This window comes from Cetorhinus maximus, chromosome 36, assembly GCF_964194155.1.
Source record: "Cetorhinus maximus chromosome 36, sCetMax3.hap1.1, whole genome shotgun sequence".
Lineage (NCBI taxonomy): Eukaryota > Metazoa > Chordata > Chondrichthyes > Lamniformes > Cetorhinidae > Cetorhinus > Cetorhinus maximus.
In genome coordinates, this window is record NC_135914.1 from 202956 (window position 1) to 491313 (window position 288358).

At 42.0% G+C, this 288358-nt stretch overlaps 1 protein-coding gene across 1 annotated transcript; it reads right to left on the minus strand.

Annotated features, from left to right (window-relative positions):
• Window positions 1–6359: 6359 nt before the first annotated feature.
• LOC144672192 (CD5 antigen-like) lies at window positions 6360–171841 on the minus strand. The gene is made up of 7 exons (XM_078534010.1): window positions 171775–171841; window positions 170105–170212; window positions 166349–166474; window positions 20073–20387; window positions 7877–8191; window positions 6569–6886; window positions 6360–6484 (listed from the first exon to the last, which is right to left on the minus strand). Exons 1-7 carry the CDS (start codon window positions 171839–171841, stop codon window positions 6360–6362), a joined length of 1374 nt encoding a protein of 457 aa, XP_078390136.1.
• Window positions 171842–288358: the final 116517 nt, after the last annotated feature.

Here is a 288358-nt window from a genome sequence, read left to right on the forward strand (position 1 = left end):
AACCAGTTGATATTGTTTGAGCCTGCAAGTATTTTAGACGCGTTTTATCTAAAGTAACTCTGTAATACCTGATATCATTTGTCGTGCAACTTAATGGTGTTTTCGTTTTTTTTTTCATACTTCTTATTCGATTATAGATATTACTGAGCCTGAAGGACGTAAACCAGATGGTTTGAATTAAAAGTTTACCCACCCAGGCTACTGGAGGAGCTCTCGTCAGGATTTTCCAATTCAGGGCCTTTCTCATCCAAAATGTGGCTGGTGTAATATTCGATATCATTGAACAAGTCAATGGAAGCAGACACTGTTAAAGAGAGGGGAAAATACTCAGATTTTTGGAGCAATAATTTATGTCATTAGAGTGTAATCACGGTATAGAAGTATTCAGCCCATTGGAGTAGAGATCAGAATAATTAATTGTCGAAGTAGCAATGACCAGGCGTTTGTTACCTTACGCCATTTTTCCAGAACATTCGCAAAATGCATTGGAGTGTTTGAAGTGGAAGGGCCATTATCTGCTTATCAAGGCATCCAGGGATGTAAAATGAATGTTCCGGAAGACCTCCAGAAGGCAATGTAACCCTCAGCGGGTCAGTGGGCGTAGTTTCCTTATCCACACACCCTTCCACTCCAAAAAATCTCCCCTTCTCTTTCATTTTCCCAGACGTTAAATATGTCCCATTTGAGGGAGGAGAAAGGAACTCATGGACAATGGAACAAACAGGAGAGCAACATATATTTTATGATCCTTCATTTCAGCATTTTTGGATTCGTTTTGCTCCTAACACAGGTTCCGCCCTTGTAAAGTGCTTTGAGCCTCATCAAATAGTCCGATATATCTTTTAAATATATGCTGACCAGGACCCTAAATTATACTGCCAAATCGCTCCAACTAATGTTCGATTGAGGTCCACCAGACTAATCTTGTTATTTAAGTCCACCTATCCAGTACTAAAATACAGTATTTGGTTTGGCTTTTTACAGCCTGATCTTTCTGCATCGATTTTCCATTTTTATTTGTTTCCCTGAACTCCTGAATCCCACGACTTTAATATTTAATTCCGATTCATTGTTACACATCGAAAATTAATTCTTAGTTTATGTACCAGGTTGTAATTCCCCATAATTACTTACATGGAGATTCATTTGCCAATCGTATGGTCCACTGACGCCAACATATTAATGGCTCTTTCTAAAATGCTTTCACCCAGCCCACCACAATTTGGTCAAAAGTTACATTTAGAAAAAAAATATAGTTTTTATCCAAAGTCTAAAACGTATAGCTAAATTTTGAACAAAGGTGATCCCAGCAGTGACGCGTGTTGAAAACCCATTTCCACTTTCTTCCTTTTCCATAACTACCCAGTATCCCACACTCTGTTTTATGACTTGTAGGCAGCAGTCGACCCATCCTCATAGGTGACACTTGCCTCTATGTAAATGCAATGAATAAGAGAAAACAATTCCTTTCATGATCACCAGATGTCCTAAGATATTTGCAGCTAATGGATACTTGTGATGTATCTTCACTAATGAAATATGGGAAACACGGCAGACAATTTGTAACTAATAATTTTCCATGGGCAATCAGAGCGATATGCTAATTAGCAGATAACCTGACTATGTGAATTGGCACAAGTGATAAATATTTGTCACTATACCAAGGGGAACACACAAGTCACCAGGAGAAGACATTTTGGTACCACTTATACAACGACTCTGAAGGAGATCACTGACTAGAGGGCAACAGCCGTTCAATTCTGCACCAGAGTGTCAGCCATGATATTTCTGTACAAGTACTGGAGTGCAAATGGATGCCGGAAAATATTGACTCAGAAGCCAGATTGACACCCACTGGGCAATAGCTGAGACGTATGCACTTGTCTTATCCATTAGTATATAAAGTGGACATGTTCCAAAAAATAATATTTATCATAACCACAGAATGTATGTCCTCACTGCTAACCTTATCTATGCTGTTACATTTTTTGAACATTTTCCTGAGATTCCTAATGTGAGAGTTCCCATTATGGAGTAGTTTCTGTCTGCGCTTTACGTTGTTTCATTAGAATTGGTACCCTTTTCCTCCTTAGTATCAATTTAATTAGTTTTTCTCACACCAACGTTCAGACAACGGATCTTTTGAACCTGAACATTTTCCTTCGCCATATTTAACTATACATTTAATGTTAGTTATCTGCCAGGATCGTGGAACTACAAGATCGTGGAACTTGAAATGATCTAGTTATCAGTGAAATTGTGCCTCTACTTTCTTGTACTATTTTTCTTTAATGAATGAATGCAAACTGAACTGAGCAGTGCTTTTATGGTAAGTTTTTTTTTAAACTTTCTCTTTAAATTAATTTTAAATGTAATTTTTCAGTGCTTACCTAATTTTCCAACTTCATGTCCTCTTACCCCTGGCAAATTGTAGAAGAATGTTTTTGATTAATATTTCAAATACTGCATGAATGCTGCTCTTATTCCTTCAGTTCCTTTTTGGAATGCGGTCATGCTATTCTGACCTACCCTTCTATTATGCCGTTAAATATTGTACTAACTTGCTAGACAATCCACGATCATTTCATTGATTAGTCGTTATTTTCACCGGAATTACTTCTGTCTTCTTTCTTCGTTTTCTCCCTTATCCAGCTTTGCCACCCCACTGCTTCACACCATTGCTATTCTTCGATATGTTATCGTTATTTATTTTTTTCTGTGTGCTGTTGTTCCCAATGGTTTGCCCCAGTGTTTAACATATTCTTGTTCGTTATTGAAATATATTACCTTGGATTCCTTTGAACATAGTTTGAATGTGTTTTTTTTTCAATTATAGGTATACATAATTTTGAATAAAGTATTCCAAAATGTCATTCTCTTCCCCTGAGATCAGAGGACCTGTAGACTATAATAGTTGGTATGAGCATTTTCTATTCAATAATCCTCTCTTTGTATAATTTAGTCACTCAGATATCCAAAGGAGGCAGTGAGCAGTAGCTTAGGAAGTGGCAAACACCGATGTGCTCACTATTTTCAACTAAATGGCAAAACACCCTTTGAGCAATATTGAATTATGGGAATTTTGAGAAGCTCATTACTCTTCTCACATAACAGATGCAAACGGAAATAGGACACTTTCACATGAGGAAAGTAAGCGGAATGCCAGTTGCTCCCATTCATTGCACTGACTTATAAAGGGGGTAAACGGATTTGAAATTTCCCAGTGCGGATTGGTAGTGCAGTGGAAGTTACAAACCTGAGCCACGGGTCGGAGCGGGATTCTTGACGGGCGGAATATCTTCAATTTCTTCATAAATTGCTTGGTTCAAATCAATTTGTGAACGCCAACCGCCAGTGACATAACCTGATGGAGACAAAGAGGATGGATTAATACTTTGTTGCGTTTTACCTTTGTTTAATAATAAAATGTTTGCAAATAATAAAACAAAGCAGAGGTGAAAGTGAATGCAGAAAGTCAGTGACCTGGCTATGAAGGAATTCTTGTTAAGTAGGTATTTTTATGAGAGACCGCGTATCCTTATGTGTGTGTGTTTGCGAGAGAGAGAGTCAGAGGCATAGAGAGATAGATGGTATGTGCGTTTGACCGTGTATATGTGTGTGTGTGCGTGTGTGTGTAACCGCATGGACATGTGTACAACTCCACCAGACTAGGGCCCAATTTAATTAAAATTGGAAAAGACGTAACGAGGCATTTTCAGGAGAAACCAATTCCAGCTAAGCACTCGGTCGTGAGGCCTACGGGGATTACAGTTGAAGACAAGTTGGGAAAAAATGACTTAAGTCTGCTGACACATCAGTTTGGAAAGACGAGTAAGGAGCTCACGTTTCCTTTATGTATCACATCAGCAATAAATTAATTTGCCATGTGCAGCGAAAAGGAGTGTGATGGTTGTTCAGATATTAGTAGCATGTTTTGTTAGGGTACACAATATTCATAAAGTGGTGCCAAAAAACCCATCAAATGTTCACGTCTCAAAATTGTGGATCGATTCTGGCCAGGGAGCTCGAGATTGGGCATCCGGGCATGGAAATGGAAGGCGTGGACCCACAATTGTTGGATGGAGGTCGATTGACGGATACATAATGACTGGGCACTAAGTCTGAAATGCTTCTAATAACCTTCTGATCTATTGCCACTGCAATTAGATTCACCTTGAGCCGCAGTAGCGGTGCATCAATTGGGACGGTCAATGTGGACTGTCAAGTGACACTTCTATTTAAATGTCACATTTCACGGTTTTGCCAAGTTATTTGAACGACAATAGTGGCTAAAGTAGGTTAAAATTAGTTTCCAACATGACTAGTGACATTCTTTGAAAAAGGGCAGTAAAGTGAGTCCTCTCCAGGGTGTGTGGAATTAAAAAACCTGGGAAAAAACTGGAGCAAGATTCAGTTGTTTGGAGTGAGAATGAACACAAAAGAAGTGAGTTGTTGTTGTTGGTGGTCAATCATCTTTCTGTCCTGGTACATTAATAAAGGAGCTCCACAGCACATTGTGCTAGGGCCAACCATCTACATCTTCTTCATCAATACCAGCTCTTCATCAGAATGTCAGGAGGGCGGATGGTCGCTGATGATGATTCAATGTTCATCAACAAATCCAAATCCTCGGCTACTGCAGCAGGCCATGTCTACATGCAGCCACGTATTGATAATATCCAGGCCTGATGTTCAAAGTGGCGAGTAAAATTAGCGCCACTCAGGTGCCAGGGAATAGCCACCTCAAAAAGGTATAATCTAACTGTCAGCCTTTAACATTCAGTGGCATCGTCATTACTGAATCCCCCGCTAACAACATCCTGGAAGTTTCCATTGAGCAGAAACTGAACTTGATTCCATTTAAATGATGTGACGACAAAATGTGGTTAATGGCAAGGAGCCCTACTGAGGTAACTCAACTCCTGATGTAGCAAATCCTTCCCACCATCTACAAGGGGCAATCATGAGTGTTAATGAGTACTCTCCATTTGCCTGCTTGAGTGCAGCTACAATAAAACTTAAGAAGTTTTTCAACATCCAGAATTCAGCCTTCCACTTTATTTCCTCCATATGCACACACAATAACTCCCCCAACTACCTACGTACAGTGGCAGAAGTGTGTACATTTTAGATGTTGCAAATGAAGAAGTCAGCAAGGCTACTTAGACAGGGCCTTCTAAAACCACTTAAACAACCATCGAGAAGCACAAGGGAAGCAGACACATGGGAAAACCACGTCCTAGAACTTACCCTCTCACCATCCTGATTTGGATATATGCCAGCGTTCCTGCACGGTCGCTGGGTAAAATGCTTGAACTGCCTCCCTAAAGACACTGTGGGTGTAGCTGCGCAACATGGACTGCAATTGTTCAAGAACGCAACTCATTACCAATTTCTCAAGTGCAACTATGGATGGGCAATGAATGCAGGGCGGCCAGCGAGGCTCAAGTCTCATTCATGTATTTAAATTAAAAATAAAAATATCCGAGATTTAATATGAAGTCAGTGGTAAGATTTCAGTCTTACCTTTCCTTGATGATTGTCTCCGCATTAGCACAATTAGTCCGATGAACTCAAAGATCAACAGGGTCCCGAGTGTTATACCGATCGCAAAAGGGATAGAAATAATCTCATCTTCATTTCCTTAATGAAATGTTAAAGAAAAATTAAACTGGGACACAGAATGTTAGGTTTTTGTAAATGGTCCATCATTCTGAAACACTAAGATTAACTTCAGAATTATTTTAAACAACAAGATAATGTCAATAATATCAGACCATTCGGGACATTAACCTTGACAGGAATATGACTTATTAATAATCCCAACCTGTGGCTGTGGACGGAGAAGCAGTCAACGAAAATTCGGGACCTATGGGATATTATGCAAAAAAAAAGGATAGAACTTCAATTTAGAAAGCCATCTATTTTTCATAATTTACAAATTCATGAGTCATATTCAGCCAACAATGACCAACCGCCACTATCCCGAACACAATCCCCACCGTTCTGCACTACCCTTACCGGAACAAATCACACTGGCGTCCTCCTTGTGATCACAGTCAGGGTGAAGAGACGCTGAGGAAGGACAATCGGATAGAAAGGATTCGCTTCCGGTACATCTCAGCTCATCAAACCAGATATCACCTTCACCCTGGCCAAAAGCGGCCCCTCCTATGGCCAAAAGAGCAGAGCCACAATCCTTCTGTCTGCAGACAACATTAGCATCGGCCATATCCCAGGAGTCATCACAGACCGTGCTCGAGGTATTTTTGCTAAATATCTCCACTCTCCCAGAGCAGCTGGTGTTACCTCCAACCAGGAGCCAAATTACACCAGAATCTGTCAAAGAGAATCAATCACTAATATTGCTGCAGACGAATGCAGGTATACAACTCAGATAATTGATATAATAAAGTGGAGCAATCACCTGATTCTCCAACGCAATCCTTTTCACTGTCGGGCTGGCCCTTCGTTATATTTCCCCCTGTTGAGAATGGAAACGTGCTGACTCATTTGGACATCAATGATTGAAATAACACACGAACATTTGAGGGATTTCTTGTGATACCTGAACAGACAACTCCTGCATCTTCTCTGTGATAACAGTTGTGTTGTCTCCACGGGCCTGTCCAACACTGCCAAATTGACGACTCATGTGAATTACATTCCATCTCACCGAGCCAAATATGTCCGGATCCCACTCCGAATGACTGAGCGTTGTAGTCAATATATTCCAGGGGGCCGCACTGTAACTGTTTGCAGATCACCTCAGCATTACGGCGATTCATTGCATCCGAGCACACTGTTCCCCATGTCCCATTGTAGAACACTTCAATTCTCCCCTCACAGCGATGCTTTCCATTCACCAGCCGGAGCTCTTTGTGTTCTATCAAGGAAATAAGAAATATCCAGATGGTTTCTGTGATAAATGGAATCGTGACAACAGTGCCCCCTCAACCAAAGTTGTGCCAGATGTGTTCACTGAATAGGGATAATTATTTCAGAAATGTAACGGAGATACATTTACAATTCAATTACACAATCAAGAATAATCAACACAGATTCCAAAAGAGCAATGTATAAAACTTCCAATTCATTGCACGACTTAAAGAAGTTTCAGAAAGTTTATGCAGAGATAATAATGTTTATATAATCCACAGGGGTTTTGAAAAAAATAACTTTCGACATGTTATTAAAGAGCAGAATTAAGGCTGAGATCAGGGAATATGAAATTAACGGCACGGTAGATAAAGAAGAGTCAACAAGCAACAAAAAAGGATGTACATTGAATAGCAGAAGTTGGGTGCGTGGTGTGCACATGGATTGATGCTGGGAGTCACGTCTGCTCAAGATTAGCATATACTATTTGGTATTTGTAATTGAAGTAAATGTTCAAAAAGCACAAGGGCGTGCAGGTCATACCAGAACATAATCCATTAACTGCAAGAAGACGTTCAGAGACGGCAGGATATGCGTGTCAATGACGGAATAATTTCAGTACTGGTTAGACTAACGTCTTGTTTTTTTGGCACAAAGAAACACAAGAGCCAAACACTTGGGGATTTCAGGAGTATTTTTGCACTCTCTATTACCTCGATGTAAGATGAATGTGGAACTTGGAACATGTACGTTTGTTGGGGCGAATTCTAGTGACGCCTTGAATGTGACGTTTGATAAACACACGAGGGAAAAATAACAAATTGGAACACAGCTCGGGCCAGATGAATTTATAAAATACTTATGAACAGAATAAGCAGCCGTCAGACGCGGTGAGTGGAATGGACAGTGCAGGTGCAGTTTCTGCGCCATTCATTAAAATAACATCTGTATGAAGCTTCTGTAATAAAGGAAATGAGTTCATTTATGTCACCCTTACCTGAGCACATGATCGTCACATCTTCTTTATGAGAACAGTCGTGGAAACCCCAATATGCAGAGGGACATTGCCAGAGATACGATTCCTCACCTGAACAGTTCAAGCCTTCCAGCCAAACTGGACCTGAGCCTGATCCACAAGAAGAAGGAAGTGTCACGTCCAATGCCTTTCCGCAATGCAGCTGTTTGCAAACTACGTCAGCGTCTGTCAGATCCCAGGAATCATCACAAACTGAGCCCCAGTTCCCGTTGTAATAAATCTCCACTCGTCCTGCACATGGGCTTCCGCCGTCTGACAGCCTTAACTGCATGTGCTCTGATCCAAAAAATACAATATATATCATAATTCTTCGATTACGCATTTATCTTATAACTCAATTGAAACTATTGGATGTTATCCAGCAAAAGTAATAAAAACACAATTAACTTGACTGTGAGATGTAACTGATTACATGGTTCAAAAAAGTATTTCGAATAACTTGAACTAAATAATATGTAGTGCAAAGGCCTTTCAGGTGTTCCTACATGTGAGTCTTACCACATTTTGGCTTGCAGTTCACATATTGTGTGCTGAATACAATCTGCGCTGTTTCAAGAATTTAATTTTTCCATATTCATCGTTCTACCCAAACAATTTATGAACATCAATTGTATAAAGCGTTATTTTTCCCCTGCATGCACCTCGAACTCTTATTTCACTTTATTTCAGAAAATCTCGCTATTTTGCTTTGATAATATGGAAAAAAAAAGATGATTCCTCAGGTGGCAGGCAGCATCAGTGGAAAAATAAACCAAGTTGACGTTCCAGACAGACATTTCGTAGAAGCTTAGCCTTCTGCTGCTCACAGGCCTGTATTTGCCTTGGTTTTTCATGGATGGAATAATCCAGAAATCCCAGGAGCGGCCTGTTGCCCTGAGGAGATCATGAACTGCAATTCTATGAAAACATTGTTAAATTAACACACACATTCGCACCAAGCTGTATCGCCGCTCCCGACACCCACGCGCCTCCCCCTCACAACTCCATCCGCCCCCATGCGAACAACTGCAAAAGACACCCTCAACTGCGCAGTCAGAATTTCGTGTCCTGCAGAAAATTGAGAATTCCGTCGTTAATAAATGCACAGCAAAAATACATGTCCTGCTTGTTGATCAGTTCTGTCCGTGCCCACTCTCTCCACGTTAACCCTCCAGTGATAAGCAGTAAGCTTAAAGGAGCTCGACGATCAAGTGACGTGTAATAACAATTTCCCCCTTATCAGATATTTATATTTATGTTCCTATAAAAGTGAACTATTTATTCACCTGAACACAGAACCCCAACGCTGTTACTTTCATTGAGAGACAAATTCATTGCAAATGAGCTGCAGTTGCGGAGATGCAATTCGTTTCCGCCACACTGAATATCATTCACCCACACAGACCCTTCACTATCTCCATACTTTGAAAAGTTATAAGCGGAAATTGCGACACCACATCCTAGTTGCCTGCGGACCACGGTAGCATCATTGATGTCCCAGAGGCTGTCCTGTACTCTGCCCCAGCGACCGTTGTGGTAAATTTCCACCCGACCATCACAGCGGCTTCCGCCATTCGTCAATCGTAGTGACCAACTTTCATGTAGAAGAAAAAGGCCACTGAGAGCAACGGTTAATGTTCAACACCATAATGCACATTTTATTCAGCAGAAACGGGACAATAATTGTTGACTTAAATATTGTGACCCTGGAGCCGCTGCGAAGCATATCACTGGGAGCCTGCTGAGCACTCTGAGGCAGGAGGGTGAGAAGCCAGCATTCGTGCTTCGTCACTAGAGCAATGACAGAGGTAGAATGAGGGATTAAGCCCTGCAGATGAAGTTTAAGGATGTTGCGAACAATCTAGCAAAGACCAATGGATGTTTCCATGTGTTTCACATGAAAAGGTCCTGGGGCGATGCCCGTCTGGTTTATTTGTTAGGCAGTTATGAACGAATTTGGCAGGGATTTGTAAAGGGGCAGATAATGTTAAAGAGAAAAAACAATCTGCTCAGAAAACTAGAATAGAAATATGACACTAACGTAGGAAATAAAGTGGTGTTATTCATCATAAGAGCAACAGGGAATGTAATAGGGCCTCAATTAGATTTACCGTTCAGGTGTGTGAACATACATTGTGTAAAAGACTTTCATGACGTGCAGGCGCAGGTAGCCACCTCCAAAATTGATTCAGGAGCGATAATGGACAATTGGCTTAGACAAGTCCAGGACTATGCAAAAACTCCAAGGCTCCCTGGGCGATTAAAGAGATGGGGAGTAAGGTGAAGCAGAAACAAAACATGCATAGAATATTGAATTTGGATAATTCAAGTGAGATCCACAATTAATGTAGAATATCCAGAGCGTATAAGAGACTCCCACTGACATGAAAGGGGATCTTGCAGTCTAATATAGGCACAAAGCCGACATCAGTAAGGAAATCGGCACATGAAGGCTGATGTTATGGCTCAGGTGCTGAGTGAGCATTTGGAGTATGTTTTTGCCAAGGAAGAAAATGCTACTCAATGATGGTCAAATATTAAGCAGAGGAAACAAGTTAATGGCTAGATATTTATAAAGGGGACGAATTACCTTGGTTAACTGATGTTGAATTTGACAGGACATATGGGACGGAAGAGATGTTCTAGAGGAGGATGTCCAATGTCAGAGCTTAAATCGCCAGATAATGGCCATAATGTCCCAATCATTCTTCAGTGTTGACAACTGAAGTGTCCAAATATTACACCCTTGGTCAAGAAAGGGTGTAAGAATAAACGCAGTAACTACAGACCAGTAAGTTTAATATTGTCTTTGGGAAAGCTTTTATTTTTCTAGGAAAATATACCTTGGGGAAGAAGTAACAACCATTTGAAAAAATGTGGGTTAATTAACAAAATAGGGAGGAAATATTTAAGGGACAACCTCATTCGTAGGACTGCCTGGAGTAATTTGATGAGGTTATTGAGAATGTTAATGGGGTAATGCGGTGGGTGTGGTTTGGGGGACTTTCAAATGACCTTTGCCAATTGGCCAAGAAAGTTGCTTGTCAGAAATGTTAGCGCCTGTGGAGTAAAATTAAAAATGGCTGCTTGGAGATGGAATTGCTGTTTGAAAGGGAACAGGATGCCGCGTTCAGCGTTTCTTTTTTCCAGGCCAGAGGAACGGAACATTCCACCTTTCTAGAAACCCTGAATTTCTGTTTGTATATATTAGCCACAGAGATTTGATTGTAAGAGGAACACTTGACTTTTTTAATTCAAATTAGACGGAATTTGTAAGTGTTGTATACTGTGAACAGGATAAAATTCAATCGAACACAGACAAGCTGTTATAATGGAGGGGGATGTGTCACATGAAATTCAGCTCACGGAAGTATGGGTTGGCTCACTTTTGTCGGTAGTAAAACAATGCATATTTAAAGTAGATAACTTTTTTCCCTCAAAACTAACGGATGTCTCAAGTTACAATCATTTACTTGCATTGTGAGTGTCGTCACTGCTGCAATGTTAGGAACGCAGCAGCCATTATGGGCGCAGTAAAATCGCACGAACAGTCATGTGATAATGACCAGATGAGCTGCATTGTTTGATATTGATCAGGGATAATATTGGATAGGACACCGGGAAAGACTCCGTGGTTTCCCTCAAAGTAGAGTCATGGTTAATATTTGTATTAACCACCACTGAAGAAAGCAGTTATGGCATCGATTTTACCTCTCACCTTCAACACGACAATTAATAGAGGCCAGCATTCCCTCATCACTGCACTTCATTCTCAGACTTGACTGCTCTGCTAAATAACTTGAGTCGTGTTTGTACCAGGCCTTGTGCTTTAGAACTGAGAGTGTCATCAAGTGGAGCAAGATTGGCACACAATGGACACGTAGGTGGAACAATGAAGGACGGGATCATTTCTAAAGGAGTTTCAGCAGCTGTGGAACCTTGGGTGAATGTGTACAAATCATTGCAGATAACAGCACAGGTTCCAAAATGGATATTATAGTTGCGAGATTTTTGGTTTATAACTAAGGCACGGAGTTCACGGCAGGGAAGTTGTCATGGTTCACTTCGGGCTAAACTGGATTAATCTGTCTATTTATCAGCTATATACATTAGGGAGGGTTTGATGATATTATAAAAATGCAGAAATGCTTCATAATATGGTTCTGGAGATTATAAACTTACTTTTTCTCCATAGTTTGGAGAAGCCACAAATATTTTACTTGGAGAAGGAATGCTGAAATCCTCAGGGATCTGGACAAAATGATACAGAAAAATTGTTCCCATTGGTGGAAGGATCAAGAACGACTAGTACCGAGTTATGGCGATAGGCAAAGTGGAAATGGTGACGTAACAATGCTTATTTAGCATGGTGCGTGTAATTAGTTTCTGCAATGCATTGCCTGAGAATGTGGTGGATGAGGATCTGCAAAACACTGTCTGAAATTGTAATGAATGAGGATGTGCAATGCACTGCATGAGAATCTGTTGGATTAAGGTGTGCAATGCTCTGCCTGGGATTGTGATGAATGAGGATCTGTAATGAATTGACTGAGAATGTGGGAAATGAGGATTTGGGATGCAATGTATTAGAATGTGCTGTATGACGATCTGCAATACACTACTTAAGATTGTGCAGGATGTGGATCTGCAATGCAAAGCCTGAGAATGTGGGTATGGAGGATCTGGAATGCACATGTATGAGAATGTGCTGGATGTAGATGTGCAATGCACTTTCGGGGAATGTGGTGTATGAAGTTACGGAAGGCACCTTCTGAGAATGTGGTGGATTACAATTTGAAATACACTGCCTGAGATTGTGGTGGATGTGGACCTGCAATGCACTGTCTGAAAATGTGGCGTATGTGGATCTGTATTGCATTGTCTGAGAATATGTGCGGTGGGAATCAGGGATGCACTGTGTGAGAATGTGCTGGATCACGATCTGCAATGCACTGTCTAAGGTTGTGGTGGTTGAGGATCTGCAATGTACTGTTGGGGAATGTGGAGGATGAGGGTATGTAATAAACTGCCTGAGAAAGTGAAGGATGAGGACATGAAATGCACTCTCTGAAAATGAAGGTGATGAGGATCTACAATTCATTGTCGAGAATATGGTGGATGAAATATCAAAAGCACCGTATATAAATGTGCGGTGAGGATCTGAAATGCACTGCCTCATGATGTGGTGGATGAGCATGAATCGTAGAATTAAAAATTTAAATTGTCAGATATTTGAATGGAAAATAATACAGGATTGTTGTAAATTTCCAGGTGTGTGACTAGGTGAGATAATTTTGCAGAGATCCTGCACGGACATGACATGCTGAAATGTTGTTTTCTGTGCTGTAGCAAAATTATCTTGCTCGATTATTAGATAGACTGAGAGGACTCACCCGAACACATGATGCTCGCGTCATTTCCATGTGAGCAGTCAAATTTTTCCCCGGATGTAACCGGACACTCCATCAATCGGGATTCGTTCCAGCGGCACCTGTAATTTTCCTTCCACAACGGGCCGGTTCCCAGCCCAAAGGGAGAAACTCTCGGGATTTCCTTTACAGCCCCGCACTGAAGGTTCTCACACACCACACTGCCGTCTTGTAAACCAAAGTGAATATCACACAGCGTCCCCCACTGCTCTCCGTGCAGCACTTCCACCCGGCCGGAGCACCTGTCCTCACCACCAACCAATCGGGGTCCATGCTTCCCTATTTTTAATAAAAATAAGGGCGAAAACAATTTGTACGTCAGCAGTTGAATATAAACATGGCAAAACAAAAAATGAAGAAGTGATGAAAATTGATAAGATCGTGTTGCACTGCACTGTTTACACATCTTGCCATTTGAAACCAACCAAAATGCAGTAGGCCCTTAACAGAAAGTATCTAGTTGCTCAACGTAGAGAGATCATCCAGAAAGAGCTAATCGAATTTTGGACTTTGTCTCAACAGCTTTGAAATACCAAAGAGAGGACGTGACGTTTCAGTCATACTGACTATTGACCAGACCCAACCTCTATAACAGCTGTCAGATTTGGACAGGGCCCTCAGAAAGTATATATTAATCTTGGAGGGGATGCAACGTTGAGACGAAAGGTTTATAATGCGATTAAGTATTGTATTATGTTTCCAATTTGAACAAAGAAGATTTGAAGCTATTTAACCTGATAGGATTAGGGATGATTAAACTTTGTTTATAATTTTAAAAGGATTTCAAACACACGAGAAAGAACCACCAGTCCATCAATCCAGAACAAGAACGCTCAAGGAATGAATTTGCTTTTGACGGGGACAGGAACATATTTGGCAAGGCCTGCATCCATTGCTAGTTCCTAAATCCCCCTGAGAAAGCGGTTGAAATCCTTTCACTTGAACTGCTGACGTAGGCATGTAGAACGTTCAATTGCAATACTGCTACGGATATGATCCCAAAATGTTGAACGCGAAACCAGAAAGGAAATTTTCTTCTAAACATTTATCTAATTTGGGTCAATTCATTGAAACCCCTTTCTAAAATAATGCGACCACCGTTAATTATTAATTCACCAACTTTTATAATTAATGAATTCTGCCTCAGGTTTGGCGGACCGACCACGACTTGAGAGTTTTTTTTTCGATAATAGATGTTTTTTTTTTCAAATGTGAATGATAAATCTATGTACGGTGCATGCATCAAAATAGCAATAATAATGTGCTAATTTCAGATAATGTAGAAGTTACTGACTGACAAATAATTTCGTTATTCCTGAGTCATAAAATGCGACAGTGAAATATAAAGACGTGCTTAGAAATGAAAATATTAGAAGTAGACAGCATCGGCAGTTTCTCAGTTTCTGAAACGTTTAGCAGAAAGATTTTTCGTCTTTCGGAATTGTTCTACTCACCGGAACAGCTCAGGCTGACAACGTTCATGTGGGTGCAATCGTTTTGATTTACAGGAGAGCTGGGACAGTCCATCAGTCTTGTCTCATTGCCTTTACATTCAAATTTAGCGCTCCCTAAAAGTCCAGTGCCCTCTCCAAAATAAGCGACTTTTCTCACGGACACTGCGACTCCACACTGAAGCTGATGGCAGATCACACTGGCGTCATTCCAATCCCAGTGAAGATCGCACACTGTTCTCCAGGTTATACCGAACTGTATCTCCAGTCTGCCCGAGCATTGGGAATCCCCGGATACTAGTCTGGTAAATATGTGATCTGAGTAAAAACAATTCATGATAGCACCAATCATTATCAATTTTCTGGATATCCGTTTAAGCAAAACACTCATGACGCCTTCCGTTAATGGTTTCATTCCGGCACAATACCGATTACGCTAAACCCCACCTTCCTCCAGAAGTTATTGCTTGAAAAGTGGCCATATGCATTTTTAACACACTTAGATTTATTGCGACCTCAGTTTCGTGTTCCTAACACGCATTCTATATGCAGAGAACTTGTCTAAGCATCTATTGAGAGAGATGTGCATTTTGACGTCAAACAATTTCTGCTCGTCCAGCAGCCATCTTCCTTCATTCCCATATCATTCTTACCCCGATTCCCTTCCAGAAACCAGAGACCGAGGCGCGGCCTATGAAGTCCACTAACATTCTGCCTACACTGAATGAAGCAAAGATAATGTGACCCTCTCCCTCCAACCATAACATCGTTCAACCCAACACACCTGCACACCTTCGATGAGCAGGCGATAGATCTCATTAATGAAGATCAACCGGAGAACGATTTTTCACAGATGGTACTAATTGGCACTAATTTCCGAATATAAACTAGATCAGGTGGCATCCAACACCCCCACCCCCTCCTCCCCGACCCCCAACAATCCCTGGGAGAAAACATCCGATCACCTGAGAAAAACTCTTCATTTTCCATTCCGTATTTTCTATCGAGTTGTATTTAATAGGTTTAAATAGATATATCTTCTCAACGTCCCAATTTAGCTACTTTTACTACCTCTGGCCGCTCACTTTGCAATCCCCTCTCTTGAATTTATGCGACCCACTCTTCAGAACATCTACAAATATAGAAGCGACTGCAGCTTTCTCTTCATAACAATTCCAGCGCGTAACTCTTCCCTGTCACGTGGCGACTGGAACTAAACATATTGGAGACACGTTGGCGGGCCAGAACATCGATTGGATTAATCCAGGAACCCTAAATTTCCTCGAAACCTTAGAGTTTACAATTTGTTCGGCTGGCGTTTATTATTTCGTCGATGGATCACATTGACGAACAAAGACATGAAACAACCTATGGCATGAAATGATCGTTCCGAGAATATCTTCCTCGTGAAAAGTTACGAACACTGGAAGCGCAAAGAAATGTTAGGAGTCCTTTTGAATAGGTCAGTAAAATGTAACGGTCACATACATGGGAAAACAAATAGCTCGCGCTATTTTAGCATTATAAAGGTATTGACAGCTAGAATTTAAAGAAACAGATCACTGGATAACGATGTACAGTTCTGGTAACCAAGCCTTAGATTGAATACGCTGATCATGTAAGGACTCCAGTTCTGGATCCCCAGAATTTTCCCAGTCTTCCAAGTGTAAAATTGATAATCAATGTGCAAATTAATGGCAAGATATCGATACTCCATCTACATTCACTCTCATCCTCATTCGGGCCCCACATCTAGTTTAATCAGTACAGTGAAAGGCGATGATAAAGCAACCTCATTGAACGAGACCAGTCTTCGCTGGCCTCGGCAATTAATCGCCAGTAACCTTCCACCATGTAGCCTGAATTACGTCGTATAACGTAGGGAGAAGAGATAAAAACAAAAATGAACCTCAATAATTATGTTTCATTTGATCCAGAACAGCAATTGCACTGACGGATCCATAAACATGTTTGGATTACAGAGTATCAGATCACTGCCTTCCATCAAGGTTATCATCGTTGTTCATGGACCGTTTATCCATTAACGAATGTTGCCTGCCTATCCCTTTCACAGTGTTAGTGCTAAAATCTTACTGGTGTGAAACTTGAATATTGTCTGTACACAGGTAACCCTTACAGAAACGAAGTGTTTTAGCATCTTCTGTTTTTTTTTTGGTTTCCACAAACCATAGTTACATCGTTTCCTTTTCATTTAACAGTAGGTTGTCCGTACTATCGTGCAAAATAAAAGTTAAAAAAAAAACTAATTCCGCGAGAGTCCATGTGGAGTTAGCGGACAGCTAGTAGAATTAATTCCAATCTGCACAGCAAACACACACCAGTGATTGGGGATTGAGGTTAGATATTCAGACGATCACAAAGGTGGAAAGTTGTGTTCCAGCAGGACTGATGCCAGGAACAATATTGTTTACGGTTTATAGAAACAGATTATCCACAGCAAACAGTTCAAAATTAGTGTTTCAAATCAAATTGGAAGCGCAGTTGAAACTCAGGAAAATTGTGAGGAGGTAGTGAAGAACAGTAATTACAGAGAGAGATTAAACAGTAAATGCAAACAAAAACATCGCAAAATTTGTACTTAAATAGAAAATGAATGCTATGATAGATAATGGTAATGCATTATTTTTGCTACAATTAATTCAGAGGTCATGTACTCATTGGAAAATCAAAGTACAAATTAGGTAGATGCGCCATCGATCTCCGTGACTTGGCCTTCATTTCTGGAGGGAAAGAATTGAAAAGCTTGATAGTTTCCTTATATTTCGGTCAGCCCACTCTTGCGCTGCCGGAATTTTACTGTCCTACCGAAGTCAATGGTCACTTGAATAGCTCGCTGCCATTTACACCCAAGCCACTGCCCCAAAGGAGCCGTCAAATTCAAAGAGACGCCAGAGAATTTGAAAATTATTTATGTGGATTTTGACAGTTCTATGAGGAAGGTTTGCGGAAGGGAAAATAAATTGCCTGGGTACATTTGTTTTCACGACAGATGGTAACCGGATCACCGACATGATAAATAACTTTATGAGGATTGAACAAGTTGACAGGATAGACGATCACTAACTGTGGGCTAATGCCATACTTGCAACCTTAAAAAAAAATTACTAAAATTCCCAAATGGAATCCGGCGAAATGTTTTTACTCGATAGTTGTTAGAATATGGAACTCGTGGCCACAGGAAATGACGTGATTGACATGGATGTATTTAAGATATACGAACAGATGAGGGAGAATGGAGCCTCAGGTTATATTGATGGAGATAGATGAGGAGGTGTTGTTTTAGGGGGAGGGTGAAGCGGTTGGTAAGCGGAGGAGGCTCGATTAGATCATTAACCCCGAGATTGACAAGTTGGCCTACGGAGTCAGTCGCTTTATTGTCGAGAGTGTTTAATTCTGCTTAATTTTTGCAAAATATCTACAGATGTGAAGTTCGCCAACACGACCTGTATTTACTGTCAATCCTTTGTTGCTTGAGAAGATTATTTTGCGTTTCATAAAAGCAGCTGGTTTTTGTGCAGTAAACGGGCTACCACGTTGCTGTTAGATTGGGAGTTCATGGAATTTGATACAGCGAGAAGTCGTCCGTGGCTTTGATATATGGAGAAGAGAATGTTTGTCGAGGTGCTGCCGTTCCCCCTGCACAAAATACAGAATTCAGTCTTTTCAACCCACTGAGGGTGAGAATGGGGATTGATTGTCAAAGACAAAACTTCGCCTGGGGATGGCAAGGCTCCTCATCAGTTCCTCCGCAGCGCCTATACAGTTCAAGTGGAGTTTCCAGGATTAGCGATAAACCTGGACATGAGAAACTGTGTTGCAACAGGTGAAGGCCGAGGCTCACAGATTTTTCAACCTCTGGCATGTTCAATTAGACACGGCATTTGCATGGTTATTGCAGATGAGTGTTCAATCAAATATGTGCCCCAAGTTTAAGATGGTGAGAGACTGTTAGATTGGAAAGCAACTGAACGTCAAGCGGAACCTGTCATTATTTTGAGGCATGAATGATTTCCAGGATTTGCTCTGTGTGTTCCTGGGCTGCTTCCTAATTTGATGAATTGTGAATGGAGCTGAGCACTGAGCGATCATGATCAAACAACTCCTCTTCTGAACATATAACGTGAAGAGGGACATGAATGATGCAGTTGAAGATAGTTCGACATTGATCAGTAATTAAAAAGTGCAGTTTCCCATTAATCTCCATTGATTTTAGTTTAAAAATACTTATTCAGTGTTACAATTGCTGCCCTGTGCAGCAAAATCCAACAAAGTGTTAAATTGCTAATCAAACTGTTCTGATGATGACCAGGTGAAGTCCGTGGGCCAGGATTTCTTGGGGGCGGGGATGGGGAGCTCTCCGCTTTTCATCCAGTAATATAACGCTGTTATGATTAATCACCACAATTGTGCCGTGCACTGCACTTAACATGTTTGTTTGACATGTTGCACTTCTTTCAATCTCATTATAGATTAAAGTTTGAAACTAATGGTCTGTGCAATTACCATCGGGATTCTGTTTGGAGCTAATCCCTGTGCTGCCAAATGACGTGGACACTCCCTATGCTCAGAAACCTTCCACCCCAATTCTCGCTTCACAATCTATAAAATATTCCGTAGTCCGCACTCTTGGAAACCTGAGTCACGGCAGAGATGAGCAGGCGCGCACTGCGGAAGTAGTGGCGCCTTCAACTAAGTGGGATCGGTCTGGGAATTTTCAACTTCATCTAGGGAATTCCCCTGCTTCCTGGGAGACTCCGCAAATGAGTTTGAATCAAAGACTCTGGAGTGTTCTGATGTGCTCCCCGGGGTCGTTAGCCAGGGAATATCTACTGGGAGGGAGAAAAAAATAATAATTTAAGAGCTGGGTAACTGAACAACCAGACTTCGCGTTCGCTCTCAGTGAATCCCGCAACAGCATCCGCAACCATTCAGAGCGAGTGGCGAGGGAGACGGTATTTTTCGAGCGGGATTTTCCGAACATTATTCCCTCTCCTCAGAAGGTCCGGGTCACCTCACAACAAGCAGCCAGCAGCGGTGCAAAGCCGGGCACAATGTGGCAGTCCGGTGTGAGCTTATTTGTTTTTTTTAAAAACAATTATTTGCATGAATTTATTGCACAAATTGATTCTAATTGAAAATAACATTAACTCCAATTTGAGTATTCTGCCCGAACTCTCATTTTGCAGCAATGGACAGTCCCAAAATCGCTTCTCCGCCTTTACTCCAGGGGAAAAAATCTGACCCGACGGGCGATGAGAGCAGGAAATATATTTGTACCTGAGCAGATCACGCTGGCATCGTTGCTGTGTGTAAAGGCATCCATATCCTGGGGTCCTGCTCGACACTCTAGCAGGGTGGCCTCGTTCCCGCTGCACTGAAATTTAGTTGGTATCAAGGTTCCAGAGCCTTTTCCAAAATGAGCCCCGCCCGGTGCAGAAAGCGCGTTCCCGCAGCCCAGCTCCCGACACACAACAGCGGCATTCTGCAGGTCCCAGCCGGAATCAGCCACAGTCAACGTCTGCCCCATGTAGTGAATCTCCACTCTTCCTGCGCACCGTCTGCCCCCATTCGCCAGTATCAGTTCCACCGTCTCTGTAAAATACAATAATTATGGCAGAAATACAATCTAATAAACCTGCGTGCCCCAGCTAACCGGTCTCCACTTTCTGCAGGACAGACCAGAAGAATTTGGAATATTGGCCTGTGACAAATCTCCCATTGAATCCCGGAGTAAATATCGAACATGTCAAACACAAGTTTATAATAGTTTTAAACCCTTTAACGAGCCGATTATACGTGGGCGAGATGCCCCTTCTGGGACAGCTGGTCGATACTTTCAGAATATTATCCAGCCCCCAGAGATCAGGAGATGGATGTGACTGTAGTAGCTCTGAGTGATTGGCGGAAATTGAGATCGAGCCAGAGTACAAATGGGAAGCTCCTTCTTCCACCCACCCTTCCGCCAACCACCGGAACTGGAACGTCACGTAACCTCTATCTTTGGCTGGATGCAATTTGCGAATTGGCAGCCCACTTGGGATCGTAAGCGGTATCAGTTGTAATTAAAATTCTCCTCCACGGGACCCCAGCCGTGGTCGTTCTGCATTAGGCAGTAATTGTCCCTAAACAGGGTTTAAGTATGTTCATTATCAGAGTGCAGGAAACATTCCATTCCTCCATGACAGGCATATGGAGAGCGAATTAATCATTGATCAAATTGGTACCGCAAATGTCTCCGACAGTTAGTTTTAATTGACGTAGAGTGGAAAGGAAGATATCAGATAATATAAAAATTGAGAGCAATTACCTGATGGATCACCCTGACTGCTGCCAGTTCTGCCTGAAATGAAATGTTGAGAATTAAATTTTCATGGGTAAGAGAACAATGAAACGGCCAGAAATGTGGTTTCTCAAAAGCAACAGCGAGAATATTTTGTACTTTTTTGAGCATAAGGTTTGCAGGAACTTGATGTTAAAATGTTTAACAATCACTCAAGTTTCCATCATTATCTGAAGGTAGATATCCCGAAGCTTTTCGGTAAAATTATCACGCGTTTTCTGATTTCATCTGTTCTGCATTCCGAATAAAGCATCCAGTACAGCCTCAGCACCAAGTTCATGTTTTTAACTGGTCAACGTTTTTCCAGGAGATCCCGAGAATGCCCCATTAAAGAGATCAACTTCTCCCCATTTGAAATCTCTCTAAGATACTATCAATGGTATATTGACCTCACCCACCCTCGACGCTCGATGACATGGTAGCCGGTCTGTTTCTTGGTCACTTTCTATTTGTTGGTCTCACACCATTGACTGTGCGTTAACATTTTCCAAAATGGGTTTGTTTTTTTTATTTTAAACAAAAGGATCTTCTGGTCTCTCTATATTCCCTTTTGACGTGTTATAGAACATCTCACTTTGATTCTCGGCATCATTTGGATTTCTGCAACTCCTGGCATGATTTCTGAATTCCCTGCACAAAGGCTGGGTCTTTCTAGAATATGTAATTCAGGAGTTTGTTGGAATATCCCGTGATTGCCTGGGTAATGGAAGCCGCAACAATACTCAAGAAACTGCACACAACCTGGGTCATAGCAAACCCCCTGGATGGGCAGTCCACACATCTCCTCATTAAGTACCTCATGTATAAGATGCACAAGACAGAAATGCTTGCTAAAGCCTGAGACAAAGTGACATAAAGGGAAACGAGATTGGGAGTTCAGATCTGATATCTCATTAACTACAATATGATCCTATGTAAAATAAAAATATGAAGCATGTGTGAAAGGCTGACAAACATTCATGTTCACATAAATAATATACATGTAAATGTCTTCCTTAGGATACTTCATTTTAATTAAAACAGATTTCACCCCCACCCCCCCGCTCCCCCCCGAAAAAGAAATAAATAATCAAGCAGGTTCACAGGTTAATTCCCAGGAAGACATGAGATCTTATGCTCCCTTCACCTTTCAGCGTGCAATCATGACCATAATTATCCTATAACAACCAACATAGATCAATCTCAATTTTCAATTTAACTTTGCAAAATTAACTGTCATTGTCCATAATTCCAAAGTTCAAAACATTATTTAAATTCTTTCAGCTCATTATAGCACACGGCAGTGACAAATCTCTACCATTTATAAACCATTTGTTTGAAAAATATGTGCGCGGATTCAGTTGGCAGTAACTGCAACTTTAACAGGGTTTGTGCAGTCAGCGATGACCCTACAACCCAGCATGTGATCCATGCATCTCTAAGAGTAAAGGCGCTATGTTTCTAGCGCGCTGGGATTAAAATCACTTGCAATCCACTCTGCTTTGCCTGTGCAAGAGCCGCAGGGGTGAAATTAAAACTAACTGTCTCGTTATTTGAGATCTATTCTGGATTAAATCGAAATTAGATGTGTAATTGATCGTGTATTCAAATATTTTGTTAAGCAGATGCAAGTTACTAATTAGGTATCACAGTTATTACTATAATAGGAAAAATTAATTTCCCCGTTTGATGTCGAATGAACGGAATTTAGAGCAGTCCGTAATATGCATTCAGTGAACTTTCAACAACTTAATTAAACCCATTCATCTAATCCCACGTATTCCAATTTTGAACAAAATAGGCCTGCTCTTGGGGAATTGAACTTGTTCTGCTCTTGATTTGTGAAAATGGATCTGTATAATATAAATTTCATCTTCTGTCTCTTTTCTGCGCTGTGCATGAAATGTTCGTTAAATTAGCAACACAATTAGGATTTTAGAATTTAAAATGTTTTACTCTTTCTTTTTTATCATAAAAGTAAATCGTCAGTGTAAATTTATTGCGGTAAATCAAAAATGTGTCTCGAATTTATTTCCTGTCAGTAAACCAGATTTTATTTCTGTGCCTTCGAACGACAAAGCAGCAAAAAAAAAATCCTGGCCCCGATGCAAAGTAATTGAAAAAAAAAAATCCTCCAGATCCCCTTAACTCGAAATACAAGTTATCGGGGATGTGGAAGGAGGAGGAGAAAAGTTGATAATTTCCTGATTCTGCACATCTAAGAAGTATGAAATAGCAACACCAACCTCAGGTCAAATCGTCATAGTTTGGAAGAAAATAAAAGCTAAACAAAACTCATAGCAAATACGTAACTATAAACACATTTTTAGCTACGTAACTGATTGGAAGTTGCAGTTAACAATTATACTTATGGTAAAAGCTATTTCAAGCAATGTTGATGCTGACAATGATTAATATTTTATTATAAACTATTCAAAAATCGTGTCCAACCCTCTAATGCTGAATGGAGCACTTACATGCTTCTTATTTCACTGCATCACAAGTAGGTTTGTCCGCATTTCTATTGAGGAAATTCACATAATGTAAGTTCTGCATTGCTTCATTCACCGGTGAGCACAGCCCTGGCGAGGATTCTGCACTCATTGAGTTAATTTACATTCCAGACTCTGATACATTCCATTCTAACAGCGGCGTTCTCCGCTCCTTATCCGCTGAATTTTAACTACCAGGTTAGAATTGCATGTCCAGTCCGCTGTTTCTGTACAAGAGGCGCAGAGTTCAAAATAAAGCGAACTGCTGGGAGTGTGATCTCTTTCGACCTTTTCACACCCAAGTCTCAGTTTCAATTGGAAATAAGTTAATCAGCTGTAAAACATGTTTGCCCAGTTTACGGTCTCCAAATGCAACTGACAAAATTTGGCCATTTGAACTGGATGAATTTGAAAGTAAACACATGTGCAAAGTTTCTACTAGCTCAAAATTCAACACAATTAAATTAACTATTTCAGGATTCACTTAAACAGCACTAATTAATCAGGAATTTAAGGGAAAATATTCCAGTTTTCAACAAAGCATTTTGTTCTGTCCTGGATATGTGAAAATAATTTCTGGAGCAATATATAATATGTGCCTCCAGCACCTTGATGCTTTAGGAGACATGTTCCTCAAAGCATTGACAATATCTGGCGTTTAGTGTCAATCATTTTTTTTTTAAATGATGGAAACTGACTGAGTGAACCACCTGCCTTTTACCGTGTAACTGACAAGAGAGCAGCGAGATTTCCATGTCAGTAAACCAGCATTTGCTATTGCTAATTAGAGATTTTTAAATGTAACCGAAGACGAACTTTGAAACCAGCAAAAGTGCTGAAGCAAGGCATCGACATAAAAGTGAACAAAGTTATCAGGCAGGTGGAAGGAAATAATGGCACAAGACTCTATACCTCATTAAACACCACATGGGACACGGAAAAAAAAAAAGAGAATATGTGGAATAAATTTGAGCCAACGTACTTATGACGTAATCCTTCAAAATAAACAATTAAATGGGAATTTTAACCGTTAAACAATGTGGTCATATTTTGGCAGGATGTCTTAAGAAATTAAGCAAGAACATTGATCAATGATATTTCCCATGAGTTAAAGAAGTTGCAGTCACAGTATATTTGGAGAATGCACTTAATCACCAAAAGAAAACATTATAATATTAATTGTGCTCTTTAATCTTAGATCAAAATTCACTATTTATCAAAATTGAATACACTCTCAGGCTGAACCAACTGTTATAGATCCTTTAGTGCTTGCCACTATATCACACACAATATAGACGGAACTTCGACTGAGAAATACCCCTGATAGTAATATTTGTGGAGGCTCAAATGTTAGGAGGAGCAGTTACATATTCAGTAAATTGATGTAAACCAAGACTCCGCTCCATGATATTCTAACAGTGACGGCTCTCGACGTCGTACCAGCTCAGATGAAATTGTTTGATCAGAGTGTAAATCGTAATGAGCTGTGCGTGCTGAAGAGAAGAAGGGGACTCTATAAATTAATCTGCTGTGTTATTTACGTTCTATTTCGGCATTAAATCGACCTGTGGTAAATATCAAGTGGACACTTAAAACAACCGCCAATCAGGTGTAATACCTTTCAAATATGATTCAAAGTTGTCGATTTTCAAATCAATTGAAATGCCTAAAATTTTAATTGGAAGAAATTTCGGCAAATAAACTCGACACTTCAATCCTCATTTCACACGATATTAATGAAGGGCAGAAATAAAAGCATATCGTCCTTTTTCAATAAATAATGCCCATACTGGAATACTATTTCTCGGGAAAGCCATGTGTTTTACAATTGTACATCTTCATTAGTTGGGAATGTTTTCTACTCCGAACTAGCCAACCGGTTAAGGAACCTCAGGTGAATGCCAATAGAAAGAAAGGAACTATACACACGGGCAAACCATAGCAACTTATGGCACAGAATTAGTGCCTTCGGCTATATTGGGCCTTTGCAGGTCGAACAATACGATACCGCCTCATCCCCCGTTCCAGTTTTGCCACTTGGTTTGTGCTCTATCGTAATTTAAATGCGCAACCGAACATGTTTTAAATGTGATGAGGGTTTTTGCATTCACTGGCATTTCAGGCAGCGAGCTTCCTTGGATCTGCGTATTATTATGTATCAGTATCCCATTAAACAATAGGCATAAGTGTTAGTATTGAAATAAAAAACAACATTTGCCTTCCAAAGCATCTCAATATTTTCAGAATAAATATCAATATGTATATTGATAATATTCATTGTTTAATAATAGTGGCAACCTCAATGTACAACAGGATACTATCAAATTGTAATCACACAGTTCAGAAGCTGCAGTGCAGTTAGAGTCAGAAATGACCGCAGCATCGTCCCGGCACAGGTTTCCTGCGATGGGAATTGAGCATTAGCCGAATGTTGTGCACACCTTCCGGGCTCTCCTTCGAACACCTTCCGAAAACACGGCTGAGGCGTCAACTAAATCTTTGAAAACGTTTGTACAGGGGTCTCTTCCTTCCAAATAACCGATTGATGTTATCATGTGAGAGCTCTAACCTGCCTCCTGGTAACACACCAATGAGAATGAACGTGCCCATTAATGGAGAAAATGATCCGAGGACCCATCCACCACCTTTTGCTGTGAGGAAGGAAAGGAAATGAGTAATTAACACTGTATCAGATCATTGAGTCATTGAAAAGTACAGCAGGAACCTACAAAGCTGTGGGCTCATACACCGGATGTGTCACAAATGCTGTTTTTCCTACATACATTTGCAAATGAGACCACTTAAAGCACATGTCCAAATGCCTTCTCAACAATCCTGTGGAATCTGATTACACCATCATGTCTAATGGTGCATTCCAGATCTTAGCAATCTGCTGTGTGAATTAATTTCTGTTCAGCAACAATGTTGCCACTTTATTTAAGCCCGTAACATCTAGTTAATGACACACAAGCCAGTTGGAATACTTTATCCTACTCGCCATGAGATATATCTCTTTATATGTGTGTGTGCGTGTGTGTGTATGTGTGTGTTTGTGTGTGCCTGTGTCTGTGTGTCTGTGTGTTGGTTTTTGTTTCTCTCGATCTGCCTTGTTCCTGGCTTACTGTCTCTAACTCAGTCTCTGTCTGTCTAACCGTCTGACTCTCTAACTGTCTCTCCATATCTTTGCTCCGATTACAGGACTTTCCCGTCCATTGCAAAAAAACAAACAAAAAAAGTGAGGTTGTTGATGTGAAATGCAAACAAAACAAAATGCTAGAATGTACAGCGGGTGGCACATCTCCTCTGAGAAGGCGTGGTTAACGTTTCATGTCGAGATGACCTGTCATTTAAACTATTTCTGAACTATATGGAAGGTCATTTCAACAAGCATCGTTAACTCTGTTCGTTACTGATGGCTTAGGGATGAGAAGGAACATTCACTTGAAACTCAACAGGCATTGTGGGAAAAAAAGGTGATTTTTTTTTTCCATTTAGAAGTCGGGTATAAAAATGAGAAGAACACGCCTTGAGGCTAGAACACTGCATTTAAGGAACCACAACATTTTAATGGACTCATTTATCATTATCGTTCTGAACATCATAATCAACGTGGGCAACTCAGCAGCCTAATGAGAGCTATTCGGTTATGTTTGAAAGCTGTAAAGTTTTATTTTTTAAAATTACTGTGATGAATTTTCTGCATCCGGATTATAATCTGGGTTTGAGCTGGGGAGTGTGTGATTTACAGCTGTCAAAATCAGACAAACCTTGAACGGTAACTTCATAAATTTATTAAACGTGTTAATCATTTTTTTAAAAATGCTTGACACACAGGTAAATTTTCTCGAGAGGCCTTTTCACCATAGGGAAGCGATAGACACAATCAACACAAATATTAATTTACAAACTCTCTTTCTGAGGACCAAGGCCGAAGAGCCCATTTTAACAGCTTCGCAGATAAATAACTCTGCGCCCATTGATGATGCTGTCTGTCTGCACTGGATTTTTTGGTGGCTACATCTTATAAATTTCAGTGGATTTTCTGCAGTCCCGTAACGAGTTTAATTTGTCAAAGTTGTGGAGAAGAATTTGACGGACATTCCATACCAGATGATAGTCAAAACAATTGAAATTGAAGCAGCTAAATTTAGCGATTTAGATAACTATTGAGATCGAAATAAACTGAAATCTAAATACCGGCTGCATCTCCATTGACTTCAAATTTCTTGTCACACTTTGTCAAACGCTTCATTTAAAGGGCAGTTGTCTGATTGCCATTTTCATCAGTAAGAGATGTGTGGAGAGCACCATTATTACTTGGGCGGTTTTCCCAATTTACCCTGTCGGAACTATGCCGCTCCTAAATCATTGGCTATTTGCTGCCGAAATGTACTATCACCTTCTTCGGGAAATATTGCCAATCATTTGAATAAATGTGTTTCCATCGTTCAGCGCTAGTCTGGGGGAGAAGTAGAGTCCACAGGGATATTTGGTGCAACATGAAATGTGTTTTTTTTTAAATGAGTAGTTAGCATTGAAGATGTTTGTGTTTAATCCCAAAGCAGCTGGTAGTGCGCAGATTCACAGAGCACTCGCTGTATGTTTTGCTGTTGTGCAGAACTGACAGGAAGCACCTGGCTTTGTGGTGATGTCTGCACCAGCAACTTCTTCGCTACTCCCTTATAATATTGAAATAATGTTTTTGGGCATTGAACATGTCCAGGCCAATGAAACGAGGGTGTATATCTGGATAACAGCACCGATTCCCGGGAAAACCATGACAGAATTTCGCCAGCAAATAATCCTAACCAGTGTCATTAACAGTTGTTCAGGGAATAAGATGTCAGTAAACTGCCGAGACCGTCTGACGTGTGCCACAAACACAAGGACTACCTTGGAGGGTTTATCCAACTATAGCCATTGCTCAGTCTGTGTTAACCTACAGCCAGCATGACGGCATTTACTACCGCTCCCACCCCGCCCCCAAAACCCATACTAACGTCACCCTCCTCACCAACACCGCCTTCAAGCTTCTAGCGGCATGAGATTCTTTTGAAAAAGTGACATGCTTTGGTGTAGCCAAACTCCCCAGAGCAGACCAGGGGTATCACTTTAGTGATATGTCTTCGCTCAGGGCCAAAAATTACCACAGATAGCTTTTATGCCTGCTGTGTTTTGGTACTGAATGTTCTTAATGGTTCTGGGCTAGTGTGCAGTGTGTCACTTTAAATTCTAAAGGATGGCTAGATAATATCGAAATTGATAAACATTGGAGGATTTCTGAGATGCTGGTTTAATTTCAGAGCACTAGGTTCGCTTTTTTACAGTGTATTAATTTATTAGCGAGGGGTGAGTTGGTGGGTCGTGGTAATTTGTCAAGTGTTGAATTCAGAATCAGTTGCTTGGTGCTCAGAAAATGGCAGCTGTTTGTTGTGGCGGTTGGGGTATAATTATTGCATCAGATGCTTCAAATCATTTATGGATCTTGAATCAGCAAGGAATCCTTTTTTATTTGCATTTCTTGGTTTAAATAAATTACATTTTGCCACCTGTTAATTTACCATCAAAATGTATCACTTAGCAAACCCCAAATGCAAGATTTAATTTGTTTTTTTGGTGGCTTGCTTGATCACTGCTTATATACAATGCTGAAGGATTTAATGTTTCACTTCTGATGATGACGGTAATGCCTAAATATGAGAAAATGCCCCTAACACATATACCTTCGGAGCAGTACTGGATTGCTGCTTCATGTAAAATCAAGAACAATTCAGTATCACTCCCTGATTTCAGTCCACCTGGCGGATTTTCGGACATTTGATTTTGCTGCTTTGATTAATGCCTCTGGTTTACCTATATCCAATATGTCAACGTCTTTCAAATTCAAGGTCGCCAATTTCTTCTCTCTTAAACACACATTAGGAAAAATGGATTCTCCAGCACTTTCAGATTCAAAGTAGGTATTCAGTACAAAAATCATACCCTCTGCCCACAATGGAAATTGTATTTGTTTGTCCCTGATCAACGCGAGCCATCAAATAAAGCCAATAAATGAATGTACCTAATGATCAAACTATTTCGTCATTATTCCCAAATAATCCCAGGCCTTCATTCAAAGGCCCCGCAATGTTTATGGCTAATGTTCAAAACTTTTTTGCCAGTTGACCCTCCCTTGTCCGCGGCCTTCTGGCGAAGGCCTTGCAACGGCCTGACCTGTGTCCACACCGTTATCGCCTGATTGTTGAACTGGAAGTTGATGATTAAAATTGCTGATGCAGGACTTTCATATGCCTAGCTGATTGTTGTGTGTTAGCCAGCAGAAGATGAGTAAGGTTTAATCAGGAAGCTGATACATTTAATGGGTTCAAATTAATCTAATGGTTGAGCAACATCACTATTGGTAGTTCATTATGAGCGCTAGTTGAATACTCAATGTTACTTTTTCATATTAGTTTGTCTGCATATTTAATTGCCTCAATGAGTCGTTCAATGCTACATATGTTGTAATTAGTGATTTTTCGCGTTATTGGAATAGTTAAGTTAATTGATAGTGCATTGTTTTACAGATATTTTTTTAAAAAAATATTAAACGAGTACACGATTTACTATATCGACAGCGGTGCGGGTAGGTATTTTTGAGCCATTTTGTTGCTGTTTTGTCAGTCTGCAATTGCCCATAGGTTCATGGTGCTCAGTAAGTTAACTGGCACACTATCAGTTTACGGATGTTCCGTCAGATTATTGGTACATGTTGCAGGTTCCCAACATGGGAGTTGTGTTAGTACAGCTTGATCTTATCAGCGGTGCTCCATCTTCTATTTCAACAGAGCAGAATGAGCCTTTATGGACATTTTAGCGTTGCTGGGACGAATGTGGCAGTTTTGGAATTCTTGAAGTTAACGTTATTTTATTGGTTCGACGAGGGTTAGTTTGTGGGGAGCGTGTCCTTTTGGAGGAGTGAAAAAGTTTATGTGTAGTGAGTTAGTTTAATGACAGTTGGGTAAATAATGTCAGGTGCTAGTTTGGAGATGATCGAACAGTTTAAATTCAATAGATTGCGCGCTAAACATTGTCACAGTGTATTGGCAGGGCGAAAATTTCTGGCTCTTCAATTAATTTGGGACACGGGTAATATCTTGTTTTTTGTTTGTTTTCAAATAATGAGTAAAGGCTCTTGGTCACTTTGGGGGTTATTAATTAGTTTCCATCATTCTGATTACTTTATCATCACAATGTAAGTTTATAAGTCATTATGCCAGTTTATGGCCCAGTGTCAATTTAGAGTCACACCGGCAGTCAAATTTGTTTTGGCTTTGCTATGAGCTTGGCTCAGAATCACAGGGTTCATGCACATGTACTTTTGTGTGACTGTGTGTTCAGTCATTGACATTAATTCAACGTACAAAAAAGCAAAGATGACACATTCAGTTTGATGCCCATGTTGCCTGGCATACCGTCCTCTACCTTGCAGATTCTGTGCACCAAATCTCAGACACTTCTTCTTCACTCCATCTGACCAAAACCCCACCAACTATCATCAGGCAATAATTGTGAAGCCTGCCACTGACCTCAAATTCAATGGAGACCTGCCCATTAAACCCTCCAGCCCCATGGTGCTCCAAATCTACTGCCTACTTTTACCTACTTCATATATACTCTCAAAATGGACTTTCCTTTAAAACTATTGGCTCCACCAGTGCCCACCCCGATGAAATGATTTCTTCATATTTGGCTCAATTTTTCTCCCCCCTGTGCATAAACCTCCTACCTAACTTTGTCATTATTCAGAAGCGCTTCATCACCTAAACATTTTCCAGTTATCTGGCCCTAATCGCCCCTCTTCACTATGTACATCCAATCCCTCTAAACCTCCCTCCTCAACATGGGCGTGTTGAGGTCTCTGAGTTTCCTCAATGAACAGAGGCCCGAACAGTATATATCCGCCACCGCCTACCTCAGCCTGGCTGAACTTGTTCTGTCATTGAGGAAACAAACATTGACCTGTTTTTGTTTTCCTTCCGCAAACTAAGAATCACAAAATCAGCGAACTGTAAAGGTGTAGAAGGTCGCCATTAGGACCTTCGTGTCTACACCGGCTCTCTGGACATTTTAACTTAGTGTCAATCTCCTGCCCTTACCTTGTAAGACTGCACATTGTTTTCATTTTAATAATCATCCAGTGACTTTTTGAATGTCTCTATAGAAACTGCCTCAACCACAATACCAGTCATAGCATTCCAAAACCTAGCTACTCACTGTTTGAAAACGATTTTTTTCTCTCGTCACATTTGCACTCAAATCGGCGTCGGCATGGCAGTCAGTATGGACCCCAGTTACATTTGCCTTTATTGGGTGTGGTCATGTTCGACGTTTCTGAATGAAGCCCGACTGAGGTCCAATCACGTGGTTGTTCCTTTTTTTTTCCAATAACAGCCAGGGCTGTTTTCGTGCCAATTCATGCTTTCGCCTGAATGTCTGGAAAAAAAATAATTAATCTATTTTGCTTCCAATTATATCCCTTTTTCAACTTCGCTTTATATATTTCCGATAACTCCATTCTGTGATTTCACTGTCTCAATTGCTGTCGATAGGTTTTCCATGAACATTCTTTACAATTCCTCTGATTTCCACCGTTGTCTCGGTTATAAATCTTCACACACTTCTTTCGGTAGGTACAATCTTCTATCCCCAAATTTCCTGCCTCCCACATTTCCGATGAAGTTGCCTTTCACAATTAACATCATGAAAAGCCTCCCTTCTTCCCCAGCCCAGCAAACCCCACTCTTTGGCCCCTGAGCAGTATCCGACGCATATTCAGCACTTCTGCAGTCATCCTTCCTGAAATTTGGAAATGTTTCCCCTCGAACTTATTGGTCAACCCAGCAGCTCACGCCAATTTCACGATTTGTAGCATGATGCCAGCAACAAACACATAGTCCCTCCCTAGCCTGTCAACATTCCAAAGTAACAACACTCTCTGTGACACTTTGGTGTAATCCGAAAACACAACGAGCACCTTATTGCGTTTCCAGGGCACTGTCACTTTCAATCGGAGGAGCTGTAATTTCTACACCTTTATCTCTTCCCGATTTACCTTTGAAGACTCAAAAAATCCCTCCAGTTCATGCTGCGATTTACATGTACTTTGTGCAATGTTTTCTAGTCTATTCGCTGCTCACAATGCAGTCTATTCTACATTGGAGATACCGAAAGCAGACTTGGTGTTCTTTCGATAAATTAAATGATCTGTGTAAGGAATGATCCCGATCTTCCTATCACTTGTTATTTCAATTCACCAGATTGCTCTCGTGCTCAAATATCTTCCTTCAACCTGTTGTAATGTTCTAATGAAGGCCAATGCAGGCTGGAAGAACAATTACTTATCTTCCTATTAGTCATTTTAATGCCTCTTGGATTCACAATTTAATTTAACAACTTCAGGCAATGAATTATGTTCAAGGTTTTGATTTTTTTCTTCGCCCGTGCCAGTCTGTAGCGTTTTTTTTTTGTTGCCCTTAGGCAGAACGGGCGCGATATTTCTGCCATTTTCTGTCATCCTTTAATTTTGGCTCAGACATTGCTGACATTTATTGTGCTATCGACACCTGGTCTATACAAAACTATCAAACTTTAGAAATTTGATTGTTATTCACTTTGTCTTGTGTCCCAATGCGTCTTTCTAATGTAACCTCGCCTACCCTCTAGCATATCCCTCACATCTTAATTTGTCCCACTGCCCATTTTTTTTGCAACAGCATTAAGCTCATCGGAATTCCACTTCTCTCCAATTCCTAAGAAATGAGTGACATCGGACTACCTAATTTTCCCTGTTTCCCTCTCCACAGATGCTGCCAAACGAGCAGAGTTGTTTTCAGGCATTTTCAGTTTTTTTTTTAAATTACAACTTTGTATTTTCTTCGTTATTTTCCGAGAAGACAGGTTATAGCTTGATCTTAAAATAACTACCTTAACCAGTTTCATCTGGGATAACCGTGGCTGAGGCATATTTTGAAAAATACTCTGTGAAGTTGTATTGTTTGCATGACAGGAGGACGAGATATGATTGTGTTTCATTTGTAACCCTCGCTCCACAAAAGTGAAGTGATGAAAATCTGAGATGGACAGGGCAGCAGAATTTGAGCAGTTGAGAGATCTCGGGCGGTGCTTTTTGATTGAAATCGAAGCCGATATGAAACAAGGCCAGATGAAGAGAAAGGATAAAGACGTGCACATGCCAGTGAGAGACAGAAGGAGGAGGATACAGTGGTGTTCATCGCTACTTTTCAGTCTTGCTGATGCAGCCTTGCTCCACAGAGAGAACTTCTCCCAATTCAAACACACGAGCGCCCTCTTCAGACCCCATCCATTCATAGAAACATCATAAACACATAGATCTCTCTACACACAGAAATACCCCCTCTCGCTTTCTCACACGGAAACAGCAGCATGCAGGCGTTGTTCAGCAGTTACGTATTCCCCACACATACTGACTAGGAAAAACAGTAGGCTATTCTACCACGAGAGCCTACTCCACCATTCATTAAGGTCATGACTTATATTATTGTGTCTAAACCTCACATTTACCCTACCCCCGATCAACCATGACTCCCTTGTTAATCAAGTGTGCTTCTACATCCACATTAAAAATGTGCACTGGCCCTGCTGCCACTGATTTCGAACAGGAGACGCTCAAAGTTTCACGGCCATCTGAGAGAAAAAAATCTCCTCGCCTCCATCTGAAATGGTAGCAGCCTTAGGTTTTAAACCCTACAATCCACTTCTAGACTCTCCCACGAGGCGAAACATACATTCAGACGTCACCATGTCAATCTCCATCAGGATCTTACAAGTGTAAATAAAATCATCTCTCATTATTCTAAATGGGATCCTCCACAAGTCTGACCAAGAATTCCACGTCCGAGATCTCCCAAACCCCCATCACCTCAAAAACCAATTAACATAACAACGTTATCCGCCTGCTTTTCCAAATGTGTAGTGACGGCAGATAAATGGGTGTAAAAACACAATTTCAAAATTTGCCAATGACAGGACGGTATGAAGTGATTAACTTGGAAAGGACATGGAGGAGAAAATATAGAAAATAATGGGTACAATACATAAGTGGATTCGAGGCGGTGAGGGCTGCTATGATTACATAAATTACTGAATCTGAAAGATTATGATGATAAAGCAGCAAGGTTTTGTGCTTTATTAACAGGGATATGGATTTCAAGAGAAAATCAGTCATGATAAACATGTAAACAACATTTCAGTTCAGACTCAACTGTCGTGTTGTGTGCAGTGTTGAACAGCACACAAAATGAATGTCATAGAAGAATTACAGAGGAAGCAGAAACGATGGTTCAAAGTGGAGGATTTCAATTATCTCATTAGGTAAGTCAAATTTGATCTGTTCTCGGATGATGGGAGGCGACACAGTGGAGATATCACCTTGATGTACAAAACAATGTGGATAGTGTGCAGACTAGACAGAGGAAAGGTTTTCCCCATGGTGACGTGATTGTAAATTACAGTGCTCCCATTTATGGACACTGAGAATGAATCAAGGGCGAGAACATCTGATCTGCAAACCAATCACTGATGTTGTGCTGGGGGAAGATTCAATAGTGGCCTTTAAAAGAGGAGAGTAATACACAATGCAAAAATCAAAGTTCAGACACAAGGGAACTATGACTTTTTGGTAATACAGACATCTAATCCACATCAAGAGATCTGCAAAATAGTTCACGAATAGCGAGAAACCCACCGCACACACGGGGTCCCACATTCTGCAAACAAACCCCGCACAGGAACAGTCTCAAACACAGAAAATACTTCATGCAAACTCCCCTGCTCACACGGGAACTTCAACACAAAATCACAATGCTCCCCACACTGATATGGAAGTGCGCCCGTTCAAACCCAGCGATACCTCCACAAACACAATTACTATTCTCAATGAGGTGGCACCTCACAAGACAGTTTCAACCTTTCTGAGGAGCATCCTTAAACAAAAACGCCGTTGCATAATGATGCCCCAAAAACCGTTGCCCTCTCAAAGCGAACCCCCACATTGGAACCATCACATGGCGACCCAGAACAATTTTCCCGGCCAAACATTTATCTACTTGGCTAAAAGAGAGCAACACACGAAGACAGCAAGCACACACTGATAACTCTACAACTTGACTAGCCATATAATTATTGTGTCTACAAATGCAGGTACGAGACTTGGAGCACTGCAATGAATAACTCACCTCCTGACTCCTCGAAGCTTGCCCATCATCTACAAGGTACAATCAGGAGTGTGATGGTATACTCTACATTTGCCTGAATGACTGTACGTCAAGCAAACAACAAGAAACTTGATAACACACAGACCAAGCAGCGCGCTCATTGTCTCCCTTTTCCACAAACATACTTTCCATCCACTGATGACACACATTGGCAAGAGTGTGTACCATTAACAGTACACAGAGGAGGTCCCCGATACCTCCTTAAACAGTACCATGGAATATCAGGCTCATTACCACTTCGACGTACAAAGATAAAGATAGATGGGAATACCACCACCTGCAAGTTCCCCTGCATGCCACTTACCATGATGACATGGAAAGAAACCACCACTTCCTCAGTGTCGATGGGTCAAATTTCTGAAACTATTGTGCATAGCACTGTAGGTGTTACTACAATTCATGCACTGCAGTGGTTCACGAAGGCAACTAAGCACGACCTTATCAAGGGCTATTAAGAATGCACCATAATGTCGGCCCATCAAGCAACCCCCACAGACTATGGGCGAATAAATGGTAAACAGAGACAACTACGGACACACAGACTCCGACTTCACACCGTGACCTTTCACCAGAAAGGGAAATGTCCCCTCACAGAACCACCCCACCCCTGCCGGTCCCGCACCACACAGACTGAGATTTTAGATGATCTAATACCAGCGCATGCTTTACCCTCCACACCCCCCACAAACACTCTGCCTCCACTCGCCGCTCCATTTTGCTTATTTTGCACTTCATTGGTGATGATTCAGTCAGGCACCACCATTACTAACTTACTGTAAGGAACTCTAACTGCTGGAGGGACATCAGTAGGATCGACCTTTCGTCATTTCGGAATTAAGTTGTTTGGGCATTTGACACCGTTCACCGTCTCTTTGACTTTAATCCGGGTAAGAATGTAAATGCACATGTTCATGAGTGTATTGTAAAGCGTCAGCATTGCTGCTCTGAGATCTTTTATATTAACTGGTTGCACAATAAACCAGTTAAATATTATAAACAAGATCGTTAAACAATAGCATAATTCATCTGCCACATTGACTGAAAAGTTTAATGCTGGACGTCATTCTGCTCTCTAGCTCTGGGTAATTGAAATTCTCCTTTTCTTTCAGCTCTGGAGTCATCGTCTGATTCTACTTGAAAACACAATATGTCTGATCATTGGGACATTGAGATGTAAAATAAGATGAAACAATAAATAAGCGGATGATGTAGGTGAAGTAGTAAAATACAATTTAAACATGACAAGCCAGGGAACACTATCACGTTTATATATATATTTTTTTCCAGATGTAATATACCTTGGGGCAGTTTAGAACAGCGCACCACACTCACTGTTCCAATAGCACAGCCGCTGTATTCACGGTACGATGTTTTGTTTTCAGTTTCTCGCAACAAATAGTCAGAATCAGTCCAAGTTGAAAGTGACTATGAACCATATACAAAGTACTGTGGCTGAAATATCCAGGAGATAATGAGGCAGCTCACAGCAGTAATCTACAGGAACTAATCTCGCAAATAAAGCAGCACATACCATCGCAATATCATTTCAGTGAGAACGACAGGTAGATCGGTCAGAGCCATGCGCAGCAGGTGCCCAGTGATACATTTGGACTGACCGCACTTTCCTCAGGAATGGATCACAATCGCCACCAATTTAACTGTGAGAGGGGAAACATAAAGCATCATACGATTCACGCTGTTTTTTATGAACTTTTGAATGGAGTTTATTTAAAAACCTGTCAGCAACAAGTAATAAACTCCTTTAATAAATATATCAAATATTACGGATGACACAGAAAGGATTGAGTGACTCTGCAGTGCCAGCCGAGAGCCAGAAGGCTTTTTACACAGGCGCAATCTAAATGGTAAAATTGTCATATGGGCTGGAGTCAAAGGGCAGGGAAGTCTTAGCGAAAACGATTATTACAGCTGGTTCCTTCTACTATTTTAAGGCAATCGAACAGTGCTTTGATAACGCAACCTTTAAATAAAAAGACGTACAAGGTAGTTGGTTGGCGCTTTTGGCCCCCATTGGAAGAGGAAATTGGAGAAGGGGACATTGAGTTACATTTTAAGGAGAAGGGAAATGGCATGTACAAGCTGGAAGGAAGGATGGAGGAGAGGGTTTTGGAATGTAGACAAATTGAACAAATAAGAGGAGGCTGAGTTAACAGGGAAACATTTCAGCAGAATAATTGTCTAAAAATGTCAACAACAGATGTCAGATAGGGAAATAAAACATCATTAACTGTTCCCATTTTTGTTACAGAACCAGTTACTTGGGATCATAACAAGTATGATAATTCCCTTAGAACATTTTCATGAGCACTAAATTAAATAATATTCTAGAAATCATTTTGCCATTTTTTCAAAACAGTTGTCAGATGGAATTTAATGAGCGATATTCAAACAGTGAATTTCCATCATTGAAATAAAAAGACACCGATAATATACCTGGTTATTCAGTAAGGAAGGAAAATGAAGCTTCAAGGAAAACAAAAAAAACTGAGGACTTGATAACCTGAATTCACAGGGAGCAGGTCCACCGTGGATGCTCACTATACTTGGCAGCATCATATGAAGAGCTTCAAATCAGCTTGTCTCAGTAATTGCTGCGAACATATCAGCCGTCCAATCTTGTGCATTATTTAGACTGCTGATTCTTTTACGACATTTGGTTCTCTCTCTGCAACCTTATCTTCTTTCGATGACGTTAATCGCCAGTAAACCCTATTTGCCCATGGTTTTCGCGCGCCAGATTTTCAACGGTAAAATTCACAGTTTGTACAGTTGTCAAGCCACTGTGAGCAGCTGTAAATGTTGATAAATGATGCATTTCTCCACCTTTTTATGTCATATATAATGCACAGAGATGGAAAACATATTATCTGTCTCTTCCAGACAGAGCTCACAAAAGAAATCTAATCTATGCAATCTAATCTACGCTTCCTCTAACTTTATACTTAACTGGAGGGAACCGTGCTCCCTAAAGAAAGAAGGAACATCCCTAAAGAAAACGTGAACATTATAGAACGTCCAATTGAAGTGTTATTTTCTCAGTGTAGCCAGTTACAGTGAATTCTTCCAAAATGAAGTTGCGAGAAGATATGAATGATTTAGAAGGGAATTGAGTCGTAAATCTGAGGCAGTGCCAGAAAGGAACAACACTCAACAGTGAGAAAACAAATTTAAAAATTAAATCAGAGTTGAAAAAGGTGGCATGCTATTGGAGAGAGCGGATATTCCGCTGCCGCTTTTTTAATATGCAAACTGTCAACTGCCTCATTATGAAACACTGGGAACAATTTTATCAAAATAATTCAGTACATGTAGCTCCAGATAAACAATGTTCACAGCTCATGATGGTCTGACTGATGTTGTTAGCCCAAAAATACGTGTTCAATGCACCGCATACGATAATTAAGCAATTTAAAATTCGTTTCATTTCACAGCATTTTAAAAGACAGAGAAACGGCAACTGCTACAAGACTGGAATAGTAGAGACAGAGGCATCGATTTATCAGCTTTTGAAAGTGAAAAAAAACGGTTGTGTACTGCACACAGTGAGAAAAAAAACTAATGTCAGCAGTATATTTCATAGCCATTAACAATATTAAGAACTGAAATGTAAGTTCATTAGGAACTTCAGCAGTTGCAAGCATTTGAATGTAAATAAACCCATCTGTTCGATTACTGTGTAACCCATTTCGCTGTGAAAAAGCGACTTCTGCAGGTCAGGAAACGGCATTTCATGAAGGAACTCTGAACAGACCCATTCAACTGGATCCCGACGAATACACGCGGTGAGGCTCAACCGATGGTTTTTGTTTCGATAATTGCTCGAAACCAACACTCACTTAGAGAAAGACATTCCGTCAGCAGCTTTGAATTACTTGACTCAAGACAGACATTTCGAAATGCAGGACATCACTTAATTCAGAACTATCCTGACAAAAAAAAAACATAACTATGCACATTAAGGGCTGATCCCACAAAAATGAACTATCGCGTCACAATTTTCGCCTGAATTTTGGATCCTGTTCGCTCCTTCAGTTCCAATTATAACGGTTACTGACAAATTTTTATTACTCTTATTTTCTGATGGAACATATTCAGACGTTTTAATTCCTCCCCTGCATTTTTTCAATCAAAACATTAACTGAGTTTCTGTGCGAGGGAAATTTTACATTCAGGATTGCAACCGATGGTGTGCTGCGATGATATTATGCGCAGGCACTGATTTTGTCCAACTGACACTCCCAAATCCGCTGTTTAGCTGCCGATATTTTTCTTCTTCTCCTGATTAGAAAATTATCCAAGTTTAATTAGAAGTGTCGATTTCAACAATGGTCAGCCAAGTATTCTGTATCTTATATCAATATGCCCCGCAATAACCAGGTTGCGTTTACCCGCCACATTTCATCTACTGAACAATATCCTTGTAATTCCAACCGCCGCATTGTCCTTGGGGTACAGTCCCTAAAGAGTCTCAGATTTTCCCATCGTGACACTCTGTCCCAATCCTGCGGCAATCCACCTTCTATGTGTTCAGAAACCTGAAAGGGCCTAATTTTGGTGAGATTTAATGATTATTTTGGACTGTGGCATTTGCGTCTCTGGCACTCTGAACCCGGATGTTCACAGAGGGTCAACATGACCCGATTCTCTCCTTACTCTGCTGACAGCACAAACCTTACACCGCCAACCCGTCGAAAAAAACACAAAAACACACAAGCCCACCCACCACCCCCAATCACTCTGCATTCATGGTCTTGGTGTTTTACAGGGGACGCCCCTAATCCCTACCGCTCCCAACTCCCACCCTCCGAACCGAGTCGTGTAGTTTCACATCTTGCTCTCAATTTCTGACCCTGTCTTTGACTTCCTGTAAACTGCCTCTGGCATGCAGTCCTGCTTCCAGCTCGCGATTCCCCATAATTTGGTGCTGGAGAAAGTACACGAAAAGTATTACATGCATGAAAACATAGGTGAGTGGTGTAACTGTCATAAATGCTTTAGGAGCCTTTGTATCTTTTCCTGGAATATAAAACTTTGTGCGGTGATTTGCTGGACTTTTTTGCGTTATGAGATAATAACGTTCATATTGCTCAATGTTGAGACTCCTGGTTAGGGCATCATAACGAGCTCATAGTTGGCCGGGTGCAACCAATATTCTGAGTAGAAAATTAACCTGCATTTTCCGTTAATAGGGAATGTTGCAAACTTAAGCAAAAACAGAAAATGAGCAGGTCCAGCAGCATCTTTGAAGAAAGAAACCGAGCCATTGTTTCGAGTCCATATGACCCTTCTAGAGCGATGAAGATAAGAGGAATTTAGAGGAGGATTATACTATTTATATGCAGTGGAGCAGGTGAAGATTGAGAGACGGCCAGCGATAGCTGAAGTCAAAGGTGAGATTGACAATGATGTAAAAAATTACAATGACACAGGGAGTGTTAATCGTAGCGTTACGGGCCAAAGATGCCGTGGATTGTTGCGTAAATGTAAGAAAGCAGACTGAGATAATCACAGAACAAGTGTAGCACTGTGTGATAGGTCAAATTGGAAGAAGGAAAAGGTAGCAATTTTGGAGGAGGTGGGCTTGGTAGGCCGGCAGTGGTTGGGAAAATAATAGAAAATGGTTTAGAAGAGCCGATAAATAAACTTTAAAACGATGGGTAAATGGCTACAGTATATGTTGATGAAATAACAGTAAATGAAGAAAAAGGAGTTTAAAAAGGGGGTTTGGATGGGAAGAGAGTTAAGAAACTGAAGTTCTTGAACGGAATGTTAAGAGTTAAAGGCGCTAAGGTGCCGAAAGAGAAGTTGAGAACTGTTCCTCCAGTTTTGGTTGGGTATCACGGACACATTTCAGCTGCCAAAGAATGGACATCTGGGCATAAGAGCAGGATGTTGTGCTGAAATGAAAAGCGGCAGGGAGGCCTGGGTCATGCCTGTGGACAAACTCATGGTGTCCTGCAAAGCCTTCATCTGGTTTGGCTTTGGTCTGTCCAGTATCACTGGGACAACATTTGGCGCAGTGAATTTAGTAAAGCGGATTTAAGGTTTTGCCAGTGAAGCGCTGCTTCACCTGAGAGGAATGTTTGAACCGTTGGCCGGTGAGGATGGATGGGGTAAATGATAACGTGTTGCACCTTCTGCAATTGCATAGGATGGTGCCGTGGGAAGTGAGTGAAATTTTGGGTGTGATAGTGGAGTTGTCGAGGGAGCTTGGAGGGAAGGTTTTCCGAGGGAATGCTGACAGAGGGGGTGATTGCAAGTTGTGTTTCTGGTGGCATCATGGTGTATTTGGCAAACATGGCGCAGGCATATGCTTCTAATGTGGTGTCGTCTGTGGTGAAAATTGAGGGCAAAGTGGGCCCTATGATGGCTCTAACAGGGAGATGGCATGTGAGGTCAGAGGCGCGGAAGGTGGGTATGACACGCTTGATAGCCCTGTCAGCCACAGTGGGCGAGGAATCTCGGTTATGGAAGAAGGGACACATGTCTGATGTGCCCTTCTAGAAAGTACCAACATCGTGACAGATGCCAAGTCGCTGAGGGAACTTGGACAATTGGCTGCAGTCGTCACAGTAAGCATGTTGCGGAGGAACATGTTTCGAGGTGTGTGTGCGAGTTGATGGGCTTATCATGAAAATTGATGGGGACGCTATCACCATAAATGAACACAGAGAGATTAAGGAAGGGAGGGGAAGTGCCGGAGATGGAGCATGTGAAGGCGATAGAGGGGCGCAAGTTGGAAGCAACAATGGTTTGTTTTTCTCTAAAATACAGGTGATAGCATGAATCTGCACGGGTGCAGTCATTAATGTATTGCAAAAAAATAGTTCTGTGAGGATGTCTGATTAGGACTGGAACAAGGAATACTCCACTATACACTTGAAGAGGCAGGAATAACTCGGTACATGATGAAACAACATAGCCTCACATTTTAAATACATGAAGTGAGACATGTTAAAGGAGAAATTGTTCACTGAGAGAACAATTTCAGAAAGACGGGGGTTGGTGATGGATGTCTGATTACCCGTGCCCTTGTTCAAGGAAGAAACTGAGAGCCCTCAAGCCATACTTTTTGGGATGGAGGTGTAGAGTCAGTGGACATCGATGGTGAAGAAGATAACGTTAGGGTCAGGGAAGTGGAAATTGTTGATTTGACCTTGGGCATCAGAGGAATCGCGCATGTTGGAGGGGAAATACTGCAAGGGCAAGGGGAGAGAGGGCGGAGTCAAGAAAAAGGTGCTGAATTCAGTGAGGCAGGGAAAGTCAGGTTCAATCGCTCTGCTGGGCAGTCTTGTTTGTAAATTTTGGGAAGCAGGCAGAAGCTGCTGTTCTCTGCTTGTGAGACTGTGAGTGGAAGCTCTGCACAGAACATCTTCGTAGGAGGCGAGGACAGTGACACGCCTGCAATCAATGGCCACAATTTCGGTGGTGGGGCCATTGTACAATGACGCATTGTCAGAGATTTAGCGCTAAGGCTCTCTGAGGTAGAGGGAAGTAGGCCAGACAACAAAATAACACTTTTGTTGGCAGTTTTCTTAACAAAGTCAGCGTTGGACCTAAGAGAACTCAGTGCAGCATGTTCAGAAGGAGAAAATATTAGAGTGTGTAATAGGCCCATAGAAATTAAGTTGGCCGATGTCCCACTGACAGCTCTCAAAAAAGATCAAGAGCAGGTAACATGCCAGAGGCAGGTATACATGTTGAGGGAGAATGCTGGAGGTGATTGAAAGTAGACGTGGACCGGGATGGCGTTGGGGGGTGGGGCATACTCCTTCACAAACAAGTGAGCACGGAGTCGAATGAAGCAGAAGGAGAGTTCACCATTGTGCAGAGCACAACATTAAATGTGGTAAGGGCATAAAGGCATGCAACTTAGTCATTTGCTGAATACCGAACGTTCAGCATCAGAGAGGGTAAGGCCAGAGAATATGGTGAATAAATGGTAAGGGCTGGGATTATGGGACAGGAATGATTTCAAAGTGACGGGAAGGGGTTTGGGTTGTGGATGGGCATTATTATCCATACGTTGTTGGAGCTTGTGTTCCTTAGCAAATGGAAGGAAGAGAAAAGTTAACTCCGAAAGTATTGGAGGAGATGAAAACTAAAATGAATCTTGGGACAGCTTTGAGATAGAATGAGTCGATGCTGAGTCGAGGGATTTTGCTTGTGTACACGTGCCAGCGCAGTGCCCATAATGTGGACAGCAGGATGCGGGAGAACAGAAATCTGAGGAACGTCGTGTATCCTGGAGATACCTGGAACTATAAATGGAGAAATGGATTCGAAACATGATGAACTGAACCTGGGCAGGACTCCAAATGGAGTCGGAGATGGAGATAGTCGATGAGGAAGGAAATATAGCTGTGAAAGAGAGTTTTGGCAAACACTTTATAAAACAAAATAGGGGAAATGGAAAACAAAGGAGGTCAACAGGACAAAATAGAGGAACAGAAATTTTGCCGGAGGGGAGATAAGTATTTGTTCAAGTTAGGCCTTCCAGGAAGAGGAGTGACAGTGAATTAAACACGAAGATAAACGCGAAAAGCTGTGAATGCTTGAAATCTGAAACAAAAACAGAAGATTTTGGAAAAACGCAGTAAGTCCAATAGCAACTCTGGAGGGAGAAACAGTGCCGACGTTTCGAATTTGATTCACTCTTTTTCAGAGCTAAAGCTAAATTAGAAATGTGTTGAAATGTCTACTGTTCAATGAGTGTGGAACAGATAAAGCTGGACAGAAGGCCAGCGATATGTGTGTGCAAAGGAGAGAGAAATATTTACGTCATGAACGAAAGAACAAATGGAATGTTAATGCTAGTGCTAAGGTCTACATAATGTGTTGATAGTTGCAAAGGTGAGAAGGCACTTTGAATTGTTCGTCCTCTTCGCAGCAAACCGATTTAACTACAGCAGGTAAACACTGTGGTAGAATCAACGGAGGTCATTTATTATTTCTCCAGGGAATTTGTGATCCAGTGAAGCAGAAAATTGTTAGACCTCCTTTAAATGAGTGCAAACGCACTTATTTTAACTCAGGGAGTCAACGTTTCTTGAGCATTCTAATAGCTTTTTGATTTTTCCGCAACATCAACATATGTCATTACCAACTGTGTAATGGACAGGAGTTTCATTCGAAGCCAAATTATTCTCACTATCTCTTCCCGTTAAAATTAACCTCCCCTAGCACACTTCACACTGTTATTTTTTATACCGGCAAGCTTCGGTATAATTGAATTTTCTTGTTAGATTTCTTTGTACATGTATTTGAACGGGGATTGAAATGGAATTCATAACGGCGCCAGGGAACAGAATTGGGGTGACTGCGCGGGTGTCAGCATATCAACTCACCGAGATTAGGGAGATCATCGCCGCTACCTGGCACTGCGAAGATATCACAAAGGCCAGTTTCCAGCAGCAACTAAACGACCTGACATTCTATAGTCTCATCCTCAAATCATCAAAATATCCCGGAAGCAGACCTGCGATCAAACAGAGACTTTGACTGAAACCAAGTGATAACACTGAGTCATCAGGTTTTATGTGTCATCCTACCATGGTTCCTGAGGTCACAAAGCAATGGCTCACTTATGTTCTTTATGTGTGGTGAGCGCAGAAGGCTGGGAAATATTGGACTGTGCCTTCACTTGATGGGGGTGTTTCAGTTTCCCAGTCACAAGGAACTTATTGAACCATTCACCTAAACTGCACATGCACTGCGTAGTTTTCCACAAGTTTGGTCTAAAAAACAACGAGGAAATTCTGGAAAAACTCAACAGGTCTGGCAGCATCTGTGGAAAGAGACAAATCAAGTTAACGTTTCGAACCCGTATGACCCTTCGTCAGATATATCATCTGTTCATCTCAGTTGAATTGGTTTCTTTACATTTTGAAACTCTTCATTCTTATGTGATTATAGGTTGTTTCGAATCCAGTCTTGCAGTAGCACGTTCACCTGATTCCTCTTCAAGGCAATGCTTAAGCAAAGTAATTCGCAACATTTCTGCCATTTCGTACCTATTAATGTTTATTTATTTTACACCCTCTTCATTGGTTGGTGCCCCCATTCTCCTGCTGTTTTTATTTTATTGTATATGTTTTTTGTTTTAATGCGCTTTTAAATATTTAGCTATTTTATATTATGTTACTTGATAACAATTTCATGGATTTCCGAATTGCTTTCCAACGCTTCTTGCAGTGCCCATATTCATCTTGGTCGTTCTCCGCTACCTTCCTTACATTAGCTTTCCATGTGCTTAGTGTGTACTAAACATTTCCATTTTGACATTATGCCGTTATCCAGCTGTGATGTCTCATTTGTGTTTGCATCTTTCATATATTTTGCCTGACAATATATTTTCTGAACTCTTTTTAAAAACCATGTAAACGTTTCTCATTGATGACAAGCATAAGTATTTACCAAGACATCCATTTACTGTTTCGATTTTTATCCCATTCTTTCAAATTATCTTGTGCTGTCCAATCAATTACAATGATCTTTGCATTTCCTTGTTATGAATTAAAATCTACTCTACTAAGCTCACTATATTCCAGTTATATCCCACCTTTACTCTCTAATTGCACCTGATACAATTGGGATTCTTGCAAAATAGGTTAAACGGAGACCTGTGCACGTTGTCGGTAGCCCTCCTGTTTCCCTCGTTGCCTATCTCAAGAGACTATTAATCATGTGTTAGTTGACATTTCCCCAGCATTATACGTCTATGGTTTACTTCAGTAATTAATCGGTTTGGTTTGCATATTTATCAATCAGTCTCGCTCCCATTATTACATTAGCTGTAGCTTGCCACAGATAGTATGATTGCATTCTTTTCTAATGAGTCAGCCGATGTGTTTAATATACGTCTGGATATCTGAGGTTGTCGGTCTGCAGCCGGTTGGGAAACAGGAGCTGCGGTATCTGCTCGCACTTTACACTCAAGAAGGGTAAAAAGAAATATCATTTGAGTAATAAGTAGCACTGAAAATCTTCCCAAAATGTTGTCTCCTTCACTGTACATACGGACTGGGATACAGGCATTGGGATATGATTCCCTTAAATGAGTACAGAGAGGGGAAGGCTGGTCGATGTCATCCAATAAAAAAGACAATGTAGAGGGAAGCGACAGTGAAGATTCGGTGCAAATCGAATATCTGAGCTATGTGCCTGAGTGGCCGCCTCGCCAGGTGGAATGTTCTCAATATCTTTATAAATAAATGAGACAGAGCAACAAATGAATCGCTGCTGCAAGTGACAGCATCTTTTAGATGGAAGACGGAGATTAGAACTTGTTTCTGCAGCTTGAAAATATAGTGCTTTATTTACCTGTATCGCAACATCCGTGAAGAACAGTTCCTGTACATGAGCAGATGCGTTGCCACTGTCAGCCTATGCCTCTATAAAGTGAGCGATGATTTTACGGAATGCTCTGTTTCCGGTTTCCGAATTATGCACCTTATCCTAGGCAGGGTCATACCATTTTCTCAATTACAATTAACGCGGTCCTCGTTTTAGAGCTGTATGTAAAGTGGGCAGTTTTGCTCCAGGAAAGGCCTGAGAATCATTCAGATAAGCAATATTGATTTTCAGTTAGTTTAAGCCACATACTGAATTAAAGTGGCCTGGAAGTTACAAGAGAACATTTGCTCCCTGCAACCTATTAAATATTAATAGTAACAAAACATTTACGAACAAAAAAAACGGCTAAAACTGATCCCGGATTGCCCAACTATCTTACGACTGAACCAATAGGCCCTTGCAGTTACTCCCTTCACCAAGCATTCCCGACTTGTATAACTCCACAAGTCTACCCTGACAAGTGGAATGAATAACTTATAAGGCCTTAGCTTCTTACGCTCTGTATTAGCGCCTTGTATCAAGCAACAGGCTGCATTGTAACCCAGTTTGTGAACAACAATAAGGTGGGGAGGGAAGCAAGTACTTTGGAGAATGCAAAACTTATGAAAATTGATATAGATAGTTTTGTGGGTGTCCAAAATTTGAAACAAGGAACATCACGTGGGAAAACTTGGGTTTCTCCACTGGAAGGAAGAATATAAAATCAGAATGTGTATTTTGAATGGAGAGAGACTGTAGGATACAACGATAAAGAGGGACCTCGCTATCCAAGAGCACGTATGAACAAAATAAACTGTGCGTGTACAGCAAGCTCAGAAGGTAAAGGGAATGATGCTCTTGATTGCATGGATGACGAAGTATAAAACAAAACTCTTGCTGCAACAGTGCAAAATATCGCTGAGACCACACCTAGCGTACAGTGTGCCGTTTTGGTCATCTGATTTAAAGAGCAAATTAATTGCATTGTAGGTAGTTCAGAGAGGAATCTGGACGCTAATTAATGGGATGAATTGGGTGTTTTTTGCGTAATATTTGAGCATGCGCTGTGGAAACTATTGAAGTTTGGAAGACTGAGAGGTAGTGTTGTTGTTCAGATATAAGTTCCTGAATGGAATTGTCATGGCCGATGCCCAGCTGATATATTGGACGAGGGGCGCTGTTAATAATAACGCCAAGGACTTTTTTCCATTTAATTCGGAGTGGATGAGCAATGTTTCCCTTCAATCAGAGGATCGTTAGTGTTTGAAATTCTCTTCCGGAGCGGGCAGTGGAGCTGCATTAATAAATATATTCAAAGTTGGGGAAGACAGATGTGGATTTCAGGCCGCCTCATATCAGCCATGGTCTTATTGCATGGTGGGGAAGTCAGATGTGGATTTCAGGCCGCCTCATATCAGCCATGGTCTTATTGCATGGTGGGGAAGTCTCAAGAGACCGTTCGACCTACTCCTGCAAATGATTCTTACGTTCTTATCTACAATTTAATATTTGGAACGTCCCATCCATTCTTATTCTAAAACCTACTACTTTTTCAAATGCTATGTGGGCTTGATTAGACATATCATCACGGCCTTGAGTTTGGATGATGTGGGACTTGCAGCTTATGGTCGAATAAGCCTTGGGACATCTGAAAATCTTTCACGTTGTAACGTGAGTCTGGGTCTTTGTCAACCTGGCGTCGTAATCCCCAGTTTAAGGCCACACGATTCATTGATAGTCCTTATCATTTTGCAGGAGTGTTTTAATTTCTAAGCGATTAAACTGTAACAACATACAAATAAAGCAATAAATGGTCATTTGTGCTAAAATGATTCTATAGCGCTCCCTTGGCCTGTACCAATCGATAATAATCGTTGTGCTATTTTTATCCCTCGAAACGATTTTGGGTTTCTGATCTTTCCCATTCAAACTCACTTGGAATAAATCTCTGTCTGTAAATCCAGGGATAATTAATTTGAATATTATGCAGCATCTTCTCTTCACCTAGAGCAAAGATTTATTTTCGAAAATCCTATTAGGGATTACTGGCAGGCATTTCAAAGCCTCCAATGCCGATGCTCCTCCTATGGAACATAACTTTTCTGGCAACTTTCAGAATTATCATTGCCGTTGAAGTCACGTTTTCTCATGGGAACTATTTTTCACACATTCAATTGTGAACTATTTCTCCTAATTATTTAGTCCATAACCTGTGATGTCTCCACATCTGTGCTCATAATCCTGACTGCAAATTGCAAGTTTTACTGTACAGAGTTCACAGCGTTCCTCCAATGGCGTTTGAAAAATCATGATTGGATTTAAGGTAGTGCATTAAGTGTGTTAAGAAAAGGCAGTCTGGGGTAAACAGACCCAAAGGCAAACTACGCCTGTTATGTGATAGGAGTCCATTCAACGATCCATTGAACAAAAGGAAAGTCGCACGGAGAGTGCCGATACCTGCCCCTTGTGAGGAAGTCAATTTCGAAAGATATCCATGTGTTTGGAAACTTTTCCAATGCTCTTCTTCAAATTTCCCTGGATTTTCTCGATATGAATATCAGGAAGTGGCCTGAGAAGAACAGTCACCTGCCTCCGTGCAGTTAATATACATCAATTCTCAGAGTAGGTTGTTTATCCTATGTAAAATTAAGAAAGGGGAGGATACCAATGTTTGCAACACCCACCGACCCCGTCACTTCAGGCAGCTCTCATTTTGCGTTTTACTCTTGTACAGATACATTTCGATAATATTTACTCGTCAGAAACTGACTCTGAGTGATATCTCATCAACTTATAGATGGGCAATGGTAACAAGCAGTCCATGCATTAGTGTGTCATCATATGGCTCAAATACTCTGACTGCTCAGAAAACCCCGAGGTTCAATTCTAACTCCAGACTGTATTGAATATGTATAAGTTGTTAAGTGATATGTCTCACCAGGTTGTTACTCAACATGAAACTTATTCAATCACTCTATAGTTTCCTCCACTGTGGAAAGGAAAGTGATAATTTCCCCAAAAGGTCATCTCATAGTATATTTCTGCACGGTGACAGGATTGGACAGCTGATTTGAGGTATAAAAACAATATGTTCAGGTAAATTAAGAATTGGGAGGTGACATAATTTGAAAAGGCTTTAGTGGTGAAGAGAAAATAAGGTTGGATATGTGGTAGCTTGCAACAATGGTGGGTTCAACATTCCTTGTTTAAGAGGATCGTGGGCGTATGACAGATTAAACTGAGTGGTGGGCAGAAACTGGTAGAGAGAAAATTCACTCATACCAGTCGTCATGTAAAGAAGAAGGGACCTGGTCCCACCAACCAGTCGACGCCTCCAAGGCCTGACTAGGAGTGTGACGGAGAGGAAAAGAAAGACGCAACTTTACGATGGGAATGTAAAGGAAACATATTTAAATTGCCTTCAAAAGAATAAAAGTGTTAAAACATTAATCAGTTCACACAAAATAATATCCATACCCTGCATTATTTTACCTTTAGAATTGGATTTTTATGATAAGCCGAACTGAGAAGATTATTTCTTTTCTACTGGAGAAGAGATTCTGACTGCTTTACCTCTCCAGTCGCGTATATTGCACTCTGTCATCCCGCATGCCCATTTATTCCGATATTTGAAACAATACCTCCTATCCTTTGTTCAAACTGCTGCCTGCCACGTCCCAACTGCCAACTGCAACTATACATTTAATTATCCGGCTTCTATCATTCCAGTACTCTGGTGGTCACTTATTTACCCTCATCTGCAGTATATTTGGCCACATGTGGACTCATCTCTCCATCACAACTATTGCTATGTCAATCAGGTGGTTGCCTTGCCTTCCCAACCCCAATATCTCCGCCGACGGGAGATATTTCCAGATACTGAGAGATTCAGTTGTTGGGATTCGCGCGATAAACATTCAAGCCAAGGGACTGAAACATGGGGATAATCCTGAAGTCTGTTCTTAATGCTTTTGTGCATTAATGCATTGCAAAATAGCTGGAAGAGGATATTTAATCGCTTTATTAAGTTGCTCTCTCAACTGCCTGAAATTCACCTGTTTGTGCAGCAACTTCAATTCCGCAGCATAATTCCGATAATTATAAAAGTATAGAAATCCCTGGTAGGCATTGTACATGATATCTTAATGTTATAAGATAAAAATAAAAATACAACTTGCACAAATCAAAGAGGTATGAAGCTACGAGATATGGTGAAGAGTAAAAACATAGGCTTCCTTTCATAGTGTTTCAAATTTCAATGGTATTGCGGATCTATTGCCTGAAAAATGGTGATCAATGGATGTCCCTGTGACATTTTCAATCGCTGAGAAGAAAGGAGATTCCAGTTCGCACAAAGGCTTCATATTCAATGGCTATTATCTCTTCCCTGGGACATCAATAATTGCATGTATTATGCAACATATATTCTGCACATGTTCAATTGCAAGATGCATTTTTGACCTTGAAGCTTCCTTCCACTTTCTGCTGGAGACAATCCCTCTGCTTTAAACTCTGAGGTTAGTCATGCCCAGAGCCATTAACATGTATCATGTGGGACCTCCATAGGATATTGAGTTTGCAACATTGTTCCACGTTTTATTAAAATGCACAAATACATTAAAACAACTACCTAAATCCCTTTACTTAAATATTCTTTGCGCTGAAAGCAAATTGTCCATTTCAAAGCGCATTATTTTAATGACATAAGAAAAGAAGCTGAATTGTGATGGGAAAGGGAGTAAATAAATCATTACTCCATTCGCTGGATATCATATTCTTTCATTAATGCCTCTAGCTCGACATTGGACATTCAGTAATCAAATTCAAAATAGCACAGTCTCACTTTCGTGTGTCTTCTCCTCCACATTGGTGTGTGACTGACCTCTTTATCTCTGGACATTGAGTGAAATGGCAGGAACTAACTAACGCAAGTTGCTTTTGAATATGTACATAAAACTTAAACTAATACAGAATCTGAAATGCATTCTAGGCAGAAAGCTGATACAAAATTTCAAAGCAACCTAAGAAGATAAAATTAAAAGAAGGCTGTGGCCGAGGGAAAATGTCACTGGATGAGTAATCTGGAATCACTATGTTGATGTTCTCGGGATACAAGTTCGAAATGAAACTGGTGGGATTTAAAATTCAATTCATAAAATGTGGAATTCAAAACTAGTCTCAGAAAGGATGCTGATGACAATTTAAACGATTGATGTAAAATCACATTTGGTTCACGAATCTGGTAAAAATTCTGTCATACGTACCTGTTCTGGCTGACATATGATGGAGGAGTGTCCCTGCTGATTACGAATGATGATACAAAAATAGAGAGGCACGAACTAAGTTCAGGAAGCCAGGAAGTCGAATGCGTTTGGATGGAGATGAGGAATGTGAAAGGCAAGAATTCAATTTTGTGTTCGGTGTACAGACCTCTTAACAGTAAACACATTGGAGGGCAAAATACAAAATAATAAACTGTGAGAGGTTATCAGAAAATTCCAGCGAAATTCATGGACGATTTTAATCTAAATAAGCGGAAGCCCTCTGATAGGGAATTGGAGACTAGGTCCTGAAGTCATATAATGCTGTCGGGATAGTTAATTAGAAGAGCACGTTCTGGCGTCTACCATACTGCAGCCTGTGCTCGACCTCGACCTGTGAAATCAGAGAGGATTAATTAAATATATCGTAGTGAAGGCGCACTAGGCAGCTACGATTATTATTTGTTTGAATTATACACTCAGATGGGGGAAAGAAGGGCTGCCTAGGACTAGCATTTTAAACATAAATAACGGCAAGTATGAGTGCCTGTGGAAGAATAAAATACATCTACAGGTCAACTAAGGGATAAACAGTTAGCAACATGGTGGAATACTAGTTCCCTCTCTCGTTAGCAAAATGGTGGAATACTACAGCACAGTTCCCTCTTTTGTTCTAGCAGGCACACCTGCAGCTGCCAGCTAATTGAGCAGGAGGGGAGAAAGGGGAGTGTCATGGGCAGGCTTCCTGGAGTCCTTGAGACGGGATGTCTGCCCCCAGGATCAAGCAATGGTCATCTATTCTCTGTCTCACTTTTATTACTACGTGAGCTTCCCCCAATATCCTGTATAGTCATAAACTTAGAATAGACTAATTGTATGACAATGATTCTCAATGAAATTGATCATTGAAAGTTAGACAGCCTTATCACCTTCAAGCTCTTTGATATGTACAACTTCTACTATAAATACGTGTGTGCTCTGATGCTTCCTTAGAGTGTCAGCTAGCTACCTTGTATGCTACTGGGCTCTCCGTGATATCACGATTAATAAAGGCTTCCGAGACAAACCTCCTGGGTCTGAGTGTTCACTCCGATTTCCGCGACAAATTGGCGACGAAGGTGGGATCCGACTGAAGTCCAGTAACCTCTTAAGTTAGAGAGGTGATTGAAATCCTGGGCCGTCGGATCTCTAAAAAAGAACCCTCGCGGATAAAGGGAGGAATACCTCTCCCAAGTTAGGGAGAGTGCGAACTGCATCCTAGCTGAAAAGGGGATTGTAGTTAAATAGCGTCCCAGCTACCTCTTAAGTTGGAGAGGTGAAAGGGGGACGAACAAGCATCCTAGCTGAAAGGGGGACTGCTTGCAAAAAGGGTACCTACCGACCGAAAAGATTTGAAAGACCCAAGGATTTGGAGGAATTCTTAAACACCGGTGAGCGCATAGGGTAGGAAATGCGCCGCGCTTTTAATTGTGTTTTCCTTTCAGAAAAATGGGAGATAGCAACAGCAGAGCGGGCTCTGCCACTCCCCCCGCTTCGCAAAGTACTAAGAACAAACCGAAACCGGCGAAACCGGAGCTTAAATCAGGTACTTTGAAGATGGGTAAGAAAACAAAAAAAAAAGTAGTAGTATACCCAAGGGTTCGAGTCCCCTGGAGGTGAAAAGTAAGTAATTTCTGTGTTTTTCTTTTGTGTCCATTACGGTCCTGAAAATGTCCAATGTGTTTCTGATTGGGTTAAATGGACTCAAAGTAAAGGAGAGAGCTTCCCACCAGCTGGAACTTTTAATCGGGACAGATTTGAGCGCTTATAATATCTTTTAAGGGAGGTAGATAGTCCGCTACTGAATTTTCTGTAACTTAAAAAAAAAAGAATGAATTGACCTAAGTTACAAGGGCTGTTTGTGCTGAAGGGAGAGAGAGAGAGAGAGAGAGAGGGTACCCCTAGGGGGTGAATGAGCAATTTGCAAGCAGCAGCAGAGAAAATGTGAGCTTTTGTCAGTTTGAAGGTCCCTATAGGTGGAGCCTTCAAGATCCCTTTATTCCCCCCACTGCTACTCGAAGCTTCGTTTAGAGTCAAGTTCAATATTATAGGAGTATCGATACATACCTTTATCTATGTGTTTGTTTGTGTGCAATTAAGCATTTGTATGTGAGCTTTAATGTGTTTTCTTCCCTGCATTGTCTTGTGTGTTTGTAGTTGTTCTTCCCTGAATTGTCTTTTGTGTGTGTAGTTGAGCACTTGAGTAAAAAGCCCCATATTAGATTAAAGGAAAAGTTTATTCAAATACTCCAAAGTTTTGAGTATATGGTTTGAGTTGAGATTTCTGGCAAAAATCGTAATTTGAAGGTAGTGTAAAGATAAAACAGGTCTTGCCTTTGTTTGAAATGAACCAACCATTGTACCACCTCCCTTGCAGACTAGTAGGGAATAACCCTTATCATCAGCTTCCAAGCTGATTGGAATTAATACATACGAGTTAGTATTCTAAAATTCTGAGAAAAAGAAATTACTTGAAATTCAGAAAGATTCTAGGAAAACGAAAAGACATAAACACAAGGTCTAGGTGGTTCCAATGGATAAAAAGTGGTTTCTTATGAAGAGATGAATTAAATATTAAAGGAAATCTGCTTTCCAAAAGCACTGGAATTTGAATTGGGGACAATCTTGTGGTGTAAAGTGCAATGCAATTTAACAGGTTACTTTTGAATCACTAGGATGCTATCTAAGATAAAAAAAATGTGTCAATAAACATACGGAAATTATGACTTGGATACAAATCATTACACATGAAAAAGAGGTTGTTTTAATTTTGATAGTGTATATTACAGTTCTTACAAAGTTTAAAAATTTGAGGTTTGGTTCTTGATAAAGTTCTCAAAAGGGAATTTTAATTTTAAAAGGGTTGACAACAATTGGCACTAATTCAAATGCTGCAAGCTTTTGTGTTTATAAGTCTGTTCCCAAAATATGAAGCTAAGCTCAAGACCTTGGCAAAATTTGGCAGAAATCCAATTTTTGGCCGAGTTAATGAATCTGGGATAATTCTAAAAGAAAAGGGTCAGACACAATTTATTGTTACGTTTAAGACAATAAAATCTTTGAGAAGAAGAAAAAGAAGCAAAACATTTCAATATCTGATTTCTGTTTTAAAACTGTTATGAAAATACTTGATTGGATTGTAAAGTCTCCAGACAACCTGAACAAGATAAAATGGTAGCTGTTGCAAGTGTAAACTGGTATGAGGAAAGTGGAAGAATGAGTCAGGGAAAGAGGACATAATGTACATACTGTTTTAAGGGAAATGAACTTGATAATCTGGCCATCAACTGAGACATTGGAACTGCACAGGGGGAGATAAGCAAAGATCTAGAGGCAGAGATCCCCATTGAAATGGAATAGTTAATATGGCCTAAAGAGTAAGCAAACATTTTAAACAATCCAAGACAATAGAGAAACTGAACTCAAGAGAACCTTAGGATGATCATGGTCAGGAAAGAAAACTTAGAGATAAAACTATGAGGAATCTGTAGTTCAGGAATTGAAATGTAAGGAGAAATAATACTTAACAACAATTTACCACAAGATGGATACATGTAAAGGGAAAGCTGGAAAAAGGCTAAATAGATGTATTACTGATTATATTAATGTGCCTGTGAGCTACAAAAAGTAAAACCATAAGATTAACAACTTGATGACAGGCAGAGTTAAGCGGTTCCCAGAGAGAACCATCACTGGAAGGGAAGATACCGAGTCATTGAAAGATAGGATAAGAAGGTGCACTGTAGAGTTGTTTAAGGAATTGACGACGGACATGAGACAGCAGCAGGAGAGAGTAAACTGGAAGGAGTGGGGGTGCCTAACCAGATGGATTCAGATCAGGGAACTAATTTCACAGGAAAAGTCATTAAAGAAGTGTGAAATCTTATGGAGATTAAACAGAACTTCCATATTCCTTACCACCCCCAGGAGTCCAGGGAGGGTGGAAAGGATGAACTTTAAAAAAAAATCAATCAAGAGACAGGGAACAGCCCAGTATTCTAATGCGCCGTTGGCTACCCCAAGCAGGACCGACAGGTTCACCCCATTTGAAATGATAACAGGTAAGGGCCATGCAATTACCTGAAGGTATTATAGTAGGAGGTGTAGGGCCACAGAAAGGAAAAATACAGGACAATGAAAGGGAATTAGGTAGGCAATTACATAAATTGAGAGAGGAAGTTAGAGACTGACAGATGATTAAGGATATGGAAACAGGCAAATCAAAAGAGCAACAATGGACCATACGAGGTAATTATGACAGGTGAAACATATAGATATGAGAACGGCAAGTAAATGGAGGCATTACACACAGTTAAAGATACATGACAATTGACCAAGCGGTAATCCAGAGAACGGGAGCCGATGTTAATTTCTCCACAGATCTACGATCCTGGTCGTGGGCGTATCAGTACAGGCAATAAGGTCGGGGATCATCACTGCTCATCCCGCACCGCAGGAGGAACTTTGGTACAGCATGGAAAGTGCCGAATGACTCGCAACGGGGAATGATAAATGTAACAGTAGGAGAACAAGTGCTTTCAAATTGTAGTAAAGGTTTGCTTCAGATCGAGCATGGGAGGTCCGCCAATACCCAGCCACCTCCCACCTCTACTTTCGCAGTCTGTGTAGAGATAATTGAAGTCCCTCAAACCACACTGACTGATCCATCTTGTCCAACTATGCATCCAGGACCGACGAATGGTTTGGTACTGGTTAATCAGAAGTTTTGTATAATAATGTACACCATGAGCTGGTACCCGTAGTCTTGAATGTATCAGGTGTCGTCCTGCCCAAATGGTACTAAACCCATCCCCAAGCAATCTATACGGCTCTGACGCGCCAGTCGATGACTGAAGCAGTTCAGTTCAATGGTGAGATGCGATTAAGCTTGGGAGGGAACCGCGTTAAGCGCAGCCTGATAAATGATGCCGCTACAATATTCAATATAGGGACATCATTGGTTAATCCAAAGTCTGGCTACCGTGCTCGAAAGTCATGCAGGGACTATCAATAAATTAATTGAAATCGGAAAAAATATTTCAGACAAAGCGAGCAGAAATGATGTTTGCAACCCCTATGCATCTTGGGCACTGGAACAAGCAGGAGAAAATTTAAGACAGACTAAAGAAGGGGTAGTTCCTTCATGGGTAACTAATGAGCATCTATTAAATCTCTCACGACGCGAGAATCATGACCTGACCGGTTGCCAGCTCAGGGGTTTAACACCTGTATGTAGAATGAATGTTGAATGTATAGTGAATAGTAATATGCTAATAGGCATTGTATTAGTAATACCTGTCATACCTATGTCAATGACATAACCCAGGCAAGACGCCCACAGTCACTGCTGGTACGGGACCCCAGCCATGGGGCCCATTTGTACACCTACAAATGGACTTTATACAAATGCCTAAATGTATGGAATATAATTATGTTTTAGTTCTAGTATGTTTGTTCTCGCGATGGGTGGAGGCGTATCCCTCCCGAAGAAATGATGCTGTTGTTGTTGTAAAATTGTTGTTCATTTTACTGCTAAAGTGATAAAGGAACTGTCAAAGGCCTTACAATGCAACGACCACATTTCCTGCCCATACCACTCCCAGTCTACTGGGGCGATGGTAAGACAAAATGGTATTCTGAAGGAAAAACTAAATTACGTGAAGAAACTGGTTTGAAATGTCCTGAAGCTCTACCCTTGGCGCTCATGGCAATGCACTCGCACCCTAACCGTACCACCTCCCTCTCTCCTTATGAAGTTGTAATGGGATATCCTCTGCGCCTCCCAGTGACCCCACCCTTGTCTGCTAGGGAAATGGACATCCACGCTATGGATGAGGGAATGATTACATACTGTATAGCGCTCACTAATTCTCTCAAGAGCTTGCATATACAGGTAGTAGAAGCTCAGAAAAAGCCCAACATTGAAGACTGCCATCAATACCAGCCCGGGGACCTAGTAAAGACCTTCAGGAGAAAGAACTGTTTGGAACCTCGATGGGAGGGGCCTTTCCAAGTCCTGCTCACCACCCATATGGCCATAAGGTTGAAGGACGCCCTTGTGGATCCACGCATCGTACGTCAAGCGGACGCTGACTTCGGACGGAAGTGTTTGTGCACGAAATTTAACTGAGCCGTCGGAATGCTGACTCCGATTTGGATCCTGTCCTGCGTGGTCCTTGCGGGGGCATGGAATACCAATTCTGCGGTTCAGCGAATGCAGGCCGTAGCCTCGCATGTTAATCAGACTAAATGTTGGATTTGTACTCAGTTTCCTCTATGCAAAACAGCAGCTGAATTACATGAGAGGGTGGAAAGGACCCTACCTTTTGCTGCTAACAACTCGAACGGCCCTGAAGATTAAAGGGAAGGAAGACTGGGTCCACACCACTCACTGTAAAAGACATTGTCCGGCAACAGTATAACAGCTGTTACCAAGTGATCTAACTTGTATTATGTATTGAAACTGAAGTTTTGAGTAATTTTTATAAAAAAGATTCTTGGTGGTCTGTAATACTAGGTTGGTTCTCCGGTTGGGGAAGTTGGTTGCTATACGTTTTAATTGGGTTGGTCGTAGCATGTGTTATAGGGTGTTGTGCATGTATTGTTTTGCGGATTTGCTGTTCCCAGGTTATTAACAGTGTCTCTACTGGATTAGGAGGAGCTCCAGTTGTCCCTCAATTGATGCGCACTGGCTCCAGTGAAACCCACTGGTGGAGAGAAAAGGTTTACCCTGCCAGGGATCGGCCTTTCCCTTATGGTTATGAGCCCCCTTATGATGATGAAGATACTATTCCTCATTTGTATTAATCTGAAAGATTAATAAGGAGGGATTGTGGAAGAATAAAATACATCTACAGGTCAACTAAGGGCTAAACAGTTAGCACCATGGTGGAATACTAGTTCCCTCTCTCGTTAGCACACTGGTGGAATACTACAGCGCAGTTCCCTCTTTTGTTCTAGCAGGCACACCTGCAGCTGCAGGAGGGGAGAAAGGGGAGTGTCATGGGCAGGCTTCCTGGAGTCCTTGAGACGGGATGTCTGCCCCCAGGATCAAGCAATGGTCATCTATTCTCTGTCTCACTTTTATTACTACGTGAGCTTCCCCCAATATCCTGTATAGTCATAAACTTAGAATAGACTAATTGTGTGACAATGATTCTCAATGAAATTGATCATTGAAAGTTAGACAGCCTTATCACCTTCAAGCTCTTTGATATGTACAACTTCTACTATAAATATGTGTGTGCTCTGATGCTTCCTTAGAGTGTCAGCTGGCTACCTTGTATGCTACTGGGCTCTCCGTGATATCACGATTAATAAAGGCTTCCGAGACAAACCTCCTGGGTCTGAGTGTTCACTCCGATTTCCGCGACAGTGCCTGAACGTAGAGTTACCTAAAGAGAACTGGCAAAGGAGGTTCATGAAGAGGCAATAGAAATGCAGCAGCAGATATTTAAAGGGGCATATCACAATGCACAAAATCCAAGAAAAAAAAAGAAAAACAAATCAATCCGTGGGACAGCTATAAATAAACAAAAACATTTAAAATCAATATCAAACTTAAGGAAAATAAAAATATAATTGTGCAAAAGCAGCTGGCATGTCAGAAGGTTAGAAAGAATTTAATGAATATGAATAAGTGACAAAATAAATGAACAAGGAGAAAAACGATAATGTGTGAGAGAAACCAAGATCGAAATATAAAGTGAGTAGTAGGAATTTCTACAGATACTCAAATAAGATGACAGTTAACTAAGTTAGCGTTCGTCCTATAGAAGGTGCGTCTTGGAAACTAATAATCGAAACCAAGGAGACCGAAAATAAACTGAACAGGCATTTGGGATCGTCCTTCATTATGGAGGTTGCCAATAACATCCCAGTAGCTGCTTTAAATCAGTGAATAGGAGGGATGGAGCAACTCATGATAATTACAATCAGCAGGTTTGTCGGTCTGAATAAATCATTGGAGCTGCGGACTACACAAGTGCCCGTGTCTTGATGTAATTCTCATTAGTGCAGTTAAATAAGTGGCTAGTGAGATAACAGATGCGTTGATTTTATTTTGTTCAAGATGCCTTTTAAACGGGATGGTTCCATTAGAGTTTAAAACAGCGAATTTAAGTTGTTTATTCCAATGGGAGTGTTGTCGCAGAAGGTACAAGAAGCAGGGTATTATTGGCCATTTAAGTTAACATAGGGAAATGTTAGAAACTATTATTGAAGATGTTATGGCAAAGCAGATGTTGTTTAAAACCAACAAGCATCAAAGCCTATATATCCTGGCGCATATCGCTCCCCCTGATATAAGAAGAACGGTAACCAGCAGGAAAGAGCGACTCAGTCAAACATCAGATGTGGCACATCATCTGCACGGTCATACACCTACACCCAGCCGCTGAAAGACAAGGAAGAGCTGCATAAACCGTACAATCAACCACATCTGAAGCCCCCATTGCCTTGTGGAAAGACCTGCTCGCAAGTATTTCAGTATGGTCTTTTACAATTTCCCTCATGGCGGACTGTTACATAAGGTAAAGTCGCACGGGATCGGTGGTGAGCTGAAAGGATGGTTACAGAATTGGCTTGGTCATACAAGACAGAGGGTAGCAGTGGAAGGGTGCTTTTCTGAATGGAGAGCTGTGACTATTGAAGTTCCACAGGGAGCAGTGCTGGGACCTTTGCTGTTTGTGGTATACATTAATGATTTGTAGGAATATGTAACAGGGCTAATTAGGAACTTTGGAGACGACACTAAGGTTGGAGGAGTTGCAGATAGTGAAGAGGATTGTCAAAGGATACAACGGGATAAAGATCGGTTGGAGACTTGGGCGGAGAAATGACAGATGAAGCTTATTCTGGATAGATGCGAGGTAATGCATTTTGGAAGGTCTAACAGAGGCATAAAGTATTCAGTAAATGGCAGAATCATTAAGTTCATCGACGGGCAGAGGGATCTGGGAGTACAGGTCCACAGGTCACTGAAAATGGCAACGCAGGTGGATAAGCTAGTCAGGAAGGCATATGGCATGCTTGCCTTCATTGGCAGGGGTATTGAGTATAAAAGCTGGGAATTGCAACTGGAGAGATCCTTGGTTAGGCCACAATTGGAATAGTGTGTGCAATTCTGGTCACCAAATTACCAGAAGGATATGGAGGCATTGGAATGGGTGCAGAGGAGGTTTACCGGGATGCTGATTGGTCTGGAGGTTATTAGCTATGAGGAGACGTTGCAGAAACTCGGATTGTTCTCACTAGAGCGACGGAGATTGAGGGGCGACTTTATAGAAGTTTACAAAATTATGAGTGGCATGGACAGGGTAGATAGTCAGAAGCTTTTTCCCAGGGTGGAAGAGTCAATGACTAGGGGACATATATTTTAGGTGAGAGGAGAAAACTATAAAGGAGATGTGTGGGGCAAGTTTTTTACTCAGAGGGTAGTGAGTGTTTGGAATTCCCTGCCAGAGGAGGTGGTGGAATCATGTGCGATAGTGCTGTTTAAGATGCTGCTTGACAAATACATGAATAGGATGGGGATAGAGAAATACGTACCCCGGAAGTGCAAAATGTTTTAGTTGACGGGCAATATGATCGGCACAGGCTTGGATGAACGAAGGGCCTGTTCCTGTGCTGTGCTTTTCTTTTTTCTTTGTTTTTTCTTCAGTCTCGAACAGCCCCCAGTGATGGAAATTCTACCGGATGAAAACATTCCCCCAGGAGATAATTGCAACCTGGAAGTGCCTTAACAGATTTAGGACTGGCGTAGGTCGTTCAAAGGTGTCGCTGAGCAAATAGGGATATACAAACAGTCCAACAACTTGTGAATGTGGAACTGAACCACAGACTATGCAACATCATCTGCAATGCCTATCGCTTAAGGAATCCTGCAAAGTTGCGGATCATGCAAAATTCAACAAAAAGGCGCAAAAATGTGTTAAGTTCTGGCTGGGCCATGTACAGACTGTCCGTGGACACCATAAGAAGAAGGCAGGGCACATGGGAAACATCAAGGCTATCAAGCGGAGACAGCATGGTTTTGTCCATGGGGAACGTTTTATGAACAAATTATTGGACTATTTTGAAGAAGTAACATGTGCTGTCTGGAAAAGTGAAATGGGCCAATGTACCACATTGTGGTAGAGCAAAGAATTATAAAAGCAAACCGAAGAACTGGATACTAATGAAGGGAGGTTATGCTTCAGCTCCACAGCACACTGGTGAGACCACAACTGGGGTGCAGTATACAATATTTGCCTCATTATATAAATAAATATGTATATGCCCTAGAAACATTTAAAAGTAGGTTAAACAGACTAATGCCAGGAATGAGCAGGCTGCCTTCTGAGGATCTATTCGACTGTATTGGTTTGGATCCACTGAAATTTACAAGAGTAAGATGCGACTTGATTGTGACCCAAAGATCCTGAGCAGGCTTGACAGGGTGGATGTGCAGAGGAAATTTCTTCTTGTGAGAGCATCTGGAACTAGGTTTCACTGATTACAAATAAGGGATCCACCTCTTTTAGATCTAGATGAGGAAACATGTATTTCTTTTTTTCACAGAGGGTAGTGAGACTTTGGCTCTCATTCCTCAAAAGGCATTGCAAGCAGCGCCTTTTGAATATTCATTTAAGGCAAATGTTGATAAATAGGTTTAGTACAACTGGATGAAAGGTGCGATAGAAAGCCGGAGGTTAATTCAGATCTGCCATGGACTTAGAGAATGATGGAGAAAGAATAAGCGGCAGCGTGCCCTACTCCTGCTCAATTTCGCATGTTTTTGTTATTGTCCGTACGTAGGTTTGCATGTTAATTACTAGGAAAAGAGGAAAGTGAGATAGTTTCAGAAACTGTAATTAAATAATCAGCATCATCCTCTGCTGGAGGAGTTCCATAAGGGACGATGTCAACCGATGCATTTACCTTGATGCAATTATCACTAAACATTTATAAAAAAACATGAAACATCCTCCAATTCACACCTATTAAAATGATTTAAAAAGAGAACATTTCCATGGAGTGGAGAGAATAGTAAGCTAAAGTAATGATTTCATAATAAAGCCTGCTGTATTCTATCAGTTGGCACAAGTCTACACAAACAGAACGTCTCAAAGACCATTGTTCCCTGGTGTCACGTATTCAACTCGTTTTACTGCCAACACTCATTTCAACTCTGCACTAATATATGCTCTCAGTAAGGCATGTTCACTGGGGTCATGCGCGCAACTTGGTTTCACGACAAACACACTGTAAAATTGACACTGATAAATCAATTCTGCATATATATCCAGGAGGGATTCCATCACAGTTTGCAAGATTCCACGCCATTGCACAACATTTTATCAAGTTAGATTATACTCTCGCTTTATCGTATAAAGCATTAAATGTTGTTCAATCAAGGGCCGGCCCAACATTTTATTGATGGTGCCGATTTAGGTCTGGACTCAGCCTGTTTGCAAAAGGACAATTATTGAAAGTCTTTCACTTTCTGTTTTTCCACCATTTGGTCGTTTATGAGTCACAGTGTGAGCGTTGCCAACATTTCTTTCTTGAACTTGAAACAGAAAAAAATAGTGCATTTGGCAGCAAACTTTGTAGAGAAACGCTCATATTGCACCAGTTGGAGCCGCTGGCTTAGTTTATTAAGGCATCCTACAGGTGGATTTAGGCATCATGGTATAAGTTTGACCAATATACATTCTAGTGATCGGATGAGAAGGAGGAAATTGTTCTATAAAAGTAGGTAGCGCATCCGGCATTGTTCTACAATAGGGAACCATTACTGTATCCATTAGGACTCGAATTATTCAATGTTCATCAATGCTGTATAAAGGTGGACATTGCAGTACTGTTTTCACAATAGCATACCCATCAACAGGTCACCTTTCAAACGCACAACATCCATCGCCAATGATGCACATCATTTCTATAATTGTATCATTCATTTGTGCAGTTTTCAACAGTGGAATAGTTAGCGATTAGTTAATGCGGGCCTAGATATTTTACAAATACCATTCACAATGCATCTGGTTAATAATATTAGAATTTCAGGGTTACAAATTGTACAGAAAATCATGAATCACTGAACTTGTTTGATAAATGAAGTAACTACTGTAGTTCCCCGTGAATCGTGATTACGTATCTAGATGGTTTATCACTGTTACTATTGAGAACGTCATGAAATTTAACACTCCCAAACTGGCCGTGAGAACATTAGCACTATATCTGTTAGGTGACAGGGTCGCTGCAGAGTAGGGGAGATTTGAGCAGCATTTCAAAACAACATTATGGAAGAATATGAAATAAGATATTCAATTTACAAGCACCGATTTTAGGAATTGAGGTATCTGGCTGTCTGGAAATTGACTTCTCCCTTATTCCTTGGTGTTTCTGTTCTTGGTAAGGCTTGATATCCAATTTTGTGCACTAAGTCCAAATTTATAATGAAATATCGCCGCCCTACTGCTATTATCTGTGATGAGACAATCGGCTACACTGTGGAGCGTCCCCTTCCTTTTACATGAGATCAGGACACCCTGGTTTTTAAAACAAAAACAGAAATACCTGGAAAAACTCAGCTGGTCCGGCAGAATCGGCAGAGAAGTGCAAAGTTGACGTTTCGACTCCTCATGACCCTTCAACAGAACTAAGTAGAAATAAGAAAGAGGTGAAATGCTGGTTTGGGATGGGGGGTGGGGAGGGGGGGAGCGGGGGGTGAGAGAGAGAAGTGGGGGTTGTTGGGACAAGCAAGCAAGGATAAGAGCAGATAACCAAAAGATGTCAAAGACAAAAGAATAAAGAGGTGTTGAATGTGGTGATATTATCTAAAAGAATGTGCAAATTAAAAATGGACAGCAGGACAAGCAAGGTAGCGCTGGTGGGGTTGGAGTGAAATAAACCATGGTTAGAATACATTTAAAAATAATGGAAATAGGTGGGAAAAGACAAATCTATATAAATTATTAGAAAAAATATAAAAGGGAGGGGGAAGAAACGGACAGGGGGTGGGGATGGAGGAGGGAGTTCAAGATCAGAAGTTGTTGAACTCAATATTCAGTCTGGAAGGCTGTAAAGTGCCTAGTCGGAAGATGAGGTGCTGTTCCCCCAGTTTGTGTTGAACTTTAATGGAACAATGCAGCAAGCCAATGACAGACATGTGGCCAAGAGGGCAGGGTGAAGTATTAAAATGGCAAGCAACATGGAGGACTGGGTCATGCTTGCGGACACACCGAAGTTCTTCTGCAAAACAGTCACCCAGTCCACGTTTGGTCTCTCCAATTTAGAGGAAACCGCATTGGGAGGAACGAATGCAGTAAAAAAAGTGAGGGGAAATGCAAGTGAAAAGCTCCTTCAATGAAAGGATCGATTGGACCCTTGGATTGTAAGCAGAGAGGAAGTGAAGAGGCAGGTGTTGCATATTTGCGTTTGCATAGGGATCTGCCGTAGGTGGGGGTGGAGGAGTATGTGGTGATGGAGGAGTGGAGCAGGGTGTCAGGGAGGGACCGTTCCCTGCGGAATGCCAGCGCGGGGGTGGAGGTGGGGTGTGGTGAGGGCGTCGGTGAAGGGAAGGTGTGCTTGGTGTTGGAATCATGCTGGATTTGGCGGAAATGGCTGAGGATGATCATTTGAATGCGGAGGCTGGTGAGGTGATAAGAGAGGACAAGGGGGACCCTGTCAAGTTTCTGGGAGGGAGGAAAAGGCGTGAGGGCAGATGCACGGGAGATGGGGCGGACACGGTTGAGGGTCCTGTCATCTACCGTGGGTGGAAAACCTCGGTTAAGGAAGAAGCAGGACATGACAGAGGAACTGTTTTTGAAGGTAGCATCATTAGAACAGATGGAAGGGATGCGAAGGAACTGAGAGAATGGGATGGAGTCCTTACAGGAAGCCGGGTGTGAGGAGCTGTAGTCGAGGTAGCTGTGGGAGTTGGTAGGCTTGTAATGGATATTGGTGGACAGTTTATCACGAGCATTTGAGACAGAGAGTTCAAGGAAGGGAAGGGAAGTTTCAGAGATGGAACATGTGAAAATCATGGAGGGGTGGAGAATGGCAGGAAAATTAATATTTTTTTCCTGGTCCTGGTGCTTCCAGGTGATGAAGCAGCACCGATGTCATCATTGATGTACCGGAGAAAGAGTTGTGGGAGGGGGCAGGAGAAGCACTGGAACAAGGAATGTTCTGCATACCCCATAAAGAGACAGGCATAGCTGGGGCCCATGCGGGTACCCATAGCCACACCCTTTTATTTGGAGGAAGTGAGAGGAGTTAAAGGAGAAATTGTTCAGTGTGAGAACAAGTTCCAACAGACGGAGGAGAGTGGTGGTGGATGGGGATTGTTCGGGCCTCTGTTCGAGGAAGAAGCTGAGAGCTCTCAAACCATCCCAGTGGGGGATAGAGGTGTAGAGGGATTGGACGTCATTGGCGAAGAGGAGGCGGTTAGGTCCAGGGAACTGGAAATTGTTGATGTGACGTAAGGAGTCAGAGGAATCACGGATGTTGGTGGGAAGGGACTGGACAAGGGCAGAGAGAAGGGAGTCAAGATAGCGAGAAATGAGATCCGTGGGGCAGGAACAGGCTGACATGATCGTTCTGCCAGGACAGTCCTGTTTGTGGATTTTGGGTAGGAGGTAGAAGCAGGCCGTTTGTGGTTGGGCGACTATCAGGTTGGAAGCAGTGTAAGGAAGATCTCCAGAAGAGATGAGTTCAGTGACAGTCCTAGAAACAATGGCTTGATGTTCAGTGGTGGGGTCATGGTCCAGGGGTAGGTAGGAGGAAGTGTCTGCGACTTGACGATCAGCCTCTGCGAGGTAGAGGTCCATGCGCCAGACAACAACAGCACCTTCCTTGACAGCGGGTTTGATGACAATGTCCGGCCCATCTTCTGCGCATCTGCCCTCACGCCTTCCCCTCCCTCCCAAAACCATGATAGGGTCTCCTTTGTCCTCACTTTTCACCCCACCAGCCTCCGAATTCAAAGTTTCGTCCTCCGCCATTTCCGTCAACTCCAGCATGATGCCACCACTGAACACATGTTCCCTTCACCCCCCCTGGTGGCATTCCATAGGAATTGTTCCCTCCGTGACACCCTGGTCCACTCCTCCATCAACCCGTACTCCTCAACCCCCACCTATGGCATCTCCACATGCAAACGCAAAATATGCAGCACCTGCCCCTTCACTACCTCTCTCCTCACCGTCCAAGGGTCCAAACACTCCTTTTAAGTGAAGCAGCATTTCCCTTGCATTTCTTCCAACTTTTTCTATTGCATTCGTGGCTCGCAATGTGGTTTCCTCTACATTGGAGGGACTAAACTCAGATTGGTTGACTGCTTTGCCAAACACCTTCGGTCTGCCTGAAAGCATGACCCAGACCTCCTTGTTGCTTGGCATTTTAACACTCCACCTTGCTCTCTTGCCCACATGTCTGTCCTTGGCTTGCTGCATTGTTCCACTGAAGCTCAACGCAAACTGAAGGAACAGCACCTCATCTCCCGACTAGGCACTTTACAGCCTTCCGAACTGAATATTGAGTTCATCAACTTAAGACCTTGAACCCCTTCCTCCATCCCCAACCCCTCTCCGTAACTTCCCCCTCCCTTTTGTTTTTTCCAATAACCTATATAGATTTTTCTTTTCCCACCTATTTCCATTATTTTTAAATGTATTCCACCCATGGTTTATTTCCAACCCCCACTAGAGCTACCTTGCTTGTCCTGCTCTCCCTTCTTCATTAGCACATTCTTTTAGAAAATATCACCCCTTCAATATCTCTTTGTTCTTTTGTCTGTGACATCTTTTGGTTATCTGCTCCTATCATTGCTTCCTTGTCACAACAACACCTCCACCCTCCATTACCCCCCCACCAAATCCCCCCCCCCCCCCCACACACCTCCTTAAAGCAGTTTATATTTCACCCCTTTCATTTTTCTACTTAGTTCTGTTGAAGTGCCATGAGGACACGAAACGTCAACTTTGCTCTTCTCCGCCGATGCTGCCGGACCAGCTGAGTCTTTCCTGGTATTTCTGTTTTTGTTTTGGACTACCAGCATCCGCAGTTTTTTTGTTTTTATCTCTGGTTTTCATGTCTTGTGTACATGTGTTTCCTCGGGAGCGGTGGTCCAATTGCAAGAAATGAGAATGTGCACCAGTTGTTCTACAAGATTCTGGGCACCGTCCAGTAATTACATGTTGACATCTCTATTCTTGATTAGTAGACGGGTCTTTGCTTGTTTGACGATATTTACAATTAGTTCACGTATTTGGCAGATTTTGAAGCCGGCTCTGAAGTGAAATTAGAAGCCCCTATGAATTCCAAAGGGTTTTCAGGAGATCTGGATTCAGTCAGTATTTAATTTGTTTCTTAAATGTAGCATGAGTTATGCAATGCACTCGAGGCAGATTTAGCGGATTTATTTTTAGAGGCAGGGGGTCATGATGTGCAGACAGCGCAGTGGAGTTGAGTCCACAGCCAGATTATCCAAGAACATGTTGAATGGTGGAAGGAAAGAAATGGGCCGAATGGGCTTTATTTTGTTCCAGCCTTATGATTCTATCATCCTAATTAATTAATAATAAAAAAAGAGGGTTCCGAGTAAGTTAGAGTACTTACAGAGGAATCCTCAGAATTCACGTTCATGTCGGATTATGAGATGATTTAGCATGTGTAACATAACAAGCACGGGTTCCTTGATTCTTCAATGCCAAATATACATTGTTACAATTTCCAGAGTGTCCGTTTAAAAGTGCAAATATTGATAAAAATCACTGAGCCCAATGAGATACACGGTAGCAAACCTCAATTCTTGCAATCTCCCTCATTCGTTGCGAGTGTTCAAAGCTGCTCACGAACCGTCTTTCTATCAATATCCATGTTCCAAGCTCACTGAATTCGGTTTGTTGCTTGGAAAGGTGTCAGAGTGCTTCAGTTTGGGTTGAACCAGATACATCAGTGTGAACAGATGACTGCGTGGCAAAGTTTTGAAGCGAATAATTCTGTTTCAATACATTTTTGTCATCGTTGGCAATGGATTTTAATAAACTATGTAGTAAATGCCAATGCCTGCTGAAATTGTTTTCATTCGAAGTAGCGTCCGGTATATGTGGTGTCCGATTAATGGCTCTTGATATAAAAGGTAATTTTATACCTGCATCTCTGCTGTGTCCGTACATTAATCTGCATTAAATCCTCAGGCGCCTATAATTCTCCAGATGCAACTTTACTCCTGGAGATTTCCGTGTGACGTTAAAATATGACTACTCATGTTGATTCGAAGCAAGTAAGCAACTGACTTATTTTCAGGGTGCATTCCCATAACTGGATAACAGCGAGTCAATGCTTTGTATTTACACATATTCACTCCTCCTGTTTGCTTTTGATGAGCAACAATATTAATGCTACATTCGCCTCGAAATTATGGCAGAGAAATGGTGTTATTTTCCATGGCTTCTTCTAATTCACTTCAGAAGCACAGGGAGGATATTGGTTCCCGCTGTACATTAATTTACTGATTGATTTGGAATCGAAGACCTTCATCATAAAATGTAGATTTGTTGTGTTATACATTTGTGAAAGTGTGCACAAATTACAGTAACTTTGTAATGTGATTCTCTTTTGTGATCAGGGAAAAACTTATTTGCACTAAGTAAACTGTCCTGTAGTTTCAGTGATTACATGAAATTGCTCAAAAGAAAAAATCCCTGATATATTTTTAGAGGCTTTATTTTATAAAGTTCAAATTCAAGTCCCGAAGTGAAAATTCCAGACACATTATGTCAACATTGGAAGCGAACTGCCAACATAACACGTGCAGAGAAGCCGCCACAGCGCCAGGTGCTTCTTGTTAGTCCACAGGACATCAAACCACGCAGTGCCTGTTGTGAGGCTCTGCAGGCTGCGAGCTGTGTTTTATACAATGGCGGATATGAATGCCCACATTGTTTCTAAGAGCTCGCCTTCTATAAAACAAAACCCTTCCTCTTTACAGGGAACTCATTTCGCCTCCTCTGATACATATCGTTGAATGTGAAATTCAATTTTGTTCCCAGTTTCCAGTAAATGTATCATTTGCTTTCTTTCCCTCTGTAGCCTCTTAGATTGATCATGTTTCCTCAACTATTTGGCATCTTTTTCTATGCAGCTAGGCAACCCATATATGGTGATCAATGCTTCACCAATTCTGAGTGCTACAGCTCAGCAGGTCTGCCGCTGTACAATGGGCAAGTGCAGCAAATTTATGATTTTAAGATGTGTTCTCTTCTTTGTTGCCTGCATTGATAATGGTAATCGACGTGACCTGCCTTGGTTTCATTGACGACTTTGACCGATACTTGAACCAATAAGGCCACTTTCATAATCACATTATGATATAACTTGCGAGTGTTTCCACAGTTGTTAAAGACTTTTTCTGCATCACGTTATTAAACTTACATTGCATTCCCAACTGTTTATGTGTCCTTGGTATCTCATTTTTAATGGCAAAATACTATAGAGTGTTCTTTATTAATGGTAATATACTATAGATGCTGCAAAACTGAAATATGAGCGCAAAACCTTGAACTATTTGGAAGACCAAGCAACAGTTATAAAGAGGCAAACAATCTTCATCATTCAGCCAAGTGTCCTTCTCTTAGCTATGTTAAACGTTGTGCCGTGATAGTTCCAGTAAAAACAGTGACCTTGAAAGTGGGAAGGGAGAAAGGTGTTGAAAAAACTCAAGTAAAGGTGTGTGATACTGTTATCGACACAGGTGGCTAAACAAAGGGCAGAATCTTTACCAGCTCCCTCTGTAAACGATAATATAGGAAAACAATATTTGACATGATTTCTTTTTATCTCAGGTCTGAGCTTGGAAAGATGCACTCTGTCAAAGAGGGAGATAAGGTTCATTATTATAAAATTCAGGTGAAATTCACTGAAATCGCGCACGGGACTGAGGACAGAATGGCCTGGCTGATGTGGGAGATAGAAACTACATTTGAAACTTACTTGAAGGTCAATTTCACCCTTGTGGATGTCACAGCGATTTTCAGCAAAACAACAAAATTATGTCTGCTTGGTTCCCTGAATGTAAACAGATACATTTTGCGGGTAATGAATAATCAACCATTTCACTTTGGAAGGAGTGAATATGGCTCTTAAAGTTGCAGGACAGGATATGAATGGACAGGTCTGCACTTCCCCACTTTTATGCGAAGGTGTCATTAAAGCGAGAGTGGGTATCCTTGGTGAAGCATTAATGCACCAGGGACTGTTTAGGGAATGTAAATCGAGAGGTAGAGTGGATAGGTTTTGTGGTAGCGTTGAAAAGAATGTGGCTGAAATGGCAAAGCTTTACGCTTGAATTAGTAGGTTTGTGGAGTGAATGTCGATGAGTAGTTTTCACCATGGTGTAAACAGTAATGGAGACGAGCATCACCTGAAATCTCTGCAATGGAATACGCATGTTCGACGGACGGCAACCATAGAGGAAGTGAGCCCACAATTGAGGAAAAGAGAAATCATATCCGAAGTACCGTTTGGAAGCTTCTCTTGCCTGAATGGAAGTGGGGGAAACTGAGAAGTTGGGAGTTGGTCATAACATCCTCAAGAGGACAGGATTGGATAACTTTTAATCAAGGTAACTGTGTGGATCAGTTTCTTAGGGCACATTATTATTGACAGAAATGGAGACGCTCCACTCCTCCTTCAACGTCTTTATGACCCCAAGTTTCTAAGTTCTCTGAACCTGTTGTTCGTGTTCTAGTGATCTACACTAGATAAATCGTTCCCGCCCCTTCCCTTTCATTACTTCAAATTGACAGTTCCACCCAGTCCTTCATCAATCTAAATTTCCGCTCTCCTCTCTATGGGAAAATCCCATGCAATCAAAGGTGAGAAAAACAAATGTTCAATTGGGGCGGGGCTGTACTGCTGACCTGTCCCTCACAATCTAACAGCTATAACCAAATAGATCAAATATAAGGAAACACATTATTTTCCCCAAATCTCCCATATGTTTTATTGCAAAAGCCTAGTATTAGTGGACAAAAAAAAATGGCTGATCAGAGCAGCAAAGTCATACAGTTTGAGATTCAGCATGCATTCCGACTCTTAACTAAAGTTCCCCATCCATTTTTTTCTCGCAGAAATGTTAAAACAATCTTTTGATTAACCCTCCAGAAATTCACCATGATATTCACCATATTCCCGTTTGCTTTACTGATGGAATGTGTTTGGGATTGTAGTGGGTGCAGCGAATTATATAATAATTATACACATGAAATCTAGATCAAATGCATGCCAATAATACTTCCTCAAAGGTTTAAATGAACTCCTTTTAAATTGGTCGTTTTAAGACAGAGGGTGCAATTTTCAAGTTAGAATTGTTCAGCTAAGTTCTGTCGGTGAATTCATGAGTCTGTGTAATGTTCTGTTAAATAGCTTGCGGTTTGTGAGTGACAGCAAAACGTGTAATTCGCATGTCAACTCACTTAACAGAAACACGTGTTGCCAGAGATTTTAAAGGCAGCCGTGCTTTAAGCTATGGGATATTACTCTATTCGGACATAAGCAAAAAACAGTAACTGAACTTGCCAACATGTCTGTGCTTCAAATTATTATTTCCACGGGAAATTTGATAGCGTTTATATAATGCATGGTTCATTTCCCTTGATGTGGTTCATGTCTTTGTTTGGAGTTGAACGGAGTGTGGAAGATATCCAATATTCATTGGGAATTGATTATGGATTTGAAGGCTGTTTTTTTTTTTAGTAATCGTTAGGGTGAGGGCTGAAGATGTGTCAAAGTTTTTTTTTTCCCCCCTCCGTGCTGGTAAAAGCTGCTGTTCCATTTGCAGATAATTTACAGCCCAGAAAACAAATATCAGATGTAACGAAGGGAAGCATAATGGAACTTACGTGAATATTACTTGCTTCCTCTTTTCACCATTCCAAATGAAATAGATCAAAAAGTAAAGGAGGATTATCGTTCGTTCTGCTCTCGGCTCCTCTGCAGTCCATTGCATGAAGGAGCCGTGGACACTTTTAATTTTAATAGGCCAAATGTTAAAGTTGTGCTCAGTGAGGACAGAATCGTGGCAGTTACTATCGTAACCATCGTGGAAGCAGCCTTCATGGTGTTGACATGATGTCCAACCACAATTTTCGTATGTGCCCGAAACGATAGAATTCTGTTTTGCGAATAGCAATCCAGGTAATTGGCCATAATGGAGAATGTTTTAAGATGTAAACACTGCTCCTCTCTGCACCGACCCTGGGACAGGAATAAAGTAGATTTGAATGTATTTGACAGCCTTTGTTTCATCACTCTAACCCTGTTCATTTCATCTCCTTTCATCACTAAATTACTACAGTATACCGAACAAGTGATAAGACTCAATCCCTTCACCTCCAACTAAGACAAGAGAATCAGTAATATTGATCAATAGAGTTGTTCAAAATCCAAAATTATATCTCATGCGGTATTAAATCACAGCTTCCGCCATTGTCTCCAATTTGACATTTTTAAATTGATAGTCAGCGTTGACTATCACTCAGTGCGATGCGACTTCCTTGAATTGCCGACAGAAACCATTCCTAGACCCTGTGCGGGAGTGGTCTGTACAGCGTGGGTCGACAACTTGCATCAATCTAGAAGTTATCGGGCATTTGATATTAAGCGGAATATAATGTCGTTCCTCCTGCCAGAGTCGCAGTTCCCACAATTTGCATTGCTTCCCTCGGTAACAGAGAAAATAATGTCGCTGAATGGGTGCAGGAAATTCTGCAAAAGAGTGACGAGTAGAAGGTAAGTTCCAATTTGTGACAGATGACATAGCTAGAGAAACGACACAGGTCATTATTAAAAAAATCATCAACGAGAAACTGTGAGAACGCGGCTTCTAAGTTCATTATCTGAAAATTAACCCCAGAACTACGTGCAGGGAAATAAGGAACCATGAAGATAGTGCAGATGAATGCGTGGATCGGCACGTGCTGGAGGAGAAATTGCTTCAGATGCCAAGGATAATCCCGACAAGAGAGAAGGGACAAGATTAATTTTGATGTTCCGTAGATCTTGCCCCGGATCAGAGCGACGAAAATGCATTTAAATATTGTTGTGGGCTACAGTCTGAAATGTATGAGTGTGAGTGGACAGCAGGACCCAACAACTGCGAGAAGGAGCAGCAACACGACAAAGAATTGAGACGGAAGAGCAGCAATAAAATAAAATTTAAAAATAGCTGCGTCAGCAGTGTGATGGAATAGCTAACTATCAATTTAAGGAATTTTACAGAAACAATTGACAAGTTTTCTGCAGAAGGCTCCACATGAGTTGATGGTAGTGTGAATATTATGGAATACGTCGGCCCCGATGGGAACTCGACGCCTTTGTCTGCAGTAAACACTTGGCGGATACAATTGAGATAAAGGAATTTGGAGGCAATATTGATCAGGAATAAAACGAGAATTCTACAGGAGAACAGAATAGCAGATCATTGATAGGCTAAATCATTTGGACCGATAAGCAGAAACAGCAATGTAAAGTAGTTCGATGTGTTTTATAGATTCCCAAATAACACACAACAGATTCGAGATTGAATTTATCGGCAAACTTTATTGGCATGTGAAATTAAAGGGAAACAATATCGGGCGTTTTCAATGGCCAAGTGCAGGCTGCGGAACATGATAAGAAAAACCAATGTGGGTGAAAGGTCCCTAAATTGTGTAGAATAGAATCTGCTTATTCAATTATATATATATATATATATATATATATATATATACGTTTGTGTGTGTGTGTGTGTGTGTGTGTGTGTATACACACATAATATTATAATTAGTTTGAAGGAACCTGGGCATGATACAAAAAGTTAACGCGCCAAAATATTCAATAAGTGTTTTTCAGCAAATGATGAAGGGAAGATGAGGAATTGTCTACATTCGAAGCAGAAGTAGTTCTGTTACCAGTCAAAAAATATTTCCATGACGAGGGAGCAATAATAAAGTTAAGAAGCTTTGAGGACAATGTTTCAATCCTCTTTGGGTTTGCACTGCTGGCCGAGAACTTAATTAGTGCAAATGTTACGGTGTTGTCCATGAAGGTGGAGATGGCAACCCTTGGAATACCGGACTCTTCTTCATAACATCACTGACATTGGAGAAACCTCATCAAGGAGTAAATAATCCTCAAGAGGAGCATGGATTAACAAGGTCAACCAGACCATTTGTTAAAGATCAATCATTTCTGAACAATATGTGAGTAATTTCATGAATTAGCAGACATTGCCGAGGAAGGGCATGCTGCCGTTATATAAGCCATGGGCTTTCAATTTTGTCAAGCAAACTCTTCGCAGATTTTCTCTGTCAGTCGAAGTGCATTGCATGAAACGACGTTGTTTACTTGCCAAGTAGATTGACAAAGAGGGAGGCGGCTGAAATTAGTCGAAAATGTACGTTCTTCCGAGAAGGGAGAGTGTGTTCCACTGAGGGGTCGATTATGAGACAATTGATCTTTTTTTCACACATTTGATTAAAAACGAATATAGGTTTGGGTACAGAAAGAAACTGCTAACAAAACTTCATAGTGTTGCAAATCGTGAACACATTAGCAAAAGAAACAAGACTGACACAGGAAAAGTGGTAAAGTGGCCAGACGCGAGGCTGCTTGAATTTATTGTGCTTTTGTGAGAAGCAACGCACCTTGGAAAACATTCCGTCTCGTGGCATCAAAGTATAACTTTAACTAGATTGAAGGGATAAAGTACACAATTACTGTGAGGTGCATGTCCATGATTCCTTGAAAGTAGCATGGAGTTTGGTACAAATGAAACATTATTTGTACTTGTTAGGTAATCATGGGTATTAAATTGAAATCTAATTAATCATTTTACACATTGGTAAATTAATTGCTATTATTCAGCTGACATATTGTGCACAATTCTGGTCACTGAATTGTCTGAAAAATGTCGAGGTCCTACAGAAATTACAGATAAAGTTCTAAGGAAGACACCATGTCAACTAAATAACATCATGATTATAAACCGACAACATTCTGGGGTTGGCCTCACAATGGAAATAATGGGATGGCGTCCCTCTCGTGGGAAGTCCTAGAATTAGGCAGCGATATTCAAAAATATGGGAACTCTCACACAAGTTGCAGATGAGCAGGAATATCTGATCTCAGAAGGTTGTTCATCTTTCAATGTTTCGTGTACGGAGAACCGTGCATGATAGGCGTTGAACATATGTTAGGCTGAGAAAGGCAATCTATATTATCGCCAACGAAGCTGTGTTATTTTGGAGAGTTATGGCAGAGACATGGGTTTCTGGCTCATATCAGATCAACCATGATCATATTCAGTAGCAGAGAAGGCTTGCTGCACCTTATGGCCTCTTCCTTTCCGAGAGGAGCTTATGGGCGGGAGAATATTGTTAAGTGGAGAGATTGGTGGAATTGATGCTTTTCCTGTTGAAACTGAGTAGATTATGAAATAATCCAACAGAGTTAGAAACATGGCACCATAGAAAAGTTACAGAACATAAGGAGGCAATTCGGCCCATCTTTTCCATGCCTGCCCGAGGACACACAGGTGCTCTTTCTATTCCCACCTTGCTCATTCGGCCCCAAGCCGTGCAGCTGACAGCACTTTAGGTGCAGATGCAGGTGCATTTAAAAATAATTTAAAGTTTCTGACTCTACAACCCAGTTGGGTTGAGTATTCCAAACACCAACTACGCTCTGCGGAAAAAAAAAATCTTCCCATTTCCCCCGTGCATCTTCTGCCAATTATCTTGAATCTATATCCCCTTGTTCCAGAATTCTCATCGGGGGAAACAATCTTGCCCCGTCCACTTTATTTATTCCCGTCATAATTTTGTACACATCAATCAAGTTACCTCTCAGCCTTCTTTGTTCTAAGCAAAATAGCCCCAATGAATCCAATCTCTCCTCGTTGCTATACGTTTCTAACTCTAGCAACAAACTTGTAAACCTCCTCTGCACTCTCCCCAGCGCTATTGCGTGCTTCCTGTAATGTGGTAACCAGAATTGCACACAATACTCTAGTTTTGGCCGCACCAATGTTTCATACAATTTCAACATATCATCCATACTTTTATATTCTATAAATCTGCCAATGAAGGGGAGCTATCCATATACATTCTTTCCAATGTTGTCTACATGAACTGCTGCCTTCAGGGACTGGTGTAATTGTACGCCAGGAACTCTTACTTCATCTACTACTATTAGTATATTCCCATTTATTTTGCAACCCCTGTAACTGTTTAACCTCCCTACATCTAAGACCTCACACTTCTCTATATTAAAATACATCTGCTATTTTACCGCCCACTCCACAATATGTATATCGTTTTGGAGATTATTGGTACCTTCTACACTATTCACTACTCGGCCAATATTTGTGACATCTGCAAATTTCCCAATCGTGCCCCCCACTTTCTCGTCCAAATCGTTCATAATTAACACAAACTGCCATGGTCCCAACACCAAGCCCTGTGGAACACCACTTGAGGCAACATTCAATTCGCAGGGGGATCCATCGACCATTAGACTTTTATTGATGTTTCAAAGTCAACCTTTTTATCCAGTTGGCCACGTTACGCTGAACCCCATGGGCTTTTGCTTTCCTGAAAAATCTGCCATGCGGGATCACGGTATTAAAAACAAAGAGTGGCTCTGAGAGAAGAAGACAAGTAAAAATATTGCCTTGGATTACCACAGTTGAAAGATTTTAACATAATTGCTAAAATCAGAAAAGGTATAAGGAAGATAAATTAATTCAAACAGAATGTGGTTAAGGCACTGAAAGCATGAACTGGAAGGAGAATCCAGTCAGGTTCCACAGCAACTATATCAGACAATTGTATATTTAGTTCAATAGTTCGAATTTGCAGCGTTATTGGCTAAAGTAATGTATATGGGTCAGAGTTAGGGCACTTTAGAAGAAAACATTTACACAAATGTTGTTCAATAGCCTCATCCCGTTCGTGTTTCATTCTATCATTTGGATGCGAGTTCGATGACAGATTTCCATTCCAGAATGATTGGCCTGTCTGATAGGCTGGTGTTTGAGACGGAGTTTCCGTGTATATCGTGTGGCCTCATGACTTGTCATTGGTGCATGTTACCAGGCAGCAATTCACTGTTCGCACATGTAAAAAATCTTTTGGTTGTTTTGAAGGAACATGTGATTTCAGCTAAAACTGTTGTAATTGAATTCATTCCGAGGTCAGCCGTGGGTTTACACGATGCGGGAAGGGGTGCTCAGTATTTCCTAAAGGAAGATATTTAAATTTCATGTGCTATTGCTGCTGCCAGCGCACGGAATGAGGTTGCAATCCTTCCTGACTCTTTTTTCTCCTTTAGCGACTGAACTGTGAGTGATATCATTAAACTGTTTTGGCCTTCTGCTGAAAAGTTGATTACTATTACAATAGGTTTATAGCTTTTATAATTATTGCTCTTTGCTATTGAAAATTTTGTAGTTCTAATAGGATTATTTAGATTGTGCCTGCTGGAAGCAGAAAGAGCACATAGGAAGGATAGTATATACCAGAGATTGTCTGATTGCGTATTACTGAGGGTAGAATATCATTCAAGAATGAATCTGCTGCCAACAGAAGCAAACACAAAACAGTGAAAGACACACTTCCCAGTTGCCTTCTCCAGTGACCAAACGAAAATTGAAATAAAGATTTTTAAGTAGTTTTGACAATATTCCAGCGTGGGTTTTAAACACATGTTATAATAAAACTAGCAAATAAAAATGAGAACATATTACCTACATAGCATTAGTTATGTGAATAATAATTGATATGTGATGCAATATTTTATCAAGTTCCTGAATCAACATAGACTGGCTCTATCAGCATTTTATTGAATCAGTTGTGATATTTTGAACGTCGACTTTGTTTATATTAAATCGATTCTAGATTCTACCCATTTTAATGTGTAGTTTCGTGCACTTATCCACGTCACTCAATCTCCTTCCACATGCTCCATACGTTGTGTATATCTATACTGGCATGCACAGTTCCTCAGCATTACCGGCATTTCCAAAATCATCTTTCCCGTTCGATGCTTTTGTTGAGCTCATCATTCAATTACTCTGTTTAGCTTCCTAATGAATGATTTCAACAAATTACAAATCCTGGTCCAGGGTCATGGAAAATTTATCCCACACATCACAGGTCTCTTTCACGAGGTGCATTTCGTTCAATCCGTTCAGTTCATTAAATGTAAATCGAATGAATCTTCTGATTTGCTGGAATAATTATAAAACAGCCTATGCAAGTGTATATTTATCCCTCATGTCATTTGTACAATGACATTCCTTAACCCTTTCCCCACACAATGAAACTCCTACACTTTCTCTCATCCCCACTTCCTTTTCAATGAAAGCCTAATCCCACACGCATTGAAAATCCTCTGCTCCCCTGATCCCTTCCCAACCCACCGAAACTCTATACATCCTGCAGGTCCCCTTTGCTATCCAGGGATGCCCTTCTTACCTCCCATGGGCACTTTGCAAACCATTGAAAACGTTCTCGTCCCCATGACTGAGTTACTAACCCACTGAGAGTCTTTCGGTCCCGCTAATACTGTTTTCCACCCTGCAAAAATCTCCCTCAGTCCCGAAACATTTCGCCAGTAATTGAAATTTTACCCTGGACCGACCACCCTTCCGACCCTCTGAAACATTTCTTCCACTGATGCCTGTCCCCAGCCTGTGAAAATTTTACCCTCGGGCCTATAAACTTCCACACACAATGAAACTACCTCCAACCATATGATTCCTCCATTAAATGAAACATGTCCCCTTCCCTATATCGAACCTAAAGCCACTGATTCTCCCTTGCACGCCCTGATGCCTCCACCGTCAAATAACACTCTGCCTCGTCTTAATCAACTTCCCCACAGATGAAGTTAGTCCTGTCGCAGTGATTCCATTCCCCACAAACTGAAGCCCTTCTCCCATCCCTCGGCTCACCTCCTTGAACAATGAAAATCTTCCCCTCATCATGACACACCTCCTCACACACTGAATGAGTTGCCCCCGCCCTGATCTGCTCAAACACCAACTGTTAATTTGCAGTTTCCCTGATCCCCTTTCACAACCTCCGAGTCTCTTACCCCATCTGATGCCCCTCCCCAAGGACCAAAACTATTCCCCATCCCTTGAATCCCAACAATAACCCCTGAACATATGCTCTCGCCCTGAAACCTTCCAAGCTCTTCCACACCTCGATACCCTTTCCCACCCACTGAAACTCTCCCATCCTTCGGTTCTCTTCCCCAGGCAGTCACAATCCTCCAGATTCCCTTCCCCACGTTCTGACTTACATGACCTCTTCCTGATGGCTGTTCTTCATGCACTGCAATTCACCGCTCACCCTGATCTACTTCCCCACACATTGAAACCCTCCGCAAAATTGCTTATCCACCTTCCCACGCACTGAAGCCCTTTCCCTCCCGTACATTCCCATGTACTTCAAACAATGTTGATATCGCTTATCACTTGATGTACCCATTGAAAAGACCTGCGTCTTTCTGTTCCCCATCTTCAAAGTGAAATATTTAGCCCACACTGGTCTCCTTCCCCACCCATTGAAACACTGCCTCCTTATCATACAGCCTTAACAGTAAGGTTTATCGCATCAACCTGATCCAATTTCTCAAATATTGACAGACTTCCCATCTCAAGGATTCACCACCCACAGAAATTGTTCCACTCCCCATGATGTCCGTCCCTGCCCATTGAAACTCTTGCACTCCACCTGTACCCCATGTCCAGCCACAGATAATCTTCCCCTCCCATTATTGCTTTCCCCAATCATGTAAACTTTTCTCCTCAACATTAAACCCCGTAACGTTTACACATCATTAACATTTAACCCCTATACGCCTTCCAGACCAATTGAAAACCTCCCTCTATTACAGATACTCTAGTTACACTGACACCATCCCGTTCACCAAGATGTCTTTCGCCAATCATTGAAACGCTTGCATCCCCCTGATCATTCCCACCACCCACTGACAATATCCCATCGCTCTGGTGTTCTCCCCCAGAAACTGGAAATTCTTGTCTCCCCCAATAACGTTTTCAGGCGCACTATAAGTCTGCACACACCGCAACCCACTTCACCACCCATTGAAACCCCACCCCCACCACCTTGCTTATACACACACTTAAAGCCTTTCACTCCCACTGATGGCCCAGTGCATTCACGATTTCCCCTCGCACTTCACTTTCTCTGCAGGCCCTAACATTCTACGTCTCATCTGGATAAACCTCCAATCTCAATGAAATATGACCATCGCCCTCATGCCATTCAGCCCCCACTGCCATGGTACACCCTGATCCCAAAAGCATAAAAATACTAATCATCTCCTCAAAGTATTCACATCCTCAGGCAGTGGAAACTTACCCTCTGAAGGACCACGCATCCACTGAAACATTTCCCCTTCACTGAACAGCTTTCCCACTCTCTGAAAAACTTCGTCCCCTCATTAACCCCTTCTCCAATCAGCATGCTCCCCTTCTCATTCACTGACACTCCTCCCCGCCGGAGATGACCTATTCCACCCCATGAAACGGCTCTCCTTTCCTTGAGTACAATTACGCATCTAAAAACATGCCTGGTCTTCCTCCCTGAACCTGGAAATTACCCCCTCTTCCTCTTCCCCTTCCGTACCCACTGCTCTGATCCTCATCAACTCTCATTTGAACACTTGCTATCTCTTTGAAACCCAGCCCCGCCGATTTAAATATTTCCTCTCTCCTGGTACCCCTCTCACCAATTGGAAAACTACACCCATTCGCATCCACATCCCCTGAAACACCTACCCTAGATACCCATCCCTACTCAATGGAACACCCCCCCAACGCAATCCCTACTCACAGGATCTCCCCCACGATATACATCCCCAACCAGTGGATCTCCCACTCGGTCCCCAAGGCCACTCATTCAAACACTCCCAAACATCTCAACCCGCACCACTGAAACATCCCCCACCACCCCTGATAAGCATTCACCCACACTGAATCTCCCCCCCCCCCACCCCCCACGCGTCCATGCCCAACCACTTACACTCCACAAGATCCGCATTCCCAAACCCGGGAAATCTCAGCCCATAACTACCCCACCCACTGAAACTCCCCCAAACCGATAACAATCACTACCTAAAACGCTCCTCCCACATCCCCTACCCCACCCACTGAAACTTCCCCCCACCTAACTGAAACGTTCCGCCTCGATGCCCATCTGCACTCACTGAAATTCTGTCCCCCAAGCACATAGCCACCCATGGAAACAATTGCTGCATGCTGGATTCCTAGTTTTGCCCATTGGAAATCTCCCTCTCTATCTCCTGATTCGTCTATGCACCCATTGGAACTGGCGCCCTGCCCCTTTCCCCCATCTCCATGTAATGAATCTCCACATCCCCGATCTCCATTCCCACCCACTGAAGCTCTCCAAACCGATCCTTACCCGCACACACTGATAACCGCCACGCATCCACACTCAACTGAAAATGCCCCATCAGCACGTACTGAGAGCCCTCCCCACGATCCCCATACCCTGAACCTCTCTGACATCCCCAACCACACCCAGCGATACGGTGCCCCCATTCCCACCTACTGAAGCTGCTCCCCCATTCCAATACCCACTAATAAATCTACACACCCAGGCCCCATCCCCAGCCACTGAGACTCTTCCCATTCCCATCCCACGTCACAGACACTCTTCCCCCGATTCTCATCTCCACCCACTGAGGTTCTTCTGCACCTGCTTACCTCTTTCCCCAATCATCGAAACGCTTCCACTCATTGACATTTCCCTTTCATCCAGATAGCCTTCCCCACTCACAGTAAATCATCGATTGACGATGATCCCTTTCCCCATGTATTGACGTTTTCCCCCCACCCTGATCAACTTCAGCACCCACTGAAACTCACTCCTCCGCTTAGCCACTTTCCAAAATTCTGAAACCCTTTCAATCGCAGTGATTCACCAGCGACTGAAATATTAAACGACGGATCCCTTTCTACAACTGCAGAAATTTTCCGGTTTGAACACATCCCTTCCACATCCCTGGTTATATTTCCCTTTGCCCTTATCGTTTCATCCCCCCAAGAACTTCTCCAGCTCACCCTTAACCCCTTCTGCATAGAATGCAGCACTGCCCCCGGAACTGTCTTCCCCACCTGTCAGAATCTTCCCCTCAATTTGATACATACCCACACCCACTGAAATACTCTAAAGCCCGCGAATGTGCTTCGCCACCAATCCACAACCTCTGCTCTCCATGATACCATTCCCCACCACTGAAAGCATTCTCCTCACATGATTCACCACAATCATCCATTGAATCTAATTCCCCCCTCATGATCCACTTATACTCAATTGAAATTAAACTCTCCTCCTGATCCTCATTCGTCGAAACCCTTCAACTGCCCTGATCTCCGGCAAAGCCAGTGTAACCCTTCCCCTCCGCCTCACACACATCCCCGCTCACAGAAATAAATCTGAGCAATTGACTCCTAGTTCCCACCTACCGAACCTCCAACCTTCACCTTTACCGCTATCCCCACATAACGAGAGCCTCCCGGAAACCAGAAACGTAGCCCCAACAGCTAAGACCCTTCCTTCTGCCTGATCCCCATCACCATCCAGTGAAAGCTTTCCACTCCACTTGATACCGAACAACACTCACTGAGATTCTTACCTTCTCGCTTTTCACAGTTCCCCAAATTATATAAAACTTAGCACTCCTCCTCATCGCCCACAGATTTAAATTATTCCCCTTACCGTTAACCGCCCAGTGAAACCTGTTCACTCCAAATGAACCATTACAGACAGAAGGGAGCACTTCTCATCTCATGATTCACGCAACTACTTAGACTACTTCTTTCCCCCTGACACCCTTACACAACCACAGATACTCGTCCACATGTCGAAAACGCTTCCAAACACAGTGAAATTATTCACATGACCCTGAGCACCATCCTAACCTACTTAAACTCTTCCGTCAACTGGAAAAGTCCCCCACGTACTTAAAATCTTCCCCTTGATATGTAACACTTCTCATCAACAGAAACACTGCCCACCGCCATTATCCACATCCAACAGAAAATCGTCACGTCTCTATTATGCCCTTTCAAACCCGATTAAAACTCTTTCTCAACCCCGCTGATCCCGCACACAATGAAAACTCTCCTTGACCCTTTGTTCCCAATCAGTGAAACGTTCCCGCTCACTCTCTCAAAATTCTGGGAAGTGGTGTTGCAGTGGGATTCTCACAGGACTGGTGCCAGAGGGCAAAATCTGGTGGCCAGGGTTAATAACCCACCAAGGAAGCTGGTGGAATTTGAATTTGTAATCAATGAAAATTTGAATCAACAAAGAACATCATTGCCGATTTTCTGGGAAAACCCACCTGGCTCATTATAATAAAGTCCATCTGCCGTCCTTGTCTCACCTACATGCGAACCCAGCCCCTCAACAAAGTCGTTGACCATGAAATTTCCTATGAAATCCCAGCAAGCTAATCAGGTAAAGGTGGTTTATGCATGGGCATCAAATGCCGGCCGAGTCAGCGGTGAATGGGAAACAATAAGCAAAACTACCCACACCTTGATTCTCTCGCACTTGCCCTGATTCGATTGACCACCAGTGAAGCTCATCCACTACCATGGCTCTTTCCCATATCTGCAAATGCCCTTCGAATCCAACTGAAAATTCAACTCCAGATCATGCTATCCATAAGACACTGGAACTCTCCCCTGGGCCCAGTTGTTCTTCCACAACCAGTGATAATATTCCCCGTCCCCTACCACACACAACAAATCTCTTTCCATTCCCTTGAACCGCCTCCTCAACCACTATGTACCCCCAGCCCTCGAAAGACCCCTCCACTACTCAAATTATTCCCTCGTGCTGATCCCATTCCAATCCGAGTGAAAGGCTTTCCCGTTGCAATATCCAAATAATGCACGAGCAGACAACTGCCGCCTCAACTTGATCCCCTTTCCCACTCACTGAAACTCGTCCACAACGCCCCTAAGCACGAAAACGCTCCCGCTCTGCTAGATCCGTTCCTTAATACACTAGATAACCGCTACACCCTATCGGCGCCTACACCCATTGACTCCTAACACCTCAGGATGAACCCATTGTCGACGAGTGAATCACTTCCATCTCCGTGGTCCACTTGCCAATCTAGGGAAAAAAATTCCGATGCCCACATAAAATTCGCCTGACACTATGTGGATCAGAGTGAGGAGAGTCATTCAGTTGGTAGAAAAAGAGACCAGGTGAAACCTAAATGTTTCAGTGATTGTAATCATAGCTAGGCGATGGCCTTTAGTCGGCTTGGAAGCTGAGTCATGGAGTGGAAGAGTATATGTGTGCGTTCAATGTGTTCCGGAGAAGGATACGGCTTATTCCTCCTTCTGCACTGGGTCTCTATCAACCACAATTCACCGCCCCCTCTTACCCACCCCCCCCCCCCACCCCACCCCACCCCCACCCACCCCACACGCCCCCCAACCGCTTAGCCCATTCTCCATACAATGAAAGAGTTTCCCTTCCCGATCCCCCACACACTAAAAATCTTACCCTCACCATGCTCTCCTTTCCCTAACAGATTAACCGCTTTGGCTCCCCCTGCTCCCTCACCCACTGAACCAATGCGAGTCACCAGCGTCTGAAGCTCCCTTGTCATCCCAATCCCCTTTCTGATCAACTGAAATTGTTCCCGTCGTCCTTATAGACTTTTCGTTATAATGAAACACTGCTGCTCGTCTTTATCCCATTCCCGATCCACAGTGATTATCCTCCACGTCCTGTTGCCCTTCCTAGCCCAGTGAACTCTTCTACTCTCACTGATCCTGTTCAATTTGCCCTGCAAAACCCGGCCTCTCAGTTATCCCCTTTCCCACTGCCTGAAACGCTTCCAATCTCCCTTTTGTCATTTCCCACCGACTGCAACTCTTCCACTCTCATGTACTGACTCGCCATCCACTGATCGACTCTCGATGGACGCAATCCGCTTCATTACCTAGTGAAATTCCTCCCTTCCCTTACCCCTTTTCCCCGGATGTGGGAAAACGTGTGATGGTACACTTTACCAGGATGTTTAGAAATGCAGGGCGTTCTTTCGAATGATAGAGGCCGCAGAATGCTACAGTATGTGGAATTATGTGTATACTGGGTGAATCAGAAACAATCAGTCTGTCAATACAGCAAGGAACAAGGAAATAACATGGAATATTGGCCTTTATTTCAAGAAGATCGTACAATAAATGTAAACAAGCCTAGTTTCTAATGGCTAGGCAAATCCTGTTTTCAGTATTGACCAACTTTCTTGAGGATAGAAATGATTGCATTGAGGCAGTAGAAAGAAGGTTCAGTTTGTTAGCTCTTGGAAAGAAAGGTGTGTTTCATCAGGAAATGTTGAGCAGTTTGGTCCAAAGCTCGTTGGTATTTGGAAAAACAGTAGAGTTGACCAATTTGACATTATTATTATTCTAAGAGAAAATACAGCATAGAATAGGAGAGGCTGCTTTCCCTCACTGGCGAATATAGTACTACGGTGTAGTTTCACGATAATAGTCTCTCATTTAAGAAAGAGATTTCGTGGATTTTTAGTCTTCCTGCAAAATTGAATTTCACATTTCAGCACATAAAACGGCATCTGCCATTTTTTCTCAAATTTAGACATAATATGTCACATTATCACAGTATGTTAACAGTTCAAAAGGGGTTCATTATTCCCATCGAGACTGCGCTGTCTATCTGAAAGAGAATTCCAACTAATCTATTCCCTTACCTTATCCTCGTAACCTTGGACATTCTCAATTTTAAGGCAGCAATCCAATTCCATTTTGAATACCTCGATCGAACCTGCCTCCACGAATTTCTCAGGCAATTTGTTCCAGACTTCCATCAATCTCTCGGTAGAAATGTTTGTTCATCATTCAACATTTAGTCCTTTGGCCAATTGTATTGAATTTGTGCCCTCCGAACGTTCTAATGACAATGTTACCACTGGCACATCGATTAAAGATGACTGACAGATTCAACATGCCTCTCTTACTCTCACAAAGTAGCAGAGAGTAATACATACGTCGTGAATCCCTCATTGATAAACTTAACCAGCGGAAGAGTGGGTTTAATGTACCTCCTCTCACGTATGATACAATATGTTACTGTGCAACTTTCTAACCCTTGTTTGGTGTAACAACATTTGATAAATGGGGCTATCAGCCCTCAGAACTTTTATCCATCCATGCTCAAAAGAAAGTGAACAACTCTTACCCGCTGTATCCTCCCTGTCCCAAAGCTGTCCTCTGCCAGAGCCTGCAGGTATCCATTGGCCTGATCCGAGAAAGGTAACCAAGCGAATGAAATGCATATCAACAATCATTGTCACAGAAACATATCAATATGAGGATGAAGCGATGTAGTGTGACAGGAAAGAAACAAAATATATTCAATATATTCATGAGTTCAATATTTACCCACTTATCCCATGGAGTGTGACGAATTTGGAATTTTGAAATTCTGAAAAAATGGAGAAGATTAGCAATCTCGTATTTAAGAACTATTGCTGTATAAAAGTAGGAGGGGAAAGTGATATCATAGATAAACAGGTGAAGTAAGAAGAAGATGTCTGCTTGAAGGCAAATTTAGAGCAATGTGTGGATGATACGAATTAGGCCGGTTTCAATGTGCAGCTAGAAAGGATCCTGATTTAAAAAGACTTTGAGAGAATAATATATTCACAATTGTTTCCACATTCAGATAGTGCACCTGAGATGAAGCAGTGCTAAGTGAATCAGAAAAGTATATACATGCCCATAGAACGGCTCATAAACAATTAATGCCATGTTCATATGATCGAGCAGACACGGAGCAATGTATAATTAAATGGACACTGTCGCACAGCGAGAGAATAATGAAGGCCAAACTCTCATTGTTTAGACGACCTGGATAATAATATATTAAAGAAACACTCATTAACCCATTGATTGGCGGGCACAGGGTGAATCCCACACCCACGCCGTGCAAAAGAGAAAGGAAATAGAAAGGTAATCATAAACGTATTTGCATGCCAGGAGATGGACAGATATTCAATGCACCGCACATTGTGTGCCGGATACAAGCTGACACAGAGAGAATGACAGTCTCTGTTTTTGTGTGCGAGTGTTAGACAGATTTTTTTTCTTGCCCTTACAAAATTTAACAGAGAAAGTGCAATAATAGATTGGATCAAGCTCTCACACATTGGTACATGCTGACAGATGAAGAACTAAGCCAGAATGACATGGCGAACTGGGCTCAAGGCAATACAGATTGCAACATACGCTCATATGCAGCCAAAGGCTGACAGTTACATAAGTAAATCCACATTCATGTACATGATATAGAACAAGACAGAGTGATTCATACGCACTCAAATTCCCAGAGATGTACAAATACAAATATAATCCCACAGCCAAATAATATGTGGAGACAGAACAATACAGAGAGAATCACACACCCAAACGCACCATCACAAACTTACAGATACCGAATGAATCCTACACGCTCAGTTACAAAGGCTGTTTCTTCACAATCTGATCATCTACACAATCGTACACGCTCTGAAACAGGCGCTGATAGAGTGGCCCAAAAGGTCCGAACAGCGTCAGAACCATTGAGACCAAGGGGAATTGAATAAACATTTGCCTACTTACCCGGGAGCCTACGTTAACCGCAGCCCTCCGAATGTGTCCTTTCTATGGTGCCTCAATCAGAGCAGACTGGAGAATCGATGCCTCGCCCCGATTACGTAGGCGGACCTGCGAACGCCGGTTTCGGGCAGCTGCAGCCAACATTGGGATTTAAACCGGAAGGGTAAAATATAGAATGACCGGATTGTTTCTCGGGCATTTCACAGTTTCGAAGTTTATTTCGAAATGTATTTTAATAATTTACCACTATTGTTATTCTCTAATTGTAAGAATATTTTCCATTTGTTTCAAGCACCTGATATAATTCGAATTAATTCCAATTGTGTATGTATTTCTTCTTACATAATTTAAATCTGACGTGCTGTTAACTGACTCACAGCATAGCTCGTTGAAAAGCACTCACAATTTCCTATGCATAAGCTGGCTGCGCTACAGAATGCGCGGAAGAAAATTCTGAACTTCTCCCAAGAAGAATAAAACGTCCTCGTGGTCGAGGAGGGCACAATTTAAAATGCATCGTGGGTTTGAAAATACAGAATGTGACTGTGTGGGGTTGTTGGGGATGGAAACAAATGAGGGCAAAAGTGAAACTCCAAGTTCCGATCACTAAGTACCCAACCTGCTGAATGTTCCTTCACAGGGTAAGCCTCAGGAACGAGTCAGGCTGGCCTTCCCTGAACAGATTGCAAAACATTTACTTTGTCTTTTTTCAGATAAGTAGAATAAAGCGGCAAAGAACACTTAAGACATGTACTCATCATTGCGCGGTACAACTGCAGTAAAACCTCGCTACTATGGTTTCCCATTCCCCTTGAAATAAATGCAAAACTTGCATTTGACTTCATGTTCTATTGCTGTACCTGCACACTAATTTGATGTTATTCATATATGGTGATACCCAGTATCATCTATAGCACCGACGTTTGCTCAACTTCACTATGTAAATATCACATTGCTTTCGTTCCTCCCGGAAAAAAAGGTGAAGAGGTTCATATTTACCTTTGCTAAGCCACATCGGTTTTTTTTTGCAATTTTTTTATAGAATAACTACGACACTTACAGACAACATCACGACACTCATGTACACGAAGCACGACTGAGAGGTTCAAAATGTCTCTCACACTCTCAGAAAGGTGCAGCGGGTAACGAATAAAGGATAAATCAAGCATTCCTTGTCGTAGTGGTTTTGTCACTGGACGAGTATTCCAGAGACCCAGAACAATGTTCTGGAGACATGGTTTGGAATCCCCTTTGGCAGATGGTTAAATTTGAATCTATAAATATCCTAAATTAAAAGCCTGATGACCACCATGAAACCATTGCCAATTGCCATTAAAATCCCATCTGTTTCACTGATGTATTTTAGGGAATTAAATCTGCTGCCCTCACCTGGCCTGGGCCTACATGTGACTCCAGAACCACAGCCATGTAGTTGACTTTTAAAAGGCCTCTGAACAAGGAGCATTATTAACCGGGAAGAAATTCTAGCCGAGCCAGCGATACCCCCATCCCATGAAAAAAAAAGAGGAAACATCAGTAATTGGGCCAGAGTTGGCCAGGTTGGGCGGTATAAGAGATTAAGTCACCATAACCAATGCAAGATGTACGACTACAAACTGAAAATCACTGAATGCTGTAAGAGAATTTAATTTTAAAAAACAATCTCTACCCTCAGGTTTTATTAAAATCCATCTGCCCCTGTCCAATATAATGTGAACAATTATTGAGAGGTTTACGTAAGGAACCTATATATTATATCTTGGACTGTGTATTTACGATTGGACTGTGGCTTTAAAACGCAACAGTGGGTGAAATTTAACAACAAAAAAATGTTCCCTGAGGCAAAGTGAGATCTATAATGTTCCCACTTCTTGGAACAAGTTGTGCCAGGTTGGACCAGAAAGGAAATGCCTAAGAGCGAGCTGCCTAGCGACGGCATCTCATTGGCTGCTGACCATGTGAGCAGTGTTTTTTGATAGCAGTAGCCAGTAGAAGGATCTCAAACTGCAAAGAGGAGTGACCTATAAACCTCTCTCGTTCTCCTGTCTTTTTGGAAAAACTCCCATAATTCTGTCTTGGTAATTAGATAGCAGTTCCTCACATCTCCGTATATTGTGTGTTGAGGAAACACGAGTAGAAGTTAAGACTGCGAGTGCTGGAACACCACCTCCTGTCAGCAGCGCAGGCCTGCGGAGAAGTTACGAGACTTCAATCAAAATCAAATCATCTAACCCTGAACTCAGGATTGTTGATTTGTAACTGTTTATATTCCTCAACCTTGATTTCATTTGTTATGTGTGGTGTGTGTGTGCTTGTGGATGGGGTGTAAAAATGTGTGGAATAAGTTATAGAGGTAAGAGCAAGCAGTTCTTATTTCTTTATTTTGTGACCGGGGGAAAACAATTTGTTTAATCAACAGTTATCTAGTTATTAAATTTGCAAACCTGGTGCTCGTATTCTGTTCATCTAAATTAAACTAAAGTACACCGTTAGATATATTGTGGCAATATGGTGCCCTGATTAAAATTTTAACATTTGCCATGGCTTGGCGAGCAGTAGAGCTTGATATGACACCGCATTACCCCCAGTAATTCGTGACAATAAGCAGTACAGTATTATTGAAAAAAGTTTGATAAATAAAGTGCAAAGAATTGATGTCAGATATAAGAAGATGATGTTACCTGAAATCTTTGCCGAGGCTATTTAGTTTGATAAGATCGTGGAGAGCGGCGGGGACTTCAGTGCGGAATGGGCGCGGAAAGCGGCAGGGAAATAAGGTTGAAAAGGGCGCGGAGGCCGTCGGGGACTAGAGTTTGAAAACGGCGCAGAGAGAGGCCGGGGCTTCAGTTTGAAAAGGGCGCGGAGGGGGGCGGCGGCTTCGGTTTGAACAGGTCGTGGAGATCGCCGTATTTCTCATCATATGAGCAGTAGGTGTGTTGGAGAGTTTGCATACTGTCATTATTGCATTCCAATCGCTGCATTGTACTGACGCGTGCGTGAGAAAAGCTCTCCCCCGCCCCGTGTTTTTCAGTAAATGTGTGTGGTCACGGAGCGTTGAAAGGGCGTGTAAGTGTAAGTTGTCGTAAATTGCTACGGTATTGGCTTCTACGTCAATAGTTCCTGAAGTCCAGACCAAGCCCAGGCGCTGACACTCAAGTGTCATTTTTGAGAGCACGGCATGATGCGAGATGCTGATTTTCAGATGCTAATTAAACCGGGGGTCACCAGACTATTAATGTGGATGTAAATGATCCCATTATACTCCTAGAAAGAAGAGCAGTGGTATTAACCTTTTGCTTATTCTCACTTCTTACATTTAGAATGGCCTGGTGTTCAGATGCATGAAAATCTTCGGCCAATATGTTTTCCAGGGCCCACATATCCTGGTGATATTTGGGAAAACTGCCAGGTTCACAGTCTGTACAGCACGACATCTTATAATAGCTTTTACCGTATGGATATGTGAGAAACATGCCAAAGCCTAGAAACTCACTGGGTGTCATTAATTCTACGTTTCTCCAGAAGGGGCACGACAGAGCACATCCACACCTTCGCCGGTATACTGTGAAAAATGCAACGTCGAATAAATTATGAGGATATCTAGTAACGTCCTATTGATCTTGCTCTATATAAGGAAAAAACACACACACAATTGGAAAAATTACACCTTTTCGATTCAGTTTGAAAATGGTTTTAATCATGTGATCTGTTGAACTTATTGGCATGTGCCCTCATTGGCTCTAACCAAACTATAAGAACAATGCGTATTTTTTTGATATTTTTTGGGATTTAAAATTTCCCCATTGTGCTGTAAAATTTCATGTGATTTCAAATTATATTTTATAAAGTTTCTTTCTTTTTTTTTACTTGATATCCTACTTTTAATGCAACCATAACTCTTAAGTAATCGGTCCTAATGTTTAAATTCGATGATAATCTGGAAATGCTGACAGACTCCCTGGTGTTAATCTGTGTCGTTCTCTGTTCTTATATGACATCCTAATTTTAATGCAACCATAACCCTTAAGTAATCTGTCGTAATGTTTACGTTAGTAGTTTAAAACCTCGCTGAGTTGAATTTCCCAGATAGCTGTCTGGTTGAAATATCCTAAGTCCTTCGTTTGCTTACCCTGCTTGCAGACACCACTGATGTTGCAGACCTGGGCAGCCCTTAAAATTGGCCCCAGAATTGAACTGCTATGGGTGAAGAGGATTTTTCTGCAACAGATCACGTTCAATCCTTGTTGGCAACTTAGTTCGAGAACTTGCTTCACCACCGCAAAATGGGTCTTTGAAGTCCATGTTTTGCTCCATTGCACAATAAACGTAAAGTTAACGAGACGAGCGTTCACTTGATACGATGGCTGTTCTGCTAAGACAGTTCATGCTAAAGGTCATCGTGATTAATACACATAGTGGTTCAGTTCGTGACTCTTGATTCGGTGCAGTGTTTAAAACAAATCAAATGTTGTAATTGGTTTGCTCAGCTTAGTGACCAGTCTACTGCATAGGAGTATTAGCAATATAAATAACGGCGCAGTGTTGTGATTTGGACTGGTTTATTCATAGCAAAGGATGTTGGCGGTAAATCTATCGCAAAGTGAGTGTTCATGAAACCAAACAGTACACCATGGCATGGCACGGTGTGATCGTCCCAGACCAGATCCTTAAAGTAACGTTGAAAATCCGTTTGCTACAAGCAACTTTCTATTCAAAATAGATGTAAGTGTTGAACAAGCGGGAGAGCAATACAATTTTATAGTGTCTACATTATACACTAAAATCCAGGATTAACATGATGTAAATATGAATTAGCAGACAAACTCTGATTCAAAACCCACAACTAAATGATAAAAAGAAATGCGACTGAGGGAGATCTCACGGATCTTCTCAGCAACCCAGGAAGATGTACGGTAGCATTGTAATTTAATAAATTTTCTTAAAAACCTGTCCTCCCCAAGAGCGATTATAATGGTTAAACTTACAAATATTATGTTTCTGAATACACTCAAAGCTGTTGGAATAATTTGTCACCTCCTAGCGTCTCGATATCGTTTCCTAGGCTCCCCTGTATTCCGAGGCAGCACTTCAGCTCTAGCTCATGGACACGTGTCCAGCTCGCCAACCACGCCTAGCTGCAGTCAATGTTCCAAAGCGTTATACTTAGCGGCAGAACGCAATCACAGAGGGCACGTAGATTTTTCGGTTCTCCAGGGCTTCTCCCGATCCCTCACCACTTGCAGACGGCGAAGCTGAACGCTTTTGTTGTGTTGCACAGGCTTTTAATACAACTCTTCTCAGTGGCTTAACTCCACCATGAATCCTGATGCTGGCTCCGTCTCCACTTGCCGCCCTCACTGGTCTCCCTAACTCAGCGGAGAAAAACAGTCAGAGAGTTTTATAGCTTGATCACTAGCCCACCATGTCCGTGCAGGCCATTATCTATTCTAATTATATTTTCCAGCACTTGGTCCATAGCCCTGTTCGCTATGGCGTTTCAAGTGCTAATCTAATTCCTTTTTAAATGCTGTTAGAGTTCCAGCCTCTAACATCGCTTCAGGCAATGTTTCCCTATTCTAAACACAATCTGGCTGAAAAATGAACTCAAATCCGGGCACAACCTGCTGCCCCTTATCTTTAATAAATGACGCGTGATTATTCAATCGTCCAATAATAGGTAATGTGCCTTCCTGTCAACCCTCTCTATGCCCCTCATAATTTTGTTCGCCCATATCAGGTAAACGCCCCCGCCCCGCCCCCCCAGCTTTCTCTGCACTAAGAAAAACAGACCTAGCCTATCCAGTCTCTCTTCATAGCTCATATGCACCATGAGTTCACACATTGGGTTTCCCCGCATTATCCGAGGTGTCCCCTAAACATGACGTCCAGTGATTCTTGCTCTCACAATCAGCAGCCTAACATCCGATGTTCCTGCTGTCCAGGAATAGTTTTGAGCTAGCGCAGCCAGACAACTGGCCGCGCTTCCTGCATGCCAGGAACTCCTGGGCATGCCGGGAATTTGTGTTCACGGCTTCCGGCTAATGTAAGTTGCCATTTCTTAACAACGATGCATGATCTCAATGGAAGGTTAACACAAAATGAATCAAATTAATGAAGTCAATACAAGTGTCAGAAAGTAAGCATGCAATTCACATAAGTTAATACCTATTTAGTCAACCGGTAGTGAATGAAATCGACATATGGTTAATTACCTGAATGTATTAATGAGTCATGGAATAGTGAATGAGTTGCGCAATTGCTAATGGCAAGGTGTGGTCAATGGAGTTAACCAACAACTAATCGTATTTTCGAATTAATGAAATTACTTTTATTGTACACGAAGTGCGGGTAGTTGGTAAATACAGGAAATTCAAATATTAGTTAACAAATTAATTATTTTTGTTCTTTGATTCCAAAAATGCTAGAAAAATGCACGTTGGTTATACTCGTTTTTTTTTTAAATGAACACAGGGTCAAAGTGGTAAAGTTGCCAAGGCATTGTTGCATGTGGGCAGAGATAGCTTCGGTATCTGAGGAGATGTGAATCGTACTGAATATTGTGTGGTCATTGGCGACCACCTCCACTTATGACTTTATGTTGGAGTGAATTCATTGACAATAAATAGTTGTGCCAAGTAGACAAAGGTGATTACTTACTCAATCGCTTCCCCGGGGTTGAGAAGTTGGCCACTTGCAAAAAGGAATAGTATCTGTTTTGTGCTAGGTGCGACTGCATCCTGTAAATTATCCCCACAACCATCCCCAACCACCACTCCTCCACCCCCCACCTCGACTGCATCTTTGGACATAGGTTGTAATCCCCAATATCAACATCCTGGAGGTGACCATCGAGTAAAGCTGAAATTGACTCACCAAAAAAAATCTGTGGCTACCATTACATATAAAAGTCGAGCAAAACTGCAGGGAATAACAGGACTCCTAACTACTCAATGCCAGCCCACCATCTACTTTTCAAAAGTCAGGAATCTGATGGAATAATCTCCACTTGCCTTGAAGGCTAGGTGTCCAACAATATTCACGAAGCTCGGCTCCATCGACTGAAGGGCAGCCCGATTGATTTGCAGCACATTCATCATCCACTCACTACACCACCAATAAACAATGGCAGCAGTGTGCACCATCCCTAATATGCACTTGGGAAATTCATCATGTCTCCTTTGAAAACATCTTCCAATCACGCGACCTCTACCGTCAAAAAGTGCAAAAGCAGCGCTGATCCGTGCGAACGACACCAACTGTAAGTGCCCGTCCAAACGACTCAACATCCGGACTTCCAACTGCATCACCGTTCCTTCACTGTCCCTGAGACATATTACAGTAACTCTCAATTTACAGCACTGTAGATGCATGCACCTATGCCTCATGGATTACTGAATTTAAAATAGCCAGCTCACCGCCACCACCTCCTGGGAAACAAAGTCATGCAACATAAAATGCTGGCTGAGCCATTGATGGCAATGTCTCGTGAAACAATTAAAAATGTATCATATCATGCATATGGTTCCAGGGATAAGGATGCTGAGTTATGTGCATAGACTGAAAGTTTCAGCTTGTTTTCCTTGCAGAAGCGACGTTTGAATGGAGGTTTTGTAAAGCCGAACAGATTCGCGAGCGGTCTGGGGAGAGCACATAGTGAAAACTCTTCCCATTTGTTCAAGGAGCTAAAATAAGATGGCACAAATTTAAGGTCATTTAAAGTCAAAAGAAGCAATGTCGTCATGAGGAAAGTTGTTCACTCAGCAAAAATATTCGGATTTCGAATGCAGAAACTTTGAATTTTCTGGAGCCATATTGATCCAACACCATCGAGAGGGAACTGGACTATTATCTGGAAGAAAAAAGAATGCACAGGACAATGCGAATATTTCTGGGAAGCACACTCGGGAAACTGCGACTATGGAGTTCTGGGCTGAATGCCTTCCGTCTGCATTTTGATCACTTTAGGATTGCTAGCCTCCAGGGCGAATGAACATCGCTGAGTGCTTCTCTGTTTTAGCATCAATGTGCCCGAACGTCACATAATGCTCGCAGATGTCCTTATGGGGCATGGATTGAAGACAATCATGTTGCTTCCGAGCGGAAAGGCCACCGTGGGAAATTTATTTGCCTGTCTGATTCGTTATCCTTGTGATGAACGTGCCTCAACAAGTGCCGATGTCATTGACTTAGCAATGAGTACATTCTGATGGAAATTGCAAGCTCCAGGGCCTCTGTGTTAGAAAAAGTTCCCATTCGCAGAGATTCGAAGCATACATCTTGGCAGCGAACTTGGTAACTGTTCAAATTTGTATTTTGCCGATAATGCCTTGCCCAAATATAACCACAACAGAAGAGTGGGTTGAGGAAGAGGATTGCAGACTCACATTTTCCTGTACACAGGCAAGTTGTTGCTGTTCTACACTCTCCTGCTCAGCTTGCTTGTGACATCTTCAGATTTTGCGCTGCCTGAATTGATTTCACAAGGCTCAACCCCAGCAACTCCGACAAAATCTAGCACTTCTCAGCCTAACAGCCACATTGGCGTCGCTGCACCTCTCTGCACAGAGATGCTACGGCAACCTGCACGCCGGACAGTTTTCATATTTTCATTTACCATGCGAATCACGCTTATCTCGCATGCCATGGACAATGCTCATGCTCTCTCAGCACCGCGGTTAACTATTAATGGCCAGCAGCGTTCAGGTGGTTTCAACACAGGCAACCCCTGCCCGACCAAGCTCTCGTTCTGCACCCTTTTGACTGCTAACCTCCGCAGCTCCTCTGTACAATTATCAAAACGCACCCCAGTTTATTGCATTAACTTCATCAACCCTCCCGACATTGCACATCAAATCAAACCCTCTGCCACCATTGTTCAAACTAATGCACGCACGACAAGGCTGAACCTGATGCAGCCTCGACATGGTACAACTCTTTACCCTCTCATGAAAATGTTCTAACACCACCTACCTTCAATCTTCCTGCCTCATTCATCCCCTTCCAAGAACGATCACCACCACCTCTCAGACAGATCATTCTCCACACGCCTGACAATGTTCATCCGACCCCACCTCCAATGGAAAATGTAACATAGCCAACCACACCTGAAAAAGACAAGCGCCCAAAATGTGGTCTCAAAATCTACACCAAACCAAACTCATAGCAGAAATTTATATTTTTACCCGTTAAGTAAAGTTAACAAAAACAATCCTTCAGGTGTTTAAGGCAGATAGAAAACACAGAAAGCATGTCGACTTTAAAAATATGTAATTCAGCTGGTGTAATCAAGAGAGGAAATGGCCTCAGTGGCCAATTGCCTATGTGAATCCCTGGCACGATGCATCTCTCTGTGGCAGGAATTTTCATCTGGTAGAGCGAAAAAAGGTAAGGCTTGTTTTAGTCATGTTCTGCAGTGTGAAATTACCATTAATCGGAAGATCGAAGCCAATTAATTGTTCTGGCAACAGTGACAGTTTTTAATTTGGGGGTTGCAGTGGGGGCGGAGGAGTGCATTTGGGGAGCGCAGGTAACGGTGTGGAGATCTTAACCATTCAGAAGAGGCTGCCGTGAAGACTACCATATAACAAATGTTTACAGGTCAAGTAAAGAAAATCATTGTCACTGAAAAGTTTTGGGATGAGCTGAAGTCGTAAAAGTCTCTGTATAAAGGAAAGTTCATTCAATTTTCTCACACTCACTTTCTACTTATGTCGCAGCTTCCGCATCACTTTTGTTTCCTTCACTGTATCTTATAGCCATTGGAGGAATCCTTCTCTTCGTTTCAAACATCCAGGTAATGTGACATGGTACGGGTAGAAAAATATAAACAAAAAATGTACTGAGGCCACAATGCACTTTCGGACGCATGGCACATTGTGACAGCTGCAATAATGAGGGGCAGATGAAAGGGCAGACTTCACTGCCAGGGTTGCAACTTTGTCTGAGACGTTAAACCAGTGCCCCGTTACACTTTCGGGTAGAAGTAAAATCTCACGGAGAATGCTTGTGGAAGTGTTCTCTGCAGACTCAAGAGACTAATATTGAAGCCTTAATCAAGATCAGTGAGACCGATGTTGTGGGTACTGGTTAATGTATTTTTTCTGGAATTTAAATGAGTGCAGATGGGGGACTGAATTCCCAACATGACTGTAATTACTACTTTTTAAAAAGTGCCTTCTTTTGCTGTGAAGCATCTGGGAAGTCCGGAGAAGAGGAATGAAGCGGGGAAATGGAGGTCTACATATTAATGTCGTTGTAATATTGGAGTGTGTTCTGTGTTCTGCAGAATTTCGTGAGAATGGGCTCAATTGATTTCTGTTTCAAGTTATGTCACCTGATGCCTGAGACTATCCTTCCCTGTGTTAGTGGGAGTCTGCATTAATGAGTAAACCATACAGGCCAGTCATGCAGCCTGTCCTTGTACTGCTTTGATTCTTGGCAGCGTTCAGTGGCACATCCTGTCTGAGACCTGGCTCACATTGCCAGAACAAGATTTTAGCCTTGGCCTCCCCTGGTCTTTCTTTTATATCGTGAGGAGTTGAGTACCACTCCCTGATCCGGCAAAAACAACTTAAGCAACGATTGGACGTGGGGTTTTCTTGTATTGGATCTGTGAGGACTAAGTAACGCACCGTGTGTCAGATGCAGCGAGAGCAGTGCATGCAGGGGTTGGGCTTGATTCCTTGTTGCGCTGTGTGGTAAGGTTCTCTGTAACTCATTTAGGTGGGAACCAGTGAAGACAGTACACACATAGCTTGGCCTTTTTTTTTGTTTGGAGTTTTCTCTTGATGCGGTGGCTCAGGGCAACGCAGTATTAAAACAATCCAATATAGCAGGAGGCTATATTCTAGCCTCTGCCTTTCCTGCTCTTTAAGTGGAGCTCAATGCCAACAGAAGCTTTGATTTGACTCTCACAACGTTGACTGGGTTTGAATTCTTTGCCATTCCGGCTCTCGGTGTTAAGATCAATGTCTTAGTGGATGCTAAGAGACTGGGAGTGAAAGGTGGCTTTCCCTGATCTGTGTAGCACAAACATTGTCAAAGTGGCGCCTAGTGTTTGTTCGAACTGCCAGTAAAATTGATTAGTTCCATTGGATCAAAAATTGACTGAAATTAGACTTCAGGTTTTTGTATTGTTCGGAAGCAGCGTTTAATTGCTGGTGCTGCTCTTCGTATGGAGAGCTGTTTCTCGGGGAGGTTATCTGGATCAGTATTCTAACGTTGGTGTTTGCATTTAAAAAAAAAAAGGTCAATTGAAGGGGGATGAGGTTTTTGATTAACGATTTTTTTCTTAAAGCCAACTGGTTGACAGTGGGAAAGTTTTAGGCGGATAGTTTTAGACATCAGTAAGTTAGAGATAGTCTGGTCTTCGGGGCACAGTATTGGAAAAATGAATTCAATGCGGAGAAGTTTATTCTGCTGCATTTTGGGTAGTGCAAAATTGCAAGGGAGATGACTTTATGTTTTCCCTTATCCTCATACACAACTTTCGCACACTTTGTGTGGAACAGAGCGAACGATATTTGAAATGTACCATTAAATAACCTTCCATAGCCAACAAGTCCTGAATGACTGTTTAAAACACAGCTCTTGTTCAGGGAAAGGTGCGGCGCCTACTAAGCCAGCAGAAAACCAAGTGATAAATAGACACATGCTGAGTAATATGGAGGAAGAAAGGGGCCTTGGCGTACATGTCTAGGCAAACTTTAATGTAAAACTTAAAGTCGAGAAGATGGATATGAAGGTATATCACTTGCTTCACCTTACCTGCGGATGCATAGAAAATAATAACAAGGACGCTAATATCATAATACGATGGATGCTGGAAATCTGAAACGAAGACAGAAGCTGGAAGGTGATGCAATTTAGCACAGAGCTTCAGCACTTCAAACTGTTGTGTTACCCATTCTCATGGAAATATGTGGTTCCACTCTAGAGGGTGCAGAAGGGGTTTACCGCGATGTTGCCAGGACTGTAAAAAAAATCTCTGGGAAATAATAGATGAGCCAGTCATCTTTCACACGGAACATAGGAACTGAAGAGGCGACTTTATTGAAGTGTGAAAATTAGATGGGATCCAAACGAGTAAATAGGGTTTTCTCACATAAAATATCAGAAGGGTAAAACAAATCAGTGAGTAATTTATTTAAAATAAATAGCTGAAGGTTTCGAGGCAACAGCTTTTTTTTCGCTCTTGCACCCTAAACGCGGTTGGAAGTGGAACCCAGTTCACGGAAGTGTAGCATTGTCAGAAAATGTAGACATATTAAATAAATAGCAACTGAGTGCCTAGTAGAACAGCCATGAGCTGCAGTTGCCGCAAAGTGTGATTAGCGAGGTGGTAATTCGATGAACGCCACAGAGGCAATATGCCGAATAGCCCCCTTCTGCCACGCATTTTATTCTCCATGAAACTATTTACTCTTGACTAATTCTCAGCTTGGAAACGTATTTGGAAACTAATGTTCCACAATTATCGCCGTGTAGAATGGAGCTCGCAAATACTCATGAGCCGTTTATCAGCCGTTTAAGGTGAGGCTTGCAAACAGATTCAAAAATAACTTTCAATAAATAAGTTTGAGGAACCCTGGGCCAATGGGATTGGCCTTTTTAGTAGCCGACAGAGGCACAACGGGCCAAGTGGACTTTTTGGTTTAAAGCGATTCAATAGCTATAAAAAAAACTACAGACATCAAAATTACTCACAAAAGCACATGTGGGTGGAAACTTCAAATAATGTTGTAAAACACTCATGGGGGGTCGAGCACACTGCATTTGGTGAAAAGTCAGCCTTTGGTTACTGAATCCAATCGGTCAACGCTTTAGATAGAAGCAACCATTAGCCTATCTTTCTTGCTTACGGGGTTAGGGTGGAAGACAGAGCGAGGCCTCTGTGTTTGCGGATTGAGGCATCCCAGAGGTGGCAGCGCATCGAAGCAAAATATGGAGCACAGGGAGATCAAAATAAAGAGGGCAGAGAGACTGAGTGGCAGAACTAGATAGGGAGTGAGAGAGAAATAGATTTTATAGTGGAGAGACGGACGGGGAGAGAGGGAGAGAGAGACAGAGACAGAGACATTGTTAAAAAGGGTGTATTTGGTAGAAGAGAGGCTGCGCAGGGAAACGGATATTGGCAGAAAAACGGGGATTGCATGAACTTGTTTTTCCGGTATGGAGAGGCAGATGCATTATAGAGTAGGGAGGCTGTAGGTGCGCAAGGAAAGTGAATGGAGCGAGAGAATGCGGGAGGAAAAAGATCATGCATCGCGAGAGTCGTTGCCGCAGGGTCCGGCATTCAGAGGGAGGACAGAGGAGGAGGAGACGAGAGGGGGAGAAAGTGAACTGAACATTGTGCAATATTAGGTTAAAGCAGGATCTGTTTTCAACAAACTTTTACTTTTCCGGACTCCATTCGACTCCTTCCAGGTTTTGTACGCGGTGAGATTCTCACTGAAGTCCACGTTCCTGTTCATCACCTCACTCTGCTCCATCAGGTCCTGGAAAAAATTATTAACTTTGCTTCAAATTTCCACCCCTCCATCATTTTCACATCGTCCAAGTCGCCCTTCCATTCCCGTCCTTGACATCTCCGTCTAAATTACTGTTGATAGACGGGTCAGCAATGTTCATTACAAGACTACAGACTCCCACAGCTACCTCGACTACAGCTCCATTGCTCCCCGCTTCATGTAACGACTCCATCCCATTCTCTCAGTTTCTTCGACTACGTCACATCTATTCTTATGATGTCACTTCCATGAACAGTTACTCTGAAATATCTTTGTTCTTCCTTAACCGTAGATTTCCACCCACGGTGGTTGACAGGGAATGCAACCGTGTCTGGCCCATCACCCTTGCATTCGCCCTCACAGCTTCCTCTCCCTCCAGAATCATGATAGCGTCCCCCTTTTCCTCACCTATCACCCCACTAACCTCCGCATTCAAAGAATGATCATGCGCCATTTCTGCCAACTGATGCATGATACCACCACCAAACACATCTTCTCTTCGCCTCCCCTGGCGGCATTCCTCAAGGATCGTTCCCTCCGGGACACCCTGGTCCCCTCCTCCACTCCCCCTACTCCTCAACCCCCACCTATGGCACCTCCCCATGCCCACGCAGAATATGCTGCACCTGCCCCTTCAATTCCTCTCTCCTAACCGTCCAAGGGCCCAAACACTCCTTTGAAGTGAAGCAGCATTTCACTTGCACTTCGCTCAATTTAGCCTACGGCATTCGCTGCTACCAATGCGGTTTCCTCTACATTGAAGAGACCAAACGCAGACCAAAGTGGAACACTTTTGGCCTGTCCGCAAGCATGATCCAAACCACGCTCTCTCTTGCCATTTCAACACACCACACTGCTCTCATGCCCAAATGTCCGTCCTTGTCCTGCTTCATTGTTCCAGTGAAGATCAAAGCAAACTGGAGGATCAGCACGTCATCTTCCAACGACACACTTTGCAGCCTTCCAGACAGAATTTTGAGTTCAGCAATTTTGGATCATGAACTCTCTGCTTCATCGTCACCCCCTTTTCGATCCCCCCTTTTTTCCAATAATTTATATAGATTTTCATTTTCCCACCTATTTCCTTTATTCTTAAAAGTATTTCCATCCATTGTATGTTGTCTCTACCTTTTGGAATATTTCGATCCCTTCCCCCAACCCCACCCCCAGCAGAGCTACCTGTACGTTTCTGATCCTGCTTTCTACCCTTAATTTTACCTATTATCACATTCCTTAGATAATATTGTCCATTTGTTTACGTCAACTTTTGGTTATCTACACCTATCACTTGCCGTCTATCCAGCTGTACCTGTCCCAACCCGCCCTGCCCTCCCACCCCACTTTAACGAGCTTATATGTCACCTCTTTTCTGCTTTTGCTTAGTACTGTTGAAGAGTCATACAGACTCGAAACGTTAGCTGTGTTCCTCTTCGCAGATGCCCTCAGACCTGCTGAGTTTTTCCAGGCATTTTTGTTTATGTTTTGGATTCCCAGCATCCACAGTTTGTTGCTTATGTATTTTTGGTGAATAATTTCACACTCCCCGCCGTTATATTGCAAATCCCGACTTTTTGTCAATTCACTTGCTCTGTCTCTATCTCTTTGCAGCCTCTTGTGTGAAACCCAAAGCTGAACGTTTCACCTAGCGGTTTATCGTCAGCATACCTAAATATATTGTTCATTGAATTTTAATCTAAGGCAATAATATTGATTGTAAAAATGTTGAGGTCCCAGTGCTGATCTTTACGACAGGGCACTTTTCACCAACTGTCAACTTGAAAAATCAAATTTATGCACATACGTTGTTCACAACCCAGTAATAAATCAACACACCAAGCGCATATTCCATCCACCACTCACATCCCTTCCCGAAAATCCAACGTCCTATATTGCCTATTAAAGTTTTTTGTGCCACTTTAACTTTTGTCTGTACAAAACCCAGGCAGACTGGTTCCAACAGTCGCCCTTCATCTACCCTGCTAGTTGCATCGTGAAATCATTTTTTCAATAAATTTGTCAAAAAGGAATCACCTTTGGAAAACAATCTTGACTTTATCTAATCGTACTAAAATATTTAGAAGGGCTTTTGACGACTTCCTTAGGAAAAAAAATATGATACCATTTCCCCAGAGATTCGTGTTAGACGAACTGGCCTTTAGTTCTTTGATTTATTTCATTATTTCCCTTCCTCTTTTCTTGAAAAATTTCGCAATACTTGTTCACTTTCAATCGAATCAGATGGTAACCAATCTCGCAAAACTTGGAAAAAGCATAATTGCCGCAAACACTTTATCTGCAGCTCTCTCTTCAAGCCCTCCAGGTTCTGGCCTCAGAACCCCGATTATTCCTTAAGAATATCCAACACGGTATGATGAGAAATGACCGAGTTATCATTTTCCTGAACATATTTTTGTATGTCTTATTTGTCCACTTTGACGCATATGAACATCGCATTTATCATCCGGTTAACAGTGACCTATGACCACCCTATCAAAGTCTACCTGTACTGCAGGGGGGAAAGCAGACGAGAGATGCGGTGAAACCGTCCCAAGACGATATCACGGTTCTTGACGGAGCTGAGTGACTGACTGACGAGAGGAAGCAGTCTTGATCTTGTTTGGCGTGGGTGATTGCACAGCCGGGGAATGTGGCGGGTGTATTGCCGGTCAGGTAGTGGAGGGTGCTAGTATGTGCAGCGTGGGTGTCTGCTGTTTGGTGTGTGGAGGATGGGTGTTTGTGAGGCGTGGGGGTGGGGAGGTGGTGGGGGCGGGTGGGGGGGTGGGCTGGTGGGTGCGGCGTGGTGGAGTTTTTGGGCCTGCGCTCGGTGAAAATCTGAAAGCTGGGAGTATGGAGCGTCGAGGTACATTGAGTGGGTTGAGCATGGCCGCGGATTGTGGTTAGTGTCTGTGCTTCTGAGACTCTGGGATTCGGTTTGCCTTCATTCACAAGAGCATCGCTCTTTTTTTTGTAAATGTTGAAATAGCTGTTTGACAGGAAATTGCGGATTGTGCGCTGATCGGTGTGCTTGACTCAGAAGTTGAAGTGAGGCTTCATTTAGGGGAGCTGGATTTTCTTTAGGCAAAATTATTGTGTTAATCCAAACGATCACCCGGCACGAGTGATCACCCTCTTATCTCATGTTTCGCTTATTTCTGTCTCCTTTTCATGCACTCCTCTCGCTCTCATCCTACATTTCTCTTCTCTCCTTCCTTCCATAACAGCTAACTGCCGCATTTAAATGCTCCACCCCCCACCTCCCATCAATCTACTTCCACCTTCTTTCTCCTCTTTTCACCTTAGTTTTATTTTCACTTCCATTTCCCAGTTGTTCATCGCTTTCCCTGATCTCTCTACCTGTCTTTTGCCCCTGTCTCTACTCGGCCACTCTGAACCCTTCACATTCGTTCTTTGATTCCCTCATTTCTCTCCTTCTCCACTTTTTTGTTGCATTTCTCCTTGTTCATCCTCTTGATCTAATTCTGCCTCTCTCCACTGGTCCTACACTCCCAACTTCCCTCTATTCTTTCACTGACCCATCTTTCCTTTTTCTCCTTTGTTCTTGCTTTGCTCCTTTCTCTCTCCTTCTCGTCTACTTCCCCAATCTCTCTGATTCACTTTCTCCCGTTTATTTTTTTCTAGTGCAATTCAAGATTCCTGCTTTCCTCAATTGAATGTTTCTCTACCCGTCTTCTCTCGTCCTCTTCTTTTTTTTTGATTTCAACCAACTTTCTTTCCACCCAGTCTCCTGGTTAGTCGCGCGAGAGCTCATAACACAAAAAGCTTTATTTTACTTGTTTAAATATTTCCATTTTAAGGCTCCCAGAATGACCACTGCCCCTTGGATTCCATTACATTTTTCATTGAGGATATTGGCGTCGGACACAGAAATTCTATTCTATTCCTACAGAGTACTTACAGCCAACGTGCAAACAGTACGATTGGAATAGAGGAAGAGGAAACGCTCTTTCCCTAATTTGGATGTTTTAAATTTCTGTTTAGTTGTTTCCAGTGATTAACATTAATGTTTGGTTTGTTCGAGTGTTAAGAATGATGTTGCGTCATCTCAGCTGATGGAGGTTACTGTTATATGGTGGCATGTTGCAGAATCCTATTTTCTTTATAACAAATGAAGCGAGTTAACAAGCATATTCCAGGGAAGGGGCGTGAGATTCATTTCGGATTCTCACGTAGTTTCGAAACTGTACTCTGGGCTTAACAGGAATCAGTTATAATGCCAAAGAATATATTCAAACAACAATTTTAATGAATGCTGAATTTTCACATTACAACAAAATATATGATGACAATACTGATTGATAATGTATTAAGATAAATAAGTTGAAGTAAATAAGGACACATATATTGAAAGGATAAAGCACTTTGTATATCGGAAGAAAAGGGCAATGACAGGTTTTAATAAAGCAAAACCAACAACGCCAAATTGGTCTGTTCAATGTCAGACTCCGAAATGAACAACCGCAGCTCATGTTTTTTTTTTCACGACAGAATGCAATATTAGTTAAAGGTGTCATACGTACATGCATTACCAAGTTTCTGAGTAAACTTTACGAGGAGTGGACTCTTGCACCAGTCACTCCAACGTCACTTCCTGCGTTGTCTTCAAAGATTCATTGTTTCACTCCGGCTGCAACCACTCGCCCTGGAAGCAGCATCATTTTGAGAAAAATTACTGGCTCAATTAAAGTCTTTCGGGGCCTGGTTCAGACATTACCAAAATATGACTCTGTCCTTAACACTTAACCTTCTGGCGCTGGAACTCCTTGCAGGATTGACAATGTCCAAGTTGCTTAAGGACCTCTCGATGGTATCTTCCCATCTGCCATCCATCAAGTATTATGCCCATCCCCTGATTATCACATTAGGTGACCACGTCATGTAACGCCCCCCCGTCGTCTTGACTTGTTGTCCAAGTGTCATTGGGGTGAATAATGTTGGAACAGTTCTTTTAAAACATGGGAAAATATATCTTCGTGTTATTTTAGCAGCAATATACCTGCGATGTTCTGTCAACAGAACAAATTAAAATTAATATAATGTGCAAGTAAAATCCTTGGAATAAAGCCGAGATCTATAATTACTGATATACCTGATTATACAATTGATAAATAATCAAAGCACACAATCACATTTAGGTTTAAATCAATGTCTACAATTTAGGTTTCAATACAGAATAACTTAAAAATTCAAAATAAGGGGTGGTGGAATTGTGATTGGTGCCTGCGGTGAAAAAGTGGGATGGGAAAAAAACTTTACCGTTGCATCGGGTGTACCTTAGGACCATAGCAGCAGGAGTAGGCCATTCAGCCCTTTGTAGGTGTTTCAACATTCAATTAAATTATGGCTGATATGGTTCTGGTCTCAGCTTCAATTTCAGGTCTGCCCCACTATCCCCACCCACAATAGCCTCTGACTAATATACTTACCTAACCCTGCCTTCAGTAATGTCAAAGTTACAGCCTCCACTGTTTTCTGGAGAAGAAAAATCACCAACGGCCGTTTCGGAGAAAAATATTCTCCTCATTTATGTCCTAAAAAGTGCACTTCTTATTTTAAGACGATGCCACTTGTTGTTAGTCTGCCTCGCAGCAGGAGACATTCCCTGGATACATATCCATAAAATCCATACACTATCTTATATTTTTCCATCATATCGTATCTTGTTTTATGAATTAACTATGTATCGGCCTAACCTGTTCAAGCATTGTTCAATAGCTAACCAATTCATCTCAGGAATCAATCCAGGGAACGTTAACTGAACTGCTTCTAAAGCCATTATAGGTTCCGTTTTAAATAAGGAGGAAGGCACTGCTGGTAATACTCAAAAAGTGTCCTCACCATGGCCCATTACAGCTGCAGAAAAACTAGTGTGCATTCCTCTTGCAATTAATTCCATAATTACAGATTAATTGAACAGCATCTTGCGTTAGCCTTCACAATAAAGGAAACAATTAACATCCCTGAAGCAGCTACAAATCAGGAAATAGAAGGGAGGGAGAAACTCGGGAAAATTATAGTCTCCAAATTGGAAAGGAGTTAATTGTCGAAGCTGCGGGATGGCAAGTGGACAGTTCCTGATGGACTTCGTCCTAGTTTATTGAAAGTAGTCTAATTTTATGGTCAGAATGACAGCCAGAACATTCTCCAGCTCAGTGATTTCACATGTCAAGATGGCCTTGAATTGCAAATAACGTGGATGATCAATGAAAAATCAAGAGAATCCATGACCTAATGCGTTCGACTTTAAACTCAACTGCCCATACCAGCCAGTCGAGCAGCATTCATATCTATGTGGATGCCAACGATTTCTAAATAGATTACAAGATGTCCACAGATTTCCTACACCTGTCCTTCTCACCCAATCAAAAAGAAACGCCATCCATTCAGAATGGTTCTTAAACCTGAAATCGTACAGAACTCATATCCTCGGCAGTCACTGTTCTACACTCTAAAAATATTTCATTATTTAGTAAGAAGACCACCCCATCTCCTTTTACTCTTTTGCCCTCTCTTTCCCAAATATCGAATTGCCTTGGATATTCCTGCCGCATCCGTGGTCACCTTGCAACCATGGTAATATCATAGCCGTTAACAACTACTAGCGCTGCTAATTCATCTACGCTATTGCCAATTCCTCGTAGATTCAGGGATCTCAACTTCAGACTTGTCTTTACAACATTGTTGCTGCTTTTTATACTAATGTTTTTTTTGCTGCTCACCCTTGATTCCACTTCCCAATATTATTGTTTTCGGCATTTCCTTCGTTCATCTGTCTTCTGTCGGCCAGCTAAGGCCACCGCCCACCCCCTCCCACCCCCGCCATTGTTGTTTAAATCCCCACCCACAGCACATGCTAATTACACAGCGAGGGTAGAGGTGCAAGTCCTGCTGGTGTACAGCACGTCCAGCTTGTCCAGGACCCATCTTCCCTATAATTGGTCCCAATTTCGCAGGAATATCAATCGCTCCTTCCTACAACATCTCTCCAGATACACAATATGTAATCCATTCTCCAGTACCCGAACTCGCTAACACGTTGGATTGGAAATACTCTGAAATTACTAGCTTTGATGTTCAGCATTTTATATATTTCCTAGCTCCTTATATTCTGCTTGCAGGGCTTCATCCCTCCCTTTTACATTTGTCATTGGTACCAATATTGGCCACGAGCTCCAGCTGCGCACGGTCCCAATCAAAATTTCCTACAGCTGCTCAGCGACATTCTGGACGCTGGCACATGGGAGGCACCTTACGATACTGGTGCTACACTATAGGAATGTCGCCTTGCAATAGGTTTCCCTATCAATCTTGCCTTCACATGTTTTCTCTTCTCCTCCCTGTCCCCACCCATGTGCAGCTGAGCTGCTCGTCCTGACAGAAACTTTGTTGTTGCAGCATTTCCCTGAGAAGAAATCTCCCAAGCAGTGTCGGAAACAGAAAATCTGTTGTAGAGTGATATAAACCCATGAGATTCTTTCATTTCCTCCCCAGGGATTTTATTCAGTCTGGCAGCAGTGACCAATTCCTTTTATACCTGTACACAATTTACCAGCGGCATGACAACCACACTGAACGCGCTTTCAACGAAGATCTCAGCCTTGCAGATGCTCCTCAGTGATTCCCGCCGCAGCTCCAGACACGAAACATGGATTCCAAAGACCTGTAGCGGGAGACACCTCCTGCACGCATGGTCGCATTGGACACTGGAACTGACCATAACTTCGGCCGTCCTACAGGAGGAGCAGCCCACATGGCCAGGTGCACAACCCTGAGTTACGTTCATTATTATCGCCTCCTCTAATTTAAAGAATACTAAATGTATATTCGGTTCCTGGTTTTATTTCTTTCACATTAAACTTTATTTATTTAAACTAACGAGCAATTTTTATTTTGAAGACTGGACCTTAGAAACACTCCACAGATCCTACTTAGAAAGGCCGCTGCACCTCTCACGATACCTCCTGATCGCGCTCTTGGAACTCGTAGTTTCCCTATGATATCAATCAAGGATGTTATCACAAATAAGTCCTCTCGTGCATATTTCCAATTCCAAACTCCGAGCGATTCCACCCTGCAGCAGCGATTCTAGGGCGTAGCGTTTTTAAAGAATATCCACGAAATGATAGTCAATGCAAATTCTGTTCCGGACACACCTTAGCGGGAAACCCGACCCGCAGTCAGCCCGCCTTGAACGTGGTGAGGCTAAAATTCCAAATTAATTTCCAGCAGGCTTATTTTGGAATTTTGATCCCTGTACGAATTTTCTGGTCCTTCCCGCCACAAAACCTACCGTTGGCAGGTCTCCACAATTTCGCCCACCAAACGCTTCAGCCATGGAGGAATTCATAGCAACCAAACGTGTTGTGTCTCGGTTGAATCAGACATAGTGCTGAATCGAGCATGGAGGGGCACACAGTCAAGAAAAATATTCGCTATCACAAACTCACATTCTGAGAGAAATGACCATTGCGGGAGTCACATCCAGCAAGCTCTTCGGCAAAGGGGTGAAACACGTGTACCAAAATTATTGCTGTGTATTCTGGGTAAAAAAATAAAGATAATCTCTTGCCTCCTAGAGCTCAGCGAACATGAGACGAATCACGCAAACTCGGCTCATCAGCCAAAGGAGATAGGCATACACACACACACAGACACACACGCGCACACATACACAAACACACACACACACAGACAAAACAGACTCAGCCGTGGAAGGAATCACACACCGTGAAATCAGCAATGATGGAACGCGTCATTTCCGCATGGATATAATCTCAAAGTATTTTAGCACCAATGCAGTTTATTTGATGTGCAGTCACATCCTGTGTTTCAATTGTTTTTAAAAGCGTAAAACCTGGGTATAAAATAAAACCTGGGAAAAAGGAAAGGGTTTTCCACTTAACATTTATTCTGCCTTTTATTCGGATTTTTCAGCATTTTCACCCTGGTTTTGAGATCCAGTTATTATTTTTATTAATATTACGCTTCTGGGTTGTGATCTAATTCATAACTGTTGTTGAATTCTACTGCAGTAAGTAATTATATCCTGAATGAAGCCCAAGGTCCTTCTAAAAATATTTACATCAATGTTGGCCTTTAAATGAGCAGACACAACGTGACTTCGCAGCGCGAGTCTGCCACTCAGCATTCGTATTACGTGAAAATAGAAATCACAAGATCCCTGTAAACTGCGTGAACGTGTCTACGTTGATGGGATGTGGCTGTCTCTTGCTTGGCAAACAATCATTTCTCTAGGGCTTTTTAAGCGCCATTCACCTTGTTGTAGGCCTGCATTAAAATCTAGACCAGGCCAAGTCAGTAACTGACCAGCTGAACTCAAAAGCCTTTCCACCATCTCGAAGGTTAAAGTCTAGAGTGTGCTGTAATATTGTTCATTTGCCTGTCAAACTCGCTCTCCAGCAGCATTCCTGGAGTTTGACACCAACTCGGAAATGTGTCCCGCTTCGATTGATTGTTGCCCCATTCACAAACATTCACTCCCTCCAACTAGGGGGAACACTGGCAGCAGTGTGCACCATCTTCTCGTGGCTTTGCAGCAACTCGGCAAGGCTCCATCGACGGCAAGCCCAACCGCGCCCGCACCCTAAAGTTGAGACCACCTCCATATGAGTGGAAAAGGAGAGCAGACACTTGGAAACACAATCAACTGGAAGTTGCTATGTAAGCCACACTCCATCGGAGCGTGGAAGTACATCGCCATCCCCTGACTGAAGTTGGGACCAAGTGCTCTAAATCCAACCCTAAGAGCACTGTGAGTGTTCAGAGGAAACATGGTTTGTAGCGGCTTCTGAAGCTGACTGCCCACCACATTCTCAACCGCAAAAGTATATCAGTTGATGCGAAGCAAATTGAACTGCAATGATGACGCTTAGCAGCCTGAAATATCTAGAGGTGAACGTTATCAGACAGAACATCTGATTTTTTTTTCTGTGTGAAGGAAGCGTGAGTATTGTTAACGTCATGGGCCAACAGATTCAATGGAAGATTTGGAGCTGGAAAGGTTATGTCATCACGGTAACCTGGCAATGTGATCTGTGTAGGGCATGAACTCAGTAACACGGAAACACTGCTGAAGAGAATAGTTCAATCTCTTACCAAGTGAAAAATCTCCATGTAATTTCTAACATTTGGTCAGTTCCGGAGAACCTGGTTTCTGGTGGTTCATCGAATCTGCGCTTCTTCGTTGCAATTTCTAACTTAAGTGTGTCACAGCTAGTCTGTGAGCTGGAATTCAGACACTGTTCTGCCACTATGCTTAGGTAACAACGCCATTGGCATTGTTTGGTATATTTTAACACTAAAGAAAACATATTAATGCTTTGCAGTGACACTCTTAGGTCCCAGCTACACATGTGCATAATTTAAACTTAATTTACAGAATAGAGGTTACCAAGATAGCTTCATCTTCTCTGTCCTTTCTTCAGCAAGGGTTTCTTCAAGAACTCGGCTGCAATATCGCACATATATCGCAGCAAGAATTTAATTCAATTCCACCTAAAGAACCCAACAAGTGAGATTGCCTCCCACCTCTTTGGCACCAGGTCAGCATTAGTTCTTCCGGATCAATGGTGAGCGACACAAACGACGATGTGGATGTTTAAGCAGCAAATTGTCCTAAACCCAACACAAAGATGCCATGCTCCAAATGACATTTAGTCATTGAAATAATCGATCTCCCATGCAGGTTCAGTGCGTTAAAAACGTGCTGAAGCTATTTTTGATATTTCTAAATCACTTGTTATTGTGACCGAAATGAAGCAAAGTATATGTGCCATTATTTTAATATTTTGTCCGTTAAGTCAACCCGTGACATCATCGATCAACTATTAAACTCATAATGCACAATCAGAGAGAGGGAAGCCAACTCAGGACGTCCAAACACTATTATTAGATGAAGCATGAGGTTGAATATTCACTTAAAGGAATAAAATTTATTTGCAGAGACCTTCATGGACGTGATTCACGCATCTGGAAGGGAAGGGGGTCGGCTATGCGTTCACTGTTCTGCAACATACTGAGGTACTTAACATCAATGGTAGCGCTTTCAGCGCGATGCTCATATGTGAGGAAATTAAATTAGCACGGAAATGTGAAGGATTGTAAAATACGTTAATTCTCGTGAAATAAATTCGGTTAATCCAAAGACATGTTGGAGAGGAAATGCCTCTACGTGGTTGCTTAGACGTTCAACTGAATGCGATAAGCTTCCTCCCTGGGGTTTATAACAGAAAACATATGTTTGTGTATGGAATCGGAGAGAAACTTTAGCCATGGCTTGGTAATTGTTTGGGAGATAGTATTCAGGGTATTGGGGTAATTGTAATTATAGCTGATTCGGAGGTGTAGCAAGTGGCGCTCCCAGAAATCTGTACTGGATCATCACCTTTTCGGGATGTGTTTCCATGAATGTGACAGAAGGACAAGAGCGCTGTATGTTCAGATTTGTGGCATTTGGCACGCAAACAGGTCAAACATTTAGCACCGTAGGTGGGAGTGGAAAGCAACAAAGCAACATTTATAGGCTGAGTTGAAAAATGGCGGATGCAGTGCACTGTTGGAAAGTACAAAGCATTCGAATGTGGGCCGCAGAACCATCGATTGAACTGTATTTTTAATCAAAGTGTTGAGAGTATGATAAGTGATAGAAAAGCACTAACAAAATAAATTAATGTGCATATCATGAATAAAAACTGATTTATTATTGTTCTCCATCTGACAACAGAGTGATATAATTGGTTGGAAACTCTGCTAAGATCGCACAACGCTCTGAACTAGAACGCATTTGGGCTTTGAGCTCATATCTGGGCACTGCATCTCAGGAGGCATAAGTTGATCTCGGAGGTTGTGCTAAATAGATTGGACCAGAAAGCCGCTGGGGATTAGAGGGCTGCATTATTATCACATAGTGCGTGGAATCTGCTTAGATTACCTGGAGCATAAAATGATAAATTACGAAATATTGAATTGATCAATATGGAAACAAAATATGATACCATGCACGTTTTATATGATGGAATTAGTTCCGCTGATGACCGAGTCCAGAACAATGGGCATATCCAAATATTTAGGATTGGTTATTTTTCAGGGGTACTACCAGGATCCACTTAATGTCACACAGGGCAAGATAGATCAGCAACGTTTTGTGTGAATTTGCTTGAAAAAAAAACTTTGACATGGTATTGATTTACTTCAATTCATGCACTCTTCGAAATTAAACCAAGTCCAGTAGATTGAGATAAGCAACACAACAATCATTATGCAAATGAACACGATAGCACATTCATGGAGCTGAAAATTTGATTTTGTTCCCATTTATCTCAGTATATCAAAACATGTGGATCAAATGTGAGGAAATGCCTTTGAGAAGCTTCCCACAAAATCCGATTCATTAGAAGGGATTTTTGGCGTTGTGTGGTGTTCTGCAGATCAACTGGAATGAATGTCGTTGCTCTTTTCATTGAACGAATATTACACAGCAGTCTTCACCCAAGGGATTGAGAATGAAGGTATCGAACTTGGGGAGAGAGACTGCCAGTCTCTTGACCAAATTGACATCTGGAGTGACAAGGATTTGGAGGTGATGGCAGGTTTAAAAGTGGAAAAAATGTCCATGTGCAGTTGATTTGTGTCTCAGTCTGCTGAGGGAGGCAAGGGAGGAGATCGTAGTGGTTCTTATCCAAAATTTTAATTCCTCTCTGGCCACGAGACAGGTGCCTGATGACTGAAGAACAGATAAAGTGGTTCTGCTAGTTAAGCTTTGTAGAGATAAGGCACTAAATTCCAGGCCAGTGAGCGTCGCGTCAGTGATAGGGAAACTATTGCGGAAAATCCTGAAGGAAAGAATCTGATCACAACTTGGTAAGCCCACTTTGATACGGGACAGAGAGGATGGCTTTGTCAGAGGGAGGCCATGCTTAACAAATTTGATTGAATTTTTCCAGAAGGTTACCAGTTATGTAGATGAGGGTAGTGCAGTTGATGTTATTTTTTGGATTTTTTAAAGCACTTGACAAGGTCCCACATGGGAGAATTATAAAGCAGGGAAATGCACTTGGGCTACAAGGTAATTTGATCATGTGAATTCAAAATTGGCTTAGTTTTAGGAGACAGAGTGTTATGATAGAAGGTTGCTTCAGTGACCGGACACAGTGCCCAGTGGGGTACCATAAAGTTTTGTTCTGTGCCCCCTATTATTTGTCAGCTACATAAACAGCTTAGATGACTATGTGGAGTGTGCGATTAGTAAATTTGCGGATGACAAAAATATTGGTCGCGTGGTTTACAGTGAGGTTGAGTGTCTTGCCATACAGAAAGATAAATACGAGATGGTCAAATAGGCTGATGAGTGGCAGATGGCGTTTTAACGTGAAAAGTGTGAGGTAATACAGTTTGGAATGGGTATTTTGACAAGGAATTATTCAATAAACGGCATGACGTTGGAAGTTCTGAGGAACAAAGGGACCTTGGGGTATGTGTCCATAGATCTCAGAAGGCGGAGGGGCATGCTGGCAGGGTGGTAAAAAAAGGCATATGGATCACGACGTTATCAATCGAAGCATAGATTACAGCGGTAGGGAGGTCATGTTGAAGTTGTATAGAACTTTGGTGAGGCTACAGCTGGAGTCCTGTGTGCAGTTTTGTTCCCCTCATTTTAAGAAGGTTGTAATTGCATTGGAGGGGATGCTTGGGAGATTCAACATTATGTTACCTGGGAGGAAATATTTAAGTCGGGAAGGGAGGTTGGATAAACATGGGTTGTTTTCGTTGAAGAAGAAAATACTGAGGGGTGACCTGATCGAGGCATAGAGGATTATGAGGGACATGGGCAGAGTGGATAGGGAGCAGCTGTTCCCTTATTTTAAGGGGCAATCACGAGAGGACACAATGTGAAGGTGAGGGCCCGGAGGTTTAGGTGGATGCGATGTAAAACCTTTTTACCCAGAGGTTGGTGACGTATAGAAATGCGCTGTCTGGGAAGGTTGTGGAGGTGGCTAGCCTCGCATGCTTTAAAAAAGTACATGGAGGAGTAATTGGCAGTCCTAATTTTCAAGACTACGGGACAAGTGCTGGCAAACGGCTGCAGGTAGGTAGGTCAGGTGTTTCGCACATTTTGGTGCAGACTCGTTGGGCCGAAGGACCTCTTCTGCACTGTGTGATTCTATCATTCTGACAATCTGTGATTCTCTGCTCATCAATTTCTCTCCAAACAAATTTGTCTCGATTTTCCCTTCATCCCCCACGCCTATGACGTTCTATGCACCTATTTCCTTCGTCGTTTGCCATCTGTTCCTCATTTCTCACGCTGTGCCTTTCAACATCATGTTGCTGATTTACTTGGAATCGCAAAAGTGTAGGTGTTCTGTTTCTGACAGCAGGACCTATTATTTAAGCGGGGACCATTGATTGCACAGCACCTTGGAGTACCCTGAGTTAGTCAGGGCGACTATATGAAGCAGGTTTTATGTTATTTAAAGAGAAACATAGAAACACAACTTTGCCCCATTTCACATTCACCCTGATCACCTTCTCCAGCCACTGAACCTCTTCGCCCTCGTGCTGATCTTCCATCCCCAGTGGAACATCTCCCCGCCTCTGACCTTCCCCCCACTGAAACTGTTACCCCTTCTCAAACCCCGTCCCCAGCCACATATTATAACCACTTCCCTATGCATTCATGCCCACCCCCGCCCCACTTCTGAAGCTCCTCCCCACACCTGATGACCCTTCTACACATATTGAAAGCATTCCGCTCCGAGATCCAACTTGGATCTGAATGAAACACTTCCGCTCCCCCTGATCGCCAATCCCACACACTGAACCTCTTCTGATTCTCAGATACCCTTCTTGTCCCATTGAAGATCCTGCCCTCACCTGATCCCATTTCTACGACCAATGAATATCTCCCATTACCATGATCCTCTGCTGAATTTGTTGAACTAAAACCACTTCAGGTCACAATGCTCCAACAATGAATTTACCATTCTCCTCATGATTCCATACCCCACTCCTAATCCTGAACCCTATTCGCCACCCACAGAAACTCATCCCATAACCCTAGTATCTTACATCCTTCGATGGAGATCTTACCAAACCTTAAAACTTTCACCCTCCCACTGAATCTCTTCCCCTCGCCAATGTCCTTCTATTTCCACTGGAACACTGATCATCACCCTGAATTCCTTCCAAATCCAATGAATCTCTTCTTCTCTCCCGACCACCTTCCCACCCACCCAAAATTTTGCCTAACCCCGTTCCACTTCTCTGCTCACTGAAACACTGCAACTACCCTCGGTTTGTTCCAAAACAATGAAATTTTGCCCTCCACCTGATATCCTTCACATCCCTGAACAAATTCCTCATTTCCTGGCCCAGTTGCCTCAATCCTTTAATACCACCTCCATACCCTGAGCTCCTTTTATGCAGTCTTCTCTTTGAAAGATGCCTTGGCACCGAGAATGATCAGAACTGTGTCTTTCTTGGATAGTCCTCTTTACTCACTAAATTTATGGATGTGATGCCCTGTTCATTCAGAACTTCCCTGCATTGATCCACTCTTTTAATTTCCAGCTATTCCTAGATCTTCTGCTGACACATTCCTTCCCCAAACACCTGTACCTGGGACACACTGTTCCTAAAAAGAGACACCGTATGGATATGAAGCTGTGATCAATGCAATAAATTCAGTTCAGAGTGCAGCCCATTATTCAATTATCAGGATGACATGGTCAGAGGTTATTGGAAAATAACATTCGTGCAATGCCTCGATCCGAAGAAAGAAGTTTTCATTAAAGGTGAACTTGGAGATCTCGGGCTGTTGGCAACTCCATCTCTGGCTTTGTGCTTTCTCTCGATAACAACATGGCAACGCATTGCCGGAGAGTGGATTGAAACTGATCATAAAGGGTAGGCAATCATTCAATTTCACATCAAAGAGGCATACCATACCCTGTACTAAAATAAATAAAAATGATTAATTGACATATGTTGTATATAGAGGGATGGGAACAATGAGAAAACGTGCACCTGCGTCTCTACATGTTAGTTGGAGAGACTGTGTATAACATGTGAACAGAAATTTCTCTATAATTAATTGAAGGCCACAACTCCCACTCTCCCCTGGGCCTTTGACCTGGAAGGGCATTCAGAGGTATTTTCGTTGCTTGGACCCCATCATATCCGCAAACTGAGACGAGAGGCACTGAACTAAAACTTCTGAAAATGATATAGACATTTCCCCGTCACGTGAAGAGCCCCTAGGATTTTATACTCCATGCCCTGTTTCTGGAAAGCTTATATTGTTTTAGAGGAATGATGGAGCCAGTTTCCTTAAAACAAATTTTCACAAAGAGCGAATGGTTCTTGTTATGATGAGGAGATTATGGACATTTTGGTTCAGAGAGTGATATTGCTCCAAGCGGCTAGACTAACACCCAACTCTTCAATTAAAGTATCAGATATCTCCTGTCCTGTGAACACGAAAAGCGTTATCTATTTAGTATTTCACCTAACAGTGCAGCATTCTTGGCCTGCTGGGCTTGAAGTACTGGAGCATCAAGACATAGCCTGGGCCCTCAACCCTCAAATGAGGCAGAACAACAATGGAATAATGAAAAACGTGTCCCAACTACATAATCTGTGTCATCACATCGCCATCCACGAGAAAGCTGCAGTGTTTACTGAAGTAAATATTGCCGTTGCGATCAATCACTGCCATGATTTTTACAAGCTGACGCATATCTGGTGGTGTATTCCACAAGCATCAGCATTACCGCTCATCATTCCCAATTCATCGGCTGGGAAACTGAATATTGAAAGTGGGTTTGAGGGAGTGGGGTGCGGAGTGGGGTGGTTGCCCCAGATCCATTTTTCACACAAATCCCTCTCTCTCACACAGGTAAACATGTCCAGGAGCGGGCAAGCGGCGGAATTTCCCCTGTTTAGCACATGGATACTCTGACCAATTACTGGGATGCCCAACGGGGTGGCTCGTCAGGCCACGATCCACCAAATCGGCACCGAACTGAAATGTATGCACTTTTTTTGGGGCCTGTTTGATCATCTCCGAACACTCACCAATTCCTTTCACTGCTCAGTTAGGGACGAAAACATCAGGGACTTTAAATGTGGAACAAAAACAGAATTACCTGGAAAAAATCAGCAGGTCTGGCAGCATCAGCGGAGAAGAAAAGAGTTGATGTTTCGAGTCCTCATGACCCTTCAGCAGAACTGAATAATGTTAGGATAGGAGTGAAATATAAGCTGGTTTAAGGTGGGGGGAGAGAAGGCGGTGGTGGGGGTGGGGGGGGGGGGGTGGTTACGGGGTTATAAGGGACAAGCAAGCAGTGATAGGAGCAGATATTCAAAAGATGTCACAGACAAAGGAACAAAGACGTGCTAAATGTGTTGATATTATCTAAGAGAATGTGCTAATTAAGAATGGAGGGCAGGGCACTCAAGGTACAGCTCTAGTCGGGTAGGGGTGGAAAGACTGACAGGGCATTACTGATTTAAAAATAATGGAAATAGGTGGGAAAAGAAAAATCTCTGTAAATTATTGGAAATAATACAAAGGGGAGGGGGAAGAAACGGAAAAGGGGTGGGGATGAGGGATGGTGTTCAAAATCTAAAATTGTTGAATTGAATATTGAGTCCGGAAGGCTGTAAAATCCCTAGTCAGAAGATCAGGGGCTGTTCCTCCAGTTTGCGTTGGGCTTCACTGGAACAATGCAGCAAGCCAAGGACAGACATGTGGGCAAGAGAGCAGGTTGGAGTGTAAAAATGGCTAGCGACAGGGATGTTTGGGGATTTCTTGCGGACAGACCGCAGGTGTTCTGTAAAGCCGTCGCCCAATTTACGTTTGGTCTCTCCAATGTAGAGGAGACCGCATGGGGAGCAACAAATGCAGTAGACTTATTTAGGGGAAATGCAAGTGAAATGCTGTTTCACTTGAAAAGAGTGTTTGGGCCCATGGATGGTGAGGAGAGAGGAAGTGAAGGGGCAGTTGTTGCATCTTCTGCGTGGACATGGGGAGGTGCCATAGGTGGGGGTTGAGGACTAGGGGGTGATGGAGGTGTAGACCAGTGTGTCCCGGAGGGAACGATCCCTTCGGAATGCAGCCAGGTGGGTTGAAGGGAAGATGTGTTTGGTGGTAGCATCATGCTGGAGTTGGCGGAAAAGGCGCAGGATGATCCTTTGCATGCGGAGGCTGGTGGTGTGATAAGTGAGGACAATGGGGATCCTATCATGTTTCTGGGAGGGAGGAGAAGGCGTGAGGGCGGATGTGAGGGAGATGGCCCGGACACGGTTGATGGCCCTTTCTACAACTGTGGGTGGAAAACTTTGGTTAAAGAAGAAGGAGGACCTGTCAAAGGAACTGTTTTTGAAGGTGGCATCATCAGAAGAGATGCGACGGAGGCGAAGCAACTGAGAAAATGGGATGGAGTCTTTACAGGAAGCGGGGTGTGAGGAGCTGTAGTCGAGGTAGCTGTGGGAGTCGGTTGTCTTGTAATGGATATTGGTGGACAGTCTAACACCAGAAATTGAGACAGAGAGGTCAAGGAAGGGAAGGGAAGTGTCATAGATGGACCATGTGACTATATCGTCTCAATTTCTCTGCTCCTCTTACCAATTCTAATCTGTCATCTCTGAACTTACTGCACTCCGTTCTCTCAGGTCCAACCCCAAAATTGTCATCAAACGCGCTGACAAGGGTGGTGCTGTTGTTGTCTGGCGCACTGACGTCTACCTCGTGGAGGCTGAGCGTCAACTCGCAGACACTTCCTGTTACCTCTCCCTGGACCATGACACCACCACTGAACATCAAGCCATTTTTTCCAGGACTGTCACTGACCTCATCTCCTCTGGAGATCTTCCTCCCACAACCTCCAACCTGATAAAATAAAAACAGAATTACCTGGAAAAACTCAGCAAGTCTGGCAGCATCGGCGGAGAAGAAATCAGTCAACGTTTCGAGCCAACGTTGACTGATTTCTTCTCCGCCGATGCTGCCAGACTTGCTGAGTTTTTCCAGGTAATTCTGTTTTTATTTTGTTTTGGATTTCCAGCATCCGCAGTAGCTTTTAGCTTTTTGTTTTTATCTCCAACCTGATAGTTGCTCAACCTCGGACAGCCCGCTTCTACCTCCTACCCAAAATCCACAAACAGAACTGTCCCAGCAGACCGAAAGTGTCAGTCTGTTCCTGCCCCACGGAACTCATTTCTCGTTACCTTGACTCCCTTCTCTCTCCTCTTGTCCAGTCTCTTCCCACCTACATCCGTGATTCCTCTGACACCTTACGTCACAGCAAAAATTTCCAGTTCCCTGGCCCCAACCGCTTCCTCTTCACCATGGACGTCCAATCCCTCTACGCCTCCATCCCCCACCAAGATGGTCTGAGGGCCATTAGCGTCTTCCTTGAACAGAGGCCCGAACAATTCCCATCCAACACTACTCTCCTCCGCCTGGCTGAACTTGTTCTCACACTGAACAAATTCTCCTTTAACTCCTCTCACTTCCTTCAAATAAAAGGTGGGTACCAGCATGGGCCCCATGTACGCCTGCCTCTTTATGCGGTATGTGGAACATTCCTTATTCCACTCCTACTCCGGCCCCCTCCCACAACTCTTTCTCCGGTACATCGATGATTACTTCGGTGCTGCTTCATGCTCTCGTCGGGACATGGAAAAAATTATTCATTTTTTCTTCAATCTCCACCCCTCCATCATTTTCACATGGTCCATCTCTCACAATTCCTTTCCCTTCTTTGACCTCTCTGTCTCAATTTCTGGTGAAAGACTCTCCACCAATATCCATTACAAGTCTACCGACTCCCACAGCTACCTCGACTACAGCTCCTCATACTCCGCTTCCTGTAAGGACTCCATTCCATTCTCTCAGTTCCTTCGCCTTCGTCACATCTGTTTTGACGATGCTACTTTCAAAAACAGTTCTTCTGACATATCCTCCTTCTTCCTTAACGAGCTTTTCCACCCACGGCCTTTGACAGGGCCCAAAACCGTGTCCGGCCCATCTCCCGCGCATCGGCCCTCACACCATATCCTCCCTCCCAGAAACATGATAGTGTCCCGCTTGTCCTCACTAATCACCCCACCAGCCTCTGCATTCAAAGGTTCATCCTCCGCCATTTCCGCCAACTCCAGCATGATGCCACCACCAAACACACCATCCCTTCACCCCCCCTGGCGGCATTCCGTAGGGATCGTTCCCTCCGGGACGCGTTGGTCCACTCCTCCATCACCCCCTACTCCTCAAGCCCTACCTATGGCACCTCGCCATGCCCACGCAGAAGATGCAACACATTCAATACATCTCTCCTCACAGTCCAAGCGCCCAAACACTCTTTTCAAGTGAAGCAGCATTTCACTTGCATTTCCGCTAACTTAGTCTACTGCATTCGTTGCTCCCAATGCCGTCTGCTCTACATTGGACATTCCAAACGTAAACTGGGCGACCGCTTTGAAGAACACCTGCAGTCTGTCCGCAAGAAAGACCCAAACCTCCCTGTCGCTTGCCATTTTAACACTCCACCCTGCTCTCTTGCCCACATGTCTGTCCTTGGCTTGCTGCATTGTTCCAGTGAAGCCCAACGCAAACTGGAGGGACATCACCTCATCTTCCGACTAGGCAATTTAGAGCCTTCCGGACTGAATATTGAATTCAACAACTTTAGATCTTGACCTCCCTCCCCCATCCCCACCCCATTTCCGTTTCTACCCCCTCCCTTTTGTTTTTTCCAATAATTTATATGGATTTTTCTTTTCCCACCTATTTCCATTATTTTTAAATCTGTAATGCCCACTCAGTCCTTCCGACCCTCCCCCCACTAGAGCTGTACCTTGAGTGTCCATCCATCCATTCGTAATTAGCACATACTCTTAGATAATATCAGCATCTTTAACACACCTCTGTTCCTTTGTCTGTGACATCTTTTGATTATCTGCTCCTATCACTGCTTGCTTGTCCCTAGTACCGCCGCCCCCTTCCCCCCCAAACTTCTCTCCCCCCGCCTTAATCCAGCATATATTTCACCCCTCTCCTAACTTTACTCAGTTCCGCTGAAGGGTCATGAGGACTCGTAACGTCAACTCTTTTCTTCATATGCCGATGCTGCCAGACCAGCTGAGTTTATCCAGGTAATTCTGTTTTTGTTTTGGATTTGCAGCATCTGCAGTACTTTTTTGTTTTTATCTCTTTAAATGTGGAATTGTTTTGCATTCAGTTAATTAATCTTACTGCATTCAGGTCAATTCAAAGAATCAAATCAATATTTCTCAAGAGATTTTTATGTTTTGAAAATGAACAAAATATTTACCGCTTGTCTCCCACCCAGTACAGCTAAGCACTTCCCATCACTCTGAAAACATCCTGTTGTCTAAACCCAGCATATTCCATCTATTTACCAAACACCCTGTCGTTTCCCTCTCTGATGACGAATGCTCTGTACGCAGAAAATTAGTCAGTTCCATACCCTTAAACCGCCCTCCCAATGAATGCCTGGCTCGGCACGATGCTGGACCAACCTTCCGCCGCGTTTTTCTGCCTGCTCACTTCTTTGGGCAGGAATGATCCTCTTGTTCCACCGATAATAATCACCTGCCTATAGATTCCTCCAGACAATTGGATCACTCCGTTAGGCCTACTACCTGCTTTAGGTCTTTTTTGTTTAGAATTGTCGTTGTAACATTGGCCATCTCAATTAATCTCTCTCCCTCACATAGTCTATAGTGTCTTCTTCTGACCTTGTTGCGGCAGGTTCTCTTTGTTCGAACTATGTTTATTTTTTTGTTATTAAAGCAGCCGGCAATGCCGGTGCAGATGTTACCAGGCATGATCTCATCGTCAGAGAGAATGAGGGCGAATGGTAAGACACTTCTTCCGTCCACCCTCTGGCCAAAGAACACCCCGCCGAAAATCAAGCCATTGTTTCTAGGACTGTGATTAAAGCCATCTCCTCCGTATATCTTCGCTCCACAAACTTCAAACTCATACTCTACCATCCCAGGCAGCTCACTGCTACCTCCTTCCCAAAATCCACAAAAATGACTGACCCGGAGGAACGATCATGTCAGACTGTTCCTGTCACACGCAGGTCACTTCCTCCTGTCTTTCCGTCATTCTCTCAACTCTTGTCCAAACTTCTCCCACCTACATCCACGATTAAACTGATGCCCTACGCAATTGGAAGAATTTCCAATTCCCTGGCACAAATCGCCTCCTCTTCACCATGGACGTCCAATCCCTCTGCACATTAATCCCCCGCCCAGATAGCAAAGGGAGCGCTCCGCTTCTTAATTGATCAAAGGCATAAACAATTACCATCCAGTCTCTCCTCCGCCTGGCTGAACTTGGTTTCTCGCTGAACAATTTCTCTTTAAAGTTGAATTAATTCCACCAAATTAAAACTGAGGCTATGGGTACCCTCCTGGGCCCCAGTTATGCCTGTGTCTAGATGGGTTCAGTGAAAAAAAAGTTGTTCCTGCCCTACGAAGGCACTCTCCCACAATAAACTTTTCAGTACTCTTTCGGTGTCACTCCATGTTCTCAACTGGAACTGTTAAAAAACAAAAAAACAACTTTGTTTTCAATTTCCTGACCTCCATCACTTTCACATGACCCATCTCTGACACGTTCTTCCCTTTCCTTGGCCCCTCTGTTTCCAGTTCTGATGATAGACCAATATTCATTGCAAGCCCACAGACTCACCTCGACTACAGCTCCATACATCGTTTTCCCTGTAAGGACTTCAACCCATTTGTTCGGCTCCTTCGCACCCATTGTACCTGTTGTGCTGATGCCACTTTTCCATATGGCGTTTCTGCCATGTATCCGTTCGTCCATAACCTATACCACTCCCCTTCTACACGCTAAACCCGACACTATGTTTTACAATGCCATCAGCTGTGTCTGCCATATCTCCCACAACTTTTACCTCACACATTCCCTTCACTTCCTGTAAAAAGACAGACCACCATTCTCATCAGTTCTCACCTACCAGGCACCTAATTCAATGCGATATCCTCCGCAAATTATACCAACTCCAACATGATACCGCAGTCAAACATACATCCTGGTTCGCCCCTGCAGCACGCCGAGCACCTCTTCCCCTTGCCTTGGCATCTGACTATGAAATCACAGTAGCTGAAACACCTGCCTGTTTACCTCGCTTCTCCTCACCATCCAAGGGCCAAACATTCATTTCAGGTGAAGGAGCCCTTAACGTGCACATAGTCCAATTTGTTTTCCTACGATGGCTTCTGCCAATGTTCTCCAATCTACATCAGGGAAACCAAAAACAGACTGGGTGATCACTTTGCTGAACACATCATGGCTCTCCACAAGCATGATGCAGACATTTTGGTCACCTGCAATTTCAACACACCACCCTGCTCTAATACCCACATGTGCATCCATGGCCTGCCAGAATGCTCAAAGCAAGTCTACCACAAACTGAAGGGACAGCACCTCATCTTCGATGAGGCATTTGCAGCCTTCTCGAGTTTGCATCGAGTTCAGCAACTTCTGACCATGAACTCGGTCTTCCAATCTTGCCAGGGTTTTTTTATCCCCATTTTCCTACGTTCATTTTTATTTTCCTATTCATTTATTTTTTAAATTTGTATTAATAAATCGGTGGTTTAATTCGATTTTTCAACCCACATTCTATACCATTTTGTATCCTTTGTTTTCTTCCCCAACTGCTGCCCCTCACCCATCCCTTCCCCGACAGCGCCATGTGTCACTTGTTCCATGATGCTCTTTCGTACAAAGCTAACACTCTCCTGCTGTTATTGCATTCTGCTTTCCTACCTTTATGCTATATCTAAACATCTGTTAGCACTAACCACTAAAAATAACATTCCCTTTGTCCTTTAATCCCGGAAATCTTTGTAAATCACATCTTGTCCCCTACCTATCTCTTGTCTTCTATCATGATCCACCCCCATTTAACAATATAAATTTCATCCGACTTCCACTTCTCTTCAGCTCTGAAGTGAGGTCATTTGGGCTCGGATGGTTAACTCTTTCTCTGTCGACAAATGCTGCTACATCTGTTGAGTCTGTACAGAATTTTCAAAATTCTGTTTCAGTTCCCTAGCATACACAATAGTTCACTTTCACGTTCACATTTAGTTCACTGTTTGAGCGGTTGCCCTTCTATGTCCCAAAACGTTAGCTTTCCCCTGTATTTAATAACAAGTGTTTTCAGAGAGTTAAAAAGAGAGCGAGAGAGAAAGAGAAAGGGAGAGAGAGGGAGAGAGAGAGAGGGAGAGAGGGAGGAAGAGAGAGAGAGAGAGAGAGAGAGAGAGAGAGAGAGAGGAGGTGGGTGGAGAGAGAAAGGGAGGGGAAGAGAGATAGAGAGATAGCAGCTTATGGAGACATCAGGAAAATAGACGATAGGTGATTTCACTGTGCAGTTCAGGAGCTTTTTTCCTTTGTAATGCTACCACACAAACCCTGGTCACGTGGTCAGGCAGCAGTTAGAGTGCTGTTATCAGGCAGCTTGCTTGGCTCAAGGCTCATTTCCGGCACCAAACTGTTTTTTCATGGCATATTTTCTTCCAGTTCTACAACATTGTGTATATCTCTAATCCTGTTCCAATAGGAATGCCTTTCAAACGGCAATCAATGCAGTTTCAACTACATTGTTCAAAAAAAAGTTATGTCCATTTCAGCAGTTCAGAATAATGTATGATCTTTGTATGCCTCCACCCTCAAAAGTGATAAAAACCATTTCAAAAACGCATTTCCCCATAAGGATTATGAAAATAGACAAAATCACACGATAAGTGCTTTCATTCATCCTTCTGGTCAAGTATTATATCCAATAAAATCATTAGCATTTCTTTCCCCTTTAAAATATTTTAGTATTTTACACCCGAGACAATGCATCCATGATCACATTATCTTTGTCGGCAACATAAACAATCCTGATATAGTAACTGAATGTTTGAAAAAATCTAATCTGTCTGAAAAGTTTCTGATTTTGAGTTCTAATCCTTGAAAAGAATGCTAGCGGATTTTGGTCCGCGAAGTTTAGTGTGTCCGTGTTCTTGTGTTGGAAATTAACTTCAAAGTGCCGAAGGGACAACAACAATGCTCGAGTTTATTTTTCTACTGTGCAGCAATTCCTTTGATCTGTTCCTTGGAAAATAACCCCATCAGCTTTGAAATCTCAAATTGATCATCATGTAATGCGACTTCACCTGCTTCTAATTTGCTGCCAACAATTGTCATTTCAAAACGTTTGGTGAGTCCGTGGTGGCAAACAATGCTTCGTCTATGAAGATTGCCTTGTAATTTTCAAAAGTCTAGTGGCATTCTGCTGGCCATACCACTTATCACTTTTTTCTTAACAATTTATTGAGAGGGACAGCTATTGTGCTGAAGTAGGACACACATTTCCTATAAATCTCAAGCATTCCCCAAAACTTCATGATTTCTGGTTATGTTTTACGAATGGGGAATTATTTCGAGCATTCACTTTTGCTGTCCTAGCCGTGGGCCTACGATGTGACCTGGATAAGTTACCTTTAAATTTGCAAATACGGTTTGGTCAGATCTATGGATAAACGACCCATTTGTAATTGCTTAAACATTTCATCGAATTGATTAAAGTTTTCTTCCCATGTTTTGCTATGTATTACAAGATTGTCTAAATAAGTCAGACAGTCAGTCACTTCAGTTACAACTTAATTCCAAAAAATTATGTAATGTGGCTAGTGTGGTTTTAAACACAAACGGCACGACTCGTACTGTTAGCGGGCTTCAGCCTGTCTTTCTCGAAATATGGACACAAAATACAACATGGGGGATTCGACTTTTCAGCTTCATGAGCTTTGCATGACTCACTTTTAAGGTGCATATTTTTGTATGACCATTGTCCAACTCGAATGCAATAATCCAGGAGATTCACTCGAAGAACTTGTGGTAGCAAATATTAAGAAATCGAATACAAAAACAGAAATACCTGGAAATACTCAGCAGTTCTGGCAGCATCGGTGGAAAAGAACCAAGATAAGTTAAAATTAAGAAATCTAATCCTTTGTCCCAATCATTTGGCTACTCAACACACTATATCTCAATCATGGATTTGAGAGTCTGACTTGATGGCCAGGCACTGCAGCCGAACTGCTGACACAGGCAAAATCAAAATTTGACCTGAAGTAACCTGAGTCCAGCTACTGGCCTGAGCTGGCTTGAAATGCTTAGAAGTAGTTGAGACTTTTGAAAAACAAAGGGAATGTTTTAAGGCACAAGTCCTTATTTAAGAATGGAGTAATGATGTAATGCTACCTAAGTCCTGGGGACGGATCCAATCAGACGGTGCCATAGACTAGGCAAGCAATCCGTAACCAACGGGAGAGAGATAGCACAGTTTTAAGACATAAGGTTCAGTATAAGAATGGAGAATTTCGGGCGTGAAGGAAGCGAGAACTCCTGAGACGAACCATCAGACAAGCAGAAGAACCTACGTCAGCAACGTGGAGTCGCAACATTGAACGAAACGCCTGGCCAGCGCCAGCTCTCCATTGCAGGTATTAGCTTTTGTATCCTTTGAACGCTCAGGGAGTGTAAGAAAAAGCTAGTAGGTGTGCATTTAGATCCTAATTTTGGGTATGAAACAGTAGAACCTGCTGCAAACCGCGTGATTATATTTAACCAGACGTAAAAGCTAAATGTAGATGATCTAACAACGTGAATAAAGAGGATTTAGAATTAAGAGAAATTGACTCTTCTCCTCTTTGTTCTAAGCCAACAACCGTTAACGTTGTCCTCTGCTTAACAGACTACACCACTCTGAAGCTTCCTGTGTTTAGGGGTGATAGGAAGAAAATTGTATTTGTTTGATACCGACGTTGGTGTGCATGCCCTGGAAATGACGTTGGTGTGCATGCCCTGGAAATTCATAAAAATGATCTTAGAACCTTAGAAATATTGTCTTTCAAATGACACACCAGAAATAATTAAAAGCCATTTTAGCCTTTCCAATACCACGACATATTAAATTGCAAAGAAATGAGTAGCTTTTTGGAATTTGGGATGTCATATCCATAGTTGGAACGATATTCTCATGTCCTGCTTTCAATTTGAGTAATGATCCTACACAATCCACTAATACACGAATGGGTGTTTCTTCAAAAACAGGTATGAACATTAATGGTACCTGTTTGATTACATGTTTATGGTAATATTACCAGCTGAAATGTACGACACGTTTTACTAAATTGCATTACAAACCTATTAAGTCTTGGTCAATTAAAATCGATGGTTTGTTTTGTCGTACTCCCACATGTCCTGCCAAAGTGACTTCACGCGCTCCTTGCAATATCTCCTTCCGATATTTGGGTGATACCACTATGTGGTTTCAAGCCGCTCATTCCTTATCTGCTGGTCTGTGAGGGTGTCTCCACTTCCTCATCAGAAATCCGTTTTTTAAGGTAATAGAACCCTAGAAATCATTCAGCCTCAGATTCAGTGTGAACTGACGGTGCTAACGTGTTTAAATCAGGATCTGCTTTCAGAGCCCCAATAAGTGAAGCAACGGAGGCATGACTGAGGGAGTTGGTATAGCTGAGTTATCTAAAAATCCCAGAAGGAAACATAAAAGTACTGACACAACATATGAGTTTACCTGTTATGTTTGAGATGCAGCTCTAAATTCAGTTATCAGCACGCCCTTACTCGACATTTTGCGTTAAACGTAATTAAATATTGTATTAATTTAGCCACCCACTTAACCAAACACCAGACAATGCATTTTCACCTTACGAACTTAAAAGTAGGTTATTTTTACTTGTTTCCAGTGGAGACATTTGGAGGCGTTCATCAGTCCTTTAATCTTACATTGCCTCTTCTCTGCACACCCGAAATGTTTTGAACTTGTAACGTCCAGCTCCAATTAATCAACAACATCTGAAATAAGCGCCCCAACAGTAAAACACCTTTCATAGTACCAATTGTATTAGTAATATAAACACACTGCATGTAATCTGCGAGTCAGGCGTCAGTTTGCACCCCACGTCTCCATTGCTCTATTCAAAAAATGTAAATACACGCTCTCTCTCTTGCATATCCAAATTAGTGTTCATCGAATCAACCAAACTAGCTTGCTTTAATAAAATTAAGAGACATTCAGAGACCAAATCTCTATTAAAAATAAAATTGCCAAATTATTGTATGAATTAATAGGTAAATGACCATGCCAAACAATTCCTTTGAATTATCGTCACCTTTAAACAATTTTTCAATTAACATTGGCGGCTCGTTTGTATGCCTTTGACCTTTAGTGATGGGATTTGTTTATGCATTGCTGTGCTCACAACACAGGATGGAAATATACCAGGACCTGGTTTTTGCAACGGCTCCGCCTCATTTGCCTCCCAATGGCTTCCTGTTATTCTGGGCGAAGCTATAAACTTTACTCCTGCCAAATCATTCCCAGGAGTAAATCAACTCCATCCACCAGTAATGTCTTAACTACTTCAACAACCGCTGATCCACGCAGCAACTTACATTCAAATTGCATTTCGCATAATGGTACCGGGATACACTCTTCACTTATCCAGTTAACCAAAACTTTAGCTTTCATTGAACTCTCTGGAGGGCAAACTACGTGATTCTCTGGCATTTTGTTTTTGAAAACGTCCTGTGTCCCTAATCATAATTATGGATTTAGCTATATCATTTCATGAAAAAAATGATTATCTTCCCCTTTAAACAAACACAAAAAAATACATATCTCATCTTGCTTATTCACATCACCTGCATTCACAGCGGGGCTTACCTCCAAGCCCTGAGTTGCAGTTCCAGCTACAATTTGCTCCGTGTTATTTTCCATTTTAATTCCGTTTTCAGACTCACTCTTACGATCACCAAAAACTCCCATGGGCTTCCCCACAAATTCCAACATTCTGAATGAATGTGCCCCATTTTATTACACTGGAAACAGGTAGGCCTAGGAGTTTCTCGCCCAGCATTAGAACATTCCATCCTGACGAAGGCAGGAGATTTCAGGGTATTCCGAGCTATCTATTAATTTCCCTGTCTACTTGCCTTCCTTGCTCTCTCCTATTTTTTTTTATCCCTTTCAAATTAATGCGGTGGGTGGAATAAAATTTTATGGATAAGGTCATAATTATCAGCCATTAATGCTGCGTGCCTAGCAGTTGCAACCCTTTGACATCAACATGTATTCTCAATACAGAATGTTGAGAAATATTAAAATATTCCAATTGAATGGTGCCTCTGAGAACTACATAGATAGTTGCAAATCATATTACTCACATCCACCTTTCAAAACGATTTTGCTTAACCTGTTCAATTTCAATGTAAATTTTCTGAGGATGTTTCTTTGCATTTTGTTTCCAGGGCTTCAGTGAATGACTTACATGCATTTACAATGGCATTCAAAATGTGACCACAACATAATCCCTGGAAACCTCGTATGACAGTGAAGCATAAATTGCATGTGGTCAACCTTTCAATTTGCTCTGAATGGACAATGTCGACATTTTTGGCCTTTCCATCTGTTATGTATCTGCACAAATGAAATAAAGAGTCGTTTGGCTTTCTTTTGCTCACAATTTGGAAGGGCTGTGGCGGTGTAAACATCTCTCCATTTGGCTTGGTTCTGAAATATGTTCTGCCTCACATTCTGCTGCTTCTTTTTTTAACTGCCAGCATTTGAAGCTGACATTCTCCTTTTTTTGTTTCTTTCATTTTTTTTTTTTAACTTTGGCATTTCTAACTCCCTTTAAAATGTCCATTGTCCTTCCTTTTCTGTCTGCTCATTTGGAATGTCATTTCTGGTTTTTCCCTTTGGAATGTTCTCTCACTTTCTTTTTTCAATTTTATCCCCAGCCTGATCTTTTTCTGCTGCGTCTCGTTACATTTTTTAAATTTTGATTTGTACCTGAATTTGAGCCCAATTATCTGCCCCATGGAGAATTCGGTCTCGACTGTATTCATTACAATTTCAAATGCTGTGCCATCTCTTCGACTATCTCTGCTTTCCTAACCTGGCAGTCAACTCTTCCGTTACTTTTCCTGCCAATTCGATATGCCTGGCTTTTGGATCCCCTACGTAAACGCCAGGATCATCTCAGGAAAACTGCGAGCCCCTTACCTTTCATACGAATGATTGGGAATAGTGCACTGCACTATGAAGGCACACTTTTTCCTGAACCGCAACAAACGTCGAAATTTTGAACAAACCATCAGTTTGCCCAATTTTAAGTACCTGTTTACAATGGTTATCTTAAGACGCGCACCAGTTTTGTGAACTTAATAAGTAATTAACTCTTTATTCAGCCATCTCTTCGCTAAACAGTAGCAAAATACAGACATATGAACTGCTAAGTACTAACTCTAGGCTGTAAACTCTACCCCTTCTAAAAATCCTATACACAGACACACAAGACACATAAGGCAAACACAAATGGAATTGAAGGCTGGGATAAACAGATCAACAGCACGAATTCCGGAGGACAGCAATAGATGTGCTGACTTTTGATCGATGACATCGCAAAGCCTTGCAATTCTCCTTGATGACACGAGGTGGTCGTCCAGCATTTAGCTCACTGGATGGACAGCTGTTTTTTAATCACCCCATCAGTGATATTGATCTTTGCCTAGTGACAGGGGTTTTCCAAGAGCGAGCACATTTGTTGAGCTGTGAGGAACAGTGATTTCAGGTGTGTGCAGGCCTGGAGCTTTTTTATTTTTTGCCCTGCTGGCACACATAAATTGCTCACCTGTTCAGGAGCCATTAAAAATGATGTTGACAGGCCCTTTGTTCGGGACTTCTACTGGACACTATCTTTCATGACACACACTGCAACGTTCCATAGAACATAATTCTGCCACTGTAGGCATGCCTTTAAAAATGAAGCCGTTGTAGTCTTAAGTCCTCAATAAAACAGAATTAGGCAAAAATAAAATGGCAGATTTTGTGTAATGGTCCAACAGGAAAAACATATACTTCTCATTTAAGGCATTTTCTCTCTGAGTTGATCTGTCCCTTTCAGATGTAGATAAACCATTTGCATTCTATGGGCTCCCTTACAGGCTGATCAGATTTTGGTAGCATCACTTCACAATGCCAAAGGACATGGCGTGTTCAGCTAGGGCCAATATATAATTATTGGTGGAAATGCACAACAAACAACCTCTTCAATGATGTGCTGAATCACAGAGAGGGCACAATGAACCATGGTGCGCCTCACACTCATCATTCTCGTTGGCTATCGCTGGATTTGCATACCTGACCTCAGAACATTTTGGAAACCTCATTGACAAATGTCATTGGTCATGGAGGAACTCACAACAAACAAGCTCACTGGTGGTGGGGGAATGACAGTTTCTGAGATTATCACTGTGGAATAGATTTGGCAGTAAACATGTGATGAGATGGTATAAAATAAATTGAGTTCCCCTAAAAGAAGTGAAGGAACAGAGGAAGCACTGTTTAATCTTACTCCGACTATTTAAATTGGCAGAGCGTGTTGAGAGAACAATTAAAGAAACGCCTTAGGCTCCCTTAGCACGGATATTTACTATAGGAGTTAGGAGGTCCATGTTTAATTAATATTATACTCTAGTTCTGACTCATTGGGAGTGCTACATCCAGTTCTGAGCACCATACTTAAGTAAGGTTGTGAAAGCATTGGAGAACGCACGGAGCGGATTCACAAGAACAATTCCATTTACAGAAGACAGCAGCTATGATTATAGATTGCAGAGACGTGTTCTATTACCATTGAAGAAAGGAAAAGTTGAAAGGAGACTTGATAGACGTAGTTAGGATCCTGAGAGTTATGGAAAAGTTAAGGATTGAGAAAAGGTTCACATTGAATATAACGACAAGAACTAGAGGGGACAGATGCAAATAATTGTAAAAAGTAGTGTGTGACGTGATGGTTTTATTTTGGCTTTTCATATAAAGGGTTGTAATCTGGTACAAACCGCCTGAAAGGGTGGTGGAGGAAGGTTCGATCGACGTATTCAAAAGGAATACCCAAAGGATTGCTACCTGAAAAGAGAAAATGTGCATCCTTATGGGGATAAGGTAGGGTAGTGGGACTCGTTGAAATGTTCTTTCAGGAAGTAATTGCATATTCGATGGGCCGAATGGGCTCCTTCTGCACTGTAAATATACAGTGAGTCGGGATAAAAGCTCTCACATCCTGGATCTCAGTGGGCATGAAGAACAACACACAATCTAAGCTCAACATCGATGAGGGTGTTACACACACATGCACACACATGCATAGACACACACAAGAAAACATACAAACAAATATAAAGTCTTCCGCCACTTAATAAATCAGACACACTCAGCTCATCATCTGTGGAATGAAAGTAACATTGAGCTCATCGAAAAGGGCGAATCAGATATGCCATTCTCTTCGGCCTTCAAGTGAATTAAACGCACTGTGATCGTTGTTCTGTGGGTGGGAGAAAAAACACTTGTCCCGTGGAGAGTATCGGCCATGTTGTAAATCAGACATACCAAGACAATCATTTTGCATGCATGCATTCGCCTCATGGAGCTCATTGACCAGGAAGATAGTAACCTTAAGCAATTCTCACAATTAGTGGAATCACATACGCAGACCAACTTCATCAGCTATGGCGACAATCAATCCCACCCTGCTCACCATCCACGCCTGAAATCAGGTATATCAATCTAATCTTTTGGGATGTTAAAAACGTTGGTGTCTCCTCAAATATTGTTCAATCCTAATTATCAAGACAGCGGGCCCGTGGGGGAATAACGGCCGAGCTCGTCGAATGATGGGAGATTTCACAAATGCTGAATTATTTGCTGTAGGGTTCGAGGGGAAGCAATTTGCATCATTTTGATTATTCAACATGAAGATGCTCACACACCACGCTCATTATGCAATGGGGAAAATCATACAGTTAGCGTATTCGTTTAATGTGTGAGAGACAACAGCAAACTGTTTAGTTTCCATGTCAATGAAACACATGAACCCCTGCACTCAAAATACAGCGCACGTTATGCCCATGGCTATGGAGTGTATCAGGCAGAACGAGAGCATGGCCCATGGTTTAAGTACGCTGAAAGTGAGATAACCGGATGTGGGGGAACTGCATACCAATGTACGTGGCATTGACGGGAAGCACACGCTTCGACCGCATGTGCTCCAGATTGCGGATAGCAGCCCCTCCTCACGCCCCAGTGGAATTAATCCAGCAGGGATGAATCACAGGTTTGCAGATCTCCGGCCTCGGGTTAGGGTGAAACGCAGTGACCTCATAGAGCTCATTGGCTCAAACAAACCACGCTCAGAATTGACTCTGGAGAGAATCATACTCCAAATCTTCAGCTATGGCATATAATCATGCACTTCAAGCTCATTAACTATCGGGGGAATAACGAAAATCAAACTCATCGTTCTGTGGACAATGACAGACTAGGCTTATTTACAATAGGGGACTCATACACCCAACTCATTGGCTATGAAGGAGCCATATGCACACATATGAATACCTGTGCGGCGAATAACAGATACCGACCTGTTCACCTTCAGTTAAAGCACAAACAAAGCTTGTTAACTTTGGGATGAGTCAAAATCAGAACAGTCTGTCTCTCTCTCTACACGCATCCCCACCCCCCCCCACCCCGCCCCCCCAACCTCTCTCTCTCTCACACTCTCTCTCTCACACACACACACACACACACTCTGTCCCTATCACCCCCTCTCTCAATCTTCCTCATCCAAATTTAAGAATACTCTGAAGAAAGGTCTCTGTCTCTGTCACGCAGGTTTATCCATTGCTAATTCCAGGTACAGCAGGCAAAAGAGTAAACACAAGACGGTTCATGAGATCACATTTCCTGGAAAATGGAGTATCTGGGCCTGCCGAAGATGGATAATGGCTGGTTAACCACACGAACCAATGCAACTGATTGCACCGATGAGCGGCAGCAGTGGATAGGCAAAGCCCATGACCAAATCCACACGCATTTCCTCTCATCCCAATTAAAACAATATTCCGTTCCTTTCCTTCCATGTGTTCATCCGCATTCCCAATAAATGTATTTTATCTATTCAGCTCAGAAACACATGAGTTCCACATTATGAACAATGACTGGTAAAGGATGTTTTCTCATGAATACTTGATTATGATATGTTCATAACCTCATATCCTTTGATTGTGTCCAGGATTTACCTACGAGTGGTGAAAAATAAATCTGTATTTACATAGTGTCCGTTTTTATCTCAGCACAACACTACCCCCTCTAAAATACACTCTCTGGTCTAAGATAAACATACAGAAAGTGGAGCAGAAAAGCCTGGGAGGACATGCTAACAGAGCTGTGAGAACGCTGCACATGTTTGAGCGTTAATACTGACTTGTCAGAGACTCAGTGCTGAGGCAGTGCCACATTGTTGGCTGTTCTATAATGAGGGAGTGCAGCAATGTAGGAGTATCAATCCTTAGGGAGGGTCGCACTGTCGGAGGGTCAGTGCAGAGGAAGACCTAAAATGCCTGTCGATCAATTCTTAGATAGGTTGCTGCCTTTGGAATGTCAACACGGAAGGTTATAAGGAAAATGGTGCTAGTTTAATTGGCATGTGGAGAGCTGGGGCAGCTATGTTGTTTCAAGGGGCCTCCTACGGTACATAATTATAACATTCTTGTTATTCAGTGATATTAAGGCACATTTTTAGGCATAACTGGTGCATGAAAGTGTCAGAGCATTGATATATGCTGAGCTGGCGAACGTGGTTGGCACGTTCTCACACTCCATCCTAACACTATTTTTTTTTAAAGCTCCTGTATTCCATTTACAGGAAAGGGAAATTCATTTAAAACATGCCATCATAGCAGGCGATATGGCACTTAAGGAGACCATTCGCCCACCGTGCCTGTTCTCGTCGTAAAGGGGTTATTCAGCTTAAACTTAACCTCAACGTCATGGTCCCTGGCAATTTGGCTTACAAATCTTCAATCGCTTGTCGAAGTGTTATTTACTTATTTTTTTCGAAATAAGAGGTGGGTTCCTGCAGCACTATTTTAATCACTGATTTTGCGATTCCCACCGTCGTCTGGATATGAATGTTTGCTGTTTGGTTGGCTTTAGAACTCCAGGCAAAGAACTGGAATGCGGGATGCAGATTAATCGATCTTTTTCGTCCCGCATGAAGCTACAGACACAATGGGTCATTAAATACTTTGTACTTTGTCAGTTTCAGGGTTTGTTTTTTAGATACTTTATTTAATTGCAGTGACTCATTCACTTGACATGCTGGATTAGCTTGAGTGGCTTCAATTATGTGATAGGGTGAATTTGCCTGAGGTGATGCATTCTTTACAGGGGACTTGCACTTTTGGGTTTTTTATTCAGTTTCAAACATTGTGTTATTTAGGAGAGTCGCCATTCGATGAAGTGTTTTTTTGCAGGCTGCAGGTCATTTAATGGAGAACATCTATCTATTGGAATGCGTGTGTCTGTTCGAATGGCGGATATTCGGAGTGTTCCAATGGGTTTGATTCGTTGAATTTGTTGCCATTATTGCAGTTGACTGAGAGCTTCCAGTTGTTTCTGGTTTTGAAAGAATTCCAGGTGCTTTATTAGCGACATTCTGCATTGCAAACTGACATAATAATTGGACTCACTTTAGTAGTTGAACGGAATGTCCACAGTTAACATCAGCACTTATATCCCACAGTGTTATAGAACAGCCCTGAGAAAGCCACTATATGATTTGGAATTTAATTGCTAAATGTTCACCATCTAGTGAAGGACATCGGTTAAGCAAAGTAAAATCGAGAGATGGGACTGATTCTGTTTGTGACAACAACCTCATTGCAAGAAAACCCAGCTTCGGGATTTTAAGAGTTAATGCATGTATGCAGTGTTTTCCAGTTATTGAACATTTCCAGCGCTTTTCAGAAACTAACATTACAACCCCGAACGATGTTGAAACATCAATCCCGCTATGGAGGTCTTTCTGCGCATAAATAATGTCCTTGAGAATGTATCAGTTCTGATTTTTGTGCAGAGAGAAAGTCTGCAGAATAAAATAGAGAGATTGGTTCATAGAGAAAATATTTGAAACATTCAAAATAATTGAACAAATATTCTACGTGATTATTGCTTTCATTGGTGTTCCTGGTAAGTGACAATAACTTTAATTTTGTAGGTCTGGATGTGAATTGAATTTTCGTGTTACACTGTGATTGGTCCTGTTACATGCCCTGTCCTGATCACCGAAAAACAAAGAGAAGGTAAGTGATTGCGTTTGCTATATCCATATACCTTGAATTATCTATGTGTTTGTTTGTATTTTCCATCAACCGAAAATAAAGCTATGATTATGAACTCACGGTCTCTCTAGGTTATTTGTTTCTTTCTGATCATTTGGAACATTCTCTAATGTTGAATTGTACCTGTGCGCAGACAACACTCTGAGACGAATTATTAGGGGGTACCAAAGCAAAATCAGAATGAATGTGTGTCACCAAATGGAATTGACGTCAGTGTTGATGCATTAATGGGACTATCTTTCACTGTAGCATTTCATTGAGGATGGGTAACTAATCAGAGTGAAACTCCTGATCCCAGCCATCTTGTATTAGACGGTGACACAACCTGAAATGAAATACATTGGTTAAAAATTTAAACCATGTTATTGTTTGTTGAGTGATTTCTACACTCATATTTCTTTCTTGTGTTTTAAAAAGTGAATGGATTGAAAACAGCAAGAATATTGTTGTTGTTAGAAGATAATTGAGAACAAACGTAGAAGGTGGTCTCGCGATTAGTCTCTGTTAGTAATAAACTGATTCAACTAAAGCTTATAGCAAATAGTTCCTGACATTTAAAGAAACCAAAAACACCACTGAAGTATTAAAACCCAGATTTGTAGTTGTATTGTCATCTGAGTATATTGTTATGCCGAGTGTACTAACTGAAATTAATAGTTTGATTTGTGTTTATTACTCAGAATTAACAGACACTGGGGTTTGTAGTAACTCATTCTGAGGACATGATTAACATTTTAAAGATCAGTTCTTCTCCATGTTTCGGACTGTTTAAACAATTTAACAGCGCCATTTTCTTTCCTTCCTAGTGAGGTTTCTCCCTTTGGGAAAATACATTTGTAACTGAAGAACATACATGTCAACATTTTGAAAAGCAGGTTTCAGACCCGGGTAGTAAATAATAACATCATAAAACTGTTAATGATGAGGCGAAATGTGAAATATTCTGAAATTTTAAATCACTAACTCAAAAACTGCAGCTTCTTCAGCATATGAAAATGTTTTCATTACAATCTGGATGTTGCACGGTAAACAGTAAGATCAAAGTAATGTAATCAAGATTGTATGTTATTTAATCTCAACTTTTTCTCTCTTTTCTATCGCATTGCTATCGAGGGGGACCCCAATATTTGTGTATCATGCTGTTGTTTTCTCCTCTATTGCTGTTTCAAATGATAGGTGAGTCTGTTCGCCTGAAACTATTTGTCACTTAGACCCTTTGATAATCATTTTCTGTGGAAGATTTAACAAACTTATTTTTACAACCGGGATGGATTTTGTGTTTATTTTGAAATTGTGTTTCGGATTCCTGACTCAATGTTTCTTGTGTAAATGGTTAACGACCGTGGACCCGGCGGTGATCCTTCTGAAGTACCATTGCCCAGCTCTTGCCTTTCAGTGTGAGCCAAATTTAACTCCTCCTCGTTGTTTTCTGTTTCAGCCACCAGCTTTCTGATCATTCTGCCAATTGTCCTGCAACACCAGTTGTTCTTAGAGTTGTCACATTTATGTTGTCTTATAATTTATCGAAGACTTTTTGAAATTCATGGAAATTTGCATCATTCATGCTAACCTGATCTACATTTGCTTCCCTCAACTGCCAAGCAACTGGATTAAATTCCCAGGAGATGTGTTTCAAAGCCCATTCGTTTTGGTGTTTATGCCAATGTGCTCTAATGCCTGGACTCCACAACACAAATTCGATGTGATCATACCCGGTGGACGTTTTGAAGCGAGTTGCAGGTTCAGTGTGCATCTGTGCAGATCATTGTACAGCGTCTGATTGCATATATTGGGGGTCCAAATTCCAATGAAATTATTTAAATTTATTCACCCTCCATTAGCAATCAAACTCTTCTCTTCCTCAATGGCCAAGGAAAGGAAACCTCAATTCGTTTGAAAATGAACTGTTCAATAGTATAGTTGTGTTGACCTCAGGTGTAAATATTGAATAAATCCGAAGTCAAATGATGTCACTGAAGATACCTTTATCGCGTCCAAAAATTATTCATTTTTTACACATTAGGTGGATCATTCATTGTTCCAATCCTACTCCGCAACTTTTCACTACGAACTTGAAATAATTTATTATACTCTGATGATTTTAGTGGTGCCTTGTCGTTTGGTTTTGAACTGCTAACTTTCATCACTTTTCCTCTTTGCATGGTCAGTATCTGACGCTGCCCTACCATTCCTCAAAAATTCTGCTTTGATTTTTTTTTTAATTGGCTCCCCGTAATTGTCTACAATAAACTCGCCGAATCACACAGTTCCCAAGATTCTATTTTCTCTTCCCGTACTTTCTAGAAATAGTCTGTTCCAATGTTTCCAGATTCCCAAGCTTCGGTCCATCCATTATGGTGATGCTCCTTTAAAACGAGTGTCTTCTTTTTTTTTTCAGAAATGCCTTCTTAATTCCTGAGCCCATGTCCACCGAAGTGGCTAACAACATTCTCAAACGTTTCTATCCCACTTCCCTTGTAACTGCTATCACCCATTGTCCTCAATGGCACTACAATAATAATGTTCTCCTTCTCCTTACTTTCAACTCCATCACTCTTTACATTGAACTCATCATCGTCGAGTATTGCAGCCACATCCAGCCAGGTCCGCCACAAAACAAATATTTCCTCGTCCCCAGACCCGCACGGTCAGCCTCGTAACCCCAAACAACAGCTGTGATTTATTTCACCTTCCAGTACAGATGTTTCTTTCCGTCCATCCTTTCAACTCCCAAAGCCTCGAAATCTCCATCTACGTAAAAACAAAAGATTGATAAATCTTCTTGCAATTCAGAATCTTTATTCAGTGTGCATGAGAGAGTTGGCAGTGTTGAAAATACATCACTCACAGCCGGCTGTGCACCTCTGTCACCTATCGTCTATTCAACATAAAAAAAAAAATCTGGGTCTCTGGAGCTTTCGTTTCTTAACCTATGTTCCATGCCACTCCCTCCCAGAGAACCCAGTAAGCTGTGATCCGTTTCACCTTCTTTATTTTGTTCAGTTTAAAATAGGAGATGGGGTGAGAGACTTAAATATTAAATAGCAGATGTTTGCTATGATCGCCTGGATGTCAAATGTGGGGTTGGAGGCCCAGAAGAATGGCAGATTGGAGGGGAAGAATTGATCCAATACTGAATAATTGATCTGATCAAGAAGTGTCCGCAATCCTCACAATGATTTGATCCCTGAAGGAGTTTGTGTGTGTGTTTGGTAGTGGGGTGTTGGTGGGCGCGGGTTGGGGTGTTGGTGGGCAGTCTAATTGCTTGGACGAGGTTCTGTTCGTGAGACGGAAGCTCCTAGAAGAGAGACAGAACTACCAACGTCCGAAAGTGGAACGTGCCAGACATGGGGAAACCGGAATTTTGCGTCAAAACCTTTGGTATTTTCTTACCCTGGGGGAGCTTTGAACCTGGGAAAGGAAAGTGCAATAGATTGATCCGAATCTGGATGGTGTCAATTCCCCGGCTCATTGAAGAAGAAGATCGTTCGCTTGCATCGACCTTTCTCGTCCTGGGTGACGGTTGGCCGTGGTGAATGTCTGATCATGGAGATAGCCTTATCTCAGGAATGGTTCGATTCGTGGAAGTGGGAACCCCAGAGAAGGCCTGTTCCTGGGTAGTTTGAAGTTGCTACAGTTTCAATTGGCAGACGGGGCGCAGGAGAGTGGTTTTGGTGTTTTGAGGGTGTTTTTTTTTGCCACCTCACCTCCAAAAATCCCAATTCCCAGATTATTTCTGATTGCAGGTGATGAGACAGTAAAATGCTCCCGGGCCTAAGAAGCAGGAAAATGTATCTGTGCATTCATAAATGTTAAGTATTAATTTGTGAGTGGGTGGCGGGGCTGAGTAATGTTGGAATAACGAATGGTCCAAATTTCCTCCAGAAAGGCAGCAGTTCTCAGGCACATACATCCTCCATTTTGAGACATAATTCGAGTTTGCATTATCTCAGTTCATATATCAATTTACGACACTTATTTACTTTATAAAGTTGACTTTTCACAAGCATTAACGTTGAAAATTTTACAATCTGGAATGGGTCAGCTTCCAGTAAAGATGAAATCCCGGGGATTGGTTGCACCATGGGAGTTTATGAACCGGCGTTCGGCGGAGAGTGGGAATGATCCTTTCCTGGGAATAGTAACAGTCCCGCGATGGAGAAGCTGAATCAGCTGAGTCCAATAATGGGCTAGAGTAGTCTTATACCATCGAGGATCCAGTCCTGGGGAAGTCCAACACCTGGAGGGCAGGAGTGGGGTGCTGTTAGTAGGTGCTGGCCGGGTGTGGGTGACGGTCAGAATAGCCAAACCTGCATGTATTTGCATTGGAGGTGGGGCCTGATACAGAAACGAGGATCGTTAACGTATACCTGCGAAACAGATGAAAACAGAGGCTCGCCATATCATTACAATGTGAAATTTTGCAGAAATTATTCTCGGAGCAGTTGTTTGCCCGAATTCTGTTCGCACCCACATATCGCATGTACTGTGATGTTTGTTGCTGGTCTGTAATCGAGTTTTTGATGTTAACATTTCGACTTCTGATTCGCACCCAACGTATCTGTTTCTGGTGCTGAAATTCTGCCATTACTCTCTATTGTGCACAAGGAGGATTTCGACCTTTAATTTATAGCCTATCGTCATTTCCTTCGCTTACAGTTAACTGCCTAACAACTGAATGCTATCTTTGGGAAAATGTGTAGTCTCCAACGTCACCACTCGCTCTCTGGTGGCCATTGCAATGGCAGATCCGCTGATCATACTGCATCAGATCAATAATTATTATTTCCAAGAGTCTTTCCTGGGCATCATCCCTGTGTGAAATGTCAACTTTACCCTGAGTCATGCAGCCACATATTGTTCTGCCTGGTTCATTGTCGATTTCTCTTTTGACCGGATTGTGGTTATTTGCTGCCGGAGTTTGAAAGGAAGATATTGCATGAGAAAACTGCAGCTGTGGTTCTGTCAATAACTTTCAATTTGCTCTCTCTGAAAAACGCCCCTTTTACTTTGCATATGAACTTCGAAAAAATAATTGAAAATTTACCTTGGTTCTGCTAACTGAAGTCAAGTGTTTACACTGAAAGTGGAAGGTTGGGGTTTCATTTGTTTGACACGTTTTTAAATCAATTGCTCCTCTTGGCTTCAATTCTCTTGCTGAACGCTCTGACAGTCAAACACATTATAGTGGCCAGTCGAGTCTATAAGCGACTGTGAGATCAGAGCAAGGAAGAGAATCAAAGTGACACAGAGATTGAGAGCAGAAGGTAATCTATGATTTTACTCCTCAAACTTTCCAGCAGCTTTATTGTTAAGTGGTTGTTAATTGGTATAGTATTCATATAATATCACATTACATGGAAACATCCCAACATTTATAACGATTCCAAATATGTATAGAAATAAGTCGCATAAATGCTGTTGAATTTGAATTGTTGCACAAACGTGTTTATTTATGGGGCAAATCATTCCAAGTTCAGCGGTCATCTCAAGAGGGCGGTGAAATATTCTGTTTCATTAACCATTCAATTAATTTGTAAAGAAAAGAACTAACAACAGCTCAGGGAATTGCGCGAGTGTTTCAAAACCAGCAATGGAATACTTCTCCAGAGATTCTCAATAGGGACAGTACAAGGAGCACTGCACCATTGTGAAATAAGGTGAATGCTGGAGGACGGACATAAGGTGCACTGTAGTACAGGCAGGTCGGCCACTGCAGGCAAGCGAGTGAAAAAAACATCCACAGGCACTCAGCCTGTATAAGTGTTCCATTTTTTCAGTTCCAACATGTTCAGAAACAGATTTGCTTAATACAAATAGTTCAGCAAACAAAACACTTCAGGTGCATAAAATGTTTCTTGCATAAATGCATTTGTTTTTTTTATTCAAGGAGGGGCTTCATGTGAATCGCTTTCAATACCTTGGCAACAAATTATACCCGATCTGGTTCCTGTAAAGCCATGGCCGCTATTTCACTCTCTCTCCCCCCACCCCATTTCACCATCTCCACCTCACCCCAATCCAATCTCTCGCTGATCCACTTTCTTAGAAGACGCACCGAGTTGGAGTAGATTTCGAACTTCTGCATGGAGAAGGGAATTGAATTGAAAAAGCAATGTCCAGCTTCACTTAAGTGTCGATGGACCTTGCACCTCACTTTATTGGCTCCTCATATGGATTTGCCTGATTCCATCCTGTTTCTTCTCACTTGCCGGTATTGTAAATGGTCCCCGCTCTTTAGTTAATGTGTCTTTCTTGCCTGGAATCTAACCTGTCAACATGAGTCTATAAATCACAACAAGTTAATTTAAAACGCTGTCCTTTCTAATTACTGTCAGATCTCCAAACTCCCTTTCCCTTATAAAGTCCCAAGGATGGTGTTGTCCCAAAATCCGTTCCTACCTTTCAAAGAACTCTATGCCTGAATCCCAGGAATGAGGTTTATTCCCCTCCTACAAAATTCACAAGGCTTCTGCAAAGTCAGAAACGGTATCAAACATGATTTTGACAACTGCAACATTTTCTCAGCAACTTTTGGACCTGATTGCATCGCTTCATTAGGCTGACTACACCACTCTCCTGAAACACTTTCGAAAATCGTCCATCAGTTCTACATTTGTAATGGACCTACAGTTCTCTGGAAAATAAGCAGCGAGATCTCCAGACCGAGCATATAAACTTTCAATGAATCTGGGAAGGAGAACGTTCTAGATGTCAATCAGGCAAAATAGGGCAATGGCGTACGATTTGGTCCATGGACAAGGAAAGGGGAAGAGGTTGGTTGGGAGTAAAATATTCCGTGGGATGAGATGGCCTAAGTGGATGGTTATAAGGCCCTGAAATGGTCCAACAGATTTCCCGTTCTCGCAGCTTGTATAGGCGAGAGCGGGTAATACAGGGCACATGAGGAAAATTACCATGGTAACGTCATACATGATTCCATTCAAAAGGGGTGGGGGGTGGGCGGGGTGGGGGGTGGGGGAGGTGGGTGGCGGAGCTGTGTGCGGTTATTAGGAGAGCAGTGGTTATAGGAGACAGTTTTGTCTGGGGAACAAGATGAGTTCTCTGCAGCCCAGGTCCAACACCCAGGAGGTGCCATTCTGTTTTCAAGGTTTGGGACAACTGGTCAGTGATGGTGGGGAATGGGGGGATCCAGTTGTCGGGTGCAAGAGAGCAGGAACGATATAGGTAGGACGAGCAAAACGTTCCCATTTGGGGAGTATAAGCAGCTGAGGGCGGAGAAATACATAAAAGCTCAGAGTGAATAACTTTTTGATTATTACCTGAGCAGTGAGTATAATTGTGAAAGGCAAATAAGATTAGAGCTATGAAGATATGAATGTGTGTTGCAAAGTCTGGTATCGCAGAATTGGGTTTAGAAGAACAGGCACTGGGGAAGTAGGAGCTGTAACATGGAGACCAGCTTCACCTCCTCAGTGCTCTGGGGCCAGTGTTCCGGTGAGTCGTCTAACAAGGGAGACTGCAATTACATTCTACTACATTGGGTTCGGAGGGGGTGTGTGGTGTTGCTGGGGGGTGGGCAAGGTATGATACAATATCATAACTTGTAAAGCAAATGTATAGAATTAAAGACTAGAGCAGGGCAATCTTTTTTTCCCATTGATGACCAGAGCGTGGCAGGAATGTACATAGCCTGCATGCTTAAATTGCACCGATAAAGCAAGTGATTGCACAGCTGCAGAAAAATCACAAATAATCGACAGCTGAAACCTCTATATCTGGAAGCACAAACACATTCCTAATAGCACAGAGAGAGATAAGCATATATGCTCTGTTCGCCATCGCAAATATATGGTTGTAAGTTTGCGAGGGCTTCGGCCTGATAATTTTAAATCTAGATAACATTTCTCAAAAAAGATCAAAAGCTAGGGAAAAGCGATGGGGTGCTGGAGAAATGTGGAGTGGATGCTTTGTTAAGGATATCAATTTTGGAAGTATGAAGTTAGCTCGAAAGAGAAATATGTGGAATAGGTTTGGAAAAGCCAGCATGGATCAATGAAAGGAAAATTATGTTTAACTTACTTACTGGAGTTTTGTGAGGAGGTATCAGAGAAGGTTGATAAACAGAACGCTCTCGATGTGGTGTATACGTCCTTCCGAAAGGCACTTGTGACAGTGCCACAGAGCAAGGGTGCGAGCAAAATTATAGGTCATGGAATGAAGGAGAAACTGGGCACTTGGATAAGAAATTGGTTCGACTGCATTTTTTGAGCTGAAAGAAAGAACATGTATACACATCGTCTGTTTAACTAAAACAAAATTGGTGACAGCTTTTCGCTGACTTATTCCTCCGGGCAATGCCATGACCAATCAGAGTCAAGCTGTCTGGCTGAAATTTCAAACAATGCCACTTGTATGTCCATCACTGCTATCTCCATAGCAATGACACTTGCCAACCCATATCAGACTCTTCAAATACAGTGTAAATTGTTATTTTCCCGTTACATTGGTGGTCTTCTGAAGAGCCCTGATAAGTGCAAGATAGAAAGCTTAGACATGTTTTGTTTTCCAGTAATGTTCAAGTTATATACGAACAAACGACTATTTGAAATCAATATTAATCGATTCAACATGAGCTTTGAATAAATTCAATGATCCAGCCTTCACGGCTTTCTGTACAAGATAATGTCACAGAGAAAACATATTAGAGAGATAAAAGAAGTGCTTCTCGCTCTATCCAAATTTCTTGCCTGCTCAATGTCTTCGACCTGAAAGAGCAGACGTCATCCTGTTGACAACCATGTCAGGACCACGCAGAATCAGAGATGTTTCAACAATATGATCTCATTCATGTAATCTTAAATGAGTATAGACACAATCTGATCAACATTTCTTCATAAATTATGTAATTCAGCGCAATAGAAAGTCGGGTGAAAATTCCCTGAATTCTTCCTAATGCGATTATATACCATTGTTTTTACAAACTCAGAGACGCAGATGCGTACCACAGCCCAGGTGAGCTCACACCAAGGGCTTGTACAGCTTGAATAAATCTTCCCTACTTTTATATTCCATTCTCCTTGGAAGAAATGCTCAATTTGCCTTCATCATCACTTGTTATATCTGCGTTCAAGCGTGTTCCTATGCCACATGGATTACAGCAGTTCAAGAAGGCAGCTCACTTCCAACTTCTGAATAGAAATTCGGGATGAGCAATAAATGCTGCCCCAGCCAGCGATACCCAAATCCCAGGAATCAACAATAAAAAAATAAAGATCAGTGATTATATTTTTTAAAAGCAGGGCTGATTTGAGGACAGGAATGGTACACTCCTGCTCCTTCTTCTCATCTTCTTATATCCTTGTTCAACCTCCATCACTGCCATGAATAGCTCCTCAGATTCTGAAATCAAGCCATCTTTCCTTTCCAGTGGGCAAATTATCGATCACCATATCGATCACTTAATTGTTGTCAATACCCTGCATTAAATTTCATACATTTAGGCGAATGCAGGTACTTCTTTCGGAGGGGAACGGTGGGGATGGAAGAAGGGGAGGTGGTGGGAGTGGGGGACAAATGAGAAAGGTTAGATTAGACCGAAATACCATCGAGCTTAAAGGAGGAATAATAGATAGTTATTGAACTGGCTGGATAGCGAGGGTATGTATTTCAGAATTGTAATATCTGCAGATATCGAATAGTCGTCACGTCAATTTTATAATTGGCTTATCTCCAATAACTGGCTTTGTTGTAACACTATGAAACTGCCTTTGTTTTTTTACTTACTTAAAGATTAATTTCCCACATTCATGCGTTGCCGATAGGCACAAAGTAATATCAGAAAAATTGCAGAAGATGTGGACACGGACATGATATAATACCTCCTAACTCAGGCACCTGCCCATTCGGCATTAAATAAAATCATGATTCGTTGGAAGAACAACATTTTAATTAGGGTGAAAGGAAATGTGTTAAAATATGTTTGGGCCTCTTCTGCGGAACCAAGACTCAGGACTGTCGACCAAAATCAATGGAAACTAATATCGTCTTGCTCACAGGAATAGGATTTGCACATTTGGAAGCTCATATCCGCTTCGACAATAATAACGGCTCTTCAGAAAAAAACGATGGACGGACAAAGTCTGTAAATATGAACACCTGAAATATCTAATTGCACAGTTGAATCTTCAAGTCCGTGTGATTCTTCAAATGCCTAACTAACTAGCTTACTAGCTAACCAAGTGAATGAATGAATGAATACGTATGTTAGTAAGTAAAAGCATAAACCAGGAAAGAAAGAAACAAACAGCATATTACCAAATAAAGCATCAAATATCCTGTTCCAATGTGAAGTCATCTGAAGGTAAAGGTAAGACCTTCAAAGTTCGGGCTCGGGGGAAACAAAATAAAAGATTGATGTCTTTATTGGCGGATGATCATCTCAGACCAGGACATGGCCTCCGGCGTTTCTCAGCTGAATCAGGTCAACCCATCATCAGATGTTTTATCAAATACCTTCACTCCAACGTCAGGTACCAGTAAGGTTGTTCACCGGTAATTGTAATCTTCAGTGCCTTTTACAAAACAGAAAGTAAAGTGTCGGGATGTCGCTACAGCGGGGAGTGTACAGGTTTGTTTTGAAGGCACATAATCCCACTTCAATTACGCGTAGCCTTAAACACTCAACCTCACACCACAGGCGCACAGTGGCTTCAGTGTTTCCAATATAAATATGCATTGCATCAAATCACCTAAGCTATTTCGACAGCACTTTCCAAAGCGAGCATGCTGAAGATTGGTATTTCTGCCATGGTCATATCATTAGACAGCATCGAGAGCTCGTTAGATTTTTTCTCTGGAGATGGGCATTACTGGCAATTATGTTGCGTGAATGTTACTAGCCAATTACCAGCCCAAGCCGCAATGCTCTCCGTGTCTTCTTTCATGAGGACGCTGGAAGCTTTAGCGTCCGAAAGCAACAAACGGATCTCAAATATATGCAATGATCAACATGCTGCACAATGATATTACTGTCCGCCTCTCTCTTGCACCCACCATTTCTAGTTCTTTTGCAATCTCTCCCTCTCCCCTTCTCAGCCTTTGTTTCTTCCCCCCTCTGGAATGGAGTCATAGGAAGACGGGGGGATTGTGCCCTTCCGTATCTTAATTCCTCCCCTTATCGCATTATCCATCTCCACTTTCCTTTCGCAAATTCCCTCTCTCCTTTATTTCCACAGGAAAGCTTCCTCCCATGTCCCGGAACCTTTGTAACCAAACCAGTAGACCTATTTTTTGCACAAAATAAACTGGAAAATAAAGAATTAACACGATATCATCCTGAAAACATATTTTTTTTTCCTGTGGCTTGAAACTTTCTCTTATTTTCAGCAGATTTCTCCTCTTGTTTTTTAATTAAAGCTTATATCTGCATATCAAGTACTCTAGAAATTGTCAGAACGCTGTAGAATAATGTGTAAATTTTCCTAACGTGTTACCAAGTTTTTATTGCACAGCAGCAGTCAGTTCGACAAAGCTGGTCCAGGCAAATATTTATTGTCCACACGAGCTTAGTTCTGCTTCTTTGCATCTTACTCCAACAACATAGCGTTCTGTTTATTTCATTCTCATGGACGCATCAAGGAAATATAAAATCACCGTGATATGATTTTTAAAAAAAATCTTTCGTGGGATGTGGGCGCAACGGGCTCGGCCAGCATATATTGCCCAACCATAATTGCCCTTGTTCAGAGGGAATTTTTATCAGCCAAACACATTGCTGTGCGCACAGAGTCTCATCTAGGACAGACAAGATGAGGACAGCAGATCACCTTCCCTAAAGTGCATTAGCGAACAAGATGGGTGTTCTAGGCAATCGACCATCAGTTCAGTGACAATAACTCAGGTCTTCTTGCTAGAAACAGAAAATGCACTCTATGGGGAATGATTTGTTATGCTGTGTTTGTTTCCTTCGCAACATAATCAAAGTGTGAGTATTGAATTCAGCTCTGCAAAACAATGATAAAGTTTTATGGAGGCGGATAATGTCGATAGAAAGGATATTATTCTCTTTGAGTCACCGCGAATAACCACGGGACTTTGACTTGTTTCAAATAAACATAACGGGAATAAAAGTCAATTCTGGAGTAATATAATAACCAGGGGATGGTGCGTATCGGAATACTGTGCCAGAATGATCGCTCGAGGAATAACGTCCCAACGCATAACAATAGCAACAAAAATGCTTTGACGGGTCAAAACCAAGGATCAAAGGAAGGAATGTTGGGAATTAAATAATCCGAAATGATGAACTAAAAAAAAAGAATGTAACATAGAAATCTAGAAGCACAGAAACTAGGAGAGGGAGAAGGCCATTCGGCCCCTCCAGCCTGCTACGCCTTTCATTATGATCATGGATGAACATCCAACTCAATAGCCTGCTCCCGCTTTCTCCCCATACTCTTTGATCCCTTTCGCCGAAATAGGTATATCTAATACCTTCTTGAAAACATACAATGTTCTGGTCTCAACAACTTGCTGTGGCAACGAATGCAACTGGCTCACCACTCTCTGGGTGAATACATTGTTCCTTATCTCACTCTTAACGATCTAAACCAAATCCTCAGATTGTGACTCCTGGTTCTGGACTCCCCCTCCATGGAAACATTATTCTGTCTTCTACCATGTCTAATCCTGTTTGAATATTATACTTTTCTATAAGAGAACTCCAAATTATTTTGATCTCCCGCGAATCTAATCCGAATCGTCTTAATCTCTGATCATATTTCAGTCCCGCCATCACAAGAATCAGTCGGGTTAATCTGCCCTGCACTGCCTCTATAGCAAGTGCATCCTTCCTCAGATTAGGAGACCAAAACGCTACACAATATTCCAGGTGTTGTCTCACCAAGGAGCTAACCAATTGTAGCAATAGATCCGTCATCCTTTACTCGACTCCGCTATCTATGAATGCCAACATACCATTTGTCTTCTTTATCACCTGCTTCATCAGCATGCTGAACTTTAGCGACTGGTTTACAAGGACAACCAGGTCTCGTTGCACATTGACCTCTTCCAATTTATAAACATTCAGTTAATAATTTGCCTTCCAGTTTTTGCTACCAAAATGGATAACCTCATTTATCCACATTTTTCTTTATCTACAAAGCATTTGCCTACTTACTCAGATTGTCCAAATCACGCTGATGCAACTCTGCGTCCTGCTCACAGTTCGCCCTCCCCCACAGCTTCCTTTCATCAGCAAATTTGGAGATATCACGTTTAATTTCCTCATCTAAATTATTAATATATATTTTGAATAACTAGGGTCCGAGCACCTACCCCTTCTGTACCCCACAATTCGCTACCTACCACTCGGAAAAAGACCTGTTTATTCCTACACTTTGTTTCCTGTCTGCTAACCAGTTTTATATCCATCTCAATACACTACGCCAAATCCCATTCACTTTAATTTTACACGCCAATCTCTTATATGGGACTTTGTCGAATGCCTTCTGAATTTCCAAATGTACCACATCCAGTGCCAAATCCCATCAACGCCATTAGTTGTATCTTCAAAAATCTCCAGTAGATTTGACTTCTTAGTAGTATGATTTCCCATTTATAAATCCATGCTTACCCTGTAAGAATCTGCAACTATTTTCCACGTGCTCAGCTATTAAATCTTGTCTAATGGACTCTAGAATTATTAACCCCTGTACTGGCGCCAGGCTGACTGGTCTATACTCCCCTTCTTTTTTCTCTGCACCCGCCCCCCCTTTTTTAAAATAGTGGGATTACATTAACTAACCTACAATCTGTAGGAACTGTTATGGAGTCTATAAAATCTTGGATGATGACCAGCAAGCATCCACTATTTTTAGGAACATTTCACTTATTATTATGGGATGCAGATTATCAGTCTCCGGGGATTTATCGGCTTTCAATCCCATCAATTTCCCCAATACCTTGTCTCTACAAATATTGATTTCTATCAGTTCCCCGCTCTCAGTAAACCCTGAGACCCGAATATTTCGGGTATGTTATTAGTGTCAGACTTCGTGAAGACAGGACCAGTTTATGCAATTAATTGGTCAGCCATTTATTTGTTCCCCATTGTGAATTGCGCTGTTTTTGACTGTAAGGGACCTACATTTGTCTTCACCAATCTTATTTTCTTCATATACCTCTAGCAACATTTACAGTCAGTATTTTGATATCCCTGCAAGCTTACTCAAGTACTCTATTGTCCCCTTCTTAATCAATCCCTTGGTCCTCCTTAGCTGAATTCTAAACTATTCCCAATCCTCAGGCCTGTTCTTCTCTTCTGTACATTTTTTATGCCTCTTCCCTGCATCTAATACTATTTCTAATTACCCTTGTAAAACATGGTTAGGCCACCTTTCCTGTTTTAATTTGGTTCCAAACAGGAATAAACAATTGTTGCATTTCACCCATTCGCTCTTTGAATGCTTCGAATAGCCATTCGACCGTCATCCCTTTATGTAACGTTTCCCAATCCATCATAGCCAACTCGCGCCTCATACCACTGTATATTCCTTTTTTAAGGCTCAGGACCAAAGTTTCAGAATCAACTACGTCACTCTCCATTTTGATGAAAAATACTATCACATTATGGTCGCTCATCCCCAAGGGGCCTTGCACAACTAGTTTGCAAATTATTCATTTCCATCCTGTCGAGGATGGCCTGTTGTCTCAATGATTCCTCACTATATTGGTCCAGAAAAACATTCTGTATACAATCGAGGAATTCCTCCTCAATCTAATTTGATTTGCCGAATCCTAATGCATACCAAAGTGATCGATAATTACAGTTGTGCCTTTATTGCATGCATATCTAAATTCCAGTTTACTGCCCTTCCCAACATCACCACTAAGGTTTGGGGATCTAGACACAAAACCCACTAACAATTTTTTTTTCCCTTAATGATTGTCAGCTCTACCCATGCAGATTCCATATCGCCGGAGCTAATGAGTTTCCTCACTATTGCATTCATTTCATCTCTAACCAGGAATGCAACTCCACTGCCTTTTCCATTTTGTCTCAATTAAATAATACTGAAAAACACTGAATATTAAGTTCCAATCCCCTAACCTCTGCAGCCATTTCAACATAATTCCGACTATATCTTATGTGTTTACATCTACTTGCGCAGCTAATTCATCCATTTTTTTGCTAATGCTCCTCGCGTTAAGGCACAATACCTTCAGGACTGCCTTTTTTAACATTGATTTTCCCGTTCCCAATATTTTTCACTGAGATCCTGTTTGATTCTTGCCTTTGATTTCTTTGACTGTCACTTTTCTTCTTCCGTTTTCAGTATTTTGTTCCTATCTTTTATTCCCCTTCCTCTGTCTCCATGCGTAGGTTGCCATCCAACAGCCATTTTAGTTTTAACCCTCCTGAACCACTCTCGGAAATGTTCCCCCATGGACATCAGTCCCTGTCCTGTGCACTTATAGCCCATACAGGTTTCAATGGTCACATTTCCGCGAGAACCAGTCCCAATGCCCCAGCAATCTGAAACCCTCCGCTTCACAACATTTCTTCAGCCACATAGTCATCTGATATGTCCTATTATTTCTACTCTGAATGGCACGCAGCACTGGTAGTAATCCTGAGATCACTAACTTTGAGGTTCTACTTTTCAACTTACTTCCTAACACACTAATTTATGTTTTTAGGACCTCACCCCTTTTTCTCCCGATGTTTTTTGCACCAATGTGTGCCACGATTGCTGGCGGTTCATTGTTCCACTTCAGAATGTCCTCCAGTTGCTCTGATACATCCTTCACCTTTGCCTCAGGGAGGCAACATACCATCCAGGAGTCTGTCGACTATCTATTCCCCTTACAATTGAATCACCTATCAGTATTTCATTCCCACTAAATTTACTCCTCCCTGTGCAACAGATTCAACCGCGGTGGAACTAATTTGGCTGATGCTGCTTTCGCCATTCAGGTCATTCTCCTCAAGTGTATCCAAAGTGGCAGGTCTCTTTTGCACGGGAAAAGCCACAGGAGATTTCTGCACTGCTGCCTAGTCCTCTTGCTTTTCCTGGTGGTCACCCATTCCCTTCCTGCCTGTTTATTCTAAGCGTGCGGTGTGGCCACCTCTCTGTACGTGCTATCTATCATACTGTCCGCCTCAGAGATGCTCCACGATGTCCCCTTCCGCCGCTCCAGACATATAGCCTGAGTTTCCAGGAGCTGCAACTGGAGACACTTGCCACATATATGCTATCCCCGGGCACTGGAAATGTGCCCGGCTTCCCACAGAGTGTTGGAGGAGCACACCACTTCATGGGACTCTCCTGACATGACTTACGCCTTTAAATTAAATTAAACCATTTGGAAGATACTTAATACCATTAACTCTTGGGGCCATTCGTCCTTGCTCCTAGTTGTTACAGAATATTGACTTACAAAAGATGAATAACAAAATTGGACCTTAAAAACTATAAGCAATAAAGTACTAAATGCTAACCCGGCTGTACACAAGATACTCAAATAATCAGGTCTTTCCCTCTTCACTGAAATCCCTCAATCATCCCTGCTCTTCCAGCTTCTCTTCAGCTACCGACTCCACTCGCGCTCCTCTTCAACTCTCAAAACCTCTCGCCTCTCTCTCCAACTCCCAGCCCCTCTTGCGTGTCACTTCTACGCCTACCTCCTATCCAGCTGCTGTTAAACTCCAGGCTCCTCTCGCGCACCATTTCAACACACGACTCTTCTAGGTTCTGCTGACTGCCTGACCAATATTCCCCCTCTCGGACTGTCCTCTGGGAATGGCTTCCGTTTGTGATGAAATTATATTGCTCTGCTATATTTGTTAATATTTATATTTGTCATAATAATTGTATTAGATGTACAAGTAGAAGTAGTAGTATGATGGCTTTTCTTGTTGTTATGATCGAGATGATGATGATCACTATTATTCTTATTCTTATCATCATCACAGAAATGATTATCATTCATGGGAATATTAAATATTTACTCTCAGAGCCTGAGTTTCGCTAGCAAGTTCACATTTTATTGTTCATTCATGATTGCAATGTGGAAGCTTAATCAAACTGACACACCCCATGCATTGTATGTATTGTGCACTCTCAATGCGATAACGTAGTGTACTCTTAGATTTTGGCCCAGTTAAAATGAAGGAACGGTGATGTATATCCAATTCATGAAGTTGTGCGTCTTCGAGTGCAACATGCAGATAGTTGTGTTCTCATGTTTCAGCTGCTATTCGGCAATTTTCCTGGGTTGTGTTGCATCCTGTACATGACACGCCTTTTATAAAATTGCGGAGATGGTGCATAGAGATAATGATTAAAGTATTGGCTGATGTGTCCATCGAGTTACCCGCTTTGTTTTCGATCTACTCGAGATTTTTCTGAGTTGCTTGTGCTTGGCTGATCTTGGATAGTAGGACCTATTGTATCGCATTGATTATTTCTACTCCCTGAGAGGGATGGGGGCAAGCTTTGGGGTGGAACGTGATGATTTGTTTGTTACACTATTATAAAACACAGATCTAGACTTGTCACGACAATAATTATATTAATAAACCAGTTAAGGGCGTAACAATGACATTCCCTAGGATATTGCAAGTAGAGGATGTTTCAGTTTGAAGGCAAATGGTAGGTAAGAGGAGATGTATCGATTCTCTTTTGTTTGAATTTAACTGGAATGGCTATGGTGCAATAGCCTAGTGCCACCTAACAGTCAAAGTGCTAATATTGCACAGGTATTGTTTTATGTGGGCATGGAGAGCTCAAGTATCTGAGGAGATGTGAATGTTACTAATATTGTGTAGTCATTGGCGACCATCTCCACTTATGACTTAATGTTGCAGGGAAGACATTGACAATCAATTGCTGTGCCGAGGAAATAAAGGTGAGTAATTACTCAAGAAATGCCCTGGGGTTGATAGGATGGCCGCTGCCGACAAAATATAGTATCTGTTTTGTGCAAAGTGCAACTACATCCCGTGAAATGTCCCCTCCACCATACCCAGCCACCACACCTCCAACCCTACTTCGACTGCATGTTTTGGAAAAGATTAAGTCCGAAATATAAAATTGGTGGCATGACCAAAGGCCGGATTGGATTTATCTTGCTTTCAGTGGTGAAGAGGTATCTGAAAAATGTCAACACTATCAGTCAAAAACCGATATTTGACTTTCACCAGAAATGCATTCCTAAGGCAGAACGGCAGGCCTGCCATGGTCCATCGTTTTCCAGTAGCGAGTGCCTCCAATCATATTGTTTTTCAATTTGGAATATGACACTTGTATGAAGGCCAACATTTGTGACGTGAGTTATCTGCTGGCTGAACATCGAACTGTCGAGCGACTTAGTGTATTTGTGAGGAATGAATTGACAGAGGGACTGGTTATTCTGGTGAGGGCATGAGGTAAAATGTGGCCGAAAGTCCGTTTGAAGGACAGAGGTGTACAGGGACTGGATGTCCAAGTGAAGTGGGTTTATAGAGGTCCACGATGTCCGCTTGAGAGATGGAAGAGTAGAATGGCTGGATGTCTGGATAAGCGATGGAAGTTTCTAGGGAATGGATTTCTCGATGAGGGATGCATGCGTAGAGTGGAAGTGTACCCAGGAGTTGGTTAGAAATGCAGAGCGACTGCACGACATGAGGATGGATGGAGGTGTATGTGGAAAGCAGATCGTTTTGTGCGATGGTGAATTAAAGAGATTGGGTGACTTGAAGAAGATGAATGATTGGAGGGACTGAATGCCTTGATGAAGGAACAGAGTGTAGAGAGGCTGCATGCCCTGGTGATGCATGGAGGTGAGATGAATTTGATATCACAGCATCACAGGATCACAGAATCAGACAGTTCTGAATAGGCACTTCGGCCAAACGAGTCTGCACCGCCACGTGAGAAAAACACCTGACCTGCATACCTAAACACATGTAAAAGCAGTTGACCAGTAACCTTGAATTTTATGACGTGCTTAATGCTAAAGCAGGTACGTTTTGAAGGCTGTGATGCAACCCACCTGCACCAATCTGCCAGGCGGTGCATTCCAGTCACCACCCTCTGGGTAGAAGGTTTTAAGTCAGATCCCATTCTGCCCATCAACTTGAACTTACGACCTCTTGTGACTGACCCTTCAAGTGAAGGTAACAGCTGCTCCATATCCACCCTGTCCATGCCGTACATAACCTTGTACACATTGATCAGGTCTCCCTCAGTTTTCTCTGTTCAAACGATAACAAGCCAAGTCTACCCAAACTATTCATAACGGAAACGTTTAATCCCAGGCAATAACCTTGCTAATCTCCCCTGCACACCATCCGCTGTATTCTCATCCTTAGTATAACGTGGCGAGCAGAACTGCACATATTACTCCAGCTGTGGCCTACCAAGGCTCTATAAGACTCTAAGATGACCACTCTACATTTCTAAACTATGCCTCGATTGACAATGGCAAGTGTCCCGTTTGCTTTTTTCACCACACCTCTGAAATGCACCTCTGTCTTCGGAGATCTATGGACACACATGTCAAAGTTCCTTTTTTCCTCAGAACTTCCAAGTGTCATGCCGTTCTTTCAATAATTACTTGTCAAATTACTCCTTCCAAAGTCTAACACCTCACAATTTTCAGGGTTATGTTCCATCATTCCCACTTGTCCATCCCGTCTAGATCCTCCTCTTGCCTAAGACACCCAAACACCCTTTTAACCACCCTGCAAAACGGTGTGTCATACGCAAACATAATAACCTTTCACCCTGCATTGTAATCTATTTCATTGATACAAATGACTAATAACAGTGGACGGACCACCGATCACTGTTGTATGCCACTGGACACTGGCTTCCAGTCACTAAAGCATCCTTCTGGCATCACCCTTTGTCACCTAATTTAAGCCAATTTTGAATCCAACTTATCAAATTGCCCTGTATCCCATGTGCATTTGCGTTCTTTATAAGCCTCCCATGTGGGACCTTGTCAACAGCTTTACTGAAATCCAAACAAACGAGATAAACTACACTAACCTCATCCACACACCTTCCTCTGACAAAGCAGTGCTGACTATCACTGATCCAAACTTGCCTCTCCAAGTGGAGATAGATTGTCTCCTTCAGAATTCTGTGCCATAGTTTCCCTAACACTGACGTTGGACTCACTGGCCTGTAGTTCTCTCGTTTATCTACAGAGCCATTCTTAAAAATTGGAACCACATTAGCTGTTAGTTAGTTAATCTAACTAATTAGATGAAAGTTTCCAGTCCTCTGGCACCTCCCCCGTGTCCAGAGAGGAATTATAAATTTGTGTCAGAGCACCTGCGATCTCCTCCCTTGCCTTCCTCATAGGCCTAGTACACAAATCATTTTGACCTGGAGATTTGTTCACATTTAAGATTGCGAACAACTCTAACAACTTGTCACTCCCTATAAAAAATTTGGATAACAACCTTGCAGTCTCTCTCCATGATTTTGATACCTTCACCCACATTTTCTAGGGTGCTGACAGATGGAAATATCTCATTCAGCACTCTGCCGATGTACTATCGCTCCACCCATGGATTTTCCCCCTTGGTCCATTATGGGCCATATTCATTCCCGGGTTATCCTCTTCCCTGCTGACGGATGGAGATGTGGACGGACTGATTGTCTTGCTGCGGCATGAACTTGTAGAGCGGAAGGATATCTTGGTCAGGGTTGGATATACAGAAGGAGTGCATATCCTGGAGATGGGCGGAAGTTTGGAGGGTGTTCAGGCGCAGCTGAGAGATTCAAGTGTAGAGCAATTGGAAGTCCTGGTCAGGATCGAGGATTGGAGGACGTGGGTGGCCTGTTCAGTGATATAGAGGCCTGTTGAGGGATGTAGATTAGGAGGTGCAGCAGGTCCTGATGTTGGAAGAAGGCGTGGAGTGAAAGCAGATCCTGTTGAGGGATGGATGGGTAAAGGGATTTGGAGAACTGCCGAGGCTACATGAGATGAGGGCCTGGATGTGCAGTTGAGGGATCAAGGTGTAGATGGAATAGAGGTCCTAATGTGGGGTGCAGGTATAAAGCGACTCGATGCCCTGTTCAGTGATGGATGTTTGGAAGGACTCTATGTCGGGCTGGTGGGTCGTCGTTTAGAGGGGCTGAATGTCCTGTTGAGCAAAGGCTGGTCAGAAAGTGCGTATTTCCTGTTGATGGATGGATCTTTAGAGGGACTGCAGGTGCTGTTGAGCAATGCAGGTTGAGATAAAATAGATCTCGTGCTGAGGAAAGGAGGTGTAGATGGACTGAATGCCCTTTTGAAGGATGGAGTTCGAGTGGACTGGGTATCCTCGTGATGGATGAGGTGTAAAGGGATTAGATGTCCTTGTTGAGGATACAGTTGTTGGGGGACTAGATGTTCTGCTGAAGGAGAGATGTATCTCTATAGTTATTTTTCTCGTAGCACACGGGAGTCAATGTTAGATCTAACGTATTTTGCCGATAACTAATGACCCTTGAGTTGTTAGCAGAAATTCTTCGTAATCCTCTGCATTCCATCAGGTGTAAGTATACCTACTGCGCAGTAAAGAAGGGAATCCCAGTACATTGACACATTGAAATTGAAGGGATGGTGATATATTTGTCCTGGTTTTTGTCACGGAACTGGACGTCCAGTGTGGAACAGAGTTGGTGAAGGCCAGGATACTGTAAATGGTTAAATCTGCAGCGTAATGTCGGAAGAGAGTTGTAAATGACCATAGAAATTTTGGTGATTGGAAGAGGTGGGAATGTCGTGTCGGACAGCTACGACATTTTTATAAAGGCTTTTGCACGACCTGGCTTCAATAGCATGGCGAGAATTTGCTGCCTTTTCTGAATACCTCTAGTGAATGGAGTGGGTGAGACTTTCTGACCCGTCGCTTTCCATGTGGTGTAGATACATTAACAGTGCTGCAAGGAGGGATATCCAAGAGTTCAGCCAGCCAGCAGCAAAAGGACGCCGACATAATTCCACGCCCACATGTTGTGTGGCTTGCGAGGGAACTTGCAGGTGGCATTGACTAATTGCATCTGCTGCCCTTGTCCTTCTATGTGGGAAATGCTGACGGTGCGGAAGGTGTTGCCGAATGAACATTGGTCAGTTTTAGCATTGCATCTTTGAAATGGCGCAAACGGCTGCAACTGTCACTGGGGGAGGAAATTAAATTGTTATCTGGCTAGATGGGGCGGCCTTAAGCGGGCTGCGTTGTCCTGGATGTTGTACAGCTTCATGAACTTTGTGGGAATTTCTGAAGAGGCGGGAGAAGTTGTGGAATTGCGTTGGATAATATTGGTTGAGGGCTCTGTGTGCAGGAATCCAGAGTGCATGGGGTCATTGAGTGACTGCGGAAGGATGGCTGGATGTGAATGTTGGTGTCATGCTGCAGGTGGAGACAGAAATAAAATGCCAAACTTTTAGTGTTTGGCTTGCGCCAGCTGGATGCTTGTCACCAATCATCAAGTGTGACACTTCTGCCAACAGCTTTGGTTAAAATGAAGTGTTTTGGACATGAGAGTACAGAACACAGCAAGTTCGCAGAAAGAGAACACAGGGCGGCTGAGTAGATGATTTACTTAATCACCCCTGCCCTTGACCCTTCACAGAGAGGGCACAAGCACCCAGCTTCTCTCACATTCGAGGTTAAGTCCTTTGTTGAGTGGTTTCCAATATTTTGTGGTTTTAATTATTATAATTGTGGACTTCAACTGATGGATGTGTCTTTTTCAATGCTCAAACAGATAGAAAATACTCAAAGCTGCCGGAGGATAGAGCAAGGTGATATGATTATCTTGAGTAATTCACCATTGTTCTCCAATGATGGATACCTGAATACTTAGCATATAGAACAGGGTTATATTTGATGCACTGAAATCTGTTTGATACTCAGTCTCCCTCAGCACTCAATAACCTGAGTGCCAGAGCTAGTTTCTCCCGGATGCCACTGGCAAGAGAGAACACGTAGACTGAATGAATATAAAGCAAATATTCAATTAATTTTCCTTTCCTAATTCATCTTTTCGAGCACTTGAAAATAAAAAAAGCGGTTCCAAAACGAAGCTCAAATTAAATGTAATGGATAGTCCTCGGTACTTTCTTTCTTTCGATCGGTTGTTTCATCCTCACAGCCGAGTTTGGTACATATGTATTATATACATTGCACTACGCAACATAACTTCCTTATTTTCTTGATTACCGGTCACAGAGTAATCAGGCTCTTTCGTACAGCATATGGGAAAACATAGGAATCTAGATTTCTCGACACAAAGTAACTTGCAATTGTTACAAAGAATGTTTTTTTGTCAGGAAGTAAAGCACTTTCAGCATGACAATATTTTTGGAAAAGTTACGTGTCCTTCCCTGAGATTTGAACTCAGTGTTTCACAGGACTACGGCCGCCGCATCCTGCATTTGTCGATGTTGTTCACCTGAAAGGTGGATGCAAAAATATTGCTTGAGTGAGGGGGTTGCAACAATTTCCACCATGTTCTAAGCAAATGAAATGCACTTATTTCAGTGTTCGGAGTATTTCCAATTCAACTTTTTATTTTTATTTTCTCGTCGTTGTTGTTGTTACTATGGAAAGTGGATGTGGTTTATTTGGACTTTCAGAAGGCGTTCAGCAAAACCACGCATAACAGATTGGCGTGCATAATTAAAATGCATGGGATTGGTGGTAGTGTATTGAGATGGATAGGAAACTGCTTTGCAGACAGGCAGCAAAGAGTAGGGATAAACGGGTCTTTTTCTGAATGGCAGGTAGTGACTAGTGGGGTAGCGCTGGGACCATGCTTACTCACAATATATATTACTGATTTAGATGAGGGAATCGAATGAAATATCTCCACATTTGCAGATGACAAAAAGCTGAGCGGGAGGTTGAGCTTTGAGGAGGATGCATAGATTATTTGGTGTGATCTGGACAAGCTGAGTGATTGGGCAAATGCATGGCAGATGCAATATATTGAGGATAATTCTGAGCTTATCACTTTTGGTAGCTAAAACAGGGAGGTAATTTGTTATCTGAATAGCTATAAATTGAGAGAGAGAGGAATGTGCAACGAAACCTGCGTGTCCTCGTACGCTTTTGCTGAAGGTAAGCATGCAACTGCAGCAGGCGGTAAATAAGGCCTAGCGCCTGTTGGCCTTCATAGCCACAGGATTCAAGTACAGGGACAGGGATGCCTTGCTGCAATAGTACAGGGCCTTGGTGAGACCACAATAGGAATATTGTGTGCCTTTTAGTCTCTTGAGCTGAGGAAGGGTTTACTTGCGATAGATGTACTGCAGCGAAGGCGTACCCGACTAATTCCTGGGATGGCGGGACTCACATATGAGGATAACTTGAGTCGATTTGATTTATATTTGCTGGAGTGCAGAGGAATGAGGGGATGTTATAGATACCTATAAAACTCTAACAGGACAAGAGAGGTTAGATATTGGAAAGATGTTCCCAATAGTGGGGGAGTCTAGAACCAGGGGACACAGTCTGACGATATTGGGTAGACCAATTATGGCTAAGATGAGGAGAATTTCTTTTCACCCAGAGAGTGGCGAGCCTGTGGAATTCGTTACCACAGAAAGTTGTTCAGACCAGAACATTGTATACATTCAAGAACGCGGTAGATATAGCTCATGGGCCGAAAGGGATCAAAGGGTATGGGGAGAAAGCGGGACTAGGATATGGATTTGGATGATCAGTCATGATCAAAATGAATGGCGCAACAGGCTTGCAGGGCCGAATGGCCTAATTCTGCTCCTGTTTTAATGAATAGGTTGTAAAGATTGAGTACAACAGCAACTGCTTATTGGCAATCAAATATGCGAATTTGCGAATGTATCACAGGGAACATCTTGATTCTGATCAGGAGTGGTAGGAAGCGATGACTCAATATCAAAAAAGAATCTGACTGTTGTTCACTGGGCATATGCATATTTGTGTTAAAGTTTGATATTAGACGGGGAGCAATCCCTGTGCGTGCGTGAGTGTGCCTGTGTGTGTTTGTATGTGTGTGTGTGTGTGTTTGTGTGTGTGTGTGCATGTGTGTGTGTGTGCGTATGTGTGTGTGCATGTGTGCGCGCGCGCGTTTTGGGCAGCAACATGAAGAGGTTAGGGTGTGCTTATTTCTGAGTTGAAAAATAATTGCTGATTTTTTTATCTGCACTGTGCTGTACTGCTACGAGACAACAGAAGACGTTCTGCATATTCCTTTGTCACAGATTGATCATTGAATCTAAACAAGTGACCAATTCACATTAAACAGCATTAAGTTTTTTAATTGACTGAAGCCAACTACTGACCAATCAGCCTACTCTTCATCATCATTAAAGTGATCGAAGTTTTCTTAAGAAGTGCTATCAAGCGGCAATTGCTTAAAAATAAACTGTTCTGTGATCTACAGGTAAGGTTCTGCTGGGTCAAGCAGCTTCGTTACTCATTACAGCCTTAGATCAAGCCTGGACAGCAGAGCAGGACTGCCGTGTTGGGGTGACAGTGACTGCTTTTGATATCAAGGCATTGTTGCATCCATCGTTGCATCAAGCATTCCAAACATTACTGCAGTCATTGCTAATCAAGGGAAAAATTCCAATTCCAAAAAAATCCAATAATCCAAGGGGAAAATTCCCAGTAATAAAATTTACCACGGGTTGGAGTCTTAACTAGCACACATGATGGTGGTTGAGGTTGTGGGACGTCAAATATTTTATTTTCAGGGCATCATTGCAGGAGTTCCTCGCGGTAGTGCCTAGGGCCAGCCAGCTTCAGCAGCTTATGAATGACCTTCCTTTGATCAGATGATCAGAAATGGTGATGTTTGCTGATGATTGCACAATGTTCAGCGCAGTTCACGACTCAATAGATCGTGAAACAGTCAATGTCTAAATGTGGCAAACAGCTACAGAATACCAACTCCTGTGCTGACGTGCGGCAAGTAGCATTCGCAGCACCCAACTGGCAGGCAATTATCCTCTCCCACATGAGTAAACCTATCAAACACCCCTTAATATTCAGTGGAATAACCATCGCTTGTTCCTCCAATAAAACATTTTAGTGGTAACCATCGACCAGAAACTGAAGTGGACTCGCCGTATAAAGGCGGGTGCTTCAAGAGAAAGACGGAAGTTAGGAACCCTGGGGCGAGGAACTCATACCCAAACTCACCAAATCGTGTCCTTCAGCTACAAGGCACAAGCTAGATGTGTGATGGAATACTCTACGTTGACTGAACGTGTGCACCTCCAACAACACCCCAGAAGCTTGAAAGCCTCCCGGTGTAAGCTGCCTGTTTGATTGACACCACTTGCACAAGCATCCATTCCCCACAACATCGACGAACAGTAGCAGCATTGTGTACCATCTAGGAGATGCACTGCAGAATCTCACTAAGGCCCATAATGCAGCACATTCTGAATGCAGGGCCATTCCGATCTAGAAGGGCAGGAGTAGCAAACTCATGGGATCACCAATTCCTGGAAATTCCCTCTACGATAATCATGATTGTGACTTGGAAATATATCGCCGTGCCTTGTGTGTTGCTGGTTCAAAATCCATGCAGTCGCTATCTAATGCATTGTGCGGTCACCGACACCACAGGGCCTGCAACGCTTCAAGAAGGCAGCTCACCACCAACTTCTCAAAGACAATTAGGGACAGGCTATATCTGCTGGCCGATCCAGCGACGCCCACATGTCATAAAGTATTAAAATAACACCCTGTAACCTCAACAGAAGCATACATCTCACAATGCATTTTGCATGAGAACATATGATTGAAATTTAAAACAGATCTAATAAATTCCGTGCATGTGGGTGGATGAGTGAAGGAGAACTAACAATGTACTTGGAACACAGTGGCAGGAGTAGTAGGAGGTATGATTTTCTCAGGAGGAGAATGTGAAACAATTTAGGATTGTCTCTAACTCATCCCTGAAGAGACAAAACTTATCCCTCGACTTATTTCAGACCCATGGTATGCCACGTCCCACCAAACACGAACGTGCATATAGCAATTAGAGACGCTGGCTGTAGCGCAAAACCCTCTGAAGAGATTGTCTACCCAACCCTCTAAACAGCGTGTGTTCCAGCTGTGACAGTGTCTGCAGACGGTCCATTGCGCAATCACGCATTTCAGAACCGATCTAAGCTGAGAGAAAAAAAGTCACCAACATTCCAGAACGACAGGCTGAGTAGATAAATGAAGTTACATCTCACCCAAAGTGCAGAGATGTCCGCCGCCAATTTCCATTGCGAAGAGATCATTATGACCACGGTACAGAAGCGAGTGACAGCACTCAGATTCGCTGCTTATAGTCTGAGCATCGTCGTAATCGCCGAGAGCTGGGAGCAACAAATGAATTCCATTGAATTTAATTGATAACAATGAACATTTGGAATGGTGTTTATGTATTTTAATCAACCAAAGAATTTGAGAGCAGGAAAGCCGTTCCATTGCCGGTACAGGTGAATGGAGATCAGAGAGTGGAGAAATATTGGAACAATTCGCGGCACGGTATTTTTGCTTATAATTTTGAACTCACGAGTCCCACAAAATCAATGATCCGACCATTTGATGTGCATTGAATAATTCGCAGCAGATTGGGGCTTGTGATGAAACTAATGAACAGATGTATATTTCACTAATTAATATTACTGGGTGCAATCGCATGGCATTGCTTCAGCCTGAAATTATTTTATATGGTTTTGTTACAAAAATCATTCTGTAATTCCTGAGTTCCTTTCCTGAGTAATTAATGGTGTAAGTGTTTTTCTTCATACTTAAACTTCTGTTGAAGATAGCACTGAGTGTGAAGGATGGCAGGAACTAAAATTTTGCCAACCCTGGATTTTGGAGGAGCTCCTTTATTGAATTGCCGATCCAGGTTCTTTCTCATCCAAACTTTGGGTGGAATATTCGATCTTACTGTGGGAGCCAGTGGAAGCAGAATCTGTTAAAGAGAGGGGAGGGGAAAAAAAAAAACTTTGCTTCATAGTGCAATTTTCTGAGCGATTTCAGTGTTTTCACTTTCCAGAAAATTTCAGCCCATCGGAATAGGGATCACCATAATTAATTGCCCAAGGATCAATGTCCTGGAATGTGTTCCCCTGCGCCATTTTGCAATAACTTTCGCCAGATGGACAGCAATGTTTCAAGGGCAATTACCAGAATCAGTATATTAGGGTACTAAGGGATGGAAAGTAAATGTTATCCACGTTCTTGAGAAGGAAATATAGGAAACAATTATTCAGTGAGCGGAGATTCCTGATCCACAATCGCTTTCCCTCCCCACCAACCCCGAATTCTCATTTTCAGAGACCTTAAATCCTCCCCAAGGGATTGTAGAGAAAAGAACCCATAGGCTATTGATCCAAAATAGGGGTCAACAGATCATCTATTTTCCTTTCTGTTAGAATCTTTGGATAATGTTCACTTCTAAACATGGCTACCGCCCTTGGAAAGTTTTTGAGCCTATCTGCCACTCTGATACATCTTTTAACAATATTTTGAGCAGGAGCGTAAACTATACTCCAAGTGTCCTCTCACTAATGTTCGATCGAGCATCACCAGAATAATTTTGTTTTTTTAAGCCTATCTATCCAGGACTAAGGTATTATGCGTTGTTTGGCTTTTTACAGCCTCATCATTCTGCATCGATTTTTTTTGCTTGTTTTTTTTTTGTTTGTTTCCCTGAGCTCCTGCGTCCCACGTCTTTACTCCTTCGTTTCGTTTCATTGGTACAAATGGCAAATTAACCTCTTATTTGACATACAAAAATGTAATTCCCCATAATCACTGAGGTGGAGATGCATTTGCCAATCATATGCCCATTCAAGTAAGTTTATGTTTGGCTGTATTTAGATTCCTTTCACCACTTCCCAGCCAACCGAAACTTGGTCAAACTTTAAATTTGGGAAAAAAGGTCTAATTACAACCTCTCAGTCGTTCAGATAAAGATTGAACAACTGTGATCCCAGCAGGGATGCATGTTTAAAACCCCTTCCCACTTTCAACACTCCAAATATCTAACCAGTATCCCACACTCTGTTTTCCCTCTTATTGGTCAGCTGTCTGCCAAATTCCGTGTGTGTCAATGACTCCATGCAAATGAAATGAATACGAGCATACAGCGCTTCTCATGATCACCAGCTGTCCAAAGCACTTGGAAGCCAATGAGGCACTTGTGATGTGTCGTCACTCGTGAAATATGGGCAATGCAGCAATCACTTTGTACACATCAATCTTCTACGGGACCTCACAGCAATGTGATATTAAGTAGATAATTTATTGTTGTGATTTTTCTCAAAGGATACATATTTTTCATTTAACCAATGGCAACACTCAAGGCTTCTTCAGCATTATCAACGGATATTTTTTTTTTCCCACGGAAGAAGCACACTGGTCACCGCCTAATCAAATAGCCTAAAAGTTGGCACTGCCACGAGGGCATCATCCACTCAGTTCTGAACGAGAGTGTCAGCTTGATGTTTCTGTTTATGTTCTGGAATGGAACTCGAACCCCGGAAATATCTACTCAGGGGCATTTCTGACTACCACTGGGCAAGAGCTGACAAGTTCGCATTGGCCTTATCCATTGATATATTAAGTGGAAATTTCCCAGAAATGCTTAAAATAACAAAAAAATGTATGCTTCGCTGTGACCCTGATGTAATCCGTCGACTTTATGAAGATTTTTAAGAGGTTAGATATGTTAAAACTCCCGTTGTGATTTTTTCTGGGGGGGTCTGGATGCACCTTATCTTGTTTGAGTTGTAAATGTTCCCTTTTCCACCACGATGGGAATTTAATTAGTGTTTCTCCCACCAATACTTAGATGACTGATCTTTCACCTCTGGACATTTTCCTTCTCCCGAGTTAATTGAGCATTAATTTACGTTACCCTCCAGGACCCTGGAACGAGATACGCTTGAAATGAATTGGTTAATTATTCTAATTTTGCATCTGCTACCTGATTTGATCATTTTAAAATGAATGGCTGTAAAATGATCTGACAAAAGCTTTTGTCATATGAGTTCCATGAGATTTTTTATCTGTTCATTTAAATTATTTTAAATGTAACTATATCACTCCGATTCTAATTTTCCAAAGACATGCCATCTTATGTTTTACCAATGGCAAATACTAAGGCAAAGTGCTTCTTATATATTTCTGTTATTCCATGAATGTTGGCTTATAATTGATTCGTTTCCTTACAGAAACATGTTCATGCCATTCTGACCTGCCCTCTGATGTGCCTGTAAGGTATTGTACAATTTTGGTCAACGATCCACGATCATACCATTTATTACCCCTTTTTATCATCGTTATTGCATATGTCGCCTTTCGCCATATTCTCCCCTGTCTTGCTTTTCAAACATACCATTTTACGCAGTTGTATTTCTGCCTAAACTTATCTTTTTTTTTTCAGTATGCTGTTGTCATCAATGGTTTGCCCCAGTGTTTAACATGTTATTGTAATTTATTGAAATCTATTTCCTTGGGTTCGTTCGAAAATAGTTTGAATGTGTTGTTTCCCCATTATATATTTGCATCGTGCTGGATGAATAATTCCCTAATGCCATTCTCTGCCACTGAGGTTAGGCGCCCTTTTGACCATCATAATTGTTGTGAGTAGATTGTATTGCCTTTCGATGTTCCGCTCTGTGTATACTCAATTCGATCAAATGTCTAAGGGAGGTGGTGTACAGCCCCGTGCGAATTTGGAAATAACGTTTTTGCTCATGTTTTTCCACCAAGCAGCAAAACATTCTTTGAGCAACGCAGACCGTTGGGAATTTTGAAAAGCTCTTTAATCTTCGCACGTAACAGATGGAGACTGGAATCGGACACCTTCAGAGGAGGAAAGTGAGTGGAATGCCAGTTGCGCCAATTAATTGCACTGACATATAAAGGGGGTAAAAATAAATGGATGTTGTCCAGTCCGGATTGGCTTTGCAATGGAAAATACGGACCTGAGCCACGGGTCAGAGCGGAATCATTAACAGGCGGAACATCCTCAATTTCTTCATAAATTGCTTGGTAGAAATCAGTCGTTGAATCGCAGCCACCAGTGACAAGACCTGATGGAGAGAAGACGGATGGTTGAACATGTTGCAATTTACCTTAGCTTAATCACAAAACATTAGCGAATAAGTACACATGACAGATGGTTACAATCAATGGAGATAGCCAGAGAATTGGGATGTGAAGGAATTTTTGTTAATACGTGCATTTTTACGAGAGAGCACATTTGCGTGTCTGCATGTGTGTGTGTGTGTCTGTGTGTGTGTGTGTGTGTGTGTGTGTGTGTGAGAGAGAGAGAGAGTGATAGCGAGAGAGAGTGAAAGACAAAAAAATATAGAGAGAGGGAGATAGAGTGAATGTGCGTCTTTCTGTGTGTGTATGTGTGTATGCGAGGCTGCATGGACACTTCTTCAACTCCACCAGACGGTGGCCCAATATAATTGAAAAAACAAACGAGTGCTTTTTCAGGATAAATTAATTCCATATGATGATTGGGTCGTAAGGCTCATGGGGATTACAGCTGAAGAGAAACTGGAGGAAAAATGGCTCAAACTGCTGTCAGCACCAGGTTGGAAGCACGATAGTGGAGGTCATCAATATTTTACATAACACACCAAGCATTATAGTATTTTGCTGTGACATAGAACAGGAGTGTGGTGGTTACTCAGATCTGAGTGGTTAGTTATGAACGGAAGTATAGTTATCGTAAGAGGATATCGAGATTACCATCAAATCATGACGAATCAAATCGTGGAACGATTATGGTTAGGGAGCTCGAGATCGGGTGTCCGGGCACAGAAACGGAATTAGCGGAACAGATACTGATTTGATTTAGACGACTTGTGGTTACAGAGGAACTCGGCGCTAAGTCGAAAAAGCTTCAGTTAAACTTTTCATCCATTGACACAACAATGAAATTGACCTGGACTCGCAGCAGCGGTGGATCAAATAGGAACGCAAATGTGGATAATCAAGTTACTCTTCGATTAAATTTCACATTTCACTGTTTCGGCGAGTGCTTTCAAATAGAATAGTGGATAAAACCCGACTCACTTTCGTTTCTATCAAGGACAAGTGGCGATCAATGGAATAGGGCAATAAAGTGAACTTATCCATTATAAGTGGCATGAAGACGCCTTAGCAAAACTGGAGCCAATAGATGTCAGGGAGGAAATCGCTGCTGGTTGGAGTCAGAGCAAGAACAATGCAGGGCGGTTGCGGTTGTTGGAGATCAATTATCTTTGTCCTTGGAAATCACCAGAGGATTAGCGTCCTGGGCGCAGCCAGCTTCATCTGCTTCACCAATGGTCATCTCTACATCAAAATGCCAGAAGTGGGGATGTTCGCTGATGACTGCACAATGCTCAGCATCAGTCCCGACTCCTCAGATACTGAAGTAGACCATGTCCACATGCAGCCTGACTTAGTCAATATCCAGGCTTAAGGTGCAAAGTGGCGAGTAACACACAAGTGTCAGGGAATGATCATCTCCAAAGTGAGAGAAGCTACCTGCAGGCTCTTGAAAGTAAAATGGATTTGCCATCGCGGAATCCCCCACTATCAACATCCTGGGGGTTGCCAATGACCAGAAATTGAACTGGAACTGGCATATAAATACGTAAGGCGGCAAGAGCATCTTCAAGGCTGGGAATCCGTCGGAAATAACTCAACTCCTGACTCCCCATCGTCTTTACAACATCTGCAAGGGGCAAGTCACGAGTGTGATGGAACACTCTGCAAATTGAGTGTTCCAAAGCACTCATGAAGTTTTCCACAGTTCAGTACAGACCCTGCGGTTTTATTGTCACCCGATGAACAAGCTTTCACTCCCTTCATTGCTGACACTCAATGGCAGCAATGGGTACCATTTACAAGATAGGCTTCGTGAATTCAGCAAGGCTATTTCGACTTCACCTTTCAAACCTATGTCAACTGCAATGCCGAAGGACAAGGGAAGCAGGCACGTGGGAACACCACCTCGTGGAACTTCACATCAAAGCCGCTCACCATCCTTACTTGGATATATCTCACCGTTCCTGCACGGTCGCTGTGCCAAAACTGTTAAACTCCCTTCCTAACAACACTGTGGGTGTGCCTGCATGACATGGAGTGCAACTGTACAAGGAGGCAGCTCAGCACCGCTTTCTCAAGGGCAATTATGGATGTGAAATCAATGCCGGGCTGTCAGTGAGGCTCAAAGTCATTAATGAATTTAATTTTAAACATAAACAATTTCCGAGATTTAGTGTGAAGTCAACGATAATATTTGAGTGTTACGTTATATTGATGACTTTCGCCAAATTAGCACCGTTAGTGTGATGAACTCACAGAACAACAGGACTCCGAGTGTCATACCGATCACAATACGGATGGAAGTGTTCTCCTCTCCATCACATAAATGAGATGTAAAGGAAAGATTCAACAGAGACAGATAATGCCTTATATTTATAATTGGTTCTTTTTTCTGAAACATTCAGGTTAACATCAGAAATTTACCAAAACCAAGAGACTGACAATATTATCAAACTATTAAGAACATTAAACTTGACAGGAATACCACCTATTAATAAGAAATACATGGGTGTGTAGACGTTGAAGTATTCGACGACAATTCAGGACCTATGGGATATTTGCACAAAAACGACAGGGTTTCAATTTAGGAAGACATCTGCTGTCCTTAATTTACGAAGTAATGAGTCATTTTGAGCGAATACTGACCGACAGACACGACACCAAGCCACCCACCACCGTTCTGCACTACCTCTACCGGAGCAAATGACACTGGCGTCTTCCTTGTGGTCACAGTTATTTTGAGCTGAAGCTGAGAACGGATAATCGAGGAGAAATAACTCACTTCCGGTGCACTTCTCCTCATCAAACCAGATATCACCTCCACCTTGCCAAAAAGCGCACCCCCCCCCCCCCCCCCACCCACCCCGTCCCCGTGGCCAGTAGAGCAGAACCACAATGCAACTGTCTGCAGACAACATTGGCATCGGCCATATCACATGAGTCATCACAAACCGTGCCTCTCGGGTTTTAGCACAATATCTCCAATCTCCCGGAGCAGTTGCTGTTACATCCAACCAGGTGCAAACTTAGTCGCGAATCTGCCAAAGAGAATGAATTACTATTATTCCTGAGAAAATACAGGGATACAAGGCAGATAATTGCTATAATGAAGCGGATCAATCACCTGATTTTCAAACGCAATCCTTTGAACTGTGGGGTTTCCCCCTGTTGAGAACGGAAACGTGCTGACTGATTTGGACATCAATGATTGCAATAACAAGCGCACATTAGGAGGTTTGCTGTTTTACCTGAACAAACTACACCTGCCTCTGCACTGTGATGACACCTGTGTTTACCCCACGTATCTGTCCTACACTGCCAAAGGGTAGAAAGTTCAGAAATACATTCGATCTCATGGAGCCAAATCTGTCCGTTTCCTGCTCCGAATGACCGAGCGCCATAATCAATAGATACGATGCGCCCGCTACCTGACTGTTTACAAATTGTTTCTGATTCCTGGCGACCCAGTGTTTCCGAGCACACTGTTCCCGGGCGTCCATTGTAGAACACTTCCAAACTCCCCTCACTGTTATGCTTTCCATTCACCGGCTGCAGCTCTTTGTGCTCTATCAATGAAAGAAGAAATATCCAGATATTTCAATTGATAATTGTTTCCATGTCAACGCTGCCACGTCAACACTTGTTGCACCGGTTTTGTTCACTGAATCAAGATAATTATTTCAGAAATGTAATAGATACACAGCTGCAATAAAATTATAGTATAAATAATAATCTACACAGCATGGATATTCAAAAGAAGCTTACAAAACGTTACCACATTGCAGAATTATGACTGAAGTCAGGGAATATGAAAGTTATTTGACAGTAAAAAAAATACAGTCAAGACGTTACAAAAGAGCATGTCACATAGAATAGCAGAAGTTAGGGCCCAGTGTGCACGTGGATTCCTGCTATGGATCAATGGTGTGCCAGGTTGACATAAAGGATTTAGATTTGGTAATTGAAGTATATGTGCAACATGTGTTACTGCGTGCAGTTAATACTAACAAAGACTCCACAAAATGCAATGAGGCGTTCTTGTCAGACAGTATAGGCGTGCTAATGGCGAATTAATATTAGTACTCATGAGGCTAAGTGGATGATTTTTGGTACGACGGATAACAAGAGCTGCTATTCCCATCGAAAATACGAGATTAAATGATACATACAAGCAAAGTGCTGGTCACATAAGATGCCGGATCTATGAGGGAGTAATCCGAAAACTAAATGACAGTGTATTGAATAAAACTATTTGGTCTTTCAGGAGATTTTTGCCCCCTCTATTTCACAGATAGGGGGAGAATGTGGAACTTGTAACACACACGTCAGCTGGGGCGAATGGTACCGATGCATTTAAGGTGACTTTCGAAAAGGACACGAGGGAGGAAAAATCAGAAAGGAACACAGAACGTCACGTATGGTTTATGTGCAGAGTAAGCACCAGAAAAACGCGTTGAGCAGAATGGCCAGAGCATGTGCTGCTTCTGCTCCATTCAGTAAAATATCTTCTGTATGGCACTTCACACCTTGAGATCACCCCTACCTGAGGACATGATCTTCACATCTTCTTTATGAGTACAGTCATGGGATCACCAATCCGCAGAGGGGCTTTGCAAAAGATACAATTCTTCCCCAGAACAGTCCAAGGCTTCCAGACAAACTGGAAATGAGCCTGATCCACCAGAAGCATGCAATGTCACGTCCAATGCCTTTCCGCAATGGAGCTGTTTGCAAACTACGTCAGCGTCTGTCAGATCCCAGTAATCATCACAAACTGAGCCCCAGGAACCGTTATAATAAATCTCCACTCGTCCTGCACATGGGCTTCCACCGTCTGACAGCCTTAACTGTATGTGTTCTCATCCAAAAGATATGATACAATATTATGATTCGAATGCAAAATCATCTCATCACTCAATTGAAGCTATTGTATATTATCGAGTAGAAGCTAAAAAAAAACATTTATTCCGGCTGTGACAGGTAACAGAATCTATGTTTGAGAAATTCTCAAATTACTTGTAATAAATAATGTAAGGTGCACAAATATTTCAGACATTCCGAGACCTGACTCCGACAATATTTTGGCTTGCAGTTCACTTAATAAGTACATGAGCATATAAGAACTTAGAGCAGCATTAACTATTTCAACCCCTCGAGTCTGCCCCGCCATTCATTACGCATATGGCCGATCTTATTTCGGCCTCAACTCCAATTTCACCCTCTCTCCCCATAAACTATCAACACGTTACTAATTGAAAATCTTGTTATCCCCTCTTTAAAATTATGCAGCGCCCCGGCATCCACTGCTATCTGAGGTTGTGAATTCCACAGATTCATGACCCTTTGAAAATTCTTCCTCATCTCTGATTTAAACCAACCACCCCGTAGCCTAAATCAATGGCTTCTCGCCCTAGAATGTCCCACAAGGGGATTCATCCGCTCCACGTCTACTTTCTCTATCCGTTTAAGCATCATAGATACATCAATTTGATCTACTCTAATCGTTCTCAACTCGAACGAATGTCGGCCTAAGCTTTTCAACCTCGCCTCCTAAGAAAAGCCCCACATCTCTGGGATCAATCCAGTGAACAATTTCCAATGGAAACCTCATCGTTGTTAGGGGACAAAAACTGTGCACAATACTCCAGGTCCGGTCTCACCAATCCCTTGTGCAGCGGCATTTCCCTATGCTTACGCTCTGCTCCTTAAGAAATTATTTGCCAAAATTCCATTTTCCTTATTTATTACCTGCTGTATCTGAATACTAGCTTTCAGCGATTCATGCACGACAACACACAGAAACCTCTGGCCTGAAGAAATCTGAAGCTTCGTTGCATTGAAATAATAGGTCGCCTTTTCTTTCTTCCGACCAAAATGGATAACCTCACACTTATCCAAGTTAAACTCCATCTTCAAATTCTTGGCTCGTTCACTTAACCTGGCCGTATTCATTAGTAAATCTCATATTTCTTCATTGCACATTACTTTTCCACCAATTTGGTTGTCATTTGCAATTTAGCTTGAGTATCTTCTATCCCAGATTCCACATAATTAATATAGATTCCAAATAGTTATGCCCATGGACAGAGCTCTGTGGACCTCCACTAGATACAGCCTGCCATCCAGAAGAATACCCATTTAGCCTTTCTCTCTGCTTTCTGATGCTTGGCCAATCTACTATCCATCTAACATGTCACACCTAAATCTTATATTATGTATTATTCATTTGTGTGGCACCTTAACAATGACCTCCTGGAAGTCAGATATACCATATCTACAGGATCCCAACTACACACTTCTGTCATATTTTCAAAGAACTTCGGGCAAATTAGCCATACACGATATTCACTTCATTGAACCATGCTGACCCTGATGGATTGCCTTTTGAATTTCCGAATGCCCTTTAATGCTTCTGTAATAATGGAATCGAACAATTTCGCAAAGATAGACGTTAGCCTAACTGTTCTCTAGTTTCCTACTTTCAGCCTCCACACCCGCCCCCGCTTTCCCCCTCACACCACCCACACGCCTAAACGGACTACTGAGTAAAGGGCGTTATATTAACATTATTCCAATACACTGGAACCTTTCCCAAAATCCAGGGAATTTTGGAATATTATATCCATTGCATCCAACATCTCTGCTGAAACTTCCTTTAAGACCCTGGGGTGTGGCCATCAGGCCCTGGTGACTTCTGACCCTTTCATCCCTGCACTATACTCAGTATTTTTTCTCTCATGATAGCGATTGTACTAAGATCCTCCTTCTCTATACCCTCTCCACTACCACTTAATGTTGGTGTGGTAAGCGTGTCCACCACCGTGACAACTGAGGCAAAGTATTGATTGAGCGTCTCTGCCATGTCTTTGTTCCTCACTATTAACTCTCTTGTCTCATTCTCAATGCGACCAGCATTCGCTTCACGTTTTCTCTTTCCCTTTACATGCTTGTCGAACATTTTTCTATTATTTTTTACATGTTGCACCAGTAGTCCTTCATAATTGACCTTTGCTCTTTTTATTAATTTTTTGCAACCCTTTATTGATTCTTTAAACGTTTTCCAATCTTCCAACCTGCCACTGAAATTTGCAAGTTGGTACAACATTGTTTTTGCCTTTATGTTATATTTAACTTCCTTCCTTTGCCATGGATGTTTTCCCCCTCTTACCTTCTTCCTCCCTCTTTGGAATATAATCCGTTTGAGAGGAATTGAATATCTCCATAAATACCTGCCAGTGTCCATCAACTGTATTACGGTGTAGTCTTCCTGCTTGGTCAACTAGGGCTAAATCTGCACTCATGCCTGTGTAGTTACCTTTATTTAACTCCAGGAAACTAGTATGGGACTCGAGTCTCTGGCTCTTAAACAGAATTTGAAATCCCAGATTGTATTGATCACTCTTCCCTACAGGATCATTTGCTATAATGTGATTATTACATCTCATCATTTTAATAAAGCCAAATCTAGAATAACCTGCTCCCTGGCTCGTTCCTCAACATATTTCGTCAAGAAATAATTACTAATACATTCTAGGAATTCTCCCTCAATGCTGCCCTTGCCAATTATATTATTATTCCAGTTCATATTCATGTTAAAATCACGCTTGATTTTAGCAGTGCCTAACATACGCGGCCCCAGTAATTATTCTTTATGTTGTGCCCTACAGTGAACAACTTTAAGGGGGCCTGTAGATTACTCCCTCAAGAGACTTCTTTCCCTTGCTATTTCTTACACTTAACAAGACTGACTCTACATTTTGCTCTCCAGTGCCTATATCATTCCTCACTACAGCACTGATCTCTTCCTTTACGACCAAAGCTACACCACATCCTTTTCCATCCTGCATATCCTTCCGGAACGCTGACTACCCTTGAATAGTCTAGTCCCAAAACTATTCTTCCTCTAACCACGCCTCAGTAACTGCCACCAAATGACGCATATTTATCTCTGTTTGCGACTTAAACTCATTAATATTCTTGCACATGTTAAGAACATTCAGGTACAAAGGTTTTAAGTTTGCCCCCTGTGTTTATTGTGTGCTGAATGTTTTGCACGTTGCTTCAACATCAATTGAACATTTTCTTATTCATCGTTCCACTCAGATTGTTAATGAAGTTAAAATGTATCCTCTATCTTATCCCTGCACAGACCTGGAACCCATATTTACTAGGGCTCTGAATATCGCCTTAATTTATGTTCATAATATGAACAAAACTGCTGCTATTCCTGAGGATGTCTGGCAGCATCATTGGAAACAGAAAACAAGTTGTCGTTTTGGAGAGTCATTTAATAGGAGCTCAGCATTCTGCTGCTGAAATGCTGAAAGTGCCTTGGTATCACCACAAGGAAGGAATTATCGAGAATCCATGAACGGGCTGTGGCCTTGAAGACTTTATGAACTCGAATTCAATGAAAATGTTGTTAAATAAACACAGAAATTGGCAATAAGCTGCAGCCCCCTCTGCCCCAGAACAATGACAACATCCTCAAAACGGCCACTGAATTTACTGTCTGCAAATAGGGAATTCCTTCGTTGTTAAAAGCGGTACAAAAATGCATTTCCTGCTTGTGGATCAGTTCTGTCCGTGCCCCCTCTCTCCGTGTTCATGCTCCATTGTTAAGTAGCTGGAAAAGAGACCTCGAGGAACAAGTGACATTTTTACCCCGCATTCATCATGATTAGATATTTCTATATATGATTCTGTAAAAGCGAATTAGTTCTTCACCTGAACACAGAACCCTGACACTCACACATTCATTGCGAGACGAATTCATTGTAAATGAGCTGCAGTAGCGGAGATACAAATTGTCTCCTTTACACTGGACATCATTCAACCACAAGTGCAATTCACTCTATTCATACTTTGAAAAGTTAGAAACTGCAATCGCCAATCCACATCCCAATTGCCTGCAAACAACGTGAGCATGATGCAGCTCCCAGAGGGTGTCCTGTCCTCTGCCCCAGCCGCCGTTGTGGTTAATCTCCACTCGACCATCACAGCGGGTTCCTCCATTCGTCAATCTCAGTGACCAAGATTCATCTACAAAAAAATGCATTGACTGCAATGGTTAGATTTCAGCAAAATAACGCACATTTTATTCACTGTCATCATTGCTCATTGATATGTTGCTTCTCGATGCCAAGGTGAAGGATGTGACTGGGAGCCTGCTAAGCACTCCGAGGCGGGCGGATGAACAGGTGGCATTCGTGGTCCGTGACTGCAACAATGGCATTGGTAGAAATAACGATGCAACCCTGCATATAACGTTTAGCGTGTTCGCAGACAATCTAGCAACCTGGGACGTCAAAGATATTAATTTCCTGATTAATCCCAGCACTTCGCAGTAGTGATGGAACTGGCAAATATTTCATCGGAGAAAAGGTGTAGGAAGGCGCTTAGCAATTTCATGAAACTTTTCGATGAGTTATCATGAACGCATAGATTCAGTTCTGCCGAAGAACGTCCGATAGATGTTGTCATGTGTTTCAACTTATCAAATCCGGGGTTAATGACATTCTGGGTAAATGTCAAATTCAGTTTGGGTCGGTGTGAAAGAACTTTGCAGGGGTTAGGGAACGAGCAGGTAAAGTTGGAGAGGAAAACCAAAGTGCCAGGAAAATTGGTAAATGATTTTGACACTAACGGCGGAAATAGTGCGACTTTTTTATTTCAGATAAGAGTTACAGGCAGTATCAGAGCGCCTAAATTACATTTACGCTGCAGTGTGTGAATATACAGTGCTGTAAACAATTTTTGTGAAGGGGAGGCGTAGCTAGCCACCTATATACAAGATTATGTGGCGATAATTAAAGTTTTGCTCAAACAAATGCAGGACTATGCAAAGAACAGAGCTCCCTGGATGATTAAACTGATGGGGTTTAAGATGAAGCAGATTTTAAAAAAAACATGCATGGAAGTTTTAATGTGGAGAATGTAAGTGAGCTCTAGGATAAATGCACGATTTCCGGACTGTAGATAGAATTCGCCTGAAATAAAAGGGAATCCAAAATCAAAGATAGGTATGAAAACCGACACCTGGAAGGGCAGCGACACGTCAAAGCTGGTGACAATAATGATATGGCTCAGGTGCTGAATGGATATTTTGTTTATTTATACCAAGGAAGAACATTCTGTCCCATGATCGTCAAAGAGTAAGCAGATGAAACGCTGGAATTGCTAGAATTTTACAAAGAGCGCGAATTAGCTAGGGTAACCGATATTGAATTGGGCAAGTCTCGTGGATGAATGAGATGCATTCAAGGACAATGACCAATGCAAGAGCGGAAATCGCCGGACAAAGGCCATGATGTTCCAATCATTCTGCAATGCCTATAGCTGAAGATTGCAAATGTTAGACTTGCTCAAGAAAAGATGTAAGGATAAACGCAGCAACTACAGACCTGGAAGTTTATCCTTGGCGGTGGGAAAGACTTTTTTTTATCTGATAAATTATCATTTGGAGCAGAATTCAGAGACAATTGTACAACTGTGGATAAATTAACAAACTATTTATTTAAATTGTGAAGTGTCCTCCCTGTCGCAATTTAAGGAACAACGCAATCGTAATGCGTGCATTAAAGCCCCACAATCAACAGCGTGATAATGACCGTACAATCTGTATTGTTTGATGTTGATTAAGACAAAATGTTACATTGGAACCGGGGGATAACTCCGTCGTTTTCCTCAAAGTAATGCCATGGATTTTATTTTCCTAACCTCAAGGAGGCAGACATGGTTTCGATTTTATCTATCACCTTAAGCAGGACACTTTCGACAGCGAAGCATTCCCTCAGTACTGCACTTCCTTCTCAGCCTTAACTGATCTGCTAAAGATTTGCCATTCCCACAGTTTCTGAAATTTGGAGCTGATTTCTTTTTTTGTCGTTCGGAATTGCTCTACTCACCGGAACAGGTCACACTGATATCGTTCCTGTGTGAGCATTTGTGTTGGTTTATTGGAGAAATTTGCCAGCCCGTCAGGTTTGTCTCATTCCCATTACATTAGAATCTATCGCTCCTTACGTGCCCCTTGCCCTCTCCAAAATAAGCCCCTTTTCGCACTGACACGACGATTCCACAGTGAAGCTGAGCACAGGCCACACTGGCATCATTCCAATCCCAGTGAAGGTCACACACTGTTCCCCAGGTCATACCGAACTGAATCTCCAGTCTGCCCGAACAGTTGTATTCCCCGAACTCGAGTCTCGGAAATATGTGAACTGGGTAAAATAAAATCAAAATAGTACAAATGATTTTTAAATTCCTGCAAATCTGGATGACCAAAATCTGTCATCAATAGTGCTAATGCTGGTTCCATTCAGGCGCATTTCCGATAAAGCTGCTTTCACCTTCCTGCTAATGTTATTGCTTAAAAAGTGAACATATGCTTTCATTTAACAATGTGTGATTTATTGATACCTCAGTGAGATGTTACAAACACGCACTGTATAAGCAGAGTGATTTCGACTAAGCATCTATTCAGACAGATGTGCAATTTAGGCGTCAAAGAATCATTGCTCTACCCGCAGTCAACTTCCTTCCTTATTATCCCGATTCCCGTCCAGACACCAGCGACCGAGATGGGGCCACTGAAGAACACGGACGTTCTGCCTGCACTGAATGACACAAATACTATATATCCGTCTCCCTCAAACCATATCAGCCTTCACCCCAGCAAACGTGCAAGCTATCAGTGGTCAGGCGATGGATCTCATTAATGAGGATCACCCAGAATAGGAATATTCACAGCTGGTATTTCATTGCTTCTAATTTCCACAGCCAAATAATATCAGATTGTTATCAAAGCCGCCGTCACGCTCTCCCATTTAATATTTAAGATCGAATCCTACTGGAGTGGTTTAATTAAATATATATTTTCATGGTTCCAATTGATCTACTTTTACACCGTCTGGCAGCTCATGTTACAATCTTCTCGCTTGAATGTATAAAACCCTTTCTTCACAACTCCTGTTCGTATGGACGGGACTGCAGGTTGCACTCTATACCACTTTCAGGGCTGAACTCTTCCCTGGCACATGGTGACTGGAAATATATATAGTGCAAATGCAGTGGCATGACAGAACATCGGTCACATTAATCCAGGAACACTACCTTGTTCTGGAATGTTTATAGTGTAACATTTGATCAGCTGGCGGATGTTCTTTCGTCGATGGAGCATATTAATGAGCAAAGACAGGAAGCAAGATCAGATATTTAATGATAGATGCGAGAATGTTTACCTCCTGAAAATATTGGAACACTAGTAGTGCAAAGCAATGTTAAGATTGCATATGGACAGATCAGTAAAATGTAACGCTCACATACAAAATAAATAAAACTAACATGGCTCGTGCTATTTTAGCAATTATTTTGTAAATCTAGGCAGCTACAAGATAAAGGCAAGGACGTTCCGCTATATTTTTAAACGACCTCGCTGAGCCCACAACCGGAGAACTATGTACAATACCGGAGACCATGCCTTAGAAATAAAACATTTGTTGTGTAAGAGTGCATTGCGGGCTCCCGAGTTTGTTACCCGATTTCTAATTGGAAACTTGAGAGGACAGCGTATGTAGGTTGGCTCATGTTCCTTTACACCGTCCTTCTATTCCCGCAGCTTTAAAATAAATTGATTCCTGCAGCATTTCAGACTTTCGTCACTGAGGATGCTAACGACAGGGAGCGGTCACGTACGGACAGATTATTCACATCTGATTCAAAGTTGTAGGGCAATATTCCTGTAACCGCTTATGTAACTAATCAAACACTTCCTCAGGTGGCCTCGTAGGTCAATAATCAACGTGAAAATTAACGGGGAGACAGCGGATCCCCAGCCATATTTTCTCGCATCGTCATTCCGCCCTCACATCCCGTTTAATCAGGGCAGTGAGAGGCGACGAGAAATCAGCTTCATTTCGCCCACACTGTCTTCGTTGGCCTCAGCAAATGATGGCCCGAAACCTTCCATCACGTCACCTAAATTTTGCCGTATAACGTAGGGGGGAAGAAAACAAAACAAATTCAACCCTCAATAATTAGGTTCTTTTGATCCAAAACAGCTTTTACACTGCCGGACAGATAAAGCTATTCGGACAACAGAGTATCAGACGACTTCCTTCTATAATGCTTAACATCGTTGCTCAAGCATCATCTGTCCAATATCAAATTTGCTATCTGAATATCGACTCCAAAGGAGAACATCGTCTCTCCACAGATAGCCTTTACCCAAATCAGTGCTTTTAGCAACTTCTGTTTGTATTTTTCTTCAGGTTCCCAGGAAGCAGAGTTAGAAGGTTTTCCTTTCAGTTAAAAGTCGACTTGCTTACTCTCCTGCAAAAAAAAAACTAGTTACTCCCGTGACAGACCATGTGGAGTTAGCGTACAAGTAGAAGAATAAATTCCAAGCTGCACAGTAAAACATTTAAGTAGTAATTAGGGATTAAGGGTAGATATACAGACCAGCACAATGTTAGTAAATTCTGTTCCAGAATGACTGCTGCCAGGATCAATAACGCTCACCATTCACAGAAACAGATTTTCCAAATGACACAGTTCAAAATTGGTCGATTGAATCAATTTGGAAGGACAGCTGAAACTCAGGACAACAGCGACAAAGCCCTGCAGGACAATCATGGCAGTGGCAGGATAAACAATATTTGCAATATGTTTTGCCAAATGTGCATTTAATTTGCAAATAAATGTTATGTTGGGTAAGGTCAGTGCGTTCAATTCGTTAGGATTAATTCAGAGGTCATGTACTTTTTGAAAAATGAAAGAGAAAACGAGGGAGAAGAGCCGTGTGATCTAGTTGTAGAGATAAAAAAAACTTCAAAATTATAGAGAAGGAGAATTCAAACTGATTAGATATAAATCACCGACTCCCCTTTCTGCATTGACAGAATTCAAAAGCTTAATAATGTTAATACATCTCCGTTAGCCCACATTTAAACTGGTGGGAATTTACCTTCCCGGTCAAGTGAATGAACATTTGGATAGCTCACCGTTATTTACGCCCACGCCCCCAACAAAACGGGAGCGTTAAATTCCTAGAGACCCAGGAAATGTTGAAACTTATTTATATGGATTGTGGCAGTTCTGCGAGTAGGGCCTAGGAGAAAAAAGTGAATAGATTGGGTTTATTTGTTTTTGCGAGGGAAGATAACCAGAGCACTGACATGATATAGATTTTTATAACGACGGACTGAGTTGACAGGCTTTACGCTTCAAAACTGTGAACTATGGACAAACTAGATACCTTTGAAAAATACCCACTAAAATTCCCAATATCAGAAGCAATGTTTTTACCAGATAGTTGTTAAAGTTTGGAACTCGTGACTACAGACTATGAGGTGATTTACATGGATGCTTTTAAGGGGGCGCTGTATTAACAGAAGAGGGAGAAAGTAATCTCCCGTTATATTGACGGAGATAGGTGAGGAGGTGTTGTTGGGCCGGAAAGGATGGTGAATTGGGCGTGGGGGAAGGTCTCTCCATTAGGCATTTAACCCCAAATCGACCAGTTGGCCCAAATCGACAGTAGTTGTGTGGTCGAGTGTATGTAAATCTGTGTTATATTTCCAAACATTCTACAGATGTGACCTTTGCTAACAAACCTTGTGTTTATCTCCCATGCTTTGTTGCCTTGAGAAGATTTTTTTGCGCTTCTTAATAGCAGCAGTATTTCGTGTGGTGAAGGGGCTCCCACATTTCTGTTAGTTGGGGAGTTCATGGCATTTCAACAAACAAGTAGATGGTCCTAGCTTTCAGAGATGGTGAAGAGATTGTTTGGAGTGACGTTGACGTTCTCCTTCCATAAAAAAAGGGAAGGCAATCGTCTTATACCACTGAGGGAGAGGACGGAGGTTGATGATGGCGAATGAACGTCCAGTCAAAGGCAGCAATTTGCCGGGCGTGGCAAGGCTCCTGTTTAGTGCTTCAGTAGCGCCTATCCAGCAGAAGTGGAGTTTCCACGATCAGCGCTGATTCGGGACATGAGAGGCTCTGGTGATCGAGGTGAGCACCGAAACTAACAGAATATTTACTCTCTGGCCTGCTCAAGTAGCCACGGCATTGATGTGAGTATTGCAGTTGTGAGCTTAGTAAAATATGTTCCTCAATTTAAGATTGTGAGGGACTGTGTGACTGCCAAACAACTGAAAATCCAGAGGAGGCTTTCATTCTTTTCGTGTAGTTAGCACTTTCAACATAACAGTGTGTTGGATAACTTACTTGTCACTGATCACTGGAGGCCTGGACGTTTTCCAGGATTTGCCCTTTGTGGTCATGGGATGTTTCATAATTTGATGAATGACGAATGCAGCTGAACACTGAGCAATCATGTGAAGAGCTCAACTTTTGTACACATGATGTCGGAAGGACATTGATGAAGCAGTTGAAGATATTTCGAAATTGAACATTAACTTTGAAACTGCAGATTATGTTTAATCTCCATTGGCTTTAGACTTAATGGGCTTGTTTATTTTTGCAATTGCTGCCCTGAACAGCAAAGTCTAACTGTATGTCAAATTGCTAACTAACCTGCTCTGATGATGATCAGGTGAATCCTATGTGTCAGGATATTTTGGGTTTAGGGTTGGTGAACTATCCACTTTTCATGCAATGATATGACGCTGTTAAGTATATTCACTGCAATTGTGCAGTGCCCTGAAATTAACATAGTTGTTTGAAAGTATGGACTTCTTACGATTTCAATATTCAATAAATATTGAAATGAATGCAAATGTACAGTTATTGTCGGGGCCCTGTTGTGCACCTTATTCCCGTGCTGCCCAATGACTTGGACTCTCCCTATGCTCAGAAACCTCCCTCTCCAGTTTCAGTTTCACAATCTGTAAAGCATCTGCCCCAGTACCTTACGTACTCCAGATTCTCTGAGACCAGATGCACAATATGGTTGAGCATCGGGACCCTATGGAAGTGTTGGAGCCTTTAACTATGTGTAAGCAGCCCGGCCAGCTTGAACAACAGCTGGGGAATACCCCTGCTCCATGGGAGCCTCAGAAAACACGCATGAATGAAATATCCCCAACTGTTCTGATGTACTCAACTGCATAGCTAGACAAGGAATTTATACAGAAAGGGAGAGAAAAAAAAACAAAACAATAATCTAACAGGTTGGTAACTTTTCCGCCTTTATTATTGCAGGAAAATAATCGAACCCAGAGGTCGATGAGAGGCAGGAGAAATATTTTACCTGAGCAGTTCGCGCTGGAATCATAGGCCTGTCGAAATGGACAGTGACTCCAGGGAGCTGATTTACAATCACGCATGGCAGCCTCGTTCCCACTACACTGAACATCCCTCGTCACAATGGGTACGGAGACTTCCCCAAAGTGAGCCGCTCTCGCTGCAGGGAGAGCGGTCCTGCAACCCAGCTCCCGACACACAACAGCGTGTTCTGCACGTCCCAGCTGTCATCACACACAGTCCCCCACTGCCCCATGTAGTGAAATTCCACTCTTCCTGCGCACCGACTGCCCCCATTCGCCAGTCGCACTTTCACCGTCTCAGGAAAATACAATAATAAGGGCATAATTACAATGTATTAAACACGCGATCCCCAACTAAACGGGCTGCCCTTTCTGCAGGTCAGAGCAGAATAATTTGGACAATTGGCCTGTGTCCAGACTCCCATTTAAATCCGGCGTAAATATCAATAGTGTCAAATAGAATATAATAATAATAATAAACCCCGTAAAATAATCGGTAGTCATTGGGAATTTCCCAGCACCAGAGATGATACTTTAGCGAAAGCGTGTCGATACATTCAGAATATATTCCAGTTCCCAGACATCAGGACATGGACGTGACCGTAATAGGTAACTGACTGTTCGGCCGAATATGAGATCCCAAACCGAGTACAAATTGCAAGATATTTACCAGTTCTCCCATCCTGGCCCACCCTCCCCCAACATCCGGAACTGGAACGTAATGTAACCTCCATCTCACACTGTCTATAACTCGCAAAGTGACTATCAATTTGGTATCAGCATCAGTGCCAGTTGTTAGAAAAATTCTCCTCTCCCCGGCCCCAGCCATGGTCGCTTTGCATTAGGCAGCAATTGTTTCCCTGCATTATTTAATATACGTTCCACAACAGAGTGCAGGAACCTCTCCATTCTGCACTGATAGGCACATGGAGAGCAAGTTAATCAATGGTCAAACCGGCACGGCATTTGTTTCCGGCATTTAGTTTTAATTGACGTGGATTTGAGCAGGAAGATATCAGTTCAGATGAAAACTGAGAATGATTACCTGATGGATCAGCCTGACTGCTCCTAACTTTGCGTGTAATGAAATATTGAGAATTAGATTTTGCTGGGGTAAGAGATGAACGAAAAAGCCAGACAAGTTATTTTTCAAAAGTAAGAACGAGGATGCTTTGTCCTTTTTCGAACCAAAGTTTTGCAAAGGCTTGATTCTAAATTATTTCACAAACACCGAAGCTTCCATCGTTATCTGAGGTAGAATTAGGCTCTTCGGAAGAAATAATTCCGGGAGTTGGGTTTCATCTGTTCTCTATTACTAATATTCCATCAGTACAGCCTCGGCAGCAAGTTCATCTGGTTAACGTGTCAACATTTACCCAGTAGTTTCCGAGAATATCTCATCCCAGTGATCACCCTCTCACTATCCAAAGTCCCTCTGACACAATATCGTTGACCTCACCCCCCCGTCCGCACCCGTTCTCATTTTGACCTTCATGATTCTTGGGCACTTCCAAATTGTTGTTTTCGCACCGTTGACTGTGCGTTAATCTTTTTCCAAAAGGCATCAGTGTTTTTTTCACCCGAAGGATCGGCTGGTCTCTCTATATTCGCGGTTTAATGTTTGTAGAACATGTGACACTGATTTCCGACCTCTGTTCGATTTCTGCTACTCCTTGCATGATTCCCAGTCGTCACCACGCCATCCCTCCCGCTCCCCGCCTCGCCGCCCAAATGACCTCACTCACCTCCAGCTGTACCGCAATCAGAAAGATAACCGTCACGATTCTCTCAATACCTAACACGGAAACGGGGATTTGCGGGACAATCTCTATTATCGGTGGAGAGTTTGGAAAGAGCTACTGAGGCTTTCCTGGAGTGGAAGTAAATCACACATTTTTGTGAATTACAGAATGCAGTGTAGCTTGATGCTTCTGAGTTTTGTTTTGCTCATTCGACCTGGTTTAAAAGCTCCTTAATCCAGCCCTGAGGAAGGGCCATGGAGGCTCGAAACGTTACATCTGTTTCTCTCTCCACAGATGTTCTCGGATCTGCTGAGTTTTTTTCAAAAACATCTGTTTTTATTTCTCCCCAATCCAACGCCTTCGTTTTATGTTCACCATTACTTTTAAACTACACGCACGTAACTATCAAATTCATCCTATACATTTTCTCTTTTTCCCCGTTAATTAACACTTGCACCGCAGCACAACACAGGGTGAGGTTAATATACACGTAATTCCATTGTTAATTAACCAGCCTCAGCAACCTTGTGTCACATTTCCATGGAAAATGGACTGGGCTAAAGTATGTCTGCACAAATCGTGCGCCTATCTAGAATGCATAAGTCAGGAGTGTGATGGAATAGTCGGTAATTGTCTGGCTAACGAAAGTCACAACAACACTCAAGGAGCTCGACAATACCTAGGCCAAAGCAACCCGCTTGATCGCCAGTCCAACGATCTCCTTTTTCATTCACCATATAATGTACAAGGTGCACTGCACCAAATTCCAAGTATCTTTCAACAGCTCCTTCCAAACCGGGGAGCACTAATTCCTTACTGTACATGGGCCGCAGTCGAAAAGGATCACCACAAACATTAAATTACCCCCCCGTACCACACTCACAGAACCACCAAGCCAGCCACAATGTTGTCTTGTACTATGTACATTTTCTTTCACTGTCGCTCTAGTTCCCTCCGTAACATTGTTTAATCATCGATGAACATCGTTTAAGTGCACCACAGACAATGCAGCGGTTCAGAAAGAAAGATTAGCACCATCTTAAAAAGTGCAGCTGGGGCCCGGCAACAAATACTGGAAGTTCCGAGGCCTACAGATACCAGGTGCCAGAAATAAAAAAAAAAACAATAGCAAGAAATTCACTGGACATGACCAAAATTGTTAAGAATTTAAACAACACGGCATACTAAGCTATGAGGCCTGATTTCATAAGCTGTCGCAAACTGCACGTTAGAGGGAGATAAATATTAATTAGGGGAAAGAAAACACTAATTGTGTTAAATTCTCCATTAATCACTGGATTTATCAGATGCGCATTCGACTACAGAGACGTTTCGGTCAATAGTCCAATAGTAATTTCGAAGTTTAAAAAAAAGTAGTTTCAATTCCGAATGAACTAGTACCGGGTTAATAGTTCCGACATAGAGAACATAACCTACCAATTCTGCAATATTTACAAAACGGAGTAAAATTACTCTTTGACATAACGTTATGCGTTAAAGATGCTAATGAGTCCAAACGCCTGAAACAAAGCGCGAGGTAGCGAAACGAGATTGAGACCTGAGATCCGAGTTCCAACTACATAAAACAATAACCTGTGTAAAAAAAATCATGGAATATGTGGACAAGGCTGTCAGGCATCCATCTTCAGAGATATAATATACATATAAATGTGTGCTTGAGGAAACTTGATTTTTCTTTAACAAGTCTTAGCTCCCGAAAAAAAAAGTAAATAATCACACATATTGAAAGGTTAATTCTGGGGAAGATTTGAGATCTTATATTCGCTTCATGTTTCTATGATCAATTGATACTTATTATAATCTTAATTATACTACACAACCAAAATTAATTCATCTCAATTCACAGTTTTACTTTGCAAAATTAACAACCATTGACCAAATGTCCATATTTGAAAACACTATTTCAAATCCATCAGCTCAGTTTAGCACACAGCAGTGACACCGATCTCCCAATGTTATATATCTGTCTGAAGAATGTTTGTGGGGGTTCTGTCGGCCGTAACTTCAGTTTTAAGTGGGTTTCTAAGGTCAGTGAGGGAACTTACATCCCAGAATGTGATACATGCTGTTTTACGTTTGAAGGCGCTCTGCTTCTAGCAGGTTTGACAAGATTTGCAACCACTCTGTTTTGTATTTACAAGAGCCGCAGTGCGAAAATAAAATGAACTGTGTCATTAGTTGAGTTGAATTCTGGCTTAAGTCTAAATTTGATATGTGTTTTGTAGCGTATTCAATGATTTTGTTAAGCAGATGCAAGTTACGTAATAAACCTCACAGTTATTAATAGAAATTGAGAAAATAATTCCCCTGTTTGAAGTCGAATGAAAGGAAAATTAAACAGTCCGTAATACGTATTGAATGACATTTCTACAGGTTAAAACAAAACCCTTTTCACATCTCGCTCCGTCTCTGCCCACGTATTCCAAACTTGAGCACAGATGGGCAGCGTTTTAGGAAATGAAATTGATCTGAGCTTGTTTTGAGAAAATCATTCTGGATAACATAAATGCCATTTTTTGTTTCCTTGTGCACAAAACGTTCGTTAAATTAGCGGCAAAATCAAAATTTTATAATATAATCTTCTTTATTTTTCTTTCTAAAATTTAAGGTAAATTGTCAAAGCAGATATTTATCGGTAAATAAAACATATATCTGACAATGGTCCTGGAACATGTTCCCTTTCAGCAATCCAGAATTTATTAGTGAGCCATCGTCAGACAAAGCAGCAAAAATAAAATCATCGCAACGATGCAAAGAGATTAAATACAATCATTCCCGAGATCCGCTAAATATTACACGAGTGAATATAAATGTTATCGGGAATGTGGAAGGGGGAGGAGAAAAAATGAAAATTTCCTGACTCTATACATATAAATTATATGAAGTAGAAACACCAGCTTCGTATCAAATTGTCATAATTTTGAAGCAAATTGGAGCTAAACAAACTCCGAGCAAATACGGAAATATAAGAATATTTTTTACCTACGTAACCACATAGAGATTGAAGTTAATCATTATATTCATGGTAAAAGCTAATTCAGGAAACATTGATGTTGACCATGTTTATTATTTTATTATACTGTATACAAAAATCGCGACCGTCCTTCTAATGCTGAATAAAACATTTACATGATTCTTTATTCACTGTATCACAAACAGGCATGACAGCATTTCCACTGAGAAAAGTCAGTAATTCAGCCTTCTGCACTGGCTCAGTCACCAGTGAGTGCTGCCCGGGCTCAGTACTGAGTGAGGAGATGTTCGTACGAGACTCTGATGCACTCTATTCTCACAGTGACGGTCTCGGCTCCTTATTCGCTGAATTAAAATAACCAGATCCGAATTTCAATCCAGTCTGCTGTTTCTGTACAAGGGGAGCACAGTTCAAGATAATCGCAAATTGGTGGAAGTGTGATAACTTTCGACCTTATTTCACCCAAGTCTCAGTTTCAATGGGAATATGTTATTCAGGTGTAAATCATGTTAGCCCAGTTGACGGTCTCCAAAAGCAATGAACAGAATTTAGCTTTTTGAACTTGGGGGATTTAAGTTAACCAAATGTGCAAAGTATGTACTAACTCAGAATTAAACAACAATAAATTAACTATTTCAAAGCTCACTTCAACAACCCCAAATAATCAGGTATTTAAGGAAATGTATTCCAGTTTTCCACAAAGCATTATGTTCAATTCTGGATTTCTGAAAATAGTTTCTGGACCAATATGCAATCCCTGCCTCCAGCAGTTATTTGATTTAGAAAACATGTTCCCTAACACAACTACAATATCTCTCGTTCAGTGTACAGTCATTTTTTTCTTAAAACAAATGAAAATATTTGATAAACCATATGCCCTTTAACATGCATTTGGCAACAGTGCAGCGAGGTTTCCCTCTCAGTAAACCAGCATTTGCTGTTGCAAATTCGAGATGTATAATTGTAACCGAAGGCACAAACTGGAAGCAGCGAAGAAATCTGAACCAAAGCATCGATATAATAGTCAGAAAAAATATCAGGCAGGTGGAAGGAAATTACAGCACAAATCTCTAGATCTCATTTAACATTGCAAAGGATCGGGGAAAAATTCGAATTTGGAACAAATCTGATCCCATTTTCTTATGAGATGACTCTTCAAAACAAGCACTTTAACACGAATTCTTACCTTCATGCAATTTGGTTATATTTTGGAAGGACATATAATCAAACTTGGCAAGAACATTGATAAAAGCAATTTATCATATATTAAAGAATTTGCAGCAACAATATATGTGGAAAATTCTCTTCATCACCATTAGTACTAATTGTCCTCTTTTTTTCTGAAATTAACATGTACTATTTATCAAGCTTGCAAAACCTCCAAGACTAAACGAACTATTATAGGTTTTTTATTGCCTGCGTCTATATTGCACATGATTCAGAGTATCCGTCGACTGAGAAATGTCCCTGAGAGTAATATGCTTGGAGGCTGAAATGATAGGAGGTGCAGGTTCAAACTCAGTTAATTGACTTAATTCCAAACTCCTCTCTATAATGTTCTGACAGTTAAGGCTCTCAACGTCTTACAAGCTCAGCTAAAATTCCCTGATCAGAGTTTACATTTTAATGAGCTGTGCATGAGGAAGGGAGCAGGGGACTCAATTAAAAAATGGCAGTGGCATTTATGTTCAATTTCGGATTTCCATATGTGCGATGTACTTTTCAAATGGACCTTTAAAACAACTGCAGGTCGGATGTAATATGTTTTAAATATGAATCAAAATGACAGGTTTTGGAAAAAAAAATGAACGGCCTAAAATTGTCATGGAATGAAATTTCGGCAGAATTATCTTCGTACTTCAATTTTCAATTCATACGATATGAATAAAGGATAAAAATAAATGCATAAGGTTCATTGTCCATGATTAAAGCCCACACTCGAACACTGGCGGGAAAGGCCTTAACTTCACCTTTGTTCAGTTTTCCCAGTCGGGAAGATTTCGAACTGCGGTCCATTCAGCCGGTGCAGGAAAGTCAGTTGAACGCTGAGAGAGAACACGGACCTATGTACACCAGTGAAGCGAAAGCAATTTAAGGCACGGAATGACGGCCTTTGGCCAAACGTGCCTGCGCGGGTCGATTAAAAGAATCCCGCCACGTCCCACTTTACAGTTTTGGCTCCTTGTTTTGTGCGCCACTGCACTTTAAATGCACATCGGAACATTTTTTAAATGTGCTGAGGGTTACTGCATTCGCCAGCCGTTCAAGCAGCGAGTTCCCATCCTCTCAGTGTATAGTATTACGCACCAATATTTCATTAAAGAACAGACACAAGTGCTAACATTGAAAACAAACTTCCATAATATCTCAATATTTTCAGCAGTAAACATCAACATCTGTATTAATAAGATTCATTGTTTCATAATAGTGGAACAACGAATATAGAGGAGGATACTGCAAATTGGTATTCAATCACAGTTCAGAAGCTGCAGTGCAGTTAGAGACAGAAAAGACCGCAGCATCGTCCCGGCAGTGGGATTCGGCGACGGGACTATAGCATTAACAGAATCCTGTGAACAGATGCCGCCCTCTCCTTCGAGCAGCTTCCGAAACCCAGGCTGAGGCGGCAAGTGTTTTTTTGTGAAACCAATTTGTCCGGAAGTGATTGCTTCCTGACAATTAATCGATAGATATTATCATGTGAAATATCTAAGCTGCCGCCTGGCACACACCAATGAGAATGCGTCTGCCCATTAATGGATACAATGAGCCGAGGTTCCATCCACTACCGTTTACTGTGAGGAAAGAAAGGAAATGACTCACCAATACCACATCGGATCATTGAATCATTGAATCTCACAGGGGGAATTTACAAAAGTATCGGGCCCTTATACCTGCTGCGTCACATCTGCTGTTTTTGTTTTTCCCCTACATACGTTGGCAATTGAATCCTCATAAAGCACGTTTCCAATTGCATTCTCAAGGATCCTGTGGAGTATGATTACGCCGTCACTTCTAGTAGCGCATTCCAGATATGGCAAGTTGCTGTGTGAAGACATTTCTGCTCAGTAACAATGTTGCCACTTTAAGTTCATACCATCAAGGTACTGGCACACAAACCAGTTGGAATACGTGTTCCTTCTCGCCCTGTCAGCTGTCTCTTTCTGTGTGTGTGTGTGTGTGTGTGTGTGTGTTTTTCTTTCTATCTGACTTGTTCCTGGCTTACTCTCACTCACTCAGTCTCTGTCTTTTTAACTGTCTATCTCTCCAACTGTCTCTACATCTCTTTGCTCCTATTACAGGACTTTCTCGTCCAGTACAGAGAGGCTGGAGATGTGCAATGCAAAAACAAAACAAAAAGCTAGAATTCAGAGCAGGTAGTGCATGATCTTTGGAAAGAAGCGTTTAATGATTCATGGCGAGATGACGTACATTTTTATCAGTGCTGAACCACAGGGAAGGTCACTTCGACCTGAATCGTTACTCCGTTCGTTACTTTGGGCTTAGGGTTGAGATAGAAAATTCAATTGTACTTCCACAGGCATTTTGAGGCCAAGAGGATTTACCTTTCCAGTTAGAAGTAGGGTATAGAAAGGAGAATAAAATGCCATCAAGCTACAATTCAAAATAAAAGGAACACCATAATTTCAATGGAATCATTTATCCTCATCATTCTAAATATCAGAATCAACGTGGAATACTCAGCAGTCTCGTGCGAACTGTTCGGCTATGTTTGAATGCTGTAAGGTTTTACATTTTAAAGTGAGTATCATGGATTCTCTGCATCCTGATTATAATGAGTTGGAGAGCGCTTGGGTTACAGCTTTCACTGTCAGACAGGCTGCAGCGCCTTGACGCGTCAGTTCATCAATTTATTAAACATTATACACTTTAAAATCATACTTGAAACACTGGTATATTTTCTCTAAAGGACTTATCGCCATAGGAAAGCTATGGACACAATCAACGCAAATATCTATTTCCAACTCCTCTCTCTAAGGCCCAAGGCGGAAGGAACCAGTTTAAATTGTTCGCAGATAACTAACTCTGCTTACAGTGATGGCGCTTTGTGTTTGCACTGGATTTTTTTTTTGTGGCAACATGTTAGAAATTTCAGTGGATTGTCTGCAGCCCCAGAAAAGTTTGATTTTTCAAAGATGTGGAGTGGGATTTGACGGTAATTCCAGAGAAGAAGTTAGTCAAAGCATTTTTGATTCAAAGAGCTAAACTGAGGGATTTAGGTTACTATTAAGATCGAAATAAATTTAAATCTGAATACCGGCTGAATCCCCATTGACTTATAATTTATTGGGGATAATTGTTGTCACACTTTGTCCAAGGCTTCATTTAAAGAGCAGTTATGTGATTACCATTATTACCAGTACGAGATGTACGAGATAACGATCATTACTTGTGCGATTTTCCCAATTTACCCTGACCGTGTCTGTCGGAACAAGGCAGCTCAGCAATCATTCTCTATCTGCTGCAGAAATGCACCTTCTTCGGGAAATATTGCCATTCATTTGAACAAATGTGTTGCCATCATTCAGCGCGAGTCCTGGAGAAATTGAGAGGCCAAAGGGATGTTTGGTGAAAAAATAAATGTGTGTTTTATTTTCAGGATGAGCAATTAGTACTGAATATGCTTTTGTGCAGTCCCAAATCCGCTCGTAATCTGTAGATTCGCAGGACAGTCGCTGTATGTTTTAATGTTGCGCAGAAATGTCAGGAAGCACCTGGCGTTGTGGTGATGCCGTCAGCAGCATCGTAGTCGCTACTCACTTATAATATTGGCATAATGCTTTTAGAAATTAAACATGTCCAGGCAAATAAATCGGGGGAGTGTGTTTGGGTAACATCACCAATTCACAGGAAAAACATGACAGAATTTCGCCTGCAAATAATCCGAACCATTGAAATAAATAGTTGGTGAGGGAACACGATGCCGGTAATGTGTCGAGACAGTCTGGCTTGTGCAACAAACATAACCACTACGTTGGCAAATTTAAGGGACTATTGCAATTGATCAAGCTGTGGCAATCTACAGCCAGCTTATCGGTAATACACAGCGCTCCCACCACGCCCCCCATATCTCAATCCTCTCAACACCCTTCACACAAAAAGCGGGCTCGATCTATTGGCCGTCTAGGTTTCAGCTGAAAAACTGGAATGATTCATTGCAGCCAAAATCCCCACGGCAGACCAAGGACACCAGTTTACAAGAAGGATGAGGGCTAAAAATGTCCTCGGATAATAAGTATGCCTCTTTCGCTTGGGTGTTGGATTTTTAAAAATGTTTCTGGGTCATTGTATATGTATTCTGTCAAATTCAGTTATATAAAATGGCTCGACAGCATGACAACCGACACGAGGACATTTCTGGAATGCTAGGTCAATTTCAGAGCACTAGGTGAGCTTTTCGACATTCCATTCATGTATTAGTGAGGAGTCAGTTGTAGTGCCGTGCTCGCTTTGTTAAGTGATGAATTCTAATTCAATTACCTTAAGCTCAGAAAAAATTGGATATTGAGCTATTTTTGTAGCGGGAGAAGGACAATTATTGTATCATGAAGTTGTTATTTTATCTGTCGTGTGTGTGTCGAGTCATTTTATGGAAGTTGAATCAGCAAGGTTTTATTATTTTTACATGTTATTTGCACATATCGGTTGATGTAAATTATCTGTTTCCAACCTGTCAATTTTCTATTTAAATGTAGCGTTTAGCAACACCCGAATGAAATATTTAATTTGTTATTTGCTCACTTGCTTGATCAGAGTTTATAACCAAAATTGAAGGATCTGAATTTAACTTCCGAAGATGACTGTAATATCAAATGTGCCACTAACACAGAGACTTTGGGAGCAGTACTGTATCGCTACTTCATGTAAACTGAACGACCATTCAGTATCACTCTCTGCTTTCTGTTGCCCTGGTGGATTTCAGAACAGGTGATTTTGCTCATTCGAGTAATGCCTGGCGATTACCTATATCCATTTTTTTTAAGTTTGTCAATGTCTTTCACATTCAACATCGTTTATTTCTTCTCACTTCGTCACAGTTCAGCAAAAATCTATTTTCCAGCACAGACAGATGCATAGTTAGTGTTCTGCACAGAAACCATGTCTTCTACCGACAATGAGAATTTAATTTGTTAAACCCCAATCCCACAGAGCCATCCTTTAAAGGCCAATAAATGAATGTACCAAATGTTCAATACATTTTCTCATTAGTCCTTCATAGTCCCGAGCCTTCGTTTGAAGGCCACACAATGACTCTGCCTAATGTTCACACCGTTATAAAATTGGTCCACAATCGTCCCCGGCCTTCTTACCAAGGCTGTGCACAGACCATGACTGTTTCCAAACAGTTTTCGCCTGTTTTCTGAATTGGTAGATGATTATTCACAATGCTGAAGCAGGGCATTCATACGCCCAGCTCATTTTTGTAGGTCAGCCTGCAGAAGATGAGTAAGATTTAATCAGGGAGATGATACAGTTAATGAGTTCATGTTAAACCTTTGGATTGAATTAATTTATTCTTGATACTCAAGATATGAGTGCCAGTTGGGTACTCCTTAAAACAGGATCACTTTATTGCCTCTGCATTTTTTTTTAGCTAACTGAGTCATATGATGGACCCCAAGGTTATAATTAATGATAATTCGCTGTATTTCAATAGTTCAGTTAATTGATAAGGCATCACTCTACAGGTTTTTAATATATATATATATTAAATGGGTACAAGATTAACTGCAGCGACATTGGGTCAATTAGTTATTTTTGAACCACTTTGTTGTTTTTGTGACTTTTTGCCATTGCTCATAGATTTTTTGGCGCTCAACAAGTTAACTAGCACAATATCAGTTTATGAGTGATCCGTTAGACTATCAGGACATATCGTAAGGTCCAAATATGTTGCGACATTACAGATTTATTATATCAGTGGTGCATTTTCTATTTCAGCAAATCAGAAAGTGGCTTTATTGGCTATTCTCGGTTGCTAGGAGGAGGTTGCCAGTTTATAGGCTGCTGGAAGTTAACATTATTTTATTGGTTTGTTAAATGGTTCATTTGTGGGGAACTTTTGGCGGAGTGGGGCAGTTTTATGGTGGCGGGTAATTACAAGCGCAGTCGGGTGCTTAATGTCTCAGTGCCTCTCTACTGAGGTGATTCAACAGTTTAAGTTCAATGGATCACGTGCTAAACATTGGTACACTGTGTCGGCAGGGCGACAACTTCTGGTTCTTCAATTAATTTGGGACATGGGTTATCTCTTGGTTTTTGTTTGTTTTGCAAAACAAAGTTGTAAGTGTTCAGCAGTTTTGAAGGCTCTGGAAAACTTTGGGAATGATTACTTATTTTCCATGTTTCCGGTTACAATATCATCAACATGTCAGTTTATAAGCCATTATGCCAGCGTATGGCCGAGTTTTACTGCACAGTCACACTGGCAGTTAATTTCGTTTTGGCTTTTTCTATGAGCTTGGCTCATAATCACAAAATTCATCAACTTGTATTTTGTTTAGCGTGTGATCAGTCATTCACATTAACACAACGTACAAAAAAGCAAAGCTGACAATCTCAATGTGGCACACTTGTTGCCTGGCATGTTACCTGTACCCTGTTGAGCCTGTGCCCCCAACTCTCAGATACTTCGTCCTCACTCCATTTGGACAATAACCCCACCAACACACATCAAGCCATAGTTTCCAGCCCTGCCAGTGACCTCAACTCCTAAGGAGATCTTCCCTCTGCAACCATAAGCTCATGCTGCCCCAGCTCTGTAGAACCCACTTTTACCTCCATCATAATATGATTCCAAAAAGTACTATCCTGTTAAACACATTGTCGCCACCTGTGAAATTATTTCTTCATATTTGGCTCTGTTTTTCTCCCCACTGTGCTCAAACCAACGACCTAACTTTGCGAATATTCTGACGTCCTACTTCTCCTCAACATTTTCCTGATACCTGACCCTAATCACCACTCTTTGTTATGTGCATCTCATTCCTGTAAACCTTCATCCTCCAAATGGGCTCTTTGACGCCTCTCAGTTTCTTCTATGAACAGCGGCCCAAACAGTGTACATCCAGCACCGCCCAACTCAGCCTGTCTGACGCCGTTTACCCATTGACAAAACAAACTTTCAATTGTTTTTATTTTCCTTCCGTCAAATAAGATTCACAGAGGCACTGAGCAGCAACGGCGTAGAACTACGCCAATCGACCCATCGTGACTGCAGTGGTCCTCTGGGCATTTTAGCTGTAAATATCCTGCATTTTCCTCGGCACCCTGCATATTGCTCCTATTTATTTAACCGTTCAATTACCATTTGAATTCCTCTATTGAACCTTCCTCCACCAGACGTCCAGGCATTCCAATCCACACCCTCGCCCATCACTGTTTGATAAAAAGCTTTATCTCACCTCTTATTTGCACTCACATAGGTGTGCGTATGGCTGCCAGCAAGGAACGTTATTACATGTGCCTTTTTTGGGGGAGTTCATGTTCGACGTTCCAAAATAAAGTCCTACTGAGAGCTAATCCAAAGGCTGTTTTTTTTTTCCTCTCTGGAACATGAATGTACGTTTTCTTGCCTCTTCTTGCTTTCGTCTGGGCCTTGAGAATTTTTTTTAAAAAGTTTCAATTTTACTTCCAATTAAAACCATCTCTCACCTTCACGTGATCCATGACCAATACGTCCTTCCTTTCCGTGAATTCTCTGTCACAATTTCTGAGGGTAGGCTGTCGACCAATATTAATTAGAAATCCACCGATTTCCACAGCTATCTCTGCTATTAATCATGCTTCCTTTTATTCGGACCCTTTTCAATTCGGCAAATTTCCTGTCTGTCACATATCTGATAAAGTTAGCGTTCACAAATAAACTCCTGACGTGGCTTCCTTCCTCCCCAGCCAAGACCTCCACCAAACCGCACCCGCCCACCCTTCGACTTATCATGCATGTCCGACGCATAGCCAACACTTCTACATTCATTGGTTGCCACTCCCTGCTTAAACATACAAAATGGTTCCCCTCGCCCTCACCCTGCACCCCAGCAGCCTGACCCACTTTAACGAAATATAGTATGATGTCAGCAGCAAACACATCGTCCCCTCCCTACTCTGTCATCGTTCCAAACGAACTGCTCCCTCTGTGATCCCTTGGTGCAATCCGCTAACACCCCTCGCACCTCACGGTCTTCCACATCTCTTTCGCTTGCAATCGTTGGAGGCGTAGCATCTGTGCCTTTACCTCCTCCATGTTTACCCTTAAAGAATCACACAATCCCTCCAGGTATATCAGCGATTTACTTTTACTTGCAATGTGGTCTACGGTATTCGCTGCTCAAAGTGTAGTCTTGTCGACATTTGGGAGACTGAACGCAGACTGGGTGGCTTCTTCGCGAAAAAAAGGAATGTTCTGTGTCAGACATGACTCTAATATTCCTGTCAACTGCTATTTCAATTCACCAGCTTATTGTCATGCTCAATAGTCTGTCCTCGGTCTTATGCAATGTTCCAAAGTAGGCCAATGGATTCTGGCGGAACAACATTTTATCTTCCAATTAGGCTCTTTAAAGCTTGTTGGACTCAACATTGAATTCAACAACTTTAGGCAATGAGCCTTGCTCACGGTTCTGAAAGCTTTCTTGCCCCGTGCCACTCTGTAACATGTCCTTATTTGTTCTTGATTTCTGACAGCGTTGGCGTGATTTCTTTCTGTCATTAACTCCTTGTGTTATTGCAGATCAGGCAGAACTGAAATGTATTTTGCTGCCGAGATCTGGTCTGCACCAAAGTCTTAACCGTTACCACAATCATTGTCATTCCCTTTGTCTTGTGTTCCAAGATATATTTTTAATGAAACCTCTTCTGGCCTATCAGCATATCGCTGACCAATTATTTTGCTCCCCTGCCCCTCTTTCTTCAGCAACATCATTAATACATCGGATGTCCACATCTCTCTCTGTTCCAAAGTAATAAAGTAATAATGGAATCATATTTACTCACTGTTTCCCTGTCCGCAAATGTTGCAAGACCATCAGAGGTTTTCTTCCAATTCAGTTTTTTTTTTAAAATTAAATTGTGATTTCACATGTTTTTAATTACTTTCCCAGAGAACTAGATTTAAGTTGACCTAAAAAATGAATTGACTTAACGGTGCTTCATATACGATAACGGTTGCCGGTTATCTTTTGAAAGTTGCTTTGTAAAGTTATATTGATTGCATGAAAGCCGAAGGAGGTAGCATTGTGGATCTTATATTTCACTCGCTCGGCAATGATGAAGTGATGAAAATCTGCGATGGACAAGGGGGCAGAATTTCAGGAGCTAAGAGCTCTCGGCCAGCTCTGCTTTAGCTGTTCGAGCCCGGAATGTAAAAAAGCCAGATGGATGTAGCAGCTTCTTTCAGAGAAAGCCCTGCACAGAACAGGAAGTAGACGGAAGAAGGAGGAGACAGGGGTGTGGGTCACTATTTTTCAGTCTTACTGATGCAGCCGTCGTTCACAGAGAATGCTTCTACCCAATCGTGGATACAAGCGCTCTCCTCAGAAACCATCCACACAGGGAAACATTACCAACACAGAGACCTCTCCCCACACAGGACTGCCACCTCTCCCATTGTTACAAAGAAACAGCGGCTCACAAATGCTCTTCAGCAAAAACAGACTCCCCACACTTACAAATTAGCAGCAAGAGTAGATCTTTCAGCGACCCCAGCCAGCTGAGTCATTGCCTATGTTCATGGATGATATTATTGCGGCCTCAGCCCGTGATTTCACATACCCGCGATGAGCTTCGATTCCATTGGTAGTCAGGTATGCTTCTACATCTTCCTTAAATAATGTTCACTGGCCATGCCACTACTGCACTTTGGGCAAGGGAGGTCCAAAGATCCACGACCATTTGTGATAGTTTGTTTCTCAGCTTCGTCTTAACGCGATAATCTTTTATTTTAAAACTGTGCCACCTCGTTCTGGGCTGTTCCAAGAGGGGAAATGTGCATTAAGCAGTCACCCTGTCAAACCCTATCTGGATCTTACCTGTGCACATAAATTAATCTCTCATTCTTATCAAGTAGATCGTGCCCAAGTCTGTCCAAACTTTCAGTTAAGCTTTCTTCCATTCCCCCATCCACTCACATAAAAAATAACATAGTCAATTTTTGTCACCTGCTTTTCCAAGTTTGCAGTTATTTGGTTGCGCAACACACAAGTTCAAAATGTGCCAATGACAGAAAGGCTGGAAGTGATTAATTTGACAAAAAGAATGAAGAGAGAATATAGAAATTAAAGTGTGCAATTAAAAAGTGGGTACGGGACACAGAGGGCTGCTATATTTTCTTAAATGGTTGAAGTTGACACAGTATGTTGATAAAGCAAACAGGCCTTGGGCTCTATAACCAGAGGTCTCGAGCTGAAAACCAAATCTGTCATGACAAAGATAGAAACAAAATTATTTCAGCTTCAGCTGCAGTTTTTCTGTGCAGTTTTGAACATAAACAGTTATTCAAACGTAGATGACTTCAATTCCCAGATTAGGAGAGTGAAATTTGATCTGTTCCTCTTGGAGACGCGGCAATTAATTGAATATAGCGTATTGGAATTAATAGCAATGTCAATCCTGTGCACACTGGACAGGGAGAAGCTGTTTCTCTTAGTTAAGTGTTTATGAATTAAAAATGCTCATTTAGGAGCCTTCAATATGAAGAAAGGGCGAATAATCCTGGTCTGCAACACAATCCCTCAGATTGTGCTGTGGAAATGTCAATCCTGCCCTTTAAAGGAGGAGAAGATTAAAGATAGCGACGGACAAATAGGAAAAAGGATTTTTTGTGAAATTGCAGAGAACCAGCTCCAACACAATCGGGCAAATGGTCTCGCCTTCTGTAAATACTATTTCATCGTATGCATCCACATTCGAGCCAAACACCATTCCCCATGCAAAGGCTATCCATGCTCAGAGAACTCCTCTAAACAAGGAGGTAATTTCCATTTTTACAGTGAAGATCATTGCAACCCTCCTGCACGCACACGTAACCCCCGCCAGTAAAAACACTTTAACCAAACAGAGAATCCTCTAAGAGAAAAATCCGCCAGACAAAAAGACACATTTCCAGAAGGAACAGACATCAGACAGAGCAAGACACGTGGACGGATGTGCCTTCGTCCAACACAAAAGCTCACAATACTGAGACCTAATCCACACCAGGAGATCTGCACAGATACTTCACGAACAGCGCGGTGCCCGCCCCCACACACGGAAATCCAACGTGCTGCAAAGAACCCGCGCACGTGAACATGCCCACAGAAATAAACCACATCAGACAGCCCTGCTCATAAGGAGGCTCCAAACCAAACACACTATTCTCAACAAACAACTACGACACCAAGTCCAGTAAAACCCACAGCACTCCCCACCTACCCCCGACACTGACACACTCAATAACCATCTCGCCACGCAATTGCAGCCAGACAGAGAACCCTCCACACGCAAAAAACGCGTCGCTTAATGATATCCCATAAAACGTAAAACTCTCACATGGAATCGGCACACCTGAAACCACACATGGGGACACAACAAAAAGTTCTTTACAAATGCTTATCCATTTGATTAACAGAGAGCACCACACGCAGAGAGCAGTCCCACACTGATAACTCCAGAAAGCGAGTAGCCAACTAAATATTGTGGCTACATTAGCAGGTAAGTGGCTTGGAATGCTGCAGTGAGTAACTCAACTCCTGATTCCCCAAAGCCTGTCGATCACCTACAAGGCTCAAGTGAGGACTGTGATGGTACACCCCCCTTTTGCCCGGATGAGAGTTTGTACACCAAACCTCGAGGAACTAGGTAATGTACAGGGAAAAAACAGCGAGCACATTTAGTCCCCTATCAACGAAATTCATTCCAGCCATCACCAACGCACATTGGAACCAATGTGTTCCATCAAAAGCATGCGCTGCAAGAACTCCTCGAAACTTTTAATGAGCACCATGCAAACTCACACCTACTACCATCTAGGAGCAAAAGGGCTACAGACTGATCGGGAGGCCACGACCTGGAGTTTCACCTCCAAGCCACTGACCATGCTGACCTGCAAATATTCCGCAATTTCGTCACAGTGGCTGGGAAAAATTCCTGAACATCTCACACTAATAGCAACATCGGAATACTTATGCAACCTGGACTGCAATGTCTGAAGGAGGCAGCTTGCCACTACCTTATCACAGCCAATTAGGAATGCCTTATAAACGTTGGTCGAAACAAATGCGCACAATGTCCATGAGCGAAAATGCAGACACTTAACTCACACCATTACCCTTCTAACAAAAGGCCCCTGTTCCCTCACAGAGCCGCCACACCCTCACAAGCCACGCCCCTCGACATGCTGAACTGTTCCGCGAATTGTTGTAGCTCAAGTTTTATTCACTGAACCCCATCACATTCCAACTCGCTGATTTTGCTCTTCTTTGATGGTTATTCAATCCAGAGCCAACACCACAATCGTCAGTCTCATGTGTACTTGTGCGAGGAACTCGCTGAATGTTGGTTCCTCTGTAACTTACGATGGGGCAGTTTAAAAACATCCCGCCACGCTCACTGTTCCAAGAACACAGCCGCAGTTTTCTCTGTTCAAAATTTTGTTTTCAATTTTTCGCATCAATTGACCATGAGTCAATCAAATTTAAAAGCACGAGTGAACCAAATAGAATGCACTATGGCTGTAAAGGTTAAGCTGATTAAGAAGCAGCAGACAGTAGTAATTATCAGGGACTGATCTCGGAAATAAAGCACCACATTCTTCCGCAATATCCCTTCAGAGAGAACGACAGGAAGATCTGCCACAGCCTTTCCCAGCAGGTGCGGAGTGATACATTTGGACAGGCCATACGTTCCTTGGGCAAGAATCGCAATCACAATCAACTTAACTGCACGTGGGAGAGAAAAAAAAAGCATCTAAGTTGCCGATAAGATGCACGTCCAAAGCAGGAGGTGACACGACCTGTGGTGAAATGTACATCTATGTTGCTGCATCTCAGGACTCACGCTGATTACTTTTGAACATTAAACTGGATTTTTTTTAAAATCGGAAATGATTGATGAACTCTGTAAAGTAAGTGCATGAAATTAATAGCGGAACCACAGGAATGATTGTGTGACTGACCAGTGCCAGTCGAACGGAAGAACATTTTTATTTTGTTATTTTGCACAGGGGTAATCCAACAGTTTAAATTGATATTTGGGCTGCATTCAGACGGCAGGAAAGTCTTAGTGACAGATTTAATTACAGCTAGTTCGTTGTACTGGTTTAAAGCAATCGATCAGTGCTTTGATTAACCAATATTTAACATAAAAAGAGTCACACGGTAATAAGTTGGAAGTTTTGGCTCCGATTGGAGGATGAATTTGGAGGCCGAGACAGCGAATCAGACTGTAAGGAAGAGAACAATGACATGTGCGTGCAGGAAAGAAGCCTAGAGCAGATGATTTTGGAAAGTGCATAATCTGAACAAAACCAGTTGATGCTGAGATTAACAGGGATATATTTCAGCGGAAGGTGAATCTAAATATGTAATTAACAGAGTTCATATAGCACAATGAACCATTATATATTGTGTCTATTTCTGTTACAGAACAGCACGTTGAGCAGAAAATATGCCTGATCAATTTCCACAGTGCATTTCCATTGTAACTCAATTAAGTTTTATTCTTGAAATCAGTTTGCTCTTTTTCAAATCAGATGTTGAGACGATAGAATTAAAGCACAATTGTGAAGCAGTGAATTGCCACCATTGAAATAAAGAAATGCCAAGTTACTCAGTTAGGAAGGGAAATAAAGCTTCAGAAAAAAAAAAAAGAAACGCTCTGAGGCTTTGAAAGGGTGAATTCGCAGGAAGCACGCCCAACATGAATTTTCACTATATCTGGCAGCATCGTTTGAACAACTTCAACCACAATGTCTCTGAGCATTGCTGTGGGCATTTCAGCCGTTCGACCTTGTGCATGATTTACACAAATGTTGCCCTTACGTCATGTGGCGATCTTACTCTCTCCACCGTTCTCTACTCTTCTTGCATTGACGTTAATAGTCAGAAAATCCTCCTTCTCCATTATTTTTGCCAGCCAGATTTCCAACGCCATTGTTCACTGTAAGTGCAATTGCCCACCCTTTTGAACAGTTTAACATATTTAGGGACGGCGCATGTCCCTGCCTTTTTATATCATACGCATTGTAAAGGGCAAAAAAAAGATCTCAAGTCACTTCCTGGAAAGCCTCCCAAAAAAAATACCTTAATTATCTCACAATTGTAAAGTACAGCATTAGATTGCTCTGCGGTTCAATGAGCATAAAATCCCGTTTCATCCATGTTTCATATAACCTCACAATTACCTAGAAGGAAGCACCCTCCCTACAGATACAGTGAACAATCGTACACAAACCGTGAGCGTTACCCAGTGTAAAATCAAAAAGCTTCAATTTTTAGTAGGACCCATTTACAGCGTATTCTTCCAAAATCAATTTGCGAGAAGATATAAAATAGTGTTTTCTGAACTAAATCAGAAAAACTACAGCAGTGCCATAATTAAGTGATGATGCAAAATAAAAAATTGAAATCGTAGTTGAAATTAAACATGTTCTTGGAGAAGGAGCAATTTCCGTTGCCTTACTTAAAAATGGAGACTGAACAGCCTCATTCTGAAACACTGGTAACTCATGTATCAAATAAACCCACGACATGTACCCCACAACATAACGCACTTCAAAGATTATGGTGTTCTGATTCGTGCTGCTGTCCCAGAAATGTTTTTCCAATACACTTCAAGCAGATATTAATCGATTAGAATTACTAATTTTGCAAAACAAAGACAATTACAGATCCATTCTAACTCCTACAAGACAGAAATAGCGGAGGCTGTTGACATCGATTAATCAGGTTTTGGAATTAAAAAAAAAACGGCTGGGTTAAATGCACAATGAAAAATACAACCTATGACAGCAGCATTGTACACATCCATGCAAAATATTAAAAACGTTATATAAGTTCAGCAGGTACTCCAACAGCTGCAAGAAAGTTAAAGTAAATTTGTCATATCGATCCTATTACAGCCTAACCCATTTCCCTGAGAAGCAAGATTTCTGTTGATCTGGAAATGGCAGCTCAGAATTGAAATCTAAGGAGACCCCTTCTAATGGGCTCCGAGTAATACAGGGAAGAAATTTCCACCGAGATATATTTGTCCGATATTTGGCTGTAGCTACAATCACTTAAATCAGCACATTCATTTGAATTATTTGATTGAAGATAGCTATTTCAAAATCAAGGCCATTACCTAAGTCAGAACTATACTGAGCATGAATTCATAATTGGGCCCATTAAGGGCTGATCCCACAAAAATAAAGAAGCAATTTACAATATTATAGATCGTGTTTCCTACTTCAGTTATAAATATAAATGTTGCAGATAACTTTGGATTCTACTGAATGTAGGAACACAATTACGCCTTCATTGCACTTCTGTATTTTCATGTCAAACCATTAATTGTGTGTCTCTGACAAGGGAACAGGCAAATGATTCCAATTGAGAGTATGCTATGATGATAAACTACACAGACATAACAAAACCTGTCCCATTGACACTTCCCCCTCTGCTAAATCGCTGCAGATGCTTTCTTCTTCACCACGATTAGAAAAAGTCACCATTAAAATTTGAAAAGTTTTTTTCACCGGTGTTCAGCCATCCAAACTCTATCTTCTATCACCATACCCTGCAGGAAGCAGGATCCTCTCGCCCACCAATCTTCCCCCTACTGACCCATATCGATCTACATCCCACCGCCGTGTTGGTATTGGGTTACAATCCTAACGGGGTCTCACCTTTTTCCACCTTGACACTCGTTCCCAAGCCTGTGGCAACTCACGCTTGATCTCTCCAACCCCCTGACACTGCCTTCTTTCGGTGGGACTGCATTATTACCTTGTCCTGTGGCTTTGGCGTCTCTGGCAGTCTGAGATCTGATGTAAACAGACAGTCACACATCAAGTGATTCTCTCGCCCGCACCCACAACACATATCCTAGCGAAAAATTGTGTCTTTCAGTCTGATTTCAGACTCTGACTGAAGTCTGTCCTACAGGGACCCCACCCAACCCCCACCGCTCCCAACCCCCACTGCTCCCAACTCCCACCGCTCCCAACTCACACACTCTGCGCCCATTAGTAGAGTTGAATTTTTTTCTACGCTTAATTGTCCCTATCATTGGTTTCCTTCTATCTAGCTCTGGCACGCAGCTCATCCCTATGTGCTTAACACCGCTCATTAACCTTAAAATTAAGAAGGATGAGGGAAGACCTGATTGAAACCTACGGAATACTGAAAGGCCTGGATAGAGTGGACGTGGGGAAGATGATTCCATTAGTGGGAAAGACTAAATTCCGAGGGCACACCCTCAGAGTAAATGGAAAACCTTGCAGATTAGAGATAAGGAGAAACTTCTTTAGCCAGAGAAGGGCGAATCTATGGAATTTATTGCCACAGAAGGCTTTGAAGGCCAGGTCATTGAGTGCATTTAAGACCGAGAGAGTTAGGTTCTTGATTAATAAGGGGATTAAAGGTTACGGGGAGAAGGTGGGAGAATTGGGTTGAGAAACATTTTAGCCATGATTGTATGGCGGAACAGACTCGGTGGGCCGAATGGCCTAATTTCTTCTCCCATGTCTTATGGTTTTATGGTCTAAAATGGTACTCGAAAACGTGCACCAAAATATCTACATTTTGAAAACACTTCTAAGTTGTTTCACTGTCAGAAACTTTTTAGCTGGCTGGATATTATCTCCTGAAATACATAAAGTTCTGCGGTGACTTGCTGTATTTCTTTAGAATTATTAAATAAAACGTTCACATTTTTAGATGTTGAGACTCGCGTCTCTACCAGCTATCGAGATCTTAATTTTCAGGGTGCTACCATCATTTTGATAGAAAATTATCATGCAGTTTCCATATCTATGGAATAATATACAATTGTGCAGAAACAAAACAGGCTGTCGAGAGAGAGAGACAGAATTCAATGTTAGAGTCTGTATTAAAATTTTCAGAATTGAAGATAAGTGGGAGTGTGATGACTTTGATAATGTTAAAGATGAGTGAAGCAGTTGGAGCTGGATTGAAAGCCAGCGATAAGTGAGGTCAAAGGATATATTTACAATGATGTCGTGATCTAAAGGAAACAGGGAATGGAAATGGTAGTGGTAAGTGCTAAAAACAGTGGTAATAGTGGCGTAAAGTAAGAAAGCACAATGTGAAAATAGCAGAACAGTGGTAGGCTTCTGTGAAAGAACAACATGTAACAAGCAGCATATGACACTTTTGGGGATGGGGTGGAGAGGAGGGGGCAGTGGTTGGGACGAAGGAGAGAAAATGGGATAAAAGGGGGGAGAAAATCGTTAAATCCGGTGAAAAAATGAATTTTAGAACGTGGAAAAAACAAAAGTGAATGCAGAAAAAATGAGACTGAAAAGGATATGCGGACGGAGGAGAGAGTCCATGATTTGAAGTTATTGAACTGAATCTTTAATACTTACGGCTGTGCGGTAGCTGGTTGGAAGAAAAGCTGCTATTCCAGCATTGTGCGTTGGGCTTTAAAGGCACTTTGCAGCAGGCCAAGTATGTAACAGTGGGCATGAGAGCACGATGGAGTTTTGAAAGTGCAAGTGACAGGAATTTCCATGTCACTCTTGCGGAAAGTCCAGAAGTGACCCTTAAGGAGTTCGCCCAGTCTGCGTTGGGTTTCCAAAATGTAGAAGACACTACATTGGAAGCAGTGAATGCAACAGCACAAATTAAAGGACAGAATCGTGGAAAGCTGCTCTCCTGAAAATATTATGTAGGACATTGAACGGTGGGAATGTTGGAGTTAAAGGTTTAGGTGGTCCACCATCCGCAAATGCATAGGCAGGTGCTTCGGCAAGGGGATAAGTTGTCGGGGGTGAAGGAGGAGTGGTCGAGGGTGTCGCGGATGGAATGCTTCCTACGGAATGCTGATAGTAGTGGTGATGGGAAGATCCTATTTGTGGCAGCATCATGCTGGAGTTGGTGGAAATGTTGGAGGACGATCCGTTCAATGCAGGTGCTGCTGGCGGAGAAATTTGAGGTCAAGGGGGTGTGTATCATGTTTCTGGGATGGAGGGGAATGTCTGAGGGTAGAAGCGCTGGAGGCCGGACGCACACTGTTGAAGGGATTCTCAATCACATTGTGTGGGGACCCACGGTAAATGTACACGGAGTACATGTGTGAAGCGCTGTCCTTGAAAGCGGCATCGACAGAACAGAGATTCTGGAGGCTAAGGCACAGAATGAATATCATGGATTCCTAAAGGAAGGAGGGTGTGAGAGACTTGACTAGAGTTCTATGTGGGAGTCCGTAGGCTTGTCATGAATATTTTTGGCGTGCCTATCACCAGAAATGGAGGCCGAGAGGTCAAGGAAGGGAAGGGAAGTGCCAGAGAAAGTGCCTGCGAAATTGATATCGGGACAGTAATTCGATGCAAAATTGATCATTTTTTCCAAGTCCAGACAAGACCATGAAATTGCACAGAAATAGTCAGCAATGTCCGTAAAAGAAAAGTTGTGGGATGGGGCCTGAGCAGGACTGTAATAATGAATGATCCACATGCCACATAAGGGGACAGGCATAAGTGGGACCATGCGGGTACCCAAAACCTCACGTTTTACTTAGGGGAAGTGATGCAAGTTGAAGGAGAAATTATTCCATGAGAGAGCAAGTTAGCCTTGTCCAGAAGAGCAGCGGTGGATCGTGATGTTCGGGCCTCCGTTCCGGGAAGAAGTGGAGGGCCCTCAGACTATCCTTGAGGGGAAGTGAAGAGGTATCAGGCGTCTATGGTGAAGAGCAGGCGGCTAGGGCCAAGGAACCAGAAATTGCTGGTATGATTAAGCGTATCAGCGTAATCAGAAATGCAGGAAGGGAAGAGTCTGGACAAGGGGCGGGAGAATTGAGTCAAAAAAAGTAAGAGATTAGTTATTTGTGGCAGGAATAGTCTGACATCATTGGTCTGCCAGGAACGTCCTGCTTGTGGATTTTGGGAAGGAAAACCTGTGTTGGGAGATTTTGATATTTTTGAAGCTGTTGAGCTAAGATCTCCAGAGGGGATGAGTTAAGGGGCAGTCCTCGAAAGTGTGGCTTCATTTTCGGTCATGGTATAGTGGAAGGTGGGAGACGGTGCGTGAGATATGGCCATCAGCCTCTGTCATTTGGAGGTCAGAAAGCCAGACAACAATGGTAGAACCATTGTCGGATGGTTTGATGAAAAATGTTAGGGTTGTACCTTAGCGAAATGAGTGCTTCATGTTCAGAAGGAGATACACTAAAGTCGGTGGCAGCATCAGAGAAATTGAGCAAGTCGCTGTTACACAGGCATATCTCAATGAAAACATCAAGAGCAGTAAATATGCACATGCCCAGGTGGAGAGGGTTTGCTGGACGTGGGCGAAAGGATCTGTGGAACGGGGGGAAGGGCTCCTGCCAAATGAAATGAGCATGGAGTCGGAGGCAGCATAAGATGAGTTCATCATTATGCCAAGCACAAAATCCATTGAGGTGAGGACGTAAGTGAATGTATCTAATCCTGATGCTGTGTACTACATCTTCAGCATCAGGGGTGGGAATGTCAAACAATATTATGGAATACACGACAAGGGCTAGGATTAGAAGACGTGAAGGGCTCCGAGGATTGGGCTCGTGTGTGGTTCCTGGATGGTCGTCGGTATGAACAAGTTGTTGGAGCTTGTGTTCCTTTGCATCGGAAAATAACAGAAACATTTTCCTCTTAGGGTGCCAGATCGGATGAGAGTTAAGATGAATCTGGGGAAAAGTACAGCTTTCAGATTGAGAGATATAATGAATCTGGGGAAAAGTACAGCTTTGAGATAGGATAGTCGATGCTGATAGCAAGGGAGGTTGCGTGTGTACATTTGCAGGCCATGTGTCTGAGTGTTCACTTCACGATGAGGGGAGAGCAGCAGTCCATGTAACGTTGTATGTCCTGGGGATACGTGTAATCCTGAGTGGTTTCGGAACATGAGGATTGGAACCTCAGCTGGAGTCCACGTGGGGTAAGTCAGAGATGGAAACAGTTGCTCAGGAAGGAAATATGGCTTTGAAGGCGAGTTTTGGTAAACACTTTGTCAAACACCAGGTTGGAATTGGAAAACAATGGAGGTGAACAGTACAATAGAGACGAACAGAAACCCTGTCGGAGGGAAGATGAGTACTTTTTCAAGGCCGGAGTTCCTGGAAGAGAAGTGGCTGTGAATTCAATACTAAGGCGAAAGCAAAATACTGCGGATACTTGAAATCGGAGGGACAAACAGAAAACGTTTGGGAAAACGCAGCAGGTCTAAGAGCATTTCTGGAGAGAGAAACAGAACCGAATTTTCGAGTTGGTATCATTCTTCTTCAGAGCTCTTGCGAAGTAGAAAAATGATCAATCGTATACTATACAAGGGGGCGGGGGTTGGGGGTGGTGGGGCGGGAGGGAATACGGGAAGCTGGATAGAAGTCCAGTGATCGGTGAGCGCAAAGTACAGACTGATAATGATGTCCTGAACAAACGATTAAAGTGAGTGCTAATGGTAGTGCTAAGGATTAAAAAATGTGTTGATAGTGGCAAAGGTAAGAAGGCACTTGGAACTGTTCATCTTCTTCCCAGCAAGCAACAATAACTAGGACAGCTAATCCTACCCTAATAACAAACCAGGTCATTAGTTATATTTCCAGGGCGTTTCTGATCTTGTGAAGCAGCAAATTATTAGGCCTCTTTTAATTACTGTAATTTCACTGATTTTATTTGTTTCCGACAACGTTATTTTTAATCATTCTAAAAAGTCGTGGATTCTCCTAGACTTCATTATGTAACATCACATATTGTACAACGAACATGAGCTTCTTTCAAATTCACAGTCTTCTTGCTATCTCCACTGCCGTACTTCACACTGTTATTTTTTTGATTTCTTTGACGAGCAAGCTCCATTTTATTTCATTGTTCCTATTACATTTTTGTAAATACCTTTGACGGACAATTGGAATGGAATTCAAAGCAGTGCGAGTGTACACAAGAAAGGTGTCTGCTGGAGTGCCTGCAATTCAACTCACCGAGAGTGGGTAGCTCACCGCCTGCTTCTCGCACTGTCAATACGCCATAGAGGACTGTTTCCAGCAGCAAGTAAAAAACGAAATTCACTGGTGCCATTCTGAAAATCACCATAATCTCTTGGAAGCGGACCTGGGATCAAATACCGATTTTCACAGAAACCAAAATTTAACACCGAATCTTCAGAAAGTTCGTTACTATGCGTCAACCTTCCAGGATCTGACGGTCGAAAAATGGTTCGGCTTTGATCTTCAGGTTTATTGAGTTCAGAGGCCTGGGAAATACGGGACTGTGCCTTGACTTGATGGGTTAGTTTCAGTTTGTTATTCACGAAGAATTTACTGCTTCACCCACCCAAGCTGCACGTACACTTTATATTGTCCTGCCTTGCAGCCCACAGCATTTTTTGCCTTATAATCTCAACTTGATTCGTTTATTTAATACTTTTGTTCGCCTTAATTCTTATGTGATTACATGTAAATTCGAATACAGCCTTCAAGTAGCACGACCACTTGGCTTCACTTCCAGGTTAATATTTCAGGAAACTAATTAGTTAAAGGTTCTGCCACCTTGTTCCTTTTGTCTTTTTTTTCATCATGTTGATTGGTGAGTGCGTCTATTATCCTGCTGCGTTTCATTTTGTATTCATGTGCCGTAAGGATATTTCGCTATTTTGTTTTATGCTCTCTGATATCTTAATTTAAAACATTTCTGAATTGCTTGTTAACACTTCTCCTGGTGCTTCTATACTTTCTGGTCCTTCTGCTCTACGTCCCTAACATTAGCTTTCCACGTGCTTAGTCTGTGCTACTTTTCTTAGTTTTATATGTTCCTTATGCCTTTATTCAGCCATAGTGTCTTATTTCTGGATCAATGGATGAAATATTTTGTAATCCATATATTTCGTGGACTCTTTAAGAAATATATAAGCCATTTTAATTGTTGGCATACATTTTTATTCGCCAATATTGCCATTTTTCCAGTCTTTTACCATTCCTTAAAATATAGTTGTGCTTCCCAATCTATTGCAATGATCTTTGTCATTCCTTCTTATTAACATAAAGTCCAATACACCATGATCACTACCATCCTGTTATTTCCCAACGTATTCTCTCGATCAACTCCAGATAGACTTGCGTTTCTTCCATAATGGGTTTGCAGGAGCAGTTTACGCAATGTTGATATCCATACTCTTACCATCGTTTCCAATCTCATCGGCCTTTTAATTTTCTAGCAGTTGACATTTACCCATGATTATTCATCTATGATTCACTTTATTATTTGCACAGATTGAGTTCATCTTTATCATTCAACCTCGCTCCCATTTTTAGTTCAGCTGTAGCGTGCCACTGTTAGCGTGATTTGATTGTTTTTAGACAATCAACCGATGTGTTGTTCTATGCCCATCCGGATTCCTGAGGGTCTTAGTCTGCAGCCGAAAGGGAAACAGAAACCGTATTATCTGCTGGCACTTTAGTCCAAAACAGGGCAAAAAGAAACATTATTTAAACAAGAAATAGTAATGATATTCTTCCCAAACTCATGTCTCCTTTCACTGCACATCGGGACAAAGGCACAGACATTGGCATCCGATTCCTCTAAATATGTACAGAGAGGGCGATGCTGATCGAGTTCATTTAGTTCAATGGTCACATAAAAAGATGATAATGTAAAGTTAAGCGACATTTACCCAGTCAATATTCGTTGCAAAACGAAAATTTATATGTTTTCTACGTGCCTGAGTGGACTCCTCGCCAGGTGGAATATTTTCAACTTCTTGATAAATTGCTTGGTACAAAGAAATAGATGAATCGCTTTCGCCAGTTATAGCATCTATTGGATGAAAGGCGGAGAGCAGAAATTTATTCCCCCTTTTCAGCCACGTGTATACAACAATTACGTGTCGCCTTGTATCTCAACATACTTGCGGGCAGTTTCTGTGAATGTTCAAGTGCTGTGTTACTGCCAGATTATGACTCCATAAAGTGAGAGATGATTTTAAGTGCCGATCTGCTTTCTGCCTTTGCATGATGCGTCTCTGCTCAGTTTCACGTCTTATAATTTTTTCAAACTGCAAGTAATTTGGTGCTTTTTTTGAGTTGTACTTAAAATGGAACATTTTGTTTCAGGAAAGGTCTGAGAATCCTTCAGACAAACAATATTGGTTTTCAACTAGTTTATTCCAGCACTGAATGCAAGAGGTTTGTTAGTGGAAATTCGGAATTTTTCACCCTGCAAACGGTTAAACATTTTGAAAAATAATACAAAAGGTAAAATATTTAAGATAGATAAAGCTAAAGATAAAGATAAAGCAGAGACCACGGGTCTCCATTATCTAACAACTGATCTAATCGGCCCTTGCAGGAATTAACTTCACAAAGCCTTTCCAACTTCAATAACTACTCCACAAGCAACCTCTCTAAAGTGGAAAGAGTCACTGATAATGCCTTAGCAATTTATGTTCAATATTAGTGACTTGTATGGACAGGCATTATAACCAATTTTCTGAACGTTTCCAAGGTATGGAAGGAATCTGGTTCGTAGGAAGATGCACAACATATGGATAGGGATATAGGTAGGTTATGTGAGTGACCAAAGTTTGACAAATGTTCTATAATGTGCGAAAACATGAGGTTTCCAGAGGTAGGGAGAATATAAAATCAGAATGTTGTCTAAATGATGAGAAACTGTAGGATGATTTGGTACAGAGAGACATCAGTATCCAAGTGCATGAAAGGCAAAACGTCAGCGTGCGTGTAGAGAATACACAGATGTTAAAGGCAATATTGCTCTTCATTGCAAGTCAACAGAACAAAATATCGGTGAGACCACACATAGAGTACAGCGTACAGTTTTCGTCAACTTATTTAAAGAACAGCTTAATTGCATTGGAGACAGCTCAGAGAGGAATCAGGAAGCCGATTCCTGTGACCTTATGAGGGAAGGCAGAGCATGCTTTTTGGAAAGCATTGAAGTTTACAAGACTGAAAGTTAAGCTATCTGTTAGTTATAAGATTCTGAATGGGATTTACATGGCTATTGTTCAGGAGGCGTTGCTTAAAAGCGAAAGATTTTTCCAATTAAATGTGAGAAGAGGAGGGATGTATTCCTTTTGCTAGCAGCATTGCTGATGTTTGAAATTTTCTCCCGGTAGCGGAGGCTGTAACATTAATTATATTCAATGTAGATGTAGACACATTTTCGAAAGATAATAAGTTTAAGCATTATGGGGACATGTCACAGATGTGGATTAAAGAACAGGTTACATCAACTATGATAACAATGAATGGTGGGGCCGTCTGTTCAACCCGTTTGGTCTACTCCTGTTTATATTGCTGATCTTCTGATATCCTATCAATAATTTGGTGGACCACATAAATTTTCTTTATTTTTCCAAATTAACGTCTTTTCTAAAACACTATGTGGGCTTGGTTCGACATTTCATCACGCACATGACCGGGGGTGATGCAGGGCATACAGCTTATATTCGAATAAGCTGCAGAAAATCCGAATATCGTTCACGTTGCAACGTGAACCTTGGTCTCTGTCAAACAGACATAGTAATACACACCTTGAGACACAGTAAGCAATGATCCACCATTTAGTTTTACAGGCGTCCTTTACTTTCTTAGAGATTGAATTATAAGAACATAATATTACAGCATGAAATTTGCCATGGTGCTAAAAGAATGCTAAAGAGCTCCCTTGGCCTGTATTAATTCACAATTATCATTATCTGTGTGCTTTCTATCCCCTCGAAATGATATGAGTTTCTGATCCATCTGAGATAAACTCATATGGAAGAAAAATCTGTCTGTAATACCAAGAATCTTTAATTTGAATATTATGCAGGGTCTTGTTTTTATCTAGAGCTAATTATTGTTTTGAAAATTCAATTTTGGATTTCGGACAGGCATTTTGAAGTTTCCTCTTTTGGGACATAACTCATTCGGCGACTTTCTGATTTTACTTTGTCATTGAACTCTTGTTTGTTCATGGGAACTGTTCTTCAGCTGTTCAATTGGGTCTTATTTATCTTACTTCTTAAGTCTAAAACCTTTGACATCTCGAAATGGTGCTCATACTCATGACTCCAGTTTGCAAGCTTTCAGGATCAGGAATCATCGATTTCCTTCAATGGTGTTTGAAAAAGTCATGATTCATTTTAAGTTAGCGTATTAAGCTCATTAAGGAGCGACAGATTATATATGATGCCTGAGGTAAATAGACCTGAAAGACAAATAGCACATGAGACGTGAGAGCTGTTCAACGATCCAGTGAACAAACGACTCAACGGATGCTGTCATCTGGAGCTTGTGACGGACATATCTTCGACTGTAGTCGACGTTTTAGGTAACCATTCCAAATGGTCTTCTTCCATTTTCCCTGTAATTTCCCGATATGGGTGTCAGGAAACAGCGTGATGAGAACAGTCGCCTGCCCCCGTGCTCTTAATGCCCTTCAATTCTAAGATTTGGTTGCTTAGCCTACGAAAAATTATGAAAGGAGAGGCACCCAGTGATTCGACACATGGGTGTGTAGCTTCAGACCGATCTCACCTTTGAGTTTTCTTTTTGTTTGGAGGCATTCGCTTCTATTTACTCGATGCATATTGAGGCTGAATGTTATCCCATCATTTTACGTATTGACAGTTCTAAAAAATTGCTCATTCATTTGTTTTCGATCTTGTGGCTCAGTTGATAACACACCTTTCACTGAGCAGGTGACCTCCAGGTTCAGTTCCAACCCCAAGCTGTAATGTCCATGAAAATGCTGTTACGTGGTGTGGATCAGCAAGTTATTATTCAACGTCTATCTTAACCCACCACTCTGTACCATCCTCTAAAAAGGAGAAATGTAAGTGGTAATATCCACAAAAGAATATTGTCATAGTCTGTGTCTGCAATCAGACTGGAATGGTCTTCTAATTTGAGGCATAAAACACCGTGCTCTGGGAAGAACCGGGTTTGTGAGATGTCAGCATTTCAAAAGGCTTTTAAATTAAGGTGAGGTTAATGTTGGATATATGATAGCTTGAAAAAACGGAGGGCTCTAGTGTTTATTTTTTACCCAGATATACATCAAATTAGACAGATTGGAGAACAACTGAAAAGAGAAAAAAATTAGATGTGCCATCCAAGACGCAAAGAAGGAAGGGACTTTATCCCACCTACCAGTCTACGCCTCCAAGTCCTGACTCAGAGTGGGAGAGAGAGAAATGGAGAGACAAACTTGACAAGGGGAATGAAAGGGCAACGCAATGAAAAAATTGTTTTCGAAATAATACAAATAAAAGTGAAATATTGATCATTTTGCACAAGATAACATCCAGCAACTGCAGTGTTTTCTTCTTTTTTTATTGGTCATGGCTAATAAGCTGAACCGATAAGATGATATTTGAGTTGCCTCCGGAGAGATTGTGGCTTCTGCAACTCTCCGATAGTGAATATTGTGCTTTGCGAATCCTCATGCCCACTTAAGTCCTATACTTCAAAGACACCTTCTGCCCTAACCTCAAAATGCTGTTTACCAAGTCCTGGATTTCAATCACATCTATATATTTAATTATCCGGCTTATATACTTCCAGTGCTCTGGCGGGCACTTATAACTCCTGATCTGCTGGATCTTTACACACGTCTTGTCTCCTCTGTCAATCAGCAATATTACAATGTCAACAATGCTTCCCTTTCACAACCCTAGCATCACCGCCGACGGGGGATATTTCAGGTACGGAGAGATTCAGTTGTTGGGATTCGAGGGACAAATTTTCAAATCAAGTGCTAGGAAATCGGGAAGCTGACTATAGGCTGCTGTTACTTCTTTAGTGCATTAATGCATTGCGTAGTTGCTGGGACATCCTGGAGCTATCCTCTGATCTTGGCCTGAGTCACTGCATACATTAATGTGTTTGTGCAGCAACTTCAATTCCACAACATAAATATGACCAATCTAAAGTTACATAGAAATCCTTGGTAGTCAGGGAGGTCTGATATTGCAATGATATAATATGTTTTTTTTTAAATAATCATGCGCTAATCACAGTTATATGAGACTAACATAAATTGGCAAAAGTAAAATCATATCATTCATATCATAGACATTTTTTTTTTTGGGGGGGATCTATTGTCTGTAAAATGTCGATCAATGGTTGTGAATAAGACACTGTCAGCGGCTGAGAAGAAACAGAGCCCACGTGACACAAAAGTTGCATGCTTAATAGCTATAGTCACTTACGAGAAACATCATTAATTTCGAGAATAATTCAAAAAATTTTCTGTAAATGATCAATTACAAGATGAATTCTTCAGTTTGAAGTTTTACTTCTCTTTGTGCTGCAGACAATCTCTGCATTAAACCCTGAGGTGAATCATTGTCAGTGCCCTTCAATTATTCGTTACGGTATCTTCACCAGTTATTAAAGTTGCATCATTGTGTCACTTTTGAAAAATGATCAAATGCTTTCCGACAGAGACCTAAATGTCTCTTGTACTATAAATATCACAGAGATAAAATTGTACAATTCAAAGCGCAATCATTTAGTAACGGAAAAAAATGAAATGGAAACTGCTTCCTGTCAGGAAACAGAGAACACTCATCTTCACCCATATCCCTGGATCTCATGTTGCTACGGAAATATCACTAGCTCGACTTTAGACATTAATAATTGAATTCCAAATGGACCGGTATCTTCCTCATGCGTGCTCTCCAGCATCATGTAATATGGCTAAACTTTTTTAACTGTGGGACATTCAGTGAAATATCACTAACTGACTTAAGCGAGTTACTTATGACTATGTATTCCAAACTTAAACTAATGCAGAATCTGAAACATATTCTAGGCAGAAAGATGACTGACAATCTCAAAGCAATCTCAGAAGACCAAATTAAAATACATCCGTTGCCAAGTGATAATATTAGTGGGCCAGTTGTCCAGAATCCCATGTTAATGATTTGGGGGTACGAGTTCGGATTGGGCCTGGTGGGGTTGAAAATTCAATCCATAAAAGATGGAGTTCAAAACTAGTCTCAGAAATGATGATGATGAAAATGTAATTGAGTGCTGCAAAATTACAACTGGCTCACTAAAGTACTTGAGGGAAGAAAAACTGCCAAACGTACCTAGTTTCGGAGACATATGATGGAGGACTGTCTGTTGATTACCGATGATGATTTTAAAAACAAGCACAGAGCGAAATCGGGATATAGAAGGCGTTTGGGAGGATGTGAAAAATGATAAGTTAGATAAATCACTTTTCAAGTTGTGTACAGACATCTGAGCAGTAAAGATACGGTAGGGTAAAGTACTAAAGGTAACATAATGCGTTCTTATCAGAAAGGCCGAGCGAAATCCATGGGCGATACTAACCTACATAAACTGTAACGACCTGATGGACATAAGGAGAGTAGCTGAAGGGTTTATAGAATGCATTCCAGATAGCATCATAACACGTTCGGGAGCCAGCCATATTGCAGCTTATGCTCCACCTGGCACTTTGCAATAAGACAGTATCAATTAAATATTTCATTATGAAGGCGCCCTAGGTAGACTTGATCATAATATAATTGAATTTAACAATCAATTTGATCGAATAAAGGGTGGTGCAAAACTGCCATTTTTAACGTAGGTAAGTGCAATTATGAGGGCATGAATGCAGAGGTAGCTAAAGCGAAGTGGCAAAGAGGTTAATGAATAGGTAAATAGAAATGCAGCAAAACACATTTGAAGAGATATTTAAGAATACACATATTACATACTTTCCGACGAGAAAGAAGAAAGGAAATCATGCAAGCCGTGTGCCCACCAAACGTGTCTAACTAAAAAATAAATGAATAAAGACAATATCAATCTTAACGGCATGCAAAATTAAAGCAGATAACGGTGGAAAGTCTGGTGGCATGTCAGAAGATTAGAGATATTTTACAGAACATGTAGGAATGGCAAAAACGATGAATAAAGAGGGAAACATTGATGAATGGGGGAAACCAAACTAGAGATATAAAGAGCGTGGTAAGAAACTCTATAGATTTCCAAATAATAAAACAATTAACTAAGTAAGCGTTGGTCCTCTGAAAACGACGTCTGGGAAATTAAGAATTGAAAATAACGAAGGCGGCAAACGAACTGAACAAGTGTTTTGTACCCCTGTTCGCTACGGATGATGCAAGTTACATTCCAGAAATAGCTGTAAATCAGGGAATATAATTCATGAAGGAGGTCAAGAAAACTACAATCGGCAGATTTATGACTCTGAGCAAATTTCGAGGCCTGCGTCCTGACAAGACCCAGGACCCGATGAACCTAATCTCCGACGGCCTTAAAATAAGTGGCGACGGAGATAATTGATGTTTTGATTTTATTTTGTTGAAAATGCCAATGATAATGGAACTTTCAATTAGATTTGAAAATAGCGAATGGAACTCGTTAGTTTCATGGGGTGAGGGGGGCGTGATTTATGGAGCGGGGATGGCAGGGCAGGATGCAGGGAAATATATTCCAGTTAGTTTAACAAGGGGAAAATGCTTGAAACCATTATTGAAGATGTTATCACAGGTCGCTTAATAAATAAACAAGGCAATCAGGCATAGTCTGCATAGCTAAGTAGATCGGAAATCCTGTTGAACCAAATGATTGGATTCTTTTGAGGACGGAACATGTGATGTGGATAAAGGCGCACGGGGTATGCACCGTATTTTGGTACAGCAAGTTTTTAGGAAAGCTAACAGAATGTCATCGGTTATTGCTGGGGGATTGGAATACTAATGTAAGTAGGTGATGCTTCAGTTGTACAGGGTACTGGTGAGGCCACAACTAAAGCATTGTGTACACTATAGCCCTCCTTATTTTTGGAAGGATATACATGTGCTGTAAGCAGAAAAGAGACGGCTAAATAGACTAAAGCCAGGATTGGGCAGGTTGTCTTCTGGGTAAAGTTTGGACGGACTTGGCTGTATCCACTGGAGCTTAATAGAGTAACAGGTGACTTGATTGAAATATTTAAGACCCTGAACAGTTTGACAGGATGGATGCGGAGAGGATGTTTCCTCTTGTTGGAGCAAAGAACCAGGGGTAACAGTTTAAAAATTACGGACAACTCGGTAAAGATAGAGATGAAGAATATTTATTTTTTCTTGTGTCTGGTTAAGTGAGACTTTGACCCCTCTTCCCCAAAAGACAGTGTATTTTCGATATTCGTTAATGCTGAGTTAGATAAATGCTTGGTGAAGTTGATGCTGAACGGTTAATGGCTGTAAGCCGGAGGTTAATTCAGATCAGCAATGGTCTTATTGAATGTCGGTGAGGATCGAGGGGCAGAGTAGCCTACTCCTGCTGAATTCCGGTTTCATTTTTATTCTAAGTGTTCATACGTATGCTCATAAGTTAATGTTAATTAACAAAGTAATGGAATAACGGCAAAGTTTCAGATCCTGTAAGTAAATAGTCAGAATCAACTTCCACTGAAGGAGTTCCACAAGGAACAATGTCGATCGATACATTTACCTTTATGCAATTATCACTAAACATTTAAACAAACGTAAAACTTCCTCATGTTGTTGCATATTAAAATTTGTTAAATACAGAAAAATTCTATGGAATAGAGATATCAGTATACTAAAAAAAAGAACGATTTCAGAAGAACCTGCTTCTTTCTTTCAGTTGGCACAAATCTACACCGAAAAAAACTCCCATTGACGCATGATTACTGGGGTCTGGTATTCAAATCTGATTAGTGATAGCACTCATTGCAACTCTGCACTGATATTTCACTCCCAACAAGGCATTGTCACTGGGATCAGGTGCACAAATCTGTTTCGTGACAAACACTCAGTAAAACTGACAGTTACAAATAATTACTGCATACGTATCAACAACGCTTTCCGTCACTGATTGCAAGATTCCATGACAGTGCACGAAATTTGCTCATGTTATAATATATTCTTGCTTGAAGGAATAAACCTTTCGCGAGTTGATTTTTCAAGGAGTGGCCCATCATTTTATTGGTGGTGCCGATGTATGTCTGGTCACAGTCTGTTTGCAGGACGTCAATTGTTGAAAACTCTTTAACTTTTTAGTTTTCTGCCACTTGATGAGTCATGCCGTGGGCCTTGCGGAATTTCGTGGCTTGATCTTGAAACAGCTGGAAATAATTGGTGTATTATGGACCATGTAGAGATTCATGCATATTGCAGCAGTTGGGGCCGCTGACTTAGTTTATGGAGGGACTTCTACATCTGCAGGTAGCACTACAAAATAAACATACCAGTGTACATTCCAGTGTTCAAATGAGAAAGAGGAAATAAAAATTAGCAGTACACCGGGTAGTATTCTACAATAGTCGCCAGTGAAATGAACCATTCCTGTATCAACAGCGACTCGAATTATTCAATGTTCAACATTGTTGTATAAAGGTGATCATTGCACTTTTGGATTCGCAAAAAAACATGCAGACATGACTATCTTCATGTTAGACTTGAACCGCACAACATTCAATGGCAATGATGCGCATATTTTCTCTAACTCCCTCTATCATTTGTGCAGTTTTCGCCAGAGGAACAGCTAACAAACTTAAAATCTGGGCCTTGAAATGTTTCCATTTCACTCGAAAATCCACTTAATAATATTAAGTGTTAAGAATTATGCAGTGTTTTGTTAAACCTGCATGGCTGAACGTGTTTGATTAATAATGTAACAAATGCTGTTCGCCATGATTCGTGATAATCTCTCTGGATCGTTTATCTCTGTTAATAATAAGTACTTCGTGGAAATTTAACCATCCCATACAGTCCGTGAGAACATCATCTCTATGCCTGATAGGTTCCCTGCAGAATACGGGAGATTTGAGAAGCATTTCAGAACAACGTTATGGATTAATATAAATATGTACATTGAAATTACATGCACTGTTTTAGGAATTGAGATATCTGTGGCAGTTCTGGGTTTCTGGAAGTTGGCTTCTTCCCAATCCATTGCTGCTGGTGCTCTGTGTGACAATCGATTTCCAATTCTGTCAACTAAGTTCAACGTTTTAATTACATATCGCCTCGCTACGTGCTAATTGATCTGTGATGAGACACTCAGCGACACTCAGACAGTGGAGCGTCTCGATCCTTTTCCATGATATCTTGACACCCTAGTTGTGATGTCGTGTGTAAATGTTCTTCCTCGGGTGCAGTGTTCTAACGACAAGGAGTGAGAATGTGCGCCAGTTTTTTTTGTAGGACCATGGGTAACTTTCAGCTTTTACATGTTGACATCTTTATTGTATTTATTTTATTTTACTAACTGTGACATTTGTGAAGTAATATACTCAAGGCAGATTTAGCAGATTTATTTTTTATACATAGGTGTTTATGACGAGCAGGCATGACAGTGGAGTTGAGACCACAGCCTAATCATTCATGATCATGTTGAATTGTGGAGTGGAACAGAAGTGCCAAATGGGCTACTGCAGGTCATAAGCCCTATGCTTCTATGTCGCTAACTTATTGATAATAATAACACTATTCTGAGGAATTTACAGTGCTGGCAGGTGAATCCTCAGAACTCACTTTCGTGGAAGGTGCCAGCAAAAATTTCAGAGATTATGAGACAAATATGCATTTGTAACATAATAACCAATGGTTCCTTGCTGCGAATCAGTAGTTTTAAAATGTTCCTTCGTAACCACGGTGCCTTGTTACCATTTGCATGATGTTCATGTCTAAGTGCCAATACTTATACGTTTCACTGACTCCTCGCAGATACACGGCAGCAATGCTTGCAGGCTCCATCATTCCATGAGACTTTTTAAGCTGCCCTGGCAATTTTTTTGCTGTCAATATCCAGGTCCCATGCTCAATGAATTCTGTATGCTGGCCACAAAGGGTTCGGAGTCCATACGTTTTGAGAGAAACAAATACACAGCAGAAACCAATGACTGCGTGTTAAAGTCTTGAAGGGAATTAGAATGTTTCAATTAATTTTCATCACCGTTGACAATACAGCCTAAGAATCTTTTTTTTATTAAAAGTGCATGTATAGTGAGATTGTTTTCATTCTCAGCAGTACCCAGTAAGTCATATTGGATGAATGGCTCATGATACAAAAAGTTACTTTATACCTGCACCTCAGCTGTGCCTATGTATTGATCTGCATAAAACCCTCAGGCTCCCTTAATTTTCCAGATACACTTTTGCTCCTGCAGATTTCAGGTTGACAATAAAATATGCCTATTCATGTCGAATAGCAGCAAGTAAAAAACTAATCTATTTTCAGCATGTTCACCCATGACTTGAGAACGCGGGTCAAGGTTTGATATTTACATATGGTCACTCCTCTTGGTTGTTTTTGAAGAGCAACAATGTTACTCTTATATTTACCTATATTGAGAGTCAGAAAAAGGGCCTCATTTTCCATGGCTCCTTCTATTAGACTTCAGAAACACAGGGAGGATTGATGTTCCAGGTTTATAGAACTTTATCGGTTGATTTGGATTCAGAATCATTTATCCTGACCTGTAAATATGTTGTGTAAGACATTTTGGAAAGTGCACATAAATAACGGTAATTTTATACCATGATTCTGTGTTGTGATAAGGGAGATGTTTGTTTGGAGGAAGAGAACTGCACTGTAGTTCCGGTGAATTCATTAATTTGCCCTAAAACGCGGCCTGTTAATAGGGGGTGTGAAACGTGGCCTGTAAAATTTGGGGTCTGGATTGCATATCTTAAATGGGGTGTAGAATCTCAACCCTACAGTGGGGTGTGGAAGGTGGTCTAGCAGCAGCGTTGTTGGAAGCTGTTCTGTCAAGCGATGTATGTCGCATGGTCTGTTTCGGAGCATTGGTGTTAGTCTGTAAAGGGACTGTGGGAGTGTTCTGAAAAGTGTCTGCAGAAGGAGATGTTTAACTTGTGGTGGGGAAAGTCGTCTGCAAGTGGATGTTTGTGGAAGGCATTCTGTAAAGGATGGTGCTGATGTTGGTCTATAAAGTGCGGTGGGGAAGGTTGTATGGATTGGGGTGGGTTATTAGCCATCTGTAAAGTGGGTATGAACGGTGGGTCTTCAAATTGGCGTGTGGATGGTGGTCTGTAAATTGATGTATGGAAGGAGGTTTGTAAAGGCTTGATTTGGAATACTGATTTAATGGAGGAAGAGATGTGGAATTATTTTTTAAATGGGGGTGTGGATGGTCGTTCGTTAATTGGGGTGTGGAAGGTGGAATTTAAAGAAAAGATGTGGAAGGTGGAGTGTACAGAGGGCTGTGGAATGTGATCTCTGAAGTGGGTGTGAAAGGTTGATTTTAAGGGAGTATGTGTATGTTGGTCTGTAAATTGGGGTGTAGAACGTGGTCTGCATGGGGGTTGTGGAATGTGTTCCGTAAAGCGGGTGTTAAAGATCTCCAGTAAAGTGATGGTGTGGATCCTGGCCTGGTATGTGGATGCGCGGAGGGAGGTCTGCAATGGGGGCTGTGGAAGGTGGTCTGTAAAGGCGGATGTGGATGTTGGTCTGTAAATTGGGGTGTGGCAGGTGTTCTTTCAAAGGCATGGGGAAGGGGGTATGTAAAGGAGCGTCCGGAAGTTTCTCTGTAATGTGTGATTGTGGAAAGTGGTCTGCAAATGGGAGACCAGGTGTTTGTCTGTAAATTGGAGTGCTGAAAGTGTCCTGTAAACATTCGATTTGGATGGTGAGATGTCACAGAGGGAGCGGTGTGAAATTGTTTCTGTTGTGACATTGTGGTAGGTTGTTGGAAAATAGGGTGTGCGGAAGTTCTTATCTGATGGAATGATGTGAAAGGTTGCCTTTAAAGGAGAGTGCGGATTGTGGTCTGTAAATTGGGTGTGGAATGTGATCCCTAAAACCTGGTGTTGAAGGTGGCCTGTCAAACTGGGTATGTATGGTGGTCTGTAAAAGGAGTGTGGAAGGTGGCCTCCAAAGCGGTGTGTGGAAGTTGGCAGGTAAAGAGGGTGTGGAAGGTGATCTGTAACGTAGTGTGGAAGGTGGTCTGGAAAGAGCAGTGTGAAAAGTATCCGTTTAAAGGGCTGTGGAAGGTGAACTATAGAGGGGGATGGAGAAGGTTGTCTGCATAACGGGGTGTTGAAATTCATCTGAAAAGGGCTGTGTGGAAAGTCGCCTGTCAAGTGGGGGGATGGAAAGTCGTCTGTGAAGGCATGTGTGGAAGTTGGTCTCTCAAGTTTTTATGTGGAAGGCGAAATTTAATGGATGCATGGGTGTTGAATTGGGTCTGTAAATTGGATGCGTGGAAGTGATCTGTCAAGTTGTGTGTAGATAGTGCTCTGTAAAATGGGCGTGGGTAAGGTGATCTGAAAAGGGGCGTGTGGGAGGGGTTCTGTAAAGTGTTGTGCGGAAGGTGACGGTAAATGGCTTTGTGGACGTTGCATGTAAAGCGGCGCTTTGGAAGGTGGTCTGTAAAAGGAAGTTTGGGGCTGTAATTTAATGTGTGTTATGGAATATAGTCTATAAAGGGGCTGTGGAATTTCACCTTGAAAGCCTGTGTTGGGAAGGTAATCAGTAAAGGTGGTGTGGAAGACCATCTCTTTCGTGGGGCTGTTAAAGGAGGACTGTAAAGTGCGGGTGAGGAAGGTGGTATTTAAAGTGCGGATGTGGATGTTGGACTTTAAAATCGGGGTGTGGTAGATGATCTGCACTGTTTGGATGTGCAATGTGGTCTGTAAAGTGGCAGTGACGACATTTTCCTTTAAGGTGGTGGTACGGGACATGGTCTTTTCAGAAGCCTGTGGATGGCGACCTGTTATTGGGTTGAAAAATGTTTTTATTAAAGTAGGTGTGTGGAAGGTGGTCTGAAAAGTGTGGGTGTGGAACATGTTCTGCAAAGAAGGGCATGGATGGTGATCTGTAAATTGGGGTGAAGAATCTGGACTGTAAAGTGGGGTGTGGAATATGGTCTGTAAAGTGAGTGAGAAAGTTCGCATGTAAAATGGTGTGTGGAAGTTGGTTAGCAAGGTTGGGATGTAGAATGTGGTCTGTAATGTGGGTATGTGGCCGGTGCTCAGCAAGGCGGCTTTGGAAAGTTGTCTGTAAAGGTATGGAAAAGATTGCCTAGAAAGTGGGCATGTGGAAGGTGGTCTGTAAAAGGGGTTGTGGATGTTCGTATTGAAAGGGGTGGTTGTGGCAGGTTGCCTGAAAAAGTGCGGGTGTGGCAGTTGGCCTGTGAAGTGAATGTGGAAGGTCGTTTATAAATGGTTGTGTCGATGGTGGGCTGTAAAGGAGATGCAGAAGGTGAGATGTTAAGGTGGTTGTGGTAGGTGGTCTGCAAACAGTAGTTTGGTAGGTAGCCTGTAATGTGAGGCGTGGAACATAGTCTGCAAATTGAGGTGTAGAAGGTGACATGGAAAATGGGGGTGTGGAAAATGGTCTCTAAATTTAGAGTGCAATGGTGGCCTGTAAAGTGCTGGTGCGGATGTTGGTTGGTAAAGATAGGTTGTGGAACCGAGTCTTTAAATTGTGTTACGGAAGGTGGTCTGTAATTTTTGGGGGTGGGGACGTTGATCTGCAAAGGTGACTGTGGAATGTGGTCGGTAAGTCTTGGTATGTGGAAGGTGGCCTTTATAGTGTTGCTGGGGAAGGTGGTCTGTGAAGTGCGAGTGGGGAAGATGGCCTGTAAATGATGTTTCTCAGGCTGGTGGTCTATAAATTGGGAGTGTGGAAATTGGTCTCTAAAGTAAATGTGTGGAAAGAGTGCTGTAAATTGTGTGAATGGGTTTGGGTGTGTAAAGTGGGAGTGTGGAAGGTGGTCTGTAAATTGGAGATATGGAAGTTGCCCTGTAAAGTTGGGCAGTGTACGGTGGACTGTAAATTGTGTTTGAGGGAGGTTCTCTGTAAAACGGGGGTGTCGAATGTGTCCTCTAAATTGGGGGTGTTGAAGGTCTCCTGTAATGTGTGGTGTGTAAGATCATCTGTAAAATTGGTGGTCTTGAAGGTGCTGTATAAAGTGAGGCTTTGGAAGGTCTTCACAAACCCCCTTTCACAGCCACACTTCGAAGGCCGTCTTCCACACACCCAACATATAAAGAGCATCTTCCACGCACGCACCACATACAGTCCACCTTCCACAAACCGACAAATTACAGACCACATTCCACACAAACAAAACTAACAAATCACCTTCCACACGCCCAGCACTTACAGACCAACTTCCTCACACCCACCACTTAAAGGATGCCTTCCGCACAAACACCACTTACAGAACCCCTTCCGCACACCCACCACTTACACACCACCTTCCACACAACCACCAATTACCGACCAACGTCCACACGCTCACCACTTACAGATCACCTTCCACACACCCACCACTTACAGACCACCTTCAACACACCCATCACTTCAGACCACCTTCTACACACCACCACTTACAGACCACCTTCCACACACCCAAGACTTACATATCTCCTTCCGCACACCCACCACTTACAGGGCACGTTCCTCACACCCACCACCTTCATACCACCTTCCACACACCTACCACATATAGACAACCTCTCACGTCCACCACTTACAAACCACCTTGCACAGTCACCATTGCAAAACACTGTAAAGGCAGGTGTGATAGGTGCTCTAAAACGTGCGGGTTTTGATGTTGACCAGTAAAGTCGAGCGTGCAAATTGGCCTCTAAAGTGTGCTTGAAGGGTTATCTCTAAAGCGAGGGTGGAAGATATTCTTTCAAAGGGATTGTGCTAATTGGTCTTTAAAGGGGGCATGGAAGTTGCTCCGCAAAGTTGGGGTTTGGAAATAGGCCCGTAAAGTGCGGCGGTGGAAGGTGGTCTTTGAATTGAGGGTGTGAAAGCTGGTCAGTTATGGCGAGTCTTGATTGTTGCCTGTAAATATGTTGTGGAATGTGATCCCTAAAGTTGGGTGTGGAGGAACTTTGTAAATTGGTGTGAGGTAGGTGGTTTCTAAATGCTCGATATGGATTGCAGATTTCTTGGTTGGAGACGTGTGGAATTGGGTCTTTAAAGGGGGTGTGGATGGTGCTTAGTTAAGTGGGGTTGTGGAAGTTTGCATTTAAACGAACGGCATGGAAAGAGGTCTGTAAATTGGGATGTGAAATTGATCTGTTGAGGTGGTGTTGACCGTGGTCTGTAAAGAGGGGGTGTGGATTCCGGTCTGTGCAGGGGGCTTGGAATATTGTATGCCAAGGGGAGCGCTGTTGGTGCTTTGCAAATGTGTTTACAGAAGATGCTCCCTTGATTGGGGTGTGATAGGCTGTCAGCAAGCGGTGGGGTGTCAAATGTTGCTTGTAAAATGCGGTTGTGGGAGGTTGTCTGCAAATTGGGATGTGGAAGGTGGCCTCTAAGCGATAGGGTACGAAAGTCAATCTGCAAGGTGGCTGTGGATGGCGGTCTGGAAAGGTGTTGTGAAATGTGGTAGGAAAAGGGACAGTGAATTTCATCTGCACTGTGAGGTTGTGGAACGTAGTCTGTAAGCTGGGCGTGTACAAGGTGCTCTGTAAACTTGGAGCTTGAAAGGTGGTCTGTAAAGTGGGTCTTGGAATATGGTCTTTAAAGTAGGGGTGTGGAATATGTTCTGCGAAATGAGAGTTTCGAAAATATTTTGGAAATTTCGGGTGTGCAATGTGGTCTGTAAATTTGGGCGAAAAATGGTTTTAAAGTGGGGCCGTGGAGGATGCTCTGAAAACTTTGGTGTAGATGTTTTTCTGCAAAGTGGGGATGGAAAATTTGGTCTGTAAAAGTGAGCTGCGGAAAGTGATTTTTAGATAGAGCTGAGTGAGGAATGCGACTCATAAAGGCTGTATGCAATGTGGTCTGATCAGGGGAGTGTGGAATGTGGACTAGAAAGTGGGCTGTGGTTGGTTTTCTTTATTCATGGTCTAGAAGTTGGTCTTTAAATTGGGAGTCTGGGAGGTAGTCTATAAAGATGGCGGGTGTGGATGTTGTTCTGTGAAGGGTTTGATGAAGTTTGGCTGTTAACTCTGGGTGTGAAGGTGGCCTATAAAGTGGGGGTGTACAAGATGGACGTTAAATTGAGTCTCTAAAGTGGGGTTGTGAAAAATGGCCTGGAAATTGCGGGCGTGTATACTGGCCTCTAAAGTGGGGGTGTGGAAAGTCGCCTGTAAAGTAGGGTGTGGAAAGTGATCTTTAAGTGGGGGTGTGGAAGGTTCTCTGTAATGTTGGGAGTCTGAATATTGGCCTTTAAAGTGGACAGCAAATAATCCCAGGAATTTGTCCGGTCAACATTTGCTGCACTCCCTTTTTGGCAAATCCATAATTTCTTACGTAAGGATTGCAAACCTGCTCACATTATAACCGGTTTGGACTGGACAAATGCCTGTATAACTGCAGTGAGGCATCTTTGCTCCTGTATCCGTGTCCTCTTTCAATGAAGGTCAACATATCTTTTGGCTTCTGAAATGCTTGCTCTACCTGAATGTGTGCATTCAGTGAATGGTTTTCAAGGAAGCTCCCACCACCTTCAAAAGCGCAACCAGGGATGGGCAATTCATTCTGGATAGGACAGCGAAGCCTACATCCCATGAATGAAATTTAAATAAAATTGTGAGATCTTATTCCAATCAAGGAGATTGATGCGTACACTGTATAAGCCAGTACAGAGAGAGCTATTCTCCCTTTTCTTCATTCCAGGTGTCAGGAGGAAGAGGGGGAACCCACCATTGTACTCATATGAAAGCACCACCTCCAGACCACGTCGGAGGAAGATGAGGAAGAAGAATTCACACCAGCAGAGGAGCCGCAGTGTTCACCTGCACCCTCCCCCAGCACAGTCACATATATGGGTGGGTTACTAATCGAGCTTAGAATGGGGCTCAACCACTGGTGGTCAGCTCACATATATGTGTCCCCAACAGCCTGAGGCAGTGATAGCCAAGCTCTCTGGCACACAGAGGACTGCTGGAGAACAGGCACCTGCTAAAGCCCAGTCCGATGATGAGCCTCTGGAAGTGGCCATGGAAAATAGGTCGGAGTTTCGGAATGACTCATAAAAACATCCGTCGGAGGATTGAGATTTTCTCAACAGAGTGGCACCTGAGATTGAGGAGACCGTTCTTGTAATTTCTTATGCTATGACTCCGACATATGAGTACATGGAAGTCTCCATGGGGTGGGTGGCGGACGCCACGGAGTTTTCGTTGGGTATGCGTTCGGACCTGGACCCCATCGCTCTGACCATGCTCGTGTTCCAGCAGTGGTTTGCTGAGAGGGGGGTGAGGACACCTTGATCTCTTTCAAGTTGCTCCTTCTCCAAAAAGAGTAGGCGAGGGGCCGTTGGGCAGTCAAAGAGAGCAGGGACATTAGGCGAACACCCCGATGTGAATCCATTCAAGACAATCCACAGTGTGGAGATTTTCCAAATCCTCTCTGCCTGTGACCTCTTGATCTGTAGCTGCTCAAGATGCGGAGGAGGTATAGTTCCCAAGCAGGCCGTGGCCCACCGTGCCTCGGACCGGCAGAAGACGCCCATTCTGTCATCGCAGACAAGAAGCCACCGTAGTAAGCAGCTGCGTCCAGCTCGGCTACCGATGTCAGGGGCGCTACAGACAAAGTGGCACGAGTAGAAATGTTAAGAAAGTCTAAATACACACTGGTGATACAGGTGTATAAACATTGTATACACTTTGTTTCACCTTTAAATATAGGTTCACTTGCACAGATTGCACTGTTTTGCGTTTCTAATTTTTGCCAGTTGTTGTATTGTAGAAGTACACACCATCCCTTTCAGACGAATGAGACCCTGGGTGACCACGGACAGCTGGCCCTCCCCTTTACACGCAGTTACATGGAGACAACGCTCTTTGACTTGGAGCTGTGAACCCTGTGAGAGAAGGCTCCCTTTCACCCTATCGAACTTATCTTCACTCCCCTGGAGGCTCTAAGAGAGACCATTACCTTGTCATAAAGGAAAGCCAATCCACGTGATCCCTTGTCAGGCGTGACCATTCACCCGGGTAAATGGTGCTCTGCAATCTCATACTGGCGAAAATCTTCAGCATGCCTCTTGTGAGCATCGACCTCCCTCTCTCCGTTCAACCCTCAGACTGACTGCGGAAATGGGCTAATGACTCAGGACGAAGGGCAGCTCAGGGTCTTGCTGGGGTCCCGTTATTCTGAGAACACCCTGGCCAGGACCTGCTGCCGTGTGGACTTCACAATAGAGTGAGGGTTTCAAACGGCCACAGCTATCACAGTTCCAATTGTATGAGGGTGCTCCGCGTGGGTTCACCATAGAGTGAGGAATTAAAATGCCACAGCAATCATAGTTCCATGAGTATTAATGTGTTCATTTAGAGGTGACTTTGAGATCCGTACACCACAGGGGACACTCCTCCCGCCTGCATATTTTTCTGGTGGACAGGGACGTGGAGCCTTTGTTCCTGAACTGCTTTGCTGTGGCGATCTTATTTCTGAATTTCCATACCAGATCCAGGACTTTTCACACTGCCCATTTAACCCACAAATTCCTACAAATCACTATCGGGTTCCCAGGAATGTCACATTCAAATTTATCTCCGGTAGCCAGGAGTCTCCCCCTATCACCCTTGATCCGAATACAAAAATGAAAACTGGACAAACCTTTCCTACGCCCGGGGCCCAGAACAGTCACTGTTCCCATGGCCCACCCTGAATCTACCCATACCCCTTTTCAATGATACCGTAATAGTCGCCTTCCAAGACCCTCGTGACCAGCACAAAACATTAGGACTCCCACCCTACGACAACCCAATTCCTCCTGTAACCGTCTCCCTTGACGCATGGAAACCTCAGATCACTCCCAGGACCTGAACGTCAATCAATAGTACCGAGGTGAGAACACACTAATACCCTATCCCCACAGCAAACAAGCCCACCGCACTTCACAGACCACATTCCAAACCCCTCTTTACAGACCACACTCCACACACCCCTTTGCAGACCACCTTCCACATCCACTTTATAGATCAACTTCCATTCCCCTTTTGAAGGCCAACATACTCACCCATTTAGCAGGTCATCTTGCATATTCCCTTATAAACCACCTTACATCTGCCCTTTGCAGGTTACTTTCCACACCTGCTTTACAGAACACCTTCCACAGCCCCCTTTTGAGGACCACAACGACATCACCCTTTTCGGACCATCGTCCACCGGCGATATTATAGACAACATTTCTTAACCAATATGTAGTTCATCTTCCAAACCCCGCTTTACAGATCACCGTCCACACCTACATTTCACAGGCAACTTTCCATGAACAACGATTCAGACCACATTCCACACCTCCCTTTAGAGACCACCTTCCCAAATCCAAATTTCAGGCCACCTTCCTCACCTGCCTCTTACAATTAATCCACCGTATCACCACCAATCCCCATTTGATATTTCGCCTTTCTCAATCCCCCTCTCCGTTCAGTCCTTCTATAACAGAAATTTCACATCATCTTACACAAACCCTTTACAGACCACCTTCCACATGCCAATTTATAGAGCAAATTCCACACCTCCCTCAACAGATCGCCTAACACACCCCACTTTACTGACCATCTTCCACACACCCCCACACTTTAAAGCACATTTTCCACAATATCGTAACAGACTGCATTCCACACTACCCACCCCTCATTACAGGCCACTCCTGCAAAACCACTTTACAGACCACACTCCACACATCACTTCTTAGACCACATTCCACACTCCAGTTTTCAGAAAAACGTCATCACTCCCCCATTACAGTCCACCTTCCAGCCCCGCTTTACAAAGTCCTTCCACATGCCATTTACAGGACAGCTTCTACAGCCCCTTTAAATACCACTCTCTACTCCCAACTTCACAGCCCACCTTCCACAACTCTGTTCACAGAACAGCTTCCGCAGCCACTTTAAAGAAAACCTTCCTCAAATCCTTTACAGACCACCTTCCACAAGCCCTTTGTAGAGCTACATCTACAGAACCCTTTATGCACTATCTTTCTCTCCTCCCTTTAACAGACCACCTTCCAATCTCCCTATACAGAACAGCTTCCCCAATCCCCTTTACAGAGAACCTGTCTACATCCTTTAAAGAATAGCAGCCACCCCCTTTACACACTACCATCCACAGCTCCCGAACCCCCCGAAACGTTACAGACCGGCTTCCAGCCTTTCTTTAGAGAACACCTACCAAAGCTAGCCTTTCAATTCACCTTCCCTATCCCCTTATACATTCCATTTTGCGTACCAAAACGAATCTTCCTTTAAAAGTTCGCATTTCTCACTATCCCTCTTTATTCTCAACTCCATCCACACCCCCGGGAAAAACAGAGCCCGCCCCCCCCAGATTTTCTACTTGCATTTCTCCTCTTCCTCACTTTCATACGATCAGCTGGTCCTGAGGCCCCGGCACCCACAAAATAGTACTGAAAGGGGCGGGCAGCCAGAAGTGTCACCAAGTGAGATACAGTTCACCCATACCCGGTGCAAGCCAGGCTGGCCTGACCGGGAATCCGAATGGTGAGTATTCCTGCCGGAAAAAGCGCAAATCTTTGACCATCAAATGGTTCACCTCTGATGCCCCGTCAATGAACGTTCATGACATGCAACATGATTACCCGACGTTCACGAGTGGGAAAGGGGAGCTGCGCTTATCCCACCCTGAATGTAGTTCAGGAAGTTCCCAAGCAAATTCCAATGCCATGTCAGTCATCTGTATCCTCCCTATGCATCTTCCACACTCGGACTACACAATTCCCCTTGCTGGAGGCTAGGGTCAATTCGATCCAGGATCTTGGTATAAAAGTTGTTAGGCCTGAAATTGGAAGGGTCATAACAGTAAATGTTCGGGCAGTCATGTCACTGTATTGGATATTTACAGTGAGGCCACTAAAATGCATTTGGTTGGTTTTTTAACTGTAAAGTTTTGCTAAGAAAAATTACATCATGCTGTTTCATTACTGATTGTATTAATGTCAGTCTCCAAGGGAACAAATTGTTTCTGCTACTCATAAGCTCTATTGTATTAAACACAGCATGTTCACACTTTCTTCTTACTAATGTTTACTATCATGGACTAGTTTTTAAGTAAATAGCAGGTCTGGAATTATTAACATTTACATTTAAATTTAATTAATTTTATGATCAAACGCTCTGAGCAAATAAAGATATGCCCTTCCCGCTCCACGTTGTTTACCTTTGGGCATATCTTAAATAAATATAACAAGTTTAAGTATAAATATAACATCAGATTTAAAAATTGAATTGTTGAATTCAGCTGAGAGCTTGTTTGTGAATTAATTAAAATATATTCTGTGGCTTTTAATTAGAACCTGACTTTAATTTGAAAATTGGGTAAAGCTGCAGCCAATTCGATTCAGTCGACGTGATATACAGAAGCGCCGTATGTCACTGGATATTGCAAATTCTCCTGGCCCTGACAATATTTCGGCATAAAGTACTGACAACTTGTGCTCCAGTCAATGCCTCGCCCCTAGCCAAGCTCTTCCGGTAAAGCTACAACACTGGTATCCACGCAGCTATGTGGATTTTTTTTCAATTATGTCCTGTACGCAGAAAGCCGGAAAAATCAACCATGGCCAGTGACTGCCCCATCAGCACATTCTCGATAATCAAAATGCTATTGGAAGTGTAATCGACGTTTTCGCTTTATTAATCAGTAATAACCTGCTCCCGACTCTGTCATCGACGCTCAATTTGAGTTATGTGAGGGTGACTCAGCTCCTGGCCTCATTGCAGTCCTTAGTACAAACATGGGCAAGAGGAGCTGAGCTCCAGAGGTGCGTTTGAATGTGATTGCCCTTGATATAAAGGCAGTACTTGGACAAGTGCGGCATTAAATCTCCCTGGCAAAACTGTACTCAACGCCAATCAGGAGAGTAATTTTCCGCTGGATGGAGCCACATATAGCACAATGGAACATGGTTGAGGTTGTTGTTGGTCAATCAACTCAGTCCATGGACATCAATGCAGGGGCCTCAGGTAACGTCCTTGGCACAAATATCCTAAGCGACTTAATTACTGACCTTCCTTCAATCAGAATATAAGAAGGTCACTGATGATTGCACAATGTTCAGCACCATTTATCTCTCCTTATATGCCGAAGCAGACCTTGCATAAATGCAGCAGGACCTGGGCAACATTCAGTTCTGGGCTGACACGTGGAATGTAACATTGGTGCCAAAAAAGTGCCAGGCAATGACCATCTCCAGTAAGAAGGAATCTAAACATCTCCCCTGATTTCCAATGGCATTACCATCGTAAACCCATTCACTGTCAACATCATAGTGGTTACCATTGACCAGAGCCTGGACTGGATTAGCCATATAAATAATGTCGCTACAAGAGCAGGTACGAGGCTATGAATCCTATGGCGTGTTAGTCACCTCCTGACTCCCCAAACATGTTCACAATCTACAAGTCAGGGGTGTGATGAAATACTCTCCACTCGCCTGGATCAGTGCCATTCCCAAATCACTCAAGAAGCTGCATCCCATTCAGAAAAAAACACATTGTTTGATGAACACACCATCCTTCATCTTCGTCATCTCCCCCTTCCAACATCAATGCACAGGAGAAACAGTGTGTACCATCTAAAATGTGCAATACAGCAACTCACCATGGCTCCTTCTCCTGTCCATTCCAAACCCACGGCCACCAAAATCTGGCATAACAAGTGCAGCATAGAAATGGAGACACAAACATCTGGAAATGCCCCTCCAAACCACTCAATATCCTGACGTGTACCGATGTCATCATTCCTTCAGTGTTGCTGGCCATGAAACTGAGTGTCAAACCAGGAGGTAAAGGCTCATACCGGCTATTTTATAAAAACAAGTGGTATGGGTTTAACTGGTAGAAAGTGAAATGAAGAGAAATGTCATTAATTTCTGTAGACAAATTGTGATCATTGTGTGAAGTGGACTTGCAGACAGGGCCTTGATAGGGGCGGGAGAAAAACAGCCTGATATTGTTGAAGAAACAGATGAAAGTTGTGACAAGAGATACATGCGCTTGATTGAGTCAGATTGAACTCCTCAGAATACTAATATTTCTCATGTATAAGTCTGAGCTGTGACAAGTGTGGAGATAGGTTCAAAGCAAACATATAACCAGTGTATCATGTCTCCCATAGGAAGAATAACCCATGAAAACACATGTATAAAAATTGGCTTCTCTCCTGGAATTAAATTTGGTTTATGTTTAGGGCAGATTGTATGTCGATAATTGAGTAAAATACTATTTCATTCACCCAGCTCGTGTTGAGGATCCAGCTTGAACTGCTATTCACAAAGCTACGCTGGCTGTAATTCTGATTATTTGTGTATTAATATTGATGGAATGTGTGCGCCTCGGCAGCGATCAACATATGTTGGGCATCCCAAATTGCACTTGGGAAGATGATGGTGAGCAGCCCACTTCATTCACTGCAGACCATTTGGCGTAGTATACACAGTGCTGTTAGGGGTGAGTTCCAAAATTTTGAACCGGCAACAATAAAGGAACGGTGAGTTATTTCCCAGTTAAGAAGACGGGTGGAGCCTAATTTCCTGGTGGTGGTGTTTCCATGGATGTGCTGCCTTTGTTGATTTGATTGTATTAGTCGGGAGCTTGGAAGGTGCTGTGTAAGGAATCGTGGCGAGTTTCTACTGCCCAACTTATATTTGGTACCCACTGTTGTCACTTTGTGGCGGTGGTTTAGGGATTAATTGTTTGTGGATGGTGTGCCGCTCAAGTGGGCTGGATTCTCATGGATCGTTTGCTGCTCAATGAGTCTTGTTGGAGCTGCACTCATTCACAAAGGTGGGGAGTATTGCACCTCACTCCTGACCTGTGCCTTGTAGACTCTGAGGAGTCAATATTTATATTACTTCCTGTAGGATACCTAGCCTCTGACCTGCTCATCAAGAAACAGTACGTACGTGGCCAGTCCAGTTCATTTTTTGCTCAATTGTAAACCTCTTGATGTTGATAGTGGGGGATTCACCAAGGCAATGCCATTGAAAATCAAGGGGCGATTTGTTAGGTTCTCTCTTATCAGAGGTAACCATTGCCGCTAACTTGTGTGGCGTTAATGTTACATGCCTCTTGTCATTCCAAGCTCCATACTGTACAGTACTTGTGGCATTTGGACATGGAGTGCTTCCATATATGAGGAGTCGAAAATGTGGATGGACATTGTTGAAACATCAGCGAACTTCCCCACTCCTGACATTGTGATGGAAGGAAGGATATTGATGATGCAACTTAACGTATTTAGGCTGAGGACACTACCCTTGGGAACTCCTGCAATGATGTCCTGGAGCTTAGATGATTGACGTCCAAGAACCACAACCACCTTCCTTTGTGCTATTTGTGACTCCAACCAGTGGAAATTTCTTCCCTGATTCCATTGGCTCAAGTTTTTCTCGGGCTCCTCGATGCCTCCTCGGTCAAAGGCGGCCATGATGTAAAGAGCACTGACTCTCACCTCAGTGAACAGATAATGGATAAGAAAGTGTTGCTTGAAATCACTTTTCCCAACCTTTGTCATTTTTTTTGTGTACAGAACATAGCTGGTGAATTTTCAACGGTGCAACTTCCAAGCTTTAATCGAGCAGATTGGCTCTGTCTGTGGCAGGTTCTGGAGAAAATATCTTCAATTCTATTGACGGAGTATTGTTAGGCGCCATGTTCTTTGAAGGACAAAGTGCATTGAGCTGTTCCTTGATACAACCTGGAGTGAATCGATTTGGCTCAGGGCTGGGTTATGAAATTTTGGTGACCACTGGGGGAGGCTGAGTTGAATCATACACCCGGCACTTCTGACTGAAGGTTCTTAGCAACTGTTGAAGCCTTATATTTTGCACTGATAAGCTGGGCACGACCGCCATTGAGGATGCAGACCACGTGTGGAGTCATCTCCACCTCCAGTGAGTTGTTTAATTTGCAGTTACATATGGCAGAATTGCAGAGCTTTGGTCTGAAGCCTTGATGGTGGAATGATTTTGCTCTATCAATCGAGTGTTGCTTATGTTATTGGCATGCAAGTAGCTATGCCTGGTTCTGTCCCTGGCAGGCCCTCGTGCACGTTTAGTTTAAACAGGATTGAATCTCTGGCTTGGTTGTAATGGTAGAATTGGGTTTTGTTGGGCCATTAGGTTATAGACTGTGTTTGAGCGGAACTCTGTTTCTGCAGATCGCCGACAGTGTTTCACGGGAGCATAGTTGCTAGATCTGAAAGAAATCTATTCCATTTAGCACAGAGATGGTGGCAGACAACACGATGGAGTTCATCTTCAATGGGAAGATGGAACTTTGTCTCCACAATTACCATGCGCTTCTAGCTCCTACCGATAATATTATGGACAGATGCAACTGTTGCAGGCGGGTTTGTGAGGATCAGGTCAAGTACGCATTCCCCTCTTGCTGATTCCCCCACCACCTGCCGCTCAAACAACCTTGCAGCGATGACACTTCGGACTCGGCCAGCTCGGTCTGTACTGTTGCGTCGAAGCCAGTTTTGGTGATGATTATTGAAGCCCCTCCCCCAGAGTGCATTATGTGCTCTCACCACCATCATTGCTTCCTTCAAGTTGTGTTCATCCTTGTTCGGGCGAGGGCATGATAGGGCATACGTGGTAATCAGTCGAAGATTTCCATAACTTTGACGTGGCACATAGACTATTCATGTGTTCCGGATTCGATATCGAAGACTCCCAGGGCAACTCCCTCCCGAATGTATGTCAGTGTGATGTCACCACTGCAGGGTATGTTTTGCTGATGGGACAGGACGTACCCAAGGATGGAGAATTTGCTTTCTGGGACACTGGCTGTAACATATAATTCTGTGTAAATGACTATGTCCGACTTTCTCTTGACGAATATGTGGGAAAGCTCTGCCAATTTTGGCAACATGCTCCACATGGCAGTAAGTAAGTCTTGGCAAGGTCGACAGGGCTGGGTTTGCAATTTTTATTTCTGGTGTTTAGGACGATACCTGGTGATCTGTCCAGTTCCATTCCTTTTTTGTATACTTTTTTTTTGTGGTTTGATACAACTGAGTGGCTTACTAGCCCATTTCATAAGGCATTTAAGAGTCAGCCACGTTTGGTATGTGTGTGTGTCTGGAGTAACATGCAGGCCAGACCAGAACAGGACGGCAAATTTGCTTTCATTAAGACATTATGGTCTTAGTTGCAGAGTAAACATCCCTGATCAGTGTCCCACCAATCACTCTCAGTACAAGCACAGTAAACAGTCGAAGCATTATCACTGACTTAATGTTACAGTCACTGTCGATCTGCATTATCACTGCTCCGCTTCGAATTTGACTTCCCGCCCTGTTACAAGACTGCTGCAGCATTGCACAAGATCACTGACTCAAATGATTATCTTTCCCTGTATCTAGTATGAGTTTGTACAGTCAATCTGCGGTGATTGCTATATATTGATGTCTGCTGAAGACACTAGTTTTGCTCAGTGAAATCGATGAAATTATTACTGTGAAACAGACAATGAGTAATCCCTGTCCATCTTCAGGACAATTTGAACTTTCCCCCAATAACAGTCAACTTGCATGACAGAGTTTACCAAGGTAATTAAAATTCACAGAGCTGGTGTCATTTCTTACTACAAAGATTGAGTGAGTGTAATAATTCAGTTAAAAGCGATTGATCTGTGGAATTAAGATGAGAGTTTGTTTGCAAATTTTGTTAAGGTTTTTTCTGTGATGTTATGAAACTTTATAGGAAAACATATATCTAAATCTATTTCTTCAACTGACTTTAAACAATTTAAAGAATTATTTTATGGGTTCCATTGGGAGGGGCATTAATTGCAGCATCTTATTCGTAGTATTAACCGTTCATACTGTTTGCACATCGCATTATTTTACACCACTCATGGGACAGATTTAAATGAAACTCACCAAAACATTCTCACTTTCACCTTTGTCCTTATTATTGGGATTAAGACATTACGCCAATTACTTGGGATGAAGGATTAATGTGAAGTGGAAGCTGGTCCATTTATATATTTCAAATTATTCCCAGGATCGAAAATAATGATTAAATTGCACGGAATTTCCATTCGCTTTTCAGGCTTTGGATCGGGACTCACACGTGGGAACAAAACCAAACACCATGTCAATCAGCCATGGGGAAATCAGGCATTTACATAGATCCTGTTGATATTTAACATCATACTTTCAATCAGCGACATTTTAAATAACCTAAAATCAACGCAACATTCAGTCAATGATTAAATTGTTGGCCAGCGTGTAGGAGTAGAGTAAAATTGAGTACTCTAACTTCATATCTGGCAGCACAGCATAATCTTGGTGAGGTACAAGGAACAATGAGAGAGATAATTAGATTATCGAGGCAGTGACAGTGTGCAATGCAGCAGCAATGATGTCATTTATTTTTTCTTGGGATGTTGGTATGTCGGACAAGGCATAATTTGTTGTTCATGACAAATTCTATTTGGAAAGTAGGGCGTGAGGATTCATTCACCACGGCCGTCCAGCTGATTTTTTTTTTTCTTTTTAAGTGAGATATCGAATACCATTTGATTAACAAGCTCGAGCAATTCAAAGGGGACCAATGCTACAGCCAATGTATTTCAACTGAAATGATGCTGGCATTAGGAATTAGAACACTAATGTGTTTGATGGATTGTGGCAGAAAAATAGATTTTGGTATTTTGGAGTCAGTTGTAATGAGGAGATTGACCTGCCTGACGGATTACAGATTACTAAATGAATGGTGGGTAATGCACCTGTATATGTAGTGACAATAGAAGTGAGGACAATGATGCATCCGGCTGTTTAGTGATTGGAAAGTAAATTTGGTGATGTGCCTGTATAATGATGACAATAGGAGTGAGGACAGTCATGTATCTGATGTGATAGTTTTATGAACGATGCAGTTGATAAAGTACACTTATTTATAAATACCAGATGGATAATTAAAACAAGTGTCATAACCTACATTTTTAAGTTCAGTTTTTAGGATGTGTCTCTAAATTCAGGAATAAGACCACCAGTTCTTGAGGCTTTGAATTAACTGATTTGAAAAACATGTTAATTTACACAGTGACTCTTTCATATAAATGTCAACTTACACAGATTCGGCGAGTGCTTTGAAAGGAAATAAAGGTTTTAAAAAGTTTATACGTCGTTTCTGACAATGACAATTGTCTTTCCATGGAAAGCAGAAATAAAGTGAAGACTCGCCAGGACATGTGGCATGAAGGCACCATAGCAAAACTGGAGCCAATAAGAATTCGCAATGGATCCCCGCTGGTTTAAGTTAAAGCTAGCACTAACCAAGGTGGTTGTGGGTTGTTGGAGTCATCCCTCCATCAAAAGATCAGAGCTGTGGGTGTTCACCGATGATTGCAATTGTTCAGCAAAAATCCCGGCTCATTCGCTACTGAAGCTGACCATGTCCATATCCAATCAGACCTAGACCATATCCAGGCTTGAGTTTCAAAGCGTCGAGTAAAATTCGCGCCACACATGTTCCAAGTAAAGACCATCTCGAACAAGAGAGAATTTAAGTGTTGGTCCGAGACACCCAGTGGCAATGCCATCGCTGCTTCCACTACTATCAGCATCTTGGGGGTTACCGTAGACCAGAAACTGAACTGGACTTCTCATGTAAATACTGCACCAAATAGAGGGTGACAGAGCTAGAAATAATTCGGAGAACATCTGCCACCCCAAGGCAATTCCACCATTTCTAAGTGAGAATTCAGTTATGAGATGGAATGCTCTACACTTGCCTCGTTGAGTGCTGCTCCAGCAAAGCGCAAGGAGTTTTGCAATATCCAGGTCAAAGCTTTCCCCTTGATTGGCACCCAATGCAAAAACATTCACTCTCTCCAACACCGACGCACAGTAGGAGCAGTGTGAAGCATTTACCACATATACATCTTGAAGACAGCAAGGCTCATTCGACACCCGTTGCAAAACAACGCAGACTACCTTCTAGAAGAACAAGGGATGGAGGCGAATGGGAAAAACAACTCCTGGTAGTTCCCCTCCAAGCCACTCATCATCCTTACTTTGTTATATTTCGCCGTTCCTGCACAGTGGCACGGTCAAAGCCCATTAAACATATCCCTACCTGCACTGTAGGTGTACCAACATAACATGGACTGCAATGGTTCACAAAGGCAGCACACCACCACCTTTTCAAGGTCACATAGGGGTAAGCAAAAGCCCTGGGCTGCCAGGCAGTTCCATATCCCATTAATGAATCTAAATAAAAAGTTAGCAATATTCGAGAATTAGTGTGAATTCAAGTTATTGTAAGTTTTGAGTCTCACCTTTTTTTGATGACTCTCTCGGTACTAGCACCACTAGTGTGATTAACTCGCAAATCAACAGAACTCCGAGTGTTATACCGACCGCAAATGTTTTGAAAGTGGCTTCATCTTCATGTAATTAATGAAATGTTAAACAAAGTTTCAACAGAGACATAGAATGCCTTGTAGTTCTAAATGGTCCATCATTCTGAATCACTCAGATTAACGTCAGAAATTGAAAATAAACAAGAGAGTGTAAGTAATATCAAACAATTAAGAACATTAAGCTTCACATGAATACAACTTATTAATATGAAATACATGTGGGTCTGAACGAATAAGCAGTCAACGGTATTTCGGGACCATTGGAATATTTAGCACAAAAACGGTAGAATTTTCAGTTAGAATGCCATCTGTTGTTAATAATTTCCGACGTCATGAGTGATAGTTAGCGAACAATGACTGAATACCCCAACCCCGGCTACAACCCCCACCATTCTGTGCTAACCTTACTGGAACAACTCACGCTGGCGTCTTCCTTATGACCACATTCAGGTTGAGCTGACGATGAGGAAGGTCACTAGGACAAAAAAAAAATGATTCCGGCGCACTTCACCTCATTCAGCCAGATATCACCATCTCCCTGGCCAAATGTGTCTCGTCCTGCGGCCAACAGAGTTGACCCACAGCCCGGGGGTCGGCAGACAACATCGGAATCGGCCATATCCCAGGCGTCATCATACACCGTGCCCCAGATATTACTGCAAAATATCTCCACTCTCCCGGAGCAATTGCTGTGACCACCAAAGAGGATCAGACTTCGTACCAAATCTGACAAAGGGAATTAATTATTATTTTCGAGGCCAGGAATCCAAGACAATTGGTCAGCATGTTCCAGATGAAAAAGCAGCTGCTTCTCGAAACCAATTATTTAAACTGTCTGACTGCTCCGTCTGCATTTCGGACTCTGCTGATGAAAGATAACACACTGACTGTCGGGGAAGTACATGTTTGAAATAGGAAAAGTGCATCATGCAGCTTCGTTCATGCAAGACATTCAAGAACAATATACTTCCTAGCCCAATCTGTTAACTCTCACAATTCATTCTCCAGACACCTTGTAATGTTTAAAAGCAGATGAAGTGCAGAACAGCTGGATTCCCCCAACCAGAACGATCGCAAGAGAGAGTGATTGAAACTCATTGTACTGGATGAGATGCTAATAATCATATTGTCACTATCCCAGTGAGAAACAATTGTGTTCATAACAGATGAACAGAAAATAACTTTTCAGCTGCAAATAACCAGTAATGTGACATGTCACATTTGCCAAGCCTCTGCCATTTTGGGAAGATTTAGCATAACATACTTAGTTCTCATTATCTGTATACATCTATCTATCCATCTATCTATCTGTAAATCTATGTGATTACCTACCAATTGGATGTATAATAAGTTGGTCATTTCGCGTGATTTTGTGGATGGTTAGTAAGTTGGATAAGAGAAACCTAGTGATTGTGAAAACATGCCACCACATACTTTAAAAAAAATAATTCAAAACACCTTCTGCTTGTGGACAGAGGGTGAGAAGCGATTTTCTCTGTCTCTCTACTGTCCCTGACAACTACCTGTGGAAAATAAAAGAGCTTTCAATTGCGCTTGTGAGATAAACAAAACATCCAACAGAATATGATTCTGCACTTGCAGGCTGCAGTTTAAAGAATTGATTAGACATTCTGAAAATATCTGGTCCTCAAGTTATACTCTCTTGTAGATTGTTTTATCACCCTTTTAAACTGCGAGAATATATTTGCACTCGAAATTAGGATTTATTTGTCCATCTTTCCACTCACGCTACTTTTAGCGGTAGTTTTCCAATAATGCAATATAATTGTATCAGAATGTTGTCCCCTGATGTTACCCTTATTCTTCATATAAGCCCAACGTTATTTCACACTACTATGTTCTTTTTTATTAACAACAACAACTTCCATTTATCTAGTGTGGCCATGCAACTAAACCTTTGAAGATACTAAGCGATGACAATCATGCAGAGGAAAACATCTATATTAAGAAAGGTAATATTTTGGTCAAAGGAATGTGGTTGAAGAACATCTTAATGGAGAGAAGAAGAGCTGAAAGGCAGAGAGAATAACTAAAGGGAGTCGGGAGAATTTTACCTGGGAAGGCATAGTCATGGGCTCCAACGGTGCAACAATTCAAATGAAGGAAGCTCGCAGAGCCAGATAAGGCAGATTATAGCAATCTATGGGAGGTATTGGCCTGGAGGAAATTGCATACACTGGAATTGGTGAACATCTATGCAGGAATTTCAGCGCTTAATGCATTGAATATTTGAATCCAAATCACGTCATTTAGAAAATGGGGGATGGATAAATCATTTGGGGCGAGTTAGGACTCGGATAGCCAAGCTTCGAATGCCGTCAAGAATCTTTAGTTTTAAACCAGCGAAGTCAGCCATGAGTGCATTGCATTCGTAGGGTCTAGAGGAACTAAATGTATGCTGGGTTCAGCTGCAAATCAAATAATGGAAAACGTAGTGAGATATGGTGAAGTTTGAAGGAGGTGGCATCAATGATTGTATGGATGTGTGATAGGAAACACGCTTCAGACTGAAAAATAAAAGTTACAGATATTCCAGATCAGATTATTACTGTTCAGAGGAAGTTTAATCCTGTCGGTAACGAGGGTACAATTGCGATGGGGAACAAGGAAAATGGCTTCACTCGGCTCAACTATTAGTTCCGAGGCCTTTTCTGCTCATTCGGTGCTGAAAATGGGGCTGGAACTTCTAATAATTTGGTGTGGGTGGAGAATTTCAGAGAGGTAGATGTGCGGCTGATTTGATTACCATAACTTTACCTGTAGAAAGTCAGGCTTCGATTTCAGATGACTTCACTAAAAGTCAGCATGATCATAAGAAACAGGAGGGGGTCTAACGTTGTAAAGGTTGTTGAAATCAGAAGGGAAATTTCAGAAGACGGAATGGAAGCAATTGTGGGTAAAAGCCTAGCCATTGCTGACTAGATTAAACTGCCGCCTGGAAAATCATATTTGGTACGAAAGGAGGGCACATGGCCTGGTGATACAACGAGACATCCAACCGAATCCCACTTTCACGCAAATTCTCCGCAATTCAGCTTCACACCCAATTAACTTTGAAATGAGATGAGTTTTTTAACCACTACAATTTAATGCTGAGTTGCAAAAATCTAACAACCTTTGTTTGTGAAAGAACATTTTAGTGAAATCTAATATTTCAAGAGATCACTTTAAACCAATGCCGCCGATTTACTGGGCTCACTGCTAAGGTAAATATTTCCTGCCAGTCTACTATCCTTCAGGGACATCACATTTCTGCTCAATGCAATCATATTTAGCCTCAGCCTCATATGTTCCAAGGAGAAACACCTCAGACAAATATTTTTCCTCAATTTTCCAGCACTGGAAATATTCTCGGATAAATCCTCTGTACACCCTGCTGTGCAATTGCATCCTTTCAGTAATGAGGTTCCCAGAACTGCAAAACGCACTGAAGCTACAGCTGAATGGACCTTTAATATAGTTGCAAAATAACCGTTATGCACTAAAATGCTTTGCCTCGACCAAAAAAATAAAAATATATTCCATTCGAATTTTTACAGATGCTTTAGAATTGCCCTTCTCCCTTCAAGCAGCTGTAAAGATTCGATCCATGGCCCCGCACTTAGCTTATGCTCCTGCCAGTATTTTCTCTACATTTTGTATTTTTTTCTTTTCTTTGCCCTCCCAAATGCTACACCACACCCTTCCTTGGACCGAATTGAATGGGTTACTTTTCGCCTCACTTGGCAGCCCATTGATAACCTCCTGTCGATTACAGCTATCATCCTGATTATCAGCAATCTGGTCTGTTTTTTGTGTCGTCTGCAATTGTTTTCAACATCTCCTCTCCATTTAAGATGAAATCATTGATATAGATTATAAAATGCAGGGGACGCAGCACTGACACCGTGAAACAATTTTGCAACAACCTTCCAGTCGCAAAAAGACGTCAATCATTACCAATTGTGTCTTGCTACTAGGCCAATTTTCTATGTAATTTCGCCATTCTTCAGGATACATTGGGAGTTTTTTTTTTAACCCATCAGCCATGCGGGAACTTCTCAGAAACGGTGCTAAGATCCAACTGGACCGTGTCAACAGCATTAGCATCATCAACCCTTCTTGTTATTCAAAAAAAATCCAAACCTGTTAGTCAGACAGAACCTCCCGTAAAAAAAAAAACAGGTGCTGAATTTCATTGTTTAATCGGTGCATCTCAGCGTGACAGTTCATCCTGTCTCTCAGAATTGATCCCAAAATGTGCTCACTTTCGAAGCTTGACTGACTACCCTATAATTATTGGGTTTATTCTTCGCTCCCTTGTTAAGGAAAGAAGATGTAACTCTTTCGAGTTATCAACAGATCGCATGTAACTCTTTCGAGTACATTCACAGTTCTTGGTTTCTGGAAGTGGGACATTAACCCACAACCTTCTGAATCAAAGGCGAGGGTGCGATAACACTTCGTGCCACACCTGTGTCTACTGAGGATTGGAAATTCATTGTCAAGACCTCCGATAATTTCACCTGATTCTTTTTAATAACTCGGGTACATTTAACCCTGCCCTCGTGATTTACCCACTTTGAACATTGATAAAACCTTTAATGTTTCATATTACCGTATTCTTATCAGATTAAAAACTTCACACTCGAATAGTTTGCCGATAATTTCTGCATTCCCCAACGCTTTGGTAAACGTGAACGCAAAATATTCAATGAAATCATAGCCGCATCTTCCAGTGTTGTGCGTAGTTTAGCATGTTCATTCTTCTGGTCACTACTCTTTCCTTTATTAATCTCTGACTCTTTATGCGTTGATTTAACATCTTAGGATTCCATTAGATTTTGATTCACAATATTTTTCCGTACCCACTGTTTGTTTTCCTAATTTGCATTTTGATTTCATCCATTTACATGCTGCACTCCTTTCGACTTCCAATCATGCTGTGTCCTCGCAATCCGGCTTAAAGTTCCCATTTCTAACTTATCTTACCATGTCAGATCCTTGACATCCAAGGTAAGCGATATTTAGCCATCATGATTTTTCCTTTATTGACACATGTTTATGGAGATATGTATATTCCCACTCAGCCTCGGGGCGCCGGAGAGGGTTTGGAGCAACGAATAATGCTCAACTATGCCAAACGAAGCATATGCATGAAGGATGAGGAGAAGAGAGGGTTTATATTTGACAGAACAGCATACGAGACAATTGTGCCATTGGCAACAGCCGTTTTGTTACTGTACCATGGCAAGAAATCTGACTAGATATATTCTAACGTGCAACTCGAAGAGGAAAATTAGAAGTGGCTTTTAAACGGCAAGAAAGTGGAATACCTTGGCAGGAATAAGAATTTAGAAACGTGACTTTACTTTAAAATGACAGAGCACTGGCTGATATTATTTTCTCCATCTGGGGGTTGATGACAGACGATAAATAGAAGAGAGGAGTTCCGAAATGGAGGAGCGAGGATTATTAGCAATGAAAACTGTTTTCGAATTAGGAAGCGAAGATAGGTAGTTAGCAGTTTCGAAAATAAAATTTCCATAGTTCGAAAGGTGGATCTAATTGACAGGTTAAACTTGCAAAGGGCGTGGAGAAAGGGGGAGAGATAGCATACGTGCGAATTCGAGATTTATGTCAATCAGAAAACTTAAATAAAGTTACTGCCAGAAGCAGGGAGACGGGGTAAAGGCAGGAGTAAAAACAGTCAATGTGACAAAGTGTTCATGAGCTCTGCATATGGATCAAGAGTGCTACAGGGTGCGTTTTGGAGATTGGGTTTAGAGGATCGTTTGTGCCTGGAAGACAACCAAGGTGTTTTCCGTACCTTACTGGAGGATTTTGTATAACGGATAGTTTTAGCGATGATAAGTAGGACTGAAAGTTATGCTTAAAGGTTTAGATAAATCCAGACTTATTTTAACAGATATCCCACCAAAGAAAGCCTCATCATTCGTATTTTTGACACACGCTCTGAACTTTGATTTTGTCGGAATGCTTGTATCTCAGAAAACCAATATTACAGCTGCATGGACAATGATGCTGGCGCATCTTACGTCAGTAATCTAGCCTATTGGAGAAGGATGATTCGATCTTCCAAAGGGTCAGATATTTAAAATGGAATACGAGTCTAAGGCACATGCTTCCTGTGGACTTACATGCTGTCTGGAGCCTCATACTGAGCTCGCAAAATATTAAGTACGACGGGCTCTACTCAGTCCAGTTACGATGAACCTCTTGACACTGTACAATTCTGCCTTGAAAACCAGTAATGATCAACAGTGTGCTAAGCGTACTCGTGTCCTAACAGTAATATTTACATTAACTGATCGATATCAGTACAGAGACTTCAATGCGCAGCATATAAGTTTACGTGCAGCTATACAGCATGAAGGCAACGGCTCCCATTTACATTCTGAATAATATAGTTTACATTATCACATCTCTGGAACATCTATCGGCAGTTACATACTGACCAACGGCAAACAAATCTCTATGCCCCAATGCTTGCGCATAGATTAAGACACAATTAAATATAATTACACCCAGATGAACCACAGCACAACTGTAAATGTGGCTTTTGGCAATTGAGTGTACAGTGGGAATTCGGTGCAGAGGGGTCGAGTTGAAAGTTGCATTTTTTCTTTGCTATACAATTTCTTAAATCTTCAGAGAGTGGACATTCCCTAATGCAGCAGTAGACGGTACAAGTGAGATAAATGACTGGTAAATTGTGGGCACGGCTGGTTAATTATTTATTTATTTTCATTATAGTTCAAGGTTTTCTGTCATTTATAGCTTGTATATTTTGTCGTAACGAGGGTAAGGGAAAAAGGGGCCTAGAGTAATTAATTTGAAAGGCTCAATTTAAACGGATGCGTCATGGCAGTAAAGCTCAAAGCCGTCGTGTGCTGCTGGTGCTGCATGTGGGAATTCAGAAACATTTCTAGCGACCTGGGTACATGTACGCATGAAGTGTGGTCAGCTGCAGCTCCTGGAAGCTCGAAATTGAGTTCTGGAGCATCGCCAAGCCTGAGAGAATCGTGGATAACAGCTTTAGGTAGGCAGTGACACCGCAGCTGTAGGGATTCAGAAAGGATCTTAATGGGTAAGCAACCCTCAGTCCACAAGCAGCAGACATGTGATTCTGGAGTCGCCTCGTGTCCCGCTCACAAATCGCTATTCTGTTTGGGAGACTGATGGTATCCCTGCTGGTTCCTGCAGGGAGTGTAGACAGAGCCAAGTTCCTGGCACCACAAGCAGCTTCTCCGAATAGAAGCGGAGTAGGCGAGGAAGAGCAAAAGTAATAAGGAATTCTATAGTCAGGTGAACAGAGTGGCGGGACTGTGGACACCAACATTATTCCAGGATGATGTGCTGGCTCGCTATTTCCAGGGTCCAGGAATTTAGTGAAGGGCTACAGGAGATCCTGAAGGGGGAGGGTTATAAGGCTGGGGTCAGGATACATGTTGGAACCAGAATGACATAGGTCGAAAGAGAGATGAGGATTTGTATCAATGATTCAGGGAGTTATGCAATGGACTGAAAAGGAGTGCATCTCGTGTTTTAATCTCTGGAATGATCCGAGTGCTTCGTGCTTGCGAGCACAGAAATAGGAGAATAGGGCACATGAATACATGGCTTTATATTTGGTACAGGATGGAGGGTTAGATTGCCGGATCACAGGGAAGGTTGATGGGAATATGGGGCCTGACAAGCGGGGTTTTCTACATCTGAACCAGAGCTGGATTAACATCTTTGGAAGCGGGATTGCTAGTGCTGTTGGTATAAGTTTCTGCTTGTTCGGCTGGGGGAGGGGGCACAACACGTTAGCAGAGTAGGCGCACATAATCATAGATTGAAACAATCAAGTCAGGGGGAGTGCAGCTACATTAAGTTTCAAGGTAGTAAGTCAAAGCTGTATGCCTTTGCATTAATACCGGATGTCTCCCACAAATACAGATGAGTTACTAGTGAGGATTTACACGTGGATTTGTGTTATGGTAGACATCACAGAATCGTGGTTGAGGGAGGGGCAGGATTAGCAGCACAAAATTCTGGAAGAAATAATTTTGAGGAGAGTGAGCGGAGGGGATAAAAGAGGAGAAGGCATTGAATTAATAGTTGAGGAGTCAGTAACTACCATAAGGAGAGATGATTTCTTGGATGGGTTTTCGAATGAAGCTTTGTGGATAGAGCTTGGGAATTGAAAATGTGCAGCCGCAATTTTAGCAGTTTATTGTATACACCCAAATATGAAGAAATAAGGGCACAATTGGCAGAGGACTGTAAAGAAAAAGAACAGGGTAATTATATTAGATGATTTCAACTTTCCCACCATTAATTGGGATAGACTAACTGCGAGGGGCTTGGATGGAGTTGATTTATTGAAATGTGTACAGGAGAACCTTTTATGCCAATATGTAACGTGTCCAAGAAGGGACGGCGCATTCGTGGTCTTAATTCAGGGGAATGAAACAGAACAAGTGGCTGAGGTGATGATGGGTTAGCATTTCAGTGACAACGACAACAACATGGTAAAACTTAAAGTTGTTATGAACAAATAAATGGACAAATTAGAAACCAAAATGTTTTGGATTAGGGGAGAGAGTATGTTAATAAAACAAGGCAGGATGACACCCAAAGAGGCGCGGAAGAGCTATTTTTGGGGTAATCTACAGGTGACCAGTGAGCAGCGTTCTAAAAGTAAATGGGGAGGGTACAGGATCAACTTTTTTCCCTCTACTATGATATGAAGGTATAACAATACCAGAGAGCCATGGGTGACCAGCGATATTCAAGATACGATGAGATGGAAAAGAGAGGGTTTTTTTTTAAGTTACAACGGGGGCAATTCAGCAGATGCATTAGTGGAGTACAGACAGTACAGCGTGTAGCTTAAGAAAGCAATTTCGAGGGCAAAGAGCGTATATGAGAATGCTCTGGCTGTGAAAAGTAGCGAAAATCCCAAGATATTTAAGAGGTTTTTCAATGGGAAGAGGAGTACGAGGGAGAGTGTCGGGCTTATTAAGGACCAGGGGGGCAATCTATAAGTGGAGCCAGAGGTCATTGGCAGAGTGTTGAATGATTACTTCACTGCCATCATTCGCCAAGAAAATGAGGATGAAGGTATTGAATACGGGGAGAGGGACTGCGAGATTCCTGATAGAATTGACAGAGAGAGTGACAAGGAATGGCAAGTTTTGGCAGGTTTAAATTGGACAAATTCCGAGGTCCGGGTTGATTGGGTTCCATACTGCTGAGGGAGGTTAGGGGGGAGATCGCTGGGGCTGTGACCCAAATTTTACTTTCCCCTTTGTCCACGGTGGAGGTGCCAGACGACGGGAGAACAGCAAATCTTGTATCCCTGTTTAAGCATTTTTGCAGAGAAAAGCCAGGGGCCTAGAGGCTAGTGAGTCTCACGTCAGTGGCACGGAAACCTTCTGAGAAATTTCAATAGGAGAGAGTCTATCTCAACTTGCAGAGGCAAGGTTTGGTCAGGGATAGTCAGCATGGCTTTCTCAGAGGAAGGACATTATTACAAAGTAGATTGAATCTTTTGAGGAGGTGACCAGGTGTGTACATGCGGATCATGCAGTAGATGTAGTTAGTATAGATTCAGCCAAAACATTTGGCAATATCCCACAAGAGATAGTTATAAATAAGGGAAATGCAGATGGGATACAGGGTAATGTGACATGGTTTATTCGAAATTGCCTTAGTTGTAGGACACAGAGTTTGATGACAAGCAGGCTGCATTAGTGACTGGACGCCCGTGAAGTGTGGTGCACCACAACAATTTGTGCTGTGTCCCCTATTATTCCTCATTAATATAAACGCCGTGGATGAGAATGTCGGGGGTAGGATTAGGAAGTTTGTGAATGACAAAACGATTTGCCGGCTTGCTAAGAGTGAAGTTGTGTGCCTTCATCTACAGGAAGATGTAGACGGGATAGTAAAATGTGAATATAAGTTGCAGATGGAATATAATCCTGAAAAGTGTGAGTTGATAAAATTTGGAAGCAATAATTTCACAAGACTGTATTCACTGAAAGGAAAAAAACACTAGGAATGTCTAAGGAACAAAGGAACATTGGCATCTGTGTCCATAGATCACTGAAGGTGGAGAGGCATGCTAGTCGGGTAGTGAAGAAGTCATATGGGGCAGTTGCCTTTATTAATCGAGGCATAGATTTTTTTAAAAATAGGGATGTGATGTAGGAGTTGTATTGAATCTTGGAGAGGTCACAACTGGAGTACTGTGTGCAATTCTGGTAGCCACTTTATAGAAATGAGGTGATTTCCTTGAGGGGGTGCAGAGGTGTTTCTCCAGAATGCTGCCTGGGATGAAACATTAAAGTCATCAAGAGATTTCCGTAGACATGGATTGTTTCCGATGGAGCAGAGAAGACGAATGTTCGACCTGAATGAGGTGTGCAAGTTTGTGAGGGGCATTGACAAGGTGGATCCAGAGCAGCCAATCCACTTAGCTGAATGGTCAGTCGCGAGGGGCCTCAAGCCCAATTTGAGAAGCAGGAGGTTTAGGGGGTTTTGATGAAAAACATTTTTACCCAGAGTTTGGTGACCATCTGGAATGCACTGCCTGGGAGGGTGGTGGAGGCGGGTTGTCTCACATCCTTTAAAAAATAATTGAATAAGTACTTGACACGTCATAATATTCAAGGTTATGGGACAAATGCAGATAAGTGGGATTTGGTACGTAGGTTCGTTTTTTCTCACGTGTTGGTGCTGACTCCATCGGCCCATCGACCTGATTCGTTGACATTGAGATTCTGTCACCTGTCTACACTTCATGGCCCCTATCACATTGGAACTGATGTGGATCGTTGGCGGTGGAGTTGACATCGGTGTTGAGCATCCCATATGATACGCGTCAAAAATCCACCTCTTTTCAAGCCTATCGCACCCTAACCTTCATTCCTGCCACAACACACATGGTGCTGAAAGGCTGAAACGTTGCCTGCAAGGGCGAATATTTCAGCGTTCTCCCATAACGCGTCATATTGTGTAAATTCAATAAACTACAGGATACCAAAATATATCTTATGTGACCAGCACAAAGTCTTCCTCACAAACAGCGATTCTCCAATGCTCTCATTTGTCTTGCTGTTCGGCAAATTTGTAGTCACACTTTGAGATACCTTCATGTCTCCCAATCCTTTCACTGAGCCGCCAACAGCCCGAATCAGCTTACGTGCTCTGCTGGTCTCAGGGTCTGGTATCTGGTATATCACCCAATAACCTCGCCCATAACTTTCGTATTGTATTTAGCAGACTTGCTTAAGGTCAGGATTTCCTCCCAAATGAATATGCCTGTTCAAATCTGAGACAGCATCTTCACATTTATCGCTCTGGCCAAGATTTTAGTCGTTGGTTCTATGACCTTTTTCTGAACTTTTGCCCTGCGTTCTGCCCGACTACGCTGCTGGGTGACGGCTGGGGAATTATTTGTCTTAATCAATGCAGATATGAAAATTCATCGTTACTCAATGCTAATGGTGCTGATCTCGCCCTGCGCTCAACTCATGAGCTAAATCGATTTATGACTGACATTGGGAAGCAAGTAATTTATGTTCCGACTTAACTCAGTGGAATAGAACCATCCCTTCATGGTTCTGCCAAAGTGAATTGGATATTCAGCTGAATACATAACCCTTATGCCGATGCTGTCGGTGAATGACTGATTCAATGTGAACGAGCTGCAGTTCCGCAGAACTGATTCATTTCCTTTATACTGCAAATGATTCACCTAATCGGGCCCTTCATCTCCTCCGTACGTTGAGCCACTATCGCATCGGCGCCGCCCCGCTGTCTGGAGACCACGTTGGCATCGTTCAGGTCCCAAAGGCTGTCCTGCACTCTGCCTCAGCGGCCGTGGCTGTAAATGTCCACTAGCCCATCACAGAGACTTCCGCTATTTCACAGCCTTAACAAAATAAATTTAACTTCAAAATGAAACAGAAATAAACTGACGCAAAATAATTTAAAAATTGACATTTTGGTTACCACACGTAGTTTATTTCAATGATCAAAGTTCATCTGATGCCTATCTAGTGATGATTGGGCAGATGCCTGCAACCGTTACTGAACATTCGGTGAAAATATTTCACGGAGATGTTGAAGAACTTTCAATTTTGTACACGGAAATTGAAATACAGCGAAAAATGGTAAGGAGGCGTCCACCATTGTACGATTTTTTCAATTTTATGGAAATTATGCCCTCAAAATAAACAAAGTGCGACAAGGCCTTGTTCAAGATGCCATCTTAAAAAAATGTAGATTTAACATCTGATTCTGAAACAGGAGATAATTGGAAGCACGAAATTATATCAAGGATCACAAAATCAGCTGTCTTGTAATAGGAGCCACAGACCGCGAAGGAGTACCGTCATAAAATCAAGCGATCGTTAATAAGGAAGATAATTAATCAAATCATTGAACTGTTCATGAAGCCAACTTACTTTTTTTTCACAGATTCTAAGTCGGTAGTTCATGAGACTGAGTCGTGAAGTCCATCTCTAATTAATGACAACAGCATGGTGTTATAAATGCCTGCGATGTGTTAATGAGTTAACGAATATTTGAAAGATTTGGCGAACAATGATGGCAACGTATGTCTAATGATGTAAGCTATGGCTAATGAGCTTATGTGGGATTAATGAACGTCCTATTGTAGCCCTTGAAGTGTGTCTACTGTTAATGAGGCAGGTTAACACGAGTGATTTATTTGAAACTGAGCTGTACATGACACGCCTAAAGAAACCTATAATCAGTACAGTTTTAACTCACCTTCTGTTTTTTTTCAGATAAAGATTAATATGTTACCACTTAGAAGTAATTGGTGATGGATAAGACAGACAGATATATTAAAAAAAAATTGAACTGCAAAAACAAAATGAGATAATTCCACAATAGAGTTAAAATGTTAGTTATTCACTCCATTTTCCAAATATTTAGGAGGAATTTCTTTGTGAATCCGTTAGCTGTACTCACCGGAACAGGTCACGCTGACTTTGTTCCTGTGAGTGCACTCGTGTTGATTTACTGGAGATAGTGGACAGTCCATCAGGCTTGTCTCATTGCCTTTACAGTCAAAGATTTCATTCCGTCTAAGCCCAATGGCTTCACTAAATTCTTTCCGTACGGACATGGCGACTCCACTTTGAAGCTGAGCACAGAGCACGGATGCGGCATTCCTATCTCAATGAAGGTCACACACTGTTCCCCAGGTGGTAACGGAATGTATCTCCACACTGCCCAAGACTGGAAATATCCAGCTACTAGTCAGGGAAACCTGGGCCCTAAGTAACAAAAATTCATAATGAAACTGATTATTTTCACCACTATACACATCTGGTTAATCTGGAACTGTCAACGTTTAGTTTTGATACTGGTTCCATTCTGAGGTAATGCTGATCCCGCTGCTCCCAAATTCCTCCAAATTTTAATGTTTTTTCTGTAATACTGTTGACGTATTGTCACTTTAACCAATAGCCCTCAGTTTCATGCTACACACATGCAATGCATTAGCAGTGAGGTAATGACGAAACATCTACTGAAGCAGGTGAAAATTCAGGTCAATAAATCTCTGCTCTCTCCGCAGCCACGTTTGTTCACTCACATGTCTCTCTCATCCAGATTCTCCTATAGAAGCCAGTGACCGAGATGGGGCCACTGAAGAGGCAGCGAAAATACCCCTGCACTGAAAGATACAAATGAAAAGTGTCCCTCTCCCTCAAATCATACCACCCGCCACCCCAACATACGGGCGCTCATTCGACGCTCAGGCGAGATGTCTCATTAATCAGAATGACCCGGGATACGAATTTTCGCAGCTGCTAATTCATTGGCTCAAACGTCCACAGCAAACTAGATCAGATTACATTCATTCCCCAATCACTCCCGGCGAGAAGAAATCCCAACACCAAAAATGTTTAGCATTTCTCTCTCATTCTGTGTTTTCCATCTCGAGGCGCTGAATATCTTTAATGAAGGAGCTATTAACAACGCCAAAACGCATCACCTTTTTATACCTATGTCTGCTCAGCTTTCAATATATTCACTTGGATTTATAAGGCCCATTCTCCATACTATCTGCGAATATGGATGCCACGGCAGCTTTCTCGCGATACCACTTTCAGGATATTAACTGTTGCCTGGCAGATGTCACTTCAACTATACATTGTGCTGAAACCGTGAGAGGCTAAAATATCGATCGCTTCCACCAGGAACCCTGTTTTGGCCTCGGATGATTATCGCCCTCCCTTTGATCTGTTCGCTGATTGTGCAGCAAGCATATTGCCGAACAAAGTCACGATGAAACCTTAGGCATGAAATGATAAATCCTGGAATGTCTACCATCTGAAAATTTCTGAACATTGTAACTCCAAAGTAATGTTAAGACTTCATGTAAACATATCAATGAAATCAGCTGTAATGTCAAAATCTTATTGAACATCGCCTCTCCACAGCACCCCTTAGCCTAATAAGTGTTATTCACACCTTCTGTTTTATTTCTTCTGATTTCCAGAAACCATAGTTATATCGCTTTGTTTTCATTTATCAGTACACTTTCTGTCCTCTCGTGCACAAGGGGAAAAAAAAAAACAAGCCACTTCCGCGACAGCCCATTTGGAGTAAGGGCAGTGGTAGCAGAATAAATACCAAGCTGTTTAGCAAACAAAAAGCAATGACTTGGGATTGAGGTTAGATAGTCAGACCAGCACAAAGGTAATATGTTGTGTTCCAGAATTACGGGTGCCAAGAACATTATTTCCAACCGTTTACAGAATCGGTTTATCCACAGGATATAGTTCAAAATTAGTGAATCAAGTGAACTTGGAAGCACGACTGAAACTCAGCAAATTTGCGACGAAGTACGGCAGAACAGTAATTACAGTGACAGTCTTAACAGTAGCTGCAATAGTTTTACAAAATATGTTATCATAGGTGAGGGCAATGCGTTCATTTTGTTAAGATTAATTCAAAGAGCAAATAAGGTAGACACGGAATCGGAGTTCGGCACAGAGATGAACAAATCATCAAAAATATAGAGCAAGATACATCAAACAGAACGGATATAAAATGCAGACCTTCATTTCTGGATGGACAGAATTGAGAAACTTAATTTTTTTAAAAAATTTATTTCATCCGACATCGGCGGTATATTGCTGTCCCGCCGATGTCCATGGACATTTGGAATGGTCGCCGTCATTTACGCCACCGCCCCCGCCGCAACAGGACCATTAAATTCCAAGAGACAACATAAAATGTTGAACATTATTTGTAAGGATAGTGACACTTCCGCGAGGACGGCCTAGGGGAAACAATGAATAGCCTGGGTAGATTAGATTTTACCAAGGTAGATAACACGGGCATTGACATGATAAAGATCAACATGGCGATAGAATGAATTTAAATGATATACCCCTCCTAATTTTGGGCTATGGTCAAACTAGAAAACTTAAAAAAAACACTAAAATTCCCAACATTTATTCAGAAGATTCGCTTTTACTATATAATTGTATGAATGTGAAACTCGTGACCACTCACGATAACGTTGTTGACACGGATAGATTTAAGGGGGCGTTTGATGAACAGATGTGGGGAAAGGTAACCTCAGGGTATATTGATGGTGACAGACGAGGCGGTGTTGTTGGGGCGGGATCGGGTGAGGGTTGGGGTGGCGGAGAGTCTCGATTCGATCATTAACCCAGAGATGGACCAGTTTGCTCAAGTGGACAGTAAATTTCTCCTCTAGTTTGTGTAATTCTGTGTCATTTTCCCAACAATTCTGCAGATGTGACCTCGGTTGACAAGGCCTGTATTTACTGTCTATCCTTTGAAGACTTGAGAATATTATTTTGCGCTTCTTAAAAACAGCTGCATTGTGTGTGGTGAAGGGGATCCGATTTAATTTTAACATGGATCGTTCAATGAATTTGAACGAGCGAAAAAAAGGCCGTGGCTTGGAGATAAGCTAAAAAGCATGTTTGGAGTGGTGTTCCCGTCCTCAGTGTATACAATACAGAATGCCGTCCTCGTACCACATTTAGGGAGAGGATGGAGGTTGATGGCGGAGAATGGACTCCCTTTCAAATACAATACTTTGCCAGAGGTTGGCAAGGCTCCCGATTCTTGCTTCAGCACGGCTATACAGGACAAGCGGAGTTTGCACGGCCACTGATGATTCGGGGCATGAGAAGCTCTGGTGAGCGAGGTGATGACCGAAATTTGCAGAATATTCAGCCTCTTTCCTGCTCAAGTGCCGAAAGCATTGAAATAAGTCTTGCAATTGTGAGTTTAGCCAAATGAGTTCCCCCAGTTGAAAATTATGAGGGGCTTTTTGATCGCAAAGCAACTCAATGTCAAGCGGAGGCTTTCATTTTTGTTTTTGTAGTTAGAACTTTCGGCAATCCCATGTCGTGCAATCCTTACGTGTCACTGATGATTTGAGGCCTGGATGTTTTCCAGGGTTTGCCTGTGTGGTCTTGGGCTGCTACTTAATTTGATGAATTGTTAATGAAGCTGAACAATGAACAATCATGAGTGAAAAGCTCCACAGCTCAACATATAATCTTAGAAAATACACTGCAGAAGCAATTGAAGATAGTTCGACATTGACCAGTAATTTAGAAATTGCAGATTCCGTTTAATCCACATCGACATTCGATTTAATAGACTTGTTCAGTTTTACAATTGCTACCCTGTAGAGCAAAATCCACTAATTTTGTCAAAATCGGTAAATAATCTGTTCTGATGATGACCAGGTGAAATTATATGTGCCTGGATTTCGTGGGGGCGCGGATGGGGCACTCTCCGCATTTCATCGAGTAATATAACGCGGTTCCGTGTATTCAGTGCAATTGTGCCTCGCACTGCACTTGAGATATTTGTTTGAAATGCTGCACATTTTACGATTTCAATATTGATTAAAATTTGAAATGAATGGGAATTTGCAGTTCACATGGGGATCCTGTTGTGCAGCTTATTCCCGTACTGCACCATGACTCAGACTCGCCCTGTGCTGAGGAACATCCCTCTCCAGATCCCGTTTCCAATTCTGTAAATTATCGACTCCAGTCTTCGCTATTACGGACTCTCGGAAACCAGAGGTAGGACAGAGATGCGCATCGGAGTCCGTTGGATATATTGGCGCTTTCTCCTAATTGGGAACACCGGAATGTTCTGATGTACTCAACTTGGCAGTAAACCAGGAGGTTTATACAGAGAGGGAGAAAAAAATAAATAATGTAACAGCCGGCCAAGTTGACAAGCAGCCGCGAAATCGGTCTCACTGAACCCGCTAAGAACAACCCTAAACATACGGACGATTGACGAGGGAGAGGCCATTTTGCGTCCGGGATTTTCCGAACATTATTTGCACGACTTGGAATACCCGGCTCAATTCACAATAAGCGGCGTGCACCGATACAAAGCGGGGCACGCCGTGAGAGTCCGGTGTGAGCTTTAAAAAAAAAACACATATTTGTTAAAATGTTAAGCAACAAAATGCAAGAATAACTCCATTCGGCATAGGCAGGCACGTGGAGAGCGATTTCATCAATGAGCAAATAGACACCTGAATTGTCTCTGGTCGTTGCTTTTAATTGACGTGGATTAGGGCAGAAAGATATCAGATAACATGAAAATTGAGTTTGATCACCTGATGAATCAGCCTGACTGCTCCCATGTTAGCCTGAAATGAAGTATTGTGAATTAAAGTTCGCTAGGGTAAGAGATAAATGAAACTTCAAGCAACCTTATTTCTCTAAAGCAACAACGAGGATACATTCTCCTTTTTTGAACCAAAGGTTTGCAAGATCATTACGTTTACATATATCGCAAACGGCCAAGTTTCCATTGTTATCTGAGGGTAGAATCTCCGTCACTTTTCGGAAGAAATAATTCAGATTTTATCTGTTCCTCATTTATTAAACAATTGATGCAGCTTCAACAGCAAGTTCATTTTGCTAACCTGTCAACATTTATCCAGGTGTTCTGGAGAATACCTCATCCGAGAAATCAACTTGACACTTTATATAGCCCATCCGACATTCTATCGATGGTACGTAGAACTCACCCTCCCCCCACACACCACCCCCCCCCCCACCCCCCACCTCCCCCCCCACCCCACCCCCCACCCGTCCGTTTCAGTTGACGTTGTGACCGATTCGTTGGTTTCACACCATTGACAGTGCGTTAAGCTTTTCCAAAAGGTTTTAGTTTTATATATTACCAGAATATCCTTGTCTCTGTATAATCCTTATTTACTCTTTCTTAGAACATTTCACACTGATTCCAGCCCTCAGTTGGATTGCTGCAACTCCTGCAAAATTCCAAGCTTTTATCCCGCTTCAAATGATCTAATTAGCCTCGAGCGCTACCGCATTCTGAAAGATTACCATCACGGTTCTCTCAATGCCTAACACGAGAAGGGGGATTTGGGGGGCAATCTCTGTTATAAGTGTAGATTTGCTAAAGGCGACTGAGGCTTTCCTTTAGTTGAATTCAGTCACGCACGTTGGACATTACAGAATGCAGAGGGGCAAAAAGCTAGCGACATTGTTCCTGCTCAATGTTGCTGCATGAAACTTTGAACCGCCTTAATCCAGACCTGACGAAAGACCATACAGACCCGAAATGTTGGCTCTGTTCCTCTCTCCACAAATGTTCTCGGGTGTGCTGGGTTTTTCCAGCAGATTATATTTTTATTTCGCCGTAATCCAACGCCTTCTTTTTAATTTCTCCTTTAGTTTTAAACTCCCAGCAACTACATATAAAATTCATCCTGTACAATTATTTAATGTTGGAAATTGATTGACTCTTGCGAAGCATCACAACACAGTACCACACCATCAATATACGTGGCATATCCATTGTTGAATAACCAGCCTCAGCAACTACCTGTCGCCTTTTCTGGGAAGATGGACTAGGGTAAAATATTTCTGCACAAAGCATGCGCCGAGCTATAATACATAATTCAGGAGTGTGATGGGATAGTCTGTAATTGCCTGGGTAATGGAAGTCGCAACAATGCGCAAGGAATTCCACACAATCTTGGTCATAGGAACGCCTTTGATCGGCAATCCAAGCATCTCTTAAATCATTCGCTATCCCGTGTACAAGATGCACTACAACAACATGCCAACTCTCTTTCAACAGCTCCTTCCAGACTGGCGAGCGGGAATGCCTAGTTCAAAATGGGCCGCAGTCGAATGGCAGTAACACAAACTTAAATTACCCCCAAAACCCCCCGCGTCGAAATACAAGTCAGTCACAATGCTGTCTTGGAATTATATCGATTTTCCATCAATGCCGCTGGAGAACCCTTCTTATCATTATAATGCGTTTAACTGTACTTCAGATATTGCAGCGGTTGAAAAAGACGGATTAGAACAATTTTATCTAGGGCAGCTGGGACCGGATGACCATTGCTGGCAGCTCTAACGATTGCAGATGGCTGGAACCAGAGAAAAACAAATAAAGGCAAGGAAATCACGTGACTTATCCGAAATTGCTGGAAGATGTGGAGTTCCTTGCCCAGGAATTTAACTCCTGGAAAGAGACATAGAGCCACGGATAATGCAGATCATTCACATTGAATCCGGACTGATCCAACGGTTATAAATCCAGCCTACACAAAATGTTAATGAATACTTTTTTCTAATGAGGGATTATTCGATATGTAGTGATGAAAACGACATTCCATACAAAGCTATGAGGCCTGATTTCTATAGCTTTCGCAAACTTCAACGTAGAGTTGCCAGCAATACGGATTATTGAAAAAAAAGGCATTAATCGTGTTAAAAGCAAAAAAAAAAAAACAATGGATGGAAATACATTTAAAAATAATGGAAATAGGTAGGAAAAGAAAAATCTATATAAATTATTGAGAATAAAAGGGAGGGTGACGGAAAGTGGGTGCGGTGGAGGAGAGAGTTCATATCCTAAAAATGCTCAACTCAATATCTAGTCCGGAAGGCTGCAAAGTGCTTATGCTGAAGATGATGTTCTGTTCCTCCGGTTTGCGTTGAGCTTCAGTGGAACAGACATGTGGGCATGAGAGTAAGGTGGAGCGTTCACATGGCAAACGGCAGGGAGGTCTGAGTCACGCTTGCAGACAGATCGAAGATGTTCTGCAAAGCAGTCACTCAGTCTGAGCTGGTCTCTCCAATGTAGAGGAAACCGCATTGGGAACAACGAATACAGTAGAGTAAATTGGGAGATGTACAAGTGAAATGCTGCTTGACAAGAAAGTACTGTTTGGGCCCATGGATGGTGAGGAGAGGAGAAGAAATTTGGCAGTTGTTGCACCTTCTGCAGTGGCATGGGAAGGTGCCGTGGGAGGGGATTGAGGTGCAGGGGGTCATGGAGGAGTTGACCAGGGTGTCCCGGAGGGAACAATCCCGGCGGAATGCCCTAAGGCGGGATGAAGGGAAGATGTATTTGGTGGTGCCATCATGCTGGAGATGACGAAAATGCCAGAGGATGATCCTTTGAATGTGGAGGCTGGTGGGGTGATAAGTGAGGACAGTGGCGTCCCTAACATGGTTCTGGGAGGGAGAGGAATGTGTGAGGGTGGATGCGCTGGAGATGGGCCGGACACGGTTGAGGGTCCCGTCAACCACCGTGTGTGGAAAACCTTGGTTAAGGAAGAAGATAAGCATGCCAGAAGAACTGATTTCGAAACTGGCATCATCAAAACAGTTGCGACGGAGGCGAAGGAACTGAGAGAATGGGATGGAGTCCTTACAGGAAGTGGTGTGGGAGGAGCTATACTCGATGTATCTGTGGGAGTTGGTAGGCTTGTAGTGGATATTGGTGGAAAGTCAATCACCAGAAATTGAGACAGAGAGGTCAAGGGAGGGGAGGGAAGTGTCAGTAATGGACCATGTGAAAATGATGGAGGGGTGGAAATTGTAAGGAAAATTATTAAATACTTCCAGGTCCAGACGAGTGCATGAAGCAGCAACGAAGCATTCATCGATGTATCGGAGAAAGAATTGTGGGAGGGAGCCGGAGTAGCACTGGAACAAGTAATTTTCCACATACCCCATAAAGAGACAGGCTAAACTGGGTTCCATGCGGGTATCCGTAGCCATACCTTTCATGTCGAGGAGGTCAGAGGTCATTAAGGAGAAACTGTTCATTGTCAGTTCATGTTCAGCCAGACGGAGGAGAGTAGGGGTTAATGGGGATTGTTTGGGCCTCTTTTCGAGGAAGAAGTGGAGAGCCATCAGACCATCCCTTTGGGGGATGGATGTGTAGAGGGATTGGATGTCCCTGGTGATAAGGAGGCGGTTAGGGCCAGGGAACTGGAAATTGTTGATGTAATGTAGGGTGTCAGAGCAATCACGGGTGTTGGTGTGAAGGGATTAGACAAGGGGAGAGAGAATGGGTCAAGATAGCAAGAAATGAGATCCGTGGGGCAGGAACAGGCTGACATGAACAGTCTGCCGGGACAGTCCTGTTTGTGGATTTCTGTTAGAATGTAGAAGCGGGACGTTCGAAATTGGGGGACTATCAGCTTTGAAGCAGTGGGAAGAAGATCTCCAGGGGACATGAGGTCAGTAACTGTCCTGGAAACAATTGCTTGATGTTCATTGGTGTGGTCATGGTCCCTGGGAGGTAGGAGGAAGTTTCTGTGACTTGACGCTCAGCCTCTGCGAGGCAGAGGTCAGTGCACCAGACAACAACAGCACCACCCTTGTCAGCAGGTTTTATGACAATGTCAGGGTTGGACCTGAGAGAACAGAGTGCAGCAAGTTCAGAAAGAGACAGGTTAGAGTGGTTGAGAGGAGAAGAGAAATTGAGATGACGAATGTCACGCTGACAGTTCTCAATGAAAAGGTCAAGAGAAGCTGAGAATCCAGAGGAGAGAGGATATTGGAGGCGGGTCCAGATGGAGAGACGATATTGGAGGCGGGTAAAATGATCCATTGAACGAGGAGAGGACTCCTGCCCAAAGAAATGAGCACGGAGACGAAGGCGGCGGAAATTCTCCATTAAGCGCAGGACTGATCAGGCGCGCAATCTACCATTACAATTAAAAAAAAATTGTTTCCTACCAAATGAATTATTGTCGGATTAATACTGTCTACAATTAGAAAGCTACTAATCATTTATACAATATTTACAAAATTGATTAAAACTTCTTTCGGATGCAACGCCATTCGTTCAAGATAAAAATGAGCTCTGAAGCATGATACAAAGTGAAATGCAGCGAAACGAGACTGAGATTTGAGGCCTGATGTCTCATTAAATGTAACATGAACCTATGTAAAAAAATATAGGGTATATGGAAGAGGATGACAAATATTCATGTTCACGTACATAACATGCATCAATTGTGTGTAAAATGAAATTTGATATTAAGTCCAGAAGCTCCGTTATGGAAGAATCAAATCGTGAAACATTTTCATTGTTTACTTCCCAGGAAGATGTGAGATCATTTACTCTCCTCATTTTTCAGCGTGCAGTTGATACTTATTATAACCATAATTATACTCTCAAAACCAACATAGCTCGATATCGATTTACAATTTAACTTTGCAACATTTGCAGTAATTGCCCAGAAGTGCAAAGCTGAAAACTCTATTTAAAATCTTTCCGCTCATTACAGCTCACAGCAGTCACAAGGCACTACCACTGAGCAATATCTGTTAGAAAAATGTGTGCGTTGTTTCTGTCGGCAGTAACTGCAGCTTTAACTTGGTTTCTACAGCCAGAGAGTGAATTTACATTCCAGAATGTGATAAGTGCTATTCTCAGAGTGAAGGCGCTCTGCTTCGAGCTGGTTGGGTTTAACAGGACTTGCAATTCCACTCTGCTTTGTCTCCAAGAACTGCAGGAGTGAAATTAATCTAACCCACTCGTTATTTGAGTTGAATTCTGGATTAAATCTAAATTTGATACGTTTAATGTTGCGGTGTCAACCTTTTTGTTCAACAGATTAAAGCTACACAATACACGTCACAACTGTTTATCAAATTGGAGAAAATTTTATTCCTATTAGAATTCGAATGATCCGAAAATAAAACAGACCGTAAGATGTGTTCAAAGAAATATCTAAAAATTAAATGAACCTGTTCAAATTGCGCTCCGCCTGAGCCTGCCTAATCCAAATTTGAATGGAACAGGCTTGCCTGTGTAATTTAAACTTGATCTCCGTTGGGTTGGTGTAAATGATTCTGGATAACATAAGCCTCCTTTCTACCCTGTGCAGAAAATGGTCATCAAATTACCGACACAATCAAGGTTTTAGAATTTAGCCTTTTTAAAAAATTATATTTGATAATTAAAGTAAAAATCCAATGTTAATTATTTTCCGCAAGTAAAATATATATCTGATAACAGTGCTGGAAGGTTCCCTGTCAGTGAATCAAAATTAATTATTGAGTCTTCGAATTAGAAAGCAGCAAAATAATTCCACTCCCTGCTTCAAGGAGATCAAACAAATCATAATTCCCGTTATCCACTGAACATTACACGACTAAATATAAAGATTATCGGCAATGTGGAAGGAGGAGGAGAGAGCTTGATAATTTATTGAATCTGTACATGTAAAATGTCTGAAGTAGAAGCAGCAATTTCAGATCAAATTGTCCTAATTTTGAATAAATAGAAGCAAATCCAAACTCAGTGCAAATAAGTAAAAAAAAAAACTAGTTTACCTTCGTTAATGTTTGGGGATTGCAGTTAATAATTTTACTTATGTTATTCGTTATTTCAAGCCATATTGATCCGGAGAATGCTTAATATTTTATTATACTAGATTCAAAAAGTCTAGCCCGGCCACTAATGCAGAATAAATTATTTAAATATTTCTTTGTTCGCTGGAAACCAGGATTGTTAACAAAATTTCCATTGAGAAATCTGACTGATAGAAATATCTGCATTGGTTCAGTCACCAGTGGGTGCAGCTCTGACTAGTATTCTGTACTCAGTCAGTTAATTATACTCCAGAATCTGATACCCTCGATTATAATGGCGATGGGCTCGGCTCCTTATTCGCTGAATTTAATTAACCAGATTAAAATACAATGTTCACACTGCTCTTTCAGTAGAAGAGGCGCTGATGTCAAGATAAAAACAAACTGGTGGGAGGGTGGACACTTTCCAGTTTAAGTCACCACGTCTCAGTTGTAATTGGAAATAAGTTAATCAGCTGTAAAAACAAAACCCAGTTTCTGGACACCAAAATCAATGGACAACATTTAGTGGATTGTACTTGATGAATTTAAAATTCAACAAAGTGCAAAGTATCTACTAACTCAGAATTCCACACAATTAAATAAACTATTTCAAAATGCACTTAATCAATCCCAAATAGTCGCAAACGTATTGAAAAAATATTCCAGTTTTCCATGAAAAATTATGTTCACTCCTGGATTTATGAAAATAATTTCTGGAGCAATTAACAATTTTTGCCTTTAGCTGTTCTATGATTTACAAGACATTTGCCTTATATCAACAGCAATTTCTGGCCATTACTCTGCATTCATTTATTTTTGATAATGTAAAGTGATTGAGGGAAGCATAGGCCATTTACCTTATACCTAGAAACAGTGCAGCGAGTTTTCCCTCTCAATAAACCAACATATGTGACGGTTAATTAGAGATTAATACCGTAACGGAATAACATATACTGGAAGCAGCAAAAAAACTGACCCAAGACATCGACATAAAAATCATCAAAAAATATCAGGCAGTTCCAAAGGAATGCAGGAATGAGTCTCGATTTCTCAATAACCTCCGCATTGGAGCATGGTAAAAATGACCATATGCAACATAATTATGACATGACTTTTCCAAAATAAATACTTTGATGCGAATTCAGAGCTTTGCACAATATGGTACTATCTTGGAAGGATATATAAGCAAATAATGGAATAACATTGAGAAAGACAATTCCCCAAATACTTTTTTTAAAATGCAGTAACAATATACTTGGAGACTGCATTTCATCATAACAAAAAATATAATGTTAATTGTGCTCTTTATTCTTATGTTAATGCACACTATTTAACGAACTTGCAAAACACTCAGGCTGAGCAAGCTATTATTAATGCTTTCGTGCTTGTGTCTCTATCACATGAAATTCAGACAGAAATTCGTCGGAGCTGTGCTTGAGGAAAAGAAGCAGCGGTCTCAATAAATTCTTCTGCTGTGGTAATTATTTTCAATTTCGGCTTTTAATGTCTCTGATGTAAATATGAAATGGACATTGAAACTTTCATCAATAAGATGTAATATGTTCTATATATAATACAAAATGATCGATTTTTAAAAAAATTGAACTGCCTAATATAGCACTAAACAAAATTTCGGCTAATTAATATTGCAACTTCAATCTTCAATTCATACGATATGAATAAAGGACGTAACTAAATGTATAACGCCCGTTTCCAATAAATAACGCCCCGACTCCAATACTATCTGGCCGGAAAGCCCTCTGCTTCACATATGTTCAGTTTTCTCAGCCGGGAAGACTTTCAACTCCGGTCGAGCCAGCCGGCACAGAAATCACATTTGGCTGCCGACAGAAAAAATGGAGCTTATTACACGGGCGAAGCCATATCAATGTACGGCACAGAATGCTGGCCTATGATCAAACGTGCCTGCGCGGGTCGCAAAATAGGTTCCCGCCTAATCCCACTTCCCAGTTTCGATGCCTTGCTTTGTGAGCTGCTGCACTTTAAATGCGCAACCGGACATGTTTTAAATGTGCTCAGCTCCCATCCTCTCACTCTATATTATTATGCATCAATATCCCATTTCACACTGCTTAGAAGTGTGAATATTGAAAACAAGTACACAAAGTGCTGCCTTTCATAAATCCCAATGTTTTCACTAGTATATATCGATACCTGTCTTGATATGGTTAATGGTTTAAGAGTATTGGAAGCATCAATAAAGAACATAATGCTGTCAATTGGTAACCGCTCACAGTTCAGAAGCTGCAGTGCAGTTAGAGTCAGGAAGGACTGCAGTTCGTTCCGGCGATGGGATTTGAGCATTAACCGAATGCGTTGCACTGATGCTCCTTCCAACACATTCCGAAAACTCGGGTGAGGCGGCAGTTAATTCATTGAAAACAGTTTGTACAGAGGTGGGTGGCTTCTTTCTTCAAAATAACCGATAGATGTTGTCATGTAAGAGCTCTAAGATACCGCCTGGCAACACATAGCAATGAGAGTGAAACTACACGTTAATGGATACAATGTATCGATGTCACACCCTACGGTTTTTTTACTGTGAGGAAGGAAAGGATTTGAGTCACCAACACTGTACCGGATCATTGAATCATTGAAACTTACAGCAGAAACTTACAGAAGTAGTGGGCTCTTCTACCTGCTGCGTCACGACTTTTGTTTTTTTCCTCCATAAGTCTGAAAATGAGCCGTCTTGCAATAAATGTCCAATTGCCCTCTAAAAAATCCAAGGAAAATGATTACACCGTTATTTCTTATAGTGCATTCCAGATCTTAGCAAGTTGCTATGTACAATGCTTCCTGTTCAGCAATCATGTTGACAATTATTTTATGTTCATACCCTCTACCTATTCATACACAGCCAGTTGGAATACTATTTCTACTCGCACATCTAAGACGTTCCAGAATATAATCCATTTGCACCTACCTAATTCTCTGCGTGTGTGTGCTCGCTCACTCTGCCTTGCTCCTGACTTAATCTCTGTGACTCTGTGTCTGCCTTTCTCTCCAACTCTCTCTCCATCTATCTGTTTGTATTAGTGGACTTTCTCATGCAGTGGAAGAAAAGATTCAAAAAATGTGTGGCTGGAGATCTGGAAAAAAATAGCCAGAATACCTTGCAAACATTTAATCATCTTTGGAAGGAAGCGGGTAACGTTTCATGTCGAGATGACCTTTCACCCAAACCAGTTCAGGTACACATATCAGGTCACTTCGACCTCAATCGTTAACGAACTTCGTTACAGAGGGCTTTCGGATGATAAAGAAAATTCACCTGAAAATTAACAGACATTGTAAATCAAAATGGATTATTCTATCCAGCTGCAAATGGGTTTTAAAATGCAGAAGAAAATGCCTCCAGGCAATAATACAGGGAAAGAAATATCCACATGATTTAATCAAAGTAATTTGACCTCATCATTCGAAATATCAAAATGAACGTGGGCATCTCAGTAGTCTCATGATTGCTATTCGGTTATGTTTGAATTTTGTAAGGCTTTATTTTTTAAACTTAGCGTGATGTATTCTCTCCATCCTCGCTTTACACTATGTTTGAGCGAAAAAAGCGTCCAGGACCTTGTGCCATATGTTCAACAATTTAATAAACACATGAAAGAATAAAAAAAAAAATACTTGTCACACTGGTACATTTTCTCTCGAGGCCTTTTCACCCGGGGAAATTGATAGAAACAATCAACTCAAATATATATTTCCAACTTCTCTTTCTAAGGGGCAAGGCAGAAGTGCCCAGTTTAAAAAGGTTCTCAGATAAATAACTCTGTGTACATTGATGGCGGTGTGTGTTTGTACTCTTATATTTTTTGTCCATATATTATATGTATTACTGCACTGTCTGCAGTCCAAAAACGAGATTAATTTTACAACGATGTGGAGGGGAATTTGAAGATGACACTATAGAGGGAAATATTGAAAACATTTAAGATTCAAGCAGCTGAACTAAGGGATTAAGCAAGCTATTGATATTGAAATAACCTTTATTCTAAACATATTGTGAATCTCCATTGATTTCAATTTATTGTGGATCATTGTTGTCACACTTCGTCAAATGCTTAATGTAAGAATCAGTTGGTAGACTACTATTATCACCAATAACAAAGACCAGCATTATTACTTGTGCGGTTTTCCCAATTATCACCTAACCTGCATGTCAGAGCACTGCCGCTCAGGGTTCATTCCCTATATGCAGCAGAAATGCACTTGCAGCTTTTTCGGTAAACATTGCTAATCATTTGAATAAATCTGTTGTCATCATTCAGCGCGAGTCTTGGGGAGAACTAGAGACCACACATTTATTTTTTGTAAAAATTGAAAGTGTTTTTTTTTAAGATGAGCGATTTGTATTGAAGATCGTTGTGTGCAATCCAAAAGAAGCTCGCAGCCTGCAGAATCACAGAAAACTCGATGTTTTTTTTTACTGTCCTGCAAACTGACAAGAAGCACCTGTCGCTGAGGTGATGCCTGCAACAGCATTTTAGTCGCTGCTCCCTTATAGTGTTGACTTAATGCTACTGGGCATTGATTATGTCCAAACTAATTAATCGGGGGAGCACATCTGGGAAGCATCACCAATTCACGCGAAAAAACATAACAGAATGTCGCCAGCAAATAATCCTAACCAGGATCATAAATAGTTGGTCAGGTAACAAAACTTCGGCAATCTGTCGAGAGATTCTGAGGTGTGCAACAAACATCACGTCTACATTGGCGGCTTTAAGCAACCAATGCATTTGCTGATGCTATGAAAATCTTCAGCCAGCACATGGGCATTTTCCACCTCAACCACACCCCTCACCAAGCCCCTCACAACACCCTCCACGGCACCACTGCCCTCTTGCTCCGGGCTGTCTATGATTATGTTGAAAAACAGAAATTATTCAGTGCAGGCGACTCCACAAAGCAGTCTCGCACACCCCTTTACAGAGGGTATTTCGATCTGGGCTAAATAATATCTCCGATAATGAGCATGTCGCTTCTGTTTGTATGCTGGATATTTTTTAATGATTCTGGGTCAGCGTATATGTATTGTGCCAGTTTTACTTGTAATAGATGGCTAGATATTATGATAAGTGTCAACAACTGGGGGATTTCTGAGATGTTAGGTCCGTTTCAGAGCATTAGGTTAGCTTTTTTTTGCATTGTATTCATTTTTGGTGAGGGGTGAAATGATGGGCCGTGGTCACTTTGTGAAGTGATGAATTCTAAATCAGTTCCTGTGTGCTCAAAAAATTGAAGATTTGGATACTGACCTGACATTTCTGGCGTGCGAGGCATAATTAATGTCTCGTGTGCCTCTAATATTGCCATTCGTGTGTCCGTCGAGTCATTTTATGAATGTTGATTCAGCACAGATTCATTGTTATTATGTGTTATTTTATTTCCCGGTTGGTGTAACGTATCTGTTTGGCACCTATCAATATTCCATCAAAATGTATCACTTAGCATACCCGCATGCAAGATTAAATTTGTTATTTTTTGCATTGCTTGATCAGTGTTTCTATATAATGCTGAAAGTTTTATGGTTTCAGTTCTGATGACGGCTTTAATTCCGAAATATTAGAAATATCCCCTATAACACACATCTTCGGAGTAGTGATGTATTGCTGCTTCACATGAAATGCACGACCATTCAGTATCACTCGCTGCCTTCTGTACCCCTGGCGGATTTTAGATCAGGAGATATTGCTACTTTGATGACTATGTGGCGTTTACAGAGACCCAATTTGTCAATGTTGATTCATAATCAATGTCGCCAATTGCTATTGATTTAATCCCCCTTTGGCAAACATCTTTTCGCCAAAAAAGACAACTGCCAAGTACGAGTTTAGTACAACAATGATGACCTCTCCCAACAATGGAATGTTTCTTTCTTAGTCCCGAAACATCCCGAGCCACCCTTTAAAGGCCATGAAATGAATGTGACTAATGTTCAAGCCACTTTCTGATTAGTCCCGAATCGTCCAGAGATTTCGTTTGAAGGCACTCAATGATGAGCATACAGTATTATAATGGGCTCACAATCTTCCTCGGCCATCCTTCGAAGGCTGTGCAACGACCTTGCCCGTGTTCACATAATTTTAGCTTGTTTTTTTCTATTGGTGGTTGATGATTCAAATTGCTGTTGCACGGCATTCATACACCCGTCTCATTGGTGTGTGTCAGCCTGTAGAAAATGAGTAAGATTTAATGGGAGAGCTTATTCAGTTACTGTGTTCATATCAAACCAATGGATTGATTTATTATATTACTGATACATAGATCTCAGTGCTATTTGAGGGCTCAATCTTACGGGATTATTTTATAGGGTGTGTATGTTTTCACTCAAGGAGTCATATAATGGAAGTTAAGTTTGTATTTTGTGATTATTCACTTTATTGGAAAAGTTCTGTTAATTGATAGTGCATCACTTTACAGATATTCTTTTCTTTTATTTTTATTTTTAAATGAGTACAAGATTAAGTACATTGACAGTGGGTCAAGTTGATATTTTTGAGCCACTTTGTTGCTTTTGGGTAAGTTTGCCATTGCTCATTTCTTTACGGCGCGAACAAGTTAACAGGAACAGTATCAGTTTCTGTATGTTCGTTAAGGTTATTGGTACATATTGCAGGTTCAGAATATGTGAGTTGAGGCAGTACAGCTTGATTTTATAAGTAGCTATTATTTTTTTTTTTATTTCAACAGATAGGAATGTGACTTTATGGATTATTTTGTGCTGGAGGAACGAGATTGCCAGTTTTTAGATTGCTCTAAATTAACGTTATTTTATTGGTTTGAAGTGGGTTCGTTTGTGGGAAATTTGCCCTATTGGCGGAATGAGGCAATTAATTGTTAGCGGGTTAGTTTAAGGACAGTGCGGTAGCTAATGCCATTGTATTAGTTTGGAGTTGATCGAACAGTTTAAATCAAGTCGATTACGTGCTTAAAATGGGGCAGTGCATCAGCAGGCCGATAATTACTGGTTGTAAAATCAGTTTGGGACGTGGATAATCTCTTGTTTTTGTTTGCTTTGCAAAATCTTTTCCATAACGTTATCATTGCGCAGGTTTGAAGAGTTGGGATCACTTTGGGGTATAATTACTTATTTTCCCAGCTTCCAGTTACTTTAGCATCACAATGTCACTTTATACGTCATAATGACAGTTTAAGGCCGAGTATTAGTGTAGATTCATACCGTCAGTTAATTGAGATTTGGCTTTTCAAGGAGCTTGGATTATAATCACAAAGTTCATCAAATTGTATTTATTTTGTGTCTGTTCGGTCATTGTCATTAATACATTATCCAAAAAAAAAATCAAAGTTGACACACTCAATATGGCGCACTTGTTGTCTTATATAGTACCTTGCAGAATCTGATCACCAACTCTCAGCCATTTCTTCATCACCCCATCTGGACTTAATGCCAACAACAAACATCAAGGAGGAGCTTCCAGGCCTTCCACGGACCTCAAATCCTAATGAGACCTTCCTCCCTACAGCCTCCAAACTCATAGTGCCCCCACTCTGTACAGCCCACATTTACCTCCTTCCTCTAATACTCACAAAATGGACTGTCCTGTTATATTCATTATCTCCACCTGTGCTTACCTCGGTGAAATTGTTTCTTTATATTGGTCTCGTTTTTTCTCTCCATTATTAAAAAGCCTCGTACACAGCTTAGTGATTACTCTGATGCCCTAAATCTCGTCATACATTTCCAGTTGCTGGCCATAATCTCCACAATTCACAATGTACATCCAATCTCTCCAGACCTTCATCCGCCACATTGGCACTTTGAAGGCTTTCAGTTTCATCATTGACGAGAGGCCTGTTCGGGCTAAGTCTTATAAGGTCTAAATTCACCACAGCCCATCTCACCTGGCTGAACTCTATCTATCATTGAAAATACAAGCGTTAAATTGTTTTTAGTTTCCTTTCGCCAAATAGGAATCATAGAGTAAAACAGCTGAAACAGTGCAGAAGGACGCCATTCGGCCCATCGTGCCTGCTTCGGCACTCTGGGCATTTTAACATCGAGTAAATCTACTGCGTTTTCCAAAAACCCTGCACGTTTGACAAAGACCCTCATGGCAGCCCGATACTCAAGGTAATGTGGAACGGGATCAGAGGTGAGCTGGCAAGATGGATTTAGAATTGGCTTGGCTATAGAAGGCGGACTGTGCAGTGGAGGGTCCTTTTCTGAATGGAGAGCTGTGACTAGTGGTGTTCTGCAGGGCTCAGTGCTGGGGCCTTTGCTGTTTGTAGCATACGTAAATGATTTGGAGGAAAATGTAACCGGGCTAGTAATTATGTTTCCAGAGGAGACTAAGGTTGGAGGAGTTGCAGACAGTGAAGAGGATTGTCAAATGATGCAACGGGATATAAGTAGTTTGGAGACATGGGCGGATAAATGGCAGATGGAGATTAATCTGGATAATAGCGAGGTAATGAATTTTGGAAGGTCTAATACAGGCCAGAATTATACAGTAAATGGCAGAAAACTGAAGTGCATCGACCAGCACAGGGATCTGGTGTTCAGGTCCACAGGTCACTGAATGTGGCAACGCAGGTGGATACGGTAAGCAGGAAGGTATATGGCATGCTTGCCTTCGTCGGCAGCGGTATTGAGCATAAAAGCTGGGAAGTCATGCTGCAGATGTATTGGACCTTGGTTAGGCCACACTTGGAATATTTTGTATAACTCCGGTCGCCACATTACCAGAAGGATATGGAGGCATTCGAGAAAGTGCAGAGGAGGTTTACCAGGATGCTGCCTGGTCTGGAAGTTAATAGCTATGAGGTGTGGTTGGAGAAACTCGGATTGTTCTCACTAGAGCGACCGAGATTGAGGGGCGGATTGATAGATTATACAATTATGAGCGGCATGGACAGAATAGATGGTCAGAAGCTTTATTTCCCAGGGTGGAAGAGGGAATTAACAGGGGATATAAATTTAAGGTGAGAGGAGACAACTATAGAGGATACGCGCGGGACAAGTTTTTTATGCAGAGTTTCGTGAGTGTCTGGAATGCGCTTCCAGAGGAGGTGGTGGAAGCCGGCACGATACTGGTGTTTAAGAGGGAGCTTGAGATATTAATCGATAGGATGGGAATAGATTTATATGGACTCCGAGGCGCAAAATGTTTTCGTTTGAAAGGCAGTATGATTGCCGCAGGCTTGTGGGGCCGAAGGGCCTCTTCCTATGATTTCCCGTTCTTTGTTCTTTGTTGTTTCTGTTGAAATAACCATCCAATGACGTCTTGAATGCCTCTATTGAAGCTGCCTCTATCACACTTCCATGCAGTGCATCCAAAACTCTTATTTCTCACTGTTTGAAAAAGCTTTTTTCTCACATTTTTCTCACATTTCCACTCACATAAGTCTGGGTAAGGCTGCGAGCATGCAGCTTATTTACATCTGCCTTTTTTAAGGGGTGGTCATGTCCGTCGTTTCTAAATAAAGTTCTAATCAGTCCCAAACCCACGCTTGTTTCTTTTTTCCGGAACATCGATGACCGTTTTGGCGCCACTTCATGCTTTCTCCTGGACCATGGGGAAAATAAATGTAATCAAATTTGCTTCCAATTGCAGCCCTGTCTCACCTTCACATGATACAACTCCGATTCTTCCCTTCCGTGACTTATCTATCTCAATTGCTGGTGATCCGCTGTCCCCTAATATTATTTGCAAGCACACCCATTTCCACAGCTAGCTCGGCTATATATCCTCATATCCTGCTTCCCGTAAGGACTATATTCTTATCTCCAACCTTCCAGCTTCCAACATATCTCATGATGGTATCTTTCACAATTCAACTCCAAAAATACCTGCCTTCTTCCCCAGCCAAGCAAACTCCCACCTTTAGGCCTCTAGACCGTGTCCGACGCATATCCAGCGCTTCTGCACTCATCACTTCCCCTCCCTTCCTGAAGGCAGGAGTTGTTTCCCCACGCCCTCATTCTCCACCCCAGCAGCCTGCTTCACTGCCACGAAATGTAGCATGATGTCAGGAGCAAACTCATCATCGCCTCTCTATTTTTGCATCATTCCAAAGGAACAGTTCTCTTTGCGACCACTTGGTCCAACTGATGAATGCTGCTAAGCTATCATAGCCATTCCAGGGCGCTGTCACATGCAATATCTGGAGGTGTAATTTCTACACCTTTCCGTCGTCCCTCTTTAGCATTCAAGCCTCAATCAGTTCCTCCAGGTGAATCAGTGATTTGCTTATACTTAATTCAATGTAGTCTCCTATATTCGCTACACACAAAGCAGTGTCATGAACACTGGGGAGGCCGAAATCAGACTGGGCTGCCTCTTTGCGAAAATAAAAGAATGCTCTGTGTCAGACATGATCCTGACCTTCCTGCCGATTGCTTTTTCAATTCACCAGCTTGCTCTCATGCTCAAATTTCCATCCTCAGTCTGCTTGAATGTTCCAATGAAGGCCAATGCAGGCTGGAGGGGCAACACTTTATGTTGCAGTTAGGAAGTTGGAAATCTATTGGACTCAGCACTGAATTTAACAACTTCAGGCATTGAATTTTGTTCACGTTTTCTGCTTTTTTTCGTCTCCCGTGCCAGTCTGTAGCTTTTTTTTTGTTGCTGTTTTTGTTTTCAGACAGAGATGGCTCATTTGTTCTGCCATTTTCTGCCATTCTGTTACTCTGGTTCAGACAGTGCTGACATTTATTGCGCTGTCTGCAATTGGTCTAGACCTAATTATTGAACTTCAACATTTTCCTGATATTCCCTTTGTCTTTTGTTTCAGCACATTTTTCTAATGATATTACTCCTGCCCTCTCCTATGTCCCTGACTGCTCAATTTGCATCCATGTCCCTAATTTATTTTCATTACAGCAACATTAAACTCATCAGATTTCCACCTCTGTCCAGTTCCTAAGAAATATGTCATATTGGACTCCTATTTTTTTCTGCTTACCCGTCCACTGATCCTGACAGACCAACATTTTCCTTTTCACGTATTTTGTGTTTTTATTAAAATTGCAATATCTTATCCTCTTCATTATTTTCCCAGACGATGAGATAAATTTTTAGCATGAAACGAAATAACTGAACTGTGTTTCATCTGGGATAACGGTGGCTGGGTCATATTTTGAAAGAGAGTTTCTGAAACTATATTCATCACTTGATAGCAGGAGAAGATCTGATTGTGACTCTTATGTAACCCTTGTGCGGCAATGGTGAAGTGATGAAAATCTGAGATGGACAAGCGAGCACGATTGGTGAAGTTGAGAGACATCGGCACCTTATTTTTGTTTTGTTTTTTGCAGTTGGAGCCCGAAATGTACTAAGGCCAGCTGAAGATAACTGCTGCATTCAAAGAAAGTCCTGTAGAGAACAAAGAGGACACAGAAGGAGAATGAGGCAGTCGTGTACATGGCTATTTTTCAGTCTTGCTGTTGCAGCCTTTCTCCACTGAGAGGACTTCTCCCCAGTCATGGAAAAAGTGCCTTCCTCAGGTACCACCCGCACAGTTAAACATTACCAACACAGAGATCACTCTCCACACAGATTTGCCACCTTTCCCATTCTGACACAGAAACAGCAGAACACAGACGTTCTTCAGCAATAACAGGCTCCACACACATAAAAATTCGCAGCAAGAATAGGTAATTTGGCCACTCGAGATCATCGCTGATGTTATTGTGGCCTCGACCCCACATTTCACCTACCCCCAATCACCTTAGACTCACTTTTTAGTAATGTGTGCTTTTACATCCTCCTTTAAAAATTATGCAGGCCCTGACGCCACTGCTCGTTGGACAAGAGAGTTCGAAAGGTTCAAAACCATCTGACAGAATATTTCGTTGCACCTGTGTCTTAAATGGGAGAATCTATATATTTTAATCTGCTCCACCTAGTTCTGGACTCTCCTACGACGAGAGAAGTCCATTCAACATTTGCCCTATCAAGTCCTTATATGTGTAAGCAAAATCATTTCTCGTTCTTCGAAATTGGATCCTACCCAAGAATGTCCAAACTTTCCACTTAAGATAACTCGCCTTTCGCATTCCCCCAGAAAACAATTAACACATCAATGTTAATTACATTAATGGCATTACAGAGGAAGCACAAACGGTGGTTCAAAGTGGATGAGTTCAATTATCTGATTAGGTGTTTGATATTTGATCTGTTCTCCTTGTAGAGGAGGCGACTAATTGGAGTTCTGATATTGGTGTTCAAAACAATGTGAATCCAGTGCAGGCTGTACAGGAAGAACGTGTTCCCATTTGTTAAGTTTATGGACGCTGGGATTAAAGCAAGGGGGAGCACTTCTGATCTGCAACGCAATCCCTGAGATTCAATCGTGGCATTTAAAAGAGGCGAACATTTAATATTGCAAAAACAAATATGCAGGCACAAGGGAGCAATATTTTTTTTTAATTAAAGAGATCCTGCACAAATACGATCGGCAAATGCCCTCTATTCTGTAAAAATTATTTAATACTATGAGTCCGCTTTCGAACCAGAAACCAATCCCCATGCAAACCCCAACGACGCTCAAAGAGGACATTCCCAAATAAGATTCATTACCATTGCGACAGTCCTCCCAGAATAAGGTAATCCTAATCAATGCCATGACTTTAACAAACCATACACGACTCTTCCAGAGAAATCCGCCATAAAAATTACACATTCCCAGAAAAAAACATCTTACCTCACACAGAGCACCTCCTCTGGAAAAATAGGCCTTCAACCAATGCAAATGCTCACCCACACTAAGACGTAATCCACACTGAGAGATTGGCACAGACACCTCACAAATAGTTAGTTACCCACCCCACATGCTGCAAAGAAACCCCACACAAGAAGAGGTTCAGATTAAAAAAAAACATATCATACAATCACCCCTGCTCACAGGGGAATTCCAATCAAAAAAATGCAAGCTCCCCATGTAGTTACGACAGTGCACCCATTCAAACAGAGTGACACTTATCCACAAAGAATCGTCTTTCCTCATGGGTTGACCTCACTCCAAAGAGATTCACCCTGACGGAGAATGCTTCACACACAAATCAGCATTGCATAATGATGCCTCAAAAAGCGTCACGCTCTCAAAGCGAAACTCCACACTGGAATCCAGCTAATGGGGGCCACACAGAAACTATCCGTGCAAACATTTATTGAATTGACAAAAGAGAGCACTACACCAAGACATAAATCCCAGCCTGATAACTCTACAAAACGTCTGACCATATAATTACTGTGGCAGCAAGGGAAGTTAAGTGTCTGGAAATCCTGCATTGAGAAACGCACCTCCTGAATCCCCGAATCTTGTCTATCCTCTCTAAGGAACCAGTCCGGAATGTGAAGTTGTAACCTACATTTGCCTGGGTGAGTGTAAGTACATGAATATTCTTGAAACTTGGCAACATGCAGGACCAAGCAAACCGCTTATTGTTTGCCTTTTCCATAAACTGTCATTCCAACCACCATCGACGCATATTGGCAGCCGTGGAACCATCGACACCAGGCCCCACAACACTCCTTTCGCAGCACCTTAGAATCTCACACTCACCACCGCCTACAAGTGCAAGGGCAGCAGACAGATTAGAACACCGCCACCCCCAAGTTCCCATGCATGACACTGACCATGATGATATGGAAAAAATCTGCCATGTTATCAATTTTGCTGGGTCAAATTCCTGGAAATCTCCCTCACAGCACTGTAGGTGTTATCTACACAACATGGACTTCAGCAGTTGAAGAAGGCAGCACAGCACAACATTCTCAATGAGAACTAGGAATATCCAATAAACTTTGGCCTTTTCCACCCAAAGCCTGTGGGTGATTAAATGCTTAACAGACAAAAATGCCCCTACTTCACATCGTCACCATTCACATAAAGTGAACTGTCCCCTCATAGAGTTGCCCCACTTTTGCACGCCCTGCAAACCACTGACGGAGATGTTAGAGAATCCGGTAGCATCTCAGGATTTATCCACCTCACCCCATACCTCCGCCCCCACCCGCCGATCCACCTTGCTGATTTTGCGCTTCTTTGTTGATGATTCAGTCAGTCACCACCATCGCCATCATCAGGCTCCAGTGTACTTGGGCAAGGACTAATCAATCACTGCTAGATGGCCATCATTTTATTCGACCTTTCGCTATTTTTGAATTTTGGTTGAGTGGGCGTTGGCACCGTTCACCAAATCCTCTCTGAATGTAGTCCGTATAAGAATGTGAATACACATGTTGGTCAAAACATTATCAAATAACAATACATTATCAATTTTCTATATTGGTCCCCGTATAAATTACCATGAGACCGTTTCAAAGCAGCCCACCAAGCTCACTGTTCCAAAATCCACAGCTTCAGTTTTCTAGGTACAAAACTTTGTTATCAGTTACTCGCAACAAATGGCCAGGAAACAGTCAAAGTTGAAAGTGATTGTGAACCATACGGATAGCGCTCTGGCTGAAAACGTCAAGGTGATTATGAGGCTGCACACAGGATTAAATTTCAGGAAGTAATCTTGGAAATAAACCGCCCCATTCCATCGCAATTTTGCTTCAGGGAGAACGACAGGGAGATCTTTCACATCCTTTCCCAGCTTGTGCCCAGTGATACTTCTGGGCAGAACACACATTTTTTCTGGAAATGATCGCAATCACCACCAAGTTAACTGGGAGAGGAGGAAAGATAATTCATAGCAGTTATTTTTTAAGATGTGGGGCCACAGCAGGAGATGGCACGATCTGTGGTGGAACTTATTACTTTATTGCAGCATCATACGATTCAGGCTCTTTTTTTGAATCTTTGATAGGATTTTAGTCTTTAAAAAGGCACTGATTCATCAAGTCTTGAAACAAAGTGTATCAATTATTATCGATACCACAGAAAGGACAGAGTGACGCTGCAGTGCAGTGCTAGCTGAGAGACGGAAGGCTTTTTACACAGGCGGAATCCAACTGTTTAAATTGCCATTTCGGCTGGATTAAAACGACAGGGAATTCTTTGCGACAACGTTTAATACAGCTGGTTCGTTCTACTGGTACAAGCGAAGTAATCAGTATTTTGAACAAGCAATCTTTAAAGTAAAATGAAAAAAGGAACTCACACGGTATTCCGTTGAATGTTCTGGATCCCATTGCAATTAGAAATTGAAAGCCGAGACAGTGAATGAGATGTTTATCAAGACAGGGGTGATGACATATCCGAGCGGGAAGGTAGACTGGAGCAGATGGATTTGGAAGTTGGATAAACACAAGAATATTAGAGGAGGATGAAATAAACAGGGATAAATTTCACCATAATAATAACAGTCTAAAAATGACTTTAACATTATTTAGTTAGTGCAATAAAACATCATTACCTGTGCCCATTTGTGTCAAGGGACGGTAAGCTGGAAACAAAACATCTGTGATCAATTCCCTCAGCACATTTTCTTGAGCACTAAATTTAATTATGTTCTTGAAATCATGTTGCTCTGTTTTCAACTAAATTGTCAGATGTTATTTAAATCACGATAGTGAAGCAGTCAATTTTGATGATGGAAATGAAAATATGACGCTATTATGCATATTTTGCGGGACAGAAGGAAAATGAAGCATTAGAAAATATATATATATATTCTGAGGGCTTGACAAGTTGAACTCAGACCGAGCAGGTTCACCATGAATCATCACTATATTTGGCAGCATCATTTGAGCAACTTAAAATCAGTTTTGTCTCAATAATTGTTGTGAGCATATCAGCCGTCCAACCTTGTGCATGATTCACACTGATGATAGCCTTACGTTATTTTGTTCTCTATCTCTCCCTCTCTAACGCTCTCTTCTCTTCTTCCAATGACATTATTCGCCAGTACATCCTGCTTCTCTATTGTGTTGGTCAGCCAGCTTTTCAACTTTAATATTCACAATTAATGCACTTGTTTATCCACGGTGAGCGGTTTAAAATTTTGACTAACAATGCATGGCTCGAACTGTTTATATCATATACAATACACAGAAAAAAAAATCCATGGATCTTCCAAACAGACCTCACAAAAAAAAAACATTCTCTTGCAATTGCAAAGTGCAGTTTGATTGTTTCACGATTCATTTAGCAGGGAGTTAATTTCATCTATGCTACCAATAACATAAAAATTAACTGGAAACAACCGTCCACCATACAGAAGCAGCAAACATCCCTACAAAGACGGTAAACATTATACAACGCCCAATCAAAGTGCTTAATTTTTTCAGCGCGGCCCCGTTGCAGTGAATTCTTCCGAAATGCATTTTTGAGAAAATATTAAAGAGTGAGCAAAAAATTCAATCGTACACTTGAAGCAGGCAATGAAATTCTCCCCGTGACATCTCCTCTGCTGCTGTTTCGCTGCAGATGTTTTCCTCTTCTCCTTTATATGGAAATAATTCCAGAAGAATCAGAGCTGTCCAGTTCACCAATGACCAGGTGTCCAAACGGTATGTCAACATGTCCCGCAACAACCTCGTTCGGCTCCCTCAAGACAATGATCCAATCTTTGTGGTTTCCACCGCCGTATTGGCCTTGGGCTACAATCCCTTAAAGGGCTTCGAATTTCCCCACCTTGACCCTCGTTCCTTAGCCTGTGACAACCATACGTTGATCTCACCATTAAACTGTCAGCGCATTATTTCGGTTGGGTTAAATTCATATTCTGCCTTGTGGCGTCAGCGTCTCTGGCATCTTGAGCCCTCCTGTTCACAGGTGGTCATCATGAACTGATTACCTCCTTAACCAGCAGCCCAACCTGAACAGCCCCTCTCACCCCCTTACAAAGCAACACACACGCATACATGCACACAGACACACAAACACACGCACCCACCCACACCTTCCCCCCTCCCCCCCCCACACCCCACCACCACTACCACCACCACACACACAGACACACACACACACAAAAGTCTCTCCCCCACCAAAAAAGTAAAGTTTCACTCAATCTGAATTCATGGCCTTGGTTTGCTATAGGGACCGACCGTAATATCCACCACTGCCAAATCCCACCGTCCGAGCCCACCCGCCCCTTGTTTGAACCTATCATTGGCTAACTGCTACCTCTTGCACGCAGTCAATTTCTAAATCTTTCTAATATTGCATTTCCCATGAAAAAGTTCTCTAAAATATCTACTTGTGTGAAAACATAACGGAGCTTTGTAACTGTCAGAAAAGCTTTAGAAGGCTGGATGCCATTTCCTGAATATAACGTTTTGGGGTGGCGTGGTGGATTTCTTTAGCATTCTGAATAAAACATGCATATTGGTAGATGCTTAGGCTCTCGGCTCGACCTCATATCCAGCTCATAGTTGTTATGGTGTGAACAATATTCTGATTCGGTAATTTATTTCCAGTTTCCATTACTCTTGAATGGAGTAAAATTATGCAAAAACAGACAATGTTGGAAAAGCTTAGCAAGTCTGGCAGAATCTCTGGAGAGAGAAACATAATCATCGTTTCGAGCCCGTATGACGCTTCTTCAGAGCTGAAGAGAAGTGGGAACATGGTGAAATTTATAACAAAAACAGAATTACCTGGAAAAACTCAGCAGGTCTGGCAGCATCGGTGGAGAAGAAAAGAGTCGACGTTTCGTGTCCTCACGACCCTTCAGCAGAACTGAGTAAAGTTAGGAGAGGGGTGAAATATAAGCTGGTTTCAGGTGGGGGGAGGGAAGTTGTGGTGGGGGGCGGGGGGTGGTAGTATGGTCAAGCAAGCAGTGATTGGAGCAGAAAATCAAAAGATGTCACAGACAAAGGAACAAAGACGTGTTAAAGGAGGTCATATTAATTATGAGAATGTGCTAATTAAGAATGGATGGCAGGACACTCAAGGTACAGCTCTAGTGGGGCGGTGGTGGAAAGACTGACAGGGCATTACAGATTTAAAAATAATGGAAATAGGTGGGAAAAGAAAAATCTCTATAAATTATTGGAAAAAAAAAACAAAAGGGAGGGGGAAGAAACGTAAAGGGGGTGGAGATGGGGGAGGGAGTTCAAGATCTAAAGTTGTTGAATTCAATATTCAGCCCGGAAGGCTGTAAAGTGCCTAGTCGGAAGATGAGATGCTGTTCCTCCAGTTTGTGTTGGGCTTCACTGGAACAATGCAGCAGGCCAAGAACAGAAATGTGGGCAAGAGAGCAGGGTGGAGTGTTAATATTGAATTCAACTACTTTAGATATTGAAATCCCTCCCCCATCCCCAACCCCTTTTCATTTCTTCCCCTTCCCTTTTGTTTTTTTCCAATAATTTATATAGATTTTTCTTTCCCCACCTATTTCCATTATTTTTAAATCTGTAATGCCCTGTCAGTATTTCCAACCCTACCCCACTAGAGCTGTACCTTGAGTGTCCTGCCATCCATTCTTAATGAGCACAATCTCATAGATAACATCATCACCTTTAACACGTCTTTGTTCCTTTGTCTGTGACTTCATTTGATTGTCTGCTCCTATCACTGCTTGCTTGTCCCTACAACCACAGCCCCACACCCCCCCTCACACCCGCACCCCCACCACCCCCCAAATTCTCTCCCCCCACCTTAAACCAGCTTATATTTCACCCCTCTCCTAACTTTCCTAACTTTACTCAGTTCTGCTGAAGGGTCATGAGGACTCCACACGTCAACTATTTTCTTCTCCGCCGATGCTGCCGGACCTGCTGAGTTTTTCCAGGTAATTCTGTTTTTGTTTTGGATTTCCAGCATCCGCAGTAGTTTTTTGTTTTTATATTGTTATTATTATGGTTGAATTTATGTTGTTTAAGGGGATTGTGGCACGTGAATCTGGATTGAAGGCCAGTGATAGCTGAGGTCAAAGGAGAGATTGAAAACAGTGTCAGAACTACATGGACATAATGAGTTTTAATTGTAGTAGTACGGCTAAAAGTGGTGCTCACTGTAGCAAAAATATCAAAAATCAGAATGTGATAGTCGCAGAACAAGAGTAGCATTGTGTGAAATAACTACATATGACAAGTAACATATGACGCCTTTGGTGATGGTGTTGGGGGATGTGACAGTGGTGTGGGTAAAGGATAGATAATGATATGGAAGGGTGATAAAAAAAAAGTCTAAAACCATGGCTGAATGATGAAAAATCCGTTGAAGAAATAAATGTAGAAAAAGGGGATTAAAAAGGTCGAGACAGTTAATGCGCTGAACTTGTGAATTGAAAGTGAAGTTCAAACAGCTTTATGATGCCTAGTCAGAGGATAAAGAGCTGTTCCCCTGGTTAATTTGTGCTTCACTGAAGCATTGCAGGAGACCAAGAACTGGCATGTGGGCATGCGAACAGAATGGTTTGTTGAAATGGCAAGTGGCTGGAAGGTCTGGGTCATGCTTGTATAAAGAATGGAATTGTTTCGCAAAGCAGTCACCGAGTCTGGGTTTGGTATACAAAAGCTGTTTTTGGACGCATGCCCGGTGATGAAGGAGAAGCGAAAGTGTCAGCCATTGCAACTTCTGCAATAGCATGGTAAGGTGACGTGGGAAGGGCATGAAGTGTAGAGGTTGATAGAGGACTGCACGAGGCTTTCACGGAGTGCTTTATTCCGATTGGATGTTTACAACGGTGGTAAGGGTAGGCTGTGTTTGGTGGGGTAAGCATGTTCGAGATGGCAGAAATGACGCTGGAAGATTTTTTGAATGTGGAGACAGGATGGGTTAAAATTGAGCCCCAATTGCGTTCTATCATGGCTGTGGCAGGGAGAGGATGGTGTGAGGGCACAGACGCGAGAGGTGGTTAGGGCACAGTTGAAGGCCCTGTCAACCGCAGTGCATGAGGACCCTCGGTTAAGGAATAGGGGGCAAATGCTAGAAGTACTGTTTTTTAGGTGAAAGAACTGGGAGAATGGGATGGAGCCATTATAATAAGCAGTGTTCAGAGGAGTTTGGTTTGAGGGTCC

Coding starts and splice junctions, on each gene's coding strand:
- LOC144672192 (XM_078534010.1), bottom strand. CDS start 171,841: ATGGGGAGTCAGGAGTTGAGTTATTTCCGACGGATTCCCAGCCTTGAA. Junction 170,213..171,774: donor AGATGCTCTTGCCGCCTTAC/GTATTTATATGC, acceptor TCTCTCCATCAG/GTCTTGTCACTGGTGGCTGC. Junction 166,475..170,104: donor CGCTCTGACCCGTGGCTCAG/GTCCGTATTTTC, acceptor TGTTGCTCCCAG/CTCTCGGCGATTACGACGAT.